Raw genomic sequence first — 288,358 nt, 5'->3', positions numbered from 1 at the left:
CTTTTACAATGAAGGTGAACATTCTCTGTTCCCGGTTTGCATAGTACTCTTCAGAGTTTCACTACCATTCAGTTGGCAAGTGTTTTCAGATAAGTTGGTGTCTTCCATGCAAACTGTGGGCGACTATGGCAATCTACTGGTCGTCAAAGCAATCTCAAAGATGTCTTTTGTATGTATAGCTCTTTGTGACCAGTTTCACCTAGCAACTGACAACAGCCTCCAGCAACCGGTCGGCAAACTTTTTAGGAATATACATTTTTTCTTAGCGAACAATATTTGCCGGGAGATCACTGGCTATGCCTGGAGTTTTTAAAAGTAGAATGGGAGGCAGAGCCATCAGTTTTCAGGCCCCTCTTCTGTGGAACCAGCTTCCAGTTTGGATTCAGGAGACAGACAGCCTCTCTACTTTTAAGATTAGGCTTAAAACTTTCCTTTTGCTAAACATATAGTTAGGGCTGAATCAGGTGACCCTGAATTCTCCAGGAGTAATGCAACAATAGGTCTAGGCTGCTGGGGGATTCCCATGAGTATTTCTTCCTCAGTCACTTTTCTCACTCACTATGTGTTAATAGACCTCTCTGCATTGAATCATTACTTGTTATTAATCACTGTCTCTCTTCCACAGCATGTCTTGTCTTTTGTCCTCACCCCAACCGGTCATGGCAGATGGCTGCCTCTCCCTGAGCCTGGTTCTGCTGGAGGCTTCTTCCTGTTAAGAGTTTTTCCTTCCCCCTGTCACCAAAGTGCTTGCTCATAGTGGGTCATATGATTGTTGGATTTTTCTCTCCGTGTATTATTGTAGAGTCTAACTTACAATATAAAGTGCCTTGAGGTGACTGTTGTTGTGATTTGATGCGTATAAATAAAATTGAATTGAAACTGAATTGAATTGGTTTAGGCCTCTGTGACTGAGGCCCAGAGTGAATGAAATTAAGTGCAGTGTTCTCTCTGTTTGCTTGTGACCTATCTTTAAAAGAAAAACATGATGCTACGGTCAAAAATATTGAAGCTTCATAACAGTGGTCCACAAAATAGTGGGTAATTCACAGTCAGGCGTGCTTACATATACGTCCACAAGATGGTGAATGAACTGTTACTTATACAATGCTGTTCTATTCAGTTTGAGTTCTAAAGTGCTTTATCACTGCATGCATCATTCATCATGCTTTTCATACACTCACAGATGATCCAGTCTATCTCCTGACACACAGCACCTGTCCACAGGCTCTTCATGATTCTGATACAAGACCTAAACTATAGTTACATATCTCTAAGCATCTAGCAAGATGGTCAAGCCCTGATTTTATATATACTATACTGACAGAAATATTCACTCATCACATAAATATTCACTAATCTAATCACTTTCATGACCAAAGGTGTATAAAATCAAGCATTTAGGCATGCAGACTCCTCTGTGTTGCTTTCAGGAGCTCCAGTGTGGTAGGATGCCACTTGTGCAACAAGTTCAATTGTGGCATTTCCTTCCAAGTATTCTACAGTCAATTGCTAGTGGTATTATAAGAAAGTGGAAGCAATTGGGAATAACAGAAACTCCACCACATAGAATCATAGAGTGGCTTCAGCAGATGCTGATGCGTATAGTGCCCCAGAGATTGCCAGCTTTCTGCAGTCAATCTCTGAAGACCTCCAAGCATAGAGGGCTTCATGGAATGGGTTTCTATGTCCAAGCAGCTGCATCCAAGCATTACATCATCAAGTGCAATGCAAAGTTTTGGGTGCAGTGTTGTAAAGCACACTGCCACTGGACTCTAGAGCGGAGCAGTGGAAATGTGCTCTCTGGAGCGACGAATCACACTGCTCCATCTGGCAATCTGATGGATGAGTCTGGATTTGGTGGTTGCCAGGAGAACAGTACTTATTTGACTGCATCGTGCCAAGTGTAAAGTTTGGTGGAGTGGGGGTGTTTTTTTTAAGAGCTGGGGTTGGCTTCTTAGTTCCAGAGAAATAAACTCTTAATTCTTCAGAATACCAAGACATTTTGGACAATTTCATGCTTCCAACTTCGTGGGAACAGTTTTGGGCATGGCCCCTTCCTGTTCCAACATGAGTGTGTCCCAGACACAAATGTCATGGACAGACAAGACATGCATAATCAAGTTTGGTATAGAAGAACTTGACTGGCCTGCACAAAGTTCCAAGCTAAACCCAGCATAACACCTTTGGGATGAATTGGAACAGAGACTGAGTGTCTGACCTCAGGAATGCATCTCTGGAGGAATGGTCAAAATAATAAGAATGTCATTAACACTCCTAAACCTTGTGGAAAGCCTTCACTAAAGAGTTGAAGCTGTTATAGCTGCAGAAGAGTAGGTCAGCATGAGATTAAACCCTACGGATTAAGAATGGGATGTCATTCAAGTTCATATGCATGTAAAGGCAGACAAATTTGACAGCACATGTCGGGAAGGTCCTGGATCCATATTCAGCAGCAATGAATCCATTAGCCAAATCAAAAGAAGTAACAAGCCAAAAAAGAAAGACAGATAGAGAGCACCTCACAGCTTGTGGGAGGGTTGACATCTCATGCAGATCTCAGAGAGGCAGAAGTGGAAAAGTTGTGAATGTTTGAGACGGCAAAAGTTTGAATAGAGAAGCGAAAGAAAATATAAATAAATACAAACAATGAACAAGAACAAAAATTCCACTTACTAATTGTACAATCTGTAACAGGCTAAATGGGTATTAACACATGATTTGCACATACTGCACAGTCTATGTTAATTAATGCATATCTTGCTCATAATGTACATTGCTATATGTTCAGGTTTTACTTTCACACTCTTCACAGTACTCTGATTGCCGGTTTCTATAGTGTAGTCACAGTTGCTGCAATGACCCAGTTTCCGACACAGAGATCATTAAAGTTTCATATCAATCCAGTGTAGGGGGAAAGAAAACATAACAAGCCTTTAGATTTTAACAGCACGTCAGTGTTCTTAGAATAAAACATCACAAGATGAGTTTTATTAAAACACAGACAAAAACACTGAATCACAGAGAATGCAGTCATTGTGCAGTCGGTATGAACTCTATTTGACACACGGGGTGTTAGAACGCACTCCGAGAGATTACTTTATACAAAGTGTTTATAAACATGTAAAGATTTAAATGAAAATTCATATTGCATATTTTTTATTATAAGTTGATGATTCTCGTGATATTTAAAAACAATAATAAATAATCACTTTGCATTTCAAAGTATTTAGCAAGATCTCAGGGCAGTCTATTAGCTTGTAACTCTCACAGCTCCTGTTTCCTGGACATAGAACTTCAAATATATAACAAAAATAAATAAATTTTGGAAACAGTTTCTAAACCCTAACCATTACTAAAAGTGCTAGTAACTAACTCCTAACTAGTAAGACAGGGGAATGTCTTTCTTGTATCTTAGGAAATGCTTTCAGGTACAGAAGACTGTGTGTGTGTTTAAAAAAATTATTATATAATTAATTAATTATAATTGTTTAAATTCAGTTTCATTTCTTTTTTTTTAATCAGTTCAGTTTTGGGGGGAAAAACATGGCAACAAGTGTAAGAGGTGCATTGGGAAATTCATGTGCTCATGTGTACGAGTGTATATATATATATATATATATATATATATATATTTTTTTTTTTTTTTTTTTTTTTTTGTCAACTGCACTAGAGTATTTACTATCAGATATACAGTAGTGTCATCAAAAGCTATTACACAGACTTTGATGTGTAAACTGAGGGAATTTTCCAGCATTCGTGTTTTTTCAAGAGACACCAGCTGACATTTAATATCTTTCCCATTTGTTACTCTTCGGTTTTCTTAGCTAACATCTCACCTCAGTAGCCTCTGATTTATGGTTCTCCTTTTCAACTCAGTGGCTTCTGGCACTGAACAAAGCATGTGGGGTTAAAATAAATGTTCAGAGCTGTAGTCATTGGTCCTTGATAATTTTGTCAAAATCCAGTCACAATCCAGCTGAACAGCTTCTGAGTGGTGTATAAACAGCGGGGCATTGTGCTGTAAAATGGCTTCTCGCCCTTATTTCCCTCTCGCCCGCTGCGCATTGAGTGCTCTGACACAAGTGTGACAGATGTAGCCTCTACACTGTTTCTGTGTTTGACAGCTCAGCCTCCACCTGACCACCTTCATCAGTGCTCTGCCGTGAGGACAGGCCACAACTTGTGTGAACATTGAATCCACATCAGTGCACGCATCTTCCGTGTAAAACGAGAGTGTAAACTATACCATGGGTAACATACACAAAAGGTCACACAGTTCACGAAAACACAACCTATGAACTGACACCGTGTTCGAAAGGCATCAGAGGTGACGTGCATTTGATGTGACCACATAAACATTGCCTATCCAAGCTTAGAAATGTGCATTAATAATTCATCTGCAGTTTTGTTCAGTTGTTACAGCCACGTACTCTACATCTGTCTCTTGCCAGTGGACAGATTCCTCGTCTCCTGCACACAAATCACTAAGGCATCTAGTTCCAATGTAAGAGTGAAATTGATAGTCATGGGGAGCACCGCAGCATTAACATTTACACAGCAAAAGTACCATGCCGGCTATATTTTATTTCAGTATTTATTTTCGACCATTTTCCTTGCTTCAAATTCCTCCAGCTGCTATAAATAATTCAATTCTGCTTTATTTATGTAGCGCTAAACAATAAGTCATCTCAGCGTATGATGCATGCATAGTAAGGTCAAGACCTTACAGAATTATTTGGAGAAACCTAACAATGTCTCCTTGTGCAAACAAGCACTTGGCAAGAACGGGAAGGAAAAACTCGCTCTCAGCAAGAAGAAACCTCAAACTGAAGTAGACTCTTGTCTGTCTCACTGGGCATTTGGCATAAAACAAAAAAACACCTGGTTTTGGTAATATACAATCAGAAAGAATAACTAGAAGTGAGTGAGGACACCAGTGAGTTCTCAAACAATACTTAATAAAAATTATATTTAAACATTAGATAAAAATACACTACTTTGTAGTGTATGTAGTGCTCTGTAGCGCTTTGTAGTGTTGGACAGGATTTGGATAATTAGGCTCAGACTATAGCCATAGTCAAACATGACCTTCATTTTGATGTCAAATGCAGGCTACTACATTACTACATTACTACTACATTGTTAGCAGTATGAACTTTAGGATCAGTTTGAGCTGTTTGGAGACAGTGTCAGAGAGGTAAGGTGGACTTGTGTAGAGTAGTGATAATACGATGTACTGGACAAAGGATGTTGAATATGAAGGAAAAGAGGAAGACCACAGATTAATCACAAGGTTTATCTGAAGAAACAGAATGCAAGGGATAGGCTGAGATGGCCTGTCGTGGCTACCCCTAAAGGGAGCAGCCAAAAGAAGGAAACCAATTAGACATGACAAATTTTAAAAAGCACCAGTAAAACCTAAAATAGTGGAAAAAGTAATGGAAAACATGATCAAAAGAATTGCTTGTGTTTAAGGTACAGTAAATCATTTATTTAACCGAAAAAAATAACTTATAATTGCACACTAAAAAAATGTATATTAAGTCATACAACAAATTGATGCATTCTTTTAAATTTAGAATTAATCCATTAAAAATACATAGGAGCAGGCGTCATTTTTTGGAAACCACCATGTTGCCCTGCCACCTTTAAGACAGTTCTCCCTTATCATGTCTTACATATGTGGCTAGAGAACTCGTAAGCATTTGTATGCATGCATTGGGGCAATTTTTAATTCGTGTCTGCACCTTCAGACTCAAGATATGAAGGTTCATAGCAATGAAAACATGAAGGCAAGCGACAACTTGTTGTAAGCCAATTAGACATGTGACCCTCCTGACTCTAGAGAGCTGACAATGAGCCAGCTAAACAACAGCTGGTTATAAGCTAACGTTATGCCAGCTAACACTACACAAAATCAATCCTCAAAATCAGGCTTTTCCTCTTATAAATGGTTTGATTACAGTCTCACATATTATGAGAGTTGACTCCCAAAGTATCCAAGTTCAACAACTTAGATCCATTTCAAAGAAAGTTTCATAATTCCGGCTGACAGCAGCTCATATCCTCAGCAACGCGCCTCAGTATCGCTGTCAGCGAACAGAAGTGAGCTTCACTGACTCATTGACTCATCACAGCCTCCTCAAGAGTATATAGACGCGGATGTTTCCTGCCCGCTGAGGTAAACAGCAGACTGACAGTCTATAAGGACAGCTAAACAACTCCAGCCAATGTAGAGTTACTTTGCTGTCTGGGTACAGTCACCACTGATGAACGGTCGCCAGGATTTTTGAGGTGACTTAGGGTTAAAGAATACCAAAGAATACAAAGAATACCACAAAATATTTGCACACAAATGTCCATTTTTTATTTCCCAATTTATTTATTTAAGTACTGATATTACTTACCTCCAGATGACCAGAATCAACTTTTTGGGATTTACTTACCTGGATGATTGAGCATGCAATATCAATATTTTTTTGCAAGAATTATGCACTTGAATTGGGAGGGGTAGGAAAACAGAGATTGGCTGACTGCAAACTGCAATCTACTGAGATCCAGCGGTGAAAATTGTACACTCTGTAACTTTAATACATAGAGTAAGAAACAACACCTGATTAAGTTGCATACTCCAGATGGAGTTGTGGTTCAATGGTTTCATTTTTACTGCTGTACCAACTTCATTATTATTCAAGTATTAAACCCATTTGCAATGTTTCAGTGTTTCCTTTTTTTAATATTTCAAGATTTTCTAACTTGAAAACTGGGAAGCAGCAAGGTGGCAGTCCAAGGTGAATTAAGGAGCATTAGTTTTATTACCAGCTCGCCCAAAGGTGTGATATATCCACATGCCAAATGTCCACTTATTCCATCCATCCATCTACAATGAATATATTCCATTCCCACAGGATATGTGTGGGTTTTATCTTTCAGACTTTTTCTTTTCTTCAAGATGAGTGTTTTTACGAGACTGTTTCTTTTATTTATTTATATTTCCTTTTTGAATCCTGGTGCCTTATATTGTATCTGACAGATAATTTTCCAATTTTATTCAGAGTGCAGACTTCCACCTCGTGTTTTTTCAATTGTTGAGCTTTCTCGGGAGACTGAGCGGACTGCTAAACAAATTGCTCTTCTTCAACAAATCAGTTTGATCCACTGAGGATGAAACTACCCTTGCTAAGAGCGTGGCTGCAAAAGACCACACAAACCCCAAGCATATGGCCTAAGTCCAGATTCAGCAGCATCCTGTCAACAGAAATGAATGGGTCATTAGCTCGCTGCAGCTTCTTCACCTCCCATATGCTGCCACGACAGGAAAAAGTCTCTTGCAACAAATCCCAAATCACCAAAGGTACTTGGGCCTCCAGGCATGCCAAGAAACTCGAAGCCTTTCTCAGCTGAAGGTAGTGCTCTACGTGGAGTCCCTAAAGACGGGGATCACATCGGAAGGAGCACTGTGTGTCGCACAACTGAGAGAAAACCACACCGTATATGTAGAACACAGAGGAAATGCCAGTGAGGAAAACCTGTTTTCTTTTTTCTGATTGTTGATTTGCCCTCACATATCACGCAGGAAGTTATTATGTTTAATCTCGAAATTTGCTGACAGGATTCTCATTTCAGTTACATGATGCCAGCTCAAAAGACTTGGAAATGTTTTTTTTAAATTGACATTTATATTCAGTATCTGTAAACTCCTCTAATAAAAAATCGCAGCAGATGTCGAGACACAAATCACATACCAACAAACAGGGCCATAATTTTGCACCAAGCAGGGGAATGGGTTATGCAATTGTTTGATTTATTCATAAGTCCTATTAAGAATTTGTTTCGTTTGTGGGAGCTGGTACTTTGTCATTTACTGCGTGGTTTACGAAACCAAGCTTGGGCAGAAAAGAAGTGAAATCCTCCCTTTTTGTCCTTTAGTAACTTTGGTGACTATCTCCAGAAAAATATGCCAAGCACCAAATATTTATGGCTGCCACATAAACTAACACAATCCTAATGTCCTGCAAGCCTCATGGAACACCTTTCTAATTGAAATCACTTTTTTGATATCCTTGCTTGCTTTGTAATTATAGCTCAACTGTGTGCACTACTTCTCCTCACTTGCTCTAGGCAGGCAGTGTACTGTCAGATTGTGTGGGCTTGTTAGCTGGTAGGGGCTACGTGTGGGATCTGTGAAAACTGAACAATACCATCCAAAACAATGAAGTGAACATTGCTGATGGTTGCATAGAGCTACGCACAAATGTGTTCCTTCTTAGCAGCGTCTGCTGTATAAGCAATCATGTTCTACCAAGGTTTTCCATGAGTTTTGCAGGGCTCTGTGTTGTCTCCATTCCTGTTCACCTTATACACCTCAAACTTTCACTGCAAGGTCATGCCACTTACTGAAATACTCTGAACATTCTGCAGCAGTTGGAGGTGTGGAAGTGAGGTAAGGAGGGGGAGTGCAGAGCACCAGTGGATGATTTTGTGGAGAGACATGGAAGAATGATCTGCTTTTTAGGTCCAGATTTAGTAAACAGAGCAAAATAGTGTGTGAGAAAAATCGCCAGATAGCGCTCATAGGTGTGATTAGTTTCAGAAAGGATTTTTTATTTTTTTAAGTTGTGCTGTTTTCTAAATGTGTGTGAAAGAATGAGAAGTGCTTATTTTCTGCATTAAATATTCTCACAATTAGCAGTAAATTGCATGTTGCTAATGTTAATAAAACAGTTTTGATTTAAATATTCTTCCCTATATGTTGCGCCTTAAGAAAGGAACTGAGAAATACATAAGCAACAGGTTCAGACACAAAAATCTATTTCCGACCTCTTACATCATGTCACTGCGCTCTTTGTAAATAGCAACAGTACTTTTTTTAACCCCAAAACCCAGTTGGTGTTGATGTGTAATGTGAGTAAGGCCAAAGAGATGCTGATTGGCTTCAGAAAGAAGAGGATGGCTACATAACCTGTATCATTATCTTAATGTGAAGGAGCTTAAGTATTTGGGGAAACCACATCAACAACATTCCCTGCTTGGAAGACCAAGAACACTCAACACTGGGAACCACCAAACATTTACATTGGTGTCTAGGGGTCTGTAACTTGATGATCCAAGCATCGGGAGCAGCATCAGACCTGGTGACTGGTCATTGAGCAAACTGTTATCCATCATGGAAAATCCCTGACCACCCTCTGCAGCACTTAATCGGCAGGCAGCAGAACACGTTCTCTAACCAACTGATTCAGTGCTGCTGCCGCAAGCACAGATTTATCACTTCATCTGTTGTCACAAAATAATTTGACAAACATCGGATAAATAAAGTGCAGATGGTCACGGTCCACTCAATAAAGCTTGTAGTTAGAGTTGGATTATGTGACGCTGAACCCTCTCTTACATTAGGCCTAGGCTGCTAGCGACTTCCCGTGATGTAGTGATGCCCAAGTGTTTCTTCTTCACTCACCTTTTTTTCCACTTTCTGTGTGTTTATACACCACTTTGCATGTAATTGTTTATTATTAATCTCTTAATAATCTTCTTAACCCTTTGAGGTCCACAGCAAGAAAAAAGCAGTAGAAATTGTTTTTGTTTGCATTTCTTATTGACTTGGCACTTGGGTGAGTAATAACCACAATCATTTTTTTTTTCAATAGAGCCTGCAGTTTTTAAAATATTAATCTCTACCAAATGGTTGAGATGTCACTTAATGGTAAAAGTATGAAATGTCATGCAAATACAAGTACAGTAGATAATATAGTTGAAAAAATCAAATAAAGGGCCAAATTATAATTAAATTAATAACAAAAACTATCCAGGGCATTGGATACAGTTTATTTCTAGTAGCATGCCAGTGAACATTGCTGTTTTCATTCCATCAAACGAAAGTATTATATCAAACAACAAAATACATATTTTTTTAATCTGCAAATGTGAAAAATGTGCAACAGCACACAATACTCACATTCAGGCAACTTCTGATTGAATGCTACTGTACAAAATCCTTTGTTTTAAAAAAAAAATAAAATAAAAACAGTGCAAATCAAGCACATCTGCTTGTGGTTTTGGTCGTTGGGGTTTTAGGATGTAGCATTTATTCTGTGGTCTTGGAGAGCTGACTCATGGTTGTCCAACTCTAGATGCTGGCTTGTTAACTTGGTTCAGACACAGCCAGGTGGAAACCTTTTGAGAGCCATCGGTTTCTGGTCCAGTAGGGCACAGTCATAGTTGTAGACCAGGTATTCATGTCAAGGATGTATCCAAACAGTGAAATATGCCATCTCCTTAACATGTAACTTATAACTTGTCTTATACAGGTGTAATATCATATCAGAAAGCTTAATTCCTCCCATATGCTAATTATATACAATGATGAGTGATGGGCATGGAATGGTGATCTTTGCATTGGACTCTTTGCTCCACCGTTTGACCGATGAAAGAGGCATGAACCCACAGGCATTGTTTAGAACAGGGGTAGGCAACTCCAGGCCTCGAGTGCCGGTGTCCTGCAGGTTTTAGATCTCACCCTGTGTCAACACACCTGAATCAAATGATTAGTTCATTACCAGCCCCCTGGAAAACTTCAAGACATGTTGAGGAGGTAATTTAGCCATTTGAATCAGCTGTGTTTGATCAAGGACACATCTAAAACCTGCAGGACACCGGCACTCGAGGCCTGGAGTTGCCCACCCCTGGTTTAGAACGTTGACACATTTGGTGTCACACCATTTTATTGCAATCAGACCTTCATCAGACCTGTAATAACAGGCTCCATGGCCCTTCTTCATCAGGTCTTTGTCTGCCATCTGGGGAGCTCCACCGGTGCAGTTTGGTCATACAGTACCAATGCACCTGACACCCAAAGAGGTGTGCAAGTTCTGGACCAGGCTGAAACTTGTGAAGAGCTGAGGTTCTTTTATGGGGTTGCATAGTGTTTTTTACAACTTTGGCCCCTTAGCGGTAGCTTCTGTTCCTTTTCACTGAGGGGAGCATTGAAGAATGTAGATCCCCCTTGATACAGCAGCAAGTCATGGATGATGCCAGATGAACTTGCTTGGCAGAACAATTTAAAGCCCCACTCATCTGGTTTGTTGGCAATATACTGGTGGAGAGTGCCAGCCCTAGTGGCTTCATATGAAACCACCATGACCTCAAACACACTGTGGTTGAAGATGGATGGTATCATGAGTATCATGCCACAGGACCATGTGATTTTTAGCCATATAATTGCTTTGCACCAATATAGTACTTGTTAAACATGAAATTATAATTTTGACAACTTAGTATTATTAATTTACCAGCTACTGTAATTTGATTAAAAGCTAATCAGTTGTGATATTTGTGATTTCCACGTTATTCTTGATTTTACAATATTTACTAATATTAACTCTAATATTATTAATATTACTAATTATTGAATTATATTACTAATTAGTAATATTGCTGAATATTACTAATAATAATAATATTATTAATATTATTATTAATATTACTAATATTACTAATATTAACTCAGAAAGTTCTTCAGTACTTCAGACCCAGCAACACACTCAGACAGAAACTGGTTCACCCGAAAGACAAAACTCCTAAACACAGACTTAACAACGTGGTGTATGCTGTACAGTGCAGCGAGGAATGCCCAGACCTCTACATTGGAGAGACCAAACAGCCACTTCACAAGCGCATGGCACAACATAGAAGAGCCACCTCCACAGGACAAGACTCAGCAGTCCATCTGCATCTAAAGGACAAAGGTCACTCTTTTGAGGATGCCAACGTTCACATTTTGGACAGAGAGGACAGATGGTTTGAAAGAGGAGTGAAAGAAGCCATTTACGTCCACTGTGAGCGACCATCTTTGAACAGAGGCGGTGGTTTACGACACCAACTGTCTGCCATCTATAATCCAGTTTTGAGATCCCTTCCCAGACGCCTTAACGCCCACTCACATCCTGGGCCATCTGACCTCAGGAAATCACATGATAGAGTGGGGCCAGGTTTCACAATGAGCTCACCCGAAACCCTGGCTGATTGTGACCCACACCCGCTTTCACACCTTGGCTCATGTGATTAGGTAGAGGATCATCAGGGGGTCCTTTGTCCCTCTTTGGGGGGATACTCCCACTGGGTTTAAATCTGGGACTCTCCACCATTTGACCCTTAGAACTGAAGAAGCTTCTCGGATGAGAGGTGAAACGTCTTCAAACAACTCAAAGAAGTCCAGACGCTTTTCTTTCCAAGCTCCGTAGACAACTCAAAAAGTTACAAAAATGATTTACTGAGGAAATTATTTCAGCATATTCTTGCTGTGCTAACACTTAATGTGATTTATCAACAGCAATGGATAAACAAAATGGGTCTAGTGGTCTGATTTTATGGCAAATAATCAATTTTAATAACATTTAGGTTATGTTAGCAGTAGCATCATAAAGTGACAAATCAACTGTTTGGTTGATCACTTTTTTAAAAAAAATTATTAAACATTTAATTTCACTTTTTTTAATGCTGTAAAGTGACATACATCTGTTTAGTAAGTCCTCTAACACTATCATATATCAAAAAATTATATCTTCCTACCTTACTTTCATCAAAAACACTCAAAATATGTTGGATGGCTTTTTTATTTCTGACTTCCTGGTTGGGAGAGGGATAAGAAGAGCCAACCGTTTACCTTCACAGTGCCTTCTGGTGGATTTTTTTTTGGCATTACAGATGTAAACCAATTGGTGGAAAAGGCTCAATAAGGTAGGTCAATTTCAGTGAAAGCCTCAGTTAGATATAGGGCCTGAAAATGTGCTCTACCAATTGGTTGAGCAGAACGCTAACGGGTTAAAAGACTTGTAAAAATGAATTGCTTGTTTGTCCAAAAGCCTGTTATAGTCTTTGTTTTCCTAGAAAAGATACTGATACAATAAATAATTGTAAAGGGTTTTCACAAATAATAAAGAAACATCTTCATAACTGTAATTCTTATATCAAGTCTGAGAATATATCCAGATTCTGGACTTTTTTTGACCATGTAAAGCTTGTATGCACACTCTGTTCCTTTTATTCTGGCTTGTCAGACAGGCTCAGAAGCAGATATGCGACCGTATGGTAACTGCTTACAGTGCTGGTTCATGCTGTGTACTCCTTCCAGGCAGGTTTGTGAGTTTACAAAGCTGATATTAAATTGTACTTCTGGTGGTTCACACTGCATCTCTCTCTCTCTCCCAGGATTTAAATTCTGAGCCAGTACATACCCTGGAAAGAAAAAAAACCCGGATACAATGCGCGAGAGCAGCATGGGAATATCTGTGTTGTGGGAGAAAACATATGCATATGTATTTTCCCGCACAAGGTAAATAATTCTCATTACTATGCAACCACGAGTGCTGGCAGAGTCCAACTTCAAAGAATATTTCATTGCAGAAGCAAAGCATCTGTATGCCAAGCTTAAAGAAACACCAGTGGTGGGCAACATTGTGAATCACACTGAGATTTCTTTGTAGCCTACACACAAAAGTGTTGCATGTGAATATGAGTTCAGTCATTTAAATTCCAAATTACTGAAGTTGCAGCTTGCAATTTCCATTTTATTGTTGGTTTAATTATTTTTATCTTGTTTAACACAAGAGAAGCTTAAAAGGACAAAAACATTTCACAAGTGCAATTTATGGAGGATCTCGAAAGTGGATTGAAATTTCTTCTGACTGGCTGCCCCTCACAGCCTAAGATGGCCCTGTTAAAACTGTGTCTAAAACTGAACCCTTAGAGCAGTACCAATGTTGATCTTTTTTGCTTGTAGGGATTGCTTTCACATATACTGACCTCATTATTTAAAACCCTGGCAATGTTTAATATGAGAATACAAAAACACTCACACTAATGGCCAAAACTCCTGTCAGTTTGTCAAAAAAGCACCTTTTTCTTGCTTACACTTGAATTATCATTGACCACATGCTCAGAGAACTAATATCCTCTGTAGTCTAGCTCCCAAAAAGGCTTTAAATGCCTTTTTTCAGTTTAGTGTGCTATTTTCTTTGAAAAACAAGAAAACGAAGCCTGCATTGCAGTGAGATTTTTCCTGTGGACAAACAATCCTAATATATGAGCTGATTGAATCGACAGTTTATTATGCACATATGATCTTTAGGAGGTGAATGGAAGTGGTCGGGGATTTCATGAAGCCCAAAAGGCCTCCTGGGAAATACCTTTTACTCCAAATTGGTGTTCTTCAAGAGACTGCTTAGTCCGCTTCCATGTTACTGCTGTGGGAACTCAGTTTGAGTGGACAGACAAAAAATTGAAACATAATGAGGAGAAAAGCAAGATAGAAAAAAAGAGAGAGAACAAGCTGCCAGTGAATATCAGCCTGATAAAGACCTTTACTGCCCCCCATTGGTGGACATCTTTTACAATGAAATACTGCCAGGAAGACAGAGGAACATGCACACCTCTTTTTTCATATAGTTTATATAATCATTATTTTTGCTAGAGTCCTTTCTAATCTTTTGACGATGCAATATCCACTGAAAACTGCTGTTTTCACTGCTGTTGAATCTTTTAGCTGAACACTATTTGTGCCACGTTGACTGAATGGTTCCTGCTTATAACATTTTCATTTGTTGCCAAGCTAACTTTGGCTGATAAATCCAACGGTCCTCCATCTTTGCTAACACGCTGCTCACACTTTTAGCTGAAAAAGTGGGGCTCTTGTACATTACACTATGTCTGAAACCTTCAGGCACTACAGTGTTGTCTCCTAGCAACCAACAAAAAGGGTTGGCAGTGCAGAGTGAGGTGACATTATCCCAAACCACCATCCAGCGATTCCATCTGCATAGTGAAGTATTTGCATGTCTCTTTACTGCAAGGAATATGTGGCTGAAGGCCACAGAGGAGCGGTTAAATTTGCTTAGACCTGCCACATAAGTGGTCCTTAAATGACACAAAATGGTTGAGAGATGGACTATTTTACCAAGCTGGGCAAGGAGATCATAAAAAGTTGCCAAATAACAAGATTAAGAAAATGCAATGAAACAAAAACTTTATCCTGGTGTCCTCTGATGCTGATGACTGTATTTTTTTCCCTTCAGTATCTACAGAAGCAGATGAACCTTTAGCAGCTTACCTTGGAGTCCACATGGATGTATTATACTCTCACTTAGAAGAGGGGTGGGATACAAGGAATAAGTATTTTGAACCAGTAAAGCAGCTAAGCTGTATTTTATGCCTGCTGCAGTCCTGGAGAAATGCACTGAATCTTAGTCATGTCAGATTTGCACTGCTCTGGCACTGTAATATCCTTACATTTCTTTTGTGCCTTGAAGAAAGGATGAGTTGGCTTGGTGTTGTAACGCAGTAGGATAAATGTGGAAACAGTGCAGAGCAGTTCAGCTCAGCGGGGGGGGTGAGAGTTCACCTTTATCTGGGAGTTTGGTTCCAGTAGGCAAGCTTAATAGGTTCCCTGAGCATCTACCTATCAGTCAGTTTCTAATCCAGGGATCAGTCCACTAAAGCCCCCTCATTCCCCTGTGGTACAGTGGACTAAAGGGAATTCTTGGAGGTCAAATAGCCACATGCTATTTTTACCGGCAGTCTCTGGGGCTGAAAAATGAAGCCGATGCAGAGGAGCCAAAAAACTGCAGTTCCTTGAATAGCCACATGAGGCTTGCTATAAAAGTGAGTGAAAACCCACATAAAAGAATATTTTGATTTAACTTTTGGCTAATTTGCCCCCTCACGTCACGCCTTCATTCTATCGCAGGCCACAGGTATGTGCCGTTAGCATGGCTGCTTCAAGTAAGAGGTAAGCAGTAAACCGCCTGAAAGGCATCACCTCAGTTTGATTTGAGTGTTTGAGCTGGACCTCACGGTCATGTTTAGAATTGTCTGCTCTGTTTGGCGAGTGGCATTCTTGCTCTATTTAGCAGTAATCTCTCCCTTTTCTCATTTCCACAAATGCACATAATCAGTACCTCTCCTTGACTTTTCTCCTTGTGTCTTAGCCCCTCCTACCAACAATAAAAGGCAAAGAACAAGGAACAAACACAAGGACAGAGGAGCTGAGGTAGGAAACATTCTCCCCCTGGCACCCTCTTTTAAAATGATGTCAGTTAAATATGAGATTTGACACAACTGTAATATTTCACAGTGCACTACAGGCTATGATTTATGGTCTTACGGGCTTATAACTTGCAAATATAAAAGACTAGCTGCTTGAAGAGTCATTCTTCGGCCACGGTTCCTATAAAACATTTGCATGTCAAGCTTCTTTTATATGCTGAAGGTAAAAAAAAAACCCAAAAAACACCTTAGCAAAGATTATGCCAGTCCTCCTCGCTCCTCTGTCCTCCAAATACATTTTAATAATTGAGACATCTTTCAGTAAGGCGTACTGAGATTGATTTCAGGGTCACAGGCAGGAGGACATATGAGACAAGGAGGCACAAATTAGTGAATTGAGAAAAGCCCTCTGTCTATGTAATGCACCCGGACAGAATATGGGTACACATTAATAACTGTTCTTGCTAGAGTTAGCATCATAGGAGCTGCTGCAATGGTAAACGTAAAGGTTTCCAAAGGAGATTCAACAAACTATTATGTGACATCACAGTGACGACACCCATGTTTAATAAATGGTTTGTGAGCCTTAATTGGCCCCATGAACTATATTATAATTATAGGGGCCGTAGTAACTCAGTTAGCTTTTGGACAAACCCTCCCAAGAGCCTGTGATATCTAACAATTCTCAGGGTCACTGGGGCAAATGAAATTCTAGTCCAAGTGACAACCTTACAGCAAGCTGACATTCAACTCTCCAAAGTGATTATGATATGATGTGATGTATGAAATTGCTGATGGATCTGCTGTGTGGCAAATAGAGGCTGACTTCATGCACACTGCACCGGAAATCCTGAAAAAATAAGTTCAATTCCTAGATGATTTCATCTTATACACACACTGCTAACTATAGAAATGTTTACATTAGGTTTACTGACTACAGTCACGGTAAAAAGAAAGTACATGCTCTGTGATTTCTAAGGTTTTTCATTTCAGGACAACATAAAAAAAAAATCAATCTTTACCAGGTCTTAAAACTATGTAAATACAACCTCAGATGATCAGCAACACATCAGATACTACCCTGGGATTGATTTGTTATACAAAAGCTAAGCCAAAATGCAGAAGCAGTGTGTGGAAAACTAAGTACATGCCATGACTGAATAGCTTGTAGAATCACTTTTAGCAGCAAAAACCTGATGTAATAATTTTCTGTATGTCTTTATCAGTCTCTCACAGAGGGGGATTTTTGTCTCCCCCTTTGTAAGAGATTTTGCAATGTTGTTTCCATTCATCGAAGTTTGAGCATTAGTTTATGCACAGCTCTCCCACCACAGCATTTCAATCAGCTTGAGATGTGGATTTCTTAATACTTGTTTTTCAGCCACTCTGTTGTAGATTTGTTACTCTGTTTGAGAACATCTTCCTGTTTTATGACATTTTGGCTGAACTTTAGCTATTGGACACATGGCCTCCTATCTGACTCTAAAATACTTGTTATACAAAGAAGTTCATGGTCAACTCAATGACTGCAAGGAGTTAACGTGCTGTGTCTACAAAACAAGCCCAAATCATCATCCCTTCCACCACCATGCCGGACAGTTGGTATCAGTTGGTATAAAATGTTGGTGCTAATGTGCTGTGTTGGGTTGTCACCAAATGTGGCGCTGTGTGTTGTAGCCAAACATCTCTTCTGCTTGGTCTTAGCTATTCAAAGGACATTGTTCCAGATGTTTTGTGGTTTATTTAGATTCAACAAGTTGCCATATTCATTTGAGAGAGAAGAGGCTTTATCCTGGAAACTCTTCAATTCAGTTTTATTTATGTAGTTCCCTCAGGGCACTTTTAATTGTGAGGTAAAGATCCTACAGTAATACAGAGAAAACAGGGAAAACTCCAACCATTATGTTACCCCCTATGAGCAAGTGCTTTGGCGACAGTGGGAAGTAAAAAACCCCTTTCAACAGGAAGAAACCTCCAGCAGAACCAGGCTCAGGGAGAGGCAACCATCTGCTGTGACCGGTTGGGGGTTAGGGGAGGAAGACGGGACAAAGACCCACTGTGGAAGAGAGCCAGAGATTAATAATAACTAATGATTCAATGCAGAGTGGTGTTGAGTCAGAGATGTAGCTGTTGAGTTTTTTTTCTGCATGTTCTCTGAGAACTGCATCATCTGATCTTGAGGTGAATATGCTGGGTTGTCTACTCCTGGGACAACCCCATAAAACTGTTAAAGCCCCAGCTTCTATAGAGGTGCTCACACTTGCTGATGATCAGTTATTCAAGTGGGAGTTATTCCTATTGAAGCAGTGAGGGTGTACTTAGTCTTTCACCCACAGCTTCCACAGTTTGGCGTATTTTTTGTAAAAGAAATCACGACATGGTGTAATGTGTCATGATTTGTAGAAGGTTTTATTTACCTAATTTTACACAATTAAGCACATTTTAGTAGATTATTTTTATTACATCCTGACATATAACACGTGTAAAAATGTGTGTTTATTTTTACCATGACTTCATAAACTAAATTACAGTTTTCATCATTGAATAGACCATAAGTACATCGGCATGCTGCATGTGTGTGTGTGTGTGTGTGTGTGTGTGTGTGTGTGTGTGTGTGTGTGTGTGTGAGAGAGAGTGTGTGTGAGTGAGAGAGAGAGAGAGAGAGAGAGAGAGAGAGAGAGAGAGAGAGAGAGAGAGAGAGATAGAAATGGCAGAAAACAAAGGGTGTGATTGTGTTTGAAGTGTCCCTTGTCTTATATTTATAAAGGCATTAATATGCATTTGATCGTGAAAATACAAAGCAAGGCATTTGGGGTTTTGTGCCCACCAAATGAAAACAAAATGCTTTCAAGTTTGCATTTTCATTTGAATTTGCCATTTCCACACAGGCAAGGAATAAATCTACTCACAGTGTGAGTTTATTTTACATTACACCTCCATGTCTCTCCTCCTTTTCAAGTAATCCCCAGTGCCAAAGCCATCACAAGGATACACAGAGGGAGAAAACACACACACCCACACTTAGATCACCACTAGTCTCTAACGTGACATGCATATTTTATAGACAACCTTTCACTCCAATCCTATTCCTGAACCCGAGGGGGCATTCTGGTTAAAAGTCACATCGACTAGGCAAACATTTTCCTCCTGGCTGCCAAGAACTAAACAGGATGTGTGATAACTGGTTGGATCATTTGTGTAAATGTGCATGCAGTGCTGCTCAAATAGCAGTACTGGTATTTTTGGATACAATTTGCTGTTGACAACATGCAGTCTTAAAACTAAATCCTTGATAAATAAGGTCTATATAGTTTCTAAATATTTAACAATGCTATATTCTATATTGCTTTAGACAATGTAAATGTTACTGAAAGACAGCAGCCTGTGATTTTTAGGTCAGTGTTGAGTAATTTTGTTACATAATAGATTATTTCCATCAAAACAAATGAGGATGGGCCATCCAACACAGCCAACGTATCCGTGTTTATTAGTGTTCCTGGCGTTAAACTTGGTCCAGTGCTGTTCCACACTGGGTCTTTAGGGAGAACGGACAGAGAGCGCACATGATGTCTGCCATGCTTATAATTAGGTTGGATGTTATTGTAAAAGCCCCAGAGGTAGAAGTGAATGGAGAAAAAAAAAAGCATACATGGGAATACCATCCCCTTAGGAGACATGTGATTAAACCTTGAAATTCACAAACACTACCAAATTAACAAGGCACTGACTTCTTAAAGCTTAGAAAATGTAAAGAGGATCTATTGTGCTCATTTCTAGCTCCTTTTTTTAAAATCTTGGGCACTTATTTAACAGTCCATTGACTATGACCAATTCACTGTTACCTCAAGGCGCTTGACATGGGACTGTATAGCTCTAGGCTCTACAATGTTAGAAAGAAAAGCCCAATCAGATTATCCCCAATGAGCAAGTACTGGGAGAAGCTTCCTGACTCAGGGAGGTGCAACCACCTGGTGCAACCAGTTAGACGTGAGGGGAAAGAGAAGTGTGAATAGATATAGAGAGACCATGAAACGCAAACAGGAAAAAAAACAACAACACTAAACCCACTAATCCTGGGTGTCTGACAATCTCTAAAAAAAACTGAAGTGAAAAGTCTTTTATGCTAGTCTGCAGACATCCTCATTATTGTGTCTGAGTTGCCAGTCTATCCCAGGGTCATCCACCATTAAAAACCTCAAGGAAAACTAGAAAATTGTGAGCGCATTTCCAAGATTCTTGCCTCCTTGGATTGGTTACCAGTGGTGTTCAAAACTTTTAAAATTGTATTGCTTGTTTTCTTACATCTTCAACCTTCTGACCCCTCACACCCTGCTGTTACGCTCAGATCTCCAGATGAGCTCTTGATGTCGGGCCCCAGGGCAAAGTTTGAGACACAGGGTGGTAAAGCATTTGCTTTGAGGGCTTCAAAACTGTGGAATAACACGCCTCAGAGAAACAGATGAGATACCTTAGTGACCTCTTTAAAAAAAACTAATTTTATAAAATATGTTTTTCTATTACATGCATTCTAAGGGAGAGGATGAACGAAATGCTATGGATTACGTTGGGTTCGTGAAGCTAGTAAAACACAGGCTAGCTCAGACACTCTAGATGACTAGAATCAGATATCCTGATCCTGGTGAGCACATAGAGCTTTGAGAACATCCTTAAATGCAGAGAAAATTTTGCATCCTGTGCTTGAGGAAACTGCATCATTTCAGAAAATATTACTGGCTCAAAAGCATACATACACCCCCACTTGTGATTGGTTAAATGTACCTTAACAAGATGCACCTCGACCAGATGCTCTTGGTATCCAATAACAGTTTTCTGGCATAATTCTGGCAGAATATGTGGCAGTATTGGTACAGTTCATTTAAATTGGTTGTTTTCCTGGCACAGACTAAGCTTTAAAGCATAATGCACAAATTTTCAATAGGGTTGAGGTCAGAACTTTTGGAAGTAATCCCAGAAAGTTAATTTTAGCCTAGTCATGGTAGCCTGAGAAGCTTGGAAAGCTTGGACTTCTGATAAGTTTCATGAAGACATTTCCCCTCTCGTCAAAGAGGTTTCTTCAGTTCTGAAAATTGATGCCTGTCTAGGATCACTGATCTCATTGGAGTTGTGTTCAAGTTTAAATCATCTAGCTGTTGATTTCAGGCAATGTTAAAGAATTTGGACGTAGTTCCCCTATTTCATTATTCAGTACACTTGGTGGAGTGTACCACTGGCAGCAAAACAGCCCCTGAGCATGATACTACCACCACCATGCCTGACAGCTGTTACAGTTTTCTTAGGTTTGAAAGCCTTACAGTTACATACTTCCAAACATACTTCTTGTCATTGTGGCCAAATAACTTAATCTTTATCTCGCCTGAAGACAAAAAACTTTTATCCAAAACACATTCGGCTTGTCCATTGGGGCAGCTGTAATTTTTACTCAAGCTTGAAGGTGTCACTTTTGGGCCAGCGACTTCTTTCTTGGTTAGCAGCCTCTCAGTCCATGGTGATGTAAAACTTGCGTCACTTGTAGACATTGATACTGATGTTCCTGCAGGGACCCAGTTGATGTCGACAATAAATTCAAACTTGTGCACCCAATTTAAGCTGTACAAGTATTACATTCTGGAAAAAGAAGAGTTCAAGGAAAACATCAAAAGAACAAAATACCATAGCAATTCATTCCCATGATGAGTGTATGTAAACCTAGGACCAAAACTGCACATGAGAGATTTTGAAGCCTTTCCCTCTCACATAAACTGGCCTTTGTAAAAGAAGATGAGCAGGTCGTGATTGTGAACTACTTCAAGGCATTACATTTCTGACTAAAAGGAATGCCTGTTCACATTTCTCCATATACTCAGTTTTTGTTGTGCTGAGTTTTATGCATCGGGCCTCGGCTCTGTGAAGGCCATAGCATATGATTTGCATTATTTTCATACTCATCAAACAATTCATTTGACCTCTTGTGCCCTGCATGGAAGAATTTGCATTTGTTAGTGTATGAAGACTGATTTATTCAGATTTCTCCTTGAATTTTACATCTATTTCTGCATATTATTTACAATTAGTCACAAAACACGGCATTGTGTCCAGCAGTTCATATTATAAATCATATTAAAAACAGACGGTGTGTTTTCTAGACAAAATTCCTCATACCAATGAATGTGCATTTCAGGGTTTTTTTTATGCTAAATATTCTAAAAAAAGACCAGCTTTTGTCTAGAAATGAAAAGGTGCTACTGAAAGACAGGAAAACATTGCTGCCTGTAGTGCTGATATCTGAGCTTGTGAAATGCCCCTCCTCCATGCGGTGAGAGAAAATGCCTTTTTTGGTGCAACGATTGAGATGATCTACTACGAATTTCATCCTACACAGAAGATTAATCAAATTCAAATGGCAAAATGAATGATTGTTGGAAAAAGTCCCAAATGCGTAACTGCCCTGCAATTTTCACGACAGGAACTCATCAAATCATATTCCCCGTGGAGTGGAGGTGTTGAAGGCACATCCGCTCACACGTTCTATCTTTGTGTCTGCGTGTAAGTCCCTATCGTTCTCTAGAATATTCCATGAAGCAGAAAAAAGGGGGTCTGAAGGACAGTTGGGCATGGCCAACCTGCTGAGAGAGAAATTAAATGTACTTTCTTCACCAATCAATACCCCACTGTGTGGCGATGATAGAAGGTTGTTGGGGTAAAAAATAGTGTGTTTATCTGACATGACATTGTCCTTAGAGCTGCCAGGGTCATCACACACACTGCATGTGCAAACATTAGCTAAAACCATTAGATATCTCATTAAAATCAGCCTTTATCTCATCTGCCCCTGAGTGATCTATAATAAATTCATTCAATTTTTTTCATAAGCTGATAAATTTATTGATTTTCCCCGGAAGGAAGGAATTTTAAGTGTATAATAATGAAACAAAAGTTGTTCTTATACAGCCCGTGGTGCTCACACCAACATTTATCTTTTCATGCAACTCATTTTCATCCATTCTGAAAATTAATTTGAAATGTCAAAGTATTCTGGAGTGCTTAGCTGCCTTTGCAGCAGAAACAGTATACTAAAATAGTTACAGCCTTCATCCCCCTCCGCACATTTTCAACTATGCATGCCTACTAACTATCACATTCCCGTACATCACCAAGCTACAGGTTTATGGTCTCAGAATATTCTGACATACACATAGTGAAAATGTACTATAGAGGCCAATAATGGTGGCCTAAAGTTTCCCAGAGCATTTATGGATGTCTGCCATATAACATCCCCTTGCCCTTTAAAGAACACCATGTCTTGACCGTCCACAAATGTTGTATTAATCTTACAAAGAGTGACATCCTTAACTCCAAACTCAGAACATTCTGAAATCATATTTCTTCTTTAAGCTGGGGTGTTATGTAATGTAAAGAAATAAAAAATAGTCATAACATATTGTGTATTTTGGTATAATGCTGTAATGGGACCAACCAAGAATCGGATGTCTTTTGTTGTTCGCCAATTTCAGTCATCTGGTTCTGTTTGCAGACATTTTTTGATGTTTATGTCATCAAGAGGACCATATGAGAACATTTTTCCAAAAAGCGTTCTGTGTGGTTTCCCCAACAGTCCCAAATAAAACATACACATGTCACTATCAGGGAACCATAAGAGAATTCCTGTTGATATTCCAAATGTTCTCTTTATAGATCTGCAGTATGGGCATAACTTAGTTGCAATGAAAAATCCCCTTAAAGTCATGTGTTATGACTAACTTTTACCCGTAGGTGAAAATTTTTATTAAGTCCTTAAAAAAAGGTACTCATGTGACCAACAAAGGAATGTTATAATGTCAGCAACTGTTAGTTGTCAGAGTGACAATGGCTGGTTGGACAAATTTGACATACTAGAACATGCCCATGCTACAATATTCTTTGGACTATTCTTGCTTTTGGCAAATTGACATTCTTACTTGCACTGTTAAAAAAAAAAAAAAAAAAAAAAAAAAAAGGGGGGGGGGGGGAGGGGGGGTACATGTCGTTTGCATGCTAAGAATTAGTCATTGGAATTGCTCATTTTAGCCCATTGCTAGTCACTTCCTAGGCAATGTGTCATCATAATATATCATGCATAATTCAACTTTTGTGAATAACAATAAGATGTTAATGTTGAAAATTAAAACAATATAATGTTTTAATCAAGTGTTATTGGTAGATTATTGGGTTAATTTAGCTTGATGCTAGGTGGTTGCTACACAATGACACAATAGATTGCTACACAATCTATTGTGGACCATTATCTTAAACAGATAATGGTCTACAAGGAGTTTGCGAACTAAGAAACGATATTTACAGGGGTAAATATTGTGTAAGGCCTGAGTCCCCCTGACCAGGTGGTGACTCCGTGCCAACCAGGTAAATTACGCTAAGCTGTAGCAATGCAAACTAGAAATGGAGACTATGCACTCTCAAAGTCAAATTTGTGCCATACTGCTGCCTCTAACACATTTCAACTTTTGCTTTAAAGGCAAACAGTTTCCATCTCTGGTTTGCATCACACATTTCACAGAAAAGTCAGTATTGCTGGAAACTGTGACAACCAGCTAGCAATCAAAGCAATAGCAAGGTGTCACTTCAACTCCTTGCAACTTCATGGTAGCGACTGCCAGCATGAAAAAAGCAGTTGATTTCACAGAATCTGCCAGCAACCACTGGTACATATAAAGGCTCAAATATCTATATACACTCCTACTAATATTTGGTTAAATGTTCTTTAGCAAATTGCATCGCTTTTGGTAGCCATCAACAAGCTTCTAGTATAAATATAGCCAGGCTATATAAACATAGCCAGATATATGATTTATCGGTGTTCTGGCAAAAAACCTGCTTCTAAGGATAGTCCACAAATTTTCAGTAGGGTTGAGATCAAGATATTAGAAGTCTATTTCAAAAGCTGTTAGCTTGTTATAAAATCAGCTCTGATATGGGTTTGGGACCATTGTCCTTGGAACACAATTCGCAGTCAGGTTTCAACCATCTAGCTGTTGATTTGAGGTGAAGTTGAAGAATTTAGTGGGAGTCTTTCTTTATTATTCTATCCACTTTGTGCAGTGTACCAGTACCACTGCCAGAAGAACACCCGAAGAGTATGATGCTGCTACCACCATGCTTGTTACACTGTCCTTAACAAAACCTCTTGTAACAAAATAGTTCAATCTTTGTCTTATCTGAAAATAAAACTTTTCTCCAAAACACATTTGGCTTTTCCGTGTAGGCATCTTAAAATTTCAGTTAGGCTTGATGGTGTGGGTTTTGTAGCTTGGACTTCTTCCTTGGTCGGCCTCCTCTCAGTGAAACTTGTGCACATGATAAGTATATGTAACTCAAAACTAACCAAAACTGAAAGAGTGCCTCATGTTGTATGATGTAAATAACGTAAAATGAATGAACAAATATTAAAATATATAAATTAAATTAAAAAAATCTACAGAATCTGCCAGAAAACTTACTATTTTACTGGATCATCAGTAGTGGAAGAATATAGTACTGGAAGAATATAAATTGAATTATTTACAAACCACTCCAGATCAGTAGTATCTGGAGTGGTTATGCAGCATGGTCTCTGAATGATATTGCAGATCATCACTATCCAACGACTGTGGGCAAAAAAAACGGACATAAACTTATGACATCAAACAGGGGTACTGCACTGAATACCTGAAAAGGCTGCAACAACAGAAGAGCCTAACGCAATGGGATAACTGCTCATGTTCATTTGTTGGTCAATAGCAAACATGCTGACAAACACTACTCTCCCCTGAGTGGGATACAAGAACAAATTAAACATGGCACAAACCCAGAGCTGAATTAATCAGATTTAGCTCCTTGATTATGTTGGAATTTTTTGTACTAATGCATCTGCTGCTGCCACAGAAAATAACTCAAAATACTAGCTGCAAATGGTTAAAGGAAAAAAGCCTTCTAAATTCTTTAAGAGACAGTTTGCCTTTTTATCCAAAACATGATACATCCCCTTTGCCATCATGCTTCACACCTGCTATGAGTGTTTGGAAGCATCCACATGAATAGGATGTCAGAGATCAAAGAACCAGTGAATCATCGTACACGTCAAAACCTGAGTTGCTAATGCATTGTTTTGTTCCTGAGAGGCTTTACATTCACCGTGGTGACAGATACATCCAGGGGAAAGTAAGCTGCATGGAAACATTATTATTAAAGTCTTTGGAAACTGCATAAATTCCATGTTCAGCCAAAAAATATATATATAAATTGTTTTTTTGCTTGAATATGTAATTTGCTGTGTGTTGAAAAGCACCGATGAGGTGCCTCACCTTGACTGGAAGAATATAAATTGAATTATTTAGTTTGACCTGGTTTATTTGACAGTCACAGTGTTTTCCAGTTTATATCGTCGCTATTACAAATTTGTGAAAATAGTTTGGGTGTTTTTTCCACTTAGATTGAATTTCACATCTTTGCTTGTAAGAACCATTGCGGGTGGATCTGGTTGGCAAAAATCTGCCACTTTAAACACAAACGCAGCACTGGCCCACTCTCTTTGTGTGTGGGCGGAGTTGCATATGTGCATACATGTGTGCTGAGTGGGAGCAGGGGCACAGCTGGGGTCTTGGCTTTCTCTCTGAACACCGTCTTCATCCTTTTTTACGTCTCATTGTAAAACCTCTCCTTACCAAACTCCTAAGCTTCTCATCTCTGTGAAGTATCTCTGTGTCGGGCTCAAGCGCTCTCTTTTTTCTTTTCCAGTGTCTCCTCGTACTGTTGAGGGTGGGAAAGCTTATGAATATTTTGAAACTGTCTGAAGCATATTTGGGGGTTCGCTGAGATGTTACTGATGGTACAAAGGTGCACTAGATCTTGTGTTTCTGCACCTATGAGATTAAACGAAGAATACCTTTAACATTTTATAACAAAAACAGGCCACAAAGAATTTTTGCATGGATTCAAAATTTATGAGGGAAGATTAAAGATTCTGAGAAGAGTTCTTAGTAAATTGTGTGCCCTCATTGATTAGCCATAATGAGTTTGTGATGACTCCTGCAGGAGGAGGAAATCTCCAGCTTGCAAAACAAACAGAATTCTTGGCTTTATTCCACAGGCAATTCGATTACTAAATAAGATGAGTAGAAAACACCATTATCTCTCGATATGAGCAAATATTTATACACATATGTACTATAAATGTATTTATATTCACCATTTCTTTCTATTGATAATAGTACCATTGTTGGTCTTGCTTGCAATGACCTGCACAGTGATTAAAAATAGAATTTGATTGATACTGCTTAGTCCATTTTCCTAATATCATGACTTGTATTTCCGGCACCCTGAACCTCTTAGCCTTATCTATGTAAACTAGCGAAAATGTTTTGAACTTGCACACTCTCCATTTGTCAGACTCTGAATTCACATGTCAGCAAGACATGTGCACTTCTGCTACTTGACAGCTACATTAGGAAAAAATAATGGCCCTGCCAAGTGGCATTTCAAGCTCTAGATCAGTTTAATTCTAGCCTGTTAAACATCAACCATCCATTCAGGCTGTCAAGCTCCTCTAAGGGGATGATTCAGAATGAGAAGAGACAAATTAAAATGAACTTTGAATTATAATTAATCCTATTACAGTACTACCTTTTTGCTCAATCCAATGGTGCAAATAGAAGTGCCCACAGTGGCTCTCTGCTGCCACCTGTAGCATGGATTTTGAGAGCTATTAAAAGCTAAACATTTCCATTGAGGGTTCCAAGTCAAATTCTAAAAAAATCGGAATGTTTTTGAATGATTATGAGTTATATGAACACATTTCAATTCCAAAATCCGCTTTGTGTAACATACAGAATGTGCTGCTTTTTTATCATTTAATTTGGGATATTGTGTTTTTTGCTTGTGGATCTTTTATATAAATTGAATCTTTTGATGGTTGATGGTTAGAGTAAGCGGCTAAGGAAAGCATTAGGTCAATCAGATGTCATTACTAATATATGAAAAACAAGTATTTTTTATTTCTTTTCTGTGTGTGTTTGTGTGTAAGAAATGGGAGAAAAGTGCATCATCAGTCCTAATGATAGATAGTGTCTCATATACTGCAAGAAACATTAGGTTAAACATATTGTAGTCTAGATTTATTTATTTATTTGTCTTTTTTTTGCCGGTTTTATCTTATCTATCCTTAGGTCATGCATCTATAAAACAGTAATTACTCTCTGTAAATAAGCACAAACCACAGAGGCTAGTGGAACTTTTACACAGGTCCACACTGCCATCTGGTGGTAGATTAGATAAAACTCGCTTTAACATAAAGTTGTAACAGTAAAGGATGAGCAAAATTTGTGTATGATGTGTGACTTGCAAGTAGCTGGAGACAAAAATACTGTCAGATTTAGATTGCCTTTGGAGTTACTGCATAACTGTTAATCATTGGAAACAAGTCTTTTGGAGTGATTTTTGGTGAAACGATGAATGTCTACAGCCATCTGTAAATCACTATAGAGGCTCTGTCATGGTTTGGGGCTGTTTTTCAGCCAGTGCTGTTGGAGATATTGTCAAAATTGATGGAATTATAAATAGACAAAAGTACAGTGAGATTTTGATCCACAATGTAATACCATCTGGAAACTTTCTGATTGGCAACAGCTTAGTTATTCAGCATGACATGACCTAAAACGCACTGCCAACGCAGAAAAATCTTACCTGGATTAAAAAACAGCCAGTGGAACGCTATCAGTCATGGACTGCCCACCCTAGATCCCAACATCAAGCAGTGTTGGATGATCTTGATAGAGAACAGAACAAAAGGCGGCCACCATCCAAAGATGGGTTTGAAATGTCCTTCAAGAAACCTGGAAAACTAATCCTGAGTACTACTTAACAAATTTACAAGAAAACTTGCCTGAGAGAGTTCAGCCTGTGAAGAAGAATAAAGGTTCTCATACCAAATATTAACTTTCAGGCTCATTAGAATTATACATGTACTGTATTTCCATTGATGTTTGCATGCTTCAACAAGTCACTGCACCGATTTCCTATTTTCCTGGCAAAATATAAAGGAATGAGGCATGGCTCGAGACTTTTGCAATGTACTGTGGTTACAATCAGTGTCTTGCAAGCAGGGCATACCTGAAACAATTATTTCTGCTAGCTATGAGCTCTTCTCAAGAGGGCTTCTTATTCTTTGTATACAGTAGGTCCGCCGAATGTTTAAACAACCAAATATTTAAGCAGACTGTCATGACTTTCATAGCATTCACTCATTTAAAATGTGACTTCTGGACAGCAGCATTTGCCTTTTCAAAGGAGATCGGCATATTGACCCACAGGAGATACCAGTGCAATATAAACTGCACCAATTGTTCCATTTTAGAAAACACATCCTATATATTCTGCTTGCCTGTTTTCACCCCTATAATCCAGCCAAGTTGTGGGCTTCAAGTTATCCATTCCAACTTTTATAAGCACCCGCAGGTTTACTCACTAATGAGCACAGAGAAAGTTTGAACAAATGCATGCGGGTTCACATTTGTGTGATGCCACACTAAGAGCTAGTTAATTCAAATAGAATATCACAGTTGCTGGATATGTGAGCACTGGTTTAATTTAATAAGAAGCCCAGATAGAGACAGAAGACCAAAAAGACTTAGTTCGAACATCATCTGCACTTAATCATTTGCATAAACGAATGACTGCTCATTTTATTTTTATAGTGCACCTTGAGAACGTGATGGATTTGCAGTCCAGATTAAATAAACCGTACGGTCGCTCAGTTCATTTGGTCTGTGGCCACATTGGATCATCCTTTGCAATGCTTCATGTCTTGTTAAAGACCAAAGCATGCAAAAAGAGCAGGCTAGCTGCCAACAAAGAGAAATACAAATGAGCATAAAGAATTTAAATGTTGGTTTCTGTTCGCCTGCCTCAGTTCACAATCTTTTTTTCAAATAAGTAAATGCTCTAGTCTTTGTAGTCTTCAGGGCAACCCACTACAGGTGAGCAGGGAAAACCTTTAACTAACAGGTATCACAGTGAAAATCCCCCTGGATTGTTGCTCATATTAATCCTTTCTCTTTTGTTATTTATTTTCATTTTACATGTTTGGTGAAATGGCATGGCTGGGTTTAAGGAGTGAGCAAGTTGCTGTCCATGGTGCTGAACCTCTTTTTTTACTTCCTACGTGCCAATGCATCCACATTAAAAACGCAATTTGGAAAATGAGCAGAGACAGAGAACAAGAAGCAAAGTCAAAGAGGCAGTTTTGGGTTTTTTTGTCTTTCCATCATGGCTTTTTGTTTTATTATCAGATGAATGAGTCTGAACTATTTGCACGGCCCTCTGACGTCTTTTCTCAGTGAGGCGTTGTCTCAGTCTCAGTTATCAACTAACATCGAGAACTAGCTTCCCACTTGCTCATTTGCATGCAGATGAAACCACCACACGGCCGGGCAAACTGCATTTCAAGGTCAGCGCTGTACACCAACATGCTGCTGCTGCTTGTGCCAATCTAGGTGCCTACATGACAATAGACCCAATTACCGCTGGAACAACTCAAATGGCTTCTTCTTTTATTCTTTTTCTGCAGGAAAATTATGCAAAGTGAGTATTTTAATATGCACGCCTTACTCAGAGCTGTGTAGTTACAGTAAGACATCTTCTAGCACTAATACTTTCTCATTGTCCCACAAGACTTTGCCTCTCTAATAAAGAGAAAATGCTTCTCAAATGTGCTTCTTTTTACATAGACATTTCCAACTCTTAAAGGGCAATAGAGCAGTCACAGTCAGAGATTTTACATTTTCAAACCTGACTGAATTAACATGAAAACGCGTCTTCTGGTGAGATGTACTGACTCATATCTAATGGCAGCAAATGTTCAAGTGCATTAATTATTACCTGCACCTTTCAAATGCCTTTTTTTCACCAGTGCTCATTTATATTGAGGAGTTTAGCTGACTGGGGAGAGAAGAAGAGTAAGAAAAGAACTCAACCAATTTTCCATTAGTATTATGGGAACAATAGTAAAGCTTATCCTGACTATCTGTACTCACTCAGTAGTAGCCTCGGTTTGTTCTGATCACCTAATAAGATCTCTAAAAGATGGTGGCAGCATTTTCCATGTCTCCCTCTACCTGAGGTTAGATTGTTGATGCATCCAGCTTCACCTGCCTTGATAAAAAATCCATTAAGTGACCACAGATTAGAGTTGACTTTAAAGGCTTTTCATGGCCTCTCTTCTGCTATATACAGTACCCGAGCCTATACAAAGGCTGAGTCCTGAGGCTAGAGTCTAAAACCTAAAAGTAACAGAGAATTTCTTGCCAGAGCCCTGGAGCTATGGAATAAACTGCCTCAGGACATGGGGCCAGTGACATCTTTTACATCTCTTTTTAAGATTTTTTTTTTTTTTTTGAGAACCCCTACTGATTTTATCCAGCTGCTTTTATTTCTTGTATTTCTCTCATTTAACCCAATGGAGTTTGTGTTTACTGTACCACCCTCCTTTATTTGGTATTTTAGTTGGGTTTGCGATCTATTATTAAAATAAATTGAATACAGATACATATAAAATGTAAAACACATTAAATACACTATGTTTTGTGTGTAGCTTTCAGTGCAAAACAGAATGACTTCTGTATTCATCATAAGAAACTCAACTACCAGTGTTTATGTTAATTAAAACATCCACTTTTAAGACTTTTGGTGTAACAGCACCTCTGTCATTTTGACCTATTTAGACATATTTTTCCATATCTTCAGGAAAACTGATTTTAAAGTTTTAAAAAATGAGTGGCAGAGCGTAATAAGAACTTGGTCCCAGCCAAAAGCCAAGACACAAGATGAGGATCGGGTGGAAAGTTCAGAGAAAGCAAACAATGGTATATGGTAATAGATGGTAAAAAGCTCAATTCTTTCTTGGAGGAGTCTAGTAAAATGCCAAAGGGGAAATATTTTCAAATAATTTCTTACTCTGTGGAATATTACTACATAGGAAAGTGTATTTTCAACATTATGTGTTGCAGGAAGGGATCTGCATTACATTACACTGTTTTTATATATATATATATATATATATATATATATATATATATATATATATATATATATATATATATATATATAGATAGATAGATATATATATTTTTTTAATACTACAGTGTCATGGCAAGCAAACCTGAAGAATGCTAACCAAATGAACTCCTAAAAGACAGATACCTGGAAATTTTCACCAGTGTGTATACCTAAAAAGTGGTATAGAATTACAGGATCATTAATAATATGAATGAATGGCATGACGTAACCAACAGCTTGGAGAAAACATTAGTAAATACAATGTAAAAACTGTAAAGGCATCTGAATCTAAAGTGAGAAGATTTATAGCACTATTGTTAACATTTATTGTAGCCTTATTATCTTTAGGTTTTGGGCTTGAAACGGTCAAGGCCAACAAATTACATTGCACTTACTTGCAGAGGGCAAATGCCCAGAAGCTGTGATTGATTGATTAACTTTAAAAGTGATGGTTTTTTTGTTTGTTTTTTTGTTTTTTTCCACCCTTGAATGAGAACTGGAATTAAATCTAAGCTATAACAATCTAAAATTAAAGAACATTAGCACTCCTGTAATGACATGGTATAAACTTTCTACTTTGTGGGCCCCTAAGGAAGTGATGATTAGGATTTTGTAATTGTGCAACCTTTCTGGAAATCTAAGCACTCTAAAGGAGGTTTAAGTGTTGTAGAGTCAGCTTGGCAGAAGCTGAGCACCAGTAGTTGTGCTTTCCTCCCATTCTTCCTTCGGTGTGCCTTCTGAAAGAGGGCTTTGTGAGCTGTAAAAAAAAAAAAAAGTCTAAATCACACCGTGACTTTTTGACAGAAAACCTTTTGATCAGTGTTTAGAGAGGTATCCATCCCTATTTTTTTTCCACTTTGCGTTTGCTTGTTTGTATAAGGATCCCTGTATAAACGTGCCTTTTAAAGTAATTTTACATCTCCCCTGGTAAATTCAAGATCAGAGCTCCATTGAGTTAGTCCCACAGCTATGCATGCTAGTTTATGTTCACGTGACTCTTCAAAAGATCAAGAAATAATAATAATACTAATAAAAGACGTATGCATTTCCACCATTATATGTAATTTTCATGTAAAAAGTAAATATAGTAAAAGTGTAATACAAATATTACAGTTTTTTAAGTGTAAAATATGAATTACATGTCAAGTAAAACAAACACATGCCACTAAAAACTGCATTATACCACCCTGAGAACTCTAGAGTTGATATCAGTGTGGAGTATAGACTGGGAGTTGTCTGAGGAGATAAAACTTTGGAGGCGTATTAATCCTCTGTCATGCTCTAGATTTTCTTTAGGGTTCCTGGCGGCAAAGTGTTTAACTTTATAAATGCGCCATCGTTATATTAGACGTACCGATTGTTTTTGCAGTGTAATATAGAAGCAAGACATAAAATGTAAGCGCAAACATTTTCCGGGAGAAAAGCCGATACCCTATTTGAATGGATCCATGCTTGGTTGGACTCCGGTTTAAGGAAGCTTGTCCGCCCGGCAGTCGGAGCGGAGGGGCACTCGACGGCGAGAAGCTTCAGGCGCGGTGTTAGCTGCTGACGGACACCGAAATAGCTCCGCGACGGCTTTCCGAGCATCTTAAACCAGCGCAGCAATGTGCATATTGTCGCCGTAACTCTCGTTCTGTGTCATATTCAGGTGAGTAAAACTTGAAAATTGCCTTCCTTGTGGCTCAATTTGTGTGAAGATAGCCCAGGCTAGGAGTGTACGCTGTGGCTCAGTACAAAGGCTTTCTTTGCCGGAGAAAATGCCGGGGCTGCAGCAGCCGGGAGGCCCGCTTGTGTCTTTCAAGTCACCGACTAGCCTTGCTTAACTCTCCCAATGTTTCACACCGCTTCCTCCATTTCTCGCCCAAACGTCGCGTTTCTGCTCAGTCTAAACGCACTTAGTGGCATTACTTACGTTCTAGCGGGTTGTGGACCGAGTGCTGTGGGTTTTGACAACCGTGGCCGGTGCGAAGAAACATGGTTGCTCTGCGGAGTCTCCTAACGATGCAAGCCGGGCAGCTGTGCACTCCGCGCCGCTATAGGGTTACGGGGACAGCCGGGGTTGGTCTGCTGAAACCAGGAAACCGTCCCGTAGCGAAAATACTGACAACGGCACGTTTACTTATGAAACACAGAAAATGTTGTTCGTGAATTGTTGGTATGTTTGGCGAAAGTTTCTTTGTATACATAATACATGAAACAAAGTTGGCGTAAGACTCCGGTATGAGGCGTATTTGGCTCGGTTTATAGGCTTTTTTTTTCAGTGGCGCGTCTTTATTGACCCATTCTGGTTACGTAGTGTTACTTGTACTTTCTACCGGGTTCAGCGAGTTAAACGCATTAATCGGGATGGTTAAGAGTTTAGCCTCGTAGCTGGGCTATAGGGGGGCTGGCTGTGCACCCCTGTAGGCTGCAGACTGAGCTGGAAGGGCGGATTTCCAATTTGTGCAAGCAGGCTAGGCTCGGGCTCCGCGACTCATCCAGCAGGTTGATGCCCGAAGGCTACTTGATGGTGACGGGACCCTGCAACGTTTATCTCTAGTTTTAGCCTAGTTTATCCCTCCATATATAGAAGGGCCAAGGTCCCATCCTATAACTGTGGAACCTGACAAGTGTCCGGACAGCCACTGTTTATTAGTGTGTCAGTTTTAATACTCTGTCCTCTCAAATGTGTTTGCATTTTTAACAGAATGCAAACAACCTGTAATGTCTTTAAGTAACATATCAAAAACGTCATAATTTTATTGTAACTACACCTGTACTACACTTATGATAGGTCCAGATCAGATACCGCCCTATCAGAGCAAAGGAATTTCCTAAGATACCTTGCTTAATTAGAAAGGTGCATTTCTAATGCACTAAGTACACACCAGAAAAACTCAACAGCTGACTTCTTGGAGGGACCTTTAGTGCACTCCAGCCTAAACCAGATAAAATAACACTCACCTGTCACTCGAAACAGGCACAACCCTAACTTTAAGCCTTAATACCAATGAGTGTTCTAAAAATGTGCATGACAGAGATGCGGCATGAAGAGTGGTGAAAGACTGCTATACTGATCAAAGTCATAAAGATGTTTATTTCTGCTGTAAAGCTGTGCATTCTACAAAAATTTGCTCCCTTTTGGAGCGAGCCTCAAGTGGCCATTCCAGAAACTGCAGTTTAGTGCACTTCCATAGCCATTTGAGAACAAAAGTCAGCTACACCGGCCTGTTTCCTGTTTTTAGGACACATTTTTTCTAAAATGGAAAAATTTTAGAAAGGAAAATTTATCGCTAACAACTGAGATATCTTTAATGTGACAAGAACCAGCATCTAGGTAATTCCTGGTAAAACAAGAAAAGGGAAAAAGGATCCCACATCAAAAGTGGTGAGAACTCCTACTTTAATAAGCACATAGGGTCTTTGATCTAATGGAAATATTTCTGTAAAGTAACTAGTAGCATAGTGTTGCAATATTGTTGCAATGTATTGATACAGGGACACCAAATATCCATCCATGCATTCTCTTCAGCTTATCCTGGGTGTTGGGGGGTTTATTAAATAAATTAAAATACAATGACGACAAGACGACTCATCTCATGCACCACCATCCTGAGACAACGTTAGCCTAGCAAACTTGTATTAAATTGGATCAACCAAACAACCATCCAACACATTGGTCTTGACAAGTATTCTTTACATTGCAAATGTACAAAAAAATGACACGAGTAGGGAAAAAATATACCGCGTCCATTATTGAATGGAAAATAAATTAGAAAGTATTTTTCATGCTGTTAATTTGAGGAAGTGAATTCAGTAATTGGGAGCCACAGAAGTATTAAAACACAGCTGCCAACATTTCACTTACACTCTGGATGTGCCTTGATTAAATGGTGGCCTCTGGATTGTTATCAAATCTTTGCAGCCTGTTTTATATTGAACTTTTTTTTTAATATTCTGGTTTGTGGGGGGAGGGGGGAGTTAATTGTTAAAATAGATGAACATGCCACTCGGGTTGGTGTAAGATTGGATCGATTACAATTGGTTGTTTTTCTGTCCGGCAACTGATGATGCTCTAGGCATTTTAGAAGGCCGTGCAGTGGCTTAATGGGTCAGCTGTAGACTCAGTTTTGTTGGGGTCTTTTTGTTTGCTTTTAAAGTGCTTTTCAGTTGATGGGTAGACTTAATTATTTTCAGAAACCTTCGAGCTATGATGTGTGGTACCAGACTTGAAGGAGAAAAAGTGGTCTGTAAAATCTCTGTGCTTAAAGTGACGGCATCGTAATGTTTGCTTTGTCCACCCAACAGCTTTAATGCCTGAATTATCAAAAAAGTAACAAAAAGCAGAAAAAAATGCACATTTAAAATAGATCAAACGGTTTTTCAGCTCAATGTCTACTAGCTGATTACTACTACTCGGGGTAAGGGGAAAGAAATCAGTATGGCATGATATTGCTTGTTACGTGTGGCTGTGATGTACTTTTACAGGCTCACCTGAAAAACCTTCCAACACACTTATTTGACAAAGTTGCCTCCTATTCAGAGCAGGCTGATAGCTCAGTGACACAGTAAAAATGGGACAGCAACCTCCTTCCATATACAAAAAAAGAAAAGAAATTTTAAATGAATTTTTCATATACTGCAACCGACTTCAACATGGGGTTTCTAAATGGTTTGCCAGAGCTTGAGGGTGTTGCACACTCATGACCACTTTTGATTGCAAGACCATTGCACAGATTGCCTGATAGTAGGCAACCGTTCTACAAAAAGTTCCAGTCTAACTTGAACTTACAACAATCACTCTCAGATAAATTGTCAAAATTGTTGCAAATAATTGCTTTCCAAATAATGAATGCAGGCAGATTGTCATCATGTTGCCATCAGCCTGAATGAGTCTTAAATGATAACAATTCAAGTGGACTTGACTCAACTGGCCACTGGTTGTTCTAAGTGTTCATTTGGACCCAGTTAAAGTGTAATAACAACAGCAGAGTGGGCCATAAAACAACAACCAATCACAGAAGACCCTTCAGATGATCTGGCCTACTATAGGATTAATCCCATCATGAGCAGTTTGGCATTTTTCTTGACATGCTGTCATGGTTCAGCCACGCTTAAGTAATCTGAGGCTATCTGTGTGTATGTATTAAAGCTACAATAAAACATGATAGCAATATTGGGCATAAAGGACCTGATTTTCAACTCTTACAGACTGTAAAATTTGAGTAACAGCAGTTTGGTTGGATGAAGTCTAATTGTAGTTTTAATAATCATCACTTTGGTGACATTTTTTCTTTCTGTGTTTTTTTTTTTTTTTTTTTTTTTTTCTTCATTACAGAGTGAAAAATGTAACTGAACGGAGTCAGCTGCGCTCCAGTGGTCGAGGACCTCACCATACTTCACTAGAATGTACTTGATGAATGTACCTCCTGTCGCAGTGACGCAAACAGAATGGAGAACATGTGGCCCGCCTGGAGGCTATAGCCCTCCAGTTTGCTTCAATGACTCTGACACAGAGTTGTCCACAAGAGGCACACCTATCTCAGACAAGGTCCAGATGATCATAGAGAGTCTTAGGAGCACCCAGTCCTCACTCGAGATGGGCGACGAGATCGAGGGTAATGTGCTATCGGGACAGGAGGGTCATCCCCAAGTCTGCAAGGTTGCAGCAGGTTCTTATGTGGGAGTCAAGTCCAAAACTAAAAGCCCCAGTGAAAACCCGCACACTGACATTTCCTCGCCAAACATCCGTGAAAGCAGTGACTCGGATAGCGACGATTCTGTGGACAGAGGAATCGAGGAGGCAATACTGGAATACCTGAAAGAAAAGGATGATCACAAACGCAAAGCAGAACCATGCTCGACTTTTCTCCCATCATCTAAAATTCAGAGAAGAAACCCATCCATTCCCGAGGTGTCCAAACAGCACAGCAACAGCGATGCATTCTTGATTGCGGGTAGCAATTTTTCAAAAAGCCTCAAAGTCGAGACCCCAGCAGTACCCACTGTCATACCTATAAAAAAGTGTATTAAAAACAAGGCATCTCTAAATGAAAATATAGTTAAGAACTTCAATTTGAATAAAAGCACAAACAAAAGTTTGGAGTGTTCAAAAGAGCAAGCAAGAAATCCCTCTAAACCAGTGAGTCTCGTCAACAAAACTGTCAGTTACCCCGTCACGGCTAAGATGGAAGACTCAAATGATTCCAGTAGCGACGACGGCATCGAGGAGGCCATTCAGAGATATCAGCTGGAGAAAAAGGAGCAGCAGAACACAGCAGAAGCTTTCGATCCACGTGCATTCAAAGAGGAGTCTGACTCGAGTAGCGATGACGGGATTGAAGAAGCTATTCGCTGCTACCAGCTTGAACAACTCAAGGAGAAGAGCGTCCTGAAGCCATCGCTGCACAAGCAGAAACCTTTCAGTAAGTCGATAATACACAATGTTCCAAGTACAAGCGCAGAGAATATCAAAAGACAGAAGCTGAGGAAAAAGATGACCACGACAGAAAAAGAAGTGAAATCTTTCCAGCCTACTCCATCTGTTTCTATACCCAAACCTACACTTTCAGACAGCTTGAAATGTAAAGAAAATGTATTTTTGTCATATAAAGTAGAGAGTTTGAAGGAGCAGGCAACCCCTGCCCCTCCAAAGGCCAATACAACTGCAGAGCTCATGTGTGCTGAGGCAATACTGGACATTTCAAAGACTGTCATGCCTGGGCCCTTCCATCATAGCGTTGGCCTTAGTGGTTGTGTCACCACTGAATCTTCCTTCCAGTCTTCTCTTCCTGAAAACTGCCCCTGTGAAGAAAGCAATGACAGCTCCATTGATAGTGAAGATGGGATTGAGCAAGAAATCAGGAAATTTCTTGAGCAGAAGGCCCAAGTGCACAAACAGGCACCCAGCTCTGCTGTGACTCAAGACGCTCAGGGTACAAATGAAATGGAGAAGGTGAAAGCAAATGAACCACAGATCGAAAAGAAACCATCGAAACTGTCTTTAAAGCAACGAAGAAAACACAAAGAGAAAAACATTTGTGTTTCCACCATGGCAGGGGCAGAGGACAGCGTTAAAGAAACCGCCTCTAAGCCTTTACCTGACCATACAAAAGAATCAAAGCTCTTGGCATTGCCCCAGAGAAGTCAAACACACCCTGCCACTGGATTACACAAGTCAGACCAAAGTGGAGACAAAAGCAGCTCTCTTGACAGCGATGAGGACCTAGACACGGCGATAAAAGACCTTCTGAAAACGAAAAAGAAATCAAAGAAAAAGATGAGAGACTTAAAGCGGAAATCAAGGAAGTGCCTCAAAGACGAAGACCCGCTGTTAGGAAATGCATTTCAGACCAAAAAGTTACACATTGACTCTCTTTCCAAGTGTAGTGCTTTGAAAAAGGTGCAGAAAAGTAAGAATGACAAGAAAGACAAGCCTGGGCTGGGGAAAAAGAGCATTTCACAACATAAGCAAGTTTATAAAAGTAAGAAGCACGAGCTGCATGAAGGTGAAACGGAGATCCTGAAGGGAGCTGAGCGTCCAGACATCCAGTTTGGGCACACTGCGGAAGCCGCACCTCAGATTAAGGAAGACAGCAGCTCAGTAGACAGCGATGACAGTATTGAGCAAGAGATCCGAAGATTTCTGGCTGAAAAGGCCAAGGTTTCGACCGCAGACAAAATTAAAGATGGAGATATAGCCAGGAATGGTACTGTCACTATTTGTAGCTCATTTCAAGATAAAGACATTAAACAGGAAAATCAGCTGGCTGAGATTCCAACGAAAAGTATCAGTCCTCTCTCTGAAAAGTCTCATATTAGTAGTCCGGCTCATAATAGACTTCAGACACCACAGACTGTTATTCCAGACATCTCTGCGGTCGGTGCACAATCACATCCCTCAGCCCAATCCTGCAGTCCCAGTCTTTTGGAACCAGCAGATGGGGCAGGGGCAGCTAGAACTGAGCAAAGGAGACCGTATATTGATAAAGGTGATGTCCACAACGCCACCTCACAGACGAAGAGGGCTCGACCAATTTTGAGTCCTAGCATCGCTCATTCTCGCTCAGAGGCAATCAAATGGCGCCAGAGCCTCGGACTACCTACTCACGACGCGAGGACTCTCAGTCGGACTCCGTTCCACATCACCTCATCTGAAATCAGCGAGGGTGGCTCGGTAACACATCAGAGTGGAGGAATGGGCCACAAATTACAGACTCCTGTTACTGTTTGGTCCTCTGCAAGGACCAGTAAATCACCATTCCCCTGTTCTAAAGACACTGCTGGAAATACTACATTCACATCTCCTGTTTTGAATTTTTTTTCTGCTGCCAGACAGCATCCGAGGATGTCCTTTACACGGGATCTACCCGCCGGCCAGAGGTCCCAGTGCTCCATCGAAGGGGAGAAGGAGAGTACGGTGCATATGCCCAAGGACAAGAGTGTGTTTGTGGAACTGGAAGCTAATAGGACAAATCACGTCCAGGTTCAATGCAGGGAAAGAAGCAAGGTTAAGGAGAGAGCAAACTTACTAAGGGAGAAGAAGAGCGAAGGCGAGGGTATGAAGATAGATAATAAAGAAGTGCATCTAGGAAGAAAAGAGGAAGAGTTTATAGATGAGACAGATTGTGAATCAGGCCAGAAGAGAAATCCAGAAAAGAAGCAGGGCTTTTCCACATTGTAAGTATTTTTCTTTGACCACTATAAACCATAGTGTCATCATTTTCTGATTTCTCTAATGGTGCTCTGTCAAATATTATAGATTCTGATCGAGCTCATTGATTTATAAGGGAATGTTTATTGATATTTTTTTTTATCATAAAAGCGACTTTTTTTTTATGTATTTGTACAATTTCGCAGTTGTGGAACCACAATGAAAACTTTATATGTGCTCATAAGTTATCTGTCGTTGATCGTTTGAAAAGCAATACAGTGACACTTTGGTGCAGAAAGGAATGAGCGGTAGAAAATTACATGTTCCTAAATATTTTTGCTAAAAAACAAAAAAGAAGACGTGACAAGGAAAAGAAGTCTCAGTTTGGCAGAATAAAGATTTAGGTTTGAGTCCAAAATGTTTAAAATTAGGTTGCATCTTTTCCCATCTTCCAGTAGGAAACCCAGAGCCCTGAATAGTTACATTAGTTACCTTATTAAGACTTTAAAAGTAATTTCCAACATCAGATTTAGGGATGTACCATTGGATAAGCCAGTACAAATCAAATGACACAGATGGCATTGGTCAGTGATTATTGTTTGTGTCTCATCAGGTTTGTATAAACTGTTTAAAAAAAAAAAAAATCCTGGACATTGGCTAGATTGTCTTTTTAAACAGTGGTCCTGGTATTGGTTTGAAATCTCACTGTGCATTCTTATTTATTGTAGTAGGTTTCCATCACTGCCTAGATTATGGTTTTCATTTATTTTACATGTGCGGGAAATCAAAATGGCACAAAGTTAAACGTCTGGGTGCTAAAGCTGCAGTGGTTAGGGTGAAAACATAAGTGAGACAAAACCCCAAAACAATCATTTTTTTGAGCAAAAATGCCAAAACTTTCTAAAATAGGGTTATTTGCTGCATTTCATTTCTTTGTGTGTTAGGTAAGTGGGGTTTTTTCCTCTTCAATGTCAAATAGAATCACTTTACCTGAGCTGAGCAGTCAGTACTGAAAATAAGTTTTAGTTGTAGCCCCAAACAATATTTTTAACATGAAATTAAGGGCATAATTGTGTATCTAATTTAAAAAAAAAAAAAAGACCAATCAGATTTCAATACTGTTTAAACAAACCTTAAAATATATTTAGACTAAAATACAAAGTAAGTGAACTTTTTGGTTTATTGGTTTATTATTCCTCTGAATTTTCTCATCTGTGTCCGCAATGACACAATTTACTTTGTCCAGCATGTGCTGCACTCTGCACAGTGTATATCATTAGATCTTTTGACACTTTCACAACCTTTTCACTCAAGTGCAGCAAGAGTGTTTTTATACTGTCAGCACCACCTTGAAAAGTCTCCTTCCTTTCTTTTCTCCTTCTCACATTTGTCTTATTCTTTTAATCCCTTACCTCAGACTAATTCTGTGCGCTCTGAACGATGATCATTTCAGTCAGTTTCTACTTTTTAAGTATAAAGCAGAAACAGCCACTATGTTTCAATTATTACTTTGACTCTTGTGAGCCACTTTTTTTGGGTCGGGGGTTGTTTTATTTTTAAGATAAATATCATGGGCACAGGAACCAAGTTACCACCAACCTTTTGCTTTTCACACACAGCGCTCTTCTTGTCTTTGTCTGTTCTATAATTGATTTTCATGAAAGAAAATTTAAAGCCGAGTTGCTGGTGATAGATTTTCTAGTAGTCTCGGATAAAGTCCTGCTCCAGATTCCATAAGTACCACATTTCCCCCTTGCTGTCTTGCTAAAGTTGATATTTTGTGTGGCTTGTTTTTTTTGTTTGTTTTTTTTTGTCATGTTAAAGTTTTCCTGGATTTCCTGTTTGAAAAAGGCTATTTATTTTTCTTTATGAAATAAAAAAGGCATTACTGAACATGCTGTGCATATCCAGTTTTTCTGTAAATATTTTGTAAGAAGTGTTTTTTTTCTTCTTCTTCTTTCTTTTACTCTTTCTGATGACAGAAATGTTTGCCGTGTCTTTTAAGTGCATCTGTGTAATAAAGATTGGAATCTGAGCAACAGTGGGCCTCTTGACTTAAATTTTATAATTTACGGAATTATTAAAGATTACTGCAGAAGTAGTCTGATGCATATCCTACTCTGCCTTTACCAGGTCTTTATCCAGTGCCATTGATCCCGGCATTACCTTCAGGCCTTGCATAGCTCTTACCTCAGAGGAGAGAGGCAGCATGTTCAACAGGAGATACTTGGCTGAAAAGTGCAAGAAGGTACAATTATGTGGAAACACGACAGCGTTTGTTTGTCAGTTACAAACATCATGATTTCAGTTCTTTATAAAAAAAGTTCAAATCCACAGTGTGAAGTGTGTATTATGCAATGCTTGCAGGAGAAAACTTCCCTCATTAACTCTTCTGTGCACGGCAAGGCTGTGCAGCACGTCAAAAGGAAACTTCAGTTTGTTCCAGTGAGCGGGTATGTGATCGCACCCAAATGGTTTTGTCTCAACAGTGAACGATCAAACGCAAAGAAAACTCATCTGCAACTTGAGTTTCCTTGTTTGTTTGGTTTTTTTGCAGGAAACTGGACACGCTCAGCAAGCTCAGCACACACAGTGAGATAAAAGCTGGCTTTTAAAGATGCACCTGGAAGATGCTGCCTGCTGTTAGCGCATGTATGGATTGTTGAAAAACTATTATGGACCCAAGTGTTTATGTATTACAGTTGTTGTTGTTGTTGTTGTTGTTGTTGTTTTTTAAAGTATTTAGTAAGTATGTAAAGTTTTGGTAAGTTCTTTAACAGTACTAAGGGCATTAAATTTTAATTTTGGATTAAATATGGATCCTGAACTCAGGGATACCTTGAGTATTTCAGCATTTATCTTAGCTGAATTTTTCTATTTTTTCTCGAATGCACAGTAAATTTGATTTGGGGTTATATTGTTTGAGTTACCATATATTTGTTCTTATCCTCATGATACCACTATTGTTTTTTGTTAGAAGTGGCGTCTATATTTACAAACATTTGTTCTATATTAACAGTTTTTCTTCTTACAACAAACATTGGCTTATGTTCTTGAATACGTTTCATAGCTAAATAACACAAGAACGGTACTGCCTGTGACGCTCCAACTCTTTCAATAAAGTTGAGCCGAGAAAAGGTGGGTTAATGGGTATTGTAGTTTTTACACAAGCACATCACGACAAGCTTCTACTTTGCGGCATTCTGTGAACTACAATTGCGCAGTCGCAGTTTACTGACCTTCCATGGTTCTGCAAGCATGGCTGTCCGGGCACTTACGAGAGGTAACTGAAAGCAGTTTACAGTTTTTTATTTAGAAAATAGATCAAGGAAAATATTCAGAAGATTTAGAGCCAATCCAACATTTTACGTTATGTTTATTTCTGCGTTTAGTTTTGAGTTTCGTGTACGCTACAGTTTAGCATGTTAGCCCACAGCTAAATGCTCTATTACAATCAATGGCAATAATTGAACGCCTGCGCTACGTTATTGGCAAGCATTATTGGCTTCATGATAGTTAACTGCCGATGTTTTAACATTTTTTCATATTTAGGCCTTTTAGGGTTCCGATACTCACGGGCTGCCACTGTAGCATCCCCCTGTGGTGGACATCAGTATGTGACAGCACCGTCTGCGAAGCCACCTCAACCCCAGGCTGACGATGTTACAGGTGAGCTAAATAACGCAAGGGCGTCAACACTTGTGTGTTTTTTTTCAAGAATTTTATTTATGTTACTACTTGTCATTTGTTGTTGTTGTTGTTTTTCTTATTAACAGAAAAAATATTAAACCAGCCCCTCGAGAAAGCAGACTTTTTTCGTGTGGCTGAGCTTTTCTCCTTGAAAGACTTATTCGACGCCAGAGTGCATCTTGGTCACAAAAAAGGTTGCAGGCACAGGTTGGTGTGATATTTATCTCAGAGTTTTAGTGCGCTGCATCCCCGTATATTTACAAGTTGTTTGTAGTCTGTAATTAAACAAGCTGGAGACACTTGTCTTTCTTTGTGGGTCAAGGCTTTATAACTTCTACCTTAGTGTTTTGATTGTTTTTTTTTGTGGGGGGGGTCCTGTGGGGTTTAGGTATTCCCAACATGTGAAACTAATCTCACATGATAGAGGCGTGTTCAGTCCCTATTTGGCACATGTTAGATTTTAGACCTTCTGTCTATTGCTTAGTCTGTCTGCATATTATGCAATGGCTGAATAAAGTATAACTTTTTAAGCTTGAACAGTGTCATTTGCCCAGAACTCCTAGTGGTAGTCTCCTGTGGATAAAAAGTGGGGAGTTATTAATAAAAAAAATATGCCATAAATCTTCATGCTTTAAACCCCTCTTTATTAAATTGGAAGTTTCTGTTTGGTAACACTTCTGGTTATTAGTGGTAACAGCAAGCATAAATACCACAGGTCCTAGAACCTTGGAGGAAGCAATACAAACTTGTTGTTTTAATACAGATGGCATTTCTTTTAACTATTCCATAACTAACCTATTGTCATTAAATGCTTCTAACAGAAAGCTCCAGCAGCAGGAAATGTTTTGGTTACTTGGTCAATCATTTCATCAGGAATGTAGCTATTAGAGCTATGTTACTTTATTCAGCAGTAGTGATTCAAGTGACATTTTTCTGAATTGTAATTCCGTGTTTCTAGGCTCATGGAGCCGTATCTCTACGGCTGTCGTTTGGATCATGACATTATCAATCTGGACCAGACTATGGAGCACCTTCAGCTAGCCCTTAACTTCACCGCCCACATAGCGTATCGCGGCGGCATCATCCTGTTTGTCAGCAGGCGGCGTCAGTTTGGCCATCTGGTAGAGACCACCGCCAAAGATTGTGGAGAGTATGCGCATACGCGGTACTGGCAGGGCGGCCTCCTCACCAACGCCAACATCCAGTACGGCCCAGGAGTCCGCCTACCGGATCTCATCATATTCCTTTCAACTCTCAACAACGTCTTTCAGCAGCACGTGGGCATCAGAGACGCAGCCAAGATGAACATTCCCACAGTGGGTGTGGTGGACTCAAACTGCAACCCCAGCCTGGTGACGTACCCCGTGCCCGGGAACGACGACACTCCAGCTGCCGTCGAGCTCTATTGTCGTTTGTTTAAGATGACCATCAACCGTGCCAAAGACAGAAGGAAACAGATGGAGCTCATTCATGGTCTGTCAGCGCCCACCTCGCAGATCTCATGATATGCTCTTAAATTAAAAAAAACAAGAGACGTTGAAAAGCCTACATTCTTTAATCTGAAGCTCATCAACTGTGTAGTGTATCCTGTTTTATGTTGATACACTACAAATTTGAAATAAATTTTGTCTTCCTCCTTCCATTACACATCTGCACTTGGAAAACATATGGTTTAACAGTCAGTAAAATATGGCTCAAAGTTCACATTGGAGCAAATTTATGTGAATATCACAGCTGTAAATCGCTGAAATAACAAAGTGGTGATCCATTGTTGAAATCCTGGCGTGGGAGAGTGATGATCATTTGCAGTTGCAGACTGAAAGAAAAGTATCTGAGTCATTGTCACAACTGTATTTGCTCTGTTGCAGTCTATGTAAGTGTTTAGGCCATGAAATATGTTTCTGTAAACAAAAATACCTCTGCAGAAATTCAGCCAAATGATGCATAACATAAGCAACCTATGAACTACACATGAACATTAATTAAAAGCAGTTTCTGAAAGTGTATACTGAAGTAATGCCTGTTCATCTAGTTAGGAATGAAACAAGCAGGATTAATACATATATACATACACTGGAGGGATGCAGCATCATTTAAAGAAAAGTATACATAGATATTGAATGAAATAATCTGAAGCCTTGAGACTTTAATGTGTAGCTCATCAGCTGTATAGTGTATCTTATTTCATGTGACGTTTGCGGCAGTTGGTTAAGTTTAGTTTCTCCCAGCTTCCGTAGTTGTATCCTGTAGCGACCTTCTATGGCCACGAGGTGGATAAGTAGCTGTCACGTCAAAACGGTGAGTGGGAAGAAGTTTATTAGCTTGCATTTTATGATGTACTACCACAACGGTCGACGTGTTCCTGCATATACAGTCATATTTCAGTTGTTCGGTTGTTTTTAACCGCGGTCCGCAACAGGCAGTTTCAAGGTTTCAGGCTGACGCTCACGAGCGCCGACATGTTTAACAAACCTGCAGACTGACTGTTGGAGACGTCAAGAGCAATCACAATAGCAAAGCTTATTTCCTTTCAAAGCCTTATTACTTATATCATTACTGCTGTTTAAAGTCAGTTATTTTTGTCGCACGCTGTGAAACACAAATCCTACACTCTAATACAACTTGCAGCCTTTATCCCAAATGCATTCCACATTATTACTTTAAAGCTTAATTGCCATCGTTTGATTCTGCTAAGTAAGCATTATTTTGTTTGTTGAAGTAATATTTTTAAGCTAATCGGGGTAAAATAAAATGATCTTGAGGTCAAAGTGTCTGAGATTCGAACTCATACGATATGTAGGGCTCGTTCTTTTGCAGCTGATGGCGGGCTTGTCGGCCTCACAATTCTTGTGAAGCTGTAACTAGATGTATGGGTAACAGTAACATATTAAACAAGTTACTGTTTAAATAAACAATTTAAATAAGTTCCGCTTTTTTGTGTGTAAGTTCTTCCAGTCAACTTTTTGAAGGCGAGGCAAATGTTCACACGAGTCTAACTAAGAGGAACGAAAACGTTAAGGCCACAGACAGAGGGGGCTGGTCAGGGTACGTGTTTTTTATCAGGTTATTATGATGGAGAAGAGTGGTAGGAGATAGGGATTTTAACACTAGCCCAGGCTTGTAATCTTCCTGTACAGTAACGGTAAGTGACTAACATTTGTTAGTCAAGGAAGTTATGAAATGAACTAAAAAATTAATAAATAAATACTCACCAAAAATGTTTCAGCTAATTGTCATTTGAACGACTGACTTATTTCTTATTTGCAGATGTACCGTCCAGCTCTTGGAAAACAGATTTTAATGAACCAACGAAAAACTTCCATTGGTATGTAAAAATATTTGCATCACTGTGAATTTAAATGGAATAGTTTCGTGTGTTGTTTCATATTTGTTTTATGTATGTTGTGTCTAACTTAATTTTTTTAACTGCTGTGATACAAGAATTTTGCAGATCTGGGATAAATGAAGCATATCCTATTTTTTATTTATTTATTTTTGTTTATATAGATAAATATGAGGAGAGAAGAGGTGCCATTGCTTTACCTCCATGCAGATGAAGGCGGTTGAGCTGAAGTGAAGGCCGTTCACAGAATGGTAACAGGTTTTGTTAAAAGCTTTTGACTCTTTATTGCCCCTTGAGACGCAACCCTGGCTCCAGTGCCTCTGTTGCGCAGTAAGTCGGCAGAAAGTAACGGGCTCTCGATAGCTCAAATCCACTCTTAAGTGGGCTTTGGGTATGGAACCGGGCCAGATACTTACTCTCAATCTACCATGAAGGTGTTGTGGTCCTGCCAGTCAGTAGTTATGTGCTATTTAAATCAATTTAACAACTCTACCTTTCTAAAGCTTATTTTTTGTATACATGGTATCATTATGGATACATTCAGTAAGATTTATAGCTGTGTATCTAACAAAGTGGCTACTTAGTATATAATGAATATATTTTGAATGTAACAAATGTATGTATGTAGTCCTCATTGTCCATAAATGACAAAGAGAACTACATGACAGTTTTTGGCATAAAATTTTGAATTGCCTTTACAGTTAATTGAATTCAAATGTCAATATGAATGTTTCCATTATATAGATGTCAAGGTTTGCACTTTAATGGTTCAGACACGCTTGTGGAGCAGCAGCGGCTTGGCTTCAGGAAGGTACGAATTACTACTTTTGCTCTCATTCAGTCTGCCCATTGAGGCATTGCTGTCCAACATTTCTTGACCCTGTGACATAGTGGGACTAGGAGTCCAAATGTCTGCATCATCTTAGGCTTCAGTCACACTGATAAACCCCCTGGGTAACCAACACAAGGCCGATCCAGCAATTTGAATTCTTTACATTTCAGGATACTGTTCTTTAACCCTCTGGGGTCGCCGGCGCATCCGGCGACCCCAGAGGGTTAATAAACGATAAGAATTATAGATATTATGCTTGCAACACTGGAATTTCATAAATGAATGAATCGCTTGGCTTGCAAAAGTATGACGTCACAACAATGTGATTGGTAACTTGCAATGTTGAACCTGGAACAACATTTACTATGATGATGTGGAAACAACACCAACACGAGGATATCAGATCATCCAACCAGCACTAGTGAGGGAAATGTCTCTATTCTGTGAATAGTTGCTGTGTGAAATTTGCTTCAGTTGCTAGCAGGTTATGTCAGTTGCCAGTAGTTTGTTTGCATGCAAGAGGCCAACTTGTTTGCAAACACCTAGTACTCACCAAGGAGCAGTGAACTGTGAAAAGTGAAACACAAACTAGAAACAGAAAACACTCACCTTCAAAGTAAAAGTGTGTTAGTGAAATGTGTCAGTTGCTGCAGTAAGGCACAGCTTTTACTTTGAAGGGCAATGTTTTCTGTTTCTAGTTTGTGTTTCACTTGTCACAGTTTCCTTACTGCTCTTTGTGTCTTTCACAAAAACTACGGGTAGCCTATTGCTTTGGTAATTAGCCAAAACAGTCGCAAGGAGGGGTTTTTTGCACAACCCTCTTTGCAGCCAATTTCACTTGACAGCAGCCAATAACCTCCAGCAACCAACCACCAAAGAGACAAACATTTTCCCTTTGTGAAGTACAACATACAGGTTTTTTGCAACCTGAGAAGTGATGAAATGCTTGTTGAAACTTGAAATGGACATAAACAAACTCCTACATGATTTGTCTTTGCAGGTGACTACCCAGTGTGCCTCAGGGTTGGAGACGATGTTATTTCCAGGAGCTCTAACGATTCCTCCATTCAGCTTGCTCTCTCTTCATTTTTTGATTTCCTGTTCGAGCGTTTCATCCGCCTTACTTCCATTAGTTTGTTTTTCTTTTGCTTAACTGTTGAAGACATTGTTTTTTCAGTTGTATTTTTCATTTTGATTACGTGCATATGAAGCGTAATGTCCTCGTTGCGCGTAATCACATATGAAAGATTACTTTGGCAATTGCATTTGTGGTGAGTGCTATATCAGCTTTTATCACAATCAAATCACTCTGATGATCATATGATAAAGGCAAGTGTTTGTGTGTGTCGATCCATTCCCTAGGAAATGATGATTTCCTTTCCTGTTTGCTCACATGTACAAACTGAAAATATGTAATGGGAGCTTTTACTTGACTACTTAGCTGGTGTAGAATTTGACATGCATGAAACAGAAAATGTAATAAAATAAATTGACATGAAATAAAATTATTTTCCTGAAAGTTGTAAAATGTCTGTTTTAAAAATAATATAGCTTAATAGGGTAGAGCAAAACAAACAAAAAGTTCAAAGAATTACTTATGAAAAGACTTAATTACAGAGGTATATAAAAATTAGGAGCATTAGTAGCAAAAGACTGCAAAATTAAATAGAATTCATTGTAGTAAAAAACAAGGAAAGCAAATGTCATCATGCATTGAAGTGGCTCAGTGTGAAGTGTAGCAGACGGGGCAAAAATGACTGCACACAGACTAATGTGGGATCAGTGTCGAACTTGAGGCAAGATCAGAAAGGTTTTGCATTTTGTAGGAAAGATTGCCTGCGTCACTCTTTGTTCAGTTATGTTATGGTTCGGCAGCAAATGTCATTTCCCCACCTCTGAGACTTGCTTCCACTCTTTTTTCACCCAGACCACACTTAGATGATCCACCTGTTCTTCCAGCAGGTAGTGATTTTAGCACTTTAGCTCTACCCACTGCAAAGAAATCAATTCTTTTGACTTTGATTTTCTTTGAGGAGGTTTCACTACAAGTTCTGGACTCTTGCAGCACAAAAAGCGACAAGTGGATCCATGCCATGCCCTCCACAATATGAAAGAGTCATTGAATCCCCTCAGTAGAGGTGAGCCAAGCAATCCAAATAACGATAGTGCCGATACCAACGCCGTTATTGGTTTTGGATCAAGCCTAGCATGAATGGATCGAATCTTTCTATCCTCTTATTCCTTCGGCAGGAAATCTATGCCATGACTTGTGATGTACGCATAAACTCATTTTAACCCTACGAGGTTACACGCACCTCCCAAGGAATGTAACTACACCTTTGGTCGACATAACCCACAACGACTTGAATGGTGTGAAAGGTTGTTTTTATAGGAATTAAGAGGGGTTTCCAGTTATGTAGTAAGTGATGACAGATTTCCTGCAGAAATCTAAATCAAGCTTAAGTTCAGTATATAGCTCACTGCCAGTTATTTTTATAACTGAGAAACATCTGAGCATTTTGTTTTGACTCACGTCTATTTTATTTATAGTCTACAGCACATTTACACAACAGAAGTTCATCCAATGTGATCTAGAGACAGTCACATTTCAGTTCTCAAAAATAAAACTTTATAAATAGATAAAAAGCTGATCGCATTGATATCCTTATTGGTATCAGCGATGCTGGTCAGGTAGTTACTTGGTATCGGCACAAAAATGCAAAATGCAGTATGGACAGCACTATCCCTTCTCGGGTCTTTCCTTTAATTTGTCAGCCGCGCGTTGCAAGATTTCCCGTCGGCGGATAAAATCCCGTCAGCGCTGATGCCTCTCCCTTTAAGATGCGCAGCAGCGAGTCGCTGGGAAACTGAGGCTGTGCGCTCGTCAGGTCCCAGCAGCGCTTATTTCTTTGTCACAATGATGCCTTCTTTGATCTGATTGGACGGTGAAGGTCCTGCTGGTCTAATATTCGGAAAATATCGGAGATCATAGCTGAGGATCTCTCTGATTCTGGGCCGCGTCGGTCGTTCTGTGGCCCCGATGGAGCTGAAATATCGCTCAGCTTCAAGGACACACTCTTCATCATATTTTTTGAGCACTGAATGATTTCTATTGAAAACACACGCTGTGATCAAGGTAAGCAAAGAGAAGAAAACAGCTCGAAAAGCAGCTCGTTGTAATAACCAGTAAATATGCGACGCGTGTCGTGGTTTGCTGCGAGAATGTGATCAGACGGGACTCTGGTTTCTCGCTCTGCTGCCTCCGAAAAAGAGTCGTTCATGATGCCCAGGGCTTTGCGGAGACTGGTCCATTTGATGCTGTTCTGCCCTTTATCCAAAGGCCTGCAGGTAGGCTATGGGACTGCACAATGTCAGTCTTTTTGTCACTAACTGTCCACCAGCAGCATGCACGACTACTGACCAAACCGTCAGTTCACTTCACATGCATGCATGAACACCCCCCCGGTAATAAATACAAGTGCAGCGCAATGTATGCTAGTTATCTCTGCGTTATCCTATAGTCAGGTGACAGGCTGCTGGTTCATTCATTGTTTACCTAGATACCCCAGGATTTTGCAGCCACGGGTTCACAGGTTTGCAGTGCATACAGGACTGTAAAAGCATGATTTAATAACAGTACAAGTTGGATCATAAAAATTCTGCTTATGCTAATTCTGCTTAGTACTACACTTTTGTGTAGCATTACATTTTGTGTTAATGCATGTGATGCCGCTCTTCCCGCAGCTATCCTATTGCAGAGCATTCAAACCAGTGGTTCCCAGCTGCTGTTTGTAGCCCATTATACAAAAATCAGTAAATAGAGATGCACAAATAGTGATAAGTCTAGGCTGATGTTGATATTTAAAAGAAGAATTTAACTCATAGTTCTGATACAGTTTATTGCTGTTTATTTTCTTATTTATCCTCCCTTTTCTCCCAGACATTTCCATCTTCTATTTTGGACATTAGACAGAGATGTGACAACGCACAAACATCAGTCTAAATGTCATCTTATTTATCAGTCTAAAAAAATACCAGTGATTGGCTGTATACTGGTACATCTCTAGATCTACAATAGGAAGTCTCTTCTATTCTAATTTACTTGTTTCTTTTAGATGTTTGTTTAAATACAGTGAGTGGAAATTATTCAGTATTTCCAGAAAAGCAAAGAGAGAAGTCAGTTACTAAACTATTTCCTATTCCGGTGCTATGAAGAAGTATTTGCCCTTGGTTCTTGTTTTTTTTTTCTTTTTTGCATATTTCTCAGACTTAAATGTTTTAGATCCATCAACAGTTTTTAATTTTAGGCAAAGATAACCCAAGTAAATACAAAATGCAGTTTTTTAAATGATGATTTTATTCATTAAGGTAAAAAACTACTATATTTAGATGCTACAATCTAAAGAAACAAGAACAGGTGAGGAACAAAGTCACTCACATCTATCAGTTAGGAAAGCTTTGTAAAGCTATTTCTTTGGGACTTGTGTCCAGCCTACCAAAATTACTCCAAGAACACATCAGCGACTCATCCAGGAGGTCACAAAAGAATACAGACCAACAAAAACAGAACTGCAGGCCTCACTTAACTCAGTTAAGGTCAAAGTTCTTGATTCGACAATCAGAGACTGAGGAAAAATGGCGTCCGTTGGTGAGTTCCAAGGAGATAAACATTCAAACATGGTGGTGGCAGTGTGATGGTCAGGGGCTGCTCCAGGACTTGGACGACTTTCTATAAGTGATGGAACCATAAATTCTACTCACGACCAGAAAATCCTGAAGGAGAATTTCCAGCCATCGGTTCGTGCCTTGAAGCTTAAGAGCACCTGTGAAAGGCTCAAAAATAAAAAATAAAAAAATGTAGCTTTGGAGTTGCCTTGTTAAAGTCAAAATTGAGAAACTTTGACCTTCAACAAGCTATTCATGTTCAAAGACTCCCAAATGTGGCTGAATTAAAACAATTCTTCAGTTTTCTCCACAGTGACGTGCTGTGAAAGAATCATTGCCAGTTATGGCAAGCGCTTGATTGCAGTTCTTTCTGCCAAGGGTGAAACAGCCAGTTATTAGGTTTAAGGGGTAATTGCTTTCTCGCACAGATCCAGGGAGGCTTGGACAGTATTTTTCTCTTAACAATTGAAATCCACATTTAAAAACTGCATTTTGTATTTCCTCGGATTGTCTTTGTCTAATATTAGAAATTGTTTAATGATCTGAAACATGCAAGTGTGACAAATCTGCAAATATAAATGTGCAAAATACAAAAAATCAGGAAGTCCTTAATTTCATGTAGTTGAGTGTCTCAATTCCACCTTAAGGTTGGGTGACCAGCTGTTCATTCATTCATTCACAGCCTGGGTTTAATTAGACTTCTTTTCTTCCTGCCATGCGCCCATTTTCTACCAACCTCCACAGAGTCGCCTTCCAGCTATTAAAGTGAAGTACCTTCTGCTGGCATGGCTGGGCATCCTCGTCATCAGTTGGATCGTCTACATGCAGTATGCCTCCTACTCTGAGCTGTGCCGTGGGCATGTTTGCCACATGGTCATCGTAAGTATTATCTTTGAGTTAAATAAAACTCAGTTACCACAGATTACAGGCTTTCCAAACTACTGCACGACAATAAAGGTAGCTTTCAGGGTAACCAAGACAAAAACTACAATGACATTAATTCAAATCATAACACAATCACTGGAAAGAGCAGATCTTTTGCTTTTCCCAAGACAAAAACTAAAGAATTCAGAATAAAAACAACAGTATAAATAATAATTTCATAGGTTTTAAAAAGTACATGGCAAGACAGTGGAACAGAGGGACACGAGGTCTGTGTTTTGAGGAAGAGTGCATGGCCAGTGTCTTAAACTTGTGGTTCCAGGGTGCTCTTACAGGACACAACCCCACTACCCACCCTTAGAATTGTAACATCAGTTTAGCTGTTTGGTCTTAGCTCATTTGACTACAGTTTCACTAACCACATAACAGACAAAATGTGATTGTTTGTATTTACATAAATGAAGAAAATGATTTCATACCATGCTAAAGACACCCAAAGATGTCTAGTTCCCTTCTGTTGTGTTCTGTGTTGGGGACTTGGGGGAAATGTGTCTCCTCGGTCAGGTGATGTCAGGTAAACTGCACATGGTGCTGGGCTCTTTGCTGCTTTGTGACAACATACTGAATATAACTCAGTGGGTTACTCCATTCTGATGAATTTCATGCACACCACTTTACATGAGTAAGTATAGCATCCTTCTAGGAAAGAAGTAAAACTGGCACTCTCTGATTCCATATCCATGAAAACTCTCAAAGGGCATAGCTGGAAATAGGCTTTTTTTCTTTCTTGTCTGCTAATTATAAAGGTACAAAACTTCATAGTCAGCATGCAATTTTTAAACTAATGTAGCAGTTTAAGATAAACTTAAGACTCATGTACTGGTCGTCAAGATCAATGTTTCTTTAGTCCAATACACCTCTGGTATGTGGATGGGAAAAGCCAGGAATTCCACTGAGATTGCTAACTTTCCTGGTGTCAGGTCCATATTTAGAGACACAGACCGAGCCTCAGGAGGTCACAAGTTATTGTATTCCCAGTGTCTGTCCCAAGCTTGGATAAATGGGCGGTTTGCATCAGGAAGGGTAAGTGAAACCATCCAGTGTAACTGAAAGAAGCTTCATATTTCTCGATGAGCCTTTCTTTTTTTTCTGTAAAACAACCTGTTGAAATCGTGCATTCTCTCTGATTCATTAATCCATGACAGAAACATTGAACTTTAACCTTTAAGACACAGTCACACAGACTTCAAGCATTTCACTGGTCCAGACCACTTAAGATCAAAATGGGATGCATCTGGCCCACAATGTAAAGTGAGTTTGAAGCCCCTGATCTATGTCAGTCTGAGCAGTACAACCACACTAAAATGCTACTGGACACGCACAAAGTAGAAGCTCTGAAATGACGTGTTAGAAATGCACGTCTCTCAAAGTCAAAAGGGTACGTAAAGGCAAGAAGGAGCATGGAGAACAGTGTGTCAGGTTAGGCAAATCTGGTTAGATTCACCTGACCTCTAGCAAAGATATTTTCCCTTTAAGTAAACAGACATTGGAGGGCTAAATATAGAGAGCTCAAGTACTGGATGCATAAATAGAGGCTTATTTCAGTTTCCTGCAATTTCTGTTTTGGTTTCTGCAGTGTGATCATTATAGAAGAGGCATAATATCAGGTTCATCCTGCAAGGCACTATGTGACCAGAGAACGCTAACTCTGCAGCGCTGCATGTCCACCTCCTCCACACATCAGGTAAAACAAACACTCAGAACTTACACATGCGTGAAGAATAGCCTTTGACAGAACAATATATTTCCAAATTCATGTTAGTGCACATCTGTTTTTTTTATTTAATCAATACTTTTATTATAGATTGCCTCGTAATTTTTACTGGAACATGAAAAAAACATAACAGCAATTGTTGTAACAAATAAAAAGTAAATCATTTGACACATTTGATACTAATTATAGTATCGATATGACTGTCAATGTTAAAGGATGTCTATAAAAAACATACTGCAGCCACTAGATTGTCACACACAGTTGGGTTTTTTTCAGGGCCATTCCATATTTGGCTCTAAAGCTGAGTCACCAGCTAACAGTGGCAATCTTGGTTAGCAAGGTACATCCAGTGACTGTATGGGTAGTGGGTGTATCTGATATACCATATTGGTGTTGTTCCTGTGTCATCATAATAGTGATGGTCCAGGATAAATATTGCAATGGTCTAGTCATGATAATTATGTTAATTGTTAGTTATGATATTAAAGTCTAAGGAGCTTGGAAAGAAAAGCGTCTGGACTTCTTTAAGTTGCTTGAAGACGTTTCACCTCTCATCCGAGAAACTTCTTCAGTTCTAGGGTCAAATGGTGGAGAGTCCCAGATTTAAGCCCTGTGGGAGTATCATTAGGGACAAAAGGACCCCCTAATGATCCTCTACCTCAGGGCCAAAATTCAAAACTGGATCAAAGTCGCGGGCTAACATTAATATTCATTGAAAAAAAATCTTCCTCCAACTATAACAAGGAATCTTTTCTTATGAACTCAAACAAGTTTTGCTGAAAAACTGAGTATGGAACAAGCAAAGCTTAATACTAAACAATATATATAACTTATATAAACGTATATATAACTTAATATTGCACACATGCAAAATCGAAATTCCAATTCAATAACACATCAGTGGAATTCATTTCTTAAATAAAAATTGTATTTGCAGCCTTCTGAATTAAATTTTATCATTTTATCATTTATCAGATTTTCATCATATTCTCCCACCTGTCCAGAAAGCTCCTGTTTTCTGCCTTTCTTTTTGCCATTTTGGGATAGGTAGCATGGCAGTATTTGCATGGTTGCTATGACTATGGTCAACAGAGGAGAGGGTGCTAATGGGTCCTGTCGTGACTGACGCGCCAAAACACCAACAGAGCATTCTGGGAATTGTAGTATTAGCAGTACATGAACTGTATAATACCAGCAGGCCAGCTCTAATAGTAATTTTGTATGGCTTCGCGGCCCGCGGGCCAGAGTTTGACACCTATGCTCTACCTAATCACATGTGCCAAGGTGTGAAGACGGGTGTAGGTCACAATCAGCCAAGGTTTCGGGTGAGCTCATTGTGAAACCTAGCCTCACCCTATCATGTGATTTCCTGAGGTCAGATGGCCCAGGATTAACGCCCACTCACATCCTGGGCCATCTGACCTCAGGAAATCACATCATTAGCCATATCATATATGAAGAAGCTTCTCGGATAAGAGGTGAGACGTCTTCAAGCAACTTAAAGAAGTCCAGACGCTTTTCTTTCCAAGCTCCTTAGACTACAATGACCTGGATAACTAAGAACCTTCACAGACATATGATATTATAGCTTTGTTAAATAAAAAAAAAACTTGTTTATATAAACACTGTTCTAGAAAAACTTGTAAGCATTTCAAGTGTTTGTTTTTTTAAATTAATTTATAAATATAAGAAATATATTATTAAATTAGGTTAAGTTAGGTTTGCTGTTAGCAAAATTTTGGTTACCTATGTTGGTTTGCTAGTGCTGCTTTTTAATAACATTAGCTAATGTCTTGGCTATGCTAACTGAATGCTAAGATAAAGCCATTGTGATGTTGATCCTGACGTTGTTATTATGATGATGTAGGAACAATACCAGCACGATGATATCAAATCGTGTATGGGTAGCATAAACACAGGTACCTGCTAGCTAAAAAGTGTAAAAGAAAAATATGGGACTTTAACCAAAGAAAACTGAAGACAGGCAGAACAAATAGCCACACAGCACACAAATGCTCCATACTACACCGTAATCACAAATACTGTCAATAAGTCCAGTTTAATGATTCCAGTTAGCTGAAATGAAGGCTAGCAGACAGCCGCGTATGCCCTCGTGAATTCACTCAGTCAAAGCAGCCATATTCTGAGTAATGTATAACTTAAGCATTATAGTGTTATAGGTAGCTAGTTATTAAGAATGTAGAACTTAGTTATAGAGACAAAATTGTTTTGTTTTGTTTTTTCCCTATTCGCTTATTCGTATACATTTCAGGCATTTTAACATGGAGTTCTATAAAGACTGACTTGCTTTGGCAGTAATTCTCTAGTGGCCTTCTGTGGAAGTGCACCTCATGAACTGCATTTCACGGCTTCATTTTTCAGGCCCAAAGCTGCTTCTTATACAAGAGAAATGGATTTTGTTTGTTTTTGTTTTTTTTCCATTAAATGTAGTCGTTTATTATATACTCACTCTCTGGGCAGTAGTTACTTGCTTGCTTGCCAAATGTGACATTTTAAATCATACTGAACTTTCTATATGTTGATAATACTCACCACACTTGTTAGAATAATAGTTTCTATGTTATTAAGACATTAATAGATTGTTAACATGACCCCACTCTACACCCCTTATTCAAAAACTCTCCCAGCTGTTGTGTTCACAGACAGAATGGCACACACTCAAACAAAAAACATAACAAAATTTAAAAATTCCTTCTGGAGCTATTTTGGACATATTCTTCCTCATCTAACTAAAGTCATATTTTCATATTTGCAGGTATACAATGGACTGTGGAAGGAGAAGCCTGTGGTAATTAAATGTGGCGTTGAAGATCCGATGAAAACTGACGGAGTGCCCGACTCCATGCTGCGACAGGAGATGAGCCTGTTTGACAAACCCACACGTGGAACCTCGATGGATGAATTTAAAGAGATGCTGCACAGTTTCCTTAAGGTTTCCAGGCCGACAGACTATTTTATAATAACAGTGAACAACTGTCACCACAGAAGTCACATGCTAATAGAAAACTACACATGCCTATTAGGAAACATTGGTTATGCATTAGTGCATCCAAATGAGCTCAGATCTAGAGATCTTTTTTATGTTACGTGTTTATACAGGCCAAGATCTTATTGTCAAGTTTTTTTTTATATTTGTATCTACAACACATTTATAACATGCATTCACCTCCTTCCTGCAGGTTAACCTCGGTGAACAGTCATCTTTGAGCACCTTGGTGGACAGAGTCATCACGCTTGCTGATGTCAACCAAGATGGCAAAGTGTCACTAGCAGAGGCCAAGTCTATCTGGGCTCTTCTCCAGATCAACGAGTTCCTCCTGATGGTGGCGCTGCAGGAGAAGGAGCACACCCCGAAACTGTTGGGCTTCTGTGGAGATTTGTATGTGACGGAGCGTGTAAGCCACAACTCACTCTACAGGCTCGAGGTGCCAAATTCCCTGCAGTCTATCATCCCAGAGGCCTTGAGCTCCAGCCTGAACCACTGGCTCGCGCCAGCTTGGCCCCGCCGAGCTCGCATCACCATTGGCCTGCTGGAATTTGTGGAAGAGGTCTTCCACGGCTCCTACGGGAGCTTCCTAATATGTGACGCCAATCCTTACTACGTTGGCTACAATTCAAAGTACGACTGCAAGATGGCCAACCTTCGCAGCGTGGCATCAGAAGCTGTTGTGCGGGGATTTTTGAAGGGACGGCGATGTGAGACGAATGCAGACTGCACGTATGGGCGGGACTGCACGGCCACCTGCGATCGGCTGGTGAAGCAGTGTAACACCGAGGTTGTGCAGCCTAATCTCGCTAAAGTGTGCGTGCTGCTGCAGGACTATCTGCTTTTCGGAGCGCCTTCAGACCTTCGTGGGGATCTGGAAAAACAGCTGCGCACCTGTGTGACACTCAGCGGGTTGGCAAGCCAAATGGAGGTTCACCACTCACTAGTGCTCAACAACCTGAAGACGTTACTGTGGAAGAAGATTTCAAACACTCAGTACTCCTGAAAAACGGATGCTCTATTATAAATGAATTGTTACATGAAGACGGGTGGTTTTTGGTTATGACGCTTGCAGTAAATGTTTTAGAGGGTCGTGTTTAATCATGTATTTTCACTCTACATTGACTGTGAATAACAGGAAACTGTGAACTACTGAATATACAATGTGAAGCAGGCTTTATTCCTACTATAATCCCTATCATGCTTTTGTGTTCCAATGGGTCTGTTTGCACATAATATTCTCAGGACACTGCCTGTAACGTTGTTTCTAAGATTCTGGATGTAAATAATCCATTTTTAAAATAAATGAAGCAACATGTTGGATTATTTGTGGTTTCATAGAATTGCTTTTTTCTGTCCTTGGTAACGTGCAATTGGGAGTGATACAGGTAGAAATATCAGAAGAATATCGCAGCTTCTTTTGTATAAATCAATTTGCATCTCAATCAGAGAGTCACCACGTGTAGAATCTTTCTGAAAGGATGACACTTGAACTGCAGACATCGTTGACATTAGGTGTCCCTGATCATGCCACAAAATTGTTGTTCAGATAAATGTTTGCAGATGTAATAACATCGATTTCAATTGACCTGAGTACCAAGTCTATGATCTCAGGACTTGTGCCCAGATTTGGTTTCTTAAAAGGTTGCAGAATATATATATATACTGCTCAAAAAATGAAAGGAACGCTTTGAAAACACATCACATCTCAATGGGAAAAACAATTATGTTGGATAGCTATACTGATATGGACAGGGTAACATGTTAGGAATGAAAGGATGCTGGATCATTTTATGGAAATGAAAATGATCAACCCACTGAGGGCTGAATTCAAAGTAAAAGTGAAAATAATATGTGGCAGGCTAGTGCATTTGACAAAAATGTAATTGCAGCAACTCTAAATGTTCGGTAGTTTGTATGACCTGCACGTGCATGTGTGAATGCCTGACAACATCAGAGCATGCTCTTAATAAGATGGTAGATAGTGTCCTGAGGGTCTACACCAGGACATCACTGAGCCTCTGAACAGCCTAAGTGCATCCTGGCAGCATGGGATGGACCACTACATAACATCCTAGAGATGTTCTATTGGATTTAGGTCAGGTGGGTGTGGGAGCCAGTCAATGGGACCCATGGCACCCAGGACCATGGCACAAGCAAAGAGTCTGATAATGGGTCCAAAATGTTCATTTTGGTCCCATTGTAAGGGTGCCTTTGTCTGGGCATCCCTCCTTGGATACGCCTTACCGAACCATCACTGAACGACCACCAAACTGATGTTGCTGTTGTTACAGGTAGTATAACGCCCTCCATGGCTTCTCCAGACCCTTTCACATGTGCTCAGGGTAAACCTGGAGTCATCTGTAAAAAACCCAGGACACTAGTGGTGGACATGATAATTATGGTATTCTATGGCAAATGCCAATCAGCAACCAGCTCTCCTAGAGTAACTGCCTGTCTCCTGGAATATCCTCTATGTTTTTGGGACTGTGCTGGGACACAGAGCAAAGGTACTAGCACAAGTTTAATTGACTTGATGCTACAAGCTGATTTAAAAAATGTTCCTTTGATTTATTTTTTTTTTGAGCAGTGTATGATAAACAGTAGCACTTGCCCCTGGCTCAGTGCTGTGGCTTTCCCTGCATGTGAAATGTTAATGGTATTCACAGCAAAGATGAAAGTGAGGTTTGACCGCTTCAACATCACAGACAGGTGAGCGAAGCTACTGAATATTTTTGATGATGCGTTACACACCAAATGATCTGCAGCTTTCTAGAAGATCAAAGTGTCACAAATTACTTTGCACAGTTACTGCACTGGTTAAGGAGGTTCAGTGATCAAACGAGACAGATGCTACATTTCAATTCAAAACTCCCAAACAATTTTTAAGAGAGTTATTCCCACAATAGTGGAAGGATATCAGACAACAAGTCTCAATCAGAGAGGATGTCCAACATCTAATCAAATGGTGCGGAAACAACAACCTGGTTCTGAACACTGCCAAAACAAAGGAGATCATTGTAGACTACAGAAGAGCCAAGAAAACAACACTACCACCCCTCCACATAAATGATGAGGAAGTTGAGAGGGTGAATGACATTAAATTCCTGGGCCTACACATAACAAAAGATCTCACATGGACTATTAACACATCCCACTTAGTGAAGAAAGCACAGCAGAGACTTTTATTCCTAAGAAAACTTAAAAAAGCAAATGTGCCAATCCAGTGCTTAGTAAACTTTTACAGGAGCACAATAGAGAGCATCCTCTGTTACTGCATCACAGTGTGGTACTTCAGCTGCACTGCAGAAAACCGTCGAGCTCTGACCTGGACCGTCCAAACTGCCCAGGGGATCATTGGAACCAAACTCCCGAATCTCGACACGGTCTATGCTAGCCGTTTACAGAAGCGAGCTAGCTGCATCATCAAGGACCCAAACCATCCAGGTCACAGACTTTTTGTACCCCTCCCATCAGGGAAGAGATATAGGGCAATCAGAACCCGCACAAACAGACTAAAGAACAGCTTTTTCCCCAGAGCTGTAGCCTGTGTCACCCCTCCCCCAACACACAATAGCTAACTCTCCCTCTCTCTCCTTTACCCCATGTCATGTCTGCTGCTAATGTACAAAGTCATTTACTAATGTTTGCACTAAATTACCACACTGTAAATACTTTTATACTTATTATCTTAGACACTTTATGGGACATTCATGTTTGCACTCAACTACCACATTGTAAATACTGTTATATTATATTATACTGTTTGCGCTCAAATATCATATCAAATCATATTGTAAATACTAGTATTTTTTTTTTTGTATTTTTTTTATTTACTGTGCTAAGTGCCTTCTTTTTACTTTATATTTTATACTTTTACTACGTTTACTTGGTTATTATGTTACAATGCTGCTTCTTGTTTATTGCTTCTGGCCTCTGTGAGCTACCAAACAAATTTCGTTGTATAACTACAATGACAATAAAGTTCTTTGAGTTTAAGTTTGAGTTTAAAATAAAGGCATTTTTTGCAGGTGAAGTCGAAATTGTAAACATTTTTACACACAGGGAAATAATTCAGAAAAAGCTGAAGGATGACTTGCATAAAAACTCAGAGGTTGTAATCTGGGAGGAAAAAATAGTATGATATGACAAAGAAATATAATTGAAGAAAAGAGGATGTAAACACCTGCATCACTGAATGCATCATATTTAATACACAAGGTAAGGCCATGTAAGTTGCTACACTGAAGTCACGTCAATCCCTCTTGGTAAAGACACCTCAACCAGGGGAGAATCGATGCTCCTCAGAGGACTGACTGACTGACTGACGAATAACAACTCAGGATTGTTCCGGACATTTAGGCCGTCCAGCACATTGCTCTTTCTGCCAAAAAGCAAGGCCCCCCTATTTGTAAAAGGCCCTGCCCTGCCTCTCTTTGGCTCTAGTTCTGGATCTACTATATACCCTCCTTTAGGTCTGTAAGGAACTTGTATCACAGATGGTCCGGGCTTTGCTTTTAAATTTTGTAGGCCCAGATCCTTTTGTGGTGTTGGCCCTTTGTCGGTGCTAACTGACCCCAAGCTCTGGTCAGCTGGTGAGCTATGTGTGTCTTTATTATGGTAATGAAAATCACTCAGAGAGCAGATATACTCTTTGGTTGATTTCTGTCCCTGAAATGGTTTTGAAGGCTTCTGACGGATAGTGGGGAGTACTGGAAGAACAGATGGTCTTCGAATCTGCTTTCTGGAGTGGAGCTGATCTTCTTTAGTACTTGGACACACACTCTCATGATGGCTTGGAGCATCAACTAAAGACTTGCTATTCTTCCTGGGGGATGATGACACGGGGAACGCAGAGAATGCACTGGATGTGGATATAGGAAACTTCTCTGAACATGGTCTTGGGGTTTCTGTCCAGTTCCTTTTATCTTTGAAGAAGGTTTGCTCTGCAAAGGTCAGCAAAGATTAATTAAAGCAAAGAAAGTAACCCATATATCCTAAAACATGAGTGAGAGCTTTTGAAAGCATTATATTACACTAGTGTATGTTTAGGCAGGGACATGGCACTTAAAGAATCCTGAGGAACAAAATGGTTTTGTATAAAGACTTAAAACTTTAATAGAAGTTTGGTAACACATTATAATACCACCACCAAGGGGCCCAAAGATGTAATTCTCCTGTAAATAAATGGAATTTCAATGTATAATTATTTGAAATTATAATGTAATTATATTTACCTACAGGGTGTAACAAGTCAGGTTTTAAAAACAAAGAACTAATTAAACTGCATGTAAATGTAAGAACTGTGTAAGTAATTTCATGGTAATTTTGCAGAAAAACGAACAATTTAAACCGTAAATCTGGGAATGTTGGGGCGTAAACTTTTTGGAGTGTGAGCAATATTATGGAATGGATAACTCTTGCCCTTTACAGCTTTATTTAACATTCATTATGCTGGTACATTGTCTGTTATTCAACTGTCCTTTGATTTACCTATAAAAATGTGATGAAGACTGTTCTCCCTTACCAACTTGCAAAAAAAGAAATAAATATCGCCAGAATTTGCAGACCCATGTTACTTTATAATAATTGAGCCAAGTCTAAATTTTTTTTCTCTCTCACAATCCCTGTTCAAATGTAACTTTTAAAAGGGGTGCACAGGAAAGGAGTGTCTCCTTTTCTATAAAATACCTGGAAGTCAGGAAATATTAAACCATTCCACAATACAGCTCTGCAACAAACTTACAATGTAAGCTAGGGGAAATTTTTTATTTTTTTTTGCAAAATTAAGAAGAAATCTTGCAGTACTTAAAATTATATATATATATATATATATATATATATATATATATATATATATATATATATAATTAATATATATATATATATGCGTAGTAAGTATATATATATATGTATGTAGAGAGAGAGAGAGACTTACTACGCATTATTTCTTCTTTCCCATAAACCACATAAATTTATAAATTTACTACTTAAAAATACCTACAGAATACTTTGTGCGTCCTTTTCCTGTAAGACACCCACAGTTTAGGCACTATTTAAAATAATTTATCCACTGTTTACCTACAATGTAAGTACTTCTTGTTTCCTATAAAATATGTAAAGTTATGCAGTGTTTACAATTCCTTTTATGCAGTTTTTAAAAGTACTTACATGTACTTACAGTAGTATTCTTTGTTTTTTGTAAGAAAAATAAATAAATAAAATAAAAACTGTCACCCTCTTATTCTAGTGTAGCCCCCTTTAGATATGTGTGGTTAAATATAATTACGTTGTAATTTCAAATGAAATGCATTGAAATTCCATTTAATTACAGAGGAATTACACTCTCAGTCATAGTAAATTTGACTGACAATTCTGTAGTGTTTATGTCCCGGTAATTAACTGAAATACAGTTAACTTAACATAGGTACCCTGAGCCGTTGAAAGAAAGCTTCCAAGTTTGTCTCTACAAGAAGGACTTCCATTAAGGCACTCCTTCTTAACATTAAAAACATCGCATTTACCCCACTGCCACTGATACCGGAAGATGACCTCGATGATGTCTTTTAACTGTTGATCGTCGCCGAATTTGATCATGTTCTCCACATGTGCACACAGGAACCGTGGGATGTCATCTGGCTGCGCCAGGAGAGCTGCTCTGGATAAACTCTCCAGCAAACTTTTTAATCCATGAGGTGTGGAATTACTTGCGTCCATCCTTGATAGATAGTGGTATCTTTTCCGAAAACAGTTTGGGGAAAACTAGTGCTCCGGAAATGTGTTGCGCTTGTGTTAGGAGCAGAGTTTTTGCTGTTGTCATGGAGAGAGATGACCGAGTTCCAGAATAACCAGAGCATTTGTCAGCGTATAAGTGTGCTGATATCGAAGAAGAGGTTATTCACAGTGCACACAGTCACTGCATAGCTTTACAACTATACATGGTATTTAGACTAGATAAATACATGGGAAAGGCACCTGTTTCAAGGTGCACAGATTATCCTCGCTATGAATGGAATTTAGACTTTCTTTGTCAGAGCATTTTCCCCTGGCTTTGCAATATCACCAAATTGAATTAATAGATTATTAAACACACATACTCACCGTAATTAAAGCTACATATTGTAAACCACTTGGTGTGGAAAACGCGACCGTTTCTCATTCGATCAAATAATACGGTGATGAGCCGTATGGGAATACAGGGAATTACGAGGAACCCCAAAGGCAGCATCAGCTGGGTTCCAAACCAGATGGAGGCTGGGCGACGAGCTGTACACTGGCTTCTGCTGCTTAACAACACAGGGAGGACAACACACACACATACTGTAGAGCAGTGGACTGTGGGCTCCGTCGTAACGCTGGGCGCTGCTATGCTAAGTAGATATCGTTGCTGGTAAGATAAAGTCTATCATGAGTTGAGGCTTAGTGTCTCTAACCGGGCTCCGAGCCATGCGTTAGCCGAATGAAGTTTGACAGGCTAACGTCGGGCTTAGCTCCCTTTAAGGAGCTAGCAGTGTTGGCTACAAGTGCCGCCTGCCTCTAGCTGCCAGCTCGAGAGAACCGCTAGCTGCTCGAAGCTGATAGTTAAATATTGTGACCAGCCGGTTAACTCGCTAGCTGTCAAGCCTGGGATGGTCAAGCGTTATCTTGCTCAGTAACGTGTACGTCTGAGGGCATCCTTTGCTCTATTTGGTAAGCGAGCTGACCGCAGAGAAATGGCTTTCATTTGTTAATTGGCCGTTTAAACCAGTAATGCGTACTTCATTGTATCTGAACACCGTTAGCTCGCCGGCGTCGGATTACTGCACCCTGTGGCACAGCGGTGCCCTGGCCAGAGGCGTCACACATCGCGTTTCGCATAATGAGTGATCAGTATGTCAAGGTTCAAGTCGAGCAAATGAAATCATTTGGCGAAGATGCAGAGGAGGGAGTGGATACAGAAGAGCAGGTGCCGGGCTCCTCTCCTTCTGCCTCTGTCTCACCAGATCATCCCACCGGCACAGATGCATCCAGCACCTCTCTTCCCTGCAAACAAACAGGTAAAAGTCGCAGTAAGCCGGGCAGAGAGGACAAGAGACACACTTCTGATGTGGCATCGCAAGGCTCTGTAGTTTCCTCTGAGAAAAACTTAAACAGACTGGGGTATGAGCGGACGCTTCAAGTCAAGGGAACTGGAAAGATACTGCAGCGGAAGTCAGAGCCCAATGGCAACTATGTCACCATCCACACATCCAAAAACATCGAAGAGATGCGCAGAGAGGAGGGATTCAAGCTTGCAAAGAAGAGGAGACCTGTGACGGTAGACACTTCAAAAGCCAAAACCTCTCTGGAGGCACTGAAGATAAGCATCAAGCAGCTAAAGTGGAAAGAGGTGTGTTACAAATGGACTGTCTTCTTATGGTGTCCCGTGTGCTGTGTAGGTTTTACTCTTGTGGTAACAGGACAGCTGGTGTAGCCAAGCACCAGTTAATGGAAACATCCAGAGGGAAGCCCAAACATCAGCTTCATTTAGGCGGCTGCCCATGTGTAACAACTGGTTTCTTACTGTTGTGTAAGCACGAGCCAACAAGAACCATGTCTGAAGTATTTAGTTCTACCTTAATCCACCGCCTGGCATCTCTAGTCACTTCTTAGTTGTGCCAGAACTGGTGTGACTGGTGGATCCTTTAACTGAGGCTTCTGGTTTTCACTTTGTGCTGAACCACTACAAGTTAGAATACTTTATTTTACTCTGTGTTTAATAGCTGTCCCAAAAGAATCCTATAATTGTAACTACTGCTTCTTATAACCATTACCGCAGTGGACCGTCTTCTCTTCACTTTTCCAGGGCGTACTTCTATGAATAAATATAAGTCACCAAACTTATATATATTCAGATGATGGACTGAATCTGTGTAGGAGTGTTTGAGGTTGTAAAAAAACTGAGGAAACACATGACAACAGCAGAACTGATGCAGGAATGTGTGGATTCCTAAAGACAGGCGACTGTTGTTAGTGCTGGTACTGCTGTATATTTTTCACTGCTAAATGCACTTTAAAAAAAAAAGAAATGTCATGTGGATTTTTTACCAGCGGCGACAACAAGGCTTGTGTTGTTTTTCCTTTTCTGAGTCATGTCTCCCTGCCTGTGTGCTTGTGTCATCATGGCAAAATGTACTCCTGGAGGCACTTACTGTACCGGGAACTACGAAGATGGTATTCAGTAATTTGGCTAGTATTTATACTTCTATTTATGGTTATAATCGGTAACATAAACATGTTACAAAAGCACAAGATAAACTCAGAGATCTGATGAGGTGGGTAGCGGAGAGTTGTTTTAGACCAGGATATGTATTTCAATGTGCGTATTAGACAAATATGTAGGAATACTTTCTTGCATTTGCGCAATATCTCTAAAATTAGAAACATCCTGCCTAGAGTGATGCTGAAAAACTAGTTCATGCATTTTTTTTTTTACTTCTAGGCTGGACTACTGTAATTTAATTCAGGGTCGTGGGGGGTCTGGAGCTTATCCCAGCTGTCATAATGGGAGAGGCAGGGTACACCCTGGGCAGGTCACCAGTCTGTTGCAGGGCTAACATAAAGAGACAGACAACCATTCAGTCTCATATTCACACCTATGAGCAATTTACAATCATCAGTTAACCCAAGCCCAATAACTGCATGACTTTGGATTGTGGGAGGAAGCAGGAGTACCCGGAGAGAACCCATGCAAATACGGGGAGAACATGCAGACTCCACACAAAAAGGCCCCAGCCAGGTGGTGGAGTTTAACTCAGGAGCGTCTTGCTGTGAGGCAACGTTGCTAACCACATTATTATCAGACTCCCCTAAAAACTTACTGAAAAGCCTTCAGTTGATCCAAAATGCTGCAGCAAGAGTACTGACAGGGACTAGAAACAGAGAGCATATTTCTCCCCTATTGGCTTCCCTTCATTGGCTCCCTGTTAAATCCAGAATCAAATTAAAAATCCTGCTCCTGACATACAAGTTCTTGAATAATCAGGCCCCATCTTGTCTTAAGGACCTTATTGCAATGCATCATCCCTATAGAGACTGCAGGCTTACTCGTCATTGTAGAGTATTTAAAAGTAGAAGGGGAGGCAGAGCCTTCACCTTTCAGGCCCCTCTTCTCTGGAACCAGCTCCCAGTTTGGATTTGGGAGAGAGACACCCTCTCTTCTTTTAAAATTAGGCTTGAAACTTTCCTTTTTCATAAAGCTTGTAGTTGGTGCTGGATCAGGTGACCCTGAACTTTTCCTTAGTTATGCTAGGCTGCTGGGGGTTTCCCATGATGCACTGAGTGTTTCTTGTTCACTCACCTTTTCAACGCTGTGCTTACACACCAGTCTGCATTTAATCATTAGTTATTATTATTATAATGGTGTCTTTCAGTGGATGTCTTTTGTCCTGTCTCCCTCACCTCACCCCATACTGGTTGCGGCAGATGGCTGTACCTCCCTGAGCTTGGTTCTGTCAGAGATTTCTTCCTGTTTAAAGGGAGTTTTTCTTCCAAGTGCTTGCTGATAGGGGGTTTGTTTGTTGGGATTTTCTCTTTATTATCATAGGGTCCTCACCTTCCAATGAAAAAGCACCTTAAAGTGACTGCTTTTGTGATTTAGCACTACAGAAATAAAACTGAAGTGAATTAATAACCAGTTTTAAACTGCCAAAATGTATCAGAATCTGATTCAGTCTCCTCCCTTTTTACAGGAAGAAATCTCTGGACTAGGATCAGGGAGGGGCAGCCATCTGTGAGTGGCTAGAGGGGAGGAAGAATATACTTCTTATTTTTTTCCTTCTTATATCTCTATAAACAGTTGTAAAACAGTGGCTTCACATTATTGGCGGTTTTCTACTTACTTTCTATACTGTCATAAAATTCAGAGGCAGACAGATGCACCACATTTAATAGAGCAGGCGTTTACCAACTCCACCCACCCTGTTGTTACATCTGGTTCCCTGTGACTTTGTCCAATTCACCAAAAAGAAATTCAAGTTGACTGGTCCTCATTTTGCCACTGTAGAGATCTTGGAAAGTGAAAAAACTTGAGCATCAAGTGGTGCAGTTCTGCCCGAAGAGCCTAACTTGAATGAAAGGTTTAATGCTTTTATTAAAGCTTGTTGCCTGGCAGCCACTTTTTTCAGTTGTTTCGTGGACCAAAATCAGTAAATTGGCTAACTGGTAGCTGCAAAGTATAATCACTTTTTATCCTTTAACTATCAAGATGTTACAAGACAGGATTGCCATCAATTTCGCCAGGAGCCTGAGAATTTCAGTCCACATGGGTCCGATGTATGAAATTACAGCGGGTGGCTGTTGATGTGTTCTAATTGACAGCTTTCAAACATTTATGTGCAGCCTACTTGATCCCATTCTTTTTAATCTGAGCTGTAAACACCATCTGTTAATTTTGAATGTGATGCAATTAATACCTGCTATCAGGCATTATTACCCATCTTTCATTATGCATGAGAGGTGAAAAAAGACAATTTGATGAGACAGGCGAAATAAACGCTCCCCTTAGCCACGGCAACTGAGCAGCAACGCTTACAGCTCCTGCAGAAAATGACAGACAGAAAGCCTATACATTACCACACCTGGTCCGCACCGTAACCCCCAACAAAGCCGGTGGTGCTTTAGATCTTGTGTCATTTTGAAAGTAGCTGTCAACCACTCTGAAGGGGCTGAAACTGAAGCAGGCAGTCTGGTTTTGCCATTATTGAATAAACACCCTTTCAGTGAGTTGTAAGACACGTAACTTTATGAAATTTGTTTCAGCAACACGTTGAAATAAATTTCATAAAGTTTGTCAACATTTTAGAGACTGATGAGGCTTTTAAGGTGCATCCAGATTGCCACGTCTCTACATCTGCACTGTCAGCTGACTTTCCGCATATGGCATTCTCTTAAACAGTGGGAAATCATTAGCCTTAAAGCTCCTCTAATCCAATCAACTTTTAGTCCTCTTTGTGGGAGAGAGGATGGCAGCGTGAGGGTCAGCTTGGAATATTAGACTAATGACAGTGCATGTCAACATATGCGTGGGATTTTCATGAGGATGCCGCAGACTAAACTGACGTTCTGAATCGATGCGTATGGATTTCAAAATACTTCACACCTAAAGGCTTCCTTGGAGCTTCTGTTGGAAACTATAAATGCTGTTTACTCGAGGAATGACAGATTGGGTGCAACTTGAAATATCTATGTTGCAGCAACCTATAAGCCAAGTTTATTTTCCCCCCATTAAAAAGTGGTTCTGAAAGCTAAATTTTCCCATACGTCACATGCTAACCAGTCCATGCAAACACAAGAGGGCTATTTTTATGGTGTGATCCCTGCTCTAAATAATTTGACCTCACTCCCCTGGCATCTGTGTGGCAGGGTTTAGAACTGGTCACTCTGTTTCTCACTAAGTCATTAATTAGATGTTTATCTTGCAGCGAGGCAGCAGAGTGGGTCGAGTCAAAGTTGAATTTAGGCTCGCGATGGCGTGCTGCTACTTACCAGTGTAATCTGTTAAAGCCCTTATGATGTAATAAAGTCACAGCCTCTGTGACTGAGTTCTTCCCAGCTCCATGTTGATACTTTGAACTTGCCAGCTCTAAAATGTGTGTTTGATTTATCAGCTGTGAGGAATCTTTACAATAAACTATTTATTTGAGCGTTCCTGAATGTAGAACGCAGACAGTGGGGAGCAAATTCAGTGTTGAGTCGTACTGTTGTCTACATGGATAATATGGCAGATGACTTTTAGATAATTCTAAGATTTTAAGTTTATCTACAGTTTTTGTACAGCTTTATTTTTTTAATTCACATTTAATAGTGGTGAGAGAATAACTCCTATTAACTAAAGTTGTATCACAAGTATAAAAAGCTGAGAGTTTAAGGGCTGAAAAACTAAAGATTGTGCGCATAATTCATTCTCAGAGTGATTGTTTGTTCATCTTGCTTTTATGTAGCTTTTTTATTGTTAGGTAGTGCTGTGCGATACTGCAGATTTTATATAAAAATAAATACATGGCCAGTATTGCTGATACCACTGCCAATACCGATACTTTTAACTTATAAAGTTGGCTTATGTCGAGTCAATACAAAAGGTTTTAGACATTTTTCATAGTGCATGTTTGAGGTGTATTTTTTCATTTCCAAAAAAACAATTTATGTAACACAATTCAGTGGGCTACATACTGAGGATACAAACAAAGTATCAATCTATCATGTTAGCGTCAATCCAATACCAATACCAGCACTGGTGTGTACTAATACTGCTACTATCTACTATTATCATATCTGGATGGATTCCCCACACCTCTGCTGGGTGGCTTCTGTGTGGTTTGGAGTGTGTGCGTGAGAGTGAGCAGATGAGGTGTAAAGGACAAAACTGTCCTTTACCCTGTGCCAGCAGGATTTCCTCGCTGTGTAAATCCTCTTTATAGTATCACTTCTCCTCCTCTTTCCCAGCTCTTCACAACATAACACGCACTTACCTGCCATCTTTGGGCAAGATTAGCCCCGTTTTCTCGGTTCACTGCGAGGACAAAACACCTTCCTAATGTCCTGTGTAGTCCTAATAGATTAACATTCGTTCTTGTTTGCAAACACGAGTTCCTTAATGAACTGTTCTCATCATTCTGTATGTTTTCAGCCCTCTGCTATGTCTCCCTTTCACTGTTCTTTCTTGCTTTTCCCCCCTCAGTTTCCTTTAGGAAGGCGAACAGCCTGTGATATCTACTGGCACGGCGTTTCCTTTCATGACAATGAAAATATCGTCTCAGGGCAGGTCAACAAGTTCCCAGGTATTTCACAGATTCTTCCTCTCACCTCTTCTTATCTTGCTACCACCTGCAGCAAATCATATTATTTATTGCAGTATGGATTCAGGATTCTGTTATCATAACCAGGTTATAGTGTTGTCCTACATTACCCCAGGCACTTTATTCTGAGCCAACAAGGGTTGTTAAAATGGTTAATAGTCCTTCTCTACAATCATTCTGCTTATTGTGAAACTGGCTACATTTACTGAACAGTTTACACTCACTGTCAACAACGTGCTGGAAATACTCCTCAGAGAGATTGGTCCACATTGCTGTTTGAGTACACTGAACTCATTTTCTGGTTTATGACATGAAGCTTTATCCTGTTGGAAGCAGGCACCAGAAGGTGGGTAAATGGTGGTAATAACAGGCTGGACATGGTCAGCGAGAATACTCAGGTAGGCTGTGGTGCCCAAAGAGTGCTAAGAAAATATTCCCCACACCATTACACCACCAGCAACAGCTTGAACTTGATATGAACCAGGATTGATACATGTTTTCATGGTGTTTACACCAAATTCTGACCTCCAGCAGGTCACTGGGGTGGATGTCTTTGACTCATCAGACCAGGCAACGTTTTTTCAACCTACTGTTGTCCAATTTTGTTGAGCGCAATTTTAGCTTCAGTTTCCTGTTCTTAGCTTACACAAATGCCACATGTTGTGGTCTTCTGCTGCATTTAGTGCATACAGGGATGTTCTTCTGCATACCTTGGTTGTAACTAGTGATTTGAGTTTATTGCCTTCCTATCAGCTCAAAACTGTGTTGGAAAATGATTAAAATCACCTTTCTTTACCTGGCTGTCTATATGACTGAATACACTGATTTGCTCCCATGCGATTGGCTAGTTAGATATTGGTGTTAATGAGCAGTTGAGGAGGCGCACCTAACAAAGTGACCAGTGAGTGTAAATCGTGCCAATCGTGTATTCAGTTTCTTATGTAAAACTGTCCGTGCAGGAATGATCGAAATGCTGCGAAAGATCAACCTCAGCAGAGCAGTTCGGACTATGCAGGAGTTGTTCCCAGAAGAATACGACTTCTATCCCCGTTCCTGGATCCTGCCTGAGGAGTACCAACAGTTTACCACACAGGTACGTTCAAAATAAATTAAAGAAAATTGACACAAATAAAAATGATGACACTGGATATGAAAACAGTTGTTAAGCGTCTTTAACTGTTTTTCTGTGTAACTATAGAAGGGGAAACATGGAAGCTATGTGTGGCTAGCTTATTTCAGTGAGCTACAGTCATGTGAATATGATGACAAAAGGTGAGAAATGGAAATTGGAGTTCTTCCAAGATATAATGTTTATACTTTAATCTGGTAAATTGAGTCCAGAAACCTCTTCTCATGTGGGGAAGTAGCAATAATAGTGTCTTGTTTGAAATAAGAAGCAAGGGGGCAATTTAGTTTGCTTGTGCTAATAATAAAGCTAAAAGAGACAGATGAGCTGTTATTACCATAAACCAAAACTAGATGTTGGTCAAAATGAGAGAAAGTCAAATTGTTAAATGGGTAGGTTGAGTCAGCTGCAAAGGCAGACCACAGCAGGCCTTGTAGAAGCATACCAGTGATAAGTGTAGTAGTAGCTGTATTAATTTTAGTGCACCAGGTGTCCTACAAAGTGAGTCCAAACACAGCAGCAATGACCTCAATAAATTTATTGAAATGAGTCTTCTTTACCTTTTGGGAATGGCTTTAAAATACAAATATAGATGATCGGTTCACTCATGGATGACTCGGTGTTTCTTTCAAGTTCTCCAAGTTAGTCCAAGTGATGAACACAGATGCTGATCTTATGTAGTCTACTCATATTTTTCTTGGTTTTGTTAATAAAAATGTTTGTTTTATTATCTGCATGTACTGTTTATGCAATATTAAGATTTACAGGAATATCTAATTACAAAAAAGTTGTATTTTCTTCCAAAATATTAAAATATTAAAATAGATTGATGATGTATTCAGATGAATACGTGGTCAGTTCTTCTAATTGAGATTTGATTGCAACTGTATGTTATGTCCAGCAGAGGGCACCAGAATATTGCTTTTTATCTTATTATAAAACCTTTAGGCCATGACTCAGTATTATAAAACAAATCAGGCTGAAGACAAATGTATAGTGAAGACAAATAATAATTCACTGAAAGATTGAATATTCATCTTTTAGGTAGAGGTGAAAGGATTGGTAGTGCAGGTAAATGGAGATAAAGTATCTGAATTACACGAGTGGGACCACGCCTCCAAACACGTTCCTTCCGGTTTTTATCTATATATGATCCCCCAGTTCTACAAGGTGTTCGTTCTTGTTTACATGCCCCACCTTCCCTCCCCTTTTCACTTCTTCCACTTCTTCACTTCTATTTGGTACATGGGGATCTGCCAAGCCCAGGAGCCGCCGCCAGGCCCAGGAGCCGCCGCCAGTCCCCTTCGAGGCCTTCCCCAAACCACAGCTCAATTCATGTTTAAGCCATTCACCTTTATCTACTAAAACGGTGTCAAACCTAAAATGAGGACGTGGGCCCAGCGAGTGAAATGTGAGTTGTTTGTAAACCTCAGATTAACCAAATCTTTGATTACTACTTCCTGTGCAGCTGCAAGTTAAGATAATGAATTTATTTAACTGCACTGCTTATAGAAAATTAAGGGAACACTGTTTAATCAGAGTATAGCATCAGGTCAGTTAAACTCGTGGAGTATTGATCTGGTCATTTAAGTAGCAGAGGGGGTTATTAATCAGTTTGAGCTGCTTTGGTGTTAATGAAATTAACAGCAGATGCGCTAGAGGGGCAACAATGAGACAGTGGAGGCCACTGACATTTTTCCCCTCTTCATCTTTTCTGACTGTGTTTTATGTTTTTTCCATGAGTTTTGCATTTGGCTAGGGCCAGTGTCACTACTGGTAACATGAACCCCACAGAGGATGGCACATCCTAGCAATACGTACCATTGCCTCAAGGGTTTCCAGGAAGCTGGACATGGTCGTAGAAGGTCCTTAACCCATGAGCAGGACGGGTATCTGCTCCTTTATGCAAGGAGGAACAAATGACCTCCAGCAGACCATTGGTGTGAATGTCTTTGAACAGCCAATCAGAAACAGACTTCATGAAGGTGGCCTGAGGGCCCGATGTCCTATAGTGCCATAGCCCAACATCATGGAGCCCGATTGGTATTTGCATAGAGTACCAGAATTGGCAGGTCCAACGCTGGTGCCCTGTACTTTTCACAGATGAGAGTAGGTTTCCCCTGAGCCCATCTGACAGACGCGAAAGGGTCTGTTGAAGCGATAGAGAACGTGATGCTGCCTGTAACAGCATGTTTGGTGGTGGGACAGTGATGGTCTGGGGAGGCATATCCATGGTGGAACTCACAGACCTCTACAAGCAACAGCACCCTGACTGCCATTACCAGGGACTGGAATGAAATCTTTTGGCCCATTGTAAGGTTGGTGCACTGGATCCCGGCTTCCTGCTGGTGCACGGCAGTGTGGTGAGATTATGTAGGCAGTTCTTAGAGGATGAAGAAACAATGTGCAATCCTTTCATTCCCGACTCATTAACCTGTCCATATCAGTATAGAAAAGACAAATATTTTTTCTAAAATTTTTGAGCAGTGTATATTTCACAAAAAGAAACACCTGAGTAATTTACAACTTTTCTCCACCTATCTGTTGCTACTGCTGCTGAGACGATGAACAATAACCGTTTTCTACAGGTTCTATGTGTTTCATAACAAGTTGTTATGTTCCCAGTTCGTGTGGTCTTTCAACAGGCTGTTTTGATACAGCATCAACAATATAAACATGTTTAAACTTCCTTGACTCACACTCTGTGGTGTACCTTTTCTTTCTGCTGCAGATTCACATGGTGAAAGAGAAGGATGCTACAGTGAATCCCACTTTCATTGTCAAACCAGATGGGGGCTCTCAGGGGGACGGTATCTACCTCATCCGTGACCCTAGTGACCTCAAGCTCATGACGGGTTCACAGGCCAAACAGGGCGTAGTCCAGGAGTACATCCAAAAGCCGTTACTTATTGACAAACTTAAGTTCGACATCCGGCTCTACGTGCTTATAAAGTCCTTGGAGCCGTTGGAGATCTACATTGCCAAAGAGGGACTGACACGTTTTTGCACCGAGCTGTATCAGGTAGCCACGATGGTGTCAGCAAACTGTGCTGTGAAGCCGTGACCTTAAAGGTAACAAATTTTGTTCTTTTCTTTTTGTTTTTCTTCGTTTCGTTTTTTTGTGTGTTTCTGTGAAGGAGCCAAGTCAGAAGAATCTTAGCCACGTCTTCATGCACCTGACAAACTACTCGCTCAACGTCCACAGCGGCAACTTCGTGCACTCAGACAGCCAGAGCACCGGCAGCAAGCGCACTCTCTCCAGCGTGCTGTACAGATTAGCAGCTAAAGGTGTCGACATCAAGAGGGTGTGGTCGGACATCATCGCCCTTGTCATCAAGACTGTCATCGCCGTGGTGCCTGAACTTAGAGTCTACTACCAAGCTGACATACCACCCGGCAAACCAGGACCCACGTGCTTCCAAGTAATTATACAATAAATAAAATAATCAGATAAGATCCACTTTATATTGATCACACGTAGATATTTTCTTAAGCCTTAATGACCTTTTTATCAATCCTCATTATTTGTATATATTTGAGAATTTTAAATATATACGGTATAGAAAGTATGTTGTTGACATTCTGTGGGTATGTTTCAGATATTAGGCTTTGACATCTTGCTCATGAAGAACCTAAAGCCCATACTGTTAGAAGTCAACTCCAACCCTAGTATGAGAATCGAGCATGAGCAGGAGGTAAGAGTGAAATGTCAGCAGCAACATCATCATATTTTAAAGCTTCTTATTTCTTTTTGCTGTAAGCAGTACTTGCATTTTTTAGGTGGCACCCGGAGTTTTTGAATATGTTCCCAGTCCGGTGGATGAAGAGGTCAAAGTGGGCGTGATCAGGGACACTCTGCGTCTAATGGATCCAGGCCACAAGAAACCCACAGTGTAAATATATAGACTTGCCTGCGCGCGCGCGCGCGCACACACACACACACACACACACACACACACACACACACACACACACACACACACACACACACACACACACACACACACACACACACACACACACATACAGACACATGCAAAGCCTGAAGTCCTTGCATTCTTGTCTGCATGTTCACTTTTTAAGGACATGATATCTCACTCTTCCCATCCCTCCTCGGAGTCCTGCTCTGCACTGCTCAACAGCTCTCCCTAAGCTTGTTAAATGGAAAAATTAAATTCAGCTGAGCCGTGGTGGAAATTCACACATTATTGTACGAGTCTGGTGGCTCAATCTCTCTCTGGCTGACTGGCCCTGTGTGGTGCCTGACAATAAATCTCCTCCTACATTAGGTTTTTATTTGTTTTTTGTTTTCTCACCCTCAGTCTGTTTTTCTTTTATGACAATAGGATTTACAGCTTCTATTCGGCCACCATCTCAATTTCTTCCTTTTTTTCTCACTTTGCCCATCCTTCCCTCACCTTTTTTTTCTTTACTCTCCTCCTCAGATTATTTTCTTTATCGGAAATTCTGCTTTGTTGTGCAAGTTAAAAAGATCTGGTTAGGAATATTGCCCACATAACTACTAAAGTCATGACCACTAACATGTTAATGTGATTTGCCTATTTTAAATTTAATCTTAGATTCCCATGCATTGCTCTATTTTTGTGCATCTGTGTTCTTAACTCATTCATTGAGCTAATACACTACACACCATACACATTATTATATATTGAAAAGCCAAAGACCCCTGATTCTTTAATCTAAAGTCCCTTACACAATACTGTGCAAAAGTCTCAGTCAACACTCGTGTCTTCATATTGTGCTTCCAAGGATCCAGACTATGTTATTTTTAGAGTACTCTTGAGCAATAGTTCTCCAGGCTTTTGAAGGTCTTGCAAAGTTTTTCTTTGGACTTTGGCTGCTTCATCACTCATTTTCAGTCGAGTCTTTGTACCTGACCAGCTCCGAAGGAATGCTTTTTTACTCTATCTCTTTTTTTTGTTAGGTCACTGAACACTAATTTATGAAACATTTAAGTATAAAAAGCACCAACAAGGTGATTTCCAAAGAGCTATCAGCTAATAATGTGGCATATCTCAGCATGGTGTTCAGTGTGTCCTTAAAGAATTTGAGGAAACTGGAAAAGTGAAGGACAAAAGAAGTTGGGGGAATAAAAGACTATCTGCAGAAGATGAGCAGTATCTGAAAGTCATGTTCTTGGCTGAGGCCAAATTAGACGAGAACTGGACTGAAAATCAGTGGCAACAGATCTAATGGAGTTATGAATCTATTTCATCCCTTAGTGCAGCAATGATCCCAAATATACTGTGAGTGCAGTAAAAGCATACCTGGATACAAAAATAATGAAATGGAGCACTATCAGGTATGTATTGGCCTCCTCATTGCCCAGACTTCAACATTATTGTAGCAGTGTGGGATATTCCTGAAGACTAAAAGAAAAGAGAAGAAAATTTGCCTGAGAGTTTGGCCTGTGCTCGAGAGTAAAGGTGGTCATACCAAATATTGAATAATATTGTTAGAATTGTGCTGTTTTTGCCTTATATGCTGTATTTCCACTTCAGTAAAGTGCTGCACATACTTCCCATTTTCCTAGCAAAGAAAAGAGAGGGGTGGGTCAAGACTTTTGCACATTATTGCTTGTTTTATATTGGCTCAGAACCCTTAGAACTTCACATAATAGTATGTGCATGCAGCTGGGTACCAGTAACAAAGTTGTAAGTAAATTATTAAGTACATCTCAGAAAAGATATCTCAAATCAGCACCAAAGAAAACTTAATAAAATGATCCTGATATTTTATTTAAGCACGTGATTATTTTAACAGCAGTTATCCAACCATGGTGCATAATTAAAAGGAAGCAAGAAGATTCAGGGTATCTTTAAGTTACGTTGTGATTACAGGGAATTGTTCTGTCAGCTCTGCAAATGGTGACAAAGTCTTGTGGTTGAAGAGAGTAATGGTAATCATGTCCCAACTAGCCATTGCTAATGTTTATTAAATTAGCCGTTAGATTGGCTCAGTGCCGAAAAATGTAATCATCAGCCAACAACACAGCTGCAAAAACTGAACTCTTTAATCATTCAGCTCCACACAGTGCGATTGCTGTGATTTAAACAAACTAAACAAACACATTAAATGGCAGAATGTCTTTGTAGGTTCTCAGTCATCCAGGTCATGGTGTCTAAGAAGCTTGGAAAGAAAAGCAACTGAACTTCTTTACATTTCTTGAAGATGTTTCAGCTCTCATCCGAGACGCTTCTAAGACCAAATGGTGGAAAGTCCCACGTATTTAAGCCCCAGTGGAAGTTGTCCCTTAAGGCAGTCGTTGACTGACTATTGATCATGAATCAAGCTGTGACAAAGGGTGTGGGTCATTATCTGCAGAGGTTTCGGTTGAAACTGCTGTGAGATCTTGTCTCACCCTATCATGTGACCTATTGAGATCAACTGACGCAAGATGTGGATTGTAGGTGGCAGACGGTTGGTGTCTTGAGCTACTTGAGTGGACAGATGTGGAACTAAACAGTTAGTGTAACAGGAGAAAGTCCTGCTAAAGTAAAATGCATTGAACGGGTCAAATCTGATCTATGACTGTACACTGACTATGCAGGTGCTCCAGTATCTGATAATACTTATTCCAGTGCTTTTGCCAGAACCCAGTTAAACTGTTATTTATGATGCTGGATAAAAAGTCTAAAGCGGCATTTGGAGTAATATACTTATGGACATTAAGAACTAGGAATTAATCATGGTTTGGCTGGTATTTTGAAGTTTTTGAAGTCACAGTTACTCAAAATTAAAAATCTCAGGGATCTAGTGGATTATAGGTTTGTTAGAGAAATCCTTTCTGCTTCATACAGATTTGGTGTTTTAGCAGAGGGAACTCGCTCTCTTTCTCTTTTTCTAAAATCCTGCAGAATTTGAGATTTATTAACAAGCAGTCTTTCTGGAGCACAAAGATTGTTATGGCAGGTTAAGTAATCTGTTTACTGCACAGATGGTCTGCCAATAAGAAAATACGTGCATTGTGTTTGCTGACAGCCGGTCTGCAGTGGGATGGATGAGATCCAGTCAGTCAGAACACAGAGTTCAGACTGAATTCAGCCAAGTATGAATTTTACTGGTTTAAAATGAAGTGAAATGACAGGGGGAGCTGACCAGGCACACGCGCTAAAGAGCAGCAGCTGAGTTAAAAAAAATACCCCAAAAGCTGTGTTGCTGTTTAAATGATCGAGGCAGGCTTATAGAAGAGAGATAAAGTAAATATGAAATGGCAGAATAGTTGGAGGGAGGGGGGGGGGGGGGGGGGGGGTAAGTGGCATTTTGGAGAGAAGGGCGAAGAGATAAATGAGGAATTCTAAGAAGAACTGGGTGATGCTATCAGTGACTCTCAGACATGCACTTCTCTCCCCCAGCTCATTAATCCTATGCATGATGTCTCTGAGAGTGATTTATGAGCCATTATGAAAGGTGAGTGCAGCGAGAACAAAAAAAAAAAAAAAAAAGTGAGATCTGTGGCCATACCTAAAATAGAGAGTGAGGCACATTATTAGAAAAGCATCATCTGTATAAAAGGAAAGAAGTTGGATTGAGGGAAGTGAATTGTGTTTAAAGTTGAGGCTTTTTCTCCAGCTTTCCTACTGGGAAAACCTCGGAAGAAAATGCTTGCTTTCTGATAATCTAATTATTTACGTACACACACACACACACACACACACACACACACACACACACACACACACACACATCAAGATAAAAAGGTTCCCATTGTCAGTTAATGACAACAAATTGGGTACATACGCTTTGCCTTCTGTGCGTCTTTTTTTAAAAACCTCCCATTCTTCACCTTTTCCTCCTTCACTCATCAGCTTTTCTCTCCCTCTGCAGGAATGTTTGTAGACATTCGCCTCACTGTCTGTCTGCCTGTCAGCTTCTGTTGAAGACGTGTCCGTTTTTAGCAGAGCCTGTCCTGTCTAAATAGATGTGGGTGGCGTCCTGGCTTCGAGGGATGATTGATTCTATTAAACATTCAGCAGCGCTCGCTCAGTGCCATTCACACTGCTTACTAATTCATGGAGAACGAAGCGGCCTCATAAAAAGTCGGCGGTGTTCTTATCCCCTTGAGTGTTGCCTTTTGTTGTATGCGTTTCTTGATGCACATGTGCACGATTGCAGTTGTGCTTTTAGCCCCTGCTGCAAACTCGCACAGGTGTTCTTTACTTATTCTGGCTTTTAGTTAAGTTTCTTTTATAGGGGTGTTTTAAGGTCACAGCACTTCATGTTCCAAAAAAGAATGATGAAGGTATAATTTGTTCTGACCTGCCAGCTGAGAGCGAGGGAGGTTGTCAGTCAAGCACAGTGTGTACACACCCAAAAAAGCTCCCAAGGACAGAAACGCACAATCCTTGCAGTTTACGTTAATTCCCTGTAAAAAGCATCCTGTCCCTCAGGAATATTACAGTGGGATAGCTGGTAGAAGGGACAGAGTGACAGTAAAATGGAGAAAACATGACATGACGGATTTTGAATTTGCAGCATGGTAACTAATCATAGCTGACTTTTTTTCTCTCCCTAAGGATTATCTTTATAACAGATGAATGTAAGAATTAAAAAAAAATTGTACTATTATCCATCACAGTTTTCCATTTATCTAATATTCATATATTCATTGTTTCGTCTGACAAGCAGAAGGATGTGAGATTTTAAAGTAGATGGATTAGTCTTGGTGTCACTTGTTTTCTGAAAGAAGAGCAGATTTGTTTTCATCTGATAAAATATTGGGCACCTTGAACGTGCATTAGCAGTGGAAAAAACTCATGTTCAGGATTCTGCTCTTTTAAAGTTTTGACCATTAATGGACCATTTTTCCACAGTGTCTCTTTTTCCTGTCTTCCCCCCCTCACCCCTAACCGGTCGTGGCAGATGGCAGCTCCTCCTTGGTTTCTTCCTGTTAAGAGTTTTTCCTTCCCACTGTCACCAACTGCTTGTTCATAGTGGGTGGTTTGATTGTTGGTGTTTTCTCTGTATTATTGTAGAGTCTTTACCTTCCAATATACAGACCTTCGAGGTGACTGTTGTTGTGATTTGGCGCTGTATAAATAAAATTGAATTGCAACTTAATTACCGGTGTTATAAAGCATGCAGGCTATTCAGGCTGTTTTTAGTCTGTGTATGTTGATAACAAGTTGGTACTGTATTGCTTGCATGGAAGCACTTCAGTACACTGTTTTCTGACCCAGCTTTTGTGTAACAGGAGGTCGATGGACTGAATCAAAGGTTCACAAACTTCTTTTGGGCACTTTAAGTAAACTGGTATGAGTGCTTTTATGTTGGTCTGCTTAATTCAAAGCATCATAAATGAACTTCTAAAAGCACAGCTCGTCCATCACCTAAGGTTGAAATTGAGTTGATGTTTTTACTGAGTAATAGAGAACAGTGTATAGCCTGGTGGAGGATGAGTCTCATGTTGCTTCTATCAAACGACCAATCCTGTCTGGACCATTTAACTTATTTGCTTTTCCAAATTTAGTGACAAGTATCAACTTTTTGTCAATATGAAATCAACCCTTTCATTTTGAATCTCTTTCTTGTATCTGCACCTTGTTGGTTTAATGTTCACCAAGCTTGAAAATGAATCCGTTCATTAATTTAAATTAAAGCTGTTTTGCTTTTCTTTGTTTTTTTCCTGTTACTCTACACCAACAGTCCCCAACAGAGGGCCGGTGGGTTTGAACAAGGAGAAGAGATTCCCATGGAAGAAGAAACACAAGAGAAGAGCCAAGATGAAACGGGAACTTTGCCTTCGCTGTGTCTGAAGCAGGTCTACCCAAAGTACTCCAAGCAGTTCAACTACCTGCGGCTAGTGGAGCGAATCGCAGCTCTCTTCATACGCTTCCTTGGTGTGAAGGGCAACATGCGCCTTGGCCCCACTGCCTTTCGGACCTTCATCAGGTAGGTACTGTTATTTATTACTACCACCAAGGAGGTTATGTTTTTGGCGTGTTTGATTGTGTGCCATTCTTTCTGATCCTCATGAAGCTTTGTTGGGGTGTGCAGCGGGCACCTCTTACAATCCATTAAAATGTGTCTTAAATCCACCAACGTCTTCAACTAGTCAACTTAACGATTTATTGGTAGAAAATTGACACAAGGCCTTATAACTTATGATTCTTACAAGTGTGGTGTGTATTGTCAAGCTATATAAAGTACAGAATAAAGATTTAAATTGATATGTGACATTTAACCTCTGACCTCTCCTTCAAAATCAATAGACTGATCGATCTGAAGGTCAGAGTGATAATAATGCTATATAGAGCTATTTAAAACTGTTTCTCACTGCCATTGTTTGCATTGACAGCATATAGGGAATGATGGATGGTTGAATCTAAATATCATGTTTCTTTGGACTTCTGACCTCTTTAAGGTCAAATAAGGCAAAGTTTCAAAAATCTATTTTATCTTTAAAACTATGCTTACAGTCCTGCTGCCTCTGTTTGCATTGGTAATACACAGGAAGTGATACAGGTATATGGGGATTCTGATATCACAATCTAAATACCTTTTTACATTTGACCTCTGACCTCGCTTTTACATTACATATCTGCCTTGTGGTTAAGTTGACGCCAAAATTTGTTCTGTCTTTAAAGAAAGGATTGTCAAGAGAATGAGCTGCTGAAGGTTAACACACTCAGTGCTTATTGTTATAAAAGTACATCTGTTTCTTTATACATAACTGCCCATGAAAGCTGTATGTAAATAAAATTACATACAGTGATTCAGCAGTGTTGGAACGTGGGCAACAAATGACTGAAGAGTTGTGTGATGCTAACAAAAGAACCTGGTGGAACATCTCCCAACTAAAGAGGTTAATAAGTGACATGAAGAGAGAATCCCAGAGAGGCGAGTCATGCAGAAGGAAAGATGCCAAAGGGGGTTCACCGTGCTGTGGAAAACTGCTTTAGGGTAAATCTTGCACAATTCATGCTTCTCAACATAAAACTGCAAATCTGGAATTTCGATGATATGCTTTACATAATAAATATATATATAAATAAATTTGAGATCAATATTTTTCCATATCTAAGGAGCAAGCCTGGAATCGAATATTCAGTGGTTGTGGTCTTTGAATCTCCCTTCATTTATTTAGAGGAAGCATGAATGTTGAATGCTTTCTACAGGTTTCAGAGCAACCACACGATGTGTTTGTAAGCTTAGGCCTTGCATTATGGAGCTTATTTTAGATTTCCTGTAATGTTTTTTAGGACTTGTAAACTGAGTGGCAGCAACTTCACAATGGCTTCAGTGGACATCCTCTACATAGACATCACACGCCGCTGGTCAGGCGCGACGCCCGACTCCAGAGAAGCAGGTAACGCCATACTCACAAACGCATAATAAATTATCACAAAGGGAAAAAATATGTGGAGGACAGAGAGCACGGGCGTCCTCGAGACTCGGCGCAAATACTGTGCTTGGAGATAATTGCTTGTCATTCTTTGTCAGATTTCCTCTGACACTGTAATTGAAATGAGCAAAGATCACATTGTGACAATGGAGAAGACTACCCGACATGAATTATTCAGACGTTGCACCTTCCGAGGAATGTTTGCGAGGCGGAGCGGATGGATGGAGATCACATGGACGAGCATGGAGGGGCCTGTACGGAGGAGATTGTGGACTGAATTTAGAATAAGCTCATACGTATTCAGGAAGGCTGGAGTCAGCGTCTGTTATTGTGTGTGTGGGTGCACTGGAGGACTTGTAAGGGACCAAGAACTGGGATAAAACTTAGAATTCACAAATATTCCAGTTAGACTTGGGATATGCGACAAATTAAAAAAAATTACATCTAAATGTTTTCTTGCACTATGGATCTCTTCGATTTCTAGGTGGAGAACAGAGAAAGTAGGAAAATCTGTAAAACCTAAAATTCAAGTGAGAGTCTTCAGATACGGAGGTTGGACTTTCCTCTCGTCTCATTAAATCATTTAACTGAGTTATGCTTTAGGAAATGATGCCAGCCTCTTCAAGGCTACAACAAACATTTCTTATGTGTTATGATTACATATATAAGTTGTTCCACTCAAACTACAAACTACTGTAAAATATCCACTTTCAAGGTTTAGATGATATCATTCAAATTTAAGAGTATGATATTCAGACGTTGTATTGCATTACTGTTAATACACTTTGTTCACCCTGTTAATGTTAATGAAACTAGCCTCAGTCACAGGCTGATCGTAGAGATGTCCCAACACTTACTGTAAATCCTTACAAGTACAAAACTGTAGAAGTATAAATGTGGCAATGGTGTCATCCTCTTGCGTAGGCTATGCCATAGATTCACCGTAGAAACGTAATTCAGGCGTGAGGCCTCACTGGCTGGTGACCCCTGGCAGCCTCTAGTTGCTAAAATGTGTATTCCATGATTGGTTAGCAGGTGGTTGCTAGGGGCTTACACCAGGTTAAATTGGTCTCTAAGGGAGTGCTATAGTAGCTAGCAGATTGCCTCTGTTGCCCATAGTTTGCATGGAAGATGCTGACTTGCCTGCAGAACCTCAGCATTTTCTCTCTGAGCTGCAGTGAAACTTGAAAGAAGTGCAGCAGAAACTGGAAATGAAGAATCTGTGCCTTCAAAGTAAAAGTTGTCTCTTTGTTGCGTCAACACTTTTCAAAAGGTGCAAGTTTCACTTTTAAGGTGAACAATCTCTGTTTCAAGTTTATTTCCCACTTTTCATAGCTTTGATACCGCTTGGCAAGTAGTAGTAGTCTTTGCAGACCACATTGGGATCTTTAACACAAACCCAGCGAGCAAAGCAACTACAAGCCTTTATGCCTTTTCAACCAGCCTCACACTAACGCCTCCCAGCAACCTTCCAGCAAACACTCACCAGGTCAGGGAATACACTTTTACCTAGAGATTGGTGGTTGCTAAGGGGTCGGCAACCAGTCTCCAGGCCTGTATGACTATAAAATATCATTTGAGCAAACGCTGAATACTCTAACCTTCATAACGATAAGACCATTGTAGGACTGTTGCATTACACAATGAGTCAACCATTTTTTTTTAAAGAACTGTGACTATGCAGACAACAGCAAACATTTCAACATTCATTAACTGTGGGCTGAAGGTCTCGACTGAAAAAGTGAAAAGTGAAAGTTGTGCAAAATTAGATTTCTATCTGGATTAAACAGAAGCACAGACCTCGGTCAAAGCCCCGCTCTCTGTTCTAATGTGCAATCAAACGCCTTGTTAACAACCCAGCTTGATATTTTTTGTCAGAACAGTTTGGATCATTAAAAGCTTCTTCATCTGCCCATGTGTTCCACTTCGCTGGCAGGTCTTTACATAACAGCCAAGGTAATTAGGGCCCTTTAGAGGTGGTGACAGGTAGATTTTGTTACCATTGGACAAGACCAGACTAGCTTTCCTCAGTTCTTTCCCATCTTTTTGCTAAGCTAATCTAACTCACAGCGGTTTCATAGTTGCTGAACAAAAAAACGCTGTTGATCTTCATAAAGCTGCTAAGGTTCTTTAGGGAAATGTCAAGCTCTTCTCTGTGTTAGAATTGCTAGTTTATCACCTAGTAGCAGTATGAAAATACTGACTTAATGAACCTGGCCTTCTGCTTCACAGGGATGGGCTTGCAGGCGTTCGTCGAAGCCTTTTTCTACTTGGCAGCTCGCAGGTTCAAATCCCTGGCACTGAGGGAGCAGGTAGTGTCACTGCTGGAGCTGTGCGAGTCTCAGCTCGGGCCTCAGTCGGGCGTCGAGGAGAGGCGCTCTCTGAGCTGCAGCAGGGCGCTGCCGCGAACCGTCAAAACTCAGACGCCGTGCCTCGCCAACCCTCAGCTCAGCTCTCCGGCTCCCCTCCGAAGGGCGGCCAGCCAGGACTACCGGCATCAAAGATTCAAGCCTCGCTCGCTCAGAGCAAATGTGGAGAACTGATGAGAGGGAACTAGTCATCCAACCCCCCCCCCAAACACTGCCTTTAGCATTCTCCACAGGAGCAGAGGAGTTAGGTGTCCACCCCTCCTCTGCAGCCCCAGAGAAGGACGAGCCGATGCCCTGCTGGCTGACTCGCAGGAGCACTGTTCTCTTACTGATTGCTTTTTCTTCAGAGGAGGAAGATGCCCACAGGGGGTTGTTGGAATGGAAATGGAAGAAGATATAAGGAGGTCGGTGCATTTCCTCCCATCCTCCCGGTAGGATCATATATGAAGAACAGGATCCGGTCAGGAGGAGGAAATGGCTGCTTTTAATTGACTTACTGATTCTAGAAGGCAGCTATATGCCTCCCTTTCACATTTGTCTGGTAACCCTTATGGTAAAACAAACTTTCTTTTCAGGGATAACATTAGACGCTCCACTTGAATCGATCCACACATCACACATAAAATAAGGAAAAGGGAGAATCCTCAGTGTATTATGTTCTTGAATTTGCACAGCAAATATTTCAGCTATATTACTTTTGCACAGAAATGGACGTGACTGGGCATTTGTGCGCTCACTGTTTGAACTTGTGTGTGTGCGCGTGTGTGGTCACCGCTGTATTTATTTGCGTTTAGCTTAGCGGCGAAAGCCTGTTGACAGTGAGCGGCTCAGCTGTGCGCCTTCCACGAGCCCATTAGCGACGAGTTAAGTGAATAAGTATTCAAAGGGAAAAAGGGCCGCGCGGCCACTTATCCTCTTTCAGTTAAAGCAGCTATTCCAGTCAGGCAGCCGCAAGACCTCCAGCCATTATGTTCTTTAGAATGTAGCCACACAACTGCCATTGGACATAGATGTCTAGAAATAATTGCATGGCGAAAATGTTTCACAGATTCTTAAATGAGATTTGGTTAGAAAACCGAATGCCTCATAATTCCAGAGTAAAATGGCAGCTGCTGCTGGAAGGTCGCTTGTCTTTTTCTTTTATGCTAAAATTACTAAATCAATGAAAGAAGTGCAGTGTGGCAGCTTGTGGAAAACAGACTGAACTAAATATTTAAGAGATTTCTGCTACACATACTGTAGGGCTAACTTATTTACTGTATTCATGATGTGAAGTAGATGTATGAGTTATTAAACACTGGCACATAACATGAATGACATGTATTGATAACACTATCAAACGAAATAAACACATTTTGCTCTTTGAACTGGAGATGTGTGGGTTCGTGCGGCCGTGATAACGACCTGATATTAATGTACGACTCGTGTGTGCGCCATTGTTATCGCACCTGCGAGCGAATTCACCTGTGAGCTCATTAAAGGGCACCATTTGTCGCACATAATGGCACCGGGGTTGGCACTCTGAGTTGTTTACGCCGCCGTCGTCAACGAGGCTGATGGATGAATTTAAAAACGGCTCGCTTTTTACTCGCTTTAAGACGGCAGATCTGTTTCACAGCACAGCCATCTGCCAATGTTTCCCCGACCTTCTGTTGCAGAGGCTGCCAGTGCCAGCTGATGCTGCAGCTCCGCCATCTTTAGTCATCACGGTTCTTTTGTCGCTGCTGCTAATAACCAGCGGTGCTCCGAAGCGCTTGCTCGTGACCCCAGTTGGTGTGTGTAAAAGCACAGATTGGAAGAGTGTCATTACAATTATATCTTTAAATTCAAGTTCATCACTCCGTGCTTGCTTTGTTAGTTGTTGTTCTGTGTTAAGAGCCAGCCCGTGGGTTTCTCATTTATGAAATGAAAAGGCTCGTCACATACAGTACCGTGCAAAAATCTTGTGGCGTCCCTCATTTCTTTATATTTTGCTAGAAAAATTGAGAATCGATGCAGGGTATTATTCAAATGTTCAAATATAAATGGAAGTAACGGTATATGAAACACAAATAATCACACAACATCAGCCTTTTCTCCATTTCCTTTCCTTAACAGTGGCATATTCTTCTTCTGATGAGGCTTTGGAAAACACCAGATGCATCAATTGGAGCTTTTTTTGTTTGTTGTTTTTTTAAGGCTAGCTACTTCTTTTACTTCTTTTTGTCTTGTACTTCCTCAAATTTTTTAATGACACAGTGCACACCATGCTGGAAAATGCCACATTTTCAGCTAATAGCTCTTTGGGAATCACTTTGTTGGTGAAACAGTGCTATTTTAAGTCTGTCAAACTGTATTATCTTTGGCAATTTTCAGTATGTTGCGCTAATTAGCTAGGAAATCCCAACCATTAGCATTTGGGATGGAGCCTATCCCAGCTGTCATAGGGTATGGATAGGTCGCCAGATGATTGTGAGGAACACAGAAAGACACCAATTTAGCTCATTGTGCATGTCTTTGGACTGGCAAAGAGCCAGGTATCTGGAGAGAACCCCACAGACGCAGGGAGAACTCCACACAGAAAAGCCCCAGCTGGTTGCTGGATTCAGGATCTTCCACGATCTCCTTGCTGTGATTTTCAAAATTAAAGTTATTATGAATACAGAAAAATCTGGGCAGATTTTGATCCACTGTGCAATATCCGGGAAGTGTCTGGTTTTTTTTTTTTGGTTTTTTTAATGAAGCATTTTAGTTAGAGCAAAACTGGATTGAAGGGGAAATGATGTATGCACTCCGCATTGGACGGGAAACCATCTCATCTGAAGCAGGTGACTGTGTTTTTTCAACTTTTGGTATCTTTGAATCCTGAATCTGACCACTGGGCACCGGTAAGGCTAGTTATTAGTAGTAATAATGCTTTTTTTGTAGTTTAGAGTTTTACAAGCCTGACATGCTGAACATGTGCCTTTGCTGCAGGGAGACATTTGTTCCACTTGGGCAAAGAAATAAGTGAGCTTCACAGAGAACAAGAAGGCCTTTCCTGTAAAACACACCAGTTCATGAGGTTGGCCGTTACAAATAAACCTAATACAATTTGAATATTTTCAAAGTACATTTCTATTTTCTTTCTGTTGCACTTAAAACAGTTATGAGGTTTTGTTTTTTTTAAATATAACTTTCAGCTCACTTTACAGGAATTTCAACAAAATTGCTACAAGCTTCAGGCCTGTTTTAATTTTTTACCCGATGTGGGGAATGACAATCAGGCAGTATGTAGGTCAGACTTGCTGAGTGAAACAGACACTACTTAAACTGTACTTCCACAAAAAAAGCTGCCTTTGCCTTTGGACCCTGCTACTGAGCATATGTTCTCTCTAGCTGTTTGTCATCTATCACAGCCTGCCTGAGTATTTAATGAACACGTGATTCATCTGTTACGCTCTCAAACTAAGCTCCATTTATTCTATCAGAGAAGCAGAATAAGTGTGATGGATACCAGCACGTGTGAGGCGATGAGACAAAAGACAGAAAGGCACACGATTTTAAAATAGCTAAATAAAACTTTAATAGGTCTAGTTGCAAATGTACATAAATTGCACAGCCACATTTTGTCAACACAAACTCCTCTGTACATTATTGTTTTGTCACTGTCGTCAAAGGAAGCAGAATCCAGCAAATACTTTATACTTTCAACATACTTACAAAAGTATTTTCTACAAGATAATAGAAAACATACAACATCTCTTACTTTATTTATAGCTTTATATTTCAATTCATCTTTAGTCGGATTGGCTGAACTGTGTGTGAAGAGTGACCTCATGGTTTCCTGATTTATAAAAGTAGACCATAAAAAAAAAAAAAAAAACAACAACAAAAAACCAACACAAAACAAAACTGAAACATGAGGAGTCGAATTAGAAACCAAAAACTGCAATGCCTCTTCTACTTGTATCTGTTTAAGAAGTACTGGTGGGATAAATGTGGCAACCTTGTATCAGTTTAACTTCTGTAAACTTCAAAGTGAGACTATGTGACTTTCATAGTTTAACAGCTACAGGTAAACTACTAAAATACTTTTTTTTTTTCGCTAAAAAGCATGAGCTATTTCTTAATTCAGAATAGCTAATGCTATTAAGCTAGTTACCGGTACATTACTAGTTGCTAAAATGCTAAGCTACATACTACATTTTTTAACACCAAAATTCCAAATAATTTGGTCAAATAACAAATTTGACCAAAGGCCTTCATGGTGATTTAGCGCCAGTGCAAAGCTACTGATCAGTATGGTACCTTTTTTGTAAAACTGACCTGCAAACATTAGCTAACTGTAATCTTAGGTACATGCTAACAGTTATCTTGTGTGTTATATCTTTTATATATGCTAATGCCCAAACCTATGAAAGAAAAACTGTATCAAAGTTATTCTTAGTTACTCTATAAATCAAATTTATTTTTTTCCCTTTAATGGGCTCCATATAAAGTAATTAGCCAAATAGTAGAGTTTTAAACAGTCGAGCATTTAGAAGAAATGCTAAGCTATCAAGCGCAACAGTGTCGCCCATGATTTTAATGGCTCTGGTTCCAGAAGTGAATTCCCATTCATTTTCTCCAGTGATGTTTCAGGAAATCCTTATATGAAAAGTTTTAAGCCTTGAACCAAACCGTATAACTGTAAAAAGATGATGTGGCCCAAAAAAAAAAAAAAAAGTGCAGCTGTAAAAGACTGTACATAGTTACTTTTAAGAGTGAAAGAACTACTTATCCCAAATCTCAGTTTATCCATCAAAGAGCTTTCAAAATAAAAAAAATTAAAACAAAACAACTAAAAAACAGAATTTGATCCTTCTTCCTTCCTTGATGGATAATACTTATTGGGTTATGATATATCTCATAATCAAAATCTCTATGGAGAATATGAATGAGATTCTTACTTCCAGAACCCCACTGTTGACCTCTGTAGTAACAGTAACACCAGTGCACCACAGTCTGAAAACAGACTCACTAATGTGCCTTTAACCGTAAAATGTGCCAAAAAATTTGCTAATGGTACCAAACAGTCAGCAAATGCTACCAATGAAAACGGTACGCAGTGTATTTATTGCTATCTAAATTGAAGAGCTGTTTCTACTTGTCAAAGTGACACAGTCTGACTTTCACCTATGCAGATATTTCTACAGGCGGTTAGACGTCGGGTGAGATGTGAAAAGTTGTGTGAACTCATCGGTCTGAGGCAATTTGTTCTGGTTCAGAGAAGAAGGGGAAAAGTCACATCGTTGTGAATCTCATACAAAATGTTGTGAATTCGCCATATCATAAAAATCCCTTACTTCAATTTTAAACTTTGCCACATTTTTAATCACCTGAAAAAACAACAACCAAAAAAAAAAGCTAATTACAAACATCAACCACTGAACGTAAAAGTGCATAGAGCTAGACTGATGAGAAATACAGGATTGTGCTTGTGAATCTCGAGACTGGACTCGACTTGGCCTGTAACCAATGAAGAAGTACATCCCAAGAGTCAAACTCCTACTTATTTTTTTTTGGCTAGCAATAACACACTCTAAATACAAAAGAAACCAACAACTTTAAACAGAGAACACTGAAAGGTTAAATTTGATTGTATAGTTCTACCCAATGAGGACAGATGACTTGACTGAGCTGTTTCATATTTACAGTATCCATAATGGTACAGCAGAGTCTGAGCACAAGATACATTTACAAAAAGCTCTGTTAACATTAGGTAAAAATAGTGTGAGCATTTTATTTACACTATCCCAGGCTGCCCAGCCTTTTAATACACTCAGTTAAACATCATATATTCACGTCATGTCTGAAAAAAGCCTCTCGTCATCATCATCACCATCATTATCATCATCATCGTTCAGCTAGCAATCAGAGAAAACAAATGGTGATACTGACGCTACTATTGGCTATAGAGCAAGGATGAAGCATGCGCGGCCTCACGCTTGATGTATAGTTTGTTACAGAGTGAGAGAAACAGCTACAAAAATATCCAAAATACAGAGATGGTTGGGATGGATGGAGGGATTAAAAGGACCAAACCCTGTGTTAAGACCAACTGTGGGTTAGCATCTTCACATTCAGAAGAACAAGATAAAGAAAGGCGGAAGTGAGTAAGAGGGGGGAGAAGGAAAAAAAAAAAAAAGCGAGACAACGATGATGTCACTGGGATCAACAGAGTCACAGTTTGGATGCAGCATACTTCATAACCACGGACAAATAAAGCATCGAGAGCGCAAAAAATGTCAGGACTGGGGGTGTGGGGGGCGCGCCTTGTAACGGCTCATCAGTCCAGTGTATAGTATGAGCGAGCGTGTTTAAGCGCATCTCTCAATAGCTCTTGTGCAACTAGAGAAAATCAGAAAAAGACCACGCACAGAACTCGTGATTGATAATCTTTGCCTTCAAGAGCAGTGATGAGCACCGGGTGAGACCAGATCGCTCCCGTCTCTCGCGCCGTATGTAAAGGGTTACGCGTCGTGGGATTACTCTGAAGGACGACCGAGGTGCTCGCGACTGCTCGGCAGCATGGCCTCCCTCTCTCCAGGGCTCCAAAGCAAGCTACACACGACAGTCTTTCCATCGGAAGAGAAGAAAAATAAAACTCGGAAATAAAGGGCTGCTTTTATATTTGAGATTATCAAATATAGGTATATGTGTGTATAATCTATAGAAGGAAAAAAAACTGCATACATCTATTTAAAATTTCATGAATATAGTATCACATAGAATTCATTTAGTTAAGTGTTTATAATACATCTGTAACGCGTTTGTTTCTTTACAAATCCACAGTATAAGTTGTGCCAGTATAACTTTTTTTTTTTTTTTTTTTTTTGCAGAAAAAAAGCTGCTGGGGAGATGTGGGAGAAAGTCGAGGTGTGTTCCTTACTTAAGGCCTTTCATGTACCAATAGCTGTTCGCAAAGTGCACTACGTAGGGAAAGGAGGGGGGTGGGGAGGGGGCTGGTCAGGGGATGCTCAGGAACACACACTCGGCAGCGGAAAGGGAAACGTAGATTGTTTTGGATTAAAAATATCAATTTTCTTCTAATAAGCTCTTATTTGGTTCTTTAAAATAAAGCACTAGTAATCCTCTCGAGAAACTAAAGTGATAATCCTCAGTACGTGCTGTTGGTTTTGAAGTGGGTCCACCTGGTCATCAAGAGGGACGAGAAGAAGAACGAGAGAGGAGGGTTGCGAGGGTGACCGTGTCTGGCGGTCGTCACTGTGTTTGGGTATATAGTGGTTCGTCCCAGGCTTTGACAGCGGCGTGAATTGTCCCAGCAAACTACGTGCGTCCATTGGCAAACAGCTTCGAGTTCTATATATACACACAAGCTCCGCCCCACCTCCTCTGGCCATCACCCTCATAAATGAAGGCCGTCTGGTGATCTGTCCGTCAGCGTTGAAGTTCTGCCTTTTCTGGCTGGCCCCTCAAAAGAGTGGCGCCCTCACTCCTATACTGTCTCCAACAAAACAAAAGAAAAAAAAGGAAACGTCTGGCTTATAAAACAGACTCACGCACGCACACGCCTGCAGTCTCGCAGTCTTTCAAACAGACATGCATCCACGTATGCACGTAGACATCCACACGCTGAACAGCTGTACACGCTCGGGCGGTCAACTCTCGTTCGGGGCAGACGCCGGGTCTTTCTTAGCAGTTGCTGCTGTTCCTAAATTCTCCGTTTTCCGTGATCTGCAGTTTGGTGGGGTTGGTGGGGGAGATGCCGTTGCGCGTCTGCATGTTGTAGCGCTCCTTTAGCTGGCTGAGAGCGCTCATCAGACGGGCGTTGGCAGCATCCAGTGATGCTATGCGCTTCTCCTGTGAATGCACATGAACACAGTAAGACCCGGGAAAAAAATCCAATATTACAGCTTCCTCGTCAGTTGGAGGAGAAACGTGACGTTCTTATTCGTCCCCATCCTAACCTGCTGATATCTGCTCTACAACCAAGCTTTGTTAATGTCACGAGCTTGTTTTAAATGAGCGGTAACCTTTGGAGCTGAAAAGTGAAGCTGACACTGATGTGCAAACAAACTGCAAACTAACTGTCATGTTTATCTTTATTAAGGTTTAAGGTTAGATTGTCATGGGTGTGGCTGCTTTGAGTGACAGCTACGTGCTAACTAGGCTGCTAACTGTCTGCTTAGGCTTCCCATCTGCTTGTTGTACCAACAGCTCATGTAAGATAACTGAATTGAATACAGTTTTATTTATATAGCACCAAATCATAACTACAGTCGCATCGAGGCGCTTTATATTTTAAGGTAAAGACTCCAAAATAACAGAAAATCCCAACAATCAGGTTACACCCTGTGAGAATGCATTTGGCAACAGTTGGAAGGAAAAACTCCCTTTTAACAGGAAGACCCCTGAGAGAACCAGGCTTGGGGAGGGGCAGCCATCTGTGGCGACCAGTTGGGGCTAAGGGGAGGAAGACTGGCTATAAAGACCAAGACTGTCATTCAGTTTTAGTAGAAATTTTTATTTTGTTTTTTTGTATGCTATTAAGCATTAATTAGCATGTGTTTGTGTTGTGAAGCTGAAGACTATGGATGCAGCTTGCTAACTAAACTAGCATTGACTAACACCCTCTTCTATAAATATGGTGGTCTTTGGCTCCAAAAGACCAACCTGACAGCAGCCAAATATGCTAATGCTGCTAGAGGCTTTAAAATGCAAATCCACAAACCAGTGGGTAGAATCACTGTGATTATGTCCATCTTTTACATACAGTCTTTTGTTGTAAATGGCTAATTTCAAACACGCCCTGTTCACAAGGCCTGACTGATCTCTTGTGGTGAAGTTTTAAGTGTACTCTGTGTAGTTTAACGCAGATAAAAACTGCATTTTAAAAAATACATCAACTTCCTGTCCCGGTCCACTAAAGCAGTCTTCACTCCCCGTCTTTGCAATGACCTTTTTTATTTGCCTTCTATCTGCGCTTGTGTACCGAGGCTGACAATTCATTGCCTTACTGCAGCGCACGTGTTTGTAGATGCAAACTCTCATTACTGTGTGTGTGACAGAGATTATTTGCCAATGCATGTTTGTGTCTGTGTAAACATCAGTTGCATTTCTTTGTCAAAGACGCTGTGCTCTTAATTGTGTGCTGGTGTTTGCACTTACAGCTCTAACGCACACACAAGCAGGACGGTTTAATCCTTCTATACAGCCGGTAAAATTCATACCTGCACAATCATTTTCTGGTGACAGTTACAAACCCAACGACAAACATTCAAAATTCCTTAAAAATCCTCAAAAAGAACACATTTTTTCTTTTAAGTTACATTTTCAATGCAATTTTACACAAATATGAACCACTGTGGATTATAGAGGTGCTACATGCTGACAGACAACCAGATAAGACACTTTTGTTTTATAAGGAGGAGTGGGAGGGAGCTGAGAAATTCTGCTCAGCCATCCAAGCTTGTCAGTGCCACAGCTAGACAGCTATGAATTAAACATCTCTTTGTATTTCAGTGACCCTTTGTTTCCTCATGTAGGAGAAGCAAGTGACAGCACATACAAATTTAAAACGCGCAGATGAAAAGTATCCACAAAGCCATACGCAGCCTGCGGTGGGGTCGCTACGGTGGACTGACCTGTGCGTCGATGATCTTCTGTTTAGAGTCTACCACCGCCTGCATGTCAGAATGATCCTTCTTCAGCTCCTCCTCCACCGACATTAACCTGGGAAGATAAACAAAGACAGGGCAGAGTTAGAGAAGCTGTGAAACGACGCATCCCAAAATACATCTCAGCAAATCTGCCTCTTCTTCCTCCTTTCCCCTGCCTGCTGATGATGCTCTTCATCTGGAGGTCTTTGTCGTCCTGCTGTCTGCGCAAACGCTCCTCTGACTCCTCCAGCCGGGCCTGGTACTCCATCAGCACCTTCTGGGCCTGCTCATCCTGACCCTTCAGACGGGCCTCGTACTCCTCCAGCTTCTGCACCGACGCCCGCAGTTTCTCCTGCAGCACCGCGATCTCCTGCTGGTACTGAACAGAGAAGCGGAGCGTTGAGGACACTCTCATCATCGCGTTTTGTTATCAACGTTATCATCAGCCCTAGCAGCGGGGTCCCCTTCTTCATTACCACGAGACGAGAACAAAAAACGGCAATCTCTCAATCAGACCTGGGACTGTACTGCTTTGTGTCTGAGATGGAGTATAATTTTGGTCTAGAGGGAATTACTGTGGGACATTTTATATGGAATGTCATGATAGCACATTGAAAAACACTGATTGACCATCACGGTGCCTTTGACGAGCCCAGTAAAGCTTTTATTGCCCCCCAAAATACTAAGTGGTGTTAGAAGGTTTCCAAAGGCAGCCTCTGTTCTGGATCTGAAACCAATGACCTACTGAGACATGTAACTGGCAAAAAGAAAGAAAAATCAAAGCAAGATAGAAGGGAGGAAAAAGGGAATTTTGGATGAATAAAGAGGAGGTGATAAGAAAAGGATGCAACCAGTGAAGCAGAAACTTCTCTTCAGCAAGTAGACTGCATATAAAAGACAGATGTAGCCACCATGACATCATATAGCTCTGAAATGTTTTCATAAAATTAACAGTGGGCTGTAAGCCCGTTTTCTCATACACTTATTTTTAAAATCAGACATGCTCAAAGTGGGATTCGCCCCCTGCTGGCGATTAGAAAGATTGCAGTTTTAAGGCTTATATTGGCCTTATATTGGCCAGCAGCTATGGCCATCTTTAATACACAGCCTATGCGTCAGAGAAAAGGAAACAAGTAGAGGAATCAAACATTTTTTGATGTCTAAACAGTCTAAAGCTCGGGTGGGCAACATTTTTGGCAACCTGCTAGTGACTAATTCTTGGACTTGCATCCAGTCGGGGAAGACTCGCTTTTGCCTAATGATTGCCGGTTGCCAAGGCAGTCACCAACCAGTCTTTAAGCCTGTGCGCTTAAAACATCAAAGATCACACACTGAGAAACCAACTACAAACACGACCTAAACCTGTGGACAGAACCTCTGACATTGCCATTCCTCAAGCCTCACTGCTAGTTTATAATAATATAATTTTATTTATATTATGCCGTATCACAACAATAGTCGCCTTGTTTATATTATAAGGAAAGGCCCTACAATAATAAAGAGAAACCCCTCAATCAGATGAACAAGCACGATCAGATCCAATTACAAAGCGAGGACATCGCTCACTCTGTACCCGTTCACTCTTATTTACCCATGTCACACTACTGCTTTCGATGGGGATATTTTCCCCATCAGCCCTCTTGTTCCCAGCAGTACGAGTGACCTCCATAGATTCATCGGCTGCTCTACCCTTTTTCCACTTCTCTCTCCATCTCTGATATCCCAGATGTTCTTGTCACTAGATCCCCTGAGAACAAATGACATCTGCTGTATCTGAAGTTCCTTTGTTCTGTCCTCAGTCCCTACACTGGTCTGCTTCAAATGCAGCAAACATTGACCCAGTGTTTTTCCTTATGCTGTCTTCTTACCGGCATTCTCGCTTTCCATCTAACCCAAAGAAAATTAAGCAGCTGTAGCAGCTGTCAAACCTTTTCTGCTATCCACAGAAAAAAAAGAAAAAAATCACCTCCTTTCATCATCCTCTTCTCTCTCTGTATGCGTCGAAAGGGTTAGAACATTTGTTCAAGCAGCTATTTTGACAAGTAATGTTTTGTTTTTGAATATTTATCGCCACGAAGATTTTACTGAAATATAACCTTGTGCCTTTGCAACGCGAAGCGCCGCTAAATATTGATGTATTTCAGCCAAAGACACAAAGAAGATCTGACTTATTTCAGTCATACTGTCTCCCTTTGCAGATGTGCATCTGATATTCAAGCAGGCTAAAAAAAATTAACACATATGAATATTGCTAACACAGACCAGAAGAAGAGAGAGCTGGGGAAACAAAGGCGATCTGGACAGATGCATCTGTGCAACTGTTGTCCTGATGTTACGTCTGATGGCATTCCTGGGTTATATTTCTATTATTGCTGACATCCGTGTATCTCTCACAGGACAGTTAAGTCAAAATAGAAGCCCAACGGGAAACACTGAAAGGAGGTTTGTTCAATTTTGAGGTTTTTAGACTAACCAGCATAGTTAAAAACCAAGAGTCTGTTTTTGCAGGAGGTTTCTTCCTGTTAAAAGGGAGTTTTTCCTTCCCACTGTCGCCAAGTGCTTGCTCATAGAGGGTCATCTGATTGTTGGGGTCCTCTCTGTATCTTTATCTTGCAATATAAAGTGGCATGAGGTGACTGTTGTTGTAATTTGGAGCTATATAAATAAATCTGAATTGAACTGAATTTAGTATAATTAATGCAGCCCTGAAAAAAAATACATACTATAAATATTTTCAGTCCCTGAGTCAAAACTTTGCATCATTTCTTCCAGCAACTTTGAGCTCCCATACTTTCTTAGGCAAGACCAGTTTTACAGTACTGTGTAAAGGTCTCAGGTCCTGTGTCAGGTCTTTGCTGGGTTTTTTCACCCTATTTCTTAAGGAGTTTCAGATACTGTATATCTGCTAGTAGATAGTTTTTAGGCCTTATATGCCCAGGTTTGGGCTAGTGGGAATCACTGTGTTGGTGCAAAAAAATGCCATTTGTGTCATCTTTGGCATTTCATGTAGATTAAACTGAAGAAATTGGAACAAAATGATGTGTTTTTGCAACAGGCTGCGTATTTATGCTCGAATGAGTCATAGGTCAGTTTGGAAGCAAAATATAAACAAGTGACGGATGGCTCAAGACTTCTGCACATGACTGTAGAGAAATTCTCAGATGACTCTGCCATTGTGGGCTGTATCAGGGATGAACAGGAGGAGGAGTACAGGAGTGTGGTGGTCAGCTTTGTCGAGTGGTGTGAGCTAAATCACCTACAACTTAACATCACAAAGACAAAAGAACTGATTATGGACTTTAGGAAGCAGTCTCCTCCTCCTAACCCTGTCACCATCAGAGGGGCTCATGTGGAGATCGTTGAGGACTACCGGTACCTGGGGGTACGCTTGGACTGTAAACTGGACTGGACCAAGAACACCAATGCTGTCTTCAAAAAAGGGCAGAGTCTGCTTTTCCTACTGAGGCGACTCAGGTCCTTCAATGTTGGTAGGAAAATGCTGACCATGTTCTATCACTCGGTGTTGGAGAGCGTCGTGTTCTTTGCAGCTGTGTGCTGGGGAAGTGGGGTGAAGACAGCTGATGCCAAAAGGCTGAACAAACTGATTAAAAAGGCTGGTTCTGTCCTGGGTGTCAGACTTGAGAACCTGCATGTAGCATGCCCCCACGGTGGACCATCGGAGCAAACGCAGCAAAAGACTCATTGCCCCGAAATGCAGAACTGACCGCCACAGTAAATCCTTTGTGCCGGTGGCAATAAGACTGTATAACTCTTCCTCACTCTGTAGGTGATTTTTCTGAGACTATTACCAATGTTATTCTGTTCCCTTTCAGACCGTGCAATATTACCCAACAGTACCTTATTGAATATTTGTTTCATCCCCCCATCATACGCTGCTACTCCCTTTATTCTATTGCACAATACTGTCACTTTCTAGAATCGCCTGCACTGATAGATAAGTTATTTATTCTCCAGGATATAGTTATATATATTACTTCGTTAGAGTTATTTGATACTATGTCTTGCACTATCCTACTGTATATTACTGTATACTACTATTCTTATTGTATATATTGTATATCTTATTCATCTGTTCCTCTGTCTCTCCTGCTGCTTTGAGCATGTACATGACAAAAGAATTTCCCTCGGGATAAATACAGTTATTCTTATAGCATGTGAAACTTTAAATCTACATTTTTCGATCTTCTAACCTACTTTTCCTTCTGTGTCAAAATCATTTTCAGGTGCTGGGGGAAGTGAGCATTGAGTGATCCTAACAGGAGAGATTCATTAATCAAATTGATTAGATACTCACACTACTAACTAGATTGCCAGGATACCGTTGACACAAATTAAATTAACCATCGAGAACAAAATGAGCACAAAATGTAAACGTATCTGTTATATTGAAACACACACTGTGCAGGTAGTCAGCAAACGCTCTATTTAAGTAAAAATGCACGTAGCATTTATTTTTTACATGTGTCTATTATGTCCGTATAGTGAAGACTGTATAGACCATTAGCTGCAGGAGCGTCTAAGCCACTCTCGAACAATTCCTGTCTTGTTAGCGGCTCTGCTATTTTAAGGTGGCTGTGGCTTTCTTTGTTAACACTGAAGTTATTGCCTTCTTTGGTCGCTCTCCCTGCCGGGGCTGCTGGCTTCCATAACGCACGAGCTACGCCGGAATGACAGGTTTGTATTCATTATGGATTTACAAAAAAATACATAAAGAAGAAGGGTGGGGGGGACATGCGACAAGCCAACCAAAGAATAGAAGCTGAGAGTGAACGGCTGTAAAGGTAGCTCAGCAGAGAAGCAGCGAACGTAGGCAGAGGAAGCAGCAAAAAGCCTCTTTATGTCCCCGTCTCTCACACCGATGCAAGCACACACAAGCTGCAAGACGTCTGTGTGGATGCTGCATGTGGATACACACACACGGACACGGACACACCTGGCTTGGACTATAAACTCTGTGTTAAACATAGCCAGAAAGGATTAAGGGGACATTTTTTTGTTTTTTTCTGGAGGTGAAGGGAGATTTTAACTCTCACACACACTTCATTTCTAGTTATTTTCAAAGTTTAGCTTTTTAAATGTGACAGAACTGCATAATAATATATAGACTAATATTCACAGCTTTTTGGATTTTACTAAAAAGGCTAACGCATTCATCAAGAAAATGAGATTAATGAAGCCGCTGCTGTCAGCACTGGAGCTTGTTGATGTTCTTGCCTGCTATATTTAGCTTCACAATTATTTTCTCATGATAAGTACCTCCTGCTGTAGCTATGATTTGTCCAATCATAGCTGCATAAATGTCCAAAAACATCGCAGATAAACAGCTGGACTATCACCAAAAAGTCTGTTTTTTTTCAAATGTATTATTTATCGAGCCAGACCGATGCACAAAATGAAGCCATTTCCCTTACTTTTAGGTTGGAAATATGCACACTGTGGCTTTTTGCTGGTGACAATTTGGCTCAGAGGCAAGGGCAAAGTTTAAATATGAAAATAAAACCCCCAAAATAAAGAAAAAAATCAGGAGGTAATTGAGTGTAGAAGGGGGGCTTTCAGGAGGGGAAGTGTGTGTGAGTGGTAAAGAAAAGAAAGGACAGTTCAGTGGGGGGTGTCAGGGCTGAAGGTTGTGGTGGTTTGTGAAAAAGGAGAGGGGAGGGGGGGGTGCTGGGGGTAGGGGGTCGGATGGCAGGTTACCTTCTCCACCTGAGTTAGATCCTCTCTGTTTCTCAGTGACTCGGGCTCCATCCCCTCATGGTCTAAAAACTGCACATTCATATTCAATAGCCAGGCTGCTGTGCGGTCCAACGCACTGGGGTTCACTGGGGAGGGGGCCTAGTAAAACCAACACAAAACACACACACACACACACACACATACACACACATACATGAGAGCAAGTGACGAGCAGGAGGGGAGAGGGGGAGGAGGGAGTTTGCAATATCACCACAGAAACAACAGAAAAAAAACAAAAGAAAAAAAACAAAAGAAGCTTGAAATGCATCGACTCATCTGGACTGAAAGCAGCAGGTGGAATGGATACAGGCTCACGCAAACCTGTAGCACACGCTCTCTGAAGCAGGTTTTTAAACACGTGGGAGTGAGAGCAGCTATAGTGTCACACTGGCAGCGAGGGGAAGTAAACACTGTAAGATTCAATACCTGCGCCGAAATCTACCTGGAGGCAAAGGCTAGCAGTCATGTAACATTACTATCTGCTGAGGTTTTTTGTTTGTTTTTGCTTTTTTAAAAAAATTAGTCAGACACTCATTTGCATTTAAGCAGTTTGAGAGAAAACGTATCTGAATTAAACACGTCAAACTGCACATATTTATACATGTGATGTGAGTGAAACTTCACTAAGCTGTTGGCTTTCGTGTTCTCATTAATGATTCTTCACTATACTGTCCCACAGTAGCAGTAGCAACAAAACACCTAATGTTATTATAAACTGTGCAGTCCATTTTCAGATATTTAGCATGGCTAAGGAAAGAAAAACATAAGGATTCATCTTTTGGTGCCATGTGTGTAATAGTCAGATAATTGAGGAACACAGATCAGGCATAACGTTGTGACCACTGATGGGTGACGTGAATAACACTGATTATGTCTTCATCATGGGCGGCCAAGGCTCATTGATGCGAGCATCAGAACTGGACCACGGAGCAATAAAAGAACATGGCCTGGTCTGATGAGTCAACATTTTCTTTTACATCCCCAGGTGAGTGTGCATCGCTTACCTGGGGAGACACCTGGCACCAGGATGCACTATGGGAAGAAGGCTAGCTGGAAGAGGCAGTGTGGGACACCTTGGGTCCTGCCATCCATGTGGATGTTACCACCTACCTAAGCACTGTTGCAGACCATGTGCACTCTTTCAGATGAATAATGCGCCCTCTACAAAGCAAAAATGGTTCAGGAACAACTTTGAGGCATTGACTTGGCCTCCAAAACCTCGCCCCAGAACTGGACAAAGAAGTCTGATCCACGGAGGTCCCACCTCACAGTGTACGGGACTCAAAAGATCTGTTCAAGGTTCAAGGTTCAAGGTTCTTTATTTGTCACATGCATAGTTATACAAGTATAACACACAGTGAAATGTAGCCTGACACGCCCCTAACGTGACACGTTGCTAACATCTTGGTGCCAGATCCCACAGCACACCTTCAGGAGTCTAGAGGAGTGCAAGCTTTGAAGGGTCAGGGCTGTTTTGGGAGCAAAAAGTGGTCATAATGCAGGTGGTCATAATGTTATGCCTGATCGGTGTATTTATAGCTGGACCACAGTTGCAAAGTGATTGATAAATATTAGCATTCCTAGAGCTACACTCCCAGCCTGGAACTTAATGCATCAATCCATCAATCTACACACACTGGTATAAAGTCGTCTTGCTTAATGACAACTGTGAGTGAGCCCTCTACAAATTCAATTTGTTAGTTTTTGTTTTGCTGCTCACATTAATTCAGTCAGTCTTGGGGCGATACTGTAGACTTTTAGCACACTGGGGAGAGCAAAGCATTAGAGCTATTATGCAGATGTTCTCCCCTCCAGCCAGTTTGCCTGGGGCAAAAATTGATTAGTGTTCCTGATTACACCCCAAAGTCCTGACTTTCCAATAATGACTTTGCAATTTACTGTAACCGTTTGTATCCACGAGCTCTGTTTCCCGTTGTCTGGAGAGAGCACGTTTGAGCACATACTGCTCGTTAATAAGATACTAATTGTGCCTCCGCCACCCTCGTTCTCAACCCATTAAACTTAACCAGTAAAACAGTGGTGAGGTGATGAGCTGCCTGTATGCAAATTACTATTATTACATGCACAGTGACTATAGTTCATTAGGGCACAATGTGCAGCGTCTGCGAGCACCCACGCAGCCCGTTTTGACGTGCATGACATAAATGGGTGTTCTGTAACAGCAAATTTGTATATTACTGTAATTTAAAGTGATTAAATACAGTGAGGCAGCTATAGCTGGCTGTGCTGAAGATTGCTCACATGACCGAGTAGTTGTGCATTTTACGTTTGCAGCTCGCGCTGCATGCAGCGGTACCTGTTTGTGCTGAGCCCTCTGCTTGGTCTCAGGACTGTCGCCTTTGGAGGAGGAGGACTGCTGCCGTAATCGAGCCCCGCTGCCAGGCCAGTCGGGCGATGACGTCATCATGCTGCCGGAGGAGGGCCGGGGGTAGGGTCCGCTGTTGAGCGGATTCGGTGGGGTGCGGCCACGAGTAATGTTCTGAGGTGGCGGTTGGTCTATTCGCCTCTGTGGGCCGGCGCTGTTCTGCCTGGGGACGCCGGGCTGGTGCGGTGTTTCCGTGAGGGACAGCTGCCGGCGGTTGAACTCCCCAGAGCGCCTGGTGTACTCGTCCCCGCTGCTCCCCCCGCCCCCTCCGCCGTGGTTCAAGAAGGAGTGCTTGCCTCCTGCTGGCCCGTCCTCATTGTTGCTATGGGAACTCACCGAGCTGTGACACTCTGAACCCGAGTCGTTCAGTCCCCTCGGGGACACGGGCAAGCAGGCCGCCATCTGGTAGACAGGGTTCTGGAAGGACAGTGGGGCTAGCAGCTGGGCGGGTCGGCCAGGAGTGCTTTCCGTGCCTGGGGTGGTGGGGGTCTGGCCTGGCCGCCTTATGGTGGGACCTCCGGGGATGTTGCCTTGTGAGGTTATGGCTGACCAGCCTGCCCCGGAAGCTGGGCCTTCACCCAGAGCATCTGAGGAGCCGGGAACTGTGCCACCATCCAGAATGCGGGGGTCCTGGAGGTCTACCATGGACAAGCTCTTGCTGCCATTGGCCATGCCCAGGTCTGGCTCATTCGTCTCAGAGTAGCTTGAACTGCGTGCAGGGGAAGGCTGGATAGCTGAGTTCCTTGTCACAAAGAACAGATCCTTATTTTCTGGTGTGGGTGATGGTAATCTAGTGAAGTCGACCAATCTGAAACAGAGGCACATCAGAAGCCATAACGATAACCATCCATCTACGTCAACATGAGGTCAAAAAGAGCAAAAATAAAATGTGTCTTAAAGTATCCACAAAAGTGGATCCAAGTGTTAAAATGAGCTAAAACCACCTGATCACAACAGACAAATGTAATGTAATCTAATCAAAGAGAATCCAATAAATCAATCTTTTAGGAAAACACGATTTCTTTCAGCCGTCCCCTCACATTTCTTCTGATAGCAGATGGAGGCTTCACTGCCAGAAGACCATTACCTTGACAGATGTGACTTATCTTCCAATAATCTCTATCATTCACATCACGCTCCTCTCCTGCTCTCGGTGTCCTTCTGCCAGTGTTCCATTATCTTTCCCTCCCTTAACTTCTTTCTCCTCTTCATTCTGCTCATTCGCTCTCCTTTTCTAAACCTTGACACATTCATCCTATTTTTTGGTGGATGAGAAGCAATTAAGACAGAATGGCAGCGAGCTTGTTTGAATTTCAGTCTCACAGTTCGCTCGTGAGGTTACACCACACACACACACACACACACACACACACACACACACACACACACACACACACACATACACATGAGCAAATAGTTATTGTGATAAAGTAACAAGAGCAGGGCTCTAACATCAGGTCATACAGGGACATCGCTTAATTAGTTCTATTGATCCAGATGCCTGATGAGCGTAATGATACCGTCTCTCTGACACTCTTCATGCTCCTCATCTTCGCCTGAGACGCTGGATTTTTTATTTTTTTCATTTGTCTGAGCCGTTTTCTGGTGATGGTCCCTCTGCTTTTATGTTAATCTTTTCAAGTGTCACCTTGCCATTGTTCTGGCAGCGAGTGAGAGGACAAGGGGATAAGCGAGACAAGGTGCCGTCTGAGTGAGTATTCATCCACTGGAAAGTAAATAGGATTTCATCGGGCTGATGTAAACAAGCAGAGGTGACACTTTTCACTGTGTCGCTGCCTCACCTGGCAAACATTAGCACTCGGCAAAACTGCCAAGCGCGAGAAGACACTGACACTGAACTCTCATCACCACCTCAAGATTACGTGGCTCCGGAAATCAGTCAAGTTTGGAATTGTGTCCTATCCATAGACATTTGTGTAAGATTTTGTCACAACTGGCCAACACTTAGAGAGTTATGGCCCAAAAAACAACTAGTTTTTGTAGGTTTGACAACTTCAATTCAACAGAGAGCCTCTTTGCAATATTGTATCGAGAAAGGCTCACAAATATCAATATTTTATTAAATAAATGAAAATACTCTTCAAATACTATGAAAAAGATGGCTCATCTCATGTACCAGGGTCCTGCGATAACATTAGCCGAGCAAACTTGCAATAAATTGGCTCAAACTAAAATTAGTGCACACACTCACATTGACAAAACTACATCCTGATTCAGAGCAAGCTGATATCTTACTCACACAAGTAAAAACACACATGTCAACCTTCTGGCTGGTGAATATACAGGGAGTGCAGAATTATTAGGCAAGTTGTATTTTTGAGGAATAATTTTATTATTGAACAACAACCATGTTCTCAATGAACCCAAAAAACACATTAATATCAAAGCTGAATGTTTTTGGAAGTAGTTTTCAGTTTGTTTTTAGTTTTAGCTATTTTAGGGGGATATCTGTGTGTGCAGGTGACTATTACTGTGCATAATTATTAGGCAACTTAACAAAAAACAAATATATACCCATTTCAATTATTTATTTTTACCAGTGAAACCAATATAACATCTCCACATTCACAAATATACATTTCTGACATTCAAAAACAAAACAAAAACAAATCAGCGACCTATATAGCCACCTTTCTTTGCAAGGACACTCAAAAGCCTGCCATCCATGGATTCTGTCAGTGTTTTGATCTGTTCACCATCAACATTGCGTGCAGCAGCAACCACAGCCTCCCAGACACTGTTCAGAGAGGTGTACTGTTTTCCCTCCTTGTAAATCTCACATTTGATGATGGACCACAGGTTCTCAATGGGGTTCAGATCAGGTGAACAAGGTGGCCATGTCATTAGTTTTTCTTCTTTTATACCCTTTCTTGCCAGCCACGCTGTGGAGTACTTGGACGCGTGTGATGGAGCATTGTCCTGCATGAAAATCATGTTTTTCTTGAAGGATGCAGACTTCTTCCTGTACCACTGCTTGAAGAAGGTGTCTTCCAGAAACTGGCAGTAGGACTGGGAGTTGAGCTTGACTCCATCCTCAACCCGAAAAGGCCCCACAAGCTCATCTTTGATGATACCAGCCCAAACCAGTACTCTACCTCCACCTTGCTGGCGTCTGAGTCGGACTGGAGCTCTCTGCCCTTTACCAATCCAGCCACGGGCCCATCCATCTGGCCCATCAAGACTCACTCTCATTTCATCAGTCAATAAAACCTTAGAAAAACCAGTCTTGAGATATTTCTTGGCCCAGTCTTGACGTTTCAGCTTGTGTGTCTTGTTCAGTGGTGGTCGTCTTTCAGCCTTTCTTACCTTGGCCATGTCTCTGAGTATTGCACACCTTGTGCTTTTGGGCACTCCAGTGATGTTGCAGCTCTGAAATATGGCCAAACTGGTGGCAAGTGGCATCTTGGCAGCTGCACGCTTGACTTTTCTCAGTTCATGGGCAGTTATTTTGCGCCTTGGTTTTTCCACACGCTTCTTGCGACCCTGTTGACTATTTTGAATGAAACGCTTGATTGTTCGATGATCACGCTTCAGAAGCTTTGCAATTTTGAGACTGCTGCATCCCTCTGCAAGATATCTCACTATTTTTGACTTTTCTGAGCCTGTCAAGTCCTTCTTTTGACCCATTTTGCCAAAGGAAAGGACGTTGCCTAATAATTATGCACACCTGATATAGGGTGTTGATGTCATTAGACCACACCCCTTCTCATTACAGAGATGCACATCACCTAATATGCTTAATTGGTAGTAGGCTTTCGAGCCTATACAGCTTGGAGTAAGACAACATGCATGAAGAGGATGATGTGGACAAAATACTCATTTGCCTAATAATTCTGCACTCCCTGTATTTCATTGTTATATTCTGTGACCACATGACAGTTGCACAGGTCACCTGATAAGAGGCTTTCTGCAGACAGTCCCACTCTGACGTGAGCCGACTGCAAATAACTGCTGTTTCATTTATAAATGCACGCAGATTGCCAACATGTTGCCATCAGTCTGAATGAGTATTTGTCAATAAGCACAACATGAGGGGACTCGACTCAAGTGGCTGCTAGCTGCTTGTATTGGGGTTATATTCCTGTGGAACAGAAAGGTTGCTGAGTGCAAATGTGAATTTCTATTAAATGCAACTTGCCTCTGTAGAAGGCAACAGATATAAGATTTACAAAAATGTATTACAGTTAATTGTTGCATTACGAGAAATTGCTGACTGATATCAGACTGATATCAGTCAGCAAGTGACAGAGATTAGTTTCCTTCCAGCACATCTACTACCTGCAAGTAGCCCATCTCTCAAATCAATTCCAGACCCGACCTGTAATCAAATATGCCCAGAGCTGGCTGCTAGTGTTGGAGCTTGAGAAGATGTACATTATTAAAAACTGTAAACAAACTCAGACATGTCTGCGCTATATGTTACACTTAAGGGTATTCAGCTCTCTAAAAATTGAACAAATGTTCCAAAACGCTTGAAGTCTATATCATTAGGAGAAGGCTGAGTCACTGGCAGATCCCTTTTTTTTTTTTTTTTAAATTGTTCAGTGATAAAAGGACTCTTTCAGGACCACTTCGTTTTTTTCTGCGGCATAGATGTTGAGTGATTTTTCTATTTATAGCAATTTAAACATGTACTAGCTGACTCTTTGGATACCACAACGGTGTGGTGAAATATACCTCAGCTGCACAGACATGGTATTTTTTCAGCACTTTTTTTGCATTTCTCTTTTTAGAAATTTGAGTGTATTTATATTTTAAAATGTCTTACCCGGAAAGGTCATTGTCTATGACCATCTTCTGCAGGCCGGTGGAAATGCTGCAGACTGCCTCAGCAGGAGGCGAGCCCATTTGCTCGGAGGACTGGCCGGGTGTCATCTGGACACTGGACGGGTTAGACAGAGCTGTGTTCACCTCTCGCAGGATCCTGGGCAGAGGACCCAGCTTAGAGGCTGCACTCTGCAAATAATAATAAGAAGACAGAATTAAATGTAATCCATGTTAAATATTGCTCCGGACCACTTCAGTGGCAGCGTTAATTCCATTTTATTTAAGTGCAGTTTGGTTGAGTTTCTAATTTGCATATTTTTGAGACATTATTTCCCCCACGCCACATCGAATAATTAAACTGCAGTCTGATGGACAGGGGGTGGAGTTCAACCAGACTTTGATTTCTGAATTATTGAAAGGGTTAGGTAGAATGATCTACAGTAAGAAAAAGAAACATCTGCTACCACCAGCTTCCCATCTGCTACCACGGCTAATGGAAATGTCCTTATAAACCCAAAACATGCCTCGCCCCGGCCTCAGTGTGTTCTCCCCCGGCGCACTGTTTATGTAATGCCATCATAAATTACTGATGATGTAGGATAAACATACTGATCTACACTAGAGAGATGAAATCCTGAGCAGCAGGATCTCACCTTTAATCAATCAATAAAAAAAATAAAATAAAAAAATCAATAAACCAATAAATACGGCTTTGTTGTGGGTTTTTACTTCCACCCTTGTGTTTTAGCGCAAGCTAAACTCGTCTGCTTTATATCTGCTTCCCTCTCTCTGTGCTCACATATGCTGGTCTTTCAATACAGCCAAATTTCCAATAAATCTGCTTTTATGTACACATTTTTCCATGTCAGTCAACAGAAGGACTATGAAATATTGACTCTAATGTGGCCCATTAACTGCGCGTTAACCTGTCGTCACGAGCCATTTTTCAGGCCCCCTGCTCAGCTGTGGTAAAGTCCTGATTTTAAGTTTAAATCAATGGCCGTGCTGTGATTTATGTTTACATCGGAGAGTCATCACTCAGGAAGAAATTTCAAAGTGACAGAATGTTTCATTCATGTCTGATCAGCTGCCATCCCCAACTCAACTCAATATGCTGCGCTGCTCCCATTAGCGCTTCTCCCTGTCACTCACGGATCTCTTCCTGAAAGGGGCAGCGGCACATCAGCTGCGTTTGAAATAGCAGGAAAATCCAGTTTCGACTGGGCTAAAATCAGAGGTACGTAAGAACAGGAGTGGAATAGACAGAGCAAAACAAGGCCAATAACGAATCGCAAAAAGGTATAAAATAGAGGTGAGTGGATCGATCCAATTATTGATAGTAACAATACCGACACTGGTATTGGTATTAGATCAATACTAGAGCGAGAGGAGCGATACTTTGTTTCTATGTCACCCACTGAGTAGTGTTTTAGAAATGTAGAAAATAATGAAACACCAAACATGCAAAATGAAAAATGTCTGACCATTTTTGTGTTGATGGTCACATCTATTTAATTTAATGATGATTTACCTCACAAGTCATGACACACTGCTCTCCCCTACATAAGCTGCCTTTATAAGGTAAAAGTATCAGCAATACTGGCCCTGTATTTACTTTGGTAGCAGATCAATACCAAAGTATTGCACAGAGTATATTATCTATTTGGGGTTTACCAAGTACTCTCAGAGATGCATTCAGATTTATTTAATTGGCTGTTGTCTTCTTCTACTGCTACTACTTCTTGCTGCTTCCTTTAGGGGTCGCCACGGCAGATCACCTCACCCTATCCTCTTCTGTTACACCGACCATCTGCATGTCTTCCTTCACTTCTTCCCTCTGTGTCCTTCCCGTTTTCCTCCTCCCTGGCAGCTCCATGTTCAACGTCCTTTGTCCAGTTTCTAATCATGTCCATCCTGGCCACTACTAATGAAAGTCTTAACACCTCCTGCTTCTCCGCCTGTGTTTTTGTCAACGCCATTGCCTCCAAACCATAAATCACAGCAGGTCTCACTACTGTCTTGTAAACCTTCCCTTTCACGGCTATGCTTCTGTCACAAATCACCCCTGACACCCATCTTTGCTCACACCACCCTGCCTGCACTCTCTTCTTTGTCTCTCTTGCGCAGACGGCTGACCACACAGATCTTGATGGACAGCTAATGACCAACATATTTTTAAGTACCTGGTCCATCTGGGAGACCACCTCTGAAAGAAGGGAGTGCAATGTAGAGAGCTCCCTGCCGAGGTCAATGTAGCCCTCAAAGCCCGCTGTGTTGGAGATTGTCTCTGGGTTTGAGATTTCTAGCAGAAAGCGCTGCATGTTGGTCCACTCGTGCTCCAGGAACTGGTTCATGAAGGACATGTATTCTTCCTTGTTACCAAATCTGTTAGGAACAGGGGCAGGAAAGAGAAACGGGGACAAAACAACGTAGCAGAGTTTTAAGTCCACAATTCTACTCTAACAATAGAAGGTGTTTTAACAACAAACAACAAAAGCAGAAACTTACTTGGTGAAGTTTGCCAGGTTTTGTGTGACTTTAGCAATGAGCGTGAGTGTGCGTGCCGTGCGATCGTCGGGATACTCTTGCATCAAATTGAAAAGCGAGGGGGACATAATGGCCGGACAGAGAAACCGCAGGAACAAGGAAGCGCTGATCAAACGCTCGCTGATGTCCGGTCGACCTCGGTTGCTGCATTCCTGCCGCCACGATGCAAAAACCTCTTTGAGTTCTCGTGGAAAGACACTGTTGGTGATTAGAGAGAAGAGAGAAGGTAGTCTCTGAGATCCAAATGTAGACTTTCAGACAAGGTAGATGGCTGCCTCTCCCTGAGCTTGGTCCTCCTGGAGGTTTCTTCCTGTTAAAGGAGAGTTCTTCCTTCCTGCTGTCACCAAGTGCTGCTCAAAGCTAATCGTCTGATTGTCGGGGTTTTTTTACTCTGACACTGTAGGGTCTTTACTTTAAACTGGTGTTATATAAAGAAGAATTAATTCCCGGCACTTTTGTACTTGATTTAATAATGCATATTTTTGTATGGTATTAGTATCTCATATTACTGTCTATGCTGCTGGATGTAGCAAGGTTGTAGGCTGAGTAAACATTAATCATGAGGTTCCTTCATCATGTGATGTGTCTCCTTTTTGAATTTTAGTAAGGAGCTCTCAGCAGGTTCTTTAAATCATTGTTGAGCTGTTGCCATAATCACACTTAGAACAACAGTTGTTTGTATTTACATATCTGGCAGCTGCTGCTACATTGTATAAAACTTAATTAAAAGCCCCCTCAGTAGCAGTGTTTATAATACAAAACGATGAAGCCTGGATAAAAGTTACAATGCGTGCACAATGGAGACACTTAAACACACTTTTAAACAATAAAAGCTCCAGCATTCACCAGTATGAGTTGATGATTTTGCAGAAGGCTAGCTCACAGCACATCCTCAGGTTGCTCTGGTGTTCTGGCAGGTCACCTGACGAACACTTGGATGGATCGACCTCACAGTTCTCATCCGACTCGTACAGAGCTTTGATGAACTCGCCTACAAATTAAAAAACAAAAAGAGTTAAGGAACATATTTACTTATATGTTTCCTTGTTGATATGTGATATAATCAGTTGAGCTCTCAAAGACAACAAGAGCCGTCAGACACGCACAACCCAAACAAGGTCGTGCAGAAGAATTGCGTAAAGGAAAAAAAAAAGGCAACAACACATAAAAGTAGCGAATTTGAAGTTTGGCCGTGGTCTGAGATTTTTATTCCTCTCTAATCAGTGTGACTGAAAATGGAACAGCAGCGTCTTGAATCTCTGGTGGTCTAAAAAGGAAAGCTTGGCCGTCCTTGTGCTGCCCTGGGTCCAGTGACATCAAACGCTTAGCTAGACGTCAAACAATAAAAGCAACGCAGTGATGCATCATTTTCCAGACCTCAAATTCTGTCTGAAGTCAGCCAAGTGAAAGGCACGCAAGGAAACAAGCAGCAATTTGAAGACAGCCAGAAAGAGACACTCATGTGGACAAGAAGAACACAAACACTAGCAGAATACCATAAATAAATTAATTAATTAAAATATAAAGTTTTAAAAATAGGTGCCAGAAAGGCTGGGAGCCATTTACAGATTAGCTGCTGCTGCTTTGTCTCTTCTCAGAAGAACATTTTTAGAATATTTTCTCCTCGACCGTCTCTGATTTGAATACAAATTTTAATGTCCAAAGCTTGAATTTATATAATGATCACTGTAACAAAATATCTTTCAAGGCCATTTCCTTTTTGAAAAACGGTCCATTGAGCCCATTCAAGCCATATTTTTGCACAGTGACATACATTAAAGGCAAAGTTTGAACATTAACATCTCAAAAATGATTAAAGATGAAACCCTGACATTTTCACTGGACTCTCTTGAAATATTCAGTCAATAAAAAAAAAAAAAAATGCAATTTTCACTCATCTTTGATGGTAAAATCTGACCAAGAAAAAATTAATTATGATTTATTATGATTTCAAAATATGCACATATTTAACTAAATTATTATCTGATAATTACATTTAGTTCTATTTTGTTCTACTTGGACATTCTATTTTTTTTCCTGGTACAACTTGTCATATTTCTTTAAAATGTTTGAGCTATTCATCTTGAAACGTTGCCTCTGATTTCAATGTGTGGAAAAAAAATACTGCAAGTGTCTCGAGGGGCAAAAAGCTAAAAATTCACAGCAATCATTACATAAGTCCAAACTTTGGACCATAAAATATTAACGAAAATTGGAGACGGTCGAACAGAGGGCCCATGTTGGGATGGAATGACCCAGTAATCAATAGAGCCTGTATTGCAATTTCACCCTTTAACAGAAAAACACCGTCTTTCTCTCTTATCGTCTACTCTGAGGAAAAAAAAAGAGACTTACAGTCAGCATGAGTTTCACTGTTATGGCAGAGAAACTGAAAGGCATGATTCCCAATAAGGATATTAGAAAGCGTGGTTTGGTGGACGTATACTTGTGTTGTATGTTAGATAGAGGAGGAAAACACACCTGTAGTGCATCATCGCCCCTCTCACTGGTCCACCTGCTTGATACTGTGCTAATTATGTTATGTCCTCAGCCTGTTGCTTGTCTCTTACTTGTCTTTTCCTTATACTAACTCTATTTTCCCGTACCTTATCACCTGCCTGGCCACCTCCGCTTCCTCCCCTCTTCCCACCTGAGGCTCTGTTCTCCACGTGCCACTTTTATAAAGCCACACAAACAGCCATCAGGCCACTGCAGGGCAGCTTACAAGCTCACCTGGTGATATTCGCCCTTTACTAATATTTACTATAACACTGCTCTTAATCCTTCCCAACCTGTGTCGTGTACGCTCCGCTTTGACGTTAGAAAAAAAAGGTCGGGGGATAAACAGACATCAGAGGAAGTGTCTACGTGCAGGAGAAGAAAGCTCCCTTTCAAATCACTAACCGAGGGCATCGTGCAGGTACTTCTGTCCCACCAGTTTGAGGTATTCCTCTATGGCCTTTGTAGCCAGCGTGTTTTCTCTGAAGATGAGGTGCTCGTTCTCCCCGCAGCGGTCCACCTCTGACATCATTAAATCTGTGAGGAAGTCCTACAGAAAAAAAACAAAACAGGACGAGCACAAGGTTAATAACTGCTATTCTCAAAACGCACGCACATAATGAATGAGTTGATGAAGATGTCTGTCCAATTATACAAAGAGCTGAATCGTGCAAGAAGGTGAGAGCTTGGAAGTAAAAAAAACTAAACAGAAAAAACAAATGACAGTGCATAATGGAAATTCAGTGTAATGGCCATGAAAACAAAATGTGTCCTCAGGGGAGAGTTGGTGGTGGCGAGAAAAATAAAAAGGCCTGGACTTGAATACAGTTTCATCTGATTCATTTTCACCCACTTCCTAAAGAAGCTGCAAAACAAAGCAAAACAGGATATTGAGTTTCTCTCTCCCTCCACCAAGTCCAGCCTTAAAGTTATATTTGTTCTTTGGGCAGAGCACTAAATGCCATCACAGCTTTTGAGATGCTCCAACTCACTGTTAGAATTATGATCTGTTGAAAAAAAAAACTAATTCAAATTAAAATGATTGGTGCTTACATGGTTACATTCTGTTTTTAAATGCTTTCTGCTATAAGTCTCATTCACACAGTGCTTAACTTGTACGTCTAACATTCACAGACACACACTGGACAGGAGGAGCCGTGGATCCATCGACCTCCTGATTGGTAGACGACCTGCTTTACCACCTGAGCCACAGCCAACCAAGGAGATGAGATCGTTCCAGCTCCTAACAAACCCCGGAGTTGTTTGCTTAAGGTGAAAATGTGATCCTACCTCAATCCAACTCAATTACCAAGTGTGCTTTGCATTCCAGGATGTGGCAGAGTACCACAGATATACACTGTGGACAAAATGTCACAACTAGCTTCTACAATGAATTAAAATTGCACAGATTTATTCCAAATGCTTGAAGTAAATTCTGTGTCCAGACTAGTCCAGAACACAGCAGCTTCTTCCTGTATTTCCTTTTGTTGCTCCTGCCTCAGACGTGTCTGGTCGATAAGCGGACCAAACGCTCTTGAGTTTTTTGTACTGACGCTATCGGACTTCACTCTGTGTGAAATGAAACCAAACACCATTGTAAAACTAACTATGGGTGTGTAAATGCCCTCTCAAGAAATGGGAGAAAAAAAAACAGTTCCAAAAAGATTGATTTGTGACATTTCAGAGACAGAAATGGACGGGAAAGCAGAAGAGGGGAACGACACACACACAATGGACTCAAACCGAGGCCCCTGCTGTGGCTTTCAGCATCCGGGTCACAAGCTCAAACAGGTGAGCCATAGCAACGCCTTTTAAGTTATACTAGCAAACTTCATAACAGACAGATCTTTTGTGCTCTAACACACTGAGGGAAGATGCCACATCCTGTTTACCAGCTAGTCAGGACAGTGACTTCTTTTAAGTGAAGCTGGTGTGACTAACTGTTTACAAAAACACTGTTGACCCAGCTTTAATGACTAATAGTTGGCTCATAACTTCACACGTATACAAGTACATTCAAGAAATCATATGAAAGACGTCGCCGTGATAAGTAATTTACCATTTCACCTTTTTCTCAGTGTGAAACGAGAAACGGGAACACGAATGTTGTCGTACTATAATGAAGGCAATCAAAATAATTTCTTGTATCGACACGTACTTGGAATGCAACTGTGTATGTGCAAAAAAATATTTTCCACAGCTCTAATAAGAGGAGGCGTTTCCTTTACTTTCATTCATATGCACAGAGTGATCTCTGCACCTCGCCTTCATGCAAAAGGAAGAGCAGCAAAAACAAAAGATGGCTTGACTAGTTGTCAACAGAAGCTGTGACTTTTAAACATCACATCAACTTTTTTTTTAAAAGAAGCTTTTCTTCTTCTTTTAAAGATGGATGGATGCAATATATGGAACAGATGCTCTTTTTTTTTATCAATCTAAAAGAAAAAGCCCTTTCAATTCAAATCGATCAGGTACTCTGTAGAGCTGCAGAAACAGGTGGAGACGGGCATTAAGGTATTAAAGACAGGGAGAGATGGAAATAGAGCCATCTGGGGATGAATCATCACTTGTTTGGATCCCTTCAACAAATTTCTGGGTGCACTCTCATGTAAGTCCCCCAGCAGCTTGTTAAGCTAGGAAACCAGCGTAGCAGCGAGGGAGACGAGACGCAAGTGACAGATGCGTGGAGGGAGAGGAAGAGGAGACAGAGCGGTGGTGTTTAAAGAACGGAGGGGGAGGTGGTGCTGTGTGGGAGGACACACTATCAGATGGTTTCTATAGCTGCTGGAGCATCCCGTTCTCTGGCTAATCAAAGATACACCACAGGGAGCCAATCATCCACTGATGTGCAAAGCAGGTGCGATGGCTATTTGTGTATGAATGTCATTTTTAGATGGGTGAATATAAAAATAATTTGCAGCTGTAAAAGTAGCTGCTATGTCTTGTTTTCTAACAAGATGGAATCAAATGAAATTTTTTGACACTGATTGAACTTTAATGTTATTTATATAAAGATCATCTGGTGTGAACGGCTTTACAAGTAAAAAAACAAAAACAAAACACCTTCGATGACTAAGGGACAGAAAAAAAGAAACACTAGAAATGATCTCATAATGGGATCACACCAGGCATGACAGTCGCCACCACATTGGTTTTTAGTCCCATGACTACTTGATAGTCATTACTACAGTACATTATCACCAGCTGTAACCGCATGGCTGGTATTGTTTTCAGCTTGTAGGTTTGTCTGTGTGTGTGTGTCATCTTGGGAAAATGTGCCTCTGGTGACAGTAACAGAAGCTGGCACAATGGCAGGTGTTTATACGTCTGTCTGTCTCTGGGCAGATTTTGTAAGGAAGGGCAAAACAGAATCACTTAATTTTACAGGTCGAGATTTAGAGGGGTGTGGTCCGATCTTTGACTAAATGGTGCATGAAGATGGCGCCTATTAAACAGTCTTTTGAATTTTTAATGCAAGTCCCAATATTGGATATCTCTATTGGGTGTTTTAACAGTGAATATGCTCTATGAGAACTCCTTGGTGCTGGGGCTAGTGTGATCCCACTGATGGTGCTTTTCTATTTGCAATGCTACTTAGCTCTCCTGGGTTAGGCCACACCCATCTTCAAAGTCTTGATTAATGCTCCAGTCCCACTGGGGAAACCAGTGATTGGACACTGTGGGATGAGCAAAATTTACTGCAAACAAGTAGAAGTGAAATTGGGGTCTCATTGCCTCTGAAAGGGCTCGAGCACTCGCACTCAGTTGAGAAATTGGTGCATTAAGATGGTGATAAAAATAAGACCAAATCCGTCTGCTATCAGGTTGCAGTTGACTGGAGTCAACATGAATAGAAATTAACCACTTACTTTCAGCACCCAGCCACACCTCATAAATTTGGAACTGAAATGTAGAAATTTCTCCAGAAACAGTGACGTAGTTCCACTGATTTCACCTGGAATTAAGTCTCCTGCAGCAATCTGTCTGTGTTTATAAATTAGACTGCGATTATTTACAAAACTGCACCAATCTGTCTGAGAGGGACTGCAGTCATTCCATGTCAGACTGTGATTGTTTGCAGACAGGTTGCCTCCCACTGGGAGACCTTCACAGTTGCTTTATGATCATAAATGATCACCCAGAAGTGTTTCACGCACAGCCTCTAGGAATGCTTGTAATCGGTCCAATGCAATTGAGTCTGACTGAGCCATTAGATCTCAGCTACAGTGAACTATCTATCCCTATACAGTGACTGTTAGCTCATTGATGAGAAAGTGAAAGCAATACCAGCTACTCTAATGTGACTCGTAACAATGCACTCCAGTGGGTAAAATAGAGTCCAGATCTCAGTGCCAGCGTGAATACGTGACTGCACTTAAAAAAGGTTGTTGGCTCTTTCTCACCTGTGAAACCTCACAGAACTTTTTTGTAACTTTAAGTTTTGGGAAGTCCTTGAAAGTTTTCAGACGTGCAAAGCTCAGACCTATCCGAGTGGAGTTGACTTCTTCTCATGATTAAAAAGACGCATTAAATCTATTTGGAAAACCACCATAGCAACTTCCAAAGAGGATTGGGGCTCTATGGGGACTGTAAATCACCCTTATTTGGATGACGTTCTTTGATAGAGGCCTCTCATCTATGCCAATTACAAGTTAAGTGTATCTGTTGTTTATTACAAAGCTATTTTGTCAAGAATGTACCGGATTGTGCAGCTTCTTTTTTTCTTTTTTTTTAATCTGTTACTAAATAAGGCAGAACAGCACACACCACATAAATAACTAAAGAAAGCTGATGGCTGTTGTGAATGGACACCCAGCACATAATTAGACCTGAGGTGTGTCTCTCCCTTAACTCAGCTGCTTCATTTTCTCTGCTTTTTGTGCCTAGTGTGGCTACTGAAGTGAGGCCAATCCCAGTGTTATTAGAGAGGACGGTCAGATGAAGGGGAGGAGGAGGAGAGAGATGGGGAAAAGCAAACAGAGAGACATCAAGACGGGAAAAATGAACAACAGTCATTTCTGCTGGTAGTTTGAAACACAAATTAGATGCAATCCCCTCTAATACAAAGAAGACAGAGCCCATGACTTCCAGTTTGAGGTGAGCAAGTCTATAATTTGTTAACATGGGCATGAGGTACACACTGCATACATTATTTTGACCAAGCTCCTTGGTGTGGTTTATAATCTTTCATGTGGTGACTGGTAACCTGGTTCTCATTTGACTGTGCTATTAAAAATATCAGTGCTCTGCCCACTCCTTTGGTTATTTTTATTTCAAAGTTGTCTAGTTTATTTTAGAGTCACAGGCTTTTTGCTGGAAACACAAAACAGGAAGGTGGCAATTTGTCTCTTCTTTTATATGCTAATACGAGCAAGATCACAACGCCAATGAAAGAAATATCTGAAGCTGGTGGCACGGTGGTGTAATGGTTAGCACTGTGGCCTCACAGCAAGAAGGTTCTGGGTTTGAACCTTGCTGTATGGAGTTTGCATGTTCTCCCTGAGCCTCAGAGGGCTTATGTGTGTGGATGAGGGACTGATCAAGTGCACTGTGTGAATGTGGCCACTGAGTGCTTTGAGTGATCATTATAAGTGCCAATTCAGGCCTTGTGTAGCTTAATGTTAACACTTTCAAACACCAGAGGGTGAATATAGAGGCACATCGGGCCACATGCTTTATTTATTCTCTTTTTTTCACTTTGGTATGTAGACTTTCTGAAGTTCAAACTGAGTACCAGAACATAGAAGAAAGATAATTTAAGTGACTTTGAAGGCAGCATGGTTGTTGGTGGCAGATGGGCTGGTCCAAGTATTGCAGAAAATGCAGATTTACAGGGATTATGCTTAATCCTACTATCCACAATCATCTCTAGGATTTACAGAGTATGGTCTGAAAAAGTTCTCTGGCAGAAAAGCATTGCTGATGGCGGAGGTCAGAGGAGGATGGCCAGACTGCTTTGCGCGCAACAAGTTATACAATTACAACCAAAGTTTGCAGAAGAGCATCTCTGAATGCACAACACTCACAAGCAAGTGGGCTACAGCAGCAGAAGACCATACCAAGTGCCACTACAAGAATGAAAAAAGAAAGAAAAAACCAAAACATGAACTCATCTGATGAGTCTCAGTTTCTGCTGTGACGTTTGGATGGTAGGATCAAAATTGGTGGAAGTAACATGAAAACAAGCAAGTATTGTTTCCAGCCATGTCTATCCCTTTGATCACAGTGTACTTCTTCTGATGGTTGCTTCAAGCAAGAAACGTACCATGTCACAAAGCTCAGATCATCTGAAACTTGTTTCCTGAACATTATATTGAGTTCACTGACCTTCACAGCCACCAGATCTCAATCCAATATGGCACCTTTGGGATGGGGTAGAAGAGTAGATTTCCATAATGACTGTGTAGCTGACCAATCGGCAGAGTGTAATCATGCCATTGCATCCATAAGGACCGAAATCTCTGAGGAATATCAGCCTTTTTGAATCTACATTATGAAAAATTAAGGGAGCTCTGAAGGCTAAAGGGGGTCCAACCGGTACTAGCAAGGTGTATCTAATAAAGTGGCCATCGGGTGTACGTAGTCACATATTTGTATTTTATTATTAACCAAAAACAAATCAACTCAACCGAAGAAACTAATAAAAGACAGTCGAAGAACGGGGGTATGAAAACTAGTGTAGAAGAGGATGATGGGAAATGAAATAATTTTGCAAGTATTTTCTGAAAAATGGACAACAAAAACTAACCACTGGGTGGCACAAGAGGATAAACAAGGGTATTGTGAAAGTCACCAAGATTTATCCTCTGTGGACTATGAAGGTGAAAAGGTGTTCAGTGGATTGACTTTTTAAGTCTTGTCTAGTGGTATTTCTACAATACCTGCATATTGTAAAAACAAATGACTGCGCGGACTTTAAATTCAAACACAGAACAGCGCTGAGTTATTATACGCAGACCATAATTTAGTGTAATACATAACCACTAGCATCTAAATGGTCTGAACAATAGTGTCCTAAAAAGTGTCTGGAGTGCTTTCCTTTTCCCTCCAGCCTTTTCTCTGACGCCCTCAATCCTGCTGCCTATGCCCCCGCCCCTTCCCTCCGCTTCAGTGCTAATAAGGAGAACTAGAACGCTCTCTATATCACTGCCACATCTCATCAAGCAGGCCATGCTTCAAAAAAACCCAACACACAGAGCGCAGAGAAAGGAGGGTGATATTACTATAGGGTCAGAGGGAGGCTAGGCAGTGCAGCAAGGCTCATTAGATCTAATAAATAGTAGGGAACAAACTCCTGTTGAGAAAGTTGAAGTTCCCTGTCTATTGGTTTACTTTGCCATTAAAGCGGTGTCACATCTATATTCAGTGATGTTCCTCTGCAAGTGTCTGCACGTGCTTTGGAGCTGAAATCCATACACACGGCCTTTGAGGCCCGAAGAGACGTGATAATCTGCACGATAACAATCAGGGCTCTCACTGCAAGAGCCTCTGACAATGACAAAGACAACAAGAAGCACTGATATTTTAAATGGCACACTTTCCAACTGCTGTGCTTTGCAAGGCTAACACTGAGACTTGAAAAGAGGGAGAGAGGAGAAGCACACAAAAAAGGGGTCATGTTTATGTTTTGCAATGGCTCAGAGATTTTTTTTTGTGTTTCTATGGCAATATAAAGAAGACATCCAACAGTGAGAGCAATAAAATACCTTAAAAGGAAGTAATGGGGCAGGAGAAGAGAAAAAGAGAAAAAAAAGATGTTCGTAACGACATGCTCTTCTGAACTCTTTCCCTTTAAAACTGTCTATATGTGTCTCTCATACTGACAGATCAATTTACCTCACATTCAGTGGCTAGAATAAATGCACACTGCGCTGTGTTGGGTGTAGAAAATGTACGTGACAGAATTCAAACTACTGAAATTAATTCCTAGCAGTGCTTATTCTTTTCTTTCACGGTGCCTCGAATTTGATTCCACCGATGTCCAACAGAGCATGGACGAAGGTTTCAATTCGGCATAAATGCTTTTTGTTTATTCATTTGTCTCCCTCTCCCGTGACTAAAAACAATATTTAGCAGAGCTAGATTCACAGACTGAGGAGCTACTCGGATTTATTGGAAATCACATAACATAGAAGTTACTTGTTGGTGGTTCAATTCATTTCACTCTTATTCATGTAGCCCTAAATCAAAACAACTGCCTCCCCTCCACCCCCTATGAACAGCCACTTGGGAACAACGGGAAGGAAAAACTCCCTTTTGACAGGAAGAAACCTCCAGCAGAACCAGGCTCTGTAACAGTATGTAAACTATAAGACAGCAGCATTGGTTGTAACACGTTACAAAGTAACATAATTGATGTAATCACATTCTATTTTTCAGTAACAGTAATGTAACTCAGCAAGGGATCAAGGCAGTGACGAGCACTCAGGCTTGCTGCGCTGCAGCCTCCGTTTCTGCCTGTTCATGTTTCTAATGTAAAATCACTATGGCGATAACTTTGAAGCCTCTTTTGGTTGTTTTCATCTGTGCTTTGTGTTCACACCTAAAGACCACAAGAAAGATGCAGTTGGTCCTCATTAGGATAGGGATTTGTATTGGAGTGTGGTCTAAGGTTTATATTGTTAAATGGTAATCATGAGACTGTGCATTTTAGGTCATTTGATTGCGTAACAAGAAAGTAATGGAACGAGTGGTGTAATCAATTACTTTGTTTGGTGAGTAATTAAGTTGCGTACTGCATTACTATTCAGAAAAGTAAGGAGTAATGTCCCCCACACTACAAGGTGGTAGCTAAACATTAGGTTAAAAACAGTAAGTTAAAAAAACCCAATAAAACAATACATTTGGGTGCAAAAATCATCAACATTAACATTTTGACCAATGAGCCAACTTCACTCTCCTCATCTTTCCATCACTTGCTGCCCTCTCTGGTCTTTCCCCCCTGTGGGCTCTGGTGGATAGTATTACAGCACTGTAGCCCTGTAGCTTTTCCTGTGAGGGTCACATTGGGTTGACAGAGAGGACCAGAGGCTGGACGGAAATGGAAGCAGTTCCTCCCGTAGGCACAGACGTTTGTCATTGCACACAAAAACCGGAAAGCCTGCAACACTCCTGATTTAGCTGCTGGTGCAGATAATCATTACGATGATAGATTTGACCAGGTTTTTACAGCTAATGTCATCAGCTGCAAAAAACATGTTAACAGAACTGCTCTGGATCTAACCCCTGTTTTTATTTCTGCAGGTCCTAAAGCGTTATACCCACAAAGGAGGTAGACCTTGATCACAAGGCTCATATTAAGTCATTAGATGTTGATGAGTCATTCCTGCCTGTTTCTACTGCAGGTGTTTTTTAAATTTTTTGGTGTAAACAACACAGAACACATACCCCACTAAGATTAATATTAACTCACTGAAGGTTTGTTTAAAGGCAAAATTAAAAGTCAACATCTTGTTAGAGTGTCTGTGAAAATGCACCCGGTGCAGCAGCGCTTTGAGCCAACTCTCGGTATGCTAATATTCACACTGATGTACAAGAATGCTGATGTTTGCCAAGTATCACAGTGACCATGATTATTGCATTAGCATAAAAACATTTGGTAATTAGCATTAGATTCTAATTGAATTCAATTAAATCCTGACCTTTGTACAATCTATATCTTATTAATTCCAAAATGAAAATTTCTCCAGAAGATTAATACATATTGGAGGATGAACGCCCGTGTTAGAAATCCCTCCATTACATGTTGAAGTATTTAAGTCTGGAGCAACCACCCAAACTAGAGTCACATCTTTCTATGTCAAAAGAGACTGAACCACATTCTTATTTATTTTTTAGCTTCGTGACCATCGACTTTCTTCCCTACAAGTGCAGCAAATGGAGGCACTTTCGCTGAGGGGACAGGGAACTCGAAGATCAAAGGTGACCCGGCACAAAATTGAGATGGCCTAGCTAGTCGAACTGAAGCTCACTTTGAGTGAGGCTCAGCATGTTGCTAAAGCTGGGGAACATCAAACAGAACTTGCATATATATTACATTTCAAAATTTCATATTTTTTCCTGTTTCAGCACCGTGTTCGTGCTGTTTATTGGTATGACTTTCGCTGCACATGCATGCATGCTATGCAGGTAAAAGCAAGGAAATTAACAATTTAAAAAAAACAAACAGCCACAGCCAGAGACAGAGCAGAAGAGAGTGAGACTGCAGGTATTTTTAGTGCGAGCAGATATGTCAAAAGACTTCCAAGATCAATGTGTGCCGAGCATCGCCGTAGAGCTGAATGTTTTCCCTCCCTGCTGCTGTCTGGCTCCACAGTCAAAAACAGTGTTGCTACAAGGTGAAACAAAACCACTCTGTGTGCTCCGTCTTCATCTCCCTTATTTAGTTTTCTCCTCCTGTTGGAGAAAATGCTGCTCAAATGCTTTCACCGCTCGTGTCACCCCACGCTGTCAGGGGAAGGTCAATAAAAATCATGGCGGAATGATTATAAAGTCAAACGGTATGATGTGCCGCATCTATATCGCAAATACACAAGAGACGCTGAGAGGAGCAAGGACACTGACGTGCTTTACAGTTATTTCCAGTGTGCTGAAGGGGCCAGCACACTATAGCATTAGGACATTGTCCTCAGTGTGCCCTCTTTTGTGTATTATACACTAATCACATTATTCCTGTTAATGGGGAGGGTATCCACTGACAAGCCGCCATCATGTTCTGAATGCTCACCGGCCCCATCAAGGGACAACCGATTCATTCCGAGCCACAATGAAAAAGCCCAAAGGAATACAAAAACTACCCGAGCCCTTTATGTTATGTTGGTAAATCATTTGTCACACTATATTGTGTTTGCGCAAGCCGACTGTGCCTGTGTGCCACAGCTGCGCAATGAGCATCGCTACCTGCTGATGACAGTGCAAAATACATTAATAAAACGCTTAACACAAGTGAGGCTGTGCTGCGGGCTGACTTACCAATTTACTAACAGAATGCACAGAGGAGAGCCCACATATTTCTCCCTCTTAAGCAGGACCGTTAGTTTACCTCGAGGAGCTGTGACATAAAACGCTACGGCATAATAACTGGAACGCCCCCGCCCTCTGGCCAGTTATCATGAAAATGAATAATCCTTATCGCCGCTTCGCACAGCCAGCTAAGATGAGCGGCAACAAAATTAGAACATAATCTTCCCGAGGGCTGAAGTATCAAGAGGACGTGATCAATAATGCCAGTAGTGGATATTTCCACATTTTCTTTTAAAAAAAAAAAAAGGGAAGGTAAACTTCTCCGGGCAATTCCAATACAGCAGATGGCTTGTTATTGTCATTGGGGAACTTCAAATGGTGTTGCTTGGGTGTACAGACAAAACACCATTTCCCACAGGGTAAGAATGGACCCAATGTCGAGTCCTAACAGCACCAAGAACCTGCAGAATTATTAAGAACTGGATTTCTCACACAATAATTATACTAATCCCCAAATTGCAGTTAAAAGAATATAACTTTTAAATGCTAAATTTCAAGCAGTTTTTCTACATTTGGCATTTTGGAGGGATAGCCCTAACATGGTCATCTTAGGCACACAGCTCTAGCTGTGAACGCTGCCCCCCTACCCATCTGTGACTCAAGCTTTCTATTGGTGAAGGGTCAGCCAATCAGAACAAAGCTGGAAAGTGAGGATGGTCTTAAAAGGAAGGGAACTTTTTAGCTCCCTGCCCCTTAAGACAGCTTCTTTAGGACAATCGGTTACAACGAGGCTCAATATAAGATAAGTAAGCATTATTTTGAAGTGCGAATAAATGTATGTAGTCTGACCTGGGCATGATGGTCATGAACACAGTGAATAAACTGCCTGCTAAATTCTTGTGATCACACAACGGTGTGTGCATAATCTCTTATATGCAGTGAAGCGGGGTGTGCCTATGCTCACCGATGCATCGAGACATCAATACAGCATCAGTAATGACATCTCTCCAGAGACCTTTGGCCTCGAGATGCTACGAAGCATGAAAGAGAGATGAAGGGAGACAAAGATGGAAGTGGGAGGGGGGGCAAGAGAAAAGGAGTGCAACAGAGCAGAATATGCAGGGCTTAATTAGTTGGTGATGGGTGATAAAATGTCACAAGAAGAAACAGAAGTCGAGGAGTGTTGCATACTGATGACTGCGGCAGCCTGAAATCTGCATCTAACAACTCCAGCTCCACTTAGAAGCTGGTTTTGACCTGTGCATGGGAGATTAAAGACAACACACATCAGCAGGACCACAAAGAGACTTTCACCTCCACTTCAACCCCACCGGGTGCTGTGTTTTTTTGTCACCGTCCAATGCGACTGCAATGCATCGTCTCCATTTTTCCACGCTGCCAAAATCCAGTCTGGTGCAGACTGAATTCGAGAAAAATGACTCATGGATTTGACTTGAGCTTGGCTAGTTAGAAGACTACACAATAATACAGAGGGAAGTAAATAACCAAAGGCTTTATTAAACAATTGCAGAAAGCCGAGCCTACATGATTTCCCAGAGTCTATCTCAGCACAAATAAATTGCTCGATTCCTAAATATAACTCACCAATTCTCAGGAAGACTGTAAGTAAGTTGGCAAGACATGAAAAACACTTAATCGCCAAATTGAACAAACTCTACAACGCACGCAGAAACGTCTCCATTTAAAGCATGTGTTCAGCAGCACAGAACATCATCATTAGGCTTAAAAGTATTTTAGAATAAGTGATTTGTTGGAAGTACAGGGTGCTGTTTGGCGAGATGTGACTGCTCTATCTCTCCATCTCTGATTTATCAAGGCTAAAGGGGAAAAAAAAAAACCAACACACTTTCGTGAGTAAGCCGCCTAAAAATGTCAGACCACTTTACAATGTCTTGAAGCCTTGACAGAAAGAAAGAAGCTGCAGTAGTTAAAACAACAAACACTCCGCATTTCAAGAGCAGCTATCATTAAGTCTGTGCTCGCATCAAACCTCAGACTTTTCTTTGCCTCTTCTTCTAAAGGCGTCAGTATGTAGCATGCAAGGCTACATTTAAAAGGACTTCTTGAAACACAGATGTATTCTGGAAATTATCTGTGTCTCTCTTTTAAGATGAGCATTTGGGAGTAGCACTTCTTGCTGCCAGCTCCAGCATATGTGCATCTAGCAGCAGGGAAGGAAGACCGGGGAGGAGGTGAGAAAGAACTAAGAGTACCAGTGTTTTCCTCAGAAGTCTGGGATTAATTGAAAGTAATTAAGGAAGTAGCCATCTCTGCGGGGACCAGGGGCGGCCTCCCCCCCACCCATCAATCAGCAGCTATCAGTGCTGAGCCTAAAACCAGCACAGTGGCAGTACATTGTGTACTGACATCACTTCTTAAGCGCTAATCGTTCATCGCCCCACTGAGCCGGGATAAAGTCAAAGAAAGTCCAAAACTTTGCTGATGAGAAACTGACAAGCAAACTAAACAGAAACAGAAACTGTGGCTGGAAACTGACGAGGCAGAAAAGACGAAGCGATGCTGATGTGATAGACATTAATACATAGCGCACCTACAGGAGCCTTTGAAAGACACAACTTCAATTCAATTCAATTAATTTCATATAGTGTGAAATCAAAACAACAATATCGCGGCTCAAGAGTTGGCAGTACGTCTTGTAATCGGAAGGTATTTACAGGCATTTACCATTCACCTCATGGTACTTTATATATAAAGACCCCACAATAACAGAGAGAAATCCCCAACTATCAGACGACCCCCTACGAGCATGCACTTGGCAACAGCGGCAAAGAAAAAAACCCCTTTTAACAGGAAGAAACCTCCAGTAAAACCAGGCTCAGGGGAGAGGCGGCCATCTGCTCCATCTGAGGGGTTAGAGGAGGGAGAAGGGCCAAAAGACACACTGTGGAAGCTCCCAGCACACAGTTTTTGTGCTAATGTTAATGAGCTTTGAAAGCATCAGGGCCTTATCTAGTATGCACCTCAGCACTTGACAACCAGGCTCTGTCATTTTACGTGATCTGTCACTTCGCTGTGGTTCCCAAACAATTCCATATAGCATAAATCCCACTACTAGTTAATCATGGAATATTTAGCTGTGCTGTTACCAGACGGTAGCGTTTTACTACAGCACCACGCACAACGAGGGACCCATTATTTCACAAATGTTTGAGCAAAACCTACAACCTACTGTTTTTCTCCACATACTGTATCAGAACAATATGTGCTCATAAAACTTGATTTTGACACAAATTTTCACTTTTTTCATAGCTACAGTATGTAAGGTCAAAATAGCATCATGTTTTACCCACTGAAAACACAAATATTGTGCCGTCAAAGAAAAGTCAAAGGCAGTTATTTTAGACAGATGGAAGATTATTTGAGTCCCAACGACCTGCTGTCATGGGAGGCTTAGCTACCACTGTGGTGAGCTAATCTATCCCTGTGCTTGGAGCGCTACAGACAAGCAGTGGATGTATTGTGCTCGGTCCTGCATCGGTATGCTGCGGAGCGCTGCGGGGGGATATGTGCGAGGGATTAGCTTGAGTTAAAACTGTAATACAGGCTGGTGCAGCGAGAGGAAATCACTTGTCTGTCTGGTCTTTGTCTGCTCTGCATTACAGCAGAGGAGAGGGTCAACAGTTCAAAAGATGAGCAGGCAGCGGAGGAACAGTTAACCCCTGTGAGCTTTCATAATGTCTTGTCATTACCTCATGGCAAGGTACGTGGAAACATCTGAAATAAAGGATCTTTGCTACTAACCTTGGCCTTGCCAGTGCTCTGCAGAATGTGAACCAGCGCGCACGCCATCTCCTCCTTGTTCTTGACGCTAATCCCAGGCTCGAGCACAGAGCACAGTAGCATGTAGTTATTGGTAGTGTACTCTGCAAATTCTTTGTACATCTCCATGGGAAGGATGTTCATGCTCTGATAGCGTGCCTTAATTCTAATCATGGGACCAGACGTCTTGCCCTTGGGCGGGTTCGGGGTGCTGACGGGATACCATTTCTCCACAAACTGTCGCCCGGTGACAGCTGCGACGGGGATGTTGATGAGTCCGATGTAGTTGTTTTTGTCTTTCTTTTTCTTCTTGTCGGTGTCTTTGTAGAGGTGGGCTGTGATGGTCTTGACAGCGGGCAAGTTGCTGAACTCAAAGTGCTCTCCCCAGAAGACGTTGTCGGTCTTGAGCTTGCAGGTGGTGCGGGCGTAGAGCGAGTCATCGAGGCAGAGCTCACAGTAGTATTTCTTTTTGGCCGGCAGATCCTTGGCTTCGATGATCCACAGCCTCAGCATGTTCTCGACCCGTCGGCTGTTGTCCTGGAGACGGAAGATGACAGGAAGTAGTTTGATCAAATTTTTAAAAGCAACATGATAAAAATAATTTACTGAATGAAAAAAGGCAGTGAACAAATCCACTAAACAAACCACATAGTTGGAAAAGCAAACTGATAAAATTCGAGATCAGACCCCGACAGGGAAGTCTCACCGCTTCAAGAGTCAAAAACAACCTCGGCAGTATTTCAAACATTTCACTGAAGCAATTGACAAACCTCCCTTTCTCCCTTCCATTCCCGATCATTAAAGAGCTAAGAAATATCCTACATTATTTCACAGAGTGCTAACCCATTCTTATGTCATCAATTGATTTTGCCAAGAGCGGGCATATTTTTGGCCCATTATTCACACTGCCTTTGAAAACTACCTCCCAAAAAGAAGAGAGGAGATAACAATTACATTATTTAAAAAAAGAGGGAAAAAAAAGAAAAAGAAGTGGCAGAGCGTCTTACAATCACGAGAACTACTTTAGATCTCTGGAGTGCCCAGAACTCACCGGTATCTGAATACGTTTCACATTTTTTTTAATGGTGCAGTTAAATTTCGTTTACGCTTCGTGTTTCTGTTGCTCTTCATCTTATTTTTGATGTCTCCGCCATTCATTTAAGTGCAGCTACATGAAACGGGGAGCTGAAATTTGAGGCGCTAAGCTGAGTTACAGACACCTACAAAGAAAAGACGGGCCTTTTTTTTTTCCTCCCCAAGGCTTTTTAACTTGCTTCTATTTGTAACTGAAAAACATACATATGTCTCTATCAAAATATCATCGTGCTCTTCTACATATTGCCTGGTTATGTCACAGTCTTACATAAACCTTCAAGGAATGTCAAGGGATCGCACTTGTGTTCCTTTCCAGGTCCGTCCCCCACAAATCTAGAGAATAAACCCTCCAAATGATGAGCACTCACTTAACTTCCTTATTAATCTCTCCAACAGACGGCAAATATCTTGACTTGCGTGATTCATGTGCTGAGTCACTGCGCACATGATAATTAAAGCACAGTTCTACCATTTGACGTAACCAAGCAGGAAATTAAAAGGGTAATTAAATATGCTGCTGTTTGCTCTTTAAAAGCGTTTTCATTCTTCAACTGCAGTTTGGTTAGCCTTGATAAAAATACTTCGGTTTAGAAAGAAAACAATCACACAATTGGTGTTTGCCCAGTGAGTGCACTGAATGTTTTTGCTTTCTACAACTGATTGCAAGTGGTTGACCTTAGGTTGAGTGTGCAACGCCCTCAACCTCTGGACAACCAACTTTCACTCGCAATTTTACTCTTCAAATCTATGAGGCTCTGGCAGTATTCTGAATGTAAGTAGCTAATGGGAATTTCTCTGTTTGTAGACGACAAAGGATTTCCAGTTTTCACCTTGTTTATCTCAGTTAATCCCCTCATTATTATAAAGAGCGCGCACCGAATTATAGACTAATTGCAAACTTGACCCAATTTAATTGCAAACTGATTGCAGGCTGTCTTTTTTATTGTGTTTTCATCACTATCTTGGTGCCTCAAAGTTGCTTTGAAGATGGCAACTGGCTGCAAGCGGTCACAAACCTGGTCTCAACCTTTCAAGCAATTATTTCAAAGGCAGCTCAATCTCAAGTTCCTTGTTCACAGTCACTATAATTGTGCTCCTGCCGCAGTCTCCAGCCACTGCCTTCCTTAGTGACTGTAATCATTAGGAAGCCATTCTGGCAGAAAGATCCGAGTGCAAACTGTGTGCAGTAGCCTTTATGTAACCAAAACTGAAACTGCTTTTTCACCGAGATGTATGATCTTAAAAACGCTATCGTTTTCTTGACTGTCTAACCTGGTATAGGTAATATCATAGCAGTGGTGGATTAGTGGTAGTAGATATATTTAAAGTGCTTTAGAGGAAAATTACGAAATAAAGTTTAATTTTTAAAAACATTTGCTAAAAAAATGCATTTCATCCACTCAAAACACACATATCAAAAGCGCTAAGACAAGGAACATTCCAGAGCTATTTAAGAACCCCTCCACACCCCCAACGCCGCCACTTCTCCACATCTAATTAATGAGTAATTTGCTAAATAATGACGGATGAAAGAGTGAAGAGGCTGAGTGAGCAGGACTATTTTCCTGGCTTAAAATGTTTGCCACCTTCCCCTTGTCACAGCTGTTTGTCAGGATCCCAGATGGTACTGATACATAAAAAGCTCTTTACATGTTGCCTGTATGCCTTCTTCATCAAACCTGACGTGCACACATCGGATTCTTGCTGTGTGAGTTGCAACACAGTGTAAACTCTGTATGGCTCTGTCCTCATCACTGTTCCAAAGTGTGGTTTGGAATTGAGACACTTGTGTATGAACATATTACCACTGAATACTTCACACCCACTGTGTGTTTTTGCATACTCACCTTGTTTGGTTGTACAGCCCTCCTCAGATTCTCCATCCATTTGTCTCTTTCGGCTGCTGAACGGCATGAGAAACATTTGCTTCCTGTGGAGGTAGTGACCTACCACAGAGAGAAGGGAAAATTTAAAATGCTTTGGTGATACTGTCAGAAAAAAAATAGAACAGTGAAGGTTTCACTAAACTTTGCTCATAAATACCACAGAGACAGCAAAAGAACGATAGGAGCATCTTCAGTTTCCTTATGTGAGAGCTGTTTTTGAAACTGGATGGTTTAAAATAAGTAGGATGAATGGTGAACAGAGCACAGGGCAGAAAGTTTAGGATAGTATTGGGTTACTTCCCTCCAAGAAGCGCCCTTGTTGACAATTCAGCCCTTAATGCAGTGATTAAAGACAAAGTCTGTCATAATTTGTTTTGAATTTCTCTGCTCCAACAACAATAATTACAAGACATTAAATTTCATGTAGTAATTAAAGAAACTGTCCACTGTACTTCCACTGATTTTCTGTAACTAGGGAAAAGTCATCAAGAGTTAATCACGGACATTGTGCGTTCCACAATAAAGAGAAGTCGGCTCTATCATGACTTTTGATTGCGACTGGTCATCAGCAGCTCATAAAGAAGGAGATTTACAGCAAAGACAGGGGATTAGAGGACTCGCTGGTTCCAAAAATATTCCTGCTAGAGGCTGAATGATATAGGCTTTTTAAGACAGATACCAACACCAATATTTGGGGACTTAGAACTCCAATATATCGGCTGATATTATGAATCATGAACACATTTCCGTTACATTTGTTATCTTTAGTTACTTATGAGTCTTTCTTAAGATAATATGGGAATGCAGTTTAAAAATAATGTCATTTTATTTTGTCTTACTTGTTCACGCTCTGCTCGATTCTGCTGGAATCAACTGCTTGTTGCGTTTGTGGCGTTTCAAAGACGGGTTGCCAAATGATGACACCAATATATTTGCAAATAGCTAATATTGTCCTATGGACTCTATTTCCCAAACTAATAATTAAAACTTGTGAATTAGTAAACTATGGCACATGGGAGCCTCCTGGATAAATAGCAATACTGACGATTTTGTTGTGACCATTAGTTTTAATTAGTTTTTTCTCAGCTTTTGAGTATTATTATTGTGTAGATATGACAGATGGCACTGAATGCCCAGGAGCTTCAGCTAGTGTTGCTGTTAGAATAATATTAAAAAAATGTACCAAGCAGTTCCAGATTCTTCGTTTTAGCTTTAGTTTTTCTTATGTGATCTGAAACTAAAATCTTGGGGGTGAGGGGCAGATTAAGGAAATACTCAGCAAAAAAAAGTCCTACTTTGAGTTGAGAAAAAGCCAGTTAAGGGTTGTAGCAAACCCAAAATAGCGTGTTGTGGTAACTGGGAAAACAACACAGAGTCGTTACTTCACTCGAACTACAAATAAAGGCAGGCTCATTAAAATTAATGAATATTTCAGCTGTTAGCTTATTCTGGGATTCTGCTGTGCATGCAGAAAAGCTGCAAAACAAACTGTAAATCCAAAAACTGACTTTTCCTGTAAGCTCAGCTTTGATGTCTGCCAGCATCTGGATGTCAAATTCAGATACAGTTGATGACTGTCAGCTATGTGTGTAGTTGTAGTAAGTACATTAACTATTGAATTATTTTATTTCACAAGCAAAGCAGCATATAGGCTGTGTGTGGATGCATATAGCCCCCCCGTCCCCCCGACATCCTCTCACCTCAAAGCAGTAGTCCTGCCCGAGGATGCTGCTGTGTACGGGCTTGATGATAACCTCGTCCTCCATACTTAGGTCCAGGGCTTCCACAGCGCTGCTGGGGCTGAGCAGTGATTCATGGGAGCGGGACTCCTTCAGCCTTGGCATCAGATGAGATCTAAGAGCGGAGAAAGAAGAAGAGAAAACTGAATCACCCTGCCGAGTTTGACGGGCAGGAGCGAGAGAGGAAGCATATGGGCCACCCGTAACAGCAAGCGCGAAGGAAGCGAGCGCGAGGAGGACGAGGGGAGGATGCTCCACTTGCCTCCGAGTCAGCCGACGAGTTCGCACGCTGCGCTTATATCGACACATTCACGCAGCCACTTCTAAGCACGGCGATAGCAGATGCTTTGTGGCTCCTCATTTACAAGTTGCAGCATCAATGAATTAATGAAACAAGCTCGGAGGATTGACTCAAGCTGTTCTGCCAACTAATGCAGCGGAACCACCATAAATAGGAAGTTAAGCATTTTACAGATTATCATTAATGTTCAGACATCCGTGATGCAATCATCTTCCGCCGCTATAAACCCGCTTCATAGATGCTTTTTTGGACTTCCATTTAGGACCCAAAACACAACAGCATTCTCTGGCTCAGAGTGCCCTTAGAGAAATGTTCAATAGTTTGTCAAAGATGGCCCCTAAGCCCACAATTCACAGGCATTTTTTTTTTTTAGCCAAAGAAGATTAAGAGACAAAGTAAAGAGCTTTCCACTGTTTGCTGTGTTTGATGTTGCCCTACTTTCTGTCTTTACAGAAGAGTTGGATGGAGTGGCTGTCACTTATGACGAGCAAATGTGTCTCTACGCCGTGTATATATGCTGGTGAGCAACATTAATTTGAGATTTCCACATCATGAAGTCAACCAACATCATCCAGAGACAAAAACAAGCACTTAGCGCTCGCGTGTTTCCTTTAACCACTAACCCTACGATCCCCACCGCATCGCAGCTGGAAGAGGATGAAAAGTTAAATACTGTAACATCAGTGAGGGCTGCAAGCAGCAACAGGCACGCTACATAACATCAGCCCCTGATGCTCCAATACTCGAGAGGAAGATGAAGACAAGGGTTCAATTGCTCATGTAATGAGCGAGAACAGTCTTTTAACAGTGCCCTCTATGGACGGCTTACACACTAATCCCATGCATGTGTGTGCGTGTGTGTGTGTGTATACTGTACATATTTTCAGCGGAGTAGAGGAAGAGCTTTTCAGGAAAAATGCAGCAGCCGCAATGACAGATTAGTGACTGCGTGCGGCCCTTTGTAGAGTCAGTCAGCTTTGTTGCCAAATCCTCTGTGCAATGTGAAGTGGATAATGACCTGGACACTGTGCTTTTTTCCCCTTTTTTTTTTAACTTAATAACAAACGCACACACACGCACACATACACAAGCGTACAGAGGAAAATGCCATCCTGTGAAATAGAAGAAAAGAATACAACAAGGTGCAAAATACAGAAAAAAAGAGAGAAAAAAAAGCCTAAAGGATAGCTCTGAATATGAAAATCCAGTTTTAGAAGCTCTTACTCCCCCAGCACAGCTGGAGAGGAAGTGACTTTGCACCTTCCTCTGCTTTGTGATTGGCTGACAGGGTACTGGGCAGAACAGAGAGCAAGTAAAATAATCAGAAAGGAGGGGAAATGGGTATTTTTTTTCTCTTGCTTTTTTTTTTTGGTGGGATGTTCTGTCAGAAACAGGAAGGGAATGTCCACGGACCACAGTTCAAACTCCTAAAGCTGCACGGATGATTCTAAGGGAACTAACTGCAGGAAAACAATCCGTCAGAGTGCTGCTTTAATGAACTCGTAGCACGTGCATTTCTCATACTGAGGCAGAGGTGAACAGGGAGCGTGAGCATTTAATCTGTAAAAGAATGATCCAGAATTTGACTAAAGTACAGAAGAACTGCCTCAGAAAGAATGCACTGCGTCCCCTAAAAGGCATCCATTTCATTCTTACATAATGACTCTCTTTTTTTTTTTCCTCTCAGCATATTGTATTAGAAGAACATTAGTGTCAGCGAGAATTGTGCCAGACTGTGAAAGTATGAATTGATAAATAAATATGCTGCCTGTCATCTGTGTGGCACTGTATTAAACTGTGCCGCGACGTGTAATTTACAGCCTATTGTGGGCCGCTTCGCCATAACGACAGTAAAAGAGTGTCTGACGTCTGAATCCTGTTCATAACGTCTACATCTGACAAAGCCTTTATGCCAACCTCCTGCAAATGACAACCTGCAATACAAGTCGGACATGGTGCTTTCTCCTTTTCATTCCTACCACCCTCAGCTTCAGCCATTATAAGAAAACGTCCTTCTTTGTCCTTGGCAATCCTTCAGTAACTTGTATCTACGCTTCCCTTCATCTGAGGTTTAGGTGGGGGTCCACGTTTTACATCGACTACCTGACATATATCTTTCCAGCGCTTTCTCTAAGTTGTGCTTCAGATTTGTTTCACTCACTGTGTTCTTCTGGCATTCTTTTTAAATATTACAGATATTTCAAACCAGTGGCTCATAATGCAAGAAAATAAATATGCAGAAATACGTGCTCGTGTAATGCTTGATTTAGACTTGCGTGGGGAAATGCATGTTGTAACCTATGACATAACTGGAAACCCCTTTCAACCCCTAAGCCACAACCTTGCACGTAACCTGATGCGCAACCCCCAAGAAATGTAACTGTAGTCCCTGACAAGTAGCCAGGATAATAAATACATTCGCATCGACAAAAGAGGATTGCATTTTTAATCAACCAAGTACCTCTTATGTGATGGAAGGCATGACGGCCCCCGGTTGGGTTTTTATTAAATGCTAAAGTTTCGAGATGTTGCCAACATGAACCAGAGTCTCCCGTCTGGATTCAAACTGCAGACTTTACATGTTCATTTAAACCCATTTAAACCGTTTTTTTCCTACCGTTACCATTAAACCAGCTTCTATCTGCACCTTTTTCTTTTCTCAATGCCAGCTTTTCCACTTCAGCCAAATTGCAGAATCCTTTTTCTGACTGCAGAGCAAAATGTATCAACAACAACAATCCGGCTGGTTGTTCCGCACATTTAAAATAGCCCCCCAAAAAAACAAAAAACAAGGAGGGATAGAGACTGGTGAAAATATTCTTCGATTGGCGAGTGCTGTGTGGGAAAGCAAAGCTGCTGCTCTTCCAGTACGTAATTGTCTCTGAATGACTGTTTAAATTTCTTTTTTATAATCCCCGAAACCTGGTAGTGTAGCTGTACATTCACTATTTAGGAATTTATGCTGCTGCATCAGGCCAAATCCCATCAGCCCACTGTGAGAACTAGACAGACTGTGTTCTGCTCTGCCAGCCCTAATACTGACTCCTAACTGAGTTTCCATTGAACCTCGGCAGAGTAATGGATCCTGAGTGTGTCTGGGCTTCACCCAGTGCGCTTTGTGTCTGCATCCTGTAAAGAGAGTTCATCAGATAGGCTGTCTGGGCTCCGATACAGTCTGAAACATCAGGCGCTTATAGGCGTCAGTGTACTTAGACGCATAACACTGCACTGGCTACACCGCAAGGGAGTATGTTTGTACTGGGAGCTCGAGATAGGCTGAATTAATGGAGTGCGACGCAAAGCAACAGCACTCTCAAAATCCACATCCCACTGAGCTACTACAAGAGTTTGCTTTGTTTCACTACAATCATATGAACTACAACAAAAACACATTAACGTGCACGTGAATTAGTGCTAATCTCCACATGGGAAATAAATGCCCTCTTTGTGTTGTCGTTCCAATAACCAACAACAAGAACGAGCCAAAAGAGCAAAGTTAACCCTTTCAACATGATGAAAAACAATAAACCCAGGCAGAGTGTTAAGTCTTCTTGATTTTGGCGGTTACTGTGGATACCACCCCCACGTCCAGTGTTTACACAGCATTTAGTTAGTCCAGCATTTACAACAATCGATACTCTTCCAACTTGAATGCTGGCACGACAGTTACTTGTTAATAGTCCTCTCTACCAAGCACACAAGAGACAATGTTTAGGTAAACATATTAGCAACCACAGCCAATCAAAGACAAAGGATGACAAATTAGTACTTGCTAAATTTTTGATGGCATCTAACTCATTCTTTCAGAAGCGAGATGAACTTATTTTATTCCAAAGTAATTGTGAGACATTATCTAGCCAAACTTAAAAAAGAGGCAGAGACACACAAAGTTAAAAAGAATTCAGGAGAGAAATGCATACAAGTTTAAAATATCTGTCGATGGTTTCTGATGGAAAGTTGGAAAGCGATTCAATTTTTACAGCAGGAGCACAGAGGGTACAGACGGTTGAAAAGTTGCCTATTATCACTTTAACTACGATGTGTGCCTTTGTGCAACTATAAATACTGTCAGCAAAAAAAGAGAAACTCTCTGTATTAAGAACAAATATCAATACTAACTGTTGGACTGCCTGCTCTATAACCGTTCGATTGGCTACAGGATCGAGAAAAAAAAAAAGTCCATAAGGGGGTCTAAGATTATCCATATCTGCCACAATGCACTAAGTGCACTCTCCAGCAGCTGCCAGGCTGTTTAGCCTAAATGAATTACAAACAAATATAAAAAGGTAGTTTTGCAGCGTAAATCCCGAGCAGTAGATTCCATTGTGTCCGTTCTCGTGATATGATTTTTCTATTCTGATGAGCGAAGGCTTTGCATCCAGCTTGAGTGTAGCTGTCAGAGCTATTCGAGATGCTGCTGGATGTGCCTGCAGTTAGAAAGCAGGTATAAGCCACACTTATTGAATTATGTCAATTTTGATAGTGTTTTTAGATGAGTTTGAGTGTTTACGTTTAACATTTCTGGCTATAGTAGTTTGTAAAAGTCAGGTCTTGATTAGTTTAGAGTCAACTTTCAGTAAACAGTTCGGAGAACGTACTAAAAAAAAAAAAAGTTATGTAGTACCTTCTGGGTTAAAAGTCGGTTGCCTATTCCTCCTAACAAAAAAACAAACTGGTTCGTGCCCCAAGGCCACTGATGCAGTGCTCTTTTGCTGTGAAACCAGTCAAAGACATTTGGGGTTAGAAACTGCAACACAATGCTTAAACCAGTTCTTTGTAACACTATACCTAAAGCAATGTCCAACACAGTGACTTTTCATCACATTTGCGCCTGAAGCGTTCTACAGCTGGCCTGGCTCATAGATGGTCCTCAAAGCAAAAAAAAAAAAAGATCCAGGCAGCCGGCAGCAACTGCTCTGCAAGCACCTGGGCCCCTAACTCAAAGCATCAAAGAGGAAAGCATCACACTTAACAAACACATACTGCACAAACACTCGCACACACATAAACACACACAGAGTAATTGTTCTAGCTTGATTATGAAACACGTGCACTACATGAACAGGAAAGCAGACAAACAGACCATTATTCATGCATCAAGCCTCATACAATGAAGTGTCCATTATTCCCACTGCTTTGGCGCTGACTCAGTGGAAAGGACCAGTGGAACAAAAAAGTGTCTGTCACACTGGCTGCAGAAAACTCTGTCATGAGTCCGATCGCTCGTTTGATCCAGGCAGACGTGGGGAGTCTCTCTCAGTGCTCAGCCTGAATAATGAGGCAATACGGACTCAGGGAGTGAAGTTGAGGAAAAAAATAAATCTCACAACACTCACTGTCAGAATTCTTTTTTCCTTTTCTTTTTTTGCATTCGTGTCCTCGTTTCACATTTTATTCAGCGACAGAACAGCATTTTGCATTTTGGGTAAAGACCATGAACATGTACGTTTTCCTGCATCAACCAGCCATCTGTCGACTGTCATCGGAACAGTTGGGTGATGGGTAGCAAGAGAATATACACAAAACAAAAAAAAGAAAAAAAAAAAATTCTGGCCCATAGTAAGAGCAGGAAAGAATAGCAGTCAAAGAAAAGGAGACAAAAGGGATCTTGTCAGATGCTGCTGGTGCAGAACGGTGGATGTGTGAGCTGCACTGCTGACATGTGGCTACAGGCCTCGGAGACCAAACTGCAATCAGGCCAGCCGGAGGATCCAGTCAACAGAGCAACAGAGCAAACCTCATCCAGAGCTGAAGCCTGACACACGGTGAAAGACCGATCTCTTGAGATGAAGACAAGAGGCTGCCGATGAAATGAATTTGTGATGTGGCGCTGAAAGAGACTGTCCACTTACAATTGGCTTTGCGGGAGGACATTTGCACATAATATCTGAGCTTCAACTCTTAATTAAAAGCTCATCCATCTGTGACGTCGTTGAGTTCCCTGAGTGGCTAAATGGCGTGGCTGCGAGAGTCGCGACGTTGACAGCGAAAGGCGGAAAAAACATTCATGCACATGTAAACGGGGGTAACACAGACGTCAGTCCAAAACTAGCATGTTAGCACTTCGCAGTACCTATTCTTGATGGCGGTTTTGACACTTTAGGCTTCTGCGCTGCCAGTGGTCTTAATAGCACACAAGACAAATGAGAAATCACACTGGGAAGTGGGAATACCGACCCAGGGAATAAAAGAACGAGCGCTGGCATGAACGTTTTTTGCGAGGAATAATAAGAACCAGTTAGAGCTGTACGTGGACCACACATTGGCTTAGAGTATAGTATAGAAGGAATAGCGCCACACAAAAGAGGGACTTTCATATACATAGAGGAAGGAAGCTTTTAAAGGAGAGAATGAGACACAGAAAGACATGCACACCCCTTTCCACACAAAAGGGACAAATACACACAGGAAAGGAGGGACCTAGCTGTAGTATTCAGTATCTCCTAAATGATCAGCTCCTTGAGCCCCCCCCCTCCTTTTTAGGCATCTGTAGGGATGTCTGACTCAGAGTGCTGGCAGACACATTACAATGTGGAAAGTATTGGCTGGTAGCTGAGATCAGGTGGTTGAGGAGCAACTGTTGGAGAGAGCTAAGGCAGCCGCTGAGCCTGTCTTGTAACACTCGCGCGCGCGCGCGCACACACACGCGCGCACACACACACACACGTGCCCAGCTTGATTACAGTGAGTGTGCAGTCTCCCTGCGAGACTGGGAGGCAATTCAGTGTAACATCTGCCAGGACACTCGCAGCAGGAGGCCAATGAGGACTGCTGAAGAGCTGAATTGGTGTGGGGGCCAGGCTTTTGGCTTGGAGCTGGTGCGCTGAGTGAAAGAGAACAGGACAGCTGGCTGCAAAGACAATGGCTGCATACAGAATGACTGAATGATGATCTGCGAGGACTGTTTGGTTGTCATTGGCGGTGATGTCATAGCATGTGGTAAATCCCTCTTACACGTTTCATTTTTCTAACCCAGGTCAGTTAAGGGTCAGAAGAAGGGTCTATCAAAACATATTGTACAGTTTCTTCAGGACGGGGAAACCGACTGTGGATCCATAGCTGTACTCATAATTACATCAGGCGTGAGGCAATCAAGCCAAGAGATTTTATAGTAAGGTCAAAGGTTATACTTATTGGTGACTCTTTAAATCAAAGCTAAAGGGCAAGGGTCACAGTATTGACCACCAATGAATTATGACCACTGCATCAATGCACTTCATGTGATGAAAAGAAGGGGAAAAAACATCCTAATGATTTATTATGATCAATAAGGTGTTATCAGTGTAACAATACTTATTTTTCCCCATACAATACGAATCATAGAAAAAAAAATCCTGAACAACAGGACGAGCCCCTGTGAGCAAGCACTTGGCGACAGTGGAAAGGAAAAACTCCCTTTTAACAGGAAGAAACCTTCAGCAGAACCAGGCTCAGGGAGGGGCAGCCATGTGGTGTGAGCGGTTGGAAGTGATGGAAGGGAGACAAGACCAAAGTCACGCTGAGGGATCCGGTCTCTGGATCCAAACTGGGAGGCGGTTCCACAGAAGAGGCGCCTCAAAGCTGAAGCTCTGCCTCCCATTCTACTTTTAAATAGCCTAGGAACCACAAGTAAGCCTGCAGTCTGAGAAAGAAGTGCCCTGTTGGCACTATAAGGTATTTAAGTTGGGGCTTGATTATTAAAGAGCGTGTATGTGAGAAGAAGGTTTTAAATTGGATTGTGAATCCAGCAGGGGTTAAATTCAGTCCACAACTGAATGTCAGTTAAATCAATAAAAAGCACCTTGAGGCAACTGTTACACGCGCTATACAAATACAACTGGATTGTTTTAAAGTTTATCAGCATACAGACAAACACACTTTCCATTAAACATCACCCATTTTTTTTTTTTTTGTTCATTAGCCATTATTGATTTTTTTATTTAATCTTATCACCTGGGGAAGTTCAACATATAGGCTCTAACAACAAACCTCCACAGTGACATTAATAGATTATTAGGATCAGGACTGTCACATACTAGCGGGTATGACTCAGGCTGAGAATACCTAAGGTATGCCAAGGTCATGGAAACAGTGTGAGCATCTGTGCTCATGTGCTGGATTCACGTGTGAGCATTTTACGCTGAGAAAGAAACACAAATTAGTAAGAAGCAACAAAGCTTCTCTCTTGAACTCTTGCATAACTGCTAAGTGCTCAGGGAACATGGATTAAAAAAACAAACCAAAAAAAAAAAACATGTAAATGAGCAGAGGAGATGAGGAAGTGTGTTTTTCACTTCTTGACCTGAATATGCAAACACCCCTGTGGCTTTTGGACAACGACGCAGGCGAACACCGGAGTTTACGAGGAGAAAAGGGCAGAGACTTTTCTTCCCACACAATACGGCAAAACTGAGATGGCAAAAACAACAAGTAGCTTACGATCGCTGCATATAGCATCCCCCCCCTCATAGCTGCATTTTTATTCATATCAGAGTTAGTTATTTTCACACATAATTGGCTCTAAACTTCAGAGCGTGCTGTCAATACAGAGATCTTATTTGCAATCTAAAGCCAAGATTTGCCTCTGGCATTGAATAGTTTTCATCTCCAAGTCTAAACCTGTCTCTGTTTTTTTCCTCTAGCCACCTTCCTGTCCGACTGTTCAGATGTATTGCACTTTTCCTCCTTTTTCCTTTTACAAATCATTTCATAAGGAAAACACTTTGTCATTTATGTACTAAAAACTAGTTGAACGGAAGCCACACTGTACAGTGAACCCTTGAGACGGATGCAACAACAGAGGTCTCCACAGAGTGCAGCTGTGCTGTAGCTATCCACAGCAGCAGTCGTTCCCCTGAACACAGCATTAAAACAAAAGTGACACTTACGATTTACTAAATAGGTGAAACATTCTCCAGCAGGACCTCTCGGAGCCGGATTCCCCCAAACGCACAACTCTACGTTGGATTGCATTCCTCGCTAGTGAACCGTCCCTGAGTTTTCCTTGACTATTTTTGAGTCTCTGGGAACGTGGCTGGAGACTCTGCCCTCTGAGTTACACCACACCGCTCCCTAAGGATGTCTGCTGCTACTAACACACACCCATCTCCACATCCCATTTAAAAAGACAGCGCTGTTATTTAGGACAGGCCTGCCCACACTGCACTTTGAAATTACACTGGCATAAAATAAAGCACAAGTAACAGCATGAAAAGTTCAAGGGGCTTTGATATAATGCTTTGAGGTCACTGTAACTTATCCAGGATTGTGTATTCATATATGGGTGCTGCCTTTAACCACCAAGTTAAACCAACAAGTCATTTAGTTCCAACTTTTAAAAAAAGAAGTTAATCTAGCTGTACTCGTTCTCTGGGACACACACACTTTCAAAGTCATCAGATCAGTCTCCTCTGCTTTTTCTCACACTGACATAGGCCCTGTACTGGCAGCCAGGAAGTCAACCCCCACCCCAGCTCCACCACCACCCACCCCCCTCTCTCATTCCCTGTAGCAGGAAACAATGGCTCAGCCTTCAGTACCATGTTCTGTGGGAAAATCCTGGTTCCTTGGCTAGCAAGTAGGACTCAAGGAAAAAGGAGAAGAAAAAAAAAAAGAATGAGAGAGGAAGGTCCACACACAAAAAAAAAAAAAAAGAATAGAGAGCGAGACAAGAAGAAGAAAATGACGCCAACCAAGTTTAGGAAATGGACACGCTGCCAGATGTGTCGCTTGTTTTTTGCTTCCACTTCCCCTCCCATTTTCCACATAGTTGGTGACCTGGTGACGGAAGACATGGCTGCTGAGACAGGCTGTCAAAAAACACCTCAATTCAAACTGATGCCCGAGTTACAAAACAAAACAAGAAAACCCAGAAATGTCTGTCATTTCTGCTAAAACAATAATTTGAAAACTTTGGCATACACTAGTTTAAATGAGTTCGAATGCTTCTGACTGACTGGAGAATATTATACCTCAATCATTCCAAGAGTCAAGCGAGGACGACAAAGGAGCTCGTAGCAATCACCTACTGTATGGCTCAATTCGCTGTGAACTGTACAGCAGAAAGCCCATTCTAGCTGCACCGATTTCTCAGCTTTCAAACAGTTTAAACAACATTTGAAAGGTGAAACTGGCCTAGGTTGAACGTACTTGTCCCCCCCTTCATGTAATGATTTGGAGTTGTTTGCTCTTATCTAGAGTAAACACACTTGCATGCCTTGGTGTTTTGGAGAGCGGCCGGGTAAAGGTTAACTTACAAAGCCGGGGCAAAGCTGGGAGACTAAACACTCAGGGGGGATTTCCTCATTCCTCTGGTCTAGGCCGCGATAATATCATACCTTATTGGTTTGTTTGGAGATATAAATAAATAATAAAATGTGGGACAAGGAAAAGGAAGTTGTACCCACTGAAGCTCATTTGTAATCACAGTAGCACGAGAAGGACGGATCCAGAAAATTCTAATGAATCTTCATCATTCATTGGAGGGGAAAACATTCTGAACAATGATCCTCTGTATTCGGTGAGTCATCTGACTGCACAGGTTTTGTTTTTGTTTTTTTAGTATTCTGAATATTTATAATTGAATTACGATGTACAGAGAAGGCATATTTGCATCTGTCTGTCCGATGCCGTTTTTCAAGGAAAAATCCACGTAGACTCATGCCAGCGAGCGTGTTGGCGGGTATGTGCAAGGTCAGGAGCCGACTGCAGCGACCAACAATGCAAAGGGATGAGATCACAAGTGAAGGCAGGGCTGTGTTGGCTAGATGCCTGCTTTGCAGGTATTCCCTGAGAAGCCTCGCCTCTTTGGTGCTTTTCTTCCCCCACTAACCACTGACCTGCTTAGAGGAGGAACACCTGCATGCACAGAGGTAAATACAGAGGGGGGGAGAGAAGAAGGAGAAGAAGAAGAGTAAAAATAGTCTGTGGATACAGTACATTCCAGGCAAGCTTCCACAAGTCTGCATGGTGGAGAGACGGTGGTGGATGGAGAAAGCTGGAGACATCTTGAAAGATAGGGAGCAGGAAAGATGAGGGCAGATGAAAAGAAAAAGATGGATGGACTAACAAGATAGGAGGCTAAGGAGAGGTGCAGAACACACAGTGTAATTCAATGTTATAGAGATAAAGTAGCTCATACTTTCTGGTGGGATCTTAGTTGAAAGAGTCTTTGATGTTTTACTTCAATATTTTAATATGTGGGACTGAAATGGGACTAGAAAGACAGCATATTGGCTTCTCTATATTGGCTCCCAGTCAAATCCAGAATCAAATTTAAAACCCTTCTCCTCACATGCAAGCTCTTAAAGACTTCATAATGCTACATCACTCCAATAGAGCACATCACTCTGAGACTGCAGGCTTACTTGTGGTTTCTAGAGTATTTAAAAGTAGAATGGGAGGCAGAGCTTCAGCTTTCAGATCCCTCTTCTGTGGAACCAGCTCCCAGTTTGGATTAGAGAGGCAGACACCCTGTCTATTTGTAAGAAATAAATTAAAAGCTTTCCTTTCACACATTCATTACTTCTACAATAGTCCTAGGTTGCTCTGGGCTTCCCATGATGCACTGAGTCTTTCTTCTCCACCTCTTTTCACTTTCTATGTGTTCAGACACACTCTGCATTTAATCATTAGTTATTATTAATCTCTGGCTCTCTTTGACAGTGTGTCTTTTTTCCTCTCTCCTTCCTCTTACCCCCATTTCCTCACAGCAGACAGCTGCCCCTCCCTTAGCCTTGTTCTGTTTTCCCCCCTGTTAAAATTTTTTTTTTCCTTCCCAATATCGCCAAGTGCTTGCTCATACAGCCGGGGCACCCTCTGACAGTTGGGGTTTTCTCTGTATTGTTGTAGGGTCTTTACCTTACAACAAAAATACAATTACATTGCAAACTGGATTATTTGCCTTCAAATGCTCAGATTTGCATGTCTTGTTTTGATATGTCTGTGTATTTTTAAAAGTGGGAGGAAAAAAGATTAGCTGTGCTGCAGGCCTAATGGAGATCACGACAACTAAATACCAATATTAGATTTAGATAAATTGGATTTAGGAGATTTTTGCATCATGTCATAAAGAACCTTGACAAATCAATTAGTCAAATAAAAGATTGCATTGTCTTGCCCTCCCCCCGAGTCTTAAATTCAAGTAATTTCCTGAAAGAATAAAACTGTAGTCCCCCCACCACCACCACCACACACCCCACCCAAATATCAGACAGTATTTTCAGACACACAGTACTAAAACTGTTAGTATTTATAGACACAGGGCATAATAACACTAATAACTGCTGACTAATAACACCAATGGCTGCGTGAAGTCATGCACATACTGTATTTCCCTTTGGCTTCACAACATACACTAGCAAGATAAATGACTTGCTGCACAGGATCTTTTCGCTGAATTTGTTGATAGTAAATGATACACAGAATATTAGTCTTATCTAAACACTAAACCCTATCTGGAGGTTTTATCTGCATCATCCACTCCCTATTCTAGAGTCAACAACAGTTAATAAGCGCACCACATACCCTCGGTGTGTTTCGGGAGTGCGTGTAAATCCCTCGTCACTGTGATGTCAATGTCCAAATGTAGTCAGCGGGAAATAAAAATCAATGTGTTTTTGTCAGTTTTGGCTAAAGCGCTGTTAAGACATGAAGGTAATTCAAAGACAGTGTCTCCGTCTCCTGCAGACATAGACACAGGAAGAGAAAGGAAAAGGAAATGGTACAAGGTGGTTTTACAATTCCCAGCCTTGGCTCCTTTATTCGTTTCCCCGTGTACAGCTTGCCTTCCATTTCATTTCTGCAAAGCAGCTTACTGCTGAGAAACAGACGCACAAACAGAACCGAGACGCAGCATTAACATCAGCGGCAGTGTGTTTGTTTGGGTAGAAGAAATACATAAAGACATAGATTTAAAAAAAAAAAAAAAAGCATGAGAGCAGACGCACAGAAAGAGACCTTAAGGTCTGATGCTTGAGAGCTCTCCTCTCCCGTTGTTCCTATTGACTTTGCACTGTGGCCTTCGGGGCAAGAGAGCACATGAGTGATTGAATTATTGACAACGCGCAACATTGCCTCATCACGAGCATATGTTCCTCTTTCATCTCTTCCCAGGCAAAGTCGAGGAGATGCAGAATAATGTTGCCGAACGCCTTTCATTCACCCCAGTCTGCCATCTTTCATTCACAGCGGTGAGCACTGACTGGAGCAATACACCAGCCTCCCATTTGCTGATGTGCACCAGGAGTGACAACGCATTTAACTCACTGAACGAACAAGTCGTCTGAAATGGGACAGTTTTGTTAGGTTTTTTTTGCAAGGCCACATCGTGTCTCTTGTTTTTATGCCCCAGATCCTTTTCAGATTAATCACTTTGACTAAAACAAGGCTAAATGCTATGCACTTTATATTAAAAAAATGGATTAAAATGAAGCACTTTAAGCATGTTACGCTGTTTAGATGCCAGTTCTAGACACTTTAGGAAATCTGTACTCATAACAGTTGTTATGACCACCTGTCTAATACTGTGTTGGTTCCCCTTTTGCTGCCAAAACAGCGCTGACCCATCGATACATGGACTCCACTAGACCCCTGAAGGTGTGCTGGTGTGCTGTGGCACAAGATGTTAGCAATAGATCCAACAAGTCCTGTAAGTCGAGGATGGGCCACCATGGATCTTTGGCCAAGTCAACTTCTCAAACTCATTCCTGGTCTGCAGCAGTGCTTCGGTAAATGGTACGTGTCAAACTAGCATCAACATAGATGGCAAGTTTTCCCAGCAGAACATTGCCCAAAGCATCACAGCTCCTCCTTGGGTTTTCCTTCTTCCCATATTGGATCCGGATACTAGGCGTTTCCCCAGGTAAGTGATACACTTGCACCTGGTCATCCCCATGTGATGTAAAAGATATCATGAAAATGTCATCAGACCAGGCCACCTTCTTCAATTGCTTTGTGGTTCAGTGCTGTAAGGATTATTCTAATTTTATTGTGTTTTGGACATTTTCTGTGCGTTATTCCAGTTCACACTGGGTCATGATGTCATCAGTGAGCGCGAGTGAGTAGTAGAAACTCACGTGTGAGAAGAGAGAATGTATGTTAACTATGGGGTGCTACACTTCAGTGTAAGCTCCACAACTGAACTGAAGCTCATGAAGTGGACAAAAGGACGATGGAGTCGTGTCTCAACGTGGACAGAGGTCAGCATGGGCACCCTGACTGGTGTGCGACGAAGCAGCCTCATACACAACAAACTGTACTCTGTATTCGGACACCTTTCTATAAGAACGAGAATGAACTTTTTCAGCAATCTGAGCTACAGTAGCTCGTCTCTTGTATCGGGCTGCACAGACAAGCCTTCACTACCCACGTGCATCAGTGAGCCTAAGCCACCCATGACCCTGTTAGTGGTTCATCACTGTTCCTTCCCCACACGAGCTTCAGTTTTGGAGATGTTCTGACCCCGTCATCTACAGTAGCCATCACAATTTGGACCTTGTCAGACTCGCTCAAATCCTTGTGCTCGCCCCTTTTTTTCCTGCTTCTAACACATCAACTCTGAGCGCAAAATGTTTACTGGTTCCCTAAAATATCCCACCCAGTAACAGTTTCCATGATGAAAAGATGATTAGTGTTATTCACTTCACCTGTCAAGAGTCACTTTGTTATGTCTGATCGGTGTCTACTAAAATCCCAAACAGCTTTGTTGATATACATTTTTGAAATGCTCTTTAATAACAAAAAGAACTCAAATCTGGAGATTTGAGGCTTTGTGGAAAGTAATGTTACACATTGAAACACTAAGATTACTATTTACATTTATGGACAGTGTGAACAAACACCTGCCCCTACCCATGTCGGTGACCAAATGCGTTTCCCTCCCCCATTTCTAAACCAGCGGTGGTCCAAACCTCTTGACCCCGCTCCCATTCGAGCAGTAGCCCCAGGTTGTAGCGCTATATGCCTGCCCGCCCCCCCACCATACATGTGTCTGATCGAATGCTCTGCTCCACTTCATCAGCTCTTAGTGAATCAATGGACATCACAAAGACAATCTGCACTATGATAGAGTGCTTACACAGCGACAGAGCGCTTTGAAAACTATATAAAGAGACAGGAAGCAAAACTGGAAAGACGTTTCAATCACAGACATTTTATACATGTATCATAATTGAGGGGGTAGTAACTGCTGCATCTGGATGTTAGCAGTTACTCCCCCTTCAATCATTTTGATCCTATTTTTATTCAGTCCAGGAGAAAATTTTAAGAGCAACAGTCTGGCAGGTGAATGAACATTGCATAAGAGGTTTAGTCACCCAGAATTAACTAGTGTGCAAAATACCGGGGCATAAACAATTGCTCAGTGTCTCTCCTTCTATGTTTTGTCATTTCAGTCATTCTATTTTCTTCCTCCATTTTCCCTCTGTTGTATTTTCCCCCTGATTATCAGCATGTCATATTTGTCAATCGCTTCCTTTTTGCTCTAATTAAACATTTAAAGCTGTAAAAATAAAATCTGATTTTCCTCACACTTCCATCCCTCATACGACTCCGAACTTGCGTCTGAAGGCAGTAAGCGAACGGGCAATCACATGCGCAGAAACATTTGCGCATGTATGGAAGCAGATACAGCACCTCAGGCTAGGAGGGAAAAAAACATTTAAAAGGAGGATCCTACTGTTACTGCATACAAACATTGACTGTCCCGCACAATATGTAGAAGTCAAGCTCGGCTTTGTTCCGGAGCGCTCGAGAGCAACAAGAGCCACCAGCTGAGCTCTCACGCTGAAGCGTATCTGCACACCACAGTAAACAAGCAAACTAATCATCGGCCATCAAACAACAATTTGCGTGTTTTCTAAACCGGGTGGGTGGCTTTCTCCTAAGGAGCAATCTCCTCGGAGGAGAATAAATGTTGAGCTGCTTCCTGCTCCCCACCAGAAGCTCTTTAACGTAGCTCTTCTTGTATAATGTGGCAGGGAAGTTTGGGTGTGTGGAACAATTACAGGCGGCTTGAGGATTTTATCTGTTGTCATGATACACTTATAGAATGACCCGCTCGGCAAACTGGATTAAACCATACTTTGATTCAAAGCTATGTTTGGTGCATCGACTGGATTACGCATTTATCAAACATATCATCCTAACTGTAAACAAATCTGAGATAGCAAGCACAATAACTTGTAGTGCCTGAATCACATTTTATGATATGTTATCAAGCCTTAGATGAAGTGATTGCCAACCACTTGCGTGGCCATTGCAATGTTGCAACAACACAGGGAAAAAAAGAAGCTTTTGCTCTGTGGAATTCGCAGACTCTCCTGTCACACACCTCTCCGACTGCTAATTGCCTCCAGCATGGGACTTGGACTGAGAGCTGCCGGCCAAAACTGGCAGGCTGACCTCACATCGTGGCCCAGTCATCTGATTCGCGTTAGCTGGCTGCCCTCTGTCACACAGGCCAGCTTTGTGTGATGGTACCACAATTAGGATGTGGAAAGCACTCCCAAACAACTGCCACAAAAAACACAAAACAAAAAAAGAACATCTTCTCATGATCATGTCTGGCGTTCGACATGATCTCACGCATAACAAATGCACTACTTTGAATTGGGAGTTAAAATCCAATTACATAATAATGACTGAGTCCTGAAAGTGCGCAGGGTGCATGTGTGTGTGCCTGTCTGTCTGTGTGTATGTGCGCCTGTGTGTGTGTGTGATCATAAGCACCCTCTCTTGCATTTTCACCGCTACAGGAAAGGAAAGAAGTAAGAGAACAGCACAGCTGGAGCACCGAGAGGCAGAAGAGCATAAACAGTCTTTAATAAAGCATCTCCATCTAACAGACCAGGGTCCACCACTTTTCCTTATTCGCTGCCGCACATTCACACCCAGCAAAATAATCTCACAGTTCGTAAACCGACGTGCAAAAAGGGTGGCGAGTGACATGTTTCAAATAAAAGGAGAGAGAGAAAGAGAAAGAAAGAAAAGCAGGATAACACTCACCCGGCATTGTTAGAATCTCACAGAGCAATCGAAGGCAGGCATTGAGAGAGAGAAACCGAGGTTGAGTCAGAACAAGAGAGGAGAAAAAAAAGGAGAGAGAGAGAGAGGCAGAGATAGATGAGGGTAAAGGCGATTTCAGAGCTCCATTTTTTTCTCCCCCCCCATTGCTGCCGATGCGGACCGTCGCCTGCCTCTCCTCTTCCTTACTTGTGGGTTTTCTTCTTCCCTCCTTCTCTCCCCTGACTACATCTCGCTTTCCTCTTGCTGCTGCTTTAAGGCGAGGGGTGGGGAATGAGCGCTACAATGGTCTCCCTCTCCTCCTGCCTATCTCCCACCCTCTCTCCCTCCTCACCCTGCACAGAGCATGTCCTACTTCCTGTGTTGTCTCTGAAATGGGACGCACTCCCTCTTCCTTTTCTGTTTATTTCTTTCACTCCGCATGAACGAATTTAAAGGCGCCCTGACACTTGACTCGGATTTCGGAGTGATGAAGATTTCTCCCCCCTCTCCTCTTCTGCCTGTCCCTCCCCCCTCTCAGCAACTCCCGCTTAACCCCCTCTCTCTCTCTCCTCTGTCAGTGATTGACTGCGCCTCCCGTCTCTGTCTCCTTGCACAGGGAGGAGCCTGCGTGCGATGTGTGAGTGCCTGTATGCGTGGGTGTGTGTGTGTGCATGTGTGTGTAGTTCAGCCTAGCTTTGCCCTGCCCCCTGTGTGGCTCCAGGGGGAGTTTGTATGTGTGCTCTTTGTCCTGTCAACTCTTGTGTGAGGTGTGCCCCTTTCTCTTTAAGCCACTGCTGTTGACCCCCCCCCCCACCCGGTGTTGCTGGGACTGAGAGGAGTGAGAAATGTGTGTGGTGCCAACCAGCTCCAGAGTGCCTACAGTGAACTCAGATCAGCTGGAAGACCTGGACTCAGTACTGGAACTCAGACAGATAAACACTGTACATATGTGGCTGAAGCTCAGCTTTGGCAAAGTGACTTGACTGATGGGGGCCAGCCAAAGGGTTGGTAGTAGTGAGGTTGGAAAGTGGGCAGGAGGGTTTTGCCATGCTCAATTTAAGCCTGGAATGGTAAGACTGCAAGAGGAGAGGAGGTGTGTGTGGGGGGGTTTGCTATTTCTAGAGCTTACACTTTGGCAGAGCTGGCACGAGGAAATAAAGGGCTGGGCGGGCGTACTGATAAGGAAGGGCAGCTGTGGAGAGCTGGTTCAGAAAGAGCAACGGCCACTAATCTGCACTCCCCGCACGTCTGCAATGATGTCATCAAATATGACATCACCCTTACCCCTTATACTCCCAGACACATGAGACATACACATACACTTACACACACACACGTGCATTTATAAAGCAAATTACTGCACAATAGGGTGTGAAGTAAGATACAGTTCCAGCTCCACACCCTTTCTAAACAAAAGCACTGGAGACACACTGTTGGCTTTAAAATCACCAAGTATCTCAGCACCCCATGACCGCTTCCAAAACACGAGCTAACAAGATCTTTCAACTTACAAGATAAAAACAATTCAAATGAAACTCCAAGTTAGTTTAAATCTGCAAATGTTGGGACTTTCCTATGGCAGAGATTCTGTCTACTTTTCTGAATAAGTGCATACATGGTAAATACACTTGGTAAAAAAAAAAAAAAAAAATACCGTAGATAAACAAAAACAACGACAACGGGTTCTTCGCCACACTTAAATGCAAACAGTTGCAATTAAAATTAAATTATAATTTAGCGTAGCCAGCTGTTGTTTGTGGATTAATTGCTCTTTCGTACAGTGAGAGCAATCCAATCCAGCGATGCTGCAGGAGGGGGGTCATGATGAAACTGCATGCATAGCAGCTAACTGGTGCTGTGCTGCAAATTTTGGTATCCTTCCAATACCAACGAAATACATGGCCATTACTGCCGATACTAAAACCGATGCTGATGGTTTTAAGCTGTAAAGACAGAGCATGTAAGGGAGAGCGATCACGATTCATGAGATGAATCATCATTAAGTTCCACATTTTACTGACCACTAAATCACTGTGATTTTTACACCTTTTTGCGTATTCTGAAAGTTTGTTGGTGAACTGGAACGTAAACCTGCCTCTGTCTCTAAAGCACTTAAGCTCAACTTCTGTTGTTTTAATGTGCTGTAGGCTATAAATAAAACAAACATGGCGGTCAAACCAAAAAGGTTCAGACATTTTTCATAGTGCATATTTGACATTTTCATTTCCAAAAGAGAACTGAACACAATTCAGTGGGCTACATACTGAACCTATAGGACTGAAACAATATTGATCCCTCATCACATTAATATCGATTCAATAACAATACTACCTTTGGTATTGATGCTATTAAAATCTTTGGATCAATTCATACAGCTCTACAGAAAACATGTTTTCATGCATTCTCTTATGCAGAAACATTTTTATGCATTCCCACTTCCTCCAAAAAGAAGTGATAATTATTCATCAAATTCCTGCTGATTTAAACTATGTAAAAATGTTTTATATAACTGTGGCAGAGTAATTGTAATTCCATGACAGTACGGGCGCTTTTGAAGATCAATCTTTTTTCTTAACTGATCTTAATGAGGCCTTTATTAGGAAGGCTTCTGCGTTTATAACTTCCTCTTAGCGGTGCCTCTGGGCTCCTGTCCATTCGTATATTTTACCGCCTCGCTCTATTATCCTATCAGCTGAAAATCTACACGGCAACTCCTTTCTGGTTCGCTTAATCCAATTAGGTAAGCCTAAAGCTACCACTCCTCTCTCTTCCCACACACAAACCAATCACTATGCTTTTTTTATCAGACCAATTAGCTGCACCTCTAACATGCTGATTTAAGCTCCTGCCGCCAACGCCAACATTTAACCGCCACCACCCTCTTCCTCAAGACTCCATTTAGAATCGGAATGATCAAATAAGCTATTTTTCCCCAAGATGCAGACAGATGCACTTTGAACAAATCTTTTTCAAAGGTAGCAGCTGAGTGAGGATGAGAACCAGATTGATAGCTCAAATTGCAAGCAGTTCCATCAAAATTAAGTGCTGGGTGGCTAATATATCATCTGCTTTCCCCAAACCAGATATAAACACTTAGCCTTAGAAAATAACGCCGAATATGAGGATAAAAAAAAATATCTTTGCAATGCAGCACAGTGCAACGGAATTGCAAACAAAGGCAAAGCAATCAAAAACTATACAGCTTTTCTTTTTTGTTTTCCCATACAAAAAAAACCAAAAAAACAACACGATTTCAGTCCGAGTGTGAGGAGCGGACAACGGAAAGCCAACAGCTTGAATCAGGCGCAATCCAGCTTTACAGTAAGAGCACTCCGAAAACAGTTTCTGATGAAGGAGTCTCAGCGTCTGCCTTGCACTTCGATATTTATGGTTCATTACGTTAATATGGTGCATTTCATTGCATCAGCGTGCACCGCACTGCTCAAGTCAGTCTAGCAGTTTGCAAGTAATTGTAAGCAACTAAACTAAAAGAGAAAAAAAAAAAAGCTGCTTCACTGTGGTTATCTAATACGGCGGTGACAGGTGAGCATTCTGTGAACCTGAAATGCCCATCTGCACTCAAGAGATGGAGCTGTGAGCAGGCAGAGGTGCAAACAGGCTGCTAGGACACTTGGTAGTTAAATTTTTTTTGTTTCTAACTAGGTCAGACTGCACCATCAGAGCTGAGCTGTTTTTACACCACATATGCCAATCTCCTCTCTTGCTGTCTCTCTTTTGCAGAGTTTAATTCTGTTTGAGCTACGAGATAAATATTGCAGCAATAGTATTTACCAACTGAGTGTAAAACATGTCTATTAACAGAAGGAGAATAAAAATGTGCATATTGGTTAAGATTAAATATATATATATATATATATATATATATATATATATATATATAATAATAAAAAAATAAAGGGTAACACAACGTCAGTTACTGTAACCCTGGCTTCATTTCCGTTCTGTCAAGGGGTTTAATGTAGACACACCCATACATAACGACAGTCTGACCTTGATGAAGCTGCGTCTGAAGGAGGCTCAGTGATTGGTGAATAACAAAGCACGCTGGGAGCCCATCAAGCTTCATCAATGGAGAATCAAAGTTTGAAGTGCTTTGGGCACACCAAGGTTTCTGAACGCATTTTATAACACTTAATTTATTAAAAAAAAAAAAAAAAAAAAATTCAAACAGCACTTCGATACGAAAATTACAAAAGATAAAACACATAAAAATGTTGACCCTGTCAAAGAGGCTGATGTATGAATGGATAAAACGCTGCACAAAACATGGTTTGAATGATTCAACGATCATGCTAATGTAACACCGTCTGCCAAGTAGTGATTCTTTTATCTTTCGGACCCTTTGTTTTGTTTTTTGAACAAGCATTATGTCTATTCAGAGCTTTTTAAAAAGGCTGGACTTTTTCTTTTTTACACTGATAGAGCCCTGTGCGTCACACCAAGTTTAAATCAAGGCAGCCATTAAAAACACTGACAGGTAAAGTAAATAGCATGAATAAGCTTGTTGGAAACCCCTGTGCTCTGCTGGGAATCCTTGGGCTGACATCTGTAATGCACCTAAATATTTCTGCAGACCGAGCACTGCATCCCGCCATGACAACAGCACTTCACCTCAGCAGGATAACACGTCCTGCCAAATCATGCAAATTGCTCTGGAACGGCTAATATGACCAAGAGAGCAAGATGCTAACATGGCTTCGACCCCCCCACATGAGGAATCAAAGTTGTTTTGGTAGGCGACCTATGCAAAAGCAGGCAGATGGTTTCTGAAGAGGACATAAGGCAGATTTAAGATGGACTGGTTGATCCAAGATTCACAGTAACCAATGGAAAGCTGAGTTTTTTGCGCAACTTACACCTAGGAGAGAAACGGAGCACAAGTTTATCTGACGTCTCTTCCTACAGTTCACTCAGAATTTTGTGTCACTCATGAGATTCTGTATGATCATGCGTTAATTGCATATATGCGCAGAAAGTGATGCTCTCATAGTGGTACGGATTTATATCAGTTCTTAATAAATAACTGAAAAGCCTGTGGCCAGCTTAAACTAAAGAGAGGAAGGAATTAATGAGTAAATGAATGCTTGCATGTGCACTGAGCAGTCTTTTAAGCGGGATGTGCAGGGCGCTGCTTTGATGGGGCCCTCGGTATTCCTGTCACGCCCAAGGCACTATCCATTACAGCTCATTACCCGGGGAGAGAATAAAAGAGAGTAGAGACCCTTGGTCATGCTTGCCTGAGCTCACAGAAGACCCAGCAGGGTTAAACATCAACCAAGCCACGAAAACCCACCAGCTGGGCAGGTGTCAACAACACAGAATTGTAAACACCACAAGAATTGCTCTTGGGATGACTTGATGAACAATAATAAAGCAACCAACACTTCACAGAAACGTAGCTGAATCTAAATTTGACACGTGCCTATCATAATGGCACCTTTGTTTTGAAGATCATGGTTTTTCAAACTTGATCTGCATTGACGTTACACATGAAATCACTCATGCTGCAGGATAGAGAATGTAAAACATCTGCAATAGTGACCTCTCTAAAATCTACTAGGATTCAGATATTTCAGTTAAAAAATGTGATAGGAAGTGTGGGTTGAAGACGTGGCTTTTTCTATGAATAAAAGGTATATAAAGTCTGCTTACTGACCAAGTCTGCTTTTCAAAAGAAAGCTCTGCTGGTGTGGACCATTCCCCTATAACAGCTTTCACAGAACCTTAGGAGAACTGTGAGATGACAGATGTGCAGAGCTGGAAATGTTCATGAACCTGCATTTAAATAAACTGTCTGCAAGTGGTGAAAATTCACGACTGTTACTTCACAATGTTACCAAAAAAGTCAAAACACTCGGTGAATACCCACAAATCCGTGTTCTTCTTTCTGCTATAAGTAAAACCACAGAATAATACTGGTGTCTACAGTTCAGTTCTCTGAAAAATAAAAATAAATAAATCATTGCTCTACACCTGTAGGCAAGATGTTTCACATCACTTATTTCTGTGCACACATGAAACAAAAGTTGACTTTTTGGAAGATGTTATGCTTGGAGAAAAAACAACAACTATCAAATATGGTGGAATGAGCGCAATGCTCTGTAGCTGCTTTGCTGTCTCACTGCCTGGACACCTCGTTATTACCGATGGAATAATGAATTTTCAAGGAAGAAGACCCTGGCCTAAACCTTGGAAAAGAATGGATAAAATCAACAACTGAATAGTCAAATAATAATGAGAAAATTTATGTTTTTGAATGGCCAATTCAAATGCCAAGGCATGACCTGCTAATGGGGGCCCAAAAGTCTAAAATGCAGGTATGAAAAAGGTGATGGATTGCTTTTAAAGAAGGTTCTACAAGTCACTGTACTGCTTAATGAATCACAAATCCCTGGTTACTTAATCCAGCTTGTGCTGTGCATGATTATTCAGTGTGTTGGACCAGCATTTTTAAAGGCTTTTACATTGATTTGATCTGTGAGAGTGCATGGTCTACTGGAAGAGCAGTCCAGTAACCAGCAGCAGCCTCATTCAGAAGATTAAGTTTATCTGAGTTTAAGTAATGAAGGTACTTCGAGAACTCTGTATACCAGTGTTCTAGCCTTGAATATCAATTGAAAACTTGTTTTGTTAGTCTCTCATTGAAACAGAAAAAAGTAAACCACTTGTGTGTTATACTTTCAAAACTGAATAGCCATGTCTGTCCTTGAAGCAAATGAAGACGAGATTAATCAACCTTTCTGATTCATCTGCACCTGCCTAAGCACCAAAATATCATCGCATGACTCTAAAATTATTAAAATCTCCATTCTATCTTTCGAAAGAAAGAAGTACAATGAAGTCTTGTAATCATCATCATCAAATGAGAGGCATGACATTTTGAGATACTATTGATGGCGTCATTCAGGCTGTTTGGGACACAGCTTAATACGGCACAGTGGCGGGTGAAGCCTGCTCTGTAAGGCACATTATTACTCTGCTCTGTTTCATCTGCACCAAATCACATTGATGCGTTGTAAATTCAGATGGCGAAAAGGGAAGGAAGCCAAAGACAGAAGGAAAGAGACGCAAACTTTCCCGTCTAATTATACCACTGCAACGAACATAATTAAAGCACTGCTGTCGATTCTTCAGATTTGGCAAAAAATCTGTAACTGAGCATTTGATTGTTGTTGCTACTAAATACATTACTTTATCTCTGGACAGTTTCCAAGCCATTATTCTTCATCTGTATGCACCCACTGTGCACCAAATCATCAGTTAACACTGGATCGACATTTTGGATCACAGAGTCAGAGAGTGCATGAATTAGATCACATAACAAGATAACAATGCTTTTTTTTCTTTTTTCTTTTTCACAGAAACCTGAATAATAGGAACAATAAACAAAAAAGCATGTGAAGGAGAATGAGGAAGGCGGAATATAGTTGGTAAATTTTGCACAAGGTATGAATTAGTTGGTTGGTTTAGTAGTATAAACTATAGAAAAGGATCTGTGGGAAAGCCTATCCGGTCGTTAAGTCTGACGTCACTAGCCGTGTCTGGGCCTAAACTCTGCTGCAGGTCCATATATCAAACGATCACTATGGCATTACTGAGAGTTGAAAAACTGTCTAAAGTCTTTCATCTTTAATAAAATGATCAGCGTTCTGCTCTACCAGGTGTAACAATTGAGTTTAACATCCAGGCATCCATGAAAATGGAATTTATGACATTTAACGGAGTTAGAAGTTAGCAGGAAGTTAGCTCGCTAGCTTCTATCTAAACACAATATAGCATGTCCTGACTGCGGGGTTTTGGAAACAAATTAAAACGTACAGCTCTGTTATCACTTCCAACATAAATGAAGACAGAAAACTAAACAGCAGTGACGTTTGTAGGGTTACTGAAGTTTGGCTAGCTGGTATATAATGATGTGCATGAGCACATTAGCATAATATAAACAAGCTAACTTTTTTTCCACTCGATAAAAGTTAACGTGAGTGTTCTCGGTGGTCAGGAACAAATGTGGCAGGATGCTGTAAAAGGACTAAACTTCAGTCAGGAGAACAACTGAGATAATCCATCCACAATACGAGGTTAGTCATTCATATACTGCTGCATGGGCTGGGCTGTAGTTACATCCTAAGGTTTTAAAAACTGAGCTTAAATAAATGATTAGCGGTAATAAAAGCCGAGGGAGGTCAACAGTGATCACTGACTGTTTTAGGAGCTTTTTGAGATTAAATAGAAGAAAATACAAAACATTAAACATGTTAACAACACAAAAGCCATATTAAACGCAGACTACTTTAGGCCTGGAAGTAGGATTCGTCACATCATCACTTAATGACCGGATTGGTGCCGGGCTGGATTTAGTGGCTGAAAAACACTATTAAACCAGCCAGGAAGTAAGAGAGGGCCAGAGGGACAAATGAGAGCAATGGGCAATGGGGACAGAAAAAGAAAGAAAAGTGAAAGTCAAAGACAAAGATGGCATATACAAATATGTCAGGGGTTGATAGATGTTCAATGCTGGAAGAGCAAGAACTGAATGTCAGTGAGTGAGTAAGATGTGAAGAGGGGATAGGAAAAGGAAAAAGGAAGAAAGGGAAGGAGCTCGAGAGAAGGTTGGATATTACAGTCAGACCACTTGGGGAATGTTTACAGAATTTAATAACTCTAAATGTCATCACTTTATTGGATTTATGGATGGATATCTCTCTCCCATTATGCCGCACTCTTTCCATCATCCTCTCTCTCTCTCTCACACTCTCACAGCCCCACCTGCAGCAGCTGCCATTGTTCACACTACTACCGTTTTATGGAAAAATGACAGGGCACTTGAATCAAGAGATCAAAGGTAAAGCTTCATATAACATTCATGAAACCACCAAATCACCAAGTGCCTTGTTTAAAAGGCAACAAAATATGAGATCATTACATGAATGTCTAAAAGGATTCAAGTGTCCCTGCTATTATATCTTACAGAGCAATAGCATTATAGACCCGATAAATTCCTAAAAATGTAGAAATGCCTGTAATGCAGGGCTGTCAAACATGAGGCCCAGGGGCTAAAATCGGCCTGGCAAAGATCTGGCCTGCTGGAAGGCTTTGGAAAATATGAAGGAGTGCATAGATTTTGAATTTTCAACTAAAATGTTCATAGGATTTGCAGATTTTTCTGTTGGTAAACACTCCACCTGCACTGCCATTCATACCACACCTTTATGTGGCCTACAATATAAAATTAGTTTGACATCCCTGCTCCCATGAGTTGAATAAAAGTGTGTGGTAAACACAAATTAAATATGTCATTTTATTTATTTATTCATTTCTTCCGAGATATTCAAAGTTTTCTAGAGTCAAATGTGTGGTCGTCTGTCAAACAGCTAAAGCTTGGCTCGAATTGGGCCACGCAACAGGACAATAATCCCAAACACACACACGCACAAATGTATAACAGAATCGCTGACAAAAGAAAGGAATCAAGGTCTTGTAAAGTCCAGACCTCAACCTGACTGAAATGCTGTGGTGGAAGGAATGTTGTAAAGAAGAGTGGTCCAAAATCCCTCCACGATGACTGATACAGTAACACAGAAAACAATTACTTCAAGTTATTGCTGCTAAAGACAGTTCTACAAGCTATCAATTAATTAAGCATGCAATTAGTTTTCCACAAGGTTGCATAGTCCTCTGGTATGGGACTGTATATTAAGTACTAGTGAGTCAAAGTCACTATTTTGGTGCTACTATACAAGCCCAAATTGAACACATTTTTATTATGTAAACCCATTTTTATATTTAGTTCAGTATTTGTCCCTTTCTGCTACAGCATCATGTGTGCTGTAAACATAACTACAGCATATGCAGAGATGAGAGACATGGCACGAAACAGGAAGACAAATGTGGATGTTAGAAATCAGTTCAGCTATTCTATTTGTGTGCTAATATTCAGAGCTGAAGTCTGCGACTGATGGGAAAAGAGGCTGCTGTGTTATAAAAAACCATGACTCACTCACTGGTGCCACTGTACTAAGGACTGCAGTTAGCCAAACACAAAGACACACACGCAGATATGCATAAAATTATGGGCACAGATTACAAGCACATAATCAAAATCACTGCATTTCAATCAACCCTTTCTGTGGGCAGAAATCCACAAAGACAACTATTCTTGTACTCGATAAGAGGCGAGATAGACAGGAAGAAGGGGGTTAGTACTCTCGACAGCAATAATGCCATTAATGATCTGGGTGCACTCAAGGAAGCTGGAAGAATCATTGCAGTACCTGAAAGAGAGAGAGTGTGTGTGTGTGTGTGTGTGTGTGTGTGTGTGTGTGTGTGTGTGTGTGTGTGTGTGTGTGTGTGTGTGTGTGTGTGTGTGTGTGTAATAATACATTTATGTAAAGGGTATGACTGGATTTCATGAGATCTAAGATACACACTCTTGCACAGACACGCACACCTGTTTGAGTAATTAATGAGTCATACAATATATAAATGACCCTGAAATACACCGGCCAGTGACATCTAACATGATGCAATGAGGAGAAAAGCAGCAGATAGGGCAGAGAGAGTCAGAAAAGAGGGACATGACATTGCATTCTGTTCAACCTTGAGGTCTAACAATGGTGCATTTGATGAAATTGATGTAAGTGCATTTGTATTTATTTAGTTTTTAATTTGGTGGCTTTTATTGGCACATATTTTGCACATTTCTGCCACCAACTGTTTACCAGGGAAATAGAAAAAAAACAAAACAAAACACCAAGACCGATAAAACCAAGCATAGCCTGTTGACTTATTAAATAATGACTTAATCTCAAAGAAGCATTCTTTGTATAATGTAGAAGATCCCCCAAACATATCTGATAATATCAACCGCGTGATCCAAGCAAGGCACTCTGCCGTTACTAGAAACTTTAAAAGCCCACACATCGCAGTTGGTTTGATATTCATCAGCGTGTCCAGGGAAGGTCAGTGTGAATCAGATGGTAGAGCAGCCACTACAGCAGTAAGGGTCAGATAATCTGTGATACAAGAAGAGCATTCGGGGTGGTTCAGAGCAGCGGAGAGCAACAAGAGGCATACAAGGGCGTGGTAAGGTCAGTGCAATAAATTGTATCATTTGCAGCTGTACAGATAACAGCCTGAAATAGAGACCCGCTGGCCAAAAATTGGTGCAGATTGAGAAATGAGTACATAATATTGATTCAGCAGATATATCTGATAATAAGTGTGCACTCAAGTCCAAAGCTAGTGATGCACTTTCCACAGCTAGGGTCAGAGTGACATAAATTTTGTTAGAGTGTGTGCACAATACTCTAATGCAGACACCCATGAGCTTTGCAGCCACAACAGAAACACCAAACTAGCAGGAGAGGAGATGCTACATAGGCATAATTTGGCTTTATCAAAAAGGTAAAGACGACTGAATGTTTATTAAATTAGAAGGGGAAATTGCCCAGACTGTGGAAAAAGAAAAGTAGGACTTCCTTAAAATGCTCTTTTCGATACTAACCAAATGTACAGGTTGAACTGTCGCTATGGAAGAAAATCCATATTTATCTATTGTCACTCACACATACAAAGCTAGTACTCCAAAGCTGTTTGTACATCTCTTGTCCACAACAGTAACAGAATCCCAAAAGCAATTATTTTTTCCACAAACAGCTGGATCAGGTGACCCTGAATACTCCCTTAGTAATGTTGAAATACGTCTAGATGGCTGGGGCTTCCTGTTATGCACTGAGCCTTCAGTTCACTCACTTCTTTTCACTCACTATATGTTTATACATCACTCTGCATTTAATTGTTAGTTATTAATACACTAATACTTTATTCCACAGTGTGTCTTTTGTTCCGTCTTCCTCCCCTCACCCTCAGCTGGTCGTGGCAGAAGGCTGCCCTTCCCTGAGCCTGGTTATGCTAGAGGTTTCTTCCTGTTAAAATGGAAGCTTTTCCTTCCCACCATTGCCAAGTGCTTGCCCACAGGGGGCTGTCTGATTGTTGGGGGGTTATTGTAGGGTCTTTAACTTACAATATAAAGTGCCCTTAGCTGACTGATGCTGTGAACTTGCGCTAAATGTAATAAAACTGAACTGAAATAGCTTTCTCATTTCATTTTATTGGTACACTGTTTAGCATTTTCATCAAAACAAGTGTTTGAAATGCATGTTTTTCCCCTATTCCTGCGTGGGTTTCCTACACAGTCCAAAGAAATACATGACGGGGGTCACTTGGTGATTCTGAATTGACCGTAGGTGTGAAAGTGAATGGAACTGGTTCCAGACCCCCTGCAGCCCTGGATTGGAAACTGCATTGATTTTCAAAACTATGTTTATCTGAACACCAGGTTTTCCATCCCTTTCCCACAACTGATAGCAACTTGTGCACAGCATATTGCAATCTGCAGACGACACATTGCACCTGACAACCCTTGAAAAATAACCCAATTATATGTTAGTGATAATCTGGTATAAGAATTTGTAAGCATAATGAAATACAGATGAACAAATATTCTTTAGGCAAAACAGATAACCTAGAGAAAAAAAAACTGGTGCAAGCAGTGTCAGTGTGTGTGTGCACACATCGCTGTGCTTCTGTTTCGCTGAAGATAGTGTTGTTCAGCGAGTGTCCACCTTCTGATTAACGCAGAAGAACATTTCATTTTCAAAGTCCAGCTGCTCCTCATCTGCAGGTCTCTCTCCAGAGTCTGCCTCAGGCTACAATCCCTAACAATGTCATCACAGCTAACAACCCACACAGTGAAAATGTATGCGTGTGTTCACATCATTCCGTGTCCGCTCCTCGCTGCAAATAGTAATAATTCATGGCTTGAGAAATATCATAGAAGATTATAAAATAATTACTTATACAGTGGCCAGAGAGCTTGCTTGATTCTGATTGGCTGTAGAGAGACCATGGCAACAGGGACAAAGCCAAAGCGTCCATTTACATTTTATTGCAACACTAAGAAACTGATGTTTAATAACTCTAATAAGCCAGATGTGATTCTTTTCACCTATTTGGCAAATATAAATATTCTTGCTTGGGTTGCAGCTTTTAAAAATGAAATAAATAAAACTAAGAAGAAAGAGGAGTACGAGGAAAAGGGTAACAATGGAAATCAAATCACAGAAAGACGACCTTGCACAAAAATGAATGGACTCTTGAATTTGAAAGCTACCTTGCCAATGACCTGAATGACACACTGTGGGACTTTAATGCCACTGTCTGTTTAGCCAAAGCTCAGGAAGACTAAAACCTCTGAGACCTATTAATTGTTATTTAGCTGAATTCATGGTCAAAATTCAAGATCCGAAATGTGATGTTCGAAGCTTAAACAAGACAGAAAAAAGTACACACCAGCCTCCACTAGCCCCGCATCTTTAATTCAGACTGTAAACTCATTAGAAATTCTCCTGGCCTCTCAATACACTCCTTGGCCTGGTCAGAAACGTTGAGTTTGACATTCAAATATATTTGGCTCAGCATGGTAGGGAGGGCAAGAACTAACCATGGCATCTTATATCATCCACAGAGATGATGATGGGGTTGAACATGTAAGACTGATGCACAATCCACAAACTGAGCACCACAAAGACCTGGATACCCCACACAAAGTAAACTGAGTGGTTTCATATTTTTGATGGTTTTCATATCATATGTCTATTTAAAAAAAGGTTTATCAGATAACTACAGTAATAGGTGCACTGTGGCCTACAATGCGTGGTCCAGCAAGGAGCCAATCGCAGTTCACTTGCCAGGGAACGTGCTTTAAGCAATCAGCAAAGACATTAATAAACATAATGTCTTAATGTGTCCCGCGCAAATTTCTGAAGAACCACTGTAGGTCGGCAACAGTGGTCAGATGATGTGGGTGACAAGCCATCGATGCAAAGGCAGCCTGCAGGCTTACTGAGCTGTGACTGTGCAGGAGAGCAGACAAGGAGAGAGCCACGTTTTGTCATCTTCGTGGATAACGAACAATGCCCCGACAAGAGTTGCCCATTATGGCCAGTCTGCAGCTGTCAAACACCCTCCTTCAAAAAAGCTTCTTTGTTGGAGTCGCTTATATATCTCTGTTGAACTTCACAATAAACGGACGCGTTAGACGAAGATTAAAAAGTCAAATACAGGAATGCACCAATATAACGGATCCTGGACTTCCTTACACAGAGACATTAGACTCTCAAAGTAGACAGCACAGCATCCAAAACCATAAAGGAGAGTACAGAATCAGTCCATTATTGTTCACAACGCTGACACAACAACTACATTAGAAAGTTTCCCGATAATATTACTGTTGTATGCCACATAAGCAGTCAAGATGAGTCAGCACACAGAAGAGCGGTGAAGGAATTGACAAACACACATCCTCACCCTTAACACAAAGAAAACCAAGGCTCTAGACTTCTGGTGGGTCAGTTCCGGCCATCACCCTTGCAAATTTCTTTCAATAATTTTGCATGTTATTCATTCGACACCATCACATTTTACCCTCGATCCATGATTTAAACCATGATTTTTATTACAGACTTACACCTGCTTATTGTTACCTGTGCATGCCTTTTTTAGTGGTGCTGCATGCAAAATGCTATTTCCTTTTCATGTAATTGCATCTAATGTAATAATGGTCACACATTAGCGTTAGCTGATACCGGCCTATCTGCAAATAAGTTCAGGGCGGAAAGGCGGTGGTTAATATGTTGTGTGACATCACTTTCACGATGTATAAATGGTGCAAGTATTAAACAGTAATATCGCTTTATTTTCCTGGAGCAACACAAGTAATACAAACAAAACAGCACACAAACTGGTATTAAATGCCCGACTTATATTTTATCAGGAATTAAGAGATGAAGTAAAGGGCGAAACAAAGTAAAGGCCATTAATTCCTGATACTGGACGTGTCCAAGAGTGTTATCCCTTACTTTAGTAGTGAGCCCCTTTGATACCATGTTTCTATAGCTGTCTTACCATATAGGGGCACAGCAGTGGTCAGTGTTGGAGATGTTCAATGAATACTAAAAATGCTTGCTGCCTCTCCAAACATTCAAGGCTAAACATATGCACGTCAAGGAGCTTTCAGGCTATAGATTCCCCCCCCCCCCCCCCCTCCTCCTCCTCCCTCTCTCTTCAGTCCATCTCTCCCGCATCTCATCATCTCTTTTCTCTCTCCTGCCAGTTCCCAAGCCTGTCTTCTTACGCAGTCTCCCCCGTGGGGAGGGAGCTCTCAGGCTGACAGGGAGTGTCACCGACTCCTCTCACAGCACATTACTCTCTCATTCCGCGTCCCTTCTCATCCTTTTTCCCTATTTTTCACACAAGCACAAAGGCGCACACGCACACATATGCTATGATATCCATCGCCTGCCCAAATAACATCTTAGAAGAGTGTAAGTACCAGAGCAGCATTTCCCCCTTTTTCCACTACAAGCGGGTATGTGTGTGCTTGGCTCGGAGGCGCACCATTACACAGCAGTCAATGTGTGCACTTGCAGTTGAGGTCTGCGTATTTCTGTGTTAAGTCAGGTAAGATAAGACACCTCCTGGACATTCCAATTTCCTGTCCCATATTTACCTCCTTTGCTGAGCGCTTTATCAGTGAAACACATAAACGCTGATAGGTTAGGAAGCTTGCTGCTGTTTGAAGAATGGAGGGAAAAAGCTGGGGAGATGGGGGGGGTGAACTGAACAGTGATGAGGCTGAAATGGATAGAAGACACAGAAGCTATATAAAAAAAAAGAAAAAAGCATGTGTAAGTGGTAAGAGAATGAGAAAAGACAGTGGGACAAAGAAAGAGGTTAGCTCATTTTGTCTGACTGCAGCAAAGAGAACAGTTCGCCGTGTTCCGCACTGAACAATCGCTAGAGTCCCCTTGTGATAGTTTGACAGTAATGTTAATGCCTCATTAAAAGCACGAAGAGAGGAAGCCACTCCGCTCCCAGTTTTGAAATGGAAAGCAATAGAACATCTCTTCAAACGCAGCACCTCCATTAATTAAACCCCACAGATGGACATCCTGGCTTATTCCCAGGCACACAAAAGATATGTACTGGGAGTGATAACTGTTAGTCATGCATGCATTAAAAAAAGTCCAGAGTGAGACGAGGGTGTGATTACAGGTCAGCCCAGCTTGGTGTGGAATACTAATTGACACCGTGAGGCAGGGGGGCAAATATTTGCCAAGTGGCTGAACTTCTGAGGAAACTGTGATGAACTGGCCATTATCACAGCTAGAAGCAAAACAATATTACATGTGTAGCGCTGTGGGGTAGAAATCCAAATATAGATATGTGCTGTATAGGCAAGGACTGATGGAAATGCATGCGGGAAATTGTGGTGGGCAGGGTAGGGCTGTCAAAAATGATCACATTCATGTTCCTCTTATGAGTTTATTAATACACGACATTGAAACTGTTTTTAAGGAACTACTTTAATCAGTTCTATAAATAAAGCTATCAAATGCAGACTTGTACTGACTGTAACCATCTATGTCTATTTTTTAGAAGAAAAAAAGAAAGCAACAGCAAATGTGATGTGTGTTATAAGGCAGAAAGTACATAGCCTGAGTTTGTCATCAAGGTGTTTACTTGCGAGCCTTGTGACTTGTTTCATGGAATAGGTGTAATTTTGCTCCTACAGACAGTGTTAATCATCACTTGCATAGTTTATTGAAAGCTGATCTTTAATGGTGATATTTTCCCGTCATTCTGCCAGCATCCAGAAAGACTAGCGTTTGACCCTGTATTTCAGCAGTGCGGCTCCCATTTGGGACCCCTGGATTAGCTAAAGTACGAGCGCGCTCACGTCTTGTTACTTTGTTTATTTATTACAGCTTTTAACATTTAAGGTTGTTGTGACTGTGTGACTCGTGGTGTTCTCTGTGGTAACATGAAAGGGTTTCCTCAGAGACAGTCGATGTCTCTTTAATCTGACTTTCATACCAAAGTAATAGCGCAAGATTGGTCCTCAGGCCTCGGGGGTTGCCGAGTGTTGGAAGTGTCAAAAAAAACCGACAGTTCCTCGAGTGGCCACATGAGGCTGGTTTTAAAAGCAAGTCAGCCCCCCTTAAGCGTAGTTTATGGTCTTGCAGATGTGTCTGCGTGCACGTTTCCCTGTGGACCACCCCGGCTGTGCGTCGCTAGAAGTGGATGAAGTATGGGTGTTCAGAATGCTGACCCGAGTACGGAAGCGAGCAACAACACAGTTTTCTGAGAATGGTAGAACCGCAAGCAAAAGCTTCAAAGACCTAAAACCACGACATAAAAAGCACAGGCGGTGGTTAGAGTGGACACTTTTCATCGTTTTGGACACACTGTTTCACTTCAACTCTTTGTACGTTATAACTTCACTCTCCTCTGCGGCTGTAGTACTCGACTCACTGGTTGTACAGTAACACATACTGTCTCCATCTGATCACAGTGTACATATGCAAACAGGCAAACAGGCCATCTTAATTTGTGTTCATTTCATTGACAAATTTTCATGATAGTTTTTGTCAAGAACCTTTTTTTCTTTACTTTTTGACAAAAAGCATTTGCTATACAATCATGAAATGTACTGACACTTTGGTCAACAAATAAAAACGAGATAAAATGTTCTAAAGAGATGAGATCCAATCAGAAATTATTTTTTTTTACAAAGTCAAGATGAGCTTGGAAGTGACCCAATCAGAAGTAATGTTCTTGCATTAGACGCACACATTTAATATGCTCTCTGGAAATGGTAAAACGTTTTCTTTGGAAAAATGGTAAAAGTATATCCCATATTCCCCTGTTTCTCTTGAAAACTGGCAAAATGTCAAGACTTTGGAGGAAAAAAGTAGATACATTTTGCATTTGATGTCAAGGAAAATAAGAAGTTTTATAAACCGTGTGTAGCAATTCTCATGGGTAACAACACAACAGACTTAGTCAACTAAAATAAGTAGGGTAAGTCAATGTTTTATTTAGTCTACTGTAATCTTATGATATTTAGTCGATTAAAACTAGACTAAACTGACAGTATTACATTTAAATTTATACAAAAATGACATTTTAGTCAAAAGAATACGTCTGAAAAAGTATACAGCCTGGTGACAAAAAATGATTTTGGTCACTGCAGCCAATTTTCTCATTTAGAACAACTGTACACATGGTGAATTATTTAGTAAGCCACTTGTTCAAACTGTTAACTGTACTCACAGCCACACTCATTTGGTTTTTTGTCAACAACAATGTTGCACATGCCTAGGCCTTACTGCAAAACCAAACAAACATATATATTATTTCAGCACAAGCTCTAACATGAATTACAGACATAACTTTAAATCCACAGCTCTACTCTGAACCAAACATATTACTGCACGCTATGACATGACATGAGAATGGAAGGGGGAACAAAAAGAAAAGGAGCACGACATATAGGAAGCGACAGACTGATTGTGGATTTCCCTTTTTTTTATCATTATTATTTGTCAGTACACCGACATTGCAATTCAATATGTCAACAGTGACCTAAATAACCTGCCGTCGGCCAAAGGACGGCACGAGAGCTGATATGCGAAGAAGCAGAGCGTGCAGGAATGATAACCAAACAATTACCTGTCATTGTCAACGCTCCTGAAGCCAGGAAGGATGTGTCTGAAGCTGGAATTGCGGTCAAGTTTGGGTTGACTCTTGGTGCGCTTAATGGAGCCCTTCAGCCGTCGACTTAGAAAGCCCTGATGCAGAGAAAGACAGTCATAAGACAGCGTCACTGCTTAATTTGGCAGTAAGACACAACATATTAATACCAGGATTTAAGCACCGCATCCTAAATTCAAGAAGAGAGCAAGTGCTCTGGATAGTTAAAGGGTAATAAATGGGTACAGATATCATATCAAAGCTAGAAAAAAAGGCTCATGCTAGAAAAGAAAAGTTCGTACAAGGTTAGACGCACAAAGCATTTCCCCAGCACACAGAGACATAAAACTACCAGCATATTGTCACAAAAAGAAGCTCGACTAAAAGAACATTGTCACACACACACAAAAATAAGGCTGATCATATGCATGAAGAAATTATAGTTTTTCCCCACATCACTAATTATGTATTTGTGACAAATCTTGCGACGTGCCCCCCCCTGCAGTGTTGCTATTGATGCACCCTTTTATTAGTTTTCTCATTCTTCTTTGTCTGAGTTGTTTGCTTCTTCTAACATCTGCAATCGCACTCCCCCAAGCGCCTCACCATCTCCATGGCAACTGTTGGCTGGCATTAAAAGCGAGGGAATAATGAGACGTGGTGCATAAACAGTATGATGTTGCAAGTTTGGAGAGACAAAAAAAAACAAACAAAAAACCTGATTGTTTTATCACCTTTTTGTTTTTAAAGACTTAACTGCGAAGAAACATTATTATAGACCAAGAAAACAAAAAAGGACTCGTAATTAAGAGGGTGTATATGGCATCTTTGGGTGAAAGCACAAAGATGAGGGAATTTTAAAGTACACCTGTGTGTAGGAAAAAGTAGTAAACTGGTTAGTGGTTAAACTGATCAGGTGTTCAGGCAGCTGTTTAATAGGCTCAATATCCACTGAGCAGCTTTAAGAAACAAAGTAGTTCAAAAAACCTAATACCTATAGTGATTTATCTTCATATTCTTATACAAGCTAGAGGCTAAAAGACCTCCCTGCTTCCCATTCACGCCATTAACACACCTGTATAATTACCACCTACAGTGTGAACAGGTCGCCCCAGGCAACAGCGGAATTGGGATAATTAGAGTGACTTCCAGACAGCCTGCCAGCTGATCACAGAGGAGCCCCGGCATCCTGATGAACAACACCTGTCATCCAGGAGGCACTCTGGCCTACGAACAAAGACTTGCTAATAACAACATATTTAAGCTCACGCCAGTCATAAGAACGTTTGTGTATCATTAGCGGGCGTGTGGTATCCAGCGTCGCGTGGGATAGCCATGTTTTTTTCAAGGCTGAAGTTAGACAGGGAAGTACGGTGACAGCACTACTGCTACTGTACTGTCAGCAGAATGCTGAGGGGAAAGTTTGTACTTTAAACAGCCAGTATTCAGTATCCACACAGAAGAACAGTTCTTTTTGAGTGTGCTGTTGGTGCACACTTACCATCCCACAACCCAATGCTCAAAGGAAATGGAGGAGCTACTCTCAGCTGCATCTGAATTTCTAGATGGTAGCGAAACAACTGGAGGAAGACATTTGGAAAAAGGAACAAAAAACTAAATATGAAAGTGCACAGAATCGATTTTAACACCTCAAAGAACCTGATAGCCCACGAAAACAATAGCAAAATTCCCTATGTGGCTCTGGAGGTCCAGTGCTGTGCAAAAGACTCGATGTACCCCTCATTTCTTTGGATTTTGCTTCCAAGTAACCAGACTTTTTTGCAATTTTTTTTAAAGTGGTCTTGAGCAATAGTTCTTCAGCTTCTCTCAAGGCCTTACAAAGTTTTGGGAATTGGCTGCTGAAAATGAGTAAAAAACTCATTTTTACTCCACTCTTGATCCTAACTACTTTCAGAAAAATGTCAAACTACTTAACAAGCCTTAAAAAAGTCAAAGTATCTTCTTTGTTACTTTGCTACTAACAATGACAAATACTGACAAATGATGGAAAAACACAACAAATGAAGCGTTTTTGCCTATCAATACATATCATTTGTTGACATTTCTTTAGCCAAACCCACAAAAATTACCAAAGATAAAGTGTTAGCAGCTAAAAACTGTCTTAGTATATGCGTGCAACATGTCCTTAAAAAATTTGAGGAAACAAATGAAAGACAAAGAAGAAGCGATGCCAATTTATACAAGAACTGGACTAAAAATCTGTGGCAGCACATAAAAATTTCCAGCTCTTTGCAATTATTCAAGTGGTTATAAAGTCTTATGTGGTTTAAAGCAAGACACAGCTAATGTGCACAGATATGGTACTGCTATATAAAGAATTATAAAGGCTGTGAGATCCACAATAAACAGATTACTGTGGGTTGGTTATGAAGTTCTGTTTTGTTTTTTTCAAATTAACACCAGGATGAGGGCTCAAACAATTCAGAACAACTGTTTAAAATTTATTCTGACTGTGCAATAATGACATTTTAATCGGTTTTGCGCATACTGAATAGCAACAATCAGATTGATTTTCTTTTTTGTATGCAAGCCTTATATTAGCAATACCTGGCAACATATGTGCATAAGCCAACAAAGAGGTGGGCAGCAAATGGCTGACGATTGCTACCTGCCACCAATGAACTCTGCTCAGGGGCTATTAGCTAAATGAACGGCGCTTAGTCACTGCTGTTAGAGAGCGAGACACCTGATGCTTTTGACAGGGCTCCTTTTTCTCGATCTAATTCGCTCTCAGTCCCGCTCTTGTATATTATTAGTCGTATAAATACATAATTCATTCATCCTGTCTGTGTATGTGAGTGCATGAGGTTTTATGTGGGCATGTGGTTAAATTAGCATAGGCGCCCATAGAAAACAATGACAAATATGAGTCAGACACTGTGCAGCTGGAATGCATTTAGCATCACGGTTACCGACATGACGAGAAGTCTCAAAGAAAAGCTAAACGATTTTGACCTTCTGACAACAAAGACGCACCTTTCTGCATTCCAACACACCGTCATTCACAAAACCATGCTTCTTCCTCGTAAGCCCTAGAGTGTACGTGTGTGGGGCGCTTGCTACTGTTGATATATTCACAGCTAACAAATTAAAATGCCCCCCTCCCTTCCATTTGCAGAAAGAAGTCAGTGAATAGAAACACATCCCTGCAGGCGAGGTGGATTGATTAGTGGCTGCTCATTTTGTTTTTACTTCTCCCCTTCCCCTGATAGATGGCCTCGGAAGAATGGAGCAGAAAGAAAAATAGAATCCAGAAGAGAAAAAAAAGACAGACGTGCACAAAGCTATAATTTCTCTATTTCACCGCTGTACGCAGACACTGACGTGACATTAAAAGAGAAGACGGAAAAAGAAAAAGAAAAAAATCATAGAAAAGAAATACAAGACACCGCTCCATATATCAGTTAACCTGTCAAAGCCCTCGCAGAGCAATTAGAAAGGATACAGGTCAGTAGAAGAGAACAACCTATTCTCCCCTCACACTATTTCCTCTCAAGAATGACTGATACCTATATTAACATTAGCTTATGACCCAAAGGGGTCAACGAAAAAATGTCAGCACTGAATTTGCCTTCAGCAACTCCAGAGAGCAAAGAAATAGGAGAAGACGAAGAAGCAGAAATAGAGGTTGGACCAGTCAAAAAATTGAGAAAGTGACAGCGAGTGCCTGCAGAAAAGGGATGAGCTACAGGAGCAGGATAAATGGGGAAAAAGTGGAGCACGATGTGGAGGTGGCAGAGCGCGAGTTGATAGAAGAAGCAATAGAATGAAATTAAATGAGGGAGAAAGCAAAAGAATACCAAACGAGTGACAAGGTTGCTGGCGGATGGGGGCTAAAGCAGAGGAACAGCCAATGGGAGAGAGTCCAGCCGGCACTTGAAACGACAGATGCTCAAATAAGCTCGGTCCTCCCCGTGGTTAATAATCCTGGTGTTTGTCTGAACAAATGTTGCCAAACTATAGGACGCCAATTATCATACAGTAAGCAGAGATGGCTGACATCGCTGTGGGATTCTTGACCCGTTCCCATTATATCTTGCTGTAGGTTCTCAAAGGGAAAATGGCGAGCGACGCCAACAAAACAAAAACAAAACCTGACACCTTAATGAGAGGGCATACATCACGCCGTCACTCTGCCACGCGCCAAAGCAACTCGCTAATGAGAATACAATCTCCCGGCAGGCTCAGCTTAACGGTGTTTGAGATCTTTACATTGATTCGCTTCTCGTTCAACAATGCTGTGGTTGATCTTCATCAGCGTTACATGTTTTTCCCTCTAAGGTCAGGCCCTTTGCAAATTCCTATTTACACAGAAACCTAAACGGAGGCGTTATAGTGTCGCACGTTAGTGTGAATTTCATTGAGCTCTTTAATCAATTCATACTGCCACGGTTCACAGCTAATGGGAAGGAGGGTAATAGAATATTCTGCTCATCGTGCTTGGTTTTTAACAACCTGTCTGTCCTTTATTGCACTAGGCCTCTGAAATTTAATGTCTGTCAAAAGAGTCCATCTATAATTAATACGATACTTGTTTACAGTGCAGCTCTGTACATGCCCGCTTGTGTGCGAGTATATAACAGGCCTGCATTCTTGATCGTAATCTCAGCCTGTCCAATTTCATTAAATCAGCACTAAGAGTTCAGCTCATTGTGTAATTGGGCTTTTTTCTTCTTGAAATTAAAGTAAATGCTTGCAACGAGTTAATGCTATTCCCTTGGCTTGGCAATTCCAGGCTCCCTTAATGGGGGCTGATAGAATCAGTGCCTGGACAATCAGCAGGGTGTTCCCTGCTTTCACGTCAACCTCTCTTGTCCTCCTCTAGAACAACCTGATGAAAACAAGAGACCTACCTGTCCAATTAGACCCCCTGCTATTATCTAAGAGGGGCTAGAAGGTAGGGAGAATGGAGTTAGGGAGAGATAGGATAAAGAGCTAAGTCAAATCAATCCACTCAGCTAGCGCAATCAGCAGGACGTGGACGTGAGAGACTTAGATAAGATTTGTTTGTCTGCTCTTTAAACTGCACATTAGAAAGTATCAAGTTGTAACTTTTACAGTCACATTTTGAACTACTATTCTTGACTTGGCTTTGAAACGTTTTTTTCTCGCCTGCTGGCGAGCAATTGTTTTAGAGAAGTTGTGCTTTTGCGTGTGCATGGATTCCACCATGCACGTGCAGATCGTGAATCCAGTCGCTGCAGAGTACATGACAAAAAAACATTTTGACAGATTTAGCTCAAGGCCTAGGAGGACTACTTTAGATGTCACCACAACTCTTTTCACTGTAGAAGAAAAGTGTGGGGTGGTTTGTTATTGCTAAAAAAGTAGAAGATGCAGGAAAACCACTGCCCGTCTTCTCTTTGCGCTCCAACATTTGTGCGCGCACCGTGTCTGTATCTTATCCATCTGTCCATCCATTCAATATTCAGTTTCAATTCAAAGGGCTCTATTAGCATGAAACTATCAATAACAATAATGTTAATATGCTGTTATGATTGATTTACTGATATTTTAATAGAGTCAGTCGAATATGAAGTTCCCACTTCGCTCTCTGAGAATCTGATGACTTTTTAAAAATAATATAAATATTAAATATTTAATAAAGCTAAGGTAAAAAAGTACTTTCACAACTTCCTTTACTTGTTTTTCAGTCCTAGATACCTCCTTTCCCCCAACATTAGAAAGTATGAGTGCTCAAAAATGAAAAAATAAATAAATAAATAAAATAAAATAAAATAAAATAAAACACACATCAAAAAGTCAAATTCTATTCATTACTAGCAAAAACCTGCAATACAGGTGATTTTTGCTGTGACAGTTTTGCTCATGTATGAAAACACAGACGTTAATTTAGCATGCTATTTTTTTTATCTTCATTATATCACAGTATATAATGAGATGGCAAAAATGGGTTTTCATAAAAATCTAACCAGTGAATGATAAAAAGCTAAATTTTCATTGTATAATACAAAATAATCAATTGCAGACACTGCTAGCGTTGTACAACGTTGCACATGTCACGTGCACGTAATGTCAGCAATGTACACATAATGTAGACGTACCGTTGCTGTTCATTTTCAGATGATCAACTTTTGAGTGTATATAGATTATAACTAGGTAGTTTATATTGTAGGTTTAATCCAGATTTTTTAACGTGTCTAAGATGAGTTAGGGAACACACATAGATACATATGCTAGGACAATTACAGAAGATATATGCACTAAGATTTAAAATATGTGTGGTGCTGTGTACGCCATGGTTATTTACTGCCTCTTAGGTTGTGGTATATTTATGTATGCTTGGCATTAAGATACATCCTGTCTCTGTCTTTAAGGCATACCTGTACTTGTTACTAAGCTCTTTGAAACTGAGTTGAAGTTGACGGTGCTTTTACAGTAAGTCCTGTTTTTGCAGGCATTAATCAGTAGGAAACAGACATCATCAGCATAAAACATGATCTTCCCTTTTCTATCTTGGAGGAAGAAGCCAAGAGCAGCATACTGTCTACAGTGTGAACACAGCAAGGTTATCTTTATAATAATATGGTTGCATATTAATCTCAATTGCATCTATCTTCAGTGTAGAAGTATCTGTATGATCTGCTAGTCTCTGTGTTGGTAAAATCATCTTGTTTCCCTTCAGTAATTTAAGCTGAAAATATTGGTCACTAAAAATAATGGTCAAATGTTACTTATAACATGTGCAGGTAAGAATGTTGCTGTGAGGGGAACTTTTGCTGTAATACCGACAGACGCCAGAGGGGGGCAGTATAGGGAAAAGTGCAGGAGAAGGTTAAATATCCCCTGAGGAAGCTTGTTTTCTTTACACAAAAAGTTACTGCTGCTCATCAATAAAACATCAGAAGCAAGTTAAGTGGTCATGTGACCAGCAGTGCTGCACTCCTCTACCCTTTTCCTTTGGAAAGTACAAAGGAGCTGCTGAGGAGATGCTTACCCAGTGTCTAGCCCATCCTACCTGAGCCTCTCTGTCTCCTCCAAGCTTTTACTTCTTCATTTGGTTCTTATATTGCTCTCCGCAAGCTTTCAGTTCTCCTTTTCTTTTTTACATTTCGGGAAGTCTGGTTACAGTGGTAGCATATACAATCGTAATTAAAAGGTCAGAGAACGAGTACACACACACACACACACACACACACACACACACACACACACACCTGTCTCAATACCATTTCCATCTTTTTATAAGGGCAGATTAGAGTTTCGCCATCTCTAGGTTGGCAAACTGTGATCGTCTTATGTGAGTAACAGACTTTATTGTCACCCTGCAGGTGGTCCAGCACTAGTGGGTCTACTGTTTATTGTTATTACATTGACTGTGGGCTTTTATTAGAGCACTAGAGTCATTTGAGTGCAGAATATTGCTGATGGTGGGGGAAAAGAAGGAAATGAAAGAAAGCAAATATATAATTTCTGGTTTCAGGAATGATGCAAGAGTGTGAAGCTCTTAACTAAGTCCACTGGTGTACCTGCAAAGGCTGATGGTTTATACAAAGATAGAATATTCTTTATGAGAGACTAATTACTGAGCGTGTGTGGCTCTGCTGGCCTAACTTCGACTGTTTACAGTTCACCTCTGGGGCAACATCTCCCCGCTCATTATTTATTAATGGAAATGTGCGCCGCTAATTGCTAATTATCTTTAAATTGATGACTCATAGAGGATGCTTTTGCTTAATCAACTGGTTGTTTATCTGCTGAATTAAACATGGCAGAAAGCACAGCAGAATTATGCAACATGACAGGCAAAGCACTGCTCTGCATTTGTGTGCGCGCTTGACCGAGGAGAGGACAAGCGTGCTAGATGGCGGATGGGTGCCGAGCACGAACAGGTGTGGGAGTATGTGCGTGCCTTAGCTCACTTGAACTATTCGAACAAGAATAAGAAATTTAATGAAGGGAAATCAAAATCAATGAGGGTTTGAGTGCTGAGTAGAAACCCAAATTGTGCAAATGTATTTGTGTTGCATAGACGGCAAACATCAAAGGCCCCGTTCCAAACACTTAAAGCAAATGAGTTTCAGATTGGCATCCTTCCATCTGGATGCCAGACGAGCCTTGAGAAAAAGGGGGAAAAAGCAAACCTGTTCTATAAGAAACAGCCTGCTAAGGCACATCAAGGGGGAGAAAATGACAGAGTCAGAGAATAAAACAAAGAAGAGGCAGAAAAAAGGAAAACAAAGACAAACTCACAGTACTCACGGTGACTCTGAAAGGCGTCGCAGCGGTGGATGTAGGCTCCATGGACGGTGTGCTCTTGTCTGAGGACCCCGGCATACTGCGGCGGCGTCCTGTCCTTTCTGGAGGAGACTCTGAACAGAGAGAAGATTTAACGTTTGGTCTTAGAATCGTAAAAACATCAATCCAATAAACTCACTAATCAGCACCTCCAAAGCCAACTAATTAACATGCTGTCCTGCACTTGCTTAAATCATTTATCAAATCATTTTATAGGAGCTGAACAGAGCTTTGGACAGAGACTAGACGGTTTCCCTTCAGTCTGCTAAGCTACATACATATGGAGGTGGCATTGTTCTTCTTTCCTCTTAAGAAAACTATTTTTCCCCATGTTTCACAATAGTCGTGATGCATTTTAAAGTGCACATCATGTCAAACATCATGATTGCTTTTAAACTCGCTCAACCTTTCATTTTCAACAAACTGAAGAATCAAGAGACGAAAAAGAAACTCAAAGAGGAAGGAGAAAGACTCCAAACACAACTCGATCAAAGTGTGAGACTGACCAGGCTGACCTTTGACACAGGCAGCGTGATAGAGAAAGGTTTGGAGCTCGTGGTGAGAAATGGGCTCAAACTGGAGTGAACTCAAAACACTCTACAAAAAGAAAAGCTAAACCTAATGCTTTCATCAACTTTAGCAAAGCTTTAAGCAGACTATGAATGCTTTCAGTGCTGATACAATAGTTTAAACTTTCATAAGAACAAAAATAAGCCCTTTCATTTTGTTATTTTATATTTGACATGATATAAAGACATGCACATTACATTTCCACTTCTTATTTTCCCACCCGTCACCCACTAACTAAACTCATCCGTGATATGTTACGTCTCTATATCTTACGTCTCTCGTGTAGTTTTCAGTTTTCCCTCTGAACTCAGACACACAGACCTTCATGATTTAAGAACACGCTCATCTGAATACGTTTTGAAAGAGCTGTGGAGTCAAAAACTGTGAATGTGCAAAGAACAAGCATATCTGGACACGTCCAAGAGGAATGTGAGTGATGTTGAGCATGCAAGTCCTCACAGATTTCAGACAGCCGTCACTGCAAAGTGCTAGCTCACAGGTAGAGAGCAGAAAGATCAGATGTTCGGCGGTGGGTGAACTAACATCTGTGTTAAACAACTGATGGACTGAAAATTGATTATATACAGTAATGCACAAAAGGCTTCATAAATTCCCATAAATTCTTTATATTCTGTTTCCAAGCAGCGAGATGTGGTTTTAACTTTTAAAGAGGTCTTGAGCAATAGTTCTCCAGGCTTTCTGGAATCTTTTCAAAGATTTTTGAGGCATCAGCTGCTTTTCCGCTCCACTCTTTGTACCCGACCATTTTTTGACGAGTGCACTTTTTGTTTGTTTCTTTCTTTCTTTCTTTGTTTCTTTGTTTCTTTCTTTCTTTCTTTCTTTCTTTCTTTCTCACACCACTTAACACTGACCTTCTGTCATTCAAGCATAAAAATAGCATTCGAGCTAACTCAAGGACTGAACTGATGTTGCATTGACAGGTGCCAAACAACTTGCCAAAGAAACAACTTTAAATTGTATTTTAAATTTGTTCACCAAAGTCTCATCAGAAATTATCTTAGTGGAAGGCTGGAGGCTCTGTCATGGTTTGGGGCTGCATTTCACCCAGTGGTGTTGAGAATCTTGGCAAAACGATCTACCATGCAGCATCATGACTTGGGCTTAATGTTTTAATATGGCAATGATCTGGAAATGCAATGAAAGCATACACTGGTAGCTTTCCGCTGTGTATTTTTTAAAAATCAATCTTGGATTGGCTTCCCCAGAGCCCTGACATTAACATTATTGAAGCAGTGTGAGATCATCTGGACAGCGGCCATTGATATATCAACTTGACTGTTGACTGTCAAGCCCGTAAAAATTGTACAAACTGTTTTTCCATAAATGCTTGCATATGTCTCAATAGTTTTCTGGACTTAGTTTGTGTTTTCCGAGCAGAATATAAAGAAAGAAGACTCGAGACTTTTATACCAGCGGTCCCCAACCCCCGGGCCTCGGACCGGTACCGGTCCGTGAGTCGTTTGGTACCGGGCCGCGAGAGTTGAGGCTCAGGTGTGAAATGTATGGTTTTCACGGTTTTTATCGGTTTTCAGCGTTATTTTGTTATCGTTTTGATCGTTAACTCGGTTTTCCTGGGTCTTTTCACGTGTGTTATGAATAAATCTTCTTTTTTTCGGTACCGGTACTAGTTTTATTTTGTTGTATTGTAAATATTGTCGGGCATAAACCGGTCCGTGGCGCAAAAAAGGTTGGAGACCGCTGTTTTATACAACAAGAGACACATTAAGAGGTGTCGGTGAAGACATGGCCTCAATTAGGACACGCTAGAACAGTTAAATGAGCTCTAATGGAATAAATTAGATTAGTGATAAATGTGGGTAGTTGTACGTGACTTTAAACATCCTCACACACACATACGCACCCATAAATCTATAGTCGGGCATCATATTTAATAGGTGCAATGACCATTTTGTTGAGATCAGGATATTACCAAAATCTTGAAATTGTTAACGTGTGATTCTTTTACAATTTTCTTAAAGTTTGACATAAAATGTCCATTATGCACCTTTTAAATATCAACTTTTTGGGAAGTTTTGATATTGCATCAACATTGACTTTAGGGTGGAAATATTTATGCATTAGAATATTCTGGTTTCAGCTAACTAAGGACTGAAGTGGCTCAGGATTGCTATGACATGACCAAAAACTGCATCAAATGTGACACGTGTCTAATATGGTATTTGCAGAGCATATCCTAACAGGCCGCACACAGACACACACACGGAAGATGTGTTTGTCAGTGCTGTCTTTTCTGTTCGCTCATCAAGCTGAGCTGTGCTAAATTAGCTGTCTGCTGCTTAACAGGCTGGTTGACTGTATTAAGCGCTGTTACACAGTAATTGAAGAACAAGCATAGGAATAGCACTTCCTGCTGTGCGAAGCATAGGCTCGCATCCCGAGCCCACACAAAGAGAACAGAAGAGAAACGCACGTGGTCCAGAGCATCAAAAAGCAGACAGCCATAACATGCTCTGACATGGAGCGAATTCAAGTCTCTGTAATTGAAAAAGCCCGATCCTCTGAGTAGAGATCCATTGCTCTGTGAAGGCAAAGAAAACTAGCTAAGCATTAATGCCATGTTGAGCTTAGAAATGTGCAGTCAGAGATAAGATAATCAGAATTAGACTCATGTAAAACCATTATATCTGTACGAAACAGAAAACTCAAGAGCCCTGTCTGTCAAGTCTGTCAAAATGAGTCCATGCCTACATAGAAGAGAGTCCATGTCTAGATAGGAGGGCTGCAAGGGCTGCGTACAAATCCGAGGAACACAGTGGCCTTCTGTGGTGATACCTGCACCTCTCGATCTGCTATGATGCACCACATACTATATTGTTTTTAGTATATTATACCAGACAACAAATGCATTCTGTCTAAAATAAATAAAATCAGAAAATCATTCATGAGAAAATGGGCTTGATTAAGGTTATCATCAGCACTGGCGCATTTCTCCGCTCAACTTTAATAAATGTACCCCTCCAGTTAACTTCGTCACGGAAATCTCCCCCCACTTACGTACAGCTGGCTGCTACAAGCGCTCAAGAGGGAAGCTCGCGCATAAACGAACACACATCGTTTAGTTCTACACTAATTGCTGTGTGTGAAACTTGCAGCCAGCGCTTCCACGTTTTCAACATCTGCGTGCGATGGATCTTCACAAGCCCGTGGAATTTGCCCCCACACCACCCTCTCGCTATAACTCGCTCCCGTATCCGACTCTAACCCGCAAGCAGACGGCGAGCTGTAAACAGTCGTACTCAATGAAATTTAAATTAAAAAAAACACCAGTTCCAATCAGAATCCGGAAGAAAACGATGAAAGAGCTGCGCTGCGCTGCATGTGGTGGCTGGTCTCAGACTGTTGAAACATCCTGCTTGGGGGCTCTGGGGAACTGCTATTAACTGTAGCTATTTTAAGATTTAAAGGTGTGTGTGTTGGTGCACGTGTGTGTTTGGGAGCTGCATTTGTAAGGTCAGAGGATCAGAGATCACAGGGAGCTCACAGACAGCAGCTGGGTCAAAAGGGTGTTACCGGAAAACCAAGTGTCAAAGACCTAAGGCCATACAGTGCACTGTTCTCACCTCCTTTCTGTTTCTCATTGACGACTTCTTCATTTCTTTATCCAGCTAATTGTCTTACCTTATCATGAGCTCATTTATTTTCTTCAATCTGTCCAAAAACTGCATCGTCACACCTTCATCTCCTAAAAACTAACCTCTGTCCCCCATCAGCACCTACCACAAAAAAAGAGCCATGCTTCTGTTTTGACTCCTCCCACAGCTGGAAGTGCTAGTTTGAGCCCTTGGGGGCTTAAAACAGTATAAACCAACTGATAGCTGGGAGTTTAGAATATGTGCGCCCAAGCTGCACTCTGTCTGGCCAGCAGAGCCAGACAGCGTGCAGCCTATGAGTGAATGCACTTGACCTTTAAAGGAGAAATATTTGACTTTTTGGCAACAGCCTCTCTCCCCTAACCCTCAACTGGTCATGGAAGATGACTGCCTCTCCCTGAGCTGGAGGTTTGTTTCTGCTGGAGGTTTCTGCCTGTTAAAAGGGAGTTTTTAAAGGACGCAGGATTTTGAGACTATCCCACTTCTTGGCCCTATACTCCGAAGTGAAGTGCAATCAGGATAAACAACATAAAGTTGGGTATCAATTTGCCAAGTTAACACAGGGCTTCCCCTGTGCGTTCCCAATAAAGGTGTGGTGTTGGGAACATTTAACCAATCTTAAACGTGTGTTTCACAGAAAATGATCCCTATGAGTGTCACCTATTCCAGTTAGAGACTTTGTCAGATGATGATAAAATGGTGATTAAAAATCTCTAAAGAACATAAAAACTATTCCAGTAAAATTAGAGCATATGGAAACTTCAGACTGGATACATGTATTCAATTATAAATATTATAGATATCGTATGACGATTAAACCTATTAATAATAAAAACAGAATTCAATAGGCTTAATCGTCATAGAAATTTAATATGAGGTCAGTAAGTACAATGGTGACTTGTTATAGGTTCCTCAGTTCCTCTAATCTGGAGCAGGTTAGGATTACAAACTAAATTGCCATGGAGATTTAATCTGAGAAAGAAATGAACCACTATCATAGTACAGAAAACCCAGAGTTAACCCTTGAATTACATGGAAAAGACAAAATCCGGCTTTGTGGTATAGATCTCTGGAAGCAAACTGTGATATTTTATACTCCCAGTTAAGCATTACCTACCCAGTACACATATCCAGTTGTGTTGATAAAGAAAAGAACTATCCAAATCAGGTAGGCAGATGTCAGACAGAGAACACTGATAACATCTAGTTAATTATCAATGTGAAAACAGGTCCAGTGTGGAATATTTTGCATACCAGCACGCTTTTTGCATGGCTGTACCAATGTGCTTCTGTTTTAAAGCAGGGTGAAATAAAAACAATGCCTGACTTCCTACGTAGACATTGTTCTTTTACATGAACTGATTATGTTTATAACCACAAGGAGCAGGTTGTGCTAAGTGCCTTTGTGATAACTAATGAAATTGTAAGGAAGATATTGTTGTACAGGGTTTTTTAATCTACCTTCAAATGATTTGAAAAAGAACATTCAGTATCAGCCTTCCTTTTTTTCCTCCCCCGAAACAAATGACTGACAATTAAAAGTTCCTCTGTGTCCCTGAAAACATGATTCATCTGTTACATATACATTGATACTGCTGTTTGTATGAGTTAATACAACATAGCATGCTTTTATGCCAGATAACTAAGACAGGACACAAAAAGCAGAATTGGCCTGTTAAATGACACCTAAAGATTTCTTATAAATAAAGTTTGTGTTTTCATTTATTGTCACCAAATTACACTGTGTGCATATCCCACTATATAAAAAGACAAACTGAGTGCTTTAAAAACATTTACATGGCTTATTTAATAAGCTTAAACTTGCTATGTTGTTGTTTGCTCAATGATAGTCTTCTTCTTCCTTACCTTTACCTAAAGTATGTATATAATATCACAGATAACAAACAGACAAAATAGGGACCTGCAGAAACCCTCTATTATTAGGGATCTGGCAGCTAAGAATATTCTATGACTGTTTTATATTTAATTTATGAATGATCAGTCATTATAACAATGACTGCAATAATCAGGTTACATAAATAAATACATTTGGACAATCAAGAATTCCATTTGATAGGAAAAACACAATTATTGGCCAACATACACAACGTATTCTAAATGTCAGCACTAGATTTCACCAAAACAAACGCCAAAGACGTCTATCTAATTTTTATATGTAGCACCAGATTTTATTTTTTAAACTTACATAGTCAACAAAATAGTGTTAATCCCTCATCACAATTGCTACACAGGTTTACACCCATTATCTTTTGCTTTTATGAAATTTTTGTTTTTCTCTTCCTTTCAAATTTCAAACAACCTCTAAATATAATTTAGAAGGAGATTATGTTGTGCTTTGTACAATATCAGTGTGGTGCTTAGCTCAACTAAATCAGAATGTTTTAAGGCATGCAGTTTAATGAATCTTGCACTCGCTTGTTCATAATAATCAGATCCATTTATAATTCTTATACCGTTCCTTTGTAGTATATAAAACATTAATCCATGTTGGTACAGTTTAACTCCATGTGTGTTCTTGGGGGGAACTACGAGCTATACTGGTTAGATGTTTTGTGAAGCTCTATTCTATACAAGTCATCTAATAGTATTCTCCTGGCAAATCAGTAGTTCAACAATGAAGGTTTACCATTCAGTTACTCAGACCAGATACAAATTTACCAATAAACCCAAAAGGGTTCTGCATTGTGTTTGTAGCCATTCTGTCTGTTTGTTCATGTTGTTTAGAAATGTTAGGATTTTTCCCTTTTTTTCCCCTTTACATTTACATTAATTCATAGAAAAACTTTGTATACAAATATAAGAGTGATACATATACACTGTGTGCTTTTTGTGAGATTTTCCCAGAGACTAGCTCCTATTTATTTATTTCCATTTACTTTTAGACAGCCTTTACATTTTATTTGGTTGTTCTGACTTTAGTGAGAGCAGCTCAAAGGCATTTCACCTCATCAGTTTGATTTTACTCTTTCCCAAATCCCACATTCATAAATGCAAATTTCTCAAAGACGACGCTATACTACCTCATTTCTTGGAGGAAATTGAACTCTGCGTACCCGCAATTTATTCTTAAACAATAAGGTTTTAAAAGCCATTATTATTTGTAACTTTTTCATTATGTTTATTTGACATCATTGTAACACACACTTCTTCGTCTATTGTATTACATTTGTATTTTAATCATTAATAAATAAATCAAAAAGAAGCTTCAACATTAGTATTCTGGACACTGCCAGGTTTTGTTTTTTTAAATCAGAAGTTGGATGAAATTGTTGAGTACTAAAATTAGCCGCAACCGCTAGTTAGCATGTTGCATTTATAAACTCATATATTGACTAATTAGTGCCAAGTAACTAATAAACCACTTAAAACTGAAACAGAAACTTCTGGGATGATTTAAACTACACAGCAAGATATAATACTAACCTATTACGATGCTCCAAAAGGGACAAACAGCACAAACACGTTACAGAGGTCCAGTTTAATAACTTGTAGTGGATGATACCTAGCGGACACATCAAGGCAGCCACACCCCTTACTCAATTGAATTAGTTAAGGTAGTTTAAAACGTTTTTTTTTGTTTTGTTTTTTTTAAATCACTGTACTCAGAGTTGTTGTGTGGAAGAGAAACTATGTATAGAGACCAAAACTGCGTTTAGTACCATCTTTTAAATATATCCTTTACTTACAGGTATTTAAAGGTTATTATAATATAGATGGACTCCTCTTTAGCGCCAACCTTACATGTCACCTAGAACTGTTTCCCCTTAAATACTAGTGGTAAAACAAAAACGTGATTTTATTTAAACAGCTTCACTGTGTGACCAAATATGGTGTTATAAAAGCGACAACAGTAAAACCAGCTGAAAGTTTTCCTGAAGTTTGACAGAGCTATGGAACGACTTGAAACCGATCACTAATCGAGTCCCGGCTCGGACAGTCTCAGTCGTTGTGTCCTTGGGCAAGAACTTCACCCGTTGCCTACTGGTGGTGGTCAGAGGGCCCGGTGGCGCCAGTGTCCGGCAGCCTCGCCTCTGTCAGTGCGCCCCAGGGCAGCTGTGGCTACATTGTAGCTTGCCATCACCAGTGTGTGAATGGGTGAATGACTGAATGTAGTGTAAAGCGCTTTGGGGTCCTTAGGGACTAAGTCAAGCGCTATACAAATGCAGGCCATTTACCAAGGTTTAAATACAACAACAGCAGCAAAACTGTGCTCACTGTGCTAATGCACTGAAGGTTTAACTACAGGATCCTGTTATCAGTGTTTCAAGAAGTCTATACCCTCAGGGCTGGAAAATAGCCCCCGCAGAGATTGCAGAGTTCTTGTGTTATGACAGGAGGGGGGAAAAAAGCAGAAGAGAGATCACACACACACATACATACACGCACACAAACACACTCTGTCTCTTTCACTTCAGACCAATGAAAACTTGCAGAAAAAAAGAAATAAATAAAATCACAGGCTGTCAGACTGTGTTTGCTCTGTTCTCTCTACCTGGATGACTATCTTGTCTCAGTCCACCCCGGCTCTCATCACGGTTGCTTCACAAATACATAATTTTTCTGTTTTCCCCTCAACTAAAAGAAACTCAATTTTTAGACTTTAAACTAACTTTAAATTTTTTCTCAGATCTCAGGTCTTTTTAGTGGAATATCTCACTTCATGCTCAGTCTATGTAACAGAAGTCACGGGAGAGGCCCACCCAGGCACACGCTGTACCGCGACCACAGCTTTGAGCCATCAAACTTAATGGCTATTCTAAAACATGTTTTGGTGAGCGAGATCTGTTTGCATCTGTTTCCTCACATGTACACAGAAACCATGATGTGTTGACGCTGAGCTGTGGGGACAGCGCTGGACTTTTGACCTATGGGATTTGTATTTACTCAGTGCGGGGATGATGGGGCGATAAAGAGGTGCTGCTCAGTCTCCTTGGAGAGGCTCTCGACACCAGGGAATAAAGGAGAATTATTTCAGCCTGCAAAAGTCACTGGTGCAGACACAAACGACAGTCACTCAGCTGTGATTGGGCACCAAGGTCCATCCCTAAGTCAACATGCAAACGCACACATCAAAGAAACATGAAATCATCCTTGAATTTAATACTAACACCTCAATGAGGAATGTAGAGCCTCAGCTTTCTGTCAGCTTTGTGCAACCAGCTGATGGATAAATTACAAGTACTGATGCACAAAGCATCCAGCGGCGGAACAGCTGACTACTTCTTATCTACAAGGAAAATAGATCCGCATCCAACAACATGCAAATGATATGAAGAAAGAGAGCAGCTTTGGTTTGTGTTTAGCTTGGCGCATTCTTGCCTTTGTGTGCAGCTTGTTATGGAAAAGCACAGGAGAGGGATGGAGGAGGAGAAGTGGGGCGAAGAAGGAGGAAGTTTGTGTTTGTGCAGAGGGCGACTCAGCTGCAGCATTCCTGTAAGTGCTGGCTGATATCCTACTAACTTCAATAACATCCACTAGTGCACTAGCACTCACACAGATATGGAGCGAGTGTCCCATGCTGACCCGACAAATTACAGGGAAAACCCAAACCTTTGAGTCCCTGTAGTGAGGGGAATCTGGTGGCTGTGGAGCTCTTTTCCTGACATGATTTGGGTCAGCTTGAAGGAAAGGGTCACTGCAAATCAATACAGAGTTGCACTGAGTGTGAGAAAACACTTGTATCCTGATGGGAATTGCATTTTCCACTATCACCGAATGGTTTGAAGGGTTTGAAGACTATATCAATTATATTCGCTAACTTTAACAGTCACCAGACTTCAGGCGAACTGAACTTTTATGGGAGTTATCAGACTTGTGGAAGACAAGTTTCCCCCCTTAAGATTCTCGGAGACTTGAGGGGTCAAAGTCAAGATGCCCTGGAGCTCTTTCAGAGTCAAGCGATGGTGCGCCATATTAACTAGGGTGCTTACGCAGCCCTCTGTGCAAGCCTTTAAAATATTTTCCTCTGAGGAATACAAACTGCACACGGTGAACTCAAACTCCAGCCTTCTGGCCTTTACAATATTTGTTCTCAATCTTTGTGTTTTGTCCATCGCATTATTACAGACAAGTCCCAACAATACAAACCATAATATGCGTTACAGTGCTTTCAGTGTCTTTGTATTTTGATTATTCTTTTTGTCTGTTTTTTAACTTTGTGTTTAAACATCACTCTGCATTTAATCATTACTTAGCTATCTTCCACAGTGAGCCTTTTGTCTCACCTCTGTCCCCTAAACCCCCAGTCAGTAGTGCTGTGGGATACTGCAGATTTTGTTATCTATCAAATACCCAATAAATACAGGGCCAGTGTTGCCGATACCAAAACCGATACTGGTGTTTTTAACCTATAATGGCGGTTGTAGGAGAGAGCAGTATGTCATGATTTATGAGAAGAATCATCATTAATTTGCACATTTTTGACCACTAAATATCAGTGATTTTTACTTTCTTTCTACTTACTTTAGCTTTTCATGTATTTTGAATGTTTTTTGGAGACCTGGAATATAAACATGCCTGTCTCTGAAGCCCTTTGGGTCAGCTTCTGTTGTTTAAATGTGCTAATGGCACCACCTCTACCAGCCGATCACTGCAGACAGCTGCCCCTCCCTGAACCTGCTTCTGCTTTTTTGTTCCCACTGTCATCAAGTGCTTCTCATAGGAGGTTGTTTAATTTACAGTTTCTATGTTGTATGATTGTAAAGCACCTTGAGGCAGCTGCTGGTGTAATTTGGCACTATATACTGTAAATAAAACTGAATTCTTTTAATTTAAGGATGACGATGGCTAAAATGCACCAACTGATATCATTAGCGTCACATTTTCACAATTTGGGATTTGCGTGCACCTGTCAGGCTGTTAGTGGACTCTTTTTTCGGGTGCTCAGAAACACTGCATCGTCTGGCTCATCTCCATGACTCACTGGGCCAGTGGGTGGGTTGGGGGGTAAACAAGGACACAGACTTCAGAAAAGATCTGAGAGTAATCCTGGGTTAAACACTGCGATGATGCAGAGAGGTTCTGATGGCTTCACTTTACTGCCTCACTGCTATATTAGCTGTCTCCCCGTTTCACGTCTCTGCTTTCTATTATATGATCGTCGAGGCAAAGCGATAACATTATCACTCATCATCCTTTTAATACAGAACTGGCAAAGTCAGTGGGAAATACTTTTTTTCTCCACGCAAACTTGATCCCACATATTCTCCAGCCTCTCGACCTGATTGTACGCATCTGCGGCGAATGAAGTCAAAAATACCGAAAGAATCGTGTTGCCTGTGTTGATTAGTGAAGTCTTTACTAAAACATGACTTTAATCACAGAGAGGAGGCTCGAGAGCAAGCTGCAGAGACAGATCAAAGGGCTAATCTGTTTCAGAGAAAACAGCAAAGTGATTCCTTTGGCATTGAAGTTAAGGCTGAACCTGGCACCACTTAGCTCTAATACCCTCTTTTTTTCCCCCCTCTCTCTCTCTGTCATGTTAAAATTTAAAGCAGCTGAACACTCAGGGACAGAAAGCCAGAATGCGGACTTATTTGACTTCCTGAGTTTCAGTGGGGATGTGACGTGGGAGTGAGAAACTGAGTCACCACGGCTGTCTGAATTGTTGTCAACGCATTTCCCCATCTATCAGCCCGAACTCGGTCCTCACTTCCCATCAGTAGATATCAGCGCGAACAAACACAAGCACTCGCACACAGCATAAACAACCTGACAAAAATTAAACGTGACGCAGTAGCATGGATCAAAAGTGTTTCTCGGTAATGACCCATTGAGAATATGATTACGAGCAATAGCTGTCAGTGGTAATGCATTATTGAGTTGTTATTGAGCAATTCAAACACTTTCTTGCAGACTGTCGGCAGCAGTGCTTTCTGTGCTGTTGTGCTATTTGATGCAGTTGTTACTTGTGTGACTGCACTGAATATTAGTGGTGCAACGGATAAAAAATCTCACGGTTTGGATCGGATCACGGTTTTAAGTCATGGATCGGATCAATTTTCGGATCAGCAAAAAAAGACAAAAATTTAACATTTACTTATTCACTTATTGAAGTATTTTTTGCCTGTTAAAAACATTCAACTCAAGACTCATTTCACACAATTATTAAAAAAAAAAATTATGGTTCAATATAGGGCAGTACAGTCTTTGTATCTACCACTCAATTCAATTCAATTTTATTTATAAAGCGCCAAATCACAAAAACAGTCGCCTCAAGGCGCTTTATATTGTAAGGTAGACCCTACAATAATACATACCGCTCATTGTATCGCACTCCGCTGTGATATAATGAGCTGTCACGGTCACCCATTTGTAGTAGTTAGGGCAACAGAAGATGCCTGGGACAGTTCAGCCTCAACTTCAATTTTTTCCTGCTCATACATGCTTGGAACGATCTTGCCACTAAAGTGGACGCACAACGGGATATCATAGCGTGGCTCAAGCACGTTCATCATCATAGTTTAAACCCCTTGTTTTGCACAACTGAATACCGCCTCCCGTCTGCAGCTAAACACCCCAATAGCTTTTGAAATAGCTTTAGCCCGGTTGGACTGGGCAGCAAAGGGCTGCTTAAATACCAAAAACTCCTCTGCTCCTCCACTTGGACCGCTAGCGCTGGCCATAACTATCGCTTGACTGACCCACCACGCGCACCATACACATACTTTTTTTTTTTCTTTTTTTTTCGAATCTTCGGATCACGTGCGTGCCGAACCGTGGAGTGGGATCGGTTCGGATTACGGATCAACCGTGATCCGTTGCACGACTACTGAATATGGTTAGGACTCTCAATGGACCAGTCACTAACCTGTCTGTGTACCTGCAGTCTTTTAGCTCATGCTATGCGCATGTTTTACTGGAGTTTACAGTACTCTCTCTTCTTACATTCAGATTATACATAATAAAACCCTCTGCGTGGACCATCTAGCTAAGTCAATTTTCCCCTTCACAAGTCCTACTAAACTTTTTCAGTAGCATTTCTTTTTTAATTTTCCCCTCCTTTGTTCTCTTCTGCAGTTCTGCCTTACTTTAAGGAACTGCAAAACTTGCTGTTGTGCATCCATACAGTCCACTGAGTGGTCACAGGTCAAAATAACTGTTTAATTTTATTATAAAGCCATTATCTGATTAGTGCAGTGAAGCGTAAGATTAAACGCAGGAGGGACTGGCTAACACTCACTTATTAGCTCATGTGTGTATCTCCACAAAGTCTTGCCATTATTGTAATGCTGCCTGAAAGGCAGTGGAGACACCCTTAACCCTCAACTTTACTTCCCAATTTAAAGACTGGCTTTTAGATCACCTCATCTAATGTTTTACAAGAAGCTGAAACAGAATAAATTTGCTATTTCCAGTAGGGTCTGGGGCAGGAAATAGACCATATATAAAATACGGCCTTAGTATCCAGGTCTGAATAGTGAATGATCCTTACTAATGGCCAACAGGGGGCGACTCCTCATGGTTGCAAAACATATGAAAGATTATAAAAAGGTCTGTCAGAAAATGACAACACTCCCTATTTGATTTATGGCCTTATTAGGGTTGCAGTGTAGAAAATGTTCACCACTAGATATCAGTAGATTACGGATTTCTTTCTGTAGAGTTCTATTTTCTTATCTCTGATAAATTGAGTCCATAAATATAGATATGGTGGCAAAAACATTACATTTAGACCGTAGCTCATAACGGCTGTGGCCGGCATCTTTCTGCTAGTGTTTACACCGGATCCAGATCTGCCCCACAATTTTTCCCCATCTACAGAAGGCTGTCAGTCCACAGTTTACCTCAGCTGTCAATGCTGAGCGAGAATTCAGTATTCAAATATGGTGGGTTAACATGGCGGCTCCCACAAACCGCAAACTCACTCCAAATCTATTAATGCACGCACATCTATTAATAGACGCACAGGACAGTGTGTAACTGTGTCTATTTATGAGTACAATATCCTTTTTTCCATTAAATGCCCTCAAAAAATTACTGACTGTACCTTCAAGCATTTTCCTGAATATATAAGCTCCTGAGTTAAATGTCTATGTAATATAACATGATTTTGTTTCATTTGATAGAGCAGATTTGCAATACTGTTACCGTGGTTACACTGTAACTGACCTTTGAGCATACAGTGTCATCGTTTTCTCATTCAGATCCACCTCTTACTTGTCACATCCATCACAAAATAAACCCAAAAAACCAAGATGATCACTGCACTTCAATCCACAAACCAATTTGGCTGACATACAAGGCAAAAATACAAATCTCTTTTACACTCGGTGGAGCAGGATGAAGGCTAGGGAAGTTGAAACTACTCAAACTAATTTAAAACACTAAGATTTCTCAGATGAAAGGAAAATCGAGGTAATCTAGAAGGACTGGGAGAAAAGAATCACTTCCTGTGGTGTTCAGGTGATGTTTTGCCAACTTTAAAGTCAGGGAGAAAAAAATATGCAAGAGCAGACTGAGATGAATGGACAAAAAAAAAGTTAAGTCATTTCTATCTCAGAGTAACTGGCAGATTGGGGGGGAGAGAAAGATCCAAACTTTCCAAAAACACTCTTTAGGTAAGTCTTATATCTGTTGTCAGATTTGTACATGAAAGATCTGCTGGTGACTAATGACAGCTCAACTTTGCTGTTAGAAATGTGCCAATATGGGAAGATATCGTTTTCAAAGACCCAATTTTGTTCCACCGAACAAAAACATCTCTCTGAGGAGGCTGAAAAAAAGTTCAGTAGAGTTACTTTTAACTCTTTTTAAAGCTGCTGTGTAATGCACAAAGACTCTTTGTCTGACACAGAGGCGATAAATGAAGGATTCTGTTGTGAAAAACAGTCAGTACTCCAATCAGGGGACAATTCAGATGCAAGTTACATGATTGCAGGGGGAAGGGGGTATGGGGGGCTCCAAAACACGCAAGTCAGAACAGGCTGCGCCGCTCTCCCTTTTTCAGACGAGCGATAATTTTGTATGTAAATGTCGCCAGCCCTGGCAGAGCAGAGGAAACAGATCCAGAGTGATTCTGAGGGTGAACCTTCCTGAAATTTTCCATTCACAGATAACAATGCACAGACAAGCGCACGCTCAGAAAACAATAACACATGAGCTCATGCGGCTGCCATCTGATCGGTGCCACTGACTGTGCAATAGACAGGAGAGGCTACGGCACCTTCCTCAAGATATGGTGTGAACAAAACTTTTTTTTTTTTTGTTCCATGCTTTGCTGCTGCGCTTCACATGTGAGACACATCTCAACAATAGCGTATCATCTTGCTTCAGGCACACTAAAGTGTTTACCAGAGAGACCTCTTATTTTTTTCTTCTCTCCCCACAGATCTCATTACAGCAAATTAAAGAAAATCTACTGTGTGGTTGTAGTACTATTTGTTCTATGGTAATGCAGTCATTCTGGATGAGACGAGAGAATGTACGGCTAATCTAGACGTGACTGACAAAGCTAAGATACTTACAAGTTGCAAAGACAGTGCAAAAAGAACCAAAAATAAGTGCAGCCACCCAAGTAAGAAGGCAACCGTCCACTTTCTGCAGTAAACCCTCCATAACTGTAAGGAATAAAAAAAATTGAATCTGATTTCACCAAGATAGATTTGATTTCTCTGCCGTAACATACATGTGCATAACAAAGAGTTACTTTGTTTTTAACCACACTAATGCTGTGAAATAGCTGCAAGACTGCCAAAGCCAAAACTTGCTCATTTAAACTTTTGAACCATCTGGAGCAACAATAGCACTGATTCAGGCTCCCGTTTTTGGCTGCATGAAAATAAAAGCGTTACATTTGTGCTAAAAAAAGAAAAACGATGTTATTCTATTAGTGAAGGCTCGAGCCTCTGGAGAATTAGGTGAGATATAGCTTGGCTTTAATTCTGTTTGCACCACTGCAAATACACAAGATCCTCACTCACAAGCAGTGAAGGCTCAGATGTCTAGTTGCACTATTTGCACACCTGCACAATCTGACATCACAAAGACTTGGTACTAGAAGGGTGGCGGTTTAAAGGCCGGTTAATATGCGTCAGGTGACGTATAGAAAAGTTCAGGGCTACAGTGCTCTGCAGTGTGTGAAAGCAGCTTCCTCCAAAGAGTCGAAGTGAACTAAACAATGGGCTGAATTCATTGCAGAAGTACACGGTGTATTATATTCTAGCTCAATAGAATATAATACACCACCTTTCATTTGAGGAATGAAAGTATTTCCTTTTTGGTTTAACACAAGGTGGACAACAAGTAGCTTCTGAAGCAGTCTGCTAACACAGTGCAGCAAAAATACTGAAATATGTGCACCTGGTTACACTGCATGTAAACATGCAGCTGATTTTACATGTCATCAGATTTAATTAGCTATTTTATTTTTACTTTATCTCACAAGCTACATACGTACATGCAGTGACCACTTCATTAGGTACACTTCCTAGTACTGGCTTTGGACTACTTTTTGCCTTCAGAACATCCTGAATTCTTTGTGGCATAAATCCAACAAAGAGCTGGAAACATTCACATGATAGCATCACACAGTTGATGCAAATTTGTCAGCTGCACATTCGTGATGCACATCCTGTTGGACCACATCCTAAAAGCGCACTGCTATGGAGGCCATTTGAGTGCAGTGAACTCACTGTAAATCTCAAGAAACCAGTTTGAGATGATTTAAGCTTTGTGACATGGTGTGTTTTCCTGCTGGAAGCAGCCATCAGAAGATTCAATTCAATTCCTACAGCACCAAATCACAACAACAGTCACCCTGCAATAATTCAGAGAAAACCCCAACAATCAGGCGACTCCCGATCAGCGAGCACTTGGCGACAGTGGGACGGAAAAAGAAAATTGCGCCTAACCTCTGTTGTCCAACTGTGGTGATCCCGTGCAAACTGTAACATATTTTGAAAATGCCGAAAACTGCTTGGTTTAAACTTCAGCAATCCCCCTTGATCATGTCTGCACACGTAAATGCACTTGTTGTTTCCCTACGATTGGTTTATCAGATATTTGCATTTGCAAGCAACTGAACAGGTGCAGCCAACGAAGTGGCCGGTGAGCATACGTTGTTCTTCTTCCTGCATATGCATCTTATTTAACCCTACAAGCTAATGAAAGCTCTTTTTTTTTTCTCCAAATGAAACAGAAGTGGGAATGTAACTTCAGTACTGCTGACTTTTTGCCAAAACATCACCACCACAACCCGTCCTTACCCGTCTGTGTGTCACCGTAACAATCTGCAGCCTGTGTGTAAAAGTTTTTTGTGTAAGGAGCTTGCACTTAGCCACAGAGATCAAGGCAAAGCGTGTTTTCGTGTGCCTTTGTACTTAAACTCGATGCACGTGTGCGCGATCTCTTTGGAGGAGTGAATGACACAGAGTGGAGACTTCAAAGCATCTCTTTCATCAGCTGGAGCGAAGACATACAAAGCAGGCACCTACACACTGCATTCGTCTCGCTCTCACGCTCAGGTCCAGCTTTGTCCGTCTCTTACTATAGAAGAGATGGAGCACAAACAGCATTAAGTCTCAGTGAGCGAGAGCCACATGTTTTCCTGAACTATCCTCACTTTAGAAACTTCTGCATCACATCCACTGCAGAGTAAATCACATAGTAATCATAGTTTTCTTCTTCATATCCTGGTTGGCACCTTACTGCAGCTCACTTAGAAGGAAAAAAATCAATAGGTTGAAGATTTCAGAGATAATTCTTTCCTCTTCATTCAAGTAATGTTAGCAAAGCCTTGGGGGCAGTTCGCACACTGCAAGCACTATGTACAGTGATCCAGAGAAGCAGCAAAGTGAACTAACATACTGCTGGAGGGCACAGAGTGGCAAAAAATAAATAAAGACAAAGTAGTTATGCAGTGCAGAAAAACTAACAGACTTCAAGCTTTTTCTTGGTTGCTAATAAGAAAAAACAGGCATGCGGGCAGAGTGCCCAAACAGGGTGGAATTCATCAGGTTCGCGATGAACTGCAAGCTTCCCAGCTTTGATGGTGAAATGTGAGAGCAGCATCACTTTGCGAATAGTTCCGCCAAACTGTCAACTGACAAACTCAAACTTCTTCTTAGGAACACACAAACATGAGCAGCAGCACACAGCTTGTTGTTGCCAGGACTAAAAATAATGCTACCAGAAGAGAAGTTCTCCTATGAGCGATGCAGAAGAGATGTCAAAAATTAGAAAAGAGGAAATGCCACGGATTATATGAGTATTAATGCCCTGCCAGCGAGTTTTTATCTAAACTAACATTGTGTGCATGAGGTTGAAACTGCTGCATGGTGAGCTTTTTTTCTTTTTTAGCAGTTGTAGTATTTATTACCCCTGCTGGCAGATGGCCTGGTGCGGCTGCGTGACCGGCTCCGCTGACGCTGCAGCCGGGATTTGCCCAGGAATCTGTAGTAGTATGAGGGTCTCCCAGATCCCTTCCTTGTAACTCCAGCCATGGTGTGATTTCCCACTCCGAATCCGACACAAAAAATATGAACAGCACTAAAATCCAAGTCCTCCTGAGGTGCTACCGGCGCAGAAAAATGTGAGGAGAGGTTTTCATGGATCACAACTCAAATTTATGACAAAATTTCACTCAGGAGTCCTCTTGGAGACATTCACATCTACTCAAGTCCTCATGGGTAGTGTCAGGACAAAATCCCCACCACTGTGAAACCATTTCCCTCTGAAGAAAGAGAACATTAATCCATCGAACATTTACTTCAGCTCCAATACTTGTGTCTTGTCCCACAAGCTCAGGTTACTGCTCTGAACCTCTGAGCACTCCCCCTCCTCAAAGTTTCCCACACAGAGATCCCAAAGGCATGATGTCCGGAATAGTGTGAGCGTGTATCCTGAATGACAGGAAAGCTGTTCCTGCTCCCAGTGCAAGAGTGCACTAAAGGAATTTTAGAGACAGTCACAAAGCCAGTTCCTCACATTCAAACAGGAGCGAAGGAGAATTTGTCACACAGCTTTACACAGTCAGAACAACTGTCCTCACCCCCTGAAACTCAAATCCTGTGAATGTAGAGAAGACAACATGCTATGTGGCTGAGAACAACAGGGGGAAAAAGTTTGGGATGCCTAGAAAACAGGCAAAGCCTTCAGTGGAATGGAGTTAACAAGCCAGCTATCAGATCACAGCGGTTTCAGTTCCCTCCCACAATCAAACTAAAGCTGCTGTAGACACACAGACAAGACAAACTCTGGAGCAGGAAGCAACACCTGCTAATAAAACGTCACAACCTTTGACATTCAGTGGCTCCGGATCCAGTTTTTTCAGTCATGTTCCAGGTTTTACACTTCAGCCACTAATTTGCCTCCTTAGGCAAAAAAAAAAGCATGGCTGGGAGTGACAGCCTATCAGAAGCAAATGTAAATAAGCTATAAAGAGTGATAAAGCAGCCAATCACTGCATGCTATGAAGAAGACGGCCCCTAGTCCACATCTAAATACAATGGAACAAATGCAGACATGTGTGCACATTAGGGCTTAGTTATGGAAGTGCTTTTAGCTTCTTCCTGACTTCACATAAGGCTAATTCATACAAAAAAAACTTGCTCCAGAGCTGGATTTTCTGGAGAAGCCAGTCCTGAAAGCTGAAAGCTGATTTACTTCAAATAACTGTTAGTTGCTGAGACACCCCTTGAAAATAAGTATTTTTGTTGAATACCTTACAGAGCTCTTGAGAACTTGGCGTGACTCCAAAAACGTAGATGATGTAATGTGTTTAAATAAAACAGGTTTCACCTGTCACTACACATGAAATTTCTAATACTCATTTTCTGATGTTGGGTACGGTTTCTAAGCAGATCTAACTGCGTGCTTGTTAAAATATGTTTAAAAAAAAGACTACAGTGAGTCCCAACAAAGTCCACTGATTTCTCCTCTAGCCCCTTTAAGGCTGTCACGTTGTGAAGCACAGCACAGTTTCCAGCACTCCTATTCCAGTCATGTTTTGGCCAGTTGGACTTCCATCTCATCCACTTTGTCAAAACAGCCACCCAGCAACCTGAATTTTATTTGGGTGAGTCAATGGGAGCAAACAGGTTGGGTGATGAGCAAAGACTGCACTGGTGTGGGCAAAAAAAAAAAAAACACTCCCTGGGACATGGCCACGGTGTAGATAGTCTGTGGTAAACGTCCTGCCTGCAAGCCCATACTCGGGTTTATATGCCATGATTTCTTCCACTAAAGACTGCTGCTTGGAGTCTGTCTCTAAGCTGGGAATCAGACTTTTGTCCCCAGTTATGATCCTCTGAATGACAGCTGGGTTACTTTGACAAATCTATGGTTAAACTGCATTGATTTTCAAGTTGTCAGAGCAAGCTGAAGTAGCGGGAACGCTCATGGATAAAGCTCAGCGGATATAGGATTTTTAAGAACAATACAGATACTGATATGTGTGAATTTTAAAATCCAATATTCTAATATATTGGCTAATATTTTTTTTCAGACGCACAAAACATAAACAGATTTCATTGTTTATTTGCTTGTTTATACACTTACGCTGTCATTTTAACTGTCGATATCTATTTGATCAGCTGACTTTCAAGAGGAATAGTGGCCGAATTCCCAAACTTTTTCACTGTAGCCATCTAATTACAAATTGAAGGCAGAACCCCCCCCCCCCCCCAAAATAAAAAATAAAATAAATAAATAATAAAATTCAGCTCCACTCATGTAAAACAGCTATTAGATCCAGCTGGAAACTGACTAAAAAGTCACAAGTTAAGTTAAATTTATTACCAAAAAAGACACTTACAAAAATCAAGATATCTAATCAGAAACACACAATCATAAACAGCTCAAAAAAGGTCAATTTTATACATTCTTGTAATCAAAGTCTGCCATGGTTTCCAAGATGAACGGATTTCTGTGTTGATTGTACCTAATCAAAGTCTTCCTCTCTTTTTCTCTCATACTCGCGTTCTGCAATACATTTCCTTCCTTCAGTGGCTGCTCAATTGTTCACTGTGATGCTGTTTGTTGCTAGTGAGAGCAGTGGGGACCATAACGCTGCATGCTGTGAAGAGTTTTTGTCATTACCCCAGTCCATAAACTCCCATCGACACAATATAGCAGTGTGTGTTTGTGCCTGTATGTCTTATAACATAGAGTAGGCATTCCCGAGGTCCCACAGAGCGTATTTAGCAAGCATACATCACTCAGTATCAAGCCAGAGCCTCCAGGAGAAATGCATTGCCTCCAGGTTTTGCATTGCTGCCACTGAGCTCATGAAAAACAAAAAACCCTGAAGAGTGTACATATTTTCTGTACTTTTAAAGGTGAAAGCAGCAATAACCACACAACACGCAAAGTCTTAAAAACCTAGTCTGTAAGGTTACCGAACTCATATGGCAGTTGAGTGTTATTCATACACACAAAAGCGGCGCGTGTAAGGCCGGACCGCTTTCTTTTTTATTTGAAAGCAGATTGATCTTGCCAGCATGATAGTCACTGTGGGAATAGCTACCTACAATGAGTTCTTGTTTGACCAGCCAGGAGTTTATAGACAGCCAGTCCAGGGTCAGGAAGAGTTCGTGTACAGCTGGTGGCTCCCCTCTGCCTCGATGACAAACACACCAGTGGGCAGTCAAAGGGCCAAAAGGAAGAAAGGCCAAGAAAAAAGGAAAGTAAACCACAGGCTTTCATTTTAATGTGTATGCTGGCTAAAAACATTTGCATTATAAAAGGACCAAATAAGCTTTCACAGGTACTAATGAATATGGCAAACATTGCAAGAATTCAAATTGCTTTTCAAAATAAGACCTCCAGAACAAAATGCTAATAAATCTGAGAATAACAGCTTAAAAAAACAATCAAAGGAGAGTTCCCCCAGCAGCAATATAATTTGGAATTGCAAAGTACTTTTTAATACTAAATGACTACCAAACTATCTATTGTCAACAAAGCTTATAGCATGACTGATCAGGATATGTGCAAGGTTTACTTTTTTTTGTTAATGATCACATAGCTCCTCTTAAGTTCCTGACATGACGTTCAGGTATTCTATCAGACTGAGACCTGGACTTTGACTGATGCACTGCAACACCTTGGTTCTTTCCATTTCAAGTCATTCTGATGTGCTTGAGATTGCATGTGCTTTAGCATGACCCAATTTTAGCCAGCTGTTAGCTGTCAGATAGATGGCCTCATATTTGACTCTAGAATTATATACAGAGGCTATACAGAGGTCAGGTCAATGACCGCGAGGTGCCCAATTCATCACCCCTCCACCACCGTGCTTAACCACTGTTATGAGGTTAAATGTGGTTCCGTACATTTTGTCCAAACATCTCCACCTTGGTTTTACCTGTCCAAATAATATTGTTCTTGACGTCTTGTGGTACATTTAGATGTAACTCTGCCAACCGAAGCTGCACTGCCATGCTATTTTTAGACAGGGGAGGCTTTCCAAACAATCCACACTGGTTCAGTCTTTTTCTAATTTTACTGTCATGAAATTTAACTGTAGCTCTTGGGTCACTCCTGGTAAGATTGTGGCATTGTATGGACGCATTCCTGCACCAGATCAGTGCTCTTAAAGAGGTGGTGAAGTAAATTTGATCAGTAGCACCTGGCTGTTGCTTACCCGTTTAAATCTTTTAAAAGCTGAAAAGGTGTACTTAGTTTTTGATAAGACTGGTCTTGATAGGTCTAGAGGACATCTGAGGTCTTATAAAAATAAATAAATAATAATCAATATATTTTCAAGTTGTGATGAATTTTCTTCCAATTACTCTACGAAAACTAAAATCTGCAGTTTATTGGAAGTTTTCGATTACTTGGGGCTAGGTGTTAGTTGGTTTTGGTCATTCTAGCTCACAGTAACATGAAATCTAAAAACTGCCTGCTCTATTTACCTTACTTGAACATTCAAATGTGCACTATAGAGATAATACAGATGTGCAAGTTTCTTTACAATCTTTTTGACAGCTTTTCCTCAAACCCAAGAATCACTAGGAGTTATTTAAGTGACTAGTTTCCAGTCAGTCAGCCACGTGAATTGATTATTCTAAAGAGCAGCAGAGTGGAAAAGGCTTTTTAAATAAAAAAAGTCCTGCAGTGTACAGACAGAGTAATGACTCAATCTGTCATGATAAATGTATTGCACTGACTGTACTGACTGTACAGGACATTTAGGGCAGTGAGAACGAATTAAGCAAGAGTCAAAATGGTGTCTGCAGGTGGAGTCCTGCAAAACCTTTTAGCCTTTTAGTGCCTGCTCCACTCGACTTGACTTGTTTTCAGTCATTTTCCTTTACAAACTCGTACAACGTAATGTGCTTATGGTTGTTACAGCATGCGACTGAAAGTCTTGCGACATCATTTCTATGAGACACGAACGCCACAGCAACGGATATCGAGGCGCTGGTATGCGTGTTGGTCAGTCTAAGGCTTTTTGTCAGACTCAGGGACCACCATGTTGTTTTTTGTGTAACCATTTCCTGAATTGTCAGGTTTCAAAATTAGCGGCTTTGATTTTTGTGAAGGAGAAGCTCTCATGACTCAACAAGTGATACTACTGACTAGCCAATCAGTGGCATGCAGTCTGCTGACGTCACATTTTCGAATCGCCTCAGATCACTTGGAACCCCAGTCGAGTAGGCACTAAAAAAAAGTACCTGGTACCAAGTACTACCACCTAATGGAAAACCCTAAAAGCTGTGCCAAGCAGACCCAAGTAGGTACTCCTGGAAAAAGGCTATTAGTGTTCCTGTGTTTGACTAACGAATAATGGGCTCAGCAAGATTTGATGTAAGAGGGTGTATTACAGTAAATAAGGGTAAATTATTCGATTTACTCAAACACAACAGCAAAATCCTTTAGAAAATGAAGTAGAAGATGCCTGAATGGTACCTGAGAGAAACAGAAGTGAAAACACCACATGGGGAATGTGAAGTCAGTGTGACCTGTTGAACTGACCACATTGTATCCAAGATAGAAGAAAAGTAGAAGTTTGTCCAACTAGCACTAAAGACTAATGTTTCACTCTGTTTCTTTACAAGTTTCTGCTTTTGTCTAACTCTGACTTCACAAGAGTATTTTACTTGAGAGGGTGTAATTAGCAAGGCATACTCAACACAAACCATCAGTGTTAAGATGGTAAGAGCAATGACATTTCAGAGTTCTGAAAGTGAGACCTAAAACCCAGAGAGGCACTAAGTGAGCCTGTTGTTCTCTAAAATACTGCAGCTCTGAAGATGGAACTAATTCCACTTTCCCCACAAAACAAAAAGACAAAGGGAGACGTATTGATTCTCAACACAGCTCACTCTATTGTCTCCACACGGATACAGGGTCGAACACAGAAAAGGGGAGCACAGTGGCCATTACTGCTCAAGCACAGCCAGCCATTAAAAGCGAAACATCTCAGACAGAGTCACTGGGATTAGACAGCTCTAAGAAAGCGTAAAGATTCAAGGACTGAGTGTCTCGTTCATCTGGAAATTGAGAAATGCATTAGTATGGATTACAAGCAGTGGATAGGCCGAAACTGATGGCTACTGCTACTGCTGCTGGAGTCTCCTTAGGCAGATCATAGCTTCCCTTCTAAAAGACAGCTTGACTTTATTATATGTAATAAAGTCACGATGGATTTGGTGTAAACAGCAACAAACTCGTCCTACAAGTAAGGGAGTACGTTTATTTGTACAGCACTTATCAAGAGCAACAAGAACAAAAGTCACAAGCTGCTCTACAATATCAAGTAAGATACAGCAATGAAAACAGTATAAATGGACAAAACTAAATAATAGCAGGCAGGTCTTCAGCTTCTTTTTAAAGCTATCAGCAATGTCCACATTCTCACAAGCCACGGTCTCATTTTGTGTTCAGCCTGGACCCAGCTACTGCCAACAAGCACTGATCAGATAGCAAGGAGCACATTGCGTATCATTTGTCTTCCTCTATATCTCTCTTCCTACTAAAGGCTAACAATGTACACAGTAATACACACAGGCCTGTGGCATTACTGACTCACTACGTTTTCTCTTAAAATGGACATTAAAATTTTTTTAATGTTGCCAAAATATTTTCATAATTCTGTTTTCCTATAAAAAATAGTTAGTTATGTTATCCAAATATTATGAAAAGTACATGTTTGTATTTATAATGGAGTCAGTATGTATACAATACTTAATTACGATTCAGTTAAACAGTAGATCATAATTGTATCGACACTGACCCCTACTGGAAAACATGGTAATGTACAACTCGGTGACACTGACAACAGTCTATTTGTGCCACGGTGTAGGAAAAACTCAAATGCTGCATACTTTTATGACAGACTTTTAAACACAGTATCAGCCTTTGGTTAAACATATAAGTAAATAAACTATTGTTTACCATGATATGCAGGTTTCATGTCCAGGACTGTAATCATGAAGCAGCAGAGAGACGGGGAACCGTGAAACCATCTCAACCTACTCATACTCTTTATTGTTCCATGCAGAGGGTAATTAAGTTAGCCGATCCAAATTTTCTCTTTGAACACATTCAACCTACCCCTGTATGCTGCTATAGTGACAGACTACTTACATCTATCTATGCGTTCTTTTCTTCCTCCTCTTATTCATGCCTCCCACTCCCTCTTGGCCAGAGAGTAAAAGGCCAAACTGGAGAATGTCCTGTCCCAAGCAGAGCTCATTATACAAGCCTAGAGACAGAAAGAGAACAGGCGAGCCTGTGTGACACCGTTGGCCAGAGACAAACAGATATGCGAGATGGAGGGGGAGGAGAGGAGATGAACTCCTCTTAAGCTTTGATTAGAGGAAGAGCGCAAATCAGCAGTGACGAAGGGAGAGAGATGAGAGGGAGCCTTCGCTTATGAAACAGCCACTTGAGAAAAGCACAGAGGGACCTTTGACAGTGTTGTCTTCAAATGTAATATTAAAATGCCACAAAGGGCACATGCACAGTCATATCCATTATGTAAAGTAACAAGCAGCTGCTTTGAAAGTCCTTCCAGAGGCAAGTCTCGCTGCTCGGCAGCTTTCGTGGTAACACCTTTGAGCAGTTATTTTGAAGCCTTTATTAAATGAATGAGGAGAGAGGCACAACACTATGGCTTAATTCAGCCCTGGAGAACAGCCTGCCATGGCTTTACAAAATCCTCTCACAGATTTATGTCTCTGTCTGAGGTTTCTTCCTGTTGAAAGGGAGTTTTTCCTTCCCACTGTCATCAAGGTCTTGCTCTAAGTAGGCCGTCTGATTGTTGGGGTTTTCTCTCTAATATTGTTGGATCTTTACTATACGATATAAAGTGCCGTGGGGTGAGTGTTGTTGTGGTTTGGTGCTATATAAATAAAACTGAATTGGGTTTTAAAGTGAGATCAGCAGTAGGGCTGCCACGATTAGTCGACTAGTCACGATTACGTCGACTATCAAAATCGTCGACGACTGATTTAACAGTCGACGCATCGTTTGAAGCTTTGTAAGATCCTGAAAGACGCAGGAATAAGTAGTAGGATTTAAGAGTGTAATAACGGACTGAAACAGAAGATGGCAGCACTGCATGTACAAGGATGCCAGCTGCCGTTAAACCCCGAAGAAGAAGAAGCTGTGTCCCAGAATTCACAGCGCGGCTCAGCGCAGTTGTCAACAATGGCGGCAGCTAGTTAGTTTTAATATTACTCTTATTATTCTTTCTGGGTCACAAAATAAACGTTTAACATATTTTCAGGCGAGAATGTAGCTGTGTAAACCTCAAATATCTGCTCAGTTTATCAAGACACCACGTATTTTCAAAAGCGCTCCGACGTTTTCGGAGACGTCTGTTACCCACTAGCTCGATAGCTAGCCGGGGGCGAGGCTCACTAGAGCCTGTGAGAACACCGGACTCCCAGCAAATCGTTTTCAAACCCACCGCCGTCTTTCGCTACTCAGGTTAAACATACATAAGTCACTTAGATAACTTAAAAATGTTATTGTTTGGCTTTTTTTAGTATTTTATTTGTTCCTGAGTAAATCGGTTTGGCTGAGTTATAGTTATAGTTTTTACACAGCTGAATAAACGTCAAGCAGACAGCTGATCATCAGAAGTGTGAGATGCTCGAGAATATACTCCGGTGTCCTGTTATATTTTAGATAGCAAGGAGTTTATTAAACTTCACCGAAGCAATCTGCAAATTTCATTAAAATTCAATAAACTATCATCTTGTCTTTATTTTTAGTTAGCACATACCTTAAACACTTAAAGCTGTAAGCTAATGATAGTTATATAAGAGCAGATGCTGCTGGTGCAATAAGCTGTACGTTTTACGTCTAATGGATGCATGATCTGATTAGTCGACTAACCGCAAAAATAATCGGTGACTAGTCGACTATCAAAATAATCGTTTGTGGCAGCCCTAATCAGCAGTGAAATCCATGCTTTTATTACAACTCAACTGGTACTCTCATTTTATCCTCACTGCACTGGCTGACTGTCCATTTTAGAGTTAATTTTAAAATTCTTTTATTTGTTTTTGCAGATCACAAATTGTGGAACAATTGTGACCATTAGAGATTAGAAAGGTCTCCTCAATGTCGATATTTTTAAATCTGGTCTGAACACCCACCTCTTTGGTTTGGCTTTAAACCCATTATAGAATTGTTAATTTTATTATATTGTTTACTGTTATTGTATTTTTATTTTTAGTATTTATACTTTTTCTTGTTTAAGATTCAGCACTTTGGTCAGTGCTGGCTGTTTTTAAAGTGCTTTATAAATAAAGTTGGCTTGGCTGAATGGGACTGGATATTTCAAAGTTGCTTTGCTCCAGAAATAATAGTTGGTCAAAGTATTAAATTAAATTTTTATTAGGTATAAAAAAAACAATTTGCTGCATAGCTCAGCTATGTTAGGATACCACCCGCCACAAACCAGGGCTGCAATCCCAGTACACAGCAGCGGCTCTGTCTGCTAATAAACTATTTAAAAATAAGACTACTGTGCAAACTAGGTTCTATGTTCAAAAGAGAAAAAAAATACAAGAATCAACTTAACTTCTTAAACTGCATCATGTAGAGGGCACTCAGCAGTAAAGCAATTAACTCAAACTAAAAGGTTGATTTTACTGCTCTGTGTGACTAATCACCAGATTAACTTGCATTATTTACAACAGTGTTTCGTTTTACTGTTTATGTCCTTTACAGGGTTTTATCACCATGTTATCATCTTCATTTGATAATGTCTCTGACTGTAGTAGGCGGCATTCAGGGGGATCATTTTGTGTGGAAAAAGAGTCATATGACCTGTGAAATGCCCATTTTTATGTGAAGGCACACAGACCCTACAGCAGAAAGCCCGACTTAACAGAGAAAGTCCATTGTGATACTCTTTATTTTTGTCCAGTGTTTTAGTTTTTGAAGATTTGTGCATCTGTTTATTAATACTTGCGACAGTGTACTCGACTGTGTCTCCAAAAAGTGCTGTTTTTTATTGAAATACCTACTGTGAATATTAAAAAAGCCCCTGAAAAATTATAATTACATGACAGATTCACTCCGAAACTAATAAATCTGAAAGTGAACTTTCAAAGAATAAAAACAAAACTGAAAAGAACAAACTCACTCTGGAAACTAACTGAAACTAAACTGAAAAAAGGAAAGAAAATTCTAATAATTGGAGAGCACAAAACTAAAATAACTCTGGTTCTGCAGTACTTTGAGTAAGAAAGTGGTATTATAGCCTGATCACAATGTTACATTCTGCACAGCTGCTTAGATGACAGCCTTTATGGAACAGGTTGTGTTCCATTTGAGCAGGATCAGGCGCCTGCTGATCAACTTATTAGCATACTGTCATTATACTGGAGGCTTCCCTCCTGACCACCTCACTCTTTTACTATTCTGTCCTTCCTATACCAACATGCAGGTTGACAGTAAATGAACACAGTCGTGCACGGCTGTGTGCAACACATATCAAAGAGACAATGTAAGGATTAGAGTATGAAAAGCCCATACTCTGCTGTTGACGTTTAAGCGAATGCTTACATAACAAAATCTGTTCCAATCGAGCCATAGACTGCTGGTCAGATTCTAGCAACCCGCTAACTCACAAGTACAAACACATCTCCATCAACTACACTGAGATTTTACTCAAGCAAATGGGATCAATCCTTTGTGGAAAAATGCATGTTCTAAGCATGACGCACAGACACATAATACACGTTAAGCTCGCCACAGGTTTTCACTTTCCATCTCCTTTTAGCAATTTCTTATATAATCCAGATGGAAAAGTCCCCTTTAAATGTCAAATACCACGCTGTTCCTGCAGGAAGGGAATGGAAGAATAAAAGTCCTCAAATAAATAAATAATCATGTCATTATAAAGGCTTAAAAAAATCTCCATTCACATAAAAACACAAATGAACACAAAGCAAACCAATCTGAACCTTCTTCTCTGTGCTGTACTCTACAGTTTCAGAGTAACCACCTCATGTAAACACTGTGATATTAGACGTCACAGACTCAAGTCTACCTCATCTACACATCAACTCTGGAGTTCTTTCTTTGACCTAAAACTCTGTATGTGTGGACAAAAGGCTAAAACAAATGGAAAGGATAATATATATGTATATGTGTTTTCAGAGCCAGTTTTAGAGCACTTCAAGCAAACATTATTGAGGTTTTGCAATCACATGACAACAAACCACACAACTAAATTGTCTGTTATTTCGGATGTGTGAGAATGTAGGGTTGGGTGAATAAGGCCCCAATAACACAGGTCTAGAGACCAGCAAGTGACTTCCTGGCAACCACCGGTGAGGGAAAAATGTGCATTCAGTGATTGGTGGCCTTGAAAGTACAATTTTTCTGAAAGTTTTTTAGCTGCAGCGTTGGAGAACAACCTTAAACTTGAAGGTGAAAGTTCTCTGTTTCCACTTTGAGTTGCAATATTTCAAGTTTTACTACTGCTTTGTTATTAGTTGGCAAGCGTTTGCAGACAAGTTGCCATCTTCCATCTAAGCTACACGTCACCAAAGCAATCTGCTAGCGACCAGGGTAATTGTAGTTCACTAAAACTAAACTACAAACTAAAAGACACAATATGACAAAAATAAAACACTAAACTTCTGGAAAAAAAAAATTAACTAATACAGTTTTGTGAACCACAAGATGTCCACAAGACTAAGACTCAACTGCTTTCATAAAATTATGGTTTTTTTTTTATTGGTATTATATTGGTATTATATACACCAGTGCTGATTTTACTAAAATGTACTAAATTTTACTAAATCTTGCCTCTGAAACTAACACTTTAATAAAGTGTTAGTAATAAAAACTAAACTAAAACAAAAAAGAGACTCAATAAAACTAAACTGAATTAAAAATAAAAAGTCAAAATGAAATTAAAATAAAAACGAATTAGAAAATACAAATCTATTACTCTGCAACCGATTTCACCTGGCAACAACCACCAGCAACCACTTGTCAACCTTGCGACATTTAGTATATACAACTCTTGATGAATGTGTGCTTGGTGCCGCATGAGAAACTTGTATACTAAATAAACCAAACAATATGCCATTAAAAGCTTGTGGTTGGAACGTAACTTCAAAGCAAACGTTTGAACTTTCATTTGAACATGATGTACTGAAAGCTTGTTTATTCTGATGTCAAACAGTATACAAAAAAGTGTTGTCAGTCTTCTTGCTTCACAGCTATCAACCAAGGTAGCTAAATTATGCATACACACTTCTAAAATAGCGTACATGACATTTTCTTTCTTGTCAGGAATCTATAATTCTCTTTTCTCTGACAAGACCAGCTCTAGAGACAGAAAACATTAGAGGACAGGCAGAGCCAGGAAGTTGGATTTTTTGGGTAGAGAAACATGTCATTACAGAAGCAGAACTGTATTGCTTCAAATTATCCTCCTCAAAAACGCTATTCCTCAGCTTTTTATTGCTCTTTCCCTAACTTTGCCCTTGCAATAAAAAAGCATTTTCTCACTTCTCCTTTAATTACTCACTTTCTCTTTGCTCTCATTCACATTTAGCCTCTGCACAGAACTCTACTTAAATAAAGCTTAAAGAAGACCAATAAACCCTTTATGTGTCTCGTACTTTATTTAATTCCACTTCACATTCTTCTTATTGGAATGCGTGGAATTCAGTCACAGCCCATGTAAGGGTCACTGCTTTCCATTCAGTCACAGAGGCTCCATTGTCATATGAACAATAGGCATAATTTGTTAAACGGCCATGTGGAATTTAAGTGGTCCACAGAGGGAGGCTACGGAGGTCACTAGAGATTTGGCAGTGATACCCAGGGGTAGTGCTTCTCTATCCATAAACCACTGACCTTTGATGTGTGCAAATGTGCCAACTGTTAATGGGTCTCTCACCTGCATCTGGCATGCAATCACCCACTTTCTTCTCCAACTGTGGCGGCTACAATGACTCAGTGCACTGCAAGAATTTGTATGCATGAACACGGAGCCTAGACTTTGTTGAGGCGGTCCTCTTAAAGCACAAGCAAAGGCCCACAAGCTGTGCCGCCCATCAATGGGTCGATAACACTTGGACAGGGGATACGCTACCAATTATGTTGCCCCTGAATTCAAACAAACATGGTGGGGGCCCTGTAGTACCATACCCCCCGCCCATACATAGGAGGATTGGCTCTAAAGTGTTAGCAGCCCCGCATTTAGGCCCACATGTGTACTTTATACAGCCCTGGGCTGTATTAAGCTCCAGAAAACAGACGACAATCAACTGGGAACAGTCAAAGATTTTCTCCCAGAGGGGTTTTGGATATTATAACTGCAAAGTCACCTGACAAAGTCATATGCGCAAGTTAAACAAAACTCTGACAGAACATTTGAAGGAACACAGTGTCTCTCAGTGTCTCGCACAGCGCACAGACTCCCGTGGTGTTGCTGCTGGGTGCTGAACAGTACAGATGGAGGTGTTCCTCACTCCGAGCTCGAGCAAGAGTTCCCACATTTTTTATTTTTTTTGCTTGATGCTTATCAAAAAGGGAAAAAAAAGAAAAAAGGGAAGCTGCTGAAGAAGCCTGAAGAGTAATTGAATATAGCAAAAAAAAAGTTTCTAAAAAATGCAGCAAATATCAATATCAACAGAGAAGATGAGGTTGTGCATATTTCCTCATGATCTAAGCAGGTGGCCTTGTAACTTTTATGCCTGCGACTTCTATCTGACACAAGAGCCATCAGTGTAAATTAAAGATAACAACTGTGACATATTTGGATCTAAAATGACTACCTTACAAGTCCTAAACAACAGAATGAGTGTTGCTTTGTTCTCTTTGCATAGACAGAGAAAGGAATGGAAGAGCAACAGGAACATGAGCTTCACAGTGTTCGTAGCATTTTTGCTGGGCGCATTTTTGAAGAAGGGTTACTAAAAAGTGTTATTTCTAGATTACACACTTGGAGCAAAAAAAAAAAAAAAAAAAAAAAAGGGTGAACTGCAGAGTGACGATCAGGTCTTGACAGTGAGAGATGCCACGGGGCCAAGATGATATTTAGATAGGTAGATGTTTTTCACCGTTTTTTTTTTTGTTTGTCTGTTTGGGTTTCTGTTTTTTTTTGTTGTTTTTTTTAAATGAACCCCCAGTATACAATATTTTTTTTAAAAATCCAAAGAAGCACAGCTTTGAATTTCAAACCTGATAGCCACTGCTCCCTTTTACTTCTTTCTAACTAATGACAAGGTAGAAGAGGAGTTTAGCATTAAAAGTAAGTTAGAAAATAAAGAATAACACTAAATTTTTTCTAAAGGTGCTGACTTTGCTTCATTAGTTCCCTTTCTTTTTAAAATCTAAACTTTTTAGGATTCCCAAAGAAAACAATCCTAAAAGATTATATCTCATAGTCTCACACAAATTAAAACAAAAGACTAAAGAAGTGCATCTTATCCACTAAAAAAAAAAGGATAAGGCCAAATATTTATCCAAGAGTTAACAGCAGGCAAACATCACATTAAAGCCTGCGAACATATAATACATAGCTTAACAATGTAGAAAGGTATGCGGTGGGGCATTCCACTGTGCAGCCCTGATGTGCAAACATCGAAAAATTACCCTCACCTGTAACCTCTTCACAAAAATCACTATCTATAGCTGTGAGGTAGCATAAGATAAACAGCAAGGAAGGTGATAAGTGGACATCATCAGCATACTAGTAAAGTTTCTTTTAAGTATACTTTATTTCTGGTATCTCCATTCTACTATGAAACAACCAACCTGGTAGGCAAAAATCCCAATTGCTTTATACAGGACTTTACACACACCTGAACCTCATTAGTCTCTACCATCGAAAAAAATAGGTCAGACCAAACAATACGATTCTAAACAAAGGACAGGAATAAGATTATGCATGAAATTGACAAACTCATTTACTCAGCTAAATGGTTTGGAAAGTAAAACACGGCATACAATACAACTCAAAAGACTCTATAAAGAAAATAAACAATACTATACAAAATGAAAAACCCTTCATTTGGTTACACCTAGTGATGCAATCAATGACCTCATGACCCTATATAAACAGGAAGTACTGGGGCAGCCCTTCTCACACACCTGGTTTAGATATAGGACCTGATTAAAGGAAAAACATGGTAAGTATAACCAAAGCAACATAAAGAAACATAGTTTACCAGGCATTTGCCTGTGAACAGAAGAAAATTCAAATGACCTAATGGTTAATAGTATTTGCAAAGTTAAACCAGCAATGTATAAATTAAAGCATTAGAGTTGACTGTAAAATAACAAGGAATAAATTATCAATATGGTTAAGGGACAAGTGGTAAATAAGTTCATGCCTAATCACTTTGTCACAATAGGATGTAAAGGAACACCTGGATGTGCTGTTTTGCTAAACAACAGATAATGATAGACGAAGACAAAAATGGACTTTAGCAACAATTTTCAAAGTACTAAAAGAAGCAGCATTCGATTAAAGAACACCGCCTTGCCAGCTGTTTATATTCTGCTTTGGGGTTATGGGGCAGATGGTGGAAAAAACACATTATACAGGATGGCTTATTCCAGAATTCATTATATAAGCTATATGCTATTAGAATGACTCTTACAATACCCCTGCACCAAAAAACAAAAATGTCTGTAATTTCCGAAGGGGTGTCCAAGCTTTTGCATAAAATCAGAAGTCTGCTCTTCAGCTGACTCAAATTCAGACTTTGTGGACAATAAAACCCATTTGGTGTCAATGAAAATCCCATATATTCTCCTCTGGCTTCACAAGGAACAGCATAAATATTACATTGAATACACTGGAGGCCAGAATAAATGCTCCCTGTCCCTGACCTTCTAAAGATCACATTTACCAGTATATTTTCTTATATGTGGCATATTATTTTGCATGGACCCACGGCTCCATTATATCACTCTTACGGTTTACCTTACATAGCTCCAAACCTGTAGCTCCTCCTGTGTGCCCTTGTGTATCTGAGAAATCAATATAAAATTTCGCTGTACCATATCACTCCTCTCTCCATATATCTTTATGTTTATAACAACCCATATGCCTGCAGCACACGCAGCAAACTTGGCAACTGTGAGATTTACTCTGAGTTGTGTGAAGGTATTGTACTCCAGAGCCTTACATAATTTATCATTTTGATCTGTATTCAGTACAAATTCACAGCAGGGTATTTCTGGGCTCCCCTGCAGGGCTAAACGAAATGTACTGAGATCAGGATGGCAAAGTAAGAGAATGTATAAAACAGAAATTATGCTCAGTTCCTCTTCAATTAACCCTGATTAACATCAAAATGAATCCACCTTCCCATCGGTTGGAGTACTACTTTGTAATAATGAGAAAAAACATAAACATAAGGTCTGTTTAATATCAGCACGGTAGCACCAACAAATGCAACCAATGAGGAAGTGCAGTTCCTTTTATTGCAGCTTGAGAAATTGATCAGTTCCACACTTTATAAAAGACAGCTCCATGTTTTAAAGCTTTAATGGTAGCATGTTTGAATTACCAAATTATTGATAAAAAAAGAAAGAAATCAATACATGTACTAAGTCCCCTAGCTGTATATTTTTTGGTGGCTATCACCGACCATACCATAATGATGGTATTTCATAGTTTGTCTTTAAAATAGTGATGTATACATTTTTTTTTTTTAAATGACGTTAACGCCATAACCGCATTAACGCGGGAACTCTCCATTAGCAAGTTAACACGGATCGCCCTATGCGCGGTTAGCTCGTTAATGCGTTAGCACATTAGCGCAGTTAGCTTGTTAACGCATTAGCGCCGTGCAGCCTCACGCACGGGGCGCTTCGCGTTAACTCTCTAATGGAGATTTGCCGCGTTAATGCGGTTATGGCGTTAATGTAATTTTAACGAGATTAACACTGACAGCACTACTTTAAAACTCAACAGGTTTCTATGTAGCTTGACTGTGTAGCTTGCAAAGAAGACGACTAGCAAAACTAGCAAAAACCCACCATACGGGATGGGTTTTTGTTAGATTTGGTAGCTCTCATTTGTGATACCGCCATATAGAGCAGGGCGATATGACCAAAAATATTTATCACGATATACATTTGAAAATTTGCGATAACGATATAACTGACGATATAATTGACACTAGACAAAATACTTTTACAACTCCACAACTTTATTCGTGCCAAAAAAAAAAAAATCAACGTATTTTCACTTAAACAAGCAGCTGTTTTTTATGTGCATTAAAGTTATATAGAAACTTAACAGTGCAAATGCAAATTCCTTGCTGAGAGTTTAACCAAAAGGCATTTCCAGTGGAAATTGGCCGACATATCCTCAGCATAACCATGTATAATATCCACAAAACTTAAAAAGAGGTTATACACACACAATACGGTAATATTATGTTGAAGCGCAGTGCGTATCACTCCACGAGGCTCCTGCCTACGATAGCCGTAATGCCCATCAAGCGGTGCGGGTTCGTAGCTTAACAAAGTCGTACTAAAACATTTTCCAGCGCCATGTACCACATAAAATCGTTTCGAGGTCAGTAAACACAACCAGAATTCATACATAAGGCACACGGGATTATAAGAGGCACTGTCGATTTTCAGAAAAATCAAAGGATTGATTTTAAGTGTGCCGTATTTTCCAAAAAACACGGTAATAACGACAGCCCGCTAGCATGCGCTACCAAAAATGGTGCTTTGTTGTGTATCTGACGGACAAAAGCTAAACCAGTTCCACACCACTGAAGTTGCAGCATTTTTACAAACCAATTCTGGTTCATCCGTTTCTTTTAATGATCCGGTTTCGCCCTTCTTATTCTCTGTCGCCAGCACGCTTTTTACGCCGTTTGCGTATGAAAACAAAGGCACTGCGCATGCGCGTTTTACCCATATTTTATCACGATATTTCATTTTCTTATCGTTGCCCGACATTATACCGGTATTATCATGAACGGTATGATATGGCCCAGCCCTACCGCCATACCAATCTTTGTCTTTTTCAACTCCAGAGATTGCTGCATGGTCTCGTAGACTCTGATGTTGAAATGCCTAAACTTAAGATGTTTATAAGCCTAGAACAGAGAAACAGCTGTGGACTCCATGGCAAGTTTCCCATTCATAACAACTGGGAGGTTTTTGTTTTCATTACACAATCACTACACAAGAAGACTTCCAAGAGCACTTGGAAGAATACTGGTTTGATTTACTTGTAATTTATGATATTGTGGTTAATCCTGGTTCATATGACTTGATCAGCAGTATATATTTTATAAAAAGTCCCTGGAATGAAAGAAAGATTTACTGAGAAGTAAGTGTTCACAGTTACTGGCACTATAAAAGTTGATCTTGTGCTATATATTTAGTTTAGAAACCAGCACGAAACTGTTCTGTTTGTAAAATCAAGTGTAACAGCAAGCTTGTAAAAGAAATCTACAAACCGGATAGACCAAAGGAAAGTGTTTGTTTTTGTTGGGCAAAACCTTAAAGCTTTAACAGCTGATCAACGTGAGCATCACCTTTTCAATTTCCTGTTGTGTGGAAAGAGAGCTGTCCAAAAAGAAAATGTGCCTTCTGATCTCAGTCACTTTCAGTGAGGCGCACTGTAGGCAACACAGCTAGTGGAATCTGTCAACAAGTCTAAACACACACAGATGCATGGAAGAAAACACATGAAGCAAAAAGCAAAATCAAAAAAACCCATTGAAACAGACATTTAAATTATGTTTCCCATAATTTGCCCATAAAAGCGTAGGCATCTGACTGATCAGCACCATTTCTGTGTGGGAATCCACATCCCAGCTTATAAACAATGATCTCTCGAGTCTCGCTCTCCAGCACACACACATCTGGGTGTATTTGCGCATCCTTCCGCTGATGAAATGGTACTTGTTAGAAAGGGAGGAAACAGATGGATATGGAGTTCTGTATTTGAATAGCTTCAATCGCCTAACTGAGCAGGCGCGCTTTCATCTGTGTGGTGTTGCTGTGTGTGGAGCTATTCAGAGAGATCGAGGGCAGGACACAGGAGGAGTGTAACTATCTAGGACAGTGCAGTCTCACACCGCTGGGTCTATATAAAAAAACAAAAACACTAACAACCCATTCAACTGTAGCTCATTGTTAAAGCAGGTTTTATATCAGTATCACTATGGCTTATTTGTCATTAAAATAGCTGTGGGAATGTGTAAGTACATGTGTGTGTGTCTGTCTGTGTGTAAAGAGTCAAAATGAGTGGTGGGAAGTTATGTGACAGGAAGTGAGGTGCACTGCAGGGAATGGGGAACCTCTGTGGCGGGAGTTCATTTTCCCCTATTTCCTGTTTTCTGATTCGCCTCAGCATATTTGACCGCATTCTTACGTCACCCGTGTGCTTTCTCCGGTCTGTGTACGTCCTCGTACGTAAACGATAAACTGAGAGAACAACTGTAAGATAAACCTTGGAAGGGAACTGATAAACAAAGAGCGCAAAATATTTCTCAAAGTCTGCGTTTTTAGAAAGTCTCTTAAACATTACTCCATTTTTCTAATTGCTTAACCAACTGTGGGGCTGGAGCCGATCCCGGCAGCTGTAGGTCAAAAGGCTGGCTGCACACTAGACTGGCTGCCAGTCCATCAACGGGGCTGAAACGGAGCGACACACTCTCGCTTCCACACCGCACATCGGAGATCTCATTTAAAAACACCCCCCAAAAATCATGCAAACTCCGTACAGAAAAGGTCTCGCCTGATTTGATGTGATTGTTCCAACCAATGCACCATTATCCCGTAACTAACACTACAGCTGGTAACACCCACAGATGTATAATCTTTTTTAAAAATCTATTAATCTGTCTCCCAAGGAGCATGTGTAATTTAGGTGGACCCCAAATTGCTGTGGCTCAATATAGCAGATTTTCCCCACAAAGAACTGCAGTAGCAATACTTGTATTTCAAACTGTACAGGGTCTAGCAGCTTTATTTTAGTGGCAACATTCAACATTTGAATGAAATCTGAATGAGACTCATTTTAGGTTTCCAGCTGGGAGACAGACGGTAATGACGACAGCTTCCAGGAAGACGATGAAATGAATTATGGATAAAGTTCTAGATTAAAAAGAGAAAAAAAAAATCACAGCCCACAGTCTAATAAGGCCAGTTTTATCTGAACATATCAGAGTTTACAGTACCAACATCTGCACGCAGCATGGTGGTACACTGCACATATGATGACACAGCAAGTTTAAACCCAGCATGAATGAAACCAGACGAATAAAGAGCACATGCGTCTATTCCACGGGCAGTTTAATAGGCAATAATAAAGGTGTGGTTCAAGGGCAGCATCATCTGAGTTTATTTATTCAAAAAATTACTCATTAAGGAAAATATGCTTGATATAAACTGACTGTGTAGCAATCAAGTAAATTTAATTTGACAGATTCCATTAAATCGCATATTTTACATTGCACTTGTGCAACAAAATTACACAGAAAATTTACATGTAACTTTTTTTTCCTTTAGTGTAGGAGTCAGTAATGTGTAGGTGACCCAGTACTTTTGTACACATAGTGTTCAGACCTCAGATTACAGACTACAGATTAAAACGTGGTGCAGCATTGTGTGTTTACAATTCACAAGTTAGAGAGCCACAATTTTGGGCGGTTCGAAGTCTGATGTAAAATTGTTTTTGTCCAAGACAAACAAATGTAAGTAAAGAGCGACTGAGGTACTTAAATGACCTCCACTCCTTAGTGGTACAAATGTTGAGGGTGATGGATTAGTATTGGTATGTTTATTAAAACTACTCTCCACATATTGACAAAAAAAGAAGGCTTAGAGCACACCACAAAGATCACAAATGAGTATTTTGCACTGCTTTACGTTTAAAGAACGCTATATTCATCTTTACTGATACTCTAGCTGGTACTCTGGAGTCCAAAGACTGAGCTGAGTTAACTTGTGCAATAGGCTGGCAAGCTATACAGGGTATAACATGCATCTTCCCATGACGATTGAGACAAACTCCTGAATTAGTTGTGAAAATGACTGAATTAGCAAACAGTGCATGTTTATTCTACATGTCCATTTCCTCCCACTCGCTCTGTACTGGAGTGTTAAATAAAGGCAGAAAATGCCAAAAGCAATATAAAGAATTTAGGCTTACAGACTCATTGCTTTTTTGTTTTTTGTGTGTTTTTAGGGGGTAGCCCTAAATTCAGAAATTACATAGTAGTGATTAGTCATCCAGCGGGCAAACATTGAAATGGCTAATTGAGTTTGATAACAATGAGCATTGACTGCAGTGAGAGTACAGCTGTACTCACGTGTCCAAACATGTAATCTGAAATACACAGAAACACACCGAGAAGATTATTACACACAATCTGACACACGCAGCATATGCACAGAGTGTGCCCTGCAAAACGTGTTCAGTAATTGGATGTCATAATTGTACCCTCTTCTGCCCCCAAACCTAAAAGCCACATACACAGTGAAACCACCTCTTTATCCTGCTGTCAAACATGTACTAAAAAACCCTTTTGTTGTCTGTGATTTATGACTCTTCCTAATTACACAAGGTTTTTTTCAAGGACTGGGTAGGAAAGGTAAAGGAAAGCTGGAAAGAGAACAACAAATGGGTGCAGGTGGTTTGATTTCACAATGATCGGAGCTTCGAAACAGGTATGATCAAGACAAAAGATGTTTATCTTGAATCTTCTCTGAATCATGATGTTTGGGATTTAGGAAGCCAACTGATGTATGAATTTGTAAATCCACGTATCTTATTTTTATTTACATTTATTACAGGGTCTCAACTATTTCAGATTTGTATCATTCAGAAGTTACTTGTAACGCGTTACTGTAATCCGATTACTTTTTTCAAGTAACGAGTAAAGTCAGGGATTACTATTGCAAAAATGGTAATTAGATTACCGTTACTTTCCCGTAGGAACGCTGCGTTACTGCGTTACTAAAACCGTGATTTTTTGCAAGAATGTCTCATGACAGTGACGTAAGCAAGTGCAACATTTGTGACAACAGCTGTGTGCAGATCAACAATGGATCATATATCGAGTGGGGAGAGAGTATGAGCATGCAGCGTTTAAAGTGTGGAAGTACTGACCTTACTTTAAGTTTGATTCCATAAAAAGTGACAAAAACATTAGCGGCTGTTGTGTGTGGGAAGAAAACTTCTTTTTACAGCGAAAAAAACCCCTAAACATCCAAGCAAGCACCGAGTGCGCTGCCATGTAATGGGAAATTCACAGAGAAACTCGCGGATTCTTCAACTGACCACTGCGGCACACCTGCACCAGGGTAAACCTCCGCCTACCCTACTCCTGCTTTACAGGTGAAAATAGAGCAACAGGACCGCTAGTCTTTGACTTTATTTATTTTCTGCTGTGTTTTACTTGCATCTATTTGAAAGACTGAGTGTAAACACAAAAAAAAATTTTATTTGCTGGAATGTGCAGAAAATAGGTTTAAATATTAAACAAATTTCTTCCAGTCAGAGAATGTTGCATATAATTACATTTTTGCTTGATGCATAAAGTTAAAAGATTAAAACTAATAAAACAAGTTTTAAAAAGAGACTTTTCCATTTGATTACATTTTGTATGATGGATTATGCAGAAAAAGTAGAATTGGGCTGAAAGATCTATCGCTTTATCACCTATTCAGGTTGTAAATCGTGTTTTTAAAAAGTAACTAAGTAACTAAGTAATTAATTACTTTTGAAAATAAGTAATCAGTAAAGTAACGGGATTACTTTTGGGGGGAAGTAATCAGTAATTCGTTACTGATTACTTTTTTCAAGTAACTTGACCAGCACTGGCTCCCACTGCCTGGGCCACTAAATGCAAAGATTCTACAGATTTTAAGTTTTAAGTGTTCTTTGCTGGAAATGTCTGCTTTGTGTCTGTTTTGGATTGTTCGAGTGTTTGTAAGAAATAAAATAAAATACAGAAAGAAATTATAGAAAATTTGACGCCCTGAAAAACTCAGGTCAACAAATCTGCAATCAAGCGGTCCAACAAAAACAGGATCTACAAATACAGCCAAGTGCACTGGTCCACATCACTGCTGACCTCCACCCTCTTACGTTTTTCCAGTCCCTCTTATTATCTGCACCGGTCCTTGTCTGGTGCTCTGCTTCACACATCTCTCTCTCCAATGACTCTGCCAACTTAGGAATGCCATTCTAGCAGTCACTCCATAACTCTTAACTCAGTGTTCCAAGTAATCCCTCTCCTCCGGCTGTTCTGAACCTACTTCCTTCCCCACAGCTGCTGGCTGGCCCAGCTTGCTCTAATAATAGGACAACAATGAACGCCGCACACCCGGACACACAGCATTGCACTACTACTTCAGAGCGGGGGGGGCACGCAACAAAATTGAGTCTAAATTAAGCTCTGAAAAAAAAAAGGCAAAATTATTTATGCAAAAAAAATAAAAGTAAATGGTTAATATCTATCCTCAAAAGTGTAACTATCTAAAGTGTTGACATTCTGCCCTTATGTAAGTGGATAAAAGACTGAAGCATGTAAACACATGTTGGTGGAAGAATGATGATGAGGCTGCACATTCAAGTAAAGCTGCTATCTTACTAGGACACTGTAATCACACAGGAGCTGATAAATGAAGACTACACATGGCTGAAGTAGTTAAACACCACCCTGTGCCTTGCCACAAGGTGGTAGTGGAATGAGAATATTCCTCCAGAACAAACACACAGAGACGCATACAGACACATACAGAGGTGGTGTATAATTTATATTACACGGCTCTATCAGGTAAAGCAGCCCCCAAGAGGCGTGCACAAACGCCTAAAGAAAGGGAGCCGTTAATCAGAACAAAGAAAATCTGGAGAAGCTGAGATTTAAACTGATTTTTCCTGTTTTCATCTACTGTCGCCCCACTGCTGGAACCCCAGCTCGCAATCACATGCTACAGGTCTTTTGCAGCAGTACCGCAAAAAAAAGAAAGCGTAATCTTTCCTTTCCCACCTATATTTTGCTTCTCTCTCTGACAGATCAGTCTGATAATGATCCTTGCCTGACATGTGAAAAGCTTCCCTCCACACACCTCCTTTCCTTCAGCTCCCCCCACTCCAACCCTCCAACCATGCGCCATTCCACCAAGAGAGCAATCCCACACTCACAAAAGTGGTAACTCTACCCCCCTGTTCTTTTTTTATTTCTCCTTTCTAGCACAATTATGAGGCAGTGAAAGGAGAAGAAAAAAGCGTGGCGCTGGTGCTCACCTCAGACAAGGTCCCACAGCCGCTGGGAAAGCAGAAGGAAAATCATCTTCAGTCCACTCGCAAAACCAAGAGCAACAAGTAGTAACTCCAGAGATCCCTCCTCCCCTCTCTCACTCTATACTTCACGCTTCCTTGCTGGGTTTTGTCCGTCTGCTCTGAACTTATTACGGCTGCAGTACCTGCAGCGGACTGAATAAGTATGTGGGCATGTGTGTGTATGGATGTGTGTATATGCGTGTGTGTGTCTGTGTGTGTGTGCATGTATGTGTGTGTCAGGGTGCGAGTGAGAGTGTGTATGGTCTGGTGGACTCCTACAGGGGTATTGACTCTTTCTTAGCAGGGTTCAGGTCCTCCCCCTTCTCTCCCAGACTCACAGAAGGAGGAAAAGAAGCACACCCACACACACACACACATACACAAACATAATCACAGGGCAGGAGAGTACTCTTTCTTTTGTCACCTATTCTCACTTTCCTTGAAATATCTGCAACTCCCTGCTCTGAAGCTCCCTTTCATAGGGGAAAGCAAGTGACATGGAAATGTTTAAGTGTGCGCGCACACTGGTGCACAGGGAATGCCGCTGTGCCTCAACACCCGGGGCTGGGAAGGAGGAGGAGGAGGTGGAGTTTAGAGCTCGGAGAGCCAAATTCCTACCCCACCTCCAACCAATCAGAGGCCTTGTTGTGGCTGACCAAAAAACCACGGGGCCAGGCTGGGCCTCACTACCACACTCCAGCTTTAAAGCATTAGCTGAAGTTTGGCTGGGCACTCAGCAAACCTCTGCAAAGGTGTTGCTGATGATGGTGACGATAATGACAACAACGCTTGTCAACGCTTGACAACAACTTTTCCTGTCGGATGCACAGGAAAAGTCATATTTTTCCATATTGAAGCATAGTTCAGGCAAGAAATCTGTACATTGCATAAAAACCACTCCCAACACATATGGCATACATTTACATCTACAAATAAGTCAAATCTGTTTCCTCTCTGCAGGAGATAAACTTTTCAGAAACTAGTCGGCACAGCCAAACTAAACGCAGCACAACTCACTATAAATACGAGAACCCCACTTTGAAAAATTTTCCCTCTCTCTACCCACAATTCCCTCCCTCCTTCCCCACTAAATAACAGCACTCTCATGTTTCTGCTCTTGTGCTTGGACAGGCATTTGTCAAGTAAGGCATTTGTCCATAGAAACAACAGAAGATTCCCCCCCACTCCCACTCCCAGCCGTTATGTTCACACTTCTTCTTCTGGCTACTTTACCTTCTTTCCTCACTCTTCTCTCACCACATCTAGTCACACTAACTAAAGCCTTAGGGGTGTGTAATAAGAAAAAAGAAATCATGTGAGGCTTTCAAAAACGCCTCTGTGCTGCTGAATGCTGTGCAAAATTTGTGGTTGTGCTCTTTTTTTTCTCTTTTTTTACAGTATCCCAGCAAAATAAACCTATATTTTTGTTTATTTTGTGTTGGGAGGTAAAACGATTTGTGCTGAGGATTTCACATATTTGCGGTGACAAGATGTTTCCTCAACTGAATTGCTGTTAAATTAGTAGCTAAGCCACCCGGGATTACAGAAACACTTTAAAGTCAACAGGTTAGGATGCAGTGATGACAGACTGCTGAAAGATGCTGACTGGTCTGGTACACTGGTGCCCGGGCAGTCTGTGACAAATATGCCTATTACTTTCACATGTTTCATCCTTCCTAGCCCTCCACAGCGCAACGATTACACTCTCTAAGACCTCATGTCATTGAGCTCATCTTTGCTGGTACTGAACAAAAGCACGCTGATGAGTTATTTGACACATTTGGCATGTAGTAACTTTTTTTGTTGTTGTTTTTTGCTGCTTAATGAATTCCAAATTTCCAAAGCAGTTTTTGACAATTAGTGGTGCTTTTTATCCATATTGCCCCCACTTTTGCAAGCTACATGCAATGTCTCAAAGGCATTTGCAGGTTCTAAGCTTTCAGTATCCAAGAAATTCTAGCTAAAGCTTGCATGTTTAAGTAGAGCATGTTTTGATGAGGTCTAATCTCCCACTCGTCAGGCAACAAACGGGAAAAACCAGGGGGTGAAATGAGAGGGGTGAGGGTGAGAGTACAAACGGGAAAGACAGAAACCCAAAGGGTGAAATGACACAGTGAGTACTTTGGTATGTAGGCTATAGAGTTACCCAGGGACAAAAAGTGAAGCACTGAAGTCCACTCCTATTGACAACTTGGACACACCTCTCCTTTTATCTTCCTGTTTGTCTCCCTTTCTGTCTCCTTAATCCCTCAGCCCCTGTCACTCTGTTTATGTTCCCATGTGTGTGTGTGTCTGTCTAGGAACTTGTAAAAAGCTATGGGCATAAACAGTGAAGACCGTGTTTAAACCTGCGTCTTTGTTTAGTCTATGAATAGATTTTTGACATTTTTTTTAGCACCACATGTAAGTTGGGTTCACAGCAGTACAGTGAAAAGCAACAGGGATTATTCTGCTGAAACAGACTGAAGAAAATAGCTGCAACAATGGAGAAAAACAAAATAAAGAGGGGAGATGAGCCTTAAGTATTACTTTTGTCATTGCATATTCCATTCGATGCTCTGGTACTTTAAAAAAAAAATATGCTGAGGCACAACTTAATGCATAAACAAAACCGACATTACTCTCTTCGGGAAGCTGAGTAAGAGAAAAATTATCACATAAAGCAGTCGGCTTACATCAATTCAAATCAGTTTGCCTGGGTTAAGATTGCCTCTCGCCGACAGCGGCACAAAAGAGACAACGTGTGTGTTTTTTTAGCTGGAGGAAGAGCTGGACGTGGGGCGGCCAGGAATGCCAATATCTGCCATTTTAGGGACAAAGGCAATTGTGTGGAACACGTGGGGTCAGGCTGCTACCGTGTCCACTGGGCCAGCAAATGCTTTTTGCAGGAAAATACCAAAGGGAATTCAACTCCTACAAAGGCTTCAACTGGAGCAACTTGTGCACCAGCGGTTAAACATACATACCATATAACTGTCCAGGCCTCACTTTGATTAGTAGGAAAGTCAATCATCTCCCCCCAACTGTTTCTGACACTATTGTTAGCTAGAGCCCAACCGATTTATCGGGAGGCAGATAATAGGTATTTTCTGTTTTATCACTATTGACATTTATGACAGAAGATAAATACAAATGAAAAAAAGGAGAAAACAGATGGGAAAAGATCCTTCAACAATTATGAGTGTGTAGCTTTTCCACCAGAGGGACAGAAAGTGAAGCAACTTCACTGTTGGGCACACAAACACAACAACCAGCTGATCTCAGCAGAATAGGGGAAAATAATAAATAAGAACATACAACAAAGCTTAGAGAGATCTTTTTAGGTTTTATATATATCAGCTTTTCGATATCAGCTTTTTAAATCATCTAATATCGGATTGGCACAGGGTTAATAAAGGGTTTTGTGAGTTCCAATAGATTTTCCTGTACAGGCTGTGGTCCGCTGGCCTGGGCTGCTACACTGATATTCACTGTTTTTTGTGGATTTTGAAAACTGCATTCAACAAGGTATGAGCAGAGAGCTGTATGTTTGATTTCCAGTCCCCATACAATATGAAGATAATCTAATCAGCGTCATCACTTTTAATTTCAATTGATGTCTTTTACTCTTGATGTTTACTAACACCACAGCTGGCCTTGCATCTGTCAGAAATCACTGCAAAGCCTAAAACAATAGTTCAAACTGACCAGGTTAGCCTGCAGTACGCAGTATATTCAAACAAAATTAGCATACCTAGCATCATTCACTTAGTTATAATTCACTTAGTTTTAGGTTTACAGTTTATAAAATTTTACTCGCTGGGCAGTCCTTACCTTTGAACATAATCTCTCATCTTCCACTCACGTCCTCTCTTTCTTATATCTTTCTACATCTCTCGCTGTTTGCATGTTTTTGTTTTCTATCTGAATTTATCTCCTGTTAGCATGTGCTCGCTCCACTTCTGTAGCGCTAGCTAGATGCCAAGCTTTTGAGACTTCTCTACAACTCAGCTGTGTGCTGTAACTGTAAACACGGCAATGTGATTTTGCAGTACTTTACAGCCAGCACAATAACACTTGAGTTGCTGTTGTGCGTTTCCACCCTTTGTTTTCCTGAAAAAGAAAAATGAATGAAATTCTAAAATCCTCTTTACCGTGTTGTTTCTTCAAACTATCAAAGCAGAGGAGCTGTAAAAAACAATCAGAACAAATTGAACCTATTGGGTTAGCACTATGAGAAAGCCAAAGGCAATTATAGTCTATTACATATTACAAATCATTATTATTATTATGATTTGTATACTTTGTTTACATGGTATATTACTATCAAGAAGGCAAATGAGAGCTGTAAGAATCTGAATTTAACTGAACTATAAAAGAAGCTTTACAGAATCATACATATTAGTTTTTATAACAGAAACTTCAACATCATTGTAAAGAGAACCTCATTAACCCTTTGGAATACCTGAGACATTACTAACTGAATTACCTAAGAACTTATCATATATACAGATTATCTCAGACATTGTTACTGTTGTCATAACTTATCTTTTTTTTTAATGTCCTCGTGATTGCTCTTAGATCTTTTACATACAGTTTACAGCCTGTGACACTTCATTTGATTTGAATGTAAAGATAAAAACAAAGGATTTATAGCGAATACCTTAAGTTGTATGTTGCTGCTACTCCAGAGGTCTAATTTTAGGCTCAAATAATCGGATTTTCCCACCAGCACTGGCACTGAAACAAGTGCTCCAGTGGATCATGACAAATCTGTAACTGAGTAAACCAAATAAACAATAAGGAAGGATAAACACAAATTAAGATCAATTTACCTGAAAATTTTTTAGAATCCTACTTTGATTATAGGGGGGGTGGGGGGTGGGAGGGGAGTTGCCCAAGTGTGCCATTCCTTGTTACTTTAGCAGTTACTGTTCCCGTCACTCAGTCAGTATTTTCCATTTCTCTTTCCTCGGCTCATTCCCTCGCCACTCTCGGCTTCTCTTTTGCTCAGTGTGCTCCATTTACAGAAGATTTACAGAGACATGAAAAGCATACAACCAACATAAATTTGTTGTGAGCATGTAACGCGCTCACGGCTGCACTTGGCTCCGTTCCTGGCCCTTGCAGTCACTTCATCTTAGACACACATCACACACTTCAAAAGCAAAACACGCCACAGATTCGCACACACATGTACACACGAACCACACCAACACACTTGTCATCTACACAACACGCTGCAAAGGCATCATCTAGATTTCTACATTAGCGTTCCAAATTTCCCCTTCTTTTTTTTAACCCTCTGTTGTCTCAGACAAGCTCTGCTTTCCCTCTGGTTGCAGTGCTCTGTTGACTGACAGTATCCCATCAGGGAGGCTTTCTGACAAATGGGGCCAGATGGAGTCGTGCCACTGTTGCTGCTGGCCACAAGACAGCTCTCTGAGGTTATTGCTTAGCTCAGCTTTTACAGTGTTATTTATATACACCATATACACCACCAGACTAGTTTAAGTGTTTGATTAACTTTTCATGTGTGATCTCCTGTGTACAACTCTGAAACGTTTGGTTAACACTTAACCTCTAGTTATGTATATATATATATATATATATATATATATATATATATATATATATATATATATATATATATATATATATATATATATATATATATATATATATATATATATATTATGCAGCTATTCCTTTACCGCTGTTTACATTCCAAATAAAAGCTTCTTTTCACTGATGGTCTTTTTAGGAACTTTAGAGGCTCACAGCCCTGACCTTTCCATGTCCATGTAAGACTAGAGCAGGCAAACGTCATTAGGGTGCCCTCACTCACATTAACCAAATGGAGTGCTTCTAGTGTCCATCTACCACCTGTTGTGTGTAACGTCTTAGAGAAAGCGATCTCAAATTTTAGTTTCTGCTTCAGACAAAGGTGGAACTTTTTAACTGGGCCTGTAGCCACCAATAAACACGCCATTTAAGGCCGGGAGATTGCAGAGCATATCTGACGCAGTAATGATTTTGAATCAGCGTACAGATTTTTACTTTGGTGTTACTAGTGACATGTAAAATGACTTAAACAGTCTAAAAACAAGCATGATAGAGAGAAAGCAAATGGGAAGAAACAAGTGTTAAAGATCTGCCAAATGGTCCTCTGTGGGTCTATTCTATGAAGAGGCAAACTGTGCACTGCAGCAGAAGAAGAAACAAATGTTTGTGGCATGTCTTCTGCTGTACGTCTTGCTCACGGCATCGCAAATCACACTTTTAAAAAAAGTGTGCATATAAAAGTCATACGGCGGCTGTAACGTGTGATTAGTTTGGATTTCATTGTAGTGAAAAAAAAAATGGAATTGTCTTTTAGGACAATTATTAGCAGCAGCATCTCAAAAAGCACAGAGGACACCTGACTGCTCTGCTCTGTTTGTACAACAGTATTCACATTTACAGCTAGGAAGGCACCGGCCAGTCCAGTACCAGCTCAAACAGCTAGATCTGTTATTGGGGAGTAATGAATAGATTATCCTCAATCTATGGTGCCAATCTATTTATTTATGCTTTGTTTACTAAGTTTACTGAACAAGCAGCCGGTCACCAGAAGTGCATGAGAAAGCCAACAGTAGTGGGTCACTAGTCTGAAGGTATTTCACGTTCTACATTTATGCATATATATATTTTTCAAGTTTCCACTAATTTCAGATATAACCACAAACAGTCAGCAAGTGAGTTCGATAACCAAACAGCTCCATTCATAGTGTTGCTCCAAGTCTTTCCCTCACTTCCTGTATCTAAGTCTCAGCACTTCACTAACATAATGAGCTGTCCTCAACTTGATTACTGTTATTTTTGCTCCACTCCCTGTGCACATGCAGTGAAACTGAGAGCAGAGGAAAGAAAGGAAGGAGTGCATAAAGACTCCCACTGAGCAGAATTAACACAAATGCAAATAATACAATTCATTTCTCTATCTTGGTGCTGTGGTTATGCATTATTTTAAAAACAGATTAACTAAGTTAATGTGTATACTACAATGTATTTGTATTTCACTATCATTGAAGAGGTGGCTAGATCCAAATATCGATAGCACTGAATCCAAAGCTGGTATTGGTATCAGATTGATACTAGCGTATTAGGATCGATACTTTGTTTCTATCCTCGATGTTCAATTTGTAGCCCACTGAATTGTTTTAAATAAAAACATAGTTTAAACACACTCTATGAAAATTATGTGATTTAGAGCCGGGCACATTTACATTCAAGGTCTCCAAAAAACCAGATTCAAAATGCATGAAAACCTGCAAAGTGTTTTTTGTTGTGTTAATTATTGTGGAAGTTAAAAAGCATTGTGTTTATTAAAATGTGCTAAGAATTTGCAAATTAATGATCTCATAAATCACGTCACAATGCTCTTCCCTTCATAAACTGCCTTTATAGGTTAAAAGTATCTGTATCAGTATTGGTATCAGATCAATACTGGCCATGTATTTATTTGGTACCAGATCAATACCAAAATTTGGAGGATTGCACAGTGCTAGTATTTCTGTATTTGGGAAGCAAGATTTAGGCTCTTCCTCTCTTCTCTCTTCCTTACAGTGAGGATTACAGCTTATTCGTTTACGATGACAAAGGACAGGTATTGGCTAATGACAGATAGCCAAAGCCAAGATCTTTGTATTGGTATTCAAACCTAAAATGTTGGAACAGTGTGTCCCCTTTTACAAGAAATACAGCAAACATGACACTGACTTCTTTCAAAGCACCACCTAGTTAAGTTTTATACAGACAGCTTGAAAAACTTTCAAGCTCAGAAGACTCAGCCTTCTCTGTGGTTTCAAGGTCTTTTGTACTATCCATTATGCAATTATGCAAATACCCACAGCAATCTTCTTGTGTGGCTGCATGGCTACAAATGTGTGTGATGGTTTCTTTTTTCACTTCAGAAACATTCACACTATTCCCCACAGAAAAAGTCAAATATACTATTAAGTGTGGAAGCAGAATCCCATCATAAGCAGTCAATTGAAATGCAATCAGCTCGAATAGATACAATCTGGATCTGGATGACGCAAGGTCTTAAGTTACAAAGCTATATTCTTTTTTTTCTTATTTTTAAAAAAAAAAAAAATACATATGTAGTCCAGTACCAATGAGAGGTGGACAACTGTGGCTATATTTGAAGGTAATGCCTGGTTTTCATTTCAAAATAACATCAGAGGCTCTTTAGTTAAGAAACGCCTTTGCCACAACACACAGCCTGTCATTTGAAAACTGCTCCTGACATTCTTTTCCTTGCCAGCTAATCCAGTGGCAGGTTGAAGAGGTGCTCCTTTGTTTATACTTTGGCTCTTAATGACAGGCTGTCCGATAGATTTGGCTGCCCTAAATTATAGTATGAGGTCATCATGTTAAATTCTCAATATCCAGAAATCAAAGCTGACATTTGTACACAATGTGACATAGTCTTTGTTCTTACCTGAATAGAAGGGTAATGGTATTAAACGTTAAAGCCTCTCTTTGTAACTTCACTGGATAATTTGTAATAACATGTATCATTTGCCATGACAATAAAGGGTAAACCATTTATTATTATACTTGTAAACATAAGGATATAAATGTACTTTTAAAAAAAGTAGTATTTTTTCCATATTCTTCTTCTTCTTAATTATTATTGTTTAATTATTAATTATTAATTTGCTATTATGATGTAATTTGTATTATTGTACCATATAGAAATTGCGATTTTTTTAATCTTCTAATAATCATTAAGTAATAAAAATTAATCATTTATGTCACAATATTATCATTCCCTACTGGTGGGATGGAATCAGCGAGGCAGAAGTTGGTGGTAAAGAACGCTATTACCATACCATTAGGTATGCCCATAAAAGGGCATACCTAATGGTTGCAAAAAGACTTCTGGTTGTGAAGTGAGCTTCACTGACTCATTGACTCGTATTGTACTCCTTTCACAATGGACACATGTTGACAACTAACTCTCCCTTGAATTGGGAGCGTTAAGGGAGGGGTAAGAAAATGGCTTGAGGCTTCATAACAGAATTTCACAAAAACAGCGGGTGAGATTATGGTCTCTACCAGGCCTCACAGATGAAGCGTGTGAGATACAATGATATTATTTGGCATTACTGCATAAGCATGAGAAACATATAAAGCACAAGGACAACCACAGCCATCAAAGTTGAGGTTTAGAGAAAACCTAGCTTGTCTCAGTCTGCTACAACTATGTGAACCACATGGTTGCAGCAGACGGCTGCCCCTCCCTAAGCCTGGTTCTGCTGGAGGTTTCTTCCTGTTAAAAGTGAATTTTTCCTTCCCACTGTCTCCAAGTGTTAGCTCATAGGGGGTTGTCTGATTGTTGGGGTTTTTTTTGTATTATTGTCGGGTCTTTACCTTACAATATAAAGCACCTTGAGGTGACTTTGGTTTTGATGGGGTGCTATATGAATACAATTCAGTTGAACTGAATTTAATATGAAGTCACATAAGGTCTGTATAGTGTGGGTAGTGGCATTTCCAGTGATAAAATTCCCCAGAGGATCCCACTTGTAGTGTATCATTTAGTTATATACTATCATCAAGAGCTGAAAAAGAAAATGACAAATTGCAGATATTTTTCCATAACTGTTGGATTTTTCAATTAGCAACTGTGCTCAAATGAGTTTGCTATATCAGACTCAATTAGTTCACAACAGTAACTGTATTTAAAAGTAGAAGCTGCCATTGGTTTAGTTCAGTGAAACCAAAGAGAAAGTCGATTAAAGTGCAATACCATGATGACTCTAAAGGTGCGAACCCACCACCACCACCACCAAAAACACCCGCCAAACCCCAAACTCTCATCAAGAAAAAATTTACTTCACCGCAGTCATCAACATTTTTCAATTAAATTACCTCCTTTTGATCAGTGGAGGATGTTTCTCCAATCAGGTTTCAGTCACTAGCTCCACTTTCTCATCATTCACATGAGAAAAATTATGTGACAGCTCTGCAGGTTTACTGCATGTCCGGTGTTCTGGGACAGTGTTACCCACAACCTTAAATCTGGGTCCTTGAAACTTTGACACAGCCCTTTTGGGAAGTGGGACAGAATGACCGCATATTGTCTTTCCACCAGTTTTTGGCCTTTTTGCAAGAGAGTGTCTCTTTTATTAAAACTAGATTACAAGTGTTAAGCTGACAGCCCAGTTCCTAAATTTGCTCCTGCTGTACCACCCAGCTCCAGTCTACTAGCGAGGTTTAAGCACATGACAATAGGAGTAAGAATAAATCTTTTATTAAAAGCCAAGCATTTTTAATGACAAAGCCCACAGCACTTTAAACCATAAAACCACAGCTCTGGATGGTATATTTAGAATGGCAGTCAGACTATGGGGTCAAAATGGAAAACAAAGAGAAAGCCCACTGTTTTTCAGGAATATCAAAAAGCTCAGCTGGTCCAGTCTCCCCGTCCAATGTAAGACAGGTTAAAACTGTATTTTGTCCTCCAGTACATGAGCAGGCATTCAACCTTTCTCATCTAGGACAAAACATGCAGACCTATTTACATGTCAATGAAGGCCATGGATAAGGACTCTCTCTCTCTTTACTTCCCTTCCTGAAACCTCCACTCCTCACTGCATGCCCCTGCTATAAACTAGCACAGTGCATGTATTTATTTGGATGTCTAAAACGGCAAGGCAGCTTTATACTCATATGCTTTACATTGTGTTATAATTAAAAGATGTGCCGACCTGATCGGGAGCAGTATTATGACTTATCCCATCATATCATGACAGATAAATGTGTTTTTTGTCTATATTTAAAAAGCTACTCTCCTTTATGACAGCTGCCCTTGGTAGAAGATAAATACACAGGAACACAGGAAAGTGACAGCCCTTTGGCTATGTGCACTTCTGCAGTGCTGGCATGTCACAGGATGGATACATAGACTTACTTTCAACATGACCAATATTGTAAGGCACCTGAAAAGAAATAAGTATATACTGACTTCAGTATAAGCTGGTGGCAGAGACAAAGCAACGACATGGAAACTCTGGGGAGCATCTGCTGAGAGTGAGAGTGGTTTCTTTAGTGCTGAAAAGGTCAAAAACTTTACTGGGGTAAATTTAAGCACGGGATGAAACTACAAATATGAAATCCATGGGAAAAAAAGAGTTGCATTTTTTCATATATATGTATATAACAGTAATAGGTCTGACTATTGATCTCTTTTTATTAGCTTGTCTGGTAGCAGTCCCACTTCCACCCAGTGCTATTTCATAAAGTAATACATAGCATCAGCATTTCTCTGCTTTCTGCCAACAGAAATGGGAAACAGGTAGATTCAGTCACAGATCAGTCCCATAACAATCAGCCAGTTGCAGACAAGGACTCTACATCTACTTTAAATGTAAAATACGTAATGCAGTGGGTACAACATGTAAATAATAAGCTTATACTGTATAAATATACTACTCTTAGACTTGTGTGCGTGAAAGTGTGTGTGCATGACAGATGAACTGAAGCCTGCAAGCCTCAGGAAGTGTGAATTCTTCCTGTAGCTTGCAAGCCTGAAGTGAGAATGTAATTGGACGATATCAGATTATTGCCTTTCCTACACCAACTTTTCCTTGTATATTAAACCTTTTGAAAGGAATGTGAGGAGAGTGCGGTTGAGAGGAGACAGTTGATGTTAGAGCAATGAAGCTGGCGCTTTATCTCGAGACAGCCCAATAGTGAAGGTGAGGGAGGGAACAAATAGAGCTCAGTGTTCGCGCTTATTTGGGTTAAACTTTTACCAGAAGTTTTGCGTCTCAAGGGATGGATGAAAATGCCAAAGTTTCATCTAACGGTTTTCTTTCCCCCTTTTCTTTGTCTTTTCTTTCTCTGTCGTGGCAGACAGCCCAGTGCATAAAGCGATGTGGCTTAGATGCTGGCAAAGGGAAACTATGGTCTCTTGGAAATATGCTCTCTGTTGACTCATTCTGTTAACCGCATTCTTCATCAGCAGCACAGCAGAGTCCTTCCCCGTTGGTCATGAAGACAAAACATCGTCTTTTCTGGCCCAGTTAATAACACACCAATTTTTTTCCTTCTCCCTTTTCTTTTTAACTATCTAGTTTAGGCTCTAACATTTTGGAGTGGTGGAAGAAAAGAAAAGGCAGTGGAAAATGAGGGGGAAGAGAGAGAAAGAGTGGCCTACAGTGCCGTTTCGATCCCCCTGGATTTATTTGTGTACATAACTCTTTCTCTTTCTGCCCCCCCTTCTCTTTCCCTCTGTCTCCTGCTTTCATTTGTTCCTGCTGCTCTGTGTTTTTAACACAAACACCCACATGGTACAACCACTATACAGCCTTCAAATATTCAGATTAAAATATCTCGGTGCATTTGAGATAAAAAAAAAAAACACCAAAAAAATGAACTGGTCCACCCACGGACCTCACATATTCCACGTTTAATTATTCTATTCAGAGACCGAGAAGAGAGCTTCCGGCTGCATGAAGCTCATACCAAAACACAGTCAACAACTGAAGGCAAATCCCAGAGAGAATCAGCACAGCACAGAGGTTTGAACTTGCTCACATACAACAAAGCCAAAAACGAATCCTGCTGAGACAAGTAGCGTCTTTAGCAGGCAGCCCATTTCATCACATTGCTATGTAACGCCCTTCACCCCTTAACCCCCTCACTCAGAAGAATAGACTGGAGTCCTATTCATCACTGACCACTTAGGCCCTAGTCAACAGCTCAAGAGCCAAGCGAAAAGCCAAGTCATAACAGAAAGCTGACAGGAAAAGCAAGTGACCGAACTCTCTTTTACATACGTGCCTCAACTTTCTTTCTTTTTTCCACTTAAAGTATCACTTCCATCATTTCTCCTCTTTTTTCCTCCCACTTACCATCCTGTGCCTCTGGATGATTGCTGGTGTCAGTGTCCATGTTAAATTCACAGAGCGATGAGCGCTCGGATCAACACACCCATATCCTGAGGCAAAGTTTACTCGATAACTCGGCTGCAACCGCTGGAACTACAACTGCAAGTCCTGGTTTATCTCCTCTGCCAGTGCCGTCTCTGCTCTGCCGTTCCCCCCCCCCCAATTCGGAGCTGCTGCTGCTGGTCTGGCCCCTGCAGCCTGCCAGCTCAGCTCAGGCTTCCACCGCTGTGTTACATCTGTCTGACTGAGCAACCTCTCTGGAGAGCAGGCAGAGAGAGAAAGAGAGAGAGAGCACAGAATGGGAGGGAGGAGAGAAAGAAGCAGTTTCCACATGGAGAGAGAGAGAGACAGATACGGGTGGAGGGAGTGTTGGTAGTGTTTCCACTTTGATCAATATTACACTTTATATGTATTTTCTCTCATCATTAAAAAAGTAACAAGAAGTTTGTAATATCAGTTTTGGAAAAAAGTACTTGCAGAAGAACTTCAGAGCTTATAACTGTGGAGTTATGAGTGGGCGCAAAACAGCACATTTAAGTTCAGAGTTCCTGCACCATTTAAAAAAAGTCATACTGAATGTTTTTAAACGTTGCTTTAAGACCTACAAACATTCAAATTCCAATAAAATCAAGAAGTGTCAGAACTATGTGTAATATTATTGCCTCTACATAACGAACAATCTCCTTCTTCTTTCCACACATGACAGTAAAATTATAAAAATGTTTGTATGATCAGTGGTTTTAAAGATCTATGCTCATTAGGGGTTTTTCAACCTAAAGTTGGAATTTTGCATTTGTAAAACTCCTTCTACAGGGAGTGCAGAATTATTAGGCAAATGAGTATTTTGTCCACACCATCCTCTTCATGCATGTTGTCTTACTCCAAGCTGTATAGGCTCGAAAGCCTACTACCAATTAAGCATATTAGGTGATGTGCATCTCTGTAATGAGAAGGGGTGTGGTCTAATGACATCAACACCCTATATCAGGTGTGCATAATTATTAGGCAACGTCCTTTCCTTTGGCAAAATGAATCAAAAGAAGGACTTGACAGGCTCAGAAAAGTCAAAAATAGTGAGATATCTTGCAGAGGGATGCAGCAGTCTCAAAATTGCAAAGCTTCTGAAGCGTGATCATCGAACAATCAAGCGTTTCATTCAAAATAGTCAACAGGGTCGCAAGAAGCGTGTGGAAAAACCAAGGCGCAAAATAACTGCCCATGAACTGAGAAAAGTCAAGCGTGCAGCTGCCAAGATGCCACTTGCCACCAGTTTGGCCATATTTCAGAGCTGCAACATCACTGGAGTGCCCAAAAGCACAAGGTGTGCAATACTCAGAGACATGGCCAAGGTAAGAAAGGCTGAAAGACGACCACCGCTGAACAAGACACACAAGCTGAAACGTCAAGACTGGGCCAAGAAATATCTCAAGACTGATTTTTCTAAGGTTTTATGGACTGATGAAATGAGAGTGAGTCTTGATGGGCCAGATGGATGGGCCCGTGGCTGGATTGGTAAAGGGCAGAGAGCTCCAGTCCGACTCAGACGCCAGCAAGGTGGAGGTGGAGTACTGGTTTGGGCTGGTATCATCAAAGATGAGCTTGTGGGGCCTTTTCGGGTTGAGGATGGAGTCAAGCTCAACTCCCAGTCCTACTGCCAGTTTCTGGAAGACACCTTCTTCAAGCAGTGGTACAGGAAGAAGTCTGCATCCTTCAAGAAAAACATGATTTTCATGCAGGACAATGCTCCATCACACGCGTCCAAGTACTCCACAGCGTGGCTGGCAAGAAAGGGTATAAAAGAAGAAAAACTAATGACATGGCCTCCTTGTTCACCTGATCTGAACCCCATTGAGAACCTGTGGTCCATCATCAAATGTGAGATTTACAAGGAGGGAAAACAGTACACCTCTCTGAACAGTGTCTGGGAGGCTGTGGTTGCTGCTGCACACAATGTTGATGGTGAACAGATCAAAACACTGACAGAATCCATGGATGGCAGGCTTTTGAGTGTCCTTGCAAAGAAAGGTGGCTATATTGGTCGCTGATTTGTTTTTGTTTTGTTTTTGAATGTCAGAAATGTATATTTGTGAATGTGGAGATGTTATATTGGTGTCACTGGTAAAAATAAATAATTGAAATGGGTATATATTTGTTTTTTGTTAAGTTGCCTAATAATTATGCACAGTAATAGTCACCTGCACACACAGATATCCCCCTAAAATAGCTAAAACTAAAAACAAACTAAAAACTACTTCCAAAAACATTCAGCTTTGATATTAATGAGTTTTGTGGGTTCATTGAGAACATGGTTGTTGTTCAATAATAAAATTATTCCTCAAAAATACAACTTGCCTAATAATTCTGCACTCCCTGTATATTTAATATTACAACCTCAACTTGGCAAGTGTATTTTATTTGAATAGGAACCAAATTCAGTTTTCACCATTTTACATATTTAATCCTATTGCTGTTCTGTTTAGTTTGATTAAATCTACTTTGCATCATCATAATGAATTTTCTTAATGATCTACACATATCGCACTTGAGCCACCTCTCTCATGTTCGGTGTCACATCTTTGCTGGATTTGTCCTAGTTCTTAAGGACTTTCAGATGCTGTTCATCTCCTGTAGATAGATTTTTAAGTCTGCCACTTCCTCTCTTGCCCTCTAGTTGTCCAGCTTCTTCAATTTTTTAAGAATTCACTGCACACCATGCTGAGATATGCCATATTTTTGCACAAACAACAGCTGTTTGAGAATCATCCATCCATCTGTCCATCCATCCTCTTCTGTTAATCCAATTCAGGGTCACGGGGGTGTGTGGAGCATAACCCAGCTACCATAGAGTGAGAGGCGGGGTACACTTTGGACAGGCTGATTGGTCAAGACCACTTTAAAAAGAAATTACAAGAAAGTCTTGATCCAAAAAAAAAAAAAAAAAAGCCATAAAGAAATTTGAGGTGGGTGGGGGTTGTGGATGTAATGAGTAGTTATTTGGGTTACTGTTGTCTTCCTTTCAGGTTGAACCAGTTTGGCAACTGTCAGCTGACCTCTGGAATCAACAAGGCAAATTCTGTGCTCACTGGATATTTTCTCTTTTCCGGACCATTCTCTGCACACACTATGCTTTCAGTAGATCATCAGTTTCTGAAATACTCAGACCAGCCCGTCAGGCACCAACAAGCGTGGCAGATTCAAAGTCACTTAAATCACCTTATTTTCCATTATGATGCTCGAGTTGAAATTCAGCAGATTGTGTTGACCATGTCTACCTGCCTAAATGCACTGAGTTGCTGGCATGCGATTGGCTGGTTTTATATTTGCATTTCAAAGCAGATGAACAGATGTACAAAGTGGCCGTTGAGTGTACATGAACCTATTTCTATTGCAGAAATAGGTTAGTGTACAGCAACAGGATGAGTCAGCACCTACACTGCAATTGTTTCTGTTCAATCCTTTCAGCATAGTAATTCAACCAAATGGAGCCATTAATCTCTATACATACAGCACTTGAGCTTATCTAGCTTATATAGCTATAGGTTAAGAAAATATATAGAGAGATATAGCTGATCTAAAATAAGATGAGCTATATCTCCACAATATTTCAGATGGTTTTTATTTTAAGGCAAAATAATCAAATACCGATCAGCCCAATGTCAAGTGGCACAATGTGAAGAACACTGTCACTTTTAGTTAATAGTAGCTAATTGTAATTAGACACTCTGTGAAGAAAAATGACTTGAGGGACTTAGAACACATGTGATTCAGTATTTGGGCTGTAAGGCTTGTATAAATCATTCAGCAGCCTTTGGTCAGTTATGTGGTTCTACTTAATCCTATCTAAATGTTACAGCTTACAGGAAGAAAAAAGGAGGAAAATAGGGCAGCATGTGCCCAAGAACCAAAAGTTGAGAACTCTTCTGAGGCTAAAACTTTCACCTCTATGAAATTAACCTCAGTTGTTCTGGTGGGAGCATAACAAGGCTCTCGCTCTTATGGGTGTTTGTGCAGAAAACTCGACGAGTTCAAAAGAATAGAGGCGGCAGCCACTCGCTATTCAGTCTGAGGATGAGACGAGACCGCTCTCTGATTTGTGTTAGATTCCTATTCATCAAAGTGAAGTTTTTATTCATCACACTGCTTGTTTAGAACTCGTGTCACACAAGGACAAGAGCAGTAGGGACCTATGCCAATGAATAATTTAGCAAAAAATAGACGGTGAGAGTGTTTGTAGTGTTGTGATGTGGATCAAGATTAGAAAATGCTACAGGTGCAAAACACACACACACACACACACACACACACACACACACACACACACACACACACACACACACACACACACACACACACACACGAAATCCAGCTTTAAAGGTTACACACTGCCAAGGGGATTAAAGCACATATTACTACTTGCTTTAGGAATACATTTAGAAACCCTTGTGTCAGTTTAGGTTTTTGAAGTGATCAGTTTTTTTTCTTTTTGCTCCTGTACCAGTGAACAAGAGTCATTTACTATTAGTTTTCACTTAGTTTTGGAGACCATCATGTTTCTGCTGCAAATCTGCACTCGATAAGGTAACATAAGTTTTTTTTAATCATGACTCGTTGGACTTAGATTGAAAGACTTAGATCGGTTTTGCAGTAGTAGCCATTTAATGGGTTAAGAAAATTATGTTTTGGATCTAAAATGTAAATTGCAGTTGATTGCCAGTACAAGAAAAGTACTGGCAGTTTTTTTTTTGTATACTTTATTAATCCCTGTAGGGGAATTACTCTCTGCATTTTACCAATTCACTCAGAGAAGCAGTGGGCAGGCACCAATTCAGGGCCCGGGGAGCAGTGTGTAGGGACGGTACCTTGCTCAGGGGTACCTCATGGTAGCCTTTCGATGGATTTATTTTTAATACTATGCTCTGTTTAATTAGTATTAATAATTTAATAATGGCATTTTTTAATAAGAGCAGACATAATGACAGATTGTGTATATCTGTTCCCTTTCACTCAATTAAGACATACAACATACCGTATAGGATATCATGGACACATGGTCTCATGCCTCTACTTCAGGGAAGAGAGGTTATAACTGTTCATTTCTACTTTTATAGTAACAAAATGATTGGCATGGTTGCAAACATGCTACCTCTTGCTAGTTGCAAGAGGGCTTGTTGACAAAGTAGACACACAAATGCTACATAGCCCTGCAGATGACAGGGCACATGTCCGACTTGGAAAAGATGCTGGCCAAAAGACAAGTGGCCCTGGTAGCTAATGGATTTTCAAGAGCAATAGATTAGTTGAGCGTGACCGAATATAGTAATCACATCTATGCTCTAAATTTAGTCAAACAAGATTATGACAAGAAAAGGAGGGCAATGCTAGTCATTTATTTTGGTGTAAATGTTTTGGCTAACTTATTAATGCCACGCCATTACCAATCTATTATACACTTACACCAGGGGTGTCCAACTCCAGGCCTCAAGGGCCGGTGTCCTGCAGGTTTTAGATAGCATCCTGGGTCAACACACCTGAATCAAATGATTAGTTCATTACCAGGCCTCTGGACAACCTCAAGACATGTTGAGGAGGTCATTTAGCCATTTAAGGACACATCTTGATACCCTTGAGGCCTGGAGTTGGATAACCCTAGTTTACACTCTTAATATTAACTTTATCATAACTCGCAAGCTACAAAAGTCAGGAGCTCACACGTACGCAGATCAACAACATGTAACGATAACTTTATTGTATATTAAGTCAGTACTGGTAATGACATGTACATAACTATTTCTACTGCTAGAAAGAGCATCTGGAGTCTTATTAAAGACTTTATAATAAGTCTTATAAGTGATATCCACTAATCATCAGAGGAATCACTTAAACTTAAATCAAATATGTAAAAACTACAAAACACTTGACAGCATATAAACAATGCCATATTTGCTATGGCATTGTTTCAGCTAGCATGGTGTTGTGGTTTGCGCTCACAGTTGGAAACTGCTCGCTTTCTGTGTGGAGTTTGCAAGTCATGCCTGCTTAGGCTCTCTGCTGTTCTTTCCTACAATCCAAACACATGCATGTTAGGTTAACTCATGACTCTAAATTGACTATAGGTGTGAATAATTGTGTACCTGGCCTCTGTGACAGCGAGGATAGGCTCCAGTCTGCTTTCAAAATGGATGGATCCAAATGTATCAAGTTATCTTTACAGTCAAATTGTGTGTAATATGGCAATTCTATTAAAGAATAACAAGATGAAGTTGCCTACATACTCAAGGTAAAAGAAGACTATAAAGAATGAGGCTACATTTTAACTTCTGACATAATAACTGCTGCATTAATATAGTATTAATGTATTGTAATGTATTCTATCTAACGCTCAGAATAGATTATGTTGACTATGGAAATGCGAATCAGCAGTTCTGAAACTGTGTTACATAATCATCATGGAAAATGTTTGTGATTGTCACTGGCAAAGTTGCAAAGGTACCCTGTAATTATGGGAGAAGTCGACAGACTATTTATTCGTTTAGCCTCCATCTCTTCCCAAACAACATCAACCTAATCACAGAGATGCCGTGTAATCAAGTGTCTTCTGCTGATTTCCCATTATCATGTCAACGCTCGAATCAATCGGAATGGATGGCAAAAAAAATGGGAAACACATGTTGCAGAAGAAAATATTATATGTGTATGGCATTCTGGGTTGTCAGCTCATTTAGAATGAATGTGGCCGTAACATTGAGACTGACAGAAAGACCTTTCTGCTTGTCACATTATCTAGCTCTCATTATTCTAACATAACAATAGTGCGGCCTTACTTGGGCGGTAAAGGTTAACGATATGAGTCAATAACAGAATGCAAGAAGGAAGAAAAATGTAAAATATTTAAGACATTTTAGCTGAGAATACAAAATAAATGAAAACATTTGTAATTTTTGTACTTTTTTAAAGTTGTTTCCACTAGTGATGGTTTAACAGTGCAGTCGTTTCTATGACCCCTAACAAAAATAAGCATAAGCTTATATTTAGCACACTAATTGGGTTCAATCTATATGTACCAGCTATATGTATCAGCTCACAAGCTGACAGACAGCAGCCACATTTATTCCAAATAAGCAGAAATACACACTCACTCACAAACATAGAAATAGACTCTCTCAAAAACCTCACGGCAAGAAAAACTACCTAGATTTTTGTTTGTGCCACAGTGTTTAGACGAAATGCTGCAATAAATAAAAGCAAGTGCATGCTGAAAGAAACAGTGCTCTCATAGTAGCTGCGGTAAAAAAAGAAGATGGAAATAAACAAGGTAATATTCACCAAAACAAAATGTAATGTAAATAGAATAATCTCTTCAGAGGAAAAACAAAGGTCCGCATTAGATACGGAGACAAGCTTCAGGTGTTTAGGGTCTACATTTGATGCAGTCCCACTATAAAAAGTAAAGAATGTGAGCAATACTACTCGAACAACACGACACACGTGTGAGAGCACAGTTACTACATGCAAACAGTTGTAGGTTCCCTATCAGCGAAGTGGAGATATTGGCAAATTTCCAAACAAATCCATAAAAGCTGATAAAACAAGTAAACCAGAGCCACTCACTACTAAAATGAAAAAATTAATACAGAGAATAAAACTAATATAAGCAACATGTTGACTCATCTGCACTCATCTGCAGCCCACCCTTGCCCATGTAATGTTGCCCCTTGCCTTAGTCTGGGAAAGTAGAGTTAGATGTTAAAATGAGCTAAATGGCGCCCTCTGATGGTGATGGTTGGTGAAAGCTGCAAATTCCACTCCAAATCAACCAAGCCTTAAACTCCAGCCAGATTTACTAAACAGGGTGCACCAGCGTGTGAGTGCAATCTGCAAAAGTTTTTTTTAAAAGTTTTTTTAAAAACGTGTATTTCAGTAATAAGTGTAATAAATAAATAAATAATAAAATCAGTTCACCTTCAAGAAGGGAACTCTCAAAAATGCATATGCAACAGTCTCTTGAGGTCTCATCCCTTGCACACAATCTTGTAACTGTGATGTCGTTGTAAATACTTGTAAAAATACAATCTCTAAATCTTTCCCTAAAACTAAAACAGATAGACTAAAACAGATAAACTAAAAACTTGAGCATAAAGCATGTGCAGCAATCATGGAGTGGGAGCTTGTCATCCAAAAGCACCATAGCAGAGCTGGCTCCACACCGGCACAGCATCGGTTGGAAAGCTGGTAGTGGCGTCTCATTTGGACTGATCGCAACACAACCACAGACTCCGACAGCTTTCAGTGACACGACTGTCTACACATGTACCTTTAAAAAAGAATTCAACACACTATTATCACATTGTCATAAAAGCAAGAGGAAAAAGTCCAGTGTAAATGCAGCACTTGGAAAGAATTTTTCCCTATCTCTCTTAGCCGTTAACATGAGACGGCACAAGTGCAGAGAAGTGCTACAAAGCAGCAAGCTCTCCATCTAGTGGATATACAGTGGAAGAAAATAATTTTCTAAGTCTCACCCAGGCATGTAAGCAGCACAAGACCCAGTTGCCTCAATTAGTTATGTGACTGTTTATATCACAAAGAAAGCACTTCTCAAGATAAGTTTAGCACCAAAATTCTGCAGCTTTGGAGACAGAGCACTGAATCTAAATAAAAAAAACCTCATCAAAAGTCTCTATTCTTAACATATTAACAGAATTATCAATCACTCTACTTTAAGTGAATGCCTTTTAGAAAGCAACAGGAGTATTACTAATAAGTGCATGTTTATGAAAGCATATGCGTGTATCCTCGGGCAACTCACCGCTCTCGGTGGACAGCTGGCTGTGGAATTCTGGAAACTGTGTTTCCACCGGGACGCTGATGGTGCGACGCAGGAGATGTCCCCTGGATGACGCAGAGCGCCTCTGCTGCAAAAGCAAGAAATGCATCTAGCTGAGAATAAGAGTGATTCAAGGGGACACAGATGCAGAGCAAATAATTCAAGACAGATACAATCCTCAATAAATTCAAATGAAAAAAAAAATCAATAAAATAAAAATCGCAAAGTAGATAACACAGAAGAATGGCTAAATAAATGGTGGTGTTAAAAAACAAAACCAAAAAACTAATGAATTACACAGACAGGCGTCACTGAGTCTCCTTATCTGTTGCTGTGGATATTCTGGTCACCATCTTTAATGCCGTGCTAAGTCATCAGCACACAATAGCTGTAGCAGTCCTGATAAATTAGCAGTCATTGACTAAAACAGAGCAGGCATTAGTGGCACATCAGTCAGTGTCTGATCATATCATCCGACTGCTTGCATACCAAATGTTTGGCTCCAAACAATTAGTCAGACAAAGGAAGAAAAGAATGGTTGCGGTGAGAAAAGTGGTGAGCTGGGGGAAGAAAAAGAAAACAAGAGAGACAGAAAGGACCTGTTGTCCTCGAAGTGGAGTGATAATGGCTTATCGAACATCCTCACACCTCTCAACTCAATGCAGCACCCTGTCTGTCTGCTTTTCTGTTCCCGTGTTTCATGTCCATCTGTTTATCTCTCTTTCTCCCTCTGAGTTCCTCTCTGAGTGTCTCCCTCTCTTTGCCTTGTGGGACTTGAGTTTTAAGGACAGCTCGAACTGACAGCATCAGTGATAGTGTCTGGTGGCAATAATGACTTTGCAATATTGGCTGTAACTTGAAGCACGTTTCTCTGACACAGTCTGCAGTCTTACTTGTGCTACAGTACTGCAGATTCTAGAACACCAGTTTTAAGCAGCGACTGGAGTAAAATCTATCTCTGTTGTGATAATCAATTATTTAAATCATCTTAATCACCCTCTCATCAAGCTATTAATTTTTCAAGCTCAGTGACAGTGTAGGCTGGTCTGAGTATTTGACAAACTGCTTATCTGCTGGTATTTTCCCACACAACCATCTCTAGAGTTCATAGGGAATGGTCCAGAACAGACTAAATGTCCAGTAAGCAGCAGTTCTCTGGCTGGAAATGTCGTGTTGGTGCCAGAGGAGAATGGCAAGACTGTTTTAAGCTGATAGAATGACAACAGTTAACTCAAATAACCACTCTCTACAACAAAGGTATGCAGAAGAGCATCTCTGAATACGCTTCTGCTGCAGAAGACCACACTGGGTACAATTCCTGTGAAATGGAGAGAAATGGAAAACATCACAGCTGTACTATTGCCGACCGTGCCCATCTCTTTATGAGCACAGTGCAATCAGTCCAATCCAGTAGAGCACCTTTGGGATGGCATGGAGCAGGAGCTTGTATTACGGTTCTGAAGACAGAAGGGAGTCCAAAACGGTACTTGATGGTACAAGGTACAAGATGTGACTAATGATGTAGTGTAGTGTAGACTTAGTGTAATGACTCAGTGGACCACAGTGTGCTCTAAAGACCCAAGGAAGGCTTCACAACAAGCTTGGATAGTATAGACTGTAGAAAGCCTTCAGATATCACATCTTCGTTTCAGTTTTATCACCTACAGTTCGCAGTGCAGCCCTCAAAAATTTAAAAGGCCTGACAAATTTAAGACTGGTATCCACTCAGCTTTGCCTCTTTTTGCCTGCTGTTTGTTTCTAATTTGTCATGTGTTAAGGAAGAAACAAATTGGTTTTACAAATCACAAAGGACTTGCATGGATTACGCGAGCATCGGCTGTCGTCACGCTATGTTTTTCACATCTTTCTCTTAACGGTTTGCAACGCACAAATAAGGAAGAGGAACAGGCGTAAAAAGACAGGACTGATGAAAGCAGAGATTAAGTGAACCGAACAAGACAGAAAAACAGAATACGACAAAAGATGAAATGAAAAGTCAGAAACAAAAACAATAAAGAAAAGCGAGTATTTACCAAAAGCCCTACAGCAAACATCATCACAGCAAAGAAAACAATCAAAACTTTTGTTCAAAGACTTTGAGTCTCGCTGTACTTCTACGCATTGATTACTTTTTTTCTTTTCACGTCCACATTTTTTTTTTTCACTTTGGTAACAAAGCTAAAGAATGAACACAGAAAAATTATACAGCACAATTACAGCTTAAGACTTAATTTACTTTAAAAAAAAGACAAGCCCACAATAAATGGAGCTGTAAACCTTTTACTGAGGTTGAAGTCATGTTTTCTTCTAATCTTCTTATGTCACTTTTTATTTTTGAACACGGAGAATGAAGAAACTGGATAGTTTTTTTTCATTCCTTCAATTTGAATTGCTTTGTTTTTCCACTTGCTCACCTCTGAGCTTCAGTATCAGGGCACACATCACGATTGTAGGCCTGACCAGCTAAATACCATGCTGGACCTGAGCTGAACGTATATGTAACCCTGTATGCCCAAAGAATATCATGCAGTGCTTCTTTTGTTTATATAAAACTTATTCCTGGAAAAAATGTTGAGTATTTCAACTGATAATATAATGAATACATTATCAAGTTAGATTTAGCTTTTAGCCAAATTTACATTGCTGATGTTGATTTGCTAACAATAGGTTTTAGTAGCATAATGCTTGGCTAAAGCTAACGGAATGCAACAAAGAATAAAAAGCACACACGCACATAAAAAACACCAAAAACTTACAAAACACAGGTGAAGTGTTTTTGGGGTGACAACAATGTGACAGAAGTGCTGCTAAAGTGACAAGCTAATATTAAACGGCTAATAGCAAACGTGTACCTTTCTCTCTCTGTGCAATCATTTGCACATTTTTATTTCTGTCACCTCCATAGTTATCATTCCACATTATCGTTTCCCCAAATACACTTGCGTGGTGTTTTATGAGATTTTGTTTTATTCAACGTCTTTTGTATTTATTTAATTTTTGCTTTTGTAGCATTTACATTTTTTTTTCTATTTGCTGTTGTTTTCTTAAGTTGCAGCATGTTTGACCTTTCAGGGCCGCCATAGTGGCCAAAAGACAAATAGGACATCCACAGCCTGAACAAACCACCATATCAATGTTGAAAAACAGAGGCCTGAAACAATGTTGATGAATGCTATGAAAAGTAATTAATATGTGGACAGAACCTGCTTGTTGTATATCTATCACATTTAGCAGACACACTATATGGGCTACGCCTTCTAATTTTTGAATTCAAGTGCTCAGTCCCATTGACGCAGGTGACTAAAAATCAAGCATCGAGCTATGCAGTCTGCTTTTTCAAACATTTGTAAAAGAACAGGTCATTCTGTTTAGGAGTGGCACTATAATAGGATACTCCGCGATCAGCTGTAAGCAGTATTATTGCAAAGTATAAATGTTTAAGAACCACAGAAACTCCATAAAGTTACATAAAGAGTGTGGGTTAGCAAATGCTCAGGAGCATAGTGCTTTTAAGTCCCAGATGCTCTGCTGACTTAGCAGCTGCAGTTCCAGTTTTCTCTGGCAATAACATCAGCATGAATAGTAGTGTGCCAGGAGCTTCGTGGCCTGGGTTTCCATGACAGAGCAGCTCCTCTAAGTGCAACATGCAGTCCAGTACATTTGTGTGTAGAGTGTCAATAATAACAGACTCAACTGCTTTTTTTTCTTGCTTTCCAGTTCTTTCCAGATCTATGAACATCATTACATGCATCTGCACATAAACATCATAAAATACTCATATAAAGAGCAATCGCTACAGGAATGCATGCTAAATAAGCATTAATTAAGCTATTGTCTTCTTGTTATTTAGTCAAACCACTCACTTTGTGACTAAGTATAATCCTCACCTCAGAAGAAAATGTTACTAAAATAGTTGCCATTACATAAATGTCCATTAAGTGTATATAATGGTTTGACCCTGAATTTATGATTGCTTGTTCACTGGAGGTGAGCTTGTTTAGCTGTCAAAGCCAGGTCATCACACCGTTACGGGTTGCTGACATGACAGAAATCCAGCCGTGCTAAGAGATAACCTTTTCAAGGCTGGGTCTCTAGATGGATGCATTTAAAAGCTGTTGTCCTTTTGTTGTTGAGAAACAAAAAGCAATGTGGAGGAAAGACTGCCAGTGGGTCGATTGAAATTACTCCTCCCTGCAATTATTGCTCTGTCTCAGTGTGGCATAGCCGGGTAATTGCATACAAAGAAACACTGAAGCCATGCTGTTCTTCCCAGTTTCGGTAGTCACACTGTTATATTAAAAGGTTTGGTAAATCCAATAGCCATGCCTTGTTTTTGTGCTTTTGGCCATCACTATTTTAAAAGTTAATGCAAAGGTTCCTGTAGTCCCTTCGATAGGGGATGTTGCGGGCTGCTGCTGCTGGCTCTTAGATCAAAGCATCTGTTGAAACTGAAACATGAGCTGCCTGGCAACATTATCCCTAAGACACCACTGCAGTAAAAGACAGCTCTATGAGGACAAAGGAGATGTTCTGAGCATCCTGTATATTCAATTACTTTTTCAGAAGTCCCAGTTCGAGTAATTTATTCCAGTATTTATTCATTTAAAAGGGGTCTTATATAATGTGATTTTTTGTGCCATTCATTGCAGGCTTGAATCAGCCTCAGCCTCAACTGTAATCATCAGATCATTTCATCTATAGCTGCTTTATACAGAAAGTGAGCCAAGCCCCACTGTGGCTCAATCTGGTACTGCAAAACACACACACACACACGCAAATCCCTGCATTGTAAGATCAGTCTGATCATAATAAATGATTGAAAACATATTACTCTGTGTAAATAATCATTTACTTTGAGCAAACAATTAGACAGTAGTGTTTTTTACCATTAATATTAAACTGGCTGCGTAGGTCGATAGTATCACAGGCCTTGAATATTACAATATTATCTCTGCCAAGGAGGTTATGTTTTACGTAGCATTTGTGTGCGTGTCGTTCTCTCTGTCTGTAAACATGATAGCTTAAAACATTTTGAGTGAATTCTGATAAAACTTTGTAGGAGCGGAAAGTGGGGAAACTATGATTCTTACAAGTGTGGTGTGTATTGTCAACATATAGAAAGTACTCTATAAAATTTTAAAACATCATGTATAATTTGACCTCTGACCTCTCCTTCATGGTCAACAAGGACAACATTAGTGTCTGTCCTCAAATGTGCGCTTTTGGAAGAATGGTTAAAAATTCCCATAAACACTCCTAAACCTTGTGGAAAGCCTTCCCAGAAAAGTTGAAGCTATATTAGCTACAAAGGGTGAGCTGACATCATATTAAACCCTGTGGATTAATGATGGGCTGTCACTCAAGTTCCTATTTGTGTGAAGGCAGACGAGTGAATACTTTTGGCAGTATATTGTCCAATCCCTGCTACATCTAGGGATGTATGCATTGAATGTGATGAAGACACCAAAGCAGCTTAAAAACCATTAAATGTGCTTTGTTGTGGGTATGTGGACACTTTGATTACAGGCTTACAAAAAGTTGCTTCACAAGGACAGGTTATTGCTGAGTGGACAGTGCAATTTAGATTAGCGTGTTGACTCCTGATCTCTGCTGAACCGGACCTCTAATCTTACCGAGACTTGCATAATCCGGCGTGACACTAATAAAAACAATGGAGGCAAAGAGCCAGCTCACCCAGCTACTTACAGACCCTGCACGAAGATGAATTTAAATGTGTTACTTCAGGTTTCACTTAGAATGTTTGGTTTGCCCGAACATTCTAAAAAAACTTGCAAATTTGGAGATGCAATAAATCTATGTGGAGACAAATTAATGTAAGAAAATAAACTGGAAAGAGGGGGGAAAAGGAAGAAGAAGAAAAACAATAGCGACACAGAAAGATGACAGACAAGAGACTGGACTGTAAAGTCTGCTCTCACCACCTCCTCTTCATTCAGAAGCAGCATCTGACAGTCAGCAACCACACAGTACTTTGGGTTCCACACACTTCGCTCTTCATAGGAATGACCACGTGCCATCCGGTGTCTCAGCGGACACCGCGTATCTGAAGAGGGAAAGAAGAGACACAGCACAGCGACAAAGAAAGATATCAATTATAAAGGCGCAGAAGAGGCATTGTGTATTTAGTATTTGTGCGCTTGATAATAGAGTAGAATAAGATATTATAATTATATTCTTTAAAAAGTGATGAATTAAGCTGAAAAGAGGAGGATTCAGATTTAATGGGCCCCACATCTGGGAGAAGAACTTGTCCAAATAACTGTTTTGCTGAGCAAACGTCCAAACTCTCCTTAATCACAAATGCCACCGGAGAGGTAATGACTACCGCACGCTCTCCACTTCTTTTTTTTTCACTTCAATCATTCTGTGGATGTCAGGTGAAGAAAGAACCCATTAAAAAAGAAACTGACACACGCGTAAATTGGATTCTCTAGCATCAGACATAAATCTCAGAAAGGCACTGCATATGTAATTCATCAAGCCCCACACACTGTATTACCGTTACACTACGTCAATCAACACTGAGCACACTGAAAGACTTTTATTCCACTTCACTTGAGTGATTAAAATGTAAAAAAAAAACCCAAAACACTTAAGCTTCTCAGCTGTACTCCCTGCACACTGCATGGCTAAAATCCACCACAACATTTCACTGATAGTAACAATCACCTGCTGTGTTGTGTGAATGTCAGCCAGAGGCAAGTGAATGCAGCATATGGGTCAGGGTGTGCTACTCCGATGTTACTGTACATTCCCACGCTTTCACCAAACCAGGTAGCTACATGCAGGGGTGCTGTGTAATAAATGTTGTTGCATCACTCAACACACTGTGTCCTCTTCCTTTAGAGCAGGGTTGGGCAATTCCAGGCCTCGAGTGCCGGTGTCCTGCAGGTTTTAGATATCACTCTGGGTCAACACACCTGAATCAAATGATTAGTTCATTACCAGGCCTGTGGAGAACTGCAAGACATGTTGAGGAGGTAATTTAGCCATTTGAATCAGCTGTGTTGGATCAAGGACACATCTAAAACATGCAGGACACCGGCCCTTGAGGCCTGGAGTTGCCCACCCCTGCTTTAGAGGATTCACGCAAAACAATCTCTCTCGTGTTGAGAGAGAGTGTAGCTCTGTACATTTTAGAATTCATCCTGCTTCTTCTAGCAGCAGTCAAGTCATCAATAAACACTGGTGACCCAGTTCCACGGGCAGCCATACATGTCCATAACAAAACATTCCCTTCTTCATGTTTAATGCTCTTTTAGTTCTCAACACTTTTCTCTTCCCATCATTCTGGTGTCACTTAATCTTGAATGGGTTTTATTAATCATTTCAATCATATCAATTCATTTGTACAACAATTTAATTTTTTTTTTCCAGACCTGGACAGGCTCTTTTAGTGGTATCTCCCAGCAAAGCCTAATCTGGCCTTCCTGTTCTTGAGTGTAACCAGTGGTTTGCACCTAGTTGTAAACCCTCTGCATTTTCATTCATGAACAAACTGATCTCCTCTCGCGTTAGTTAGACGGGTTTTTCTTGACCAAGAAAAGAATCTTGATCATGTAGTTGTCTTGCCAGTGTATTCCTTTCTTTTTAAGAACATACTAGGTTGTTGATTTAGCCACATCTTTTTGCTATTTTTCAGGTTTATTTGCAACCTTTCAGCCTAATGAAAGCCTACTTTACTCGCATCAACAGATCTTTAAACTTTTATTGATAGTTTGAGTGAACAGCTACGGGAAATAAGTTCAAAAACTTGTTTTATCTGCTTAATCTCCTCACGAGGCTATTAAACTGCTTGTTAGTCAATCGTCTAAGGACTTTTTAGCCTCCAAAAATGGGGAACTATGTATAAAAATGTCTCTAATTCCCAAACAGTGAATGCAATATTTTTATTAAACCTGCTGGTCTTCTTACCCTTCCTAATAAAAGTGCATAATCATAGCTACAGTGGTGGCAGTAGTACTGATATATTTTCGTTAGTTTTAGTTTGTTTTCTCTAGAAAAAACAGCTCACTTGTGAGCTGTTGACTATAGGCTGAGCTTTTCTGACAGTAAAACTGCTGTTTTTGCTGTTGCTAGTCTCTGTTAGCTGTCGTTAGTCTCTGTTAGCTGTTGTTAGCCTCTGTTAGCTGTTGTTAGTCTCTGTTAGCTGTTGTTAGCCTCTGTTAGCTGTTGCTAGTCTCTGTTAGCTGTTGTTAGCCTCTGTTAGCTGCTGTTAGCCTCTGTTAGTTGCTTTTTGCTGTGAAACTGTCCTGGAAGTGGACGTAACTTTGTTGAACTTAGTGAATAATCGCGGGACAGGAGGGTCACATGTCTAATCTACTGACAATAAGTATTTCTAACAATAAGGAATAAATAAACATGTATGCATGTTTTTGTGTGTTAGAGCCCTGATTTCAGTTCAGGAGATGAGGCTTGAGGTGAAGAAGAATTTATTAAAATGCTGGTGGCTCGTCTCTTTTCTTCTTGTTTTTGCTTCTTTGGTGAAGGGGACCCCATCTCTGAAGATACAACGTAGGTATCATGATTCATATAATTATAGAAATGTCTGCAGAAACTAATTAAAATATCCCTCCATGGCAGTCAAATTCGAGTTCTCGTCTCCTCCACCTTCATGTTTCAGTGGCCCTACAGCACCTTTAAAATTTACTGTGGTGGTGTACAGAGGCAATAATAAAGTCATACAAATACTTATGGACCTAACTATATAACATGCAGTATCTATAAAGGCAAAATTGATTTAAAAAGTAATTACAAAGACACCTAAGTCTCAGTTTACTTAAAAGAAAAAGCCAGAGGTCTGTCTTGTTTCTTTTACACAAAAAAATGTGTTATTATGGAGGTTATCATTGTTGCTCTTTGAAATGTAAAACTGAGAGAGTGCTGAGTCACGAGAATATTCAATGCACTGCGATGCAATGACAAGTTTTTAGCATTTCATTTTTTAATAATCTCAGTTGCAATATTGTGTAATTAGAGCTTGTGTACACTGCCTACTGGTTTATGGTTGTGTCTCTCATATCCCAGATAGCCTCATAAGTATGCAATTAGAGAGTAAGTCCCGAGTGCACAAACAAATTAATGCGCAAACATACACAGAGATACACTTTCAGCATATGGCAACTGTGTGATCAGCTTACAGTCAGTGGACAGGCCAGGTCAAAGATAGTTTTCCATTAGCCAGAGCTTCTTAAGAGACAGGTTTCTAATCCCGGTGCTGATTAAATTATGAAATTTGAAATCAGCTGCATAAGCTTTAGCGTTATGATACAGAGACAGATAGAACGGCAGAGAAGATCAAAGTGAAGGAAGTCTTCTGAGTGATAGGACATTGCTAAGTCTGTCTACCTTCATTTCCTTCAACTGAGCAACGAGGGTAAGACAGAGCTCGTGTGAAGCGGAAGTGCTCCAAGTGTTTAAGACTAACAGTTTAAATCCCCTAAACACTGCTTTTCAGTATGTAACCCAACAGAAAATAAGGACAGAAATAAAAGGCCCACACATCCTTTTCAAAGCTATAAAAGTGCACCACATTTCTAAAAAAGATCTTCAAGACAACCTACTGACTTTGTGTATACAGACAGATCCAAGGCCAACTCACTGATATAAATATAAATTTAATTTTTTTTTTATGGCCCGCCTGATTTTTTCCAGGCTTATGACAGGTACATATTCTGCTGTCAGTCAGTACAGCACTGCTTCCTCAGGTGAAAGCCTCAGCTGACATGCACATACTGCATTTTCCTCAGAGGAGTATACTGTAGAACATAAGCACAAGTGCAAAACGAGGTGCATCCACAATCAATATATATTTTGTAAAAAATAAAAGAACAGTAATTAACTGTCTCTTCAGTGTGTCTGTCATCCAACAAATTGACTCCTTTCCCTCCTGAAGTGCAGCGGGCGACCGGAGTCCTTGCTCTGCTCTGTGACCTCAGGGAACTCTGTGTAGTGGCACATTAGCCTGTTCTTCACCTGCTGGGGTTAGAGTGACCCTCTCACTTGCAGAAAAAGGCTTCTGTCACCACCAGCAGCAGTTCGTAACAGTGAAAGTAAAAATCTGTCCAACAGTGGGACAAGAGACAGTGGATGGGAAACACCAACTGGGTAGTATTTTTAAAAATTCATGCTTCGGAAACACAAAACACAGCCCAAATAAAAATAAATGATACACACACAAAAAACTCTATAGGCATAGGATGTCTACTGCATGAGGACATAATTATATAAGAACCATACAATATGAACCAAATAAATTGTTTTTTTGATAGACTGGCAAGGCATTGCCCCAAATGAGTCAGGTTACTCAAGAAAAATGGTAGCATATGTTCTGGTCCAATGAGTGTGAATCTAACATGTGTCAAAGCCAAAACTGTCAGTGGCTCCATAGTGTAGAGGTTTACCCAGTCACCTGTTAAACTCAGCGCTCCCCGGTTCAGTCCCAGAAGGGCACAAAAATTCCTTTGGGGTTGTTTCAGGAAGGGCATCTGGTGTAAAAATCTGCCAACTCAAACATGTGGCTGTAACTGCTGTGGTGATCCCTTTTGGAAAAAGGCAGCAGCCGAAAGTAGCTCAGTCACAAACCGAACAGATGGCCGCACCTCAGAAGTACCAGCTCGTTAACACAGACTGACACAATACAGGAAAACAGACGATTTTAAGATAAAAAGTAAACCGGGACTTTTTTCCCTCTTTTTCCTGAGTGTAAAGTGAATCCCGTGAATCCATTTTCCACAAGATGATCTCAGATTCTCTGTGTTGTCATTTTGAATCCTAACACCAGCAGAGATATGGAGCCTTGTGCGGCGTGCGGAGGCTTTATGTGAGCTGCTCAACTAAAAAGAGGCAAAAAATTGTCTCTGCACCAAACCTCAAAGTGATGGAGCTGTAATGACGAGTTTCATTATAGTAGAGGAAAAAGCTGAGTCTGGCAGGCCGTTCAGAGATGGGGAAATGCAGATTCGGTGTTTGTGGGTTTTTATGTCCAGCCAGGTTCTAGAGAGGGCCAGGCTGCATGGTAGAGGTGGGTGGATTGATCCAAATTATCCATATTATCGAGACCAATGCTGGTATTTGTATCAGAGTAATACAAGCAGGATAGGACCTTTTTTGTTGACTATAACATCTATTTTTATAGTTTCTAGTACCTTTAAACAACAGAAGTTGAGCCAAAGTGCTTTAGAGACAGGCACATTTACATTCCAGTGGTTCAACAAGCCCAGTTTCAAGATACATAAGAAAGCTGATAAATGTGTAAACTATCCCCTACATAAGCTGACTTTATAGGTTAAAAGTATTAGCAATACCGGCCCTGTATGTACTTGGTATTAGATCTAATCAAAAATTTGCAGTATGGGACAACACTACTGCATGGTGCTGGTTACTAAATGCCTCACACTACCTACCTGTATCTGACATATCGGGTTTTTGGGAGCTGGCTTTCACATGTGCTACAGCAGCTTGTTTATTTTTGGTGACTTGTCGAGGGCCATGTGAACCAAACTGTATATGAGAAGATTATTTGCAACACGCAATAATAACTGTGAACATTTGACTTTTTCTATCAAATGAACCCCCCCTGTGACCCTCAGTGTGATCATCCTTTCTCAGTGTTACTTTAATGAAATTAATTTCAACACAGTTGCGGCTCTGAAAGAAAACAATTTGTTTGTCACCTGGTGAATGCCACAAGAATGAATGTCTGCAGGCAACAGTGAAGCACTTCCTGGCAGATTTGGAACCGTATTTCTCCAAAAGGAGTTGGAGACGTGGTTTGGTTCTGAGAATGATTACTTTAGATTGTTACCCATCACAACACAACCAGGAAGGGATCCAATTTATTCAAAAAATCATTCTGCTGCATGCTAACAATCCCAAACTAATAAGCACAAGCATCCCTGTAACAGATGGTATGGTCCACACAAAACACTGATAACAACATCACTGAATCATTCTGGGAATACATGAAGAGACTGAAGGAACTGTGACAATGCACAACACAGATACAACCTGGCAGAAGGATCTTATCTTTTTGTGGGAAAACAGATAATTGTTTTTTTTCTTCAAAAGCCATATTAACCAGAAGTTATAGTACAAGCTCCCACACATACACTGTTATATGTAAAAGAAAACTAGCAAAGTCTAAGTATCAGCAACCAATACATTACTTGCTGATAATTAACCATTAACCACATACTTATCAAACTTTACTAGTATCAGGAAAAAAGAAAAATCATCATTCAACACATAAACAGGGCTTATGGCATACCCTAGGGCAGTGGTTCCCAAACATTTTTTGCTAGGCCCCCCTTTGCTTTACAAGAAAAATGTTCGCCCCCCCGCTTGCACGCACGCATGCACGCACACGCACGCACACATCTTCCAACCACACACACCCATATTTAGCTCCATTGTGGTTTATTTCACACCTCAAACATTTAGTAAGCAATTAAGCAAATACAAGTAATCTGCAATAAATTACAGGTAGTAAGAAAATGAACTAGTAACTCTGCAAAATGGGTTTAAAAACATAAACAGCTGTGGGATACTGGTTGTCCGTATTTGAACCGGGGGAACAAATCGTGGCAGGATGAGCCTGATGTTATTTGTATCCCGCTGTAACTTTACTGTATACAGAGCTAACATCTCCAAAATGTCAGGAGTAGTTAGACATTACAACAAGTTTTTGTGAACTAAAAATCAAGAATGTGGGATACTGTTTGTCCGTGATTTGAAGAGCCCTGCACTGCTCCCGACGAAGGGAAAACCAATTCTGCTGAGGAGACCTACCTTGGCACTTGTGCAGGTGAAACCAAAGGGAAGATATGCTTCACCATATTTTCTAGTCTTTGGCTTAGAATAAAGTTGGTTTGGAAACATATTCAGCTATGCTTCATCTCCTGCTTTGCGTTTCTGTGGCCACCCTGTGCTAGCAGTGTCCAAGCGTTTTGTTCCCCGCCACCCTTTTCATACTGCGCCCCCCACCCCCGGCAATGGCTCTGCGCCCTCCCTAGGGGGCGGGCCCCACACTTTGGGAAGGTCTGCCCTAGGGAAAGTTAGCAAGTTAGGCTAATTTTGCTAGGTTCTTTTGAGTATAAATAACATACTATAGAATTTGATAATTTGCATGCATAAATAACTTTGTGTACACTATGTAATAATAGGCAAAGTTAGAAGAGTGAGTACTGCTATCTCCTGGTAAAAAATCTGGGTAGTGGAGAATATATGGATTTACATATGGAGTTTTAGTCAAGCAGCACTCAAAGAAACAGCCACCCAACACGAAAACAATATTTAATCAGAGAAGGAAAAACAAATACAGCAGACTAGATCCTGTGCCACAGGGCAACTTCAAGCTGGTGTTTCAGCATTATTATGACTAGAGCCCTAGTACCGTCTCCAAATTGAAGGCCAAGTCAGAGACAGACCTTGAAGTGGGCGTCCTACAGCACCACAGGAAGACTATTTCCTCACCCTGTCAGCACTTGTAGGCAGTCTTTTACAGATTTCTACAGACACATCTCAGTTGGAAATCAAGGAACTAGAGTCTGTAGGATGAGTGTAGAGGGATCTAATTCAAGGTGTCTCAAGTTCAGCATAAATCTCTGCAGTCTGACATGCTGCTGTTGTTGGTGGCTGGTCCACTGTGTTATATCAAATGTGATGTCAACACAGGAGATTTCAGAGCACTTCGTTGCTCACAAGTTTTATGGAGATGCTGACTTCCTTTTTCAACAGGACGTAGCATCTCCCCACAGTGCCAAAAGCTTTGCCAAATGATTTACAGATCATTCTATTACCCTGCTCGACAGGCCAGCCAACTCGCCTGACTGGAACCCCAATGAGAAACAGTGAGATATTGTCACGAGGAAGATGGGAAACACCTGACCCAAAAAACAGACAAGCTGGAGGCCACTGTCAAAGCAGCCTGGGCTTTAATAACACCTCAGCAGTGACACGATCCAATCACTTCGATTTATATTAAATGACATAAGAACAAGTACAGAATTTGTAAATGAACATATGTTTCAAAAGTTGGACATTTCTGTATTGTATTAGTGTTTTAATTGATTGTTAGAACTATTAATAACTTGAGATACTGGATTTCATATTCTCATCAGCTATACATCATAACTATTGAAAATAAAACATGAAAGTTTGAAATGTTTCACTTTACATGCAGTGAATCCAGATTATATGAACTTTGTTTTTTAATCAAATTTTTGAAGATAAACAAACTTTTCTCACAGTTTTACTTTTTTTTGAGACGCGTTTGTAGATACAAAAATTTAACCATCCATTTTATGTTATTTACACTTTGCACCTCACATCATTTACATAACATTTCCATCAATATAAAATACCTACGACATTACAGTGAACCATTAGGTCTAAATAGGTCACTTGATTACACACACAGCATTCCCCATGTGCTGTGTCCGTCCTGAAGCCACAAAGTGCTTTTCTGAATGAGAAGTGGCACATTCACACTGGTTCTTTGTGAAGTGTTACCTTCCATTGTGCCACAGTTATGTAATAAAGCATGTTTTTCAAATGAACAGGAGCATCAAGAGACAGTAGATCACATATTCATTGGGCTTGTGTGCATTGATATTTGTATGTCCATGAAAGTCCAGTGTCACAGATGAGTGTGTTTCACTCTGGGTGTAAAAGATAAGGAGTGCTCCAGTCGGATAGCAGATATATGCTTAAATTTAACCCAGATGACACATGTTTGGCCACATTGGATTTGCATATATTTATGGCCATGCTGTGTTGCTCCCTCATGTATTTTACATATTACTGGCTGACTGAGTAGATCAATAATGGCAGAAGATTAGCATTTATTACCCCTGCATCAATAGCGGCGCTTAGCAATCCGATAAAAACTGCTCGTTGCTACAGAGGCCTTCCGCCATGGTGTATTGGCAAAAAGAATATAAAATGGTTTTAAATCAATAATTTCAGTTTGAAATGTTCTTCTGTGAACAGCGTAGTGAGTGATGGCCGAAACTGAGAGATTGGAAGCAAAAACAGGTGTTTAGGCTGAGTGGTGGAAATGTCATGCCAAATCTAATCTGGCGGAACTTTACAGCGAGGTCTTAAATTTAACTTCCTTTTTTGTGGATGTTCTCCGTTTTGTTTGAGGTTACTATTGAATTGCCATGAGAGAACAGTCACTGCACCTACAACTCCTACATGTTATGGATTTTTAACCTGCCAGCTCATCCGAATAAAACTCTTACAAGAGTCTTACAAGGTTTGGACAATATCCAGTTCCAGATGTATAAATAAGACCCAACTTTTAGCTTGCTTCATTTGTTTATGTTTCCCAGTGTTGCTATAGTGTATCAAGACCCACATATCTTCTTTATATGATCGCGTCTTTAGACTGCTCAAAATTTCATCCTAATCCCTAATGGCAGTCAGGGCGCTGTTGCCTATGTTGTAGAGGTCTGTGCGTGCCTCCATGGATTTGCTTCCCCAGACTATCAAACTCACCACCACCTGGTCATGCTGAACGATGTCACAGGCAGCATAGTGTTCTCCATGGCTTCTCCAGAAACATCTGTCACATGTGCTCAGGGGGAATCTGTGAAGAGCAAAGGGTGCCAGTGGTGGAGCCTGCCAATTCTGGAATTCAATGACCAACACCAATTGCACTTTACAATGCTGAAGAGTGGCACTAGTGGATGCCAGGCCCTCGGGCCACCTGTTTGTTTGGTAAGAGATATTCACACCAGTTTCCTGCTTGTTACACCCCACTTAAAAACTAAGTTTTATTAGAAACCGTAATAAAACTCCTTAATTTAACCATTTTGCCTCTGTCTCCTTTTTTCTGACCCGGACACTTTTTGTTACTTCCCCTCATCGCCTGGACCCCTTTTAGGGGAACGTAACACTGCTGGAGGTCATTTTGGTCCTCCAGAATCAGATATCGGCCTTCCTGATCGGTAAAGGACCTTCTATAGCTGTGTCCTGCTCTCCTAGAGTATCTTCTTCTCCTGGAATTTCCTCCTCCTCCTACTTTTGAGACTGTGCTAGGACACACAGCAAACATTCTGGTAATGGCACACATTAATGTTCCAATCTTAGCAGGAAAAAAGTCAGTGGTCTCTACCTGTAAAACCATTACTGTTTAGGGGTTGTCTTATTGTTGCTCCTCTACTGTACCTTTTATTAGTTTAATTAACGCCAAAGCAGCTGAAACTGATTTATAACCCCCTCTGCTACTTAACTGACCAGATCAATATCCCAGAAGTTTAACTGACTTGATGCTATACCCTGATTAAACAGTGTTCCTTTAATTTTTTTTTTGAGCAGTACAATATAGAGGGAATAAAGGCATTCTGGTAAGATTGTATCTTTGCTCAAACTGATAAAACAAACTCAGGTGAAACTAGTGACATTAGTTGGGCTGTGTTGCATTCAGACCTTGCTTTTGCATGTCCTGACTAATTAGAATGTGGTATAGTTTCAGATACCAAAAACTGGGAGTGCAGCCTTGATTTATGTAACAAATTCTGCATATCCCACTACACACAAAGCTGGCAGAATGTTTAAAGTTTCAAAGATGGAAACTGACTTGGGAATGGGATATTACAAGGTAATACGCATTCATCATAAACCACTGAAGAAGCACTTAAGAAGAGATGCATCCTTTTGAGTAGTAAGCAATAAATCCTGCCTGTCTACATGCTGCTGGCTACACAAGTACCTTTGCCCTAATGCAGCAGTAAGAGAGATTTAGAGCTGCTGGATTGGCTCCACTTGTGATCGAAAGCTTCATCTTCTTTTCTGCTCATACAAAGCTACATAGCAAAGGCCACAAGTTAAGGCCACATGCAGAGACGGTGATTGAACCTCCTCTCAGAGCTTTTCAGAAATGCCATGCAAGCATATAAATGTCACGGGCCTGCCTGTGACTTAAAGCTGTGCACTGCCACCAATCACAACTTAAAAAGAAGTGACAGACATGATGAAAGCACACAAATAAATAACTTTTTAGTCTTATTCCCACATGGTTTGGAGAACTTTACAGGCGTCATTTGTAGCTCTGTCACGATACTCTTGACAACTCCTCATTTTTGCTGTCAACAGACTCAAAGATGAAGCCATACTAAAGGCACTTAAGCAATATGAAGCTACTACTGGCATAAGGCTAGAATTGCTGTGTAAACCACATGGTGTTGGTGCAAAGCTCACGAAAAGAAGTGAAGTATGTGCAGCTCTTTTTTTCCACATGGTATACATTAGGCTTGAGCAATTTTGTGACTATGGGGCATCAGTTAAAATGTAATGTACAGTTCTGACAAGTGAGAAAACGATCACAAATCTTCTACGTGTGACAGTGTTCAAGCTTCTTTGAAGAACGGTCACTACGCTTGGCAAAAACAGACAGATACAACCCTGGTAACTGAAAGCAGCCTTTAGAAAATCAGTACAATATGATCATTAAAAAGAATGGACATGGTCAGCAACAATAGTTATGTAAGCTGTGATGTTTAAACAATGCTCAGTTGGTAGTTAAGTGTGCCAAGAAGTCTCCCTCACACCATTGCACCACCTTAACCAGCTTGAACCACTAATACAAGGCATTCAAATGTAAATGGCAACACAGTTACTGTTGCATTCCTATAACCCTGAAGCAGTCTGGCCATTTTGCTTTGACCTCTAGCATCAAAAAGATATTTTAACCTGGAGAACTGCCACTAATTAGATATTTTCTCTTTTTTTTTGGACCTTTTTCTGTAAATCGTGGTAAAGAGCAGTTGAAGAGGTGTGACAACATGACTGGTGAGTGCACAAAACAATATAGCAGCCAGCACTGTTGCTTCTAGATGCTTTGTAGATTCAAACTCTTCATCACAAATCTTCATATGGGAGTGTAGAAGAAGGGTTGCTCTTTTTTAAACTGGCTAGTTTGCCATGATAACACGTTTTCTACACATAACCCGAAGCTTCGGTTTGAAAGATAAAGCATCGCAATCACACAAAAACCTTTCCATGACAGTATCGTTGAAGCATGAATGTCAATGAAAGAGTTGATGCAGTTAAAAAAGTAGTGGAAGTCTGGAGGTCTGTATTTTTTTTTAATACTTTCAGAATTTCAAAAAATGAAGAGCAGATGGATTAATATTACGAAATATTTGTATTTATTAATTAATTTAACCTTGATTTGTTAAAAAAAAAAATCTTCATTATGGGCTTACATCAGAACTAAATTCTCTTCTTGAGTGTCATGCTTTTCACTGGTACAGTTTAATGTTTTGGAGCTCTGGTGTGCAACCATGACATTATTATGATTGCATAATTATGTGCTTCAAAATAATGACATCAACTCATGAATTTACCAGAATAGCAATATTCCGTGGTTGCACTTTGTAGCTGTTTTTGCTGTAATATATTTTTACAGATACATCTCAACTCTCCAATTCTCCTCCAGGTGGCACTGGATCAGTCCATTTTGTGCAGAAGGGAGCTGTTGCAAGCCTCCTTCTCTTTAAGCACACAGAAAGTTTTGTTCAATTCAATTCAATCAATTCAGTATGATTTATATAGCACAAAATCACAGCAACAGTTGCCTCAAGGCACTATGTATTCTAAGGTAAAGACCCTACAATAATACAGAGATAACAGAGAAAACCCCAACAATTACATGAGCCCCTTTGAGCGAGCACTCTGGATACAGTGGGAAGGAAAAACTCTCTTTTAACAGGAGGAAACCTTCAGCAGAACCAGGCTCAAGGAGGGGCGGCCATCTGCCGCAACCATTGTACTAGCCATCGTCTCTGGCTGGTGTTTTAGCTTTTGTTGAGCTAGCTCACACAAAGAAAGTCTAGTTATTTTAAATTTGGGTCATAGTAAACCCCTCTGGTCTAGCAGTTGCTCATTTTCCTACAGCAAGGTGCTTTTATTGTTTGTTTGTCTTAGACTTTCAGAGGTTAAATGAAGAAAAAATTGAAAAACAAATGATAAATAGAGACAAGTATATTCATATTTTTGAGCACATGGCACTTAAGTGAAGTGGTTGTGCATGTGTTTTCTAAAATTATTTAAAGTATGTAACCACTGTTAATCAGTCTCTTATCAAGAGACGGATAAAACTGTGGACCTTTTCTCTATGATCTGATTTATGTGCATGGAGAGCAGAAAAGACCTGAAAGTCTCACAAGTTGTTATTGCTGATGGTTTGGATGGTTGTTTGTTTATTGGAAGGAGGAAGGTGAGCTGGTACCTCCTGCTGTGTCTGCTGGCACATCTGTTTCAATTCAGGATGACCGTCCTGTTAGTACGCTCACAATTTGTCTTTCATTGCTCCTTGGGAAAAATGAGCAGTCATTTTTGCCATTCTAGCAGGCTTTTATTGAAAAAGCAATGTTTGAAAAAGTAATGTGGCCCAACTTGTCAACAGTTCTCTTGTTCTCTGAGGAACAACTGGACTGTGAAAACTATATGTGGAAAAAACCCCAGTGTGTGCACAAGTAACATCGTGTCCCTGTGAGCTTGTATGTGATGACAAAGAAGAAATAAACAAACAAAAAAAGCCTATAAACCAATTATAGATCATACTTGAATGCAACCCCCCCTTCAATAAACAATAGAGTAGATTTTGAGCCATCTCTCTTGGCTGGTGAGTAGGAGTTGTGTAGGCAGTGCTACACTTGACATTAATGGAGGATGTTTTTTTTTTTTTTTCACCGATCCAGACTTTGTACTTCCTCGGTAGCTACTGTTTAAGCATCATTTGTCTGCCCCTCAGTCAAAAAGGAAATGTTGTTAATGTACATTTCTGGACACTGAACCTGACCTGCTTTAGACTAGGGATAAATGGACAGGATGCTCAGTCTTCATCTGAGCATCTGAATTAATGATGTCTAAATGCACAGGAAGCTCTTTATTCTTATTTCCTAAAGTCAATCCTTTTATTCCACTAATGTAAATACAGAGAAACTCCAACAATCAGATGTCCCTGGTAGAACCAAGCTCAAGGAGGAAACAGGATAAAACCCACTGTGGAAGAGCGCCAAAGATAATAATAACTAATGATTAGATGCAATGTGCTTTATAACCACAGAGTAAAAAGAGGTGAGTAAAAAGAAAGCCTAGGGCTATTGCAAGGTAACTTAGAAAGAGTTCATATCAACTATGCACTTTATCAAAAAGGAAAGTTTTAAGTCTAATCTTAAATGTACAGATGATATCTGTGTCCTGAATCCAAATTGGGAGCTTGTTCCACAGAAAAGGGGCCTGAAAGCTGAACGTTCTGTCTCCCATTGTAATTTAAAATATCGAAGGAGCCACAAGTAAGCCAGCAGTCTGAGAATGAAGTCCTCTAAAGGGATGATAAGGTACTATGAAGTCTTTAAGATAAAATGGGGTCTAATTATCCAAGACCTTGTATGTGAGGAGAAAGATTTTAAATTCAATTCTGGATCAAATATGGAGAAAATGAAGACAAGCCAAAATGGGAGAAATATTCTTTGCTGTCTTTCTAGTCCCTCTCGCTGAAGCATCATGGATCAATCAGGGAGGTTTTAGAGCAATCTGATAGTAATTAATTACAATAAAGCCACTATCCTTATAAGTGGATAACTTTCTTCTGATTTGCTGTCTCTTGCAAACTTTGAACAGTAGGTGGCGCTACCGTGATTATCTGCAGACTGTGGCTTAGATGAGGCTGTTCCCTCTTGTCATACAAACATCGGACAAACCCAAAGGTACGAAAAGACGAAAAGACTGAAATTTATTGTCGGGCTTGTGATTTCCTCTTATATAAAGCCAGTGCGGATGACAGTCAAGAACAATTATGGACGAGGCGAGAAAAGCAAACTTTTTGAAACAAGGCAGCTCAAGGAAGAGAGACGAGGCTGAAGCCAGGCAGCACGTGTTATTTGGAATAGTGGGGTGACAAAGAAAGCCAATCATGTAACTTGGAAGTGTGTTTGCTCTGCTTCACCACAGACCTGGACACAAATACGTCCAAAGCTACCTTTCTGGACCCATTCCCTAATTAATTCACTACAACAACTTGTAATCCTGGCTAAGGTGTCAGTTGGTTGGCTCTCTCTCCCTTCAGGCAGTCAGGTGTAATTGCTGGCACTTGCTTGGCTCCAATATAAGGTCAGTTCATGTAGCATTGCCATTTATAACCAGCCTGAGATGCAGACGTTGAGTTAGCTAAGGCCATTTAGAGAGTGGGGATGTTTTAGTGGAAAGAAAGAAGCTGTGTTCAGGGTCAGTTGCTTTATTGATTATGTACTGTTCGTATGTTGGACAGGACAGCTGATGCAATTTTACCCTACCACATCTTTTCCTTTTGCTTCTCCCTATTGCGCTTCTTCAAACTTTCTTTTCTGCTTCTTCTCTGTGGAAGACAGCGTTGCACTTCTTTCAGGCTTTTCTTCTATTTGTTGCAGCGACTCTTGTTTATGCATGAATAACAACAGCTCCCCAGCCTCAAAACTCAAGCAGCTGTTTAGAACTGGTGTGTGTTTGCACTGACGTTGAATTAAGATTTGCCACTGGATTGAAATGTTACACCTCAAATCCGAAAAACCAAAAAGAAGAAAAACTGCCATATGTTTCAGACTGAGTTTACCATATAATTGAAAGGAAATGGTGCGAAACTTTTTGCCTAGGTTGGTGATTTGTATCAATAATTTGCTCCACGAGTTTTGTAACCCTACATATCATTCTGTGGAATTTTTGCTGATGGACATTCCTTTGATAATTGTGGCCTAGCATGCATGAGGAAAGCTAAGCACAAATTACAGCTCCGTTTAACCCTTTATGAAGCCCAATCCTGATTAAGAATGGTATCTTTTTACCAAAAAAAGGGTTTTATGACTACGTGCAAATTTAGGCGGCCACGCAGGTGGACAGACACATTAGTGAACGTGTCGTATCAGAAGGTGGAGATTTATGTTGGAAATATTTTCACTGTATTTGAAGTGGCTGTTACATTTTTTTTAGCTCTTAGGAAAAATTTTAGTCCGCATTGATAGTTACAACGAAAGGGCTGAGGATTAAGAGACGTTCAGCTTTGGTCTCATTTTGTATAACATGAACTTTTGCTGAATAAAATGTAAAATAGTGCACACTGTCCTTGGTCACATTAAATGGTCTGCTATTGGCTTGTACTTTGAGGACCCTGTTTTTTTTTTTAACCATGTTACATATTTGATGGTTTCTCTGGTTTGTTGCTGCTGTGTTTGAGAATGCATGTACTTGCGTACAAAATATATTAAATTAAGTGGAAAATGTTTTCCCTCTTCAAGGGCAAGAGGAGAGAATTGTTCTTTATGTGCTTTGTTATTATTGCTGATTTTATTGAGTACACTGTTTTCATTTCCTGTGACATACAAAGATGGTCAGAATCTTTTGTGAAAATGGAGTTTGTTTCAGGGAAATGCTTGCTGCCAGCTGCTTTCAGTACAGTTTGGTTCTTTGATTAAGAGTTTTTTTTCACATTCAAACTGTTGTAGAATCTGTGCCAAGGCAATCAGAAAAAAAGTACTGCTGTCAAAAAAGGGAAACCACAGCGGCATGCAGCTGAAATGCAAAGAGGCTGACAGGGACGATTCTTTACTTTATTTCTATATTGAATAAATGGTTTTGCTGATGGTTTACCTTTTTTCTCCACTTGCATTTAGCTTCCTGTGAACCTTCACACTTCTCTCTTGCACTCACATAGATTATGTAACCCTTCTGACCAGCTATTATTGTCAGTGCTGAGGTTCCAATACAACACACAGAGTAGATTCTGCTTTTCTCGTTCATATAAGGATGGCTCTACTAATAACAGCCTTTCGTCTATGGGAAGTACACATCTGTGACACGATCATCTCGGCACTGTGCAGCTGTGTTTTCTGCTGTTGTCTTGCTCACAGACGAAGAGCAGCAAAGGAGATGAGAGGGATTTCACTTGGAGCCTGAATTAAATTTGCGATGGGTGACAGGTGCCATTTCAGAACAGGAGTAATGTGTCAGTAAGTAATGAAGAACACTGCGGGAGCCACTTTTATTTTGTCTTCCAACTGCCATAATGCACAATACAGCAATGTTAGCTATTTAAACAAACGCCAACTGCAAAGTCACTGTTTTAAGAGTGCAATGAAGATATTCACTACTTAACTGTAACTCAAAGTGCTGTGAAAAAATATTTCCCCCTTCTTGATTTCTTGTTTTTTTGCCATGCATCCTCTTAATCATAAAAGTCCCCCTTGCTCACATTAACCAAAATAATGGACTAAATGCTAAGATCAAACAAGTTAAACATAACTAGATGGGAAAAGGCATCAAAACCCTTATTTAACACTTAGAGACAACTTATCAATATTTTATTGATAGGTTTTTTATGTACTTGGTGATTAAAAAAAACAAACTATAAATACATCAGTCAAGAACTATGTTATACAGCTCGACTGATATGGGATTTTTAAGACTAATACCAATATTTGGTTATTGAAAAAGCCAATATTCCAATAGTTTTTTAAATAAAAATATCGAATAAAAGGAAATAAACAGATTTTCCTTTCATTTGTTACGTGTATTATATATTCACTCGTTTATACTCTGCTCGACTGCTTAGCAAGTTGCATTTGTGGTGTTCAAACACGTGTGTTGCCATCAGGGACGAGGATAAACTATGGAACACCTATATTCATAATTGTTGAATAGGGGTGTTTCTCCCAGCTCTACTTTGCTTTTTTATTGTCATTAATCAGCTGTTATAAATGCCAATACCAATATATTAGCAGATAGGTAATATCGGCTGATAATAACATGTGACAAACAGCTCAGGCTCTATTAACTTGCACATAATCTTTTTCAGTGTATGAAGAAGTCTTCACATCCTACTTACGACTACTTAAGACCTATGGGGGATCAAAACTGCCAACTAAGAAAGAAAGAAAGTTACATTTTATCAATGTGTTAAAAATAAATAAATAAATAAATAGACGAGCATTTGTTTTTAAAATGTAACATGGACTGATGTTTCTATGTCAATTTTCCATTACTTGTATTCCTCTTTTCTAATAATTCCCAGATTTAGCTTTTCTTCATTTTCTTCAGTCATAGATTCAGCTTTGTACCTATTAGTGTGTCAAGAAAAGCTCAAGAGAGAAATGAGTCAGGAGACTGTTAGAGTAAGGTGCTGAGCCAATGTAGCTCAAAAAACAAAACAACACTCAGTACTGTAAAAAAAAAAAATACTAATGCTAATTAAACTAAATCATCTTGTTAAGTTTCATAATTTAATCAGTGCCAAATTATATTTGTTTTTGGTGCACTTTTGGTTTATCCATATATATATATTTTTTAACTTGGTCCTCTTTACATTTACAGTTTCAATTTGTTCTCTACACCTTAGCCAAGTTTTTTTCAAACTTCTTGTTCTCACTAAGTAGCCTTAATTACGTTGATGCTGAGATTCTCGCGACACATTAACAGAATTATCAAACCTTTCATTGTACAATAAATCAAAGTAGGCTTCACTGAGGACGAATCTATCCCTCTGGCTCTAATCAAATGGATTACACAACAAACGGCCAATGAGTGCGAACAGTCTAGTTCCCAACTCAATACCCAGCAGGATCATCCTCATCACAGAGGACAGCTATCAACCTCCACAGACCGAGCACAGCAAATGTAAATGCACTCTTCCTCAGCCCGAGCTACTTGCTTTGATCTTTCGTGGTTTAAAATTCACATACGACCTGCATGCAAATTATGTTGTCACTCTATAGAAGCAAGCCCAAACAACACTTTCTGGCAATCAGCCGCAACCTATTAAACACTGTAAGTTGAAGGAAAAAGCAGCACAAGCCTTGTCAGTATATCTAGGTCAGAAGAATGCAATGTTTTCTAGTCCGTATCCACTTTCTCAGCTGTGAAGTGAGGTAGTCATAGTAGCACGAGCAACTCCACCTTAATGTACTCTTTTAGCACTGCCATATGGCAAAAATACAACACACACACACACACTATGTAATTTACAGTTACAATCATCATGGTTATCACCTCTTTTAACACAACACTTGCACTCATGGGCATGCATACGAAGCAAAGAATTACACAAACAGAAACCAGAATTCTAACACTGAAGTAAGGAGAGGAAACAGGATGAATAGTGATGACAAGAAGTGGGAAGGAAGGCAGAGAAACACAGATCTTATTCTTGCCTTTACCTGACAGGGAATCAGAAGACATCCTTCCCTGCTGCTGCATCTTGAACGCTTGATCCAGATTGTGTGGCTGTAGAGTGAGCGAGCCAGCACGCCTCACTGTGTGTTTTGATGACGGAGTCTGTGTAGCAGCTCGGAGTGTGAGCGAGCGAGGAGCGAGCGAGCAAACAGAGCCAGGAGAAAGGTGCGGGAGAAGAAATGAGCTGCTTTTATTGCCTCGTCAAGTGTCTCCAATCTCATTCTGACTTTCTCTCATTCCTGCTCTCACTTGCTGCGAAAGTGGATGTGTTGGACTTACATGGTGCACGTGTACTGCAGATGAAGATTTATGAGGTACACAGGGGCAGGGAAATGGGAGGAGCACGAGGAGAGAGAGGAGTTGCAAAGGTTGAAGAAGAGGAGGTGCTGAGGAGAGGAAGAAAGCAATCACCTGCTAGTGTGGGCTTACTCAGTCAGGCACTGAGACATTATTCTTTCCTCTCCTCTATGTAACCTTGCAACGCAGAGCGCTAAGCCAGTTCACAGCTTACATGTACTGCATCACTTTGGCTGTGTGTGACAGATCCAATCTTTAGTGAAACTGCAGTCTAAATGGTATAATACCAGCATGTCTACATGAGGGCACGTAGGAAATCCACATGCACATTCTTAAGGCTTGGGGAGCTTAGTATAGTGCACAAAGAAGAGCCGCAAGTGCAGAAAGCTTTGTTCTTTTGTCTTAAGCTGATGTTTGTATGGAGACAGGTCAGTTAATGTTCTGTTGTTCAAACTCTGTCTCCAGTATAAAGCGAGATTAGAACTGAAATTCTTAACAACCTTGGCGGCTTGTAGGATGAATGACTTTTCGCTTTCACTTGATTAAAAAAGGCGTAACCATTAGATGACATCAGATGTGCACTGACTCTACAATTCAAGGAATACGCCATGTTTCTGAAACACTGCGGGATTTATTTGCACCTGCGAACATACCTGTTATTATGCATTAAGGCTGTCAAAACTGACCAAAAAATGTGACTTAATTGTTCTTTAAAAAACACAAACATACATAGTTTAGACTATTTGCCTCCAAATGTCTAACAACAGGACACACATGTGCTTATATATGTGTGTCTATGCTCACCAGTGACTTTGTTAGGTACATCTGTTCAACTGCTCATTAATGCAAATATCTAATAAGCAAAAAACATGACAGTAACTCAGTCCAGGCATGTAGGCATGAGCTGCTAAATTATAAACTGAGAATCAGAATGGGTCATTTATGTGACTTTTAACGAGGCATGCTTGTTGGTGCCAGGCGGGTCTAAATATTTTAAAACTGCTGATCTCCTGGGATTTACCCCCACAACCATCTGTAGAGTTTACAGAAAATCATCAGAGAAAGGGAAAATATCCTGTGAGTGGCAGTTCTTTGGGTAAAAATGCCTTGTTGGTGTCAGAGGTCAGATGAAAAATGGCCAGACTGCAGCAAGCTGAAGTCAACAGAAACTCAAATAACCACTTGTTACTTCCAAGATATGCAGAAGAGCATCCCTGAATCCATAACATATTGAAACTTGATGCAGATGGGCTACAGGAGCAGAAGACCACAGTGGTGGCTCCCCTGTCCACTAAGGACATTTAATCAGGGCTACAGTTCTGACACAACTGGAAAAATGTTGCCTGGTCTATTGAGTCTTGATTTCTGCTGTGCCATTTGGATAATAGGCTCAGAATTTGGTATAAACAACATGAAAGCGCCATCGCGCCCTGTAGCAATGGTTCAGGCTGCTACTGGTGGTGGAATGGTGTGGATCTCTTGGTACTCAAATCATCTCAAATTGTTTTTTTTAAACAAAAAATGAGTTTCATCACTAACACAGTCAGTTTATAGATGATGTGGTGAGATTAATACACAATGCTGATGAGTTTGCTCACAGGAATGAACTGTCAGTATGGTGCTCCATCAATTACCCGGCACTCAGTACCTCTAAAAGAAAAAAGCTGATCCTGAGCTTAAGGAGACAGAAGGAGAAACTTGTCACATTACACATGGGTGGAGACACTGTGGAGAGAGTGTCCAACTTTAAATTCTTTGGCACACACACATCCCTTCAGGACGTCATATAGAATATAAATACAGCCTCTCTGGTAAAGAAGGCTCAGAGGTGGCTCAGCTTCTTAAGGATGTTTATGAAAGCCAAAGTGTCCAAACACCTGCTGGTGTCCTTCTGCCGTAGCTCAGTGTAAAGTGCACTCAGCTATGGAGTTTTGGTGTGGCATTCCAGCTGCAATGAGGCTGACAACAAGGCTCTTAAGAAAACCATCCAATCGGCACTGACAACCAACAACACTCACTCACACTGCACTTGAGGAGATCTACAGAACCCCGGTGCTCATGTCAGACCCCGAACATCATCAAGGACTCTTCTTATCCTGGGTGCCGCCTTTTCACTCACTTGCCCTCTGAAGGATGCTACAGATCAATAAAAGACTGCGGCTCCAGACTACAGAAAAGCCTCTGTCCAAATGCCATCAAAGTGCTCAACTCTGTCTCATAACACTCAACTCAAAACATCCTGTGCAGTATCACTAGGGGCTTCTCAGCGGATGTGTGTGTATTTCTTGTAATTCCTATGTGTGTGTGTGTGTGTGACCTTTCTTTCATTATTGTTGATGATGATGATGCTCCCTTACTGTATTTCCTCGTTTCAGTTGGACTAACATTGCATTTCACTCAGTGTAAGAGAGATGTTTTTTGACTCCTTCATGCTTTCAGGCTTTATACCACTGTACTGAAAGGCCAGCAGCCTGACCTCTTGTCAAGCCTCAGGTAAGTTTGTAGGTAAAGATATTTTGTTGAAATAAGCTGATACATTTCAGTTAGCTACCATATGTTGTTGACCTTCTGATAACTGTTAAATAAAAGTTTATGTAAAAGTTTTAAAGAAAGAATAAAGAGAAAGTATAACCAGCTTTGCATCATTTGCAGCTCAAGAGCAGGGAGTTGGAAATGAATATATATTTTTCTTTTCACAAATCTATGTAAGGTTTGCTTTTTTCCCACCCCCACATTACTATTTATCATGCTTCTGCCAATACAGATTTATTTAGCTTTGGGAAATAAGTGCAAAGTTCCTCTTCCTCGGTAAAAAGTAAAAAGCCCAAAAAAATTGGGTTGAATTTGACAACTGGATTCATGTTACTTTATGTGCTACATTTATGAAATATAAAAGCTCAGCCTTTCTAAAAGTTCCATCTTGGTCCACTGTGATAGGATATAATTTAATACAACATTAATAAAACATTTAGATTTTCTTAAAGCAAAGCTTTACAGAAAGAATTTTAATGCGAATGCATTATTCTAAATTAAGAGCAGACTTTCTGCTCTGGGAAGCAGATCTGGAGTTCTCCCTCCCATCCCATTACTAAAGTGCGTGTGACTAATATATTCCTCCTACCTACGATGCATTCACCCGACTCCTTCCTCTTGATTAGAATGTGCCACGATAGTATACATATAACAGGGTCAAAAGAAATGACTTCATTTAAACATGTTCTGGGAAACATATACAGACTCAGAGAGTCCAAATGGATTTTATTGCAGGTTAATGCAGATACAGTACAGTGCTCCTCCAGGGAATTTAAAATCAGGCAAAGAACAACATAAATAGCCCATTTTTCCCCACAATTGATGAGAAACTTTTATCTCAGAATATATTAAAATAAAATTCTCATTTTTATCAATAAATATGCACCAAACAATGTGGTGCTTACCATGCCGAGGATCCAGGCATCTAAACAAATTGAAGATGATGTGCTATTAGTGGTAAATGTTAAATTCTGTGAATGTCACTGCATGCCATTTTGCTCACTGTCATCTTTCCATAGGTTATATGTAGCCTCAGGGCTGAGCCTGTTTCTTTAATCTACCCCCGTGAATGGCAGACCGATGAACTGAGCAGACTACTGGCACAAATACAGCCAGTGTCAGTGTTTAAAAACCATATAAAAAAATATATCAGGCGAATGTATAATGTGTTTGAGTTTTCTAACTTGTATGGGTTTGGAAACACCAGTGGACCACTTGTGCAAAAGCAACACCATATTGACATATTGATACTATGTGGTGTGCTGTGCTGAATGGATGCACGGCCAGCAGTTTGTCAAATTCTTACTGTTAAGAGGTCATTAATAAATCGGTCCTGCATTTGCCAATTTCATAAGAAAGCAGCTTTGTTGTCTGCAGTTGAAAATGTTTAATAACTAATTTATAAGTGGGGTTTTCCCACAGATTCCCCACAGACCTAGAGTGGTTACTGTAAGTAGTGACTTCCAGGGCTGCAGTTCCTACTATTGCCATTTAAGGCTGGCTGCAGGTGAGTTATACATTTTTTTTTTGTTATTTTGCGATAATGGTATAGGTTACATAAGTGGCTGGTGGTTCCTTTTGTTATTTTCATATGTACATATGCAGTTCAAAGAGAGGTTGCAAAGATGGAAATACTTAGAGGACAGGATGAATGAAGAAAAATGTGAGAGTACTGAGGACAGATAGAAGAAAAGATAAATAAGGGCGTGTAGAAGATTAGTAAGGCGGAACTCAGGGCGGCTATGAAGAGGATGTGGACTTGAAAGGCAGTTGGTCCACATGACATAGCTGCGGCGGTATGTTGATGTCTAGTAGAGAAGGCAGTGGACTTTTTAACCAACGGTCTTGGCAAGTGAGTAGAGATAAAGTGCACTGGTACCAATCTTTAAAAGCAGGACTGGAGTGACCACAGAAGAATAAAGTTGATCAGCCATACAATGAAGCGATGAGAAAGGGTTCTTGAAGCATCAGCATGGTTTCAACCTTATAAACAGTACATTTGCATGATGACTGAAACTAGCACCACTGAGGGAACAATGGGCTGGGAGGTCAGTTCCTTGATCAGTGGACAACTGGAGCCTAAGTGAAAACCCGAAGTGATCCCAGACACAAACAAAATAATATAGTGTACTCTGTAAAGTGCCAGGATAATTGCCATGATTTATACATCGGGGAAACCAAACAACCTCTGGCTAAATGGATGGCACAACACAGAAGAGCTACCTTGTCATGCCAGAACTCTGCAGTCTATTCACACCTACAGGCCAGTGGACACTCTTTCAATGATGAGGATGTACACATCCCTGGACAGGAAGGAACGCTGGTTTGAGCGGGGAGCCATCGAGGAGGGGGCCCGAGGGTACATCTTTCACCATCTTACAATGCTGTGATTGCAGCTATTCCCCAACTCTCTGTGAATGGTACTCATGACCATTGATCAGTGGTGTTTGATCAATGAGCCTTGATCAGTGGTTGTTGTCATGAGAATTTGCATATTAATGATCAAGGAACCAGCCCATTGTTCCCTCAGTGGTACTAGTTTCAGTCATCATGCAAATGTGCTGTTTAAATGTACTGTTAAGGTTGGGGAAACCTGCAGTCACCTGAGAGTGAAGAAGTCACTTGGCTGAGTGACGAAACGTTTCTCCCACTGAAAACGCTTCGTCCAGATGAACAGAATCAACTTTTGGGGATTTACTTACCTGGATGATGATGCATCAAAACTCATAAGATAGAAAGGAGGGTGGGGAAGTGTCCGTTTCACTCACTGTTTGGTCTTATTTTACTTTTTGTTTACTTTTACTTTCACTAACTGTTTGATTAGGTTTATTGCTGTATTAGCAATTATATATATTATTATATATAATTATATATTAGGTATTGCTGTTTGGTTAGAGTCAGGAAAAGATTATAGTGTGGGTTACATACAAAAAAGGATTACACTGAGACCAAAAATCTCAAATAAATAATATAGTATATAAAATGTTATGCGCAGTATTGTCATCTAAATACAGTTGATCTTGTCGCTTATCAGCTGTGAAACAATACATAAGAGAAACCTACCTTTATACTAAACTTTGAAACCACTGTGATATACTATATAATAATACAAACAATTACAATAATTAGTAAAAATACTCAATTTAATAACATATCAGCTATAAGGTACTAATCAACATAGCAAAAAAAAAAAAAAAATCAAAATTTGGGAAAATGCTGACTACTTGGACATCTTGTTGTCTCTGCATGTGTGCTATCCTCAGTTTATTGAATTTCTCAGCGGGAGTGTCATGTTAGAAGCGTCTGTTTCTTACAGATTACTTTTAATTATCATGTTCTGAGCTCTGCATCCAATGGAGAACTTAATCAAGCACAGGAAGGAAAAACAGCCAGCCATATGTCTCTGTGTTGACACAATTTATGACAAGATTCGTGCAAGGATATAAATGGTGCTTCTTCAGTTGTCAATTAGTTAAAGGATAACTCTTAATAGTCACCTGTATTAAATATTAATAGCAGAGATTTTTTAGTGTCTCAGTACATTATAATAATAATAATGATATCATTACGTGGGACAGCTATATTAAACACTTTGTTGAATGTATCTTATAATGAGCACACTGTGCAAGAGGGCTCATTATTGAACTTTATGTCAAAATACTTAAAGTAGCACTGACTAATACTGGGGCCAGACTCTTTAACTAATAAGAATTACACTGACTGGAAATGAATAGATTAGATTTTAGCTCTATCACTGCAAAAACTACAGGCATTCATTCAATATGACTCACATGTGATTGTTTAAGAATGATGTCGAGTCTGTTTGTGTATTAAAACACTGCCATCTAGTGAACATTTAATCAAACTGCATGATAATTATTTTTTTTGTCACAACATGAACTGCAGTTTATATTTTATATAGCATCTTTTGTCATTGCACAACCATATTTACCAGCCAAGGCAAGCACTGTATACACATGCATAAGTATGAATGTGGCTTACTAAAAAACATGGGATGTATACCTATGCATTGGTGTGGGTGTAATTACAGTTGAACAAGAGGAAATTCATTGAATTAACAGCAACACTTGCACACTACCACCAAATGGCCTAAACTCTGGACCTGACAGGGAGGATTATTTTGGCTCCACAGACACAACACCAAACTAAACCATGTCTGCAGTTCCTTTGTTGAGGCCTCATGCTGGAAACACTTTATGCACACTCAGGCTTAGTGCATACTTCGGTTTAATGAGTAAGCTTGCACAGCTGACAAATTTTTGCAAAAGTGCAAATGTGGGGTGGTAAACCTATCAGATTTGCTATAATTACCTGGTTTTGAAATTGAATGAAGTTAAATTTTAACAGTATCTGAAAGGTTACAGGCAGCATATTTGCTCATGTACACTTTGTAAAATTCATAAGGGCAACAAGACTCTTACCTGGCCTGTTCGCATAATGTGCAAATGCCATTTATTAGAAAATTAAATAAAAAACCTTTTGGACTCATCTATGAAGATCAAGGACAGATCAACAGCAGCTCTTTCAGTGCTAAAAGTGGAAAACTGATATAAAAATCAAATAGATGAACTTACCCATAGTAAGTTAGATAAAAAAGACATATTTTTATCTTTAGGTGAGGTTGTGCTAATTGGTAGTAGATGTTTTATTAACACAGGCAGAGCTAATCTGGGACACTTATGCAACATGTAGGCGTGCTGTTCTTTGTTGTATTTCAGTTCACACTAATAAAGGATGTGCGCATGTGGACGAGTGTTACTCTAGAGCCTGACAGATAATCTATAAACTGTGGGTACACACAGCTTGCTCTGATACCCTGTCTTGCTGCATGCACAGATTTCTCAGTGTGCCTATGCTTTTGGGAAGGGCTTTAAAAATACATAACTCATAACAATAAATATATTATAGGGTAATATTTCAGCGTGGGCCATGGTATGTTATCTAGGTGACAATGATTTACTAATTACTTTGGTACTGAGCTGTTTAAACGTTTCTTAATGCACATAAATTACATTAAGTTAAGAAATAGGTTATTAAACCTGTATTTTACCATTATTTCATTATACACAGCATATGTATGGATGACAGGTATGGAAATATCGGAGAGAAAAGGTTTGTCCTCGAGCGGAAAAAATAATTCAAGAGATACAGCGGAATAGTATAAAATATAGATGCATTTATTACAGACGAGAGATGAGCCAATAGGTTTACAGCGAGTGTGAAGTTTAACCTTGCATAGAAGGTTTTCTTTATGCATTCACCCAAAATAGGGTGAAACTCAGTGGCCTTCTACATTATTGACATTCAGCTGGTCTCTCCTTGAAGCCTTTTGCAGATGCAAAATAGAAAAAATTGGGTCTAACAAAATACAGGGGTCAACTCAAAAACTCTCTAAAAGTTGAGACAAATTATATAAATGCACACAGGCTACATTCCAGTGTGTTTAATTCCTGGCCCTACTGGACTGGTGGGCATAAAGAGAAGTGCTGCAGACTGTGGTTCCATAAAATTCATATGACAATAGCAGTAAAGCATATACGCAAGGCCTTTACCATGTAGGTGAGTTAAGGCAAAGTGGAAATAAGGGGCAATATGACTGTACTTTTTATGACTTTTATTACATTATAGGTCTTGATTATTGATTATTATTGTTATTTCATATTATTATTATTATTACATCTTAGTTATGTGACTTGCCACATACTATACTCAAAAAGTCTTTTTTTGTTTTGTTAAACTGGAGAGAATGATCTGGTGACATACCATAAAAAAGAACTGATATGCTTAAAAGCACCATAAGAGTTCTTGTCCATTTCCTTACAACAGATTACCTGAGTGGAACTTTGACTCTTTCATGTAATTTTTTTTTCTTTTTACAAGTAGTGTTTGAAATCCAATCTCTGCAGTACACTTCCGGTTAAGAAGATCAGGCCAACAAAACTTCCTTGTATTACACGTTAATGCTACAGAGCACTTCCTGAACTTTTAAAACCCTCCAAATCCTGGAAAAAAAAAGTTAAGAGCAACAAACACACATGGCTCAGTTTCCTTGTTTGACGGCAGTCCTCGCTGAGATTAGCTTTGGCCTTAACAAAATATCAGTCATCTGGAATGGCTTCATCCATCCATTTCATGTACGCCAAGCTGCCGTCATCTACTGCAAGACTGAGGACTTCTGGGTTCCCGTAGGGATGTATAGACCTAAAGGCACGCAAAGAACGTGTTCGTATAAACTCAAATCTGTATAAAGTGGTTCTTGATTCCATTTCTTCCCATCACCTAGGACTAAAAGCACTGCAGTGCTTTAAAAGGCTCACAATGCTGACAGTACACTGAAGATTTGTGTGCATATATTGTAATTATGCAGTGTTTTTAACGCTCTAATCCTGAATAGCCCGAAAAAGTGAATTGTCATGTAGAATGAGCCAATCTCTAATTATAAATAGTGTGAAATACTGATGCAGAATTGCAGAAGCCGGCAGATGGGCTTTTAGTAAAAACAAGACAAACCTCATTATCTATTACTTCTAGTTTTTTGTCCAAACATGAAAGTATCAGTGTTTGAATGTGAATGTTAGAACTGAAAATAATGTTCAGACTGAAGCCATGAACCTGGCTTTTTTCTCCCTTTAATAACTCTTCTTCACAGAGCACAAGGCACAGTGTCCAGTGTGAGTTTGACAACGTGACAAGCCGCTTACCTCACGTAGTCCACCACCTTCTGGATCCTGGAGGTCTTTGTTTTCACCAGCTGCAACAACAAAAACATCTCATCTCACCAGTCTTGTATTTCAACATGCCCGAGTGCATGCTGATCACAGAAGGAATTGTCTCCGAGAGCTTACCATCAGGATTTCATTTGCATCCTGGATTTCTCCTTTCCAATAGAACCTAAAATGACAGAAAGTATTGGAACTGAAGCACCGCAGGGCTACTGACTGGAAAGTACAAGCAGACAAATGGAGCCTTCAAATTTAACAAAATAAGAGCTTTCATGCAAAGAACTAATAACAGTTTATTACACCCTACAGTGGCTGTCGGACTGTTCTTGATATGCTTCTGTGGTGTCAGGTGCAAAACTCCCTCTTTGTTTAAAAAGTGGTTTTAAAGCACGGGAATGTCAACAAGTTTTATGCTGACATTTAAGATACGAAGATAACCGAAAGCTCACAGCATGCCTGCAATAACACACCACGTCAAGTCCAAGCCAAACCTGTATTTTCACCTCTACAGGTGTAAACAGGTGTTAACACTGACATTTCTATTCAGTTACTCTTATTTGTTCAAAGATCAGCTCCCCCCCCAACCTAATCGCCCCACCCCCACCCCCCGCCTTTGTGCTGCTATGCATTGACAGGAAAGCTAATCCATGCATGCAAAAACATGCCTACTTTGAAGGCTAACTGCCATTCAAGTTTCTAGTAGCCTTCCAATAAGGCTAAACAAATAAATTCAGGTGAAGCCCATTTGCTTTGTGGTTTGTGAAGAAAACAGCTTCCCCTTTGTGAACAAAGAAGCATGTGCATTCATTGTATTTATGAGCGCATACATGTGATGGACACGGTAACTAACGGGAGCTTTTGTGATTGTGTGCCGCCTGGGTAGAGAGGCGTTTCGAAAATGGAGGTCAGGTGTAATTTACATTGTGGAGGTCTTGGAGAGAATGTTAACGCTGGCCGCCAACCGCCTTTCCATGATTGCCCTGAAAGAAAAAAACGAAAGAGAGAATGGCGAGAACGGTTGGATGTATTGGTGGAAATGAAATGAAGGGGGCTAAGAGGGAAAAGAGAAAAAAAAAATCAAACACAAGCCAACAGCTGTTTATCTATTAAAACTGGGCCCTTCATTGTCAAGACTCACGAAGGGGAAGGACATCTGATGGGAATTCAAGAAAAGAAAAAAAAAGACTGTAAACTAAATTTTATTACCACCTTTGCATTGCCCCCCTTCCCTGAGCGAGGAGCTGTGAAGGAGGTGATTTACATATATGGAAAGCGCACTGTGGCTATTTTCCTTGACACGTGGTTAATAGATGGAATCTCATCTGCATGCAGCTAAAATGCCAACAAAGGAAGATGAGAGTGCAAACACAGTGCTCTGCTCCACTTGTTGGTTTGACAGAATTGTATCTCTTCTCCGGGCAGAAAAGGCAAACTTATGTCAGGGGAAATCACTTCAGTCACTTCAAATCTTTCACAAACCACAAGTCACACGCCAAAAAGAAGATGAGCATCAATACTCAGTTATTTTATTTTATTTTTTTTACAATTAGAAAAGTATTTTTCTTAAATCAGATGGGAAGATTGGAAAGGCTCTGTTTAATAAATGTGAAGCTATTTGGAACTTCTTGTTGCCTGGCAGCAAATGAAACTTCTGTTGTTGCACAGTTTTATAAAAACTAAACAAAACTAATAATTAAAAAAAGAAAATGTGAGCAAAAGTGCTAATTAATAAGTGTTAGAGGTGTTTCCAATTTCTTAGCTAACTGGCTGGTGGCACTTTTATAATTACTGCGCACGCCAAACAAGGGTGATAATAATGTTTTCAGCTGAACAAGAAAAGGCATAAATATTCTTTCACTTTGTGGAAACACTGAAAAAAAAATACGGTGTATGACACCTTAGGAGACTGCAAAATGCAATGCAAGTGTTTAAAAAGACAAAAAAGACCAAAAAAAAAAAAAAGCACCATACCTGCCAACGTCCTTTGCTGTTTGCTCATTGGGAGTGTTGATGACAAGGACAGAGTAGTGCCCTGGTACATAGCTCCCTGTGCATACAGAATGAAGCTGGACCCCAATGGACCACAGCCCGGGGAACAGGCACGCCAGCAGGATCAAGAACTAGAAGGGGATTTGTGAGTTTGTGATTTGTGATAGGACAGGGCTGTCAAATGCTGACATCTCAAGACACTGCAAAAGCTGGGTAATGTTTATAAAGCCTGTCTATAATTATTACCACATTTAGATGTCAAACTTCTTTTTTTCCCTCTTTTTTTATGCTGGGATGAAGGAAACTTATAACTCAATTTAATTATCCACTGGCCTCTGTAGGGATTGCCATGTTTGGATTGGATTCAGTATTTATCCTCTTATTATTTGGCACTGTCTGTCACAGATAAATTAGTATTGGACTTGGCTTGGACACAGTGACCAATTTATAAGCTGCCCTACTTCTCCGTATAGCACTGCTTCACAGCCCGGCACAGATGCACGTAAAATCCTCCACCTCCCCCCAAACAAGTCATTGTAAAGCAGGCAGATTTTTTTTTTTTTATTTTAAATTGGCGGCCAACATTAAAGCACCAGCTGTCACCAGGGCAACTCACAACTTTTACGAGACTTTTTCGAAAACAGAAACGTTCATGTAATTCCACAAAAACAGTATCTCACCAAACACGACACGAGCAGTACCGAGCGAAAGCTCAAGACGACCTCTTTATAGCATCGCTGGAAGAGCCACTCCATCCTGCGGGCTCTGACTAATATCCTCCTCCGGAGACCGGCCAGTTTAGACAGTGCAGGGGGGACTAACTGTGCTGAACTTCGCCCATTTAAACCGCTAACACTTTCACTCGTTGTAACTAGTGTTACGACATTATTTTTTAGAACTTTGTCAGTCCTGTTTAATACGAATTTAGTGAGTGAAACACGCTAAATACTTGCTAACGTTAAATAAGAAGCGTATACAGTAAAGTTGACAGGTAGGTTGAATGGAGAAATACAGTGACGAATCTCTGCCCCTTTCCATTGGTTGCCTATGACTTCCTGCCACGCCGGCGACCAATAAAATTGCTAGTTCACGTCCAGTGCGCTGCCTCCGGGCCTGGAGCATAATCGGCTTTATCTTGCTAGATAAACACGTCTCCCATGGATTTTACTTAAAACACTATGATAAATCCATAAATCTTTACTTTAATTTAATTTATTTCAAGCTGAAATAGAAAAATAAAGTCCTTTTGTCAGAAGACCTTTTTTCTTATTTAATCTCCTATAATCTTATCCACAACCCCCGAAAATATATGACGTTTTATATACATCAAGCTTATAGGCTTGTTTTTATATTACCCTATCCATTTTGGGACATTTTGACTTAGTTTACTATTTATTTGTCAGGCACCATGCACAAAATCACTGATCTCGCAGGACATAAGATGACTTTTAAAATAAAAGTACATATTCAAGATGTGTAACAAAGTCAACTATGCACAAGTATGAAAAACAAAACAAAACAAAAACAAAAAACCCCCAAAAAACAATCACCCACAAAGTCTCATACCTGCAGAGCTGTGAAAAACCTGTTCTATTACTTCCTGATTTCATAGTTGTTGTTCTTTAGTCCCACTTGTACCTTTCAGCTCATCAATGTTATGTTATAATGAGTTTATAAGTGCAGTTTTTAAAATTATTATTTCATGTATTAGGGGAAAACCTACCTTACCTTTGTGTGGAAAAAATACCCCCCTTTATTGTCTAAAGGCCAAGAAAAATGCCCCGCACATTTACTTTCCCAAGTGGAGCTTTACGCCTTTTGCTATACCCCTCCACTTGATAGTCATAGTTTATTACATTTTTATTAGGGTTTTTTTTTTAATTTTCAGTTATTATAATCATAACAGACAGAACTGGGGACTGGAAAGAGTAAGAAAAGGGAAAGAAACATTTAGAAAGAAAGTTAACAGAAGGAGAGGGAGAGAAAAATAGAGGAGAAGAGGGATAGAGAGAGGAAAGACACTGAAAATCTGCATCACCAACTGCTGAAAAGAAAACAGCAAAAAACAAAAACAAAACAAAAATAACACAGCAGGGAAACCACAGCAACAAACAACATATGCAAAAGGAACAGTAAGTAATAAATATATTGAATGTTACTGAGCAGCACACAGTACCAGGATTACATGTTTAGAGGCAGCAGCCTCTAAAGAGCGCCTGTGCATACCTGTTTGTACATCTGTGTGCACACCTGTGTGTGCTTGTATTCATAGGATTTTTTCATGTAAATGTATAATAGTGAGTGTAGGGAGCTAGATCTGGCTCCCAGACATCCAGAGGCACGAGAGCCCAAGGAGGATCATTGCAGGGACAATTGTGCCACCCACCTAGAAAAGAGCTGAGGGGTACCTTCTGCACCCAGCAGCCATGGTGTAGAAGACACAGGGGCTGCAGCCCCGAACCCGCAGGCTCTACCGGCAGCCTGCCACAATCTCAAGAAACTCAAATCATTGACCTCTATTGGTCTGGAAAGGGTTATAAAGCTATTTCTATGGCATTGGGACTCCAGTGAACCGTGGTGAAAGTCATTATTCACAAATGGAAAAATCTTAGAACAGTGGTGAAACTTCCCAGGAGTGGCTGGCATATTAAAATTACTCCAGAGTTCCAAGATGAAAACCTCTGCTGACCAAAAAGAACACAAAGGCTCATCTCACATTTGCCAAAAAAATCTTGATAATCCCCAGGACTTTTGGGAAAATATCCTGTGGACTAAAGATTTCTGCTTCGTTAGCTAGGCTACCTACTGTAATTAATGGAAAAATAATGGCTAAAATGATGGTTTTGGAGTGACCTTGTCAGACTGAAATCCAATTGAGATTCTTTAGTGGGACCTTAAACAGATCGTTCATGCTCAAAAAGCCTCCATTGTAGCTGGATAAAAACAATTCTGCAAGTAGGAATTGGCCAGAGTTCCTCCACAGCGAAAGCCTCATTGCCAGATATCGCAAATACTTGATTGCAGTTCTTGCTGCTAAGGGTGGCACAACCAGTCATTAGGTTTAGGAGACAATTACTTTTTCGACACAGAGCCGAGTAAGTTTTGCATAGCTTTTTCTTCTTAATAAATGAAATGATAATTTAAAAACTGCATTTTGTATTGACTCCCTTTATCTCTGTGTAATATTAAAGTAGTTTGTTAATTAGTGTGACAAATACGCAAAAAACAAACAAGCAGATTTTCAGAGCATTGTATAAACATCCTTACTGAGCATCAACACTATGCCAGGATTTCCTGGTAAAAAAAAAAAAGGTAAAAAAAAGGTAAAAAAAAAAAGTAAGGATCTTTACATGACAACTCTGTCATTCAGTTTGTTTTCTGATTAAGCCCTTACCTTGTATTATCTTGTAAAATATGATACATTTTGCAACATATTTTGCATCATAAACTGCGCAATAATATGTCATGTAAAGTTGTCGACTATAGAGTACCTTGATTTGTGGCAACACTGAAATGCTGCTCGAACAAATATTACTGTGAGTGCTTTTCATAGACAAAACTGTTAAAGACATAGCATGAAAGTGCTGCGTGATTGTCTGAAGAAGGCTCTTTAAGTGCTCAGCTACAGTAGAAAAGTGATCTATAAGTACCAGCATATTTACTGTTTACCTTAAACTGCTCTGTTTGGGTTCTCTACATTATCACCTGCCAATGGTGCAAACTGAACATTTGGTTGCCATAGTGCTTTTCTACATGTATGTGCTTAAAAAAGGTCAGAAGAGGTTAAATCTTCAGCAACACTTGCAGCATAAAGAACAACTTTCCTCCTCGACTGACGCATTTCGGCTTATCATTGCAGACCATATGATGACTCTGAATGCTGTCAAGCATTAAAGTTTTTCTCTATACTGCAAGTGCTGCTACATCTTAACCTCTTCAGAGTTTTTTTTCATGCACCTTGAAAGGAGATGAAGTTCTGCCAAAAAACCTCTACTAACAAAAAAACAAAACAAAAAACACAACCAAGAAATATCTTGGTTCCTATTCCTAATACCTAGAAGTTTTACGGCTGATTTAAAAATAAAATCAATATGACAACAAACTGTCCACATATAATATTAATAAGGCAGTAAAAAACAATAAAACCATCAGCATCACACCTCTAAACCACCCCCTGCACTCAACTTTAAAGAATCGTAACTAGTGCTCAGATGTTAAAATGCCAAAGACACCTTTAAGGCAAATACTATTTTTTTTTTTTTTGGATACAAGGTATAGAAGGATAGGAAATGCAGTAGTGAGCCACATGTTGGGTTTGGACCCAGGCCACTGTGTTCCAGCCACGGGGATTGTGTTTGTGGAGCTAAATGCTTTTTAATGTATAAAGTATACCAACAGTCCGACAGTCCGTTGCGTTCAGTGGCATGTGGTGATAAACAAGCACATTTATTTCACATTGCACATTTTCATCTTCTTAGAAAATAATCAGTACTTAAAAAACACAGACACAAACAAAAATGCTGTGCGAAAGAAATCCTAGTCTTACAATTTTTGTGACTCACTCACACGCAGACACGCAGACGGGGATACGGGTACCGCGCGGCTTCACAGAATATGCGAGTGAGCAACACCTCACATAACATATGCAGAAAATAAGGGGGGGGAAACTTCAGTTGGCATGTGAAACTGCCAAGTCTGGTGGAAACAGTTTATAAATAGAAAAAACAGAAAGGAAATTACGTCAGCATGACACTAAATTTGTCTGCGGGGCATAAATTTAATATTAGGCCCTGACAAGATGCCACTGATACAAATCAGTACTTTTTTCCCAAAAAAAGAAAAAGAGAAAAAGAAGCAGTTTTGTATAGGATGCCCACATGGGGGAGTTGTGGATTCATGCATCTACAGGGTCCTTGTCACCTCCTCTACTTCCACTGTGAATAAATCAAATGCAGAGCGCTCATTTAGCTTGTATAAAACTCTCGACTAAAATGAAATGTAAATGTTCCAACACATGACTCATCTCATTCCCACCCCACCTTTTTTTTTCTTTGACCTCTCCCACTGCTGGCTTGTGTATTTTGTTTTGCTCATCCCCCCCACTCCACCCAACCCTTTCAATTCCTCCATTGGACAAGCACAGATCAGAGCTTGAACAGCAGGGGGCGCCACAAGAGACAACGCCTCAGAACAAACCAATTTATTTCCCCCAAGCTCACACAGGCTTCATTTGAGAGCCCATGAGAGAGCTCCAATAGAGCCACTTAAGCCACTGTTCCCCAACATGAAAGAAAGCAACCAAAATAGAGCGAGATAGAGGAAGAAAGCTGAGGAGCTGGCCGAAGAGGCGTTTGATCTGCTTGTTCTAGGGTGTCACTCAAAGCCCTCCCCCCAGAGAAGCGTAGAGGCCTATTTGTCCCTTAGAAGTCTAATGTGAAAAATAAGATACATTTTTATTTCTGTCCGTGCTTCTTGACTGTTTGTATGTGTTAAGAAATATACTCTAAAACACTTCTTCAGTAAAGACTCAGAGAAGAGAAACACACAGAACTTCTTGCTAGCAAGGGCAGCCTCCAGCACTGAGGCTCGCACTGAGAAACTGCCCCGGTCTTTATTTATACTTCAGTGGGTGCTTGTGTGTGTGTGTGTGTGTGTGTGTGTGGGGGGGGGGGGTCCTGCTGATCAAAGGGTCATATAACATGACAGCACAAAAGGAACATCCTTGGTCAGGAAGAGGGTAGTCTCCCCCTCACCCTAGATGGTTCACCCTAGATAACACAGTGAGGAAGTCCAGCAGTTCATCTAAACAAAAGGCACTTAGACTAAAACAGACATAGCTACGTTAAAACAATAAAACAAGGTACGACCTCTTCCCATGCTCCCAGGATGAGACATTCTTTCAATATGCCACCAACTATATACTTCTACACACAAATGATTACATGCAGCATTCTACCATATGCAAACTTATATCATTAAAAGATTATACTGACTACTAAGTACAATTTTCCTATTAACAGTATGTAATGAGGCCACAAGGTCCACGGTGCAAGAGCGAAGGGGGGGGGGGGGGAGAAGGAGGAAAAAAAAGCACAGAAGGACGTGGCAATGGGTGCCATTTCTAATTTGCCATTAAACTGAATCGCTGAAAGAAAACAAATTATAGCCACAAGAACTGGAGAGTTTAGGAGAGAGAGAGAACAGATAACTCTGTGTGAACAAGGAAACAGGGGTTACGGAAAATGAAAACTCAGAGAGCTACAGTTCCAAGAATTCTGCAGCCTGTGTCTGCTGTTGTCTTCTTCCCTGTGTGGCAGTGCCATTACAGCATTGATTGAGGGTGGGAGGGGGTAGAGGTAGGGAACAGGCAGACAAAGAAACTGGACACACTACTGGACACTCAAAGGTCAGATAGGTCCTAATTGTTGGACTTTCTAGGCTGTGATTACCTAGGCTGGTCCTCCCAAAGAGGTTAATTAAAGAAGTCACAGGGGCTGGAGCAGGGAAGTGTCTCTATCACTGCTGCGAACCCCGGAGACCCCTCCATCCTCTCAGAGAGACATGGCTATCCGTCACAGCTGGTTTCTGGGCTGCCTTGGCTCCTGCTGGTTCTACAGAAATCCCAGAGTGGCTGAAAACACAGGAGTGCATAGCGGCGCCACAACACTGACAAGCAGCAAAAAAGAAAAAAAAAAGAAAAAAGAAGACATCCCCTGCTGAAGCCCCTCAGGTAATGAAACCCATCCTCTCTCAAGGATCAGAAAAACACCATATCTTGTCATCTTTCGCCTATTCTCTCCCTTCTCTTTTGCCCCCTATGTCACAACCGGTGCAACACACAAAGCCCATTCCTCAGAAAACTGAACTGTCACATTATATATTTCTTCTGCACTTGTCAAAAATCTTGCAAAAAGAAAACCCAGAGCTTTTTTAGTTTTTTTTTTTTATATTTGTAGAGCAACATAGCCACATTTTTCCAGATCCAGAGCCTGAATTTAAGCTCGGTGGTTTTCAGTGAGCAGAATGAAGGGAAGATTAAAAAAAATAGAGGAGACAAGAGAGAGATGTGCAGCAGTTTTGCTTCTTTTAGTTTGAGAGAGGACAAAGTGCCCTGGAGCAGTTTTACAGGAAAAAAAAAGAAAAGTTAAACAATATAATTCTGTTCTTGCAGAGTTCACCTGCAGTGACTGCGACGGGCTTAAATCACATCACTCTTGTTTGGTCGAGAGGGTGAAACCTTTCTTGAGTGCAGGCGGCCACCTCCGCCACAGAAAGACCTGGGCTTCCTTATTACACTTTCTTCACCGAGCCGTCTGCAGCATAACCGTTCCTTGTGCTGACGCAGGTAGAATGAGCTCATTCCCCCTCACCATTCACAGGCTGAGTGCACCAAAATTCAGAGAAGGGAGAAGGCATAATAAGTTCAGGCTCCAAGTTAGTGTAGCTGCAGGCAATAACATGTGGACTTAAAAGGCTGTGTGCACGTGTGAAAGGAGGCTACAACTGCAACAGAAAAAAGAGGAAAAACCTAGTTCACTAATCCTTAAGTGTACTTTAAATATTTTTCCACAGCGGTCGCAGTGATTGATGATACCTGAATTTGAAATCGTGAATTGAAATCCATAATGATTTTGGTGGGGATTTTGAAACAGGGGTTTATACTTCTCGTGTCTCCAACACTGCACATAATAAGTATTTCCTGCTAAAAATGTTTAAAGATTCCTGTCTGCAAAATTTCTGCTTGCAAAGGCAAGGTCACTTGGAAAAAAACATGCTGCTTAAAAAAAAAAAGAAAAAAATCAATACACTCATTGATGCACCATCCAGTGCAGATCTAACTTTGAGCTTTGTGTGTAGTCAAGCTGGAAGTGCATGTGTGTTGGCGCGTGTGAGAGAGACGTGCAACCATCAGAAGTTATGTTATGGAAATGCTGGAATCACCATAAAAAGGGCAGCCAGAGGCATGCTTAGGGCAACCTTTTAGAGACCGTAATCAGCCTGCCAACTGCCT

The 288,358-nt window shown here is 40.4% G+C and overlaps 7 protein-coding genes across 16 annotated transcripts; 4 read left to right on the top strand and 3 right to left on the bottom strand.

Annotated features, from left to right (window-relative positions):
* The first annotated feature begins 33,370 nt into the window (after positions 1-33,370).
* Positions 33,371-43,892, top strand: ppp1r26 (protein phosphatase 1, regulatory subunit 26). Of its 2 annotated transcripts, XM_084935648.1 has the most exons (5): positions 33,372-33,766; positions 37,436-40,776; positions 42,884-42,998; positions 43,118-43,203; positions 43,308-43,892. In XM_084935648.1, exons 2-5 carry the CDS (start codon positions 37,505-37,507, stop codon positions 43,363-43,365), a joined length of 3,531 nt encoding a protein of 1,176 aa, XP_084791774.1. In that variant the 5' UTR covers positions 33,372-33,766; positions 37,436-37,504; the 3' UTR covers positions 43,366-43,892. The 2 variants fall into 2 exon arrangements, with proteins under 2 accessions (XP_084791773.1, XP_084791774.1); XM_084935647.1 differs by having other exon boundaries at positions 33,371-33,766; positions 43,118-43,892.
* Positions 43,893-43,936: 44 nt separating this feature from the next.
* Positions 43,937-46,446, top strand: mrps2 (mitochondrial ribosomal protein S2). Its single transcript, XM_084935652.1, has 4 exons — positions 43,937-44,033; positions 44,303-44,419; positions 44,527-44,647; positions 45,399-46,446. The coding sequence occupies exons 1-4, from the start codon at positions 44,009-44,011 to the stop codon at positions 45,943-45,945; spliced, it is 810 nt and encodes a 269-aa protein (XP_084791778.1). The 5' UTR covers positions 43,937-44,008; the 3' UTR covers positions 45,946-46,446.
* Positions 46,447-51,421: 4,975 nt separating this feature from the next.
* On the top strand, positions 51,422-60,269 carry dipk1b (divergent protein kinase domain 1B). Its single transcript, XM_084935650.1, has 5 exons — positions 51,422-51,963; positions 54,025-54,159; positions 55,799-55,906; positions 58,713-58,889; positions 59,137-60,269. Exons 1-5 carry the CDS (start codon positions 51,895-51,897, stop codon positions 59,947-59,949), a joined length of 1,302 nt encoding a protein of 433 aa, XP_084791776.1. The 5' UTR covers positions 51,422-51,894; the 3' UTR covers positions 59,950-60,269.
* Positions 60,270-60,663: 394 nt separating this feature from the next.
* LOC146384004 (uncharacterized) lies at positions 60,664-66,123 on the bottom strand. Its single transcript, XM_084935651.1, has 2 exons — positions 65,468-66,123; positions 60,664-63,889 (listed from the first exon to the last, which is right to left on the bottom strand). The coding sequence occupies exons 1-2, from the start codon at positions 65,658-65,660 to the stop codon at positions 63,183-63,185; spliced, it is 900 nt and encodes a 299-aa protein (XP_084791777.1). The 5' UTR covers positions 65,661-66,123; the 3' UTR covers positions 60,664-63,182.
* Positions 66,124-66,209: 86 nt separating this feature from the next.
* On the top strand, positions 66,210-88,984 carry ttll11 (tubulin tyrosine ligase-like family, member 11). The gene is made up of 10 exons (XM_084935649.1): positions 66,210-67,311; positions 72,640-72,739; positions 73,717-73,850; positions 76,615-76,905; positions 77,021-77,305; positions 77,483-77,578; positions 77,664-77,776; positions 83,550-83,795; positions 85,106-85,212; positions 87,481-88,984. The coding sequence occupies exons 1-10, from the start codon at positions 66,802-66,804 to the stop codon at positions 87,789-87,791; spliced, it is 2,193 nt and encodes a 730-aa protein (XP_084791775.1). The 5' UTR covers positions 66,210-66,801; the 3' UTR covers positions 87,792-88,984.
* Positions 88,985-91,136: 2,152 nt separating this feature from the next.
* dab2ipb (DAB2 interacting protein b) lies at positions 91,137-269,048 on the bottom strand. 9 transcript variants are annotated; one of them, XM_084935637.1, is made up of 18 exons: positions 268,771-269,048; positions 249,496-249,620; positions 243,539-243,644; positions 178,832-178,950; positions 170,576-170,694; positions 134,659-134,812; positions 132,920-133,018; positions 129,960-130,514; positions 115,620-115,764; positions 113,562-113,706; positions 112,677-112,913; positions 112,352-112,553; positions 110,170-110,357; positions 105,312-106,188; positions 102,956-103,093; positions 97,417-97,619; positions 97,226-97,313; positions 91,137-95,441 (listed from the first exon to the last, which is right to left on the bottom strand). In XM_084935637.1, exons 1-18 carry the CDS (start codon positions 268,808-268,810, stop codon positions 95,274-95,276), a joined length of 3,708 nt encoding a protein of 1,235 aa, XP_084791763.1. In that variant the 5' UTR covers positions 268,811-269,048; the 3' UTR covers positions 91,137-95,273. The 9 variants fall into 9 exon arrangements, with proteins under 9 accessions (XP_084791763.1, XP_084791764.1, XP_084791765.1 ...); XM_084935638.1 differs by having other exon boundaries at positions 178,841-178,950; XM_084935639.1 differs by lacking the exon at positions 102,956-103,093 and having other exon boundaries at positions 268,771-269,047.
* A 7,744-nt stretch (positions 269,049-276,792) lies between these two features.
* Positions 276,793-281,368, bottom strand: LOC146384001 (protein CutA homolog). The gene is made up of 6 exons (XM_084935635.1): positions 281,028-281,368; positions 280,330-280,478; positions 279,279-279,338; positions 278,482-278,527; positions 278,338-278,387; positions 276,793-277,837 (listed from the first exon to the last, which is right to left on the bottom strand). Exons 1-6 carry the CDS (start codon positions 281,100-281,102, stop codon positions 277,735-277,737), a joined length of 483 nt encoding a protein of 160 aa, XP_084791761.1. The 5' UTR covers positions 281,103-281,368; the 3' UTR covers positions 276,793-277,734.
* Positions 281,369-288,358: the final 6,990 nt, after the last annotated feature.

The sequence above is a fragment of the Perissodus microlepis genome, chromosome 7, assembly GCF_051167445.1.
Source record: "Perissodus microlepis isolate ML-2025 ecotype Zambia chromosome 7, ASM5116744v1, whole genome shotgun sequence".
Lineage (NCBI taxonomy): Eukaryota > Metazoa > Chordata > Actinopteri > Cichliformes > Cichlidae > Perissodus > Perissodus microlepis.
This window is presented reverse-complemented; position numbering and strand designations above follow the sequence as displayed.

Coding starts and splice junctions, on each gene's coding strand:
- LOC146384001 (XM_084935635.1), bottom strand. CDS start 281,102: ATGGAGTGGCTCTTCCAGCGATGCTATAAAGAGGTCGTCTTGAGCTTT. Junction 280,479..281,027: donor TACTGCTCGTGTCGTGTTTG/GTGAGATACTGT, acceptor ATCCCCTTCTAG/TTCTTGATCCTGCTGGCGTG. Junction 278,528..279,278: donor CTCTCCAAGACCTCCACAAT/GTAAATTACACC, acceptor CTGTCATTTTAG/GTTCTATTGGAAAGGAGAAA.
- dab2ipb (XM_084935637.1), bottom strand. CDS start 268,810: ATGCAGCAGCAGGGAAGGATGTCTTCTGATTCCCTGTCAG. Junction 103,094..105,311: donor AGAGGGCTCAGCACAAACAG/GTACCGCTGCAT, acceptor TGGTTTTACTAG/GCCCCCTCCCCAGTGAACCC. Junction 97,620..102,955: donor ATCTAACTCAGGTGGAGAAG/GTAACCTGCCAT, acceptor TTCTCTGTTCAG/TACCAGCAGGAGATCGCGGT.
- mrps2 (XM_084935652.1), top strand. CDS start 44,009: ATGGCTGTCCGGGCACTTACGAGAG. Junction 44,420..44,526: donor CCAGGCTGACGATGTTACAG/GTGAGCTAAATA, acceptor TCTTATTAACAG/AAAAAATATTAAACCAGCCC. Junction 44,648..45,398: donor AAAAAAGGTTGCAGGCACAG/GTTGGTGTGATA, acceptor CCGTGTTTCTAG/GCTCATGGAGCCGTATCTCT.
- LOC146384004 (XM_084935651.1), bottom strand. CDS start 65,660: ATGGACGCAAGTAATTCCACACCTCATGGATTAAAAAGTTTGCTGGAG. Junction 63,890..65,467: donor CCGGTATCAGTGGCAGTGGG/GTAAATGCGATG, acceptor TGACCTTTGCAG/AGCAAACCTTCTTCAAAGAT.
- dipk1b (XM_084935650.1), top strand. CDS start 51,895: ATGATGCCCAGGGCTTTGCGGAGACTGGTCCATTTGATGCTGTTCTGC. Junction 54,160..55,798: donor ATGTTTGCCACATGGTCATC/GTAAGTATTATC, acceptor TGGTTTCTGCAG/TGTGATCATTATAGAAGAGG. Junction 58,890..59,136: donor TGCTGCACAGTTTCCTTAAG/GTTTCCAGGCCG, acceptor TCCTTCCTGCAG/GTTAACCTCGGTGAACAGTC.
- ppp1r26 (XM_084935647.1), top strand. CDS start 37,505: ATGTACTTGATGAATGTACCTCCTGTCGCAGTGACGCAAACAGAATGG. Junction 40,777..42,883: donor AAGCAGGGCTTTTCCACATT/GTAAGTATTTTT, acceptor TGCCTTTACCAG/GTCTTTATCCAGTGCCATTG. Junction 42,999..43,117: donor TGGCTGAAAAGTGCAAGAAG/GTACAATTATGT, acceptor CAATGCTTGCAG/GAGAAAACTTCCCTCATTAA.
- ttll11 (XM_084935649.1), top strand. CDS start 66,802: ATGAGTGATCAGTATGTCAAGGTTCAAGTCGAGCAAATGAAATCATTT. Junction 76,906..77,020: donor TTTGCACCGAGCTGTATCAG/GTAGCCACGATG, acceptor GTTTCTGTGAAG/GAGCCAAGTCAGAAGAATCT. Junction 83,796..85,105: donor GCCTTTCGGACCTTCATCAG/GTAGGTACTGTT, acceptor AATGTTTTTTAG/GACTTGTAAACTGAGTGGCA.